Source organism: Delphinus delphis, chromosome 7, assembly GCF_949987515.2.
Source record: "Delphinus delphis chromosome 7, mDelDel1.2, whole genome shotgun sequence".
Lineage (NCBI taxonomy): Eukaryota > Metazoa > Chordata > Mammalia > Artiodactyla > Delphinidae > Delphinus > Delphinus delphis.
Genome location: NC_082689.1, coordinates 1,439,493 through 1,725,827, shown reverse-complemented (window position 1 = coordinate 1,725,827; position 286,335 = coordinate 1,439,493). Strand labels below are relative to the sequence as shown.

Below are 286,335 nucleotides of genomic sequence, written 5' to 3'. Positions count from 1 at the left end.
ACTGATGAGGTCCTTAAGTGCCTCAAGCACCTTCTTCAAGATGGAGCCCTGGACCAGGCGCGCTGCGAACACGCTGGCGGAGTTGCAAGGACACGGCTACTGGCGGAAGGAAGGAGGAAGGTGTAGCCGACTTAGGCTTCAGAAGATGAGAGCGACTGGGGGAACTAACCCGTGAATGCTTGAGACGGAGGAAGCCCACAACCAGCCCGCCGCGCCTGTCGCAGTTTAATCAAGCAGTCTCTTCTTACCCCGAGCCTGGTGACCTCCTCAGAGATGAATTCCTTTGAACCCTTTACAGAAGTCAATTCCTTATCGATTAGCACTTAACTCGTAATAGGGTTTGGGGTTGGGGGAGAGGGATTGGAAACAATAATTAATAAGAATAAGCAATAATAATAATAACTAATTTAGATTCCCAACTGCTCATTCTTTTTAATAGTAATGCTTATTCTCTTTATCAGTTCTTAAGTTTATCAGTATCTATCTCTTTACTGGACTCTCCTACACCAACCCCCCTGCCCTATAGCATGTGGGTATCATCTAGAATTTTGACTATAGTTTATTACAGGTATACTTTTTTGTTTGTTTTGTCTTAGTCGTTGCTTTAGTAAGTGATTTGGTCACTCAGAGGTCCAATATTCTACAGTTCATTTCTTTTCTTGCTGTAGGGCTCTTTTTAAATGTCTCCAAAAGAGTCTTTGTGTAATAAAATTTCTGAGGACTTCCTTAGGCGTCTGAAAATATCCTTATTTTGCCAGTGTGTAAATGATAGCTTAGCTGGCTATAAAATTATGAGTTTAAAGATTGTGGTCCTTTGATATGGAAACTATCACTCTACCATCTTTCTGCATCCAGTTTTGTCATTGATAAATATGGTGTCAATCTGATTGGTGTTCCTTTAAAAATTACTGTTTGTTTTCTCGTTAGAAGTTTTGTAATTTCATCTCCTTAATGTCCATAGATTTCGCTCTAGTGTGTTGAGATGTGGCTGGCTCTTTCCCCCGCTTATTGAGATTGTACCTATTCCTCAAATCTGGGAAATTCTTGGTCAATAATTTTTCAAATATGGTCTCCCTCATCCTAATTGTTTTCTCCCTTCTGGGACCCTAACATCTGAAAAGACAGTTCTTCCGTCTTCTGTATTGCTTGACTTTCTACTATGAAAAGTCCTTTTCGTAGCTTCATTGTTTCGAGAATTCCTAAGACTGGTCTTCTTATTTACTAATCTCAAGTTAAATTCATTTTCACATTTAACTTAGCTGCTGATATTTTTAAAATAAATAAGTAAAAAACTACCTCCTTGGTTTTTTTCTGTATAACTTCTTGTTCTTTCACCTTCCCAATATTCCCTCCCCACTGGCCTTCTTATTTCTTAGAACGGATGGAACAGCCTTTTTAAAGCTTCTTGTTCTGCTTTAATGGAATCAATGGAATCCTTGTTCCATTGATTCTGCTTCATCTAGTATGAATTTCTTTCTCATTCTGTTGTCTTTCTCTTTATAGAAGTTGTATTCCTAAGAAGTCTCATTACTTTTGCTGAGAGATTATGCTTTCCTGAGATCTTCTCTGTCTTTGCTGGGAATGGGTACCTGAGGGGAGAAGATAAAGCTCATGTAAGAACTTGGTCTGCTTCTGACGATTTTGTGGGGTGGAAGGAGGGTGCATCTCATGGCGAAGAGCGTCTAGTGTTACACATCATGTCTCCTCCTTGGCACTGGTCTTATTCAAGAACTGCCTCCCTGCTGTGATTGCCTAACACCTGAGCAGAGAGAAAGGAATGCTAGGTGGCTGGAAAGTCTGGAAGGACCTGTTTTGAACTGTTCTTCATCCCAGTGAGAGTGTAGCAGAGTCCTTGATTTACCCCACCACCCCCGCTAGCCCTGGGATGGCTTCTCTTCTCACACAGACTGAATGGGGCTCCACAAAGCTTCTGGAATCAGTGGATTGAAGTCTGACATCAGTCTTGGAAAATCTCAGCCATGAGCTCTTCAAATACAACTTCTGCTTCACCCTCCCCTCCACCTCTCTCCTTCTGAGACTCCAAATATAAGTAGGTTGATCCAGTTGACTTGGATTCAGGTCTGTTTTTTCTGGTCTTTTCTTTCTGTCCACTAATCTTGTCTTCTGCTGTACCCTGTCTGCTCTCAAATTTATTCAATGAGTTTAATTTTAGGTACTGTATTTTCACTTACAATGTCTAGTTGATCTTTTTTAATAGATTCTAATCCTTTTTTGAAATTCTCCATCTTTTTAGCCACTTAGTGCATCTCTCCCAGATTGTGGTTGACATATTGGTACTTGTTAACGTTAAATCTTTGTGTGTTAACCCCAGTGTCTGGATCATCTATTGATCTATTTTATTGACTGCTTTTTAGCAATCATTACTCGTATTTTCATACTTCATATTCATGTAAGTTTTGATTGTAGACCAGACATTGTGCATACAAAAACAATAGAGACTAAAGTTGATATGACTGTTCCTCTGAGGATTCCCCTTCCCCGCCCCCAGATAAAAATAATCACCTCAACCTAATTAGAAATTGAGCTGGTTCAAGACTGGGTTGCAGCATTAGAATTCATCCACATTTGTGTTTTCCAAGTCTGAAGGATGATGCCTGTGTTAGTCTGGGTTCTCCAGAGAAACAGAACAAATACGATAGAAAAGGAAACTTATTGTGAGGAGTTGACTCATAGGAGATGTCCCAGCTCAAGCAACAAGGCAGATAGAAAAGGGCCACATTTCTTCCTCTGCCTTTTTGTTCTATTTAAGCCTTCACAGTGTTGGAGAGGGTCTTCACATGCGGGAGGGCCATCTACTTTACTGAGTCCACCAAGTCCAATGCCAATCTCATCCAGAAACACCCTGGCAGACACACCCAGAAACAATGCTTAATCAGATATCTGGGCATCTTCAGATCCAGTCAAGTTGACCCGTAAAATTAACTATCACCAAGTCTGACAGGGGGTGTCCCTAGCCAATGAGGTGGAGATCTTACTGCCTTTCCAGCCCAGCTGCTCCGTCTCTTGCACCCTGATACTCAGCAAGGAATCTGCAGGAGAAAACAGCTACATTTCTTGGTCTCCTCTAGACTCTAATCTCTCACGCCATCCAACATGATTTTCAAAATATTCATGAACTTATCTTTTCCCCAGGACAGTCCCTCTGCCTAGGCAAACCCCAACACTAGCCTCTACCCAGACTCAGAAAATGCCCTTAGGAAAGTAAATGGTTGGTGATTGCAGCTCACCTAGGAATGGCTCTGCCTGCTCTTGACTTTTTAAAAATTGAAATATAACAATATTATGTTAATTTCATGTGTACCACACAGTGATCTGATATTTGCATACATTATAAAATGATCACCGTAGTAAGCCTAATAACCATCTGTCCCCATACAAAGTTATTACAATATTATTGATAATATTCCTTTTTCTGTATATTATGTCCCCACGATTTATGTATTTTATAACCAAAATTTTGTACCTCTAAATCCCCTTCACCTACTTCACCCAATCCCCCACCCTCTTCCCCTCTGGCAACCACCCATTTCTTCTATCAATGAATCTGTTTTTGTTTTGTTTGTTTTGTTTTTTAGATTACACACATAAATAAAATCATACTGGTCATATTTGTCTTTCTCTGTCTGACTTATTTCACTTAGCATGATACCCTCTAGATTCTTCCATGTTGTTGCAAATGGCAAGATTTCATTCTTTTTTATTGCTGAGTAATATTCTATTATATAAAAATATCACATCTTCTCTATCCATTTGTGTCTGTGGTTGGACGTTTAGGTTGCTTCCATATCTTGGCTATTGTAAATAATGCTTCAGTGAGCATTGGAGTGCATATATCTTTTCAAATTACTGTTTTTGTTTTCTTTGGGAAAATACCCAGAAGTGAAATTGCTGGATCATATGATAGTTCTGTTTTTAATTTTTTGAGGATCCTCCATACTGTTTGCCACAGTGGCTGCACCAATCTACATTCCCAGCAATAGTGCAGAAGGGTTCCCTTTTTTCCAAATCCTTGCCAACACTTATTATTTGCTGTCTTTTTGATGAGAGCCATTCTGACAGATGTGAGATAATATCTCCCTATGGTTTTGATTTGCATTTCCCTGATGACTAGTGATGCTGAGTATCTTCTCATGTGTCTGTTGTCCATCTATGTTTTCCTGGGAAAAATGTCTATTCATGTCCTCTGCCCATTTTTAATTGGTTGTTTTTGTTAATCTTGAGTTGTATGAGTTGTTGTCGTTGTTGTTGTTTTCTTGGGATATTTTGGATACTAACCCCTTACTACAAATATTGTTTGAAAATATTTTCTCCCATTCAGTAGGCTGCCTTCTCATGTTGTTGATGGTTTCCTTTGCTGTGAAACAGCTTTTTAGTTTGAGGTAATCCCATGTGTTTATTTTTGCTTTCATTTCCCAGCCTGAAGAGACAGATCCAAAAAGAATATTGCTAAGACTGATGTCAAAGAGTATACTGCCTACGTTTTCTTCTAAGAAACTAGAAGATGCTCTCCTCAATGAACTTGCCTGCTCTGGAATTTAATTTGTCTGGTCCTTTGTACTCCCGTGGCTGTCCAATGTCTTTATAACTGTAAATTTTCCTAGTTGCTATGGTGGGAGCGATGGTCTGCTGATTCTTAGTATAAACCATGTAGAAGCTGACACCTCTTACAGTTGTTAGGGGCAGAAAATTATTGCCCAGTGCCCGGGGGAAGGGGCAAGGGCACACAGTGAGAACTCCCCTTCTCATATCCCATCACCAGAATCTACCCTTTTTCTACTCTAGGGCATCATTCCTCCCTCTACTCACTGACCCAGAAGCCCACGTACCCAGAGGTTCTCGAGGTTTTATTTATTTATTTATTTTTTATGGACTCACCAACTTGCCTCTGCTTTTTGGGGCATCACTGAGATTGATTTGGGGGCAGGAGCCAGTGGTAACCCATGCTAGTGACTCATCATATCATGAACCAGAATTACAGCAGAGACCCAGCTCTGCCTCATATTATCTACATCTCCCTGAGCAAATCACTTCACCTCTCCTTTCCACAACTGCAAAACAGTGTTGACCTAGATCACACACTGTTCAAATGGGTATAAAAATATCCTGAAATCTTTAAGTGTTATGTCCATGTAAGCAATTATTATTTCTTGCTCTTTGAAACCAATACTCTTATAGAATCCATCAGTATCACTACTTTGAAAGAGTAGTACATAGAACTCCTTTACGTCCTTTACCCAAGTCCCTCAATTACACATATTTTCCCCATTTGGATATCATCCTCAATGATAGATAGATAGATAGATAGATAGATAGATAGATAGATACTTTTCTCCTAAACTATTTGGGATAAATTGCAAACACCACGTCTTTCCCCTAAATATTTTTTGTATATTTCCTGAGAATAGAGATATTCTTAACAGGAAATGAAGTAAGAATACAATACTCGTAAGTGATCTGGAGTTCATATTCCTATTTGCTAGCTATCCTATATTTCCTTTTGTGGTCATTTTCCTCAGTCCAGGGTCCAGTCCAGGATCACATGTTGGGCTGAATTTCATGCCTTTTTAGGCTCATTCTTTTCTGGAATGGTTCTTCAGCCCCTCTATCTTCCCCTGAACTTGACAGTCCTGGAGAGTATGGGGTAGATATTTGCAGGGTGGCCCCAGGGTTGAATCCAGAGGATGTATTTGGGCAGGTCCACCCCGGAGGTGAGGTTGTGGGTGGCACAGCACATCGGGAGGCACTTGGTAAGCTGGGGTCAAGTTTCCAACAGTCATCCCAGCAGTCACCGGAGACTCCAGGCTGAATCAGTGCTAATGGTGATGCTGCAGAGCCGTGGTTCTCGAAGTCTGTCACCCCTTCCATTTATTAACTCACCTTCTACTGCAGGGAAGAGCTTTTCCTTCCCCCTTGTTCATTTATCCCTTTACTTTTGAATTGGTATGATCTCATGGATTCTTACATTATTCTGTGGGTTATAATCTGCTACTGCTGCTGGCCGTCAAGGGACTGTTTGAGTACGTACCTCCTGAGTGATACCCCTGTAGGGTCCCATGGGTCTCGGAGTTTGTAGGATGAATGCGTAAGCGGGTCAAGGGGTGAGCTCTCGGTTGTTTTGAGAAAAACCTAGTGAATCAGAATTAGCCCAGGTGCCTATTCCCTAGAGTGATCTGCTTTTTTAGCGTGAATCTCCCAGAGCCCCTGCAGGGAGCCCTGCCTCCCAGCAGCCTGGAGAAAGAGCCAGTCTAGATTGGACACCTGCTTTCTCCCTTCCAAGCCTGCCCACTCTGTGCTCAGCTTGAATTATTCCCCAGACCTGCTGCTAAGGCCCCTTGCTGATCATCTCCAAAACCCCTCAGCAGGAGCGACCCTCCGTGCTGTAGGTAGCCTAGCGCTGTGTCGAGAGCCTTCCACCTGCCCACGCCCACGCTCCTGGGCACTGCAGAGCAGACACGCTCCGTGCTGTAGGTAACCTAGCGCCGTGTCGAGAGCCTTCCACCTGCCCACTCCCACGCTCCTGGGCACTGCAGAGCAGACAAGCTCCGTGCTGTAGGTAGCCTAGCGCCGTGTCGAGAGCCTTCCACCTGCCCACTCCCACGCTCCTGGGCACTGCAGAGCAGACAAGCTCCGTGCTGTAGGTAGCCTAGCGCCGTGTCGAGAGCCTTCCACCTGCCCACTCCCACGCTCCTGGGCACTGCAGAGCAGACAAGCTCCGTGCTGTAGGTAGCCTAGCGCTGTATCGAGAGCCTTCCACCTGCCCACTCCCACGCTCCTGGGCACTGCAGAGCAGACACGCTCCGTGCTGTAGGTAGCCTAGCGCTGTATCGAGAGCCTTCCACCTGCCCACTCCCACGCTCCTGGGCACTGCAGAGCAGACACGCTCCGTGCTGTAGGTAGCCTAGCGCCGTGTCGAGAGCCTTCCACCTGCCCACGCCCACGCTCCTGGGCACTGCAGAGCAGACACGCTCCGTGCTGTAGGTAGCCTAGCGCCGTGTCGAGAGCCTTCCACCTGCCCACGCCCACGCTCCTGGGCACTGCAGAGCAGACACGCTCCGTGCTGTAGGTAGCCTAGCGCCGTGTCGAGAGCCTTCCACCTGCCCACGCCCACGCTCCTGGGCACTGCAGAGCAGACACGCTCCGTGCTGTAGGTAGCCTAGCGCCGTGTCGAGAGCCTTCCACCTGCCCACGCCCACGCTCCTGGGCACTGCAGAGCAGACACGCTCCGTGCTGTAGGTAGCCTAGCGCCGTGTCGAGAGCCTTCCACCTGCCCACGCCCACGCTCCTGGGCACTGCAGAGCAGACACGCTCCGTGCTGTAGGTAGCCTAGCGCCGTGTCGAGAGCCTTCCGCCTGCCCACGCCCACGCTCCTGGGCACTGCAGAGCAGACACGCTCCGTGCTGTAGGTAGCCTAGCGCTGTATCGAGAGCCTTCCACCTGCCCACTCCCACGCTCCTGGGCACTGCAGAGCAGACACGCTCCGTGCTGTAGGTAGCCTAGCGCCGTGTCGAGAGCCTCCCACCTGCCCACTCCCACGCTCCTGGGCACTGCAGAGCAGACACGCTCCGTGCTGTAGGTAGCCTAGCGCTGTATCGAGAGCCTTCCACCTGCCCACGCCCACGCTCCTGGGCACTGCAGAGCAGACACGCTCCGTGCTGTAGGTAGCCTAGCGCCGTGTCGAGAGCCTTCCACCTGCCCACGCCCACGCTCCTGGGCACTGCAGAGCAGACACGCTCCGTGCTGTAGGTAGCCTAGCGCCGTGTCGAGAGCCTTCCACCTGCCCACGCCCACGCTCCTGGGCACTGCAGAGCAGACACGCTCCGTGCTGTAGGTAGCCTAGCGCCGTGTCGAGAGCCTTCCACCTGCCCACGCCCACGCTCCTGGGCACTGCAGAGCAGACACGCTCCGTGCTGTAGGTAGCCTAGCGCCGTGTCGAGAGCCTTCCACCTGCCCACGCCCACGCTCCTGGGCACTGCAGAGCAGACACGCTCCGTGCTGTAGGTAGCCTAGCGCCGTGTCGAGAGCCTTCCACCTGCCCACGCCCACGCTCCTGGGCACTGCAGAGCAGACACGCTGCTTGGAAAAGCATCTGGCAGCACATAACAAGAATCATAAAATTGTTTGTTCCGTTTGACCTCCCGGTGACATTTCTGGGAAGTCGTCCTGAAAGAAAATTCCAAAAATGGCAAAAGCCTATGTGTAAAGACGTCTATTGCAGAATTATCTGACTCACAAGGCACACTGGACACCTGTCGGTCGGGGAATGGTAGGTCATTTATGGTACACTGAATGGGTTGAATATTATATTTCTTCTCCTGTGATTCTCAAGATTATGAAGAAGTAAGAAGAATGTGTGATGTATTCAGTAGGAGAATGGAGACTGCACAACCTTGAGTATCTTTATGGATAATAATGATATCCATATTCTCCATAATAATACGGACGAAAAGGCTTCCTTTCCTGGAGAGCTGATATCAGAGCTCCTCCTGGGGAGGCGGGTGGCATTGAGTTCTATGGACACACAGGTGGAGGCTCCCAGGCCCTCGTTTAAGGCAGCCTTGATTGCTGGTGAAAGTTTGATGGTCACTGAAACGAGAATGGTCCCCTCTAAACTGGACCAGCGTTGGGCCGGCATGGGGAAAGTACAGGAGTATCTGCTTCCTCACACCCACACCAGGGGTCCAGGGCCAGCTGCTCTTACCTGGGCGCGTCTGAGCAGTGCAGGCAAACTGTATGCAGGACCAAGCAAAGAGCAGAGAGTGCCAAAGCTGAGGAGAGAGATCCCTACAGGCTTCAGCTGCTAGGGGCCTCCTGGCAGGGCCAGAATCGGAGCTGGGACCTGGGTGATGACTAGGACCCGGGGAGGCTAATGAACAGACTTATGGGCGAAGGGGATCTTTCTGTTCTTGTTCACAGCTTTATGGGGATCCAATTCACACACGATTCACCCATTTAAAGTACACAATTCAATGACCTTTTGTATATTTCTAGAGTGGTGTGACCATCACCTCTGTCAATTTCAGACCATTTTTATCACCCCCCAAAGAAACCGTGTCACCCCCGCAACGTTCCCATCCTTCCCACCCTCCCCAGTCCTAGGTAAACACTGATCCACCTTCTGTGTCTCTGGATTCGCCCGTTCTGGACATTTCATATAAATTGAATCACATAATGTAGCGTCTCTTGCTACTGGCTTCTTTCAGCTAACGGTGTTTCCAAGTTTCATTCACATTGTAGCACACAGCAGCCCTTTATTCCTTCCTGTGATTGAACAATATTCTGTTCTGTGCATACCATATTCTGCTTATCCATTCATCGGCTGATGGACATTTGGGTTGTTTCCACTTTTTGCCTCTACTGTAGACGCTGCTACAGACACTTGTGTACAGGTGCTTGTGTGGATCAATGTTTTCATTTCTTTTGAGCATATACCCAGGAGCAGAATTGCTGGGTCACATGGTAACTGTTTAACTCTCTGAGGAGCTGTCGAACTGGGTCCTAAACTAGCTACATCCTAGTGTCTGTGGCATCTCAGTGTCTGTGGCATCCTAGTGTCTGTGCATTTCCCTGACGGCCAATGACATTGAGGCTCTTTTCATGTGCTTATTGGCCTTGTTCATATCTTCTTTGAAGACGGATATAGTCTCTCGCATTTGACAAACCGCTCCCACACCTCCTGTCTGGTGTGTGGTGAGCATCTGGGTATTTATTTATTTATTGGTATTTATTTTTGATCTGGCATTACTTTCTTTCCTCTAGGAATTGCATCCTTCTCCCTTTGGGGAATAGCTCCCCCTTCCCTCCGCCTTTTTCCTAATGTGTGTGGTGCAGAGGGTCCCCCTCTTTTTCCTCACTCATCTCCACAGCCATGGCAATTGTCTAAGGTTGGCTGGAAGTGAACCTGGGAGACGGAGGCCTTGAAATGGACGTCAGGACTGCGAGGCATGTGGGGCAGCAGCCTTCACACGGAGAGAGGCAGGGGATGAGAGATGGCAGGAGAGTGGGGACCTGGCCCACGGGCTCGTCTGGGACCTGCCAAGATGCAGTGGAGACCGTTTCTTGGGTTTCGGCTGCCACCAAGGCCCACGCACTCTTTGAGTGCGTTTCCGCACCTGTGACCAAAGACACAAACCTCTGGGGGGAAGGCAGGCAGAGACTGATCTGCAGATGAGCCTACTGGGCAGGAGGAAGCTGAGTGCCTGTTTTGAGGTCCAGAGATCACGCTTATTTATCTCTTGTCCCTGGTCTACTTTGACATCTCACTGGCGACAAGTCACTCAGGTGGCACGGGACCGGCCGAGTTCTCAGCTCTGCCTCCACGGAGCAGGCTCTCAGGCCGCGCAGCCAGACCCTCATCCCACAGACGACGTTCCCATAGCAATCCCTGGGGAGGACAGAGCCCGTGGGGATTCACAGAGTGCAGTACTTTGACGTTCATAGAAGAGAGGCAAGTTATAAGCACAAGTGGTGTTTTACATGGGCCTGTGGGCAATTTTTCAGTGAAAATTCAAACCCAAGGCTTCAGGGGCAGAGGGAGAGAGCAGTAGTTTTCTTCAAACCTACTAGGCACCAGAGCCTCTGCTAAGCAGGTCGCCTCTCTGTAGACAAGGAAACCAAGGCCAGGTGGGATTAAACCCTCTCCGGGGAAAACCAAGGAGCCAGGGGCCACCCCGGAGCTCAGGGCTGCAGCTTTCCTGGGTCACAGAGCCCGGGCCACGGACCCGCTGCGAGGCTGGGTTCTCGACGCCCTCTCCGTCCGCGGGGCCAGCATAGGCTGAGCACACGCCGCCTTGCTGAGCAGACACATGACACCCACAGAACCTAGGAAATGGGTCCAAAGCCCCTTCACACGTGGTCTGACTTTACAGGGCTTTAATAGGCATCAAAGTAGTCCTTGGAATTTAGGGGTTTGGCAAAGGTCTAAAATTGGTTTTTAAGTGCCTGTGGCTTGGCAAACCCATACTGCGCTTTGGGAGGTTCCCTTCGCTTCCAAACCCACGCAGGGCTTAGAAGGAAAAATAGTATGGACCCTGCTGAACGAGCCTCACTTATTCCTTGAACATTTCATTCTTTGCAAACCAAAGAGGACGGTGGTTTGAGTTCTCCCTCTTGGCACCAGGATGTGCCCTTGACAATGCTGAGAAGGTTTCAGCCAGTTTTGGGTCAAGTGTTCCTCGTAGTTTGGTACCAAGATCAGAGCTGGGGCCTTCAGAATGGTCTGGAAGGTGGTGGCGGAGGGGGGTGTGGGAGACCCATGAGAACGTGGGCAGGAGAAGTGGCCCCCTGGGCTTGGAGAGCAGGTCCTGAGGCCGTGTCCACACTCCCCGGCCCTCCCCTGTCCCACTCACACAGTCTTGTCCAGCGCTGAGCCTGGAGTGTTCAGTGACAGAGCCTGAGGCCTGCCCGAGCGATAGGGCAGGAGGGACACAGGCAGGCACACTTTCTGGTCGGGGACCCCCCAGCCCCGCACGAGCCAGGAGCCGAGGAGTGAAGCCCTGAGCGACGGCTGGTCCAGAGCCTCCCTTCTGTACTGCTCTCCACTGCCTGGTGGAGCTGAGCGCTCTCCATGGCGACAGCGTGAAATCCACTGATTTGTCTTAGTCATTTTTAAACAAACAAAAACCATTTTTATTTAGAGGTAAATGTAGATTCACACGCAGTTGTAAGAAAAAATACAAAAAGAAAAAGAAACGGCAGAGAGAGACCCCCGCACCCTCCACCCACTTTCCCCAAAGGTAACATCTTGGGTGACTAGAGTATAACATCATAACCACGAAACTGACATCAACACAAAACACCCAGGGATGCAGATTTGCCAGTTTCACATGCCCACCCGCCCCATGAGGGCATTTAGTTCTGTGAATTTAATTGCACGTGTAGGTTCCGGAATCCACCAGCACAGGCTCCCTCGGGCTCCTTCTACAGCCGCACCACCTCCCTCCTGCTCCCTAAGACCCGTCACCACTATCTGCTCTCCCGTCTCTGTAATCTCATCATTGTAAGCGGGTTACACACTATGTAACCTTCTGAGACTGGCTTTTTCCGCTCAGCATAACTGCTTTGAGATCATTCAAGCTTTTGTACCAGTAGTTCTTCCTTTTTATTGTGGATCAAGAGTTTATGAAGCGCGGAGGAACCTCAGGCTACTTACCATGCACGTTGTTAATGGGCGTCTGTGTTATTTCCAATTTGGGGTTCTTATGAGCAAAGCTGATATACACATCAAGGTACAGGCTTTTGCGGGAACATGGTCTTCATTTCTCTGGGATAAATGTCCAGGAGTTCACGGTTGGGTCATGTGTAGTCGCATGTTCAGTCTGGTAGGAACTGCCATATTTTATTGCAGAACAACTGTCCCCCTTTACATTCCCAGTGGCAATGGACGAAGGGTCCACTTTCTTGGCATCCTCGCCAGCATTTGGTGTTGTCACCATTTTTACTTTAGCCATTCTGATAGGCGTGCAAAGTGGTGAGATAAGAGTTCCTGGAAACAACCCAGACATGCTCAGGGACCTTCCATGGTGCAGGCTGCCTGTGGGGACCATGAGGCACAGGGCCCTCCCCGCGCTCTGCTTCTCCACAGACCCTCAGGCCCCCTCTGCTCACCTTCAGACCGTGTCGGGTCTGTTTGCTAGCATTTGACCTGGTCACACAGCCCAACATCTCAGAACCCCCAATGGCCTCCAGCTTGCAAATCCACCCCACCTTTTGTCCCCTTAGCCTGGAACGCTGTCCCCAGAACCTCATAGCCACCCTCTCTCAATGTCAGAGGTCCACCCAGAGAGAGGCCTCTTCTGCCCACGCCAACAAAGGCAGCTCTCATTCACGATTTCCCTACTGATGCTTAGAATTAAACTACTTCATCTATTGCTTGTTATCTGATTTTCCCCCATAGAGTCAATTCCTTGCGGAGATCGATATTTCCAGCACCCACATAATGTACAATGGGCAGGGATGTCAATCAGTATTTGGTAAATATCTGAATCAATGAATGGATGGAGGTGTGAGCCTTTAGTTTGAACTCTAGTTAGAGCACCAACAAAAGGAAATGCTTGGCCACGGCTGATGCGAAAGGCCCACTGGAGCCTTGGAGGTGGCTTTATGCCAGGCTGAGGTCCAAGGCCACAGGGTATTGTCCCTGGTCCACCGAGCATCCTTCCTGCAGGCCTGAGGCCCCGCCCCTTCCAAGAAAAGTACGCGATCCCTCTTCTTTCTTACTCAGCGCTAAGTTAGCGATGTCATGTTTCAATATGGCTGGTGTATCCAACCTAAATATTTTAAATAAAAAGAAATATCAGTATTTTTTTCTCTACCAGAAATAAAACTATGACTGTTTAACACACCCCCTCCAAAACTTATCCTCTGAACAACTTTATTCCACACAATTAAACATGAATTTCTACACCCACACACTCAGGCCCTGAAATACATTGTAGACATGTTTCTAGAAAACATTCGTTTCCCTCATTGTGTTTTCAGAGACGTTTGTCTGTGAAGACTTGTGTTCACAGTTATAGGACATTTGACATGCAGGTGTGCTTTGTCCCAGAGATTAGCAACTGTTTTGGTCTTGGGCCTCTTTATACACTTAAAAATTACCTCAAAGAGCTTTTGTTCATATAGGTTATATCTGTCAATATTTACCATATTAGAAATTAAAATTAAGCATCCAAAATACTTATTTGTTCACTAAAAATAACAAAAATAAACCTGTTACATGTTAATATAAATAATTTGCTTAGGAAAGCAACTGTATTTCCATTAAAAAAATAAATACAAATAGTGGTGCTGCTTTATAATTTTACCAGATCTCCCCAAAGTCTGACCTGATAGATGGCAGCTGTGCTCTCACACCTGTTTCTATAACCATCAGGTGAATATGTTTTTTGGTTGAAGGACGTGGAGAAAATCCGGCAGACATGTTGTCCAACAAACAACAACTCTCCTGACAGTTTCTTCATATAATTGTAGATATTCTTCTTTGACACTATAGCAAACTTGACAATTTCTTGACGGTCAGTTGCAATGTGGAATCTGAAACACTATCAGTAAACTTTTTCTTCTGTTACATTAAAGTGCATTGGTTTCTCTTTTTCTTCGAATGGATCTTTTGCCTTTGCCTGATTTTGTAACATCATGTCTTGGTCACTTGGAAAATATGGTTCACTGAGTTCTGTGGAGTTTCAAATGTAGACACATTTCATTATACAATGTCCAAAAAAACACATTTGCTGATATCACCAGCCATCTTATCAGAAAATTCTTTAAGGAATGGGAAGCTATGAAGGGTTGCATGGTAGATAGATACACATTTTCCAAAATTCTAATTTTCACTTGAAAGTTTACATTTTATCATTGGTAGCAAATATTGTCAGTGGCTTCCTTTGGAATGACCAGTTCACTTCATTCATTTTCATGGTGTCTGCGAAATGATAAAGACTAACTAGTTTGTCTGCAAGTTGTTCTTTCAAGTAAAAATGATGTTCCACAGAAAAGGGCAGTTCAGCTGCTGACTCAGTCACCCAGGCTTTTCCTGAAAAGCACAAATACTGTGCTGCAGTTTGCAGAGAAGTGTTGTGTGTGCTCTCTCCACCTTGTAAGGATATTAACAAGACGGGCTCCTCAAACATCGAGATTTAGTAGAACTCATAATTTTGTCGTTCCATGCAGAACACTGTCAAGTGAAAGGCCTCACCTTTGAGTACCCAGTTCAGAGGCACAAGAGACGACCAGCGCTGATTCAAAGCACAGCACCTGCAGTGTCACCTGTCACTTCCTTTGCACCAGCAATGCAAATGTCACACTGTGAAAAAAGAGTAACATCTTATTATTAAGAAAATAGTTGAGACCTCAAAGTCTCCTGAGAAGGTCTCAGGGACCTTCAGGAACCTCAGTCCACACTTTGAGAAATATGGTTTTAGCCAAAAGATCATGAGATGAGCCTCATTTCTTTACCTTCTTCCCCTTTTTAGCACATAAAACTTTATAGTACACATTTAAGGGAAGCTTGGTAAACTTAATGCAGAATCTTTTACACCAACAGATACAATTTAAAAGTCAGTGATTTTTCACATTAACAACACTTTTATAATTAATGTAGTTATCTATACAAAGTTTCAAAAGTATTTGCAATAACTGAAATTTATACAAAATTTCAGACATAAGAAGTTAAGAATAATAAAATATGTGTCCATGAAATAAAATGTTAAACATATAGTTGAAGACACCCTGACCCTGTTTTCCTTCAGCACCCTCCAAAAGATGATTATCGTCCTGGATTGGATGTTTATCCTCACCATGAGGTTCTATACACTTTTATTATATATGTGTCTATATCTCTAAGCAAAATGTAATACTGTTAGGAAAAAACAGTGCTGAAAATTCTTCTTATGCGCTTAAAGTTTCTCTAAGTCACATATATATGTATATCCAGGAGTGGAATCGTCCCATTATTGGTAACATGCATTTTCATATTCACTAGATATTGGCAATTTATTGTCTGAAGGGATTATATCAACTTACAGTACCAACAGCAATGCCTAAAAGCTCTTTTTCCTCTACATCTTCTGCAGCATTTGGAATAATGAGACTTTCTGTGGATCTTGTGGGTATGGAATTTTATTGTAGTTTAATTTGCATTTCTCTGATTATTATCTGAAATATTGATAATATTTTCAGATTTGTTTACCTTTGGATATTCTCTCATTAATCACCTTACAACCAATTTTTGTACTGTTTATTATTTAATATTGGTTGTAGGGCTTCTTGACATATATTGGATTTTTATCCTTTGACCATATTTGTGGTACAGATATCTATTTCCATGTGGTGGTGTTTTCTTAAATTTATTATGATGTCCTTTAATGTATAGTTTGTACTTTTAATGCAATCAGATTGATCAATTTTGTCCTTTATGGTGTGCCTTTTCTAAGTCTTCCTTAATAAATCATTCCTTTCTGCAAAGTCACTAAATATCTCCCTGTATTTTCTTATAAAATTTTAAAGATTTATTTTCCACAATTAAGATTAATTCACTAGATTTTATCTTAGGGTATCCTGTGAGTTGGGAGCTTATTTTATTTTATTTTTTTCCATGTGAACACCAAATTTCCCAGCATCGTCATTAAATCCTTTCTCTATTGACCTGTGGAGCAACCTCTATCCTCTATCAGGTTTTGTATACTTGGAGACCTCTTCCTGAAAAGAATATGTTCTGTGGCTCTTCGGTGGAGTGCTTATTAAATTTTGTGGGTCAAATTGTTTGATAGGGCTGCTTGAGTTCTCTGTATCCTTACTGATCTTCTGTCTACTTGTTCCACCTGTCACAAGAGGGGATCATCAACTCTTCAACTATCATGGTGGGTTTGTTTGAACTTTCACCTCTTCCAGTTCTTCTTTCATTTATTTAGATTTGTTATAGCCTCTTGATGCATCCGCCCTTTATCATGATAAAATGTTCCTGTGTATTCCTGACAATATTCTTCACTCTGAAGTCACTTTGCCTAGCGTTAATATACCCACTCCAGCTTTCTTATGATTAGAGTTTACATGGTATCTCCTTTTAATATTGTAACTTTTGCTCTACGTTTATATTTAAAGTGCATTTCCTGTGGACAGCTTAAAGTCTGGTCTAGTTTTTTATCCAGTCTGACAGTTTCTGCCTTTTCTTTGAAGTGCTTAGGCCATTTATATTTATTGTAATTATCAAATTTAACTCTACCTCTGTTTTAACTCCCAATTTTTTTAGCTAAATTGTTAATTCGCTTTAAAAATTTTAAAGATATAAGTATTTCTTATTTATCCACAGAGATGCCATTTCTGGTTCTCGTCACTCCTCTGTGTGGATCTGAGTATTTACACTGGCATCTGGGCATCTGCCAGGCACATCTACATAGGCTGTCTCATTCTGCCTTTGTGACATTTGCAGGCACAGGGGACTGTGCCCACTTCATAGAAGTGGAAGTTAAGGTTCAGGGAAATTACAGGAGTTCCTGGTCTGAAAAGAAGATCGGGATTGGAATCCAGGTCTTTTTGCCCATTGATTACTGTTTCTGTGGGGAAAAGGAGCATCAGTAGTGAGGCTCAGACATCAGAAGTGAAGAAAGGTGGGGGGTATCTCCTGTAACAGAGAGACCACCAGCCTTCAGGTGAGCTCATCCCACAGGAAGGGGTGCTGGAGGAGGGCAGGGGCTCCTGGCCGGACTGAAGTGTCCAGAGGGCCACTGGAGGGAACAGTTCATCCAGGGAGAGACAGATGGAGAGAGTCAGGGCAGATGCCAGCAGAGGCCACCTCCCACACAGGCCAAGGAGCTGCTGAGATGGGAAGAGTGTCAGATATGTCAATGGTACACTGGGGTTGGTGTGGAGGGGTCTGCAGGGCAGAAGAGAGATGGGAAGAGGTGCAGAAAAGTGTGGGTGCAAAAGAGGTGGGCCCACTGCTCCCCTGGAAGAGCCCAACCCCCAGGCAGGCCCTTGTCCTTGCCTTGGCTCTGGCCCGAGGCTGTGCTGGGCTCAGCGGCCCCCGCAGAGCAGTCCTGAGAGCCCAGCAGGAGGCGGAGACACTGCCAGTCACCTGCTGACATCTTGGCCAGTGGGCTCCCCCCTACACCCTGCTTCTTCCTCCCTCCCCCTGCAGAGGGAGGCTCCTTGGTTCTTTAGGTCTCTGGGAACCACTGAGTGTGGACCTCCTAAAACAGGGGAGGCCAAACCCAAATGCCAGTCCCTTCAGTGGCACACTGTGTGGGCTGTCATCCTCCTTATCGCCCCATGGACAGCGATAAAACCCGCCTCACGGAGCGGCTGTAAGGACTCACAGAGGGGGCTTGGGTGCAGACGCAGTTGCCACTTTTAAGGCTCTTTCACACCTACTCCCAATAAGGTGACACAGGGGATGTGGCAATTCCTTTGTGTTTTTGAAGCAGCGCGAGGGGACATGACCTGAAGGTGTCACCCTGGAGTTTGTCACCCAGACCCATAGGTGGGTCAGGGACAGCTGCTGTTTAATCAGGCTTTTATAGAAGAAAATAGCTGATTTCTACTTTGGTGGTAGAAAGTGATTAAGAAACAGAGAAATGGGGGGAAAGGGCCATATATGTGACTCTATAACTGCACCCCCCAGGCTCATTCCCCATGGGGGTGAGTGGGGTGCAGACCAGCAGGTGGAAACCCATTAGTCTGGAGGGAGGTGTGACCATGTGGGCTCTTACAGGAAGGCCTTGGGATGGGAGGAGGGGAGCCCGGGGGCCCACTTCGTGCGGATTGGGGTTTCCTCTTTGGGGTGAGTTTCCGGGTGGAGCTGCATGGCCCTGAACGTGGGGACACGTAAAGTGCGGCCAATCAGCAAGTCCCTTTCCCTTTCTGTTAATTAGGGAAATAAATCTCTGTCCAGCAGGCCCTGAGGCCGACTAATCAGAGCAGAAGGGTGCCCGGTGGGCTGGACGGAGCCAGAGAGCCGCCCACCAAGGACAAGGCTCCTGGTCCTGAACCCAAGGCCGCCGCCCCATCCCCAGCTGCCCGGCCACGTGACTGAGAACGGCACCCGGTGGTCCCGACGGCTCCACTTCTTCTGGGTTGGTTGACCTTCCAGCCCAGTGCGCTTGTCCCGGAGCTGGCTTCTCACAGTGCCCCCCCCTTCCCCTCCTACACCCCACCGAGGATGCACCAGCCCCCGCCCAGGCTGTCCTAAGCCCGCTCTGGTCTCCGGTGGTTGGCCTCACCATCTGCACGCCTGGTTCTGTTCTCACTTCCGTTTTGCACGTCGTACAACCCTTCCATGGGAACCCTTGCCCTCCTGTGAAGCAGCGGAAGGGAGCAGCGCGTGAGATAAGCTGGCACAGGCCTCCTGGCACCAGCTCTTGGGCAGCGCCGCCTGCGAGGTTCACTCTCTTCCCCAGCACCGCCCCGCCCCGACACAGCCCCTGCGGGCCTCCTTGCTTCTCAAGTGGGATTTCACTGTGAGCCCTTTGTCTCTGCCTGTCGGGAGGGCCTGTGCCTCTTGTCTGCAGGCACCTCTGCCTGTGCCAGCCCTTTCCTGCACGGGTGATGCGAATGGCTTGTCCTGGGCCTCTGCCATCCACCCCGGCCAGCTGGCAGGAGACAGCCTTCGGTTTTGTGATGTTCCTGCTGCAGACAAGACTGGGAAGGCTGAGGCTGGATGCTGACTCCATCCTGACCCCCAGCACCGCTGGCCGCATTCAGAGCTGCTGCGGCAGAGACAGGGCAGAATCTTCTCAGCTCGGATATCTTCGGGGATCTCCACGTTCTGAAGTGAGGAGACAGCAGGACCTCTGATCCTACCCAGTAAATTAAACTCGCCTGGGGTCCATGGGATGGCCAGAAGCTGCTGACGCCGGCTGTGCATTCACGGCCGACCTCCGAGGACGGCACGTCGTTTCCTTTGCTTTCTTGCTTCCAGCTGCCCCAACCGCCCGGAATATTTCTCTCCGGGGACCAGGCCCAGAGGTGCTACATCGTGTGCCGAAGGCCACAGAACGGCGAGTGGCTGGGCTGTTTCACCGCAGGCCAGCGGCTTAAATCGCTGGCTTCTCTCGCCTGCACCCCAGCTGCCCTGTCTGAACGAACCCTTGCCCCCGTCCCAGGACTGAACACAGAGGGAGGTGTTCTTGTCTCCCCAGCCACGTGGACTGAGCTGGCCCCGAGAGCCTTCGTCCTGACAGTCACAGAATCACTGAAGAAATGTCTTCAAAAGTCAGAGGCCCAGCCCTCGGTTGCGGGGATTGGCTGGCCTCAGGGTCCCATCCCACTCGGGGGTTCTAGGATTCTCGATTCAAACACACAGGGCCCCTCCCTCAAGCAAGTGCTGGTGCAGCCCAAGTGCCCCCTCCCGGCCTCCACGGGGCCAGGACAGAGCAGGGGCTCGGTGTGCTGAGACCACACACCCTGGATGGCCCTTCAATGCCTCCTGCACACCCGGGGGACGTGTGTATCCTTGGAAACTCGTCAGCTCCGAGGAGGAAGCCTGCGCTCCTGCCAGGGGCCAACACGCATCTCCTGGTCGTCAGAGGAGCCGTGTTTCAGGGTGGTGACCGGCACACGACTTTGGTGTGTCCAGATTGGGACCCGAGGTCCAGGAGTCTGACGGGCACTGGGCTGCAGGATGTCGCCTGAGGATCTGGGGCTGTGAGCGGGGGTGGGGGGTGTGGGGGGGCAGGGGATGGGGAGGCCCAGAGTCGGAGGGTGGAGCCCGGGTTGGCGGCAGGGATGAAGTAAGGGGTGAAGGTCCAGGGGGCCGAGTGCTGAAGAACGAGGGAAGGGGAGCTTTCCGCCCTTCAGCTGGTCCCGGGTCCAGCCCTGAAAAGGTCCCTGTGGGTTCTGGAGGCAGATGCGAGGAGAACTCTCCAGGGCACGGTCCATTCCTTGCCTCTTCCAGCTGCTTCCGGATGGCCTCTGAGGCTCCTTGGCTCGTGGCCATTTCACTCCCGTCTCCCCTTACATGGTCCCCTTGCCTCCCCCTCTAGATCCCCCCCGCCTTACAAAGACCCTTGGATGACGTGGGGTCCACCCAGATAATCCGGAATACCTTCCCACCTCAAGATCCTTAGGTCAAGCACACCTGCAAAGTCCCTTTGCCACAGAAGGTGACACTCACAGGTTCTGGGGCCCAGGATGTCCATGTGTTTGGGGGTCCTTATTTAGCTGATGGCACGAAGCCACCCCTTCCCAAGGGCCAGTGCAGTGCCCTGGCTGGAGGGTGACATGGGCGAGGCTATGAGTGGACACTCAAGGGTAGGTTGATACGATGCCCTGCATATTTCTAATTCCCCAGCTGAGATGGTGACTTATGACTTACACCGTTGGACTTGGCATTACGAGTGACCATAATGCCGTGGGGTCTTCAGGGCTGACTGTCTTGAGGACTGTGCCAGCTCCACTCGCAGGTTACGGGTCGTCCGTTTAGCCTGGACCTTTTATGGTCATCTGTCTCTCCTCTGACGGTCCTCTCCTTGGAGGCAGACGCCTCCATCTGTTTTCATTCAGCGCTGTATCCCCAGGCTTGGCACACGGAGGACACCAGATAAACACTGGGAGAGCCTTCTCTCCAGCAATTTGAGCCAAAGATAATATGAAATGAGATTTATGCAAAACTGCCAAAAATTATTGTTCAACTGTTCTTGCAAATTTCTGATATCCCGAGGCTAGTACATTAAAAAAAATCATGGAAGTTCATTCTTAACCCTGTAATCCTTAAGATGTCAAGGAAAAGCACAATTTAGTTAGCTGAGGGCCTCATACACGGGCTTAGATTAGCGAAAACGTGTCAGTGCTGATAGATGTAGTGGGATGAAGAGGGATACACCCACCCAGACCTAAGACTAGGATGTGGTTCGGAATAAGGGTCTATGTAGATGGTAGAAGGTAAAGATCTCAAGATGAGATCTCCCTGGACCATCCAGGCGGGCCCTAAATCCAATCATTGGTGTTCCCATAAGAGAGAGAGTTTGACACAGAGGCACACAGCGGAGAGCGCCAGGTGAAGGCAGAGGCAGGGTTTGGCCTGGTGGCCAGGGAGCCCCCGGAGCCCCCAGACGCTGGGACAGTCACTGCAGGCTCCTGGGGCCTCCAGGGGGAGTGAGACCCTGCTTCACCTTGACTTTGGACGTTTGGCCTCTAGAGGCGTAAGAGCAGAAACTGCTGTGGTTTCAAGCCCCAAGTGTGTGGTGATCCGTGGCAGCGGCCACAGGACAGTCACACAGGAGACAAAGATGAAGACTTGTGAGGGGCGTACCTCTGCGTGAACCCACCACAGCTCCACCCACGTTTCTCGAGGCAGAAGGGCCTGGTTGGCCCACAGAAGAGGATAGGGCTGCGGTCACGGTGGACCTTGTTGGCATGCTGTGACCCATCTCATCCGTATCTGCTCTAAACATCCTCAGGTCCACCCTCACTTGACACACAGACAGTGGGTGATGAGGTTGCTTTCACAGCGCTGACCTTTGTGAACATAGGACAGGATCAAACACATGTGCACATGGCCCAGCCCCTCTGTGCTCCTGGGGGGCCCTGGGACATGTTTAGCTTACTTGCTTTTTAAATTTTGAGAATATAAGACCGTATTCAAGCAAGAGAAGAAATAACTGAAACCATGTGACTTCCCGTGTTTGATCCATTGTGGAGAAAGTTTGGGGGAGGGCGGGGACTGGCGGGGGAAGGGGGAAGTCGGGAGGGAAGGCTCAGTGACAGCTGCATCACAGTGAGCTGTAGAGAGGCCCGAGAAGGGAAAAGGGGGACAGTGCTGGGGGCAGCTGGAGAGGGTGGGCAGGAGAGCCACAAGTGAGGAAGGGGCAAGGAGAGGGGAGCTAGACTGAGAAGGAACAGGTGGTGGAAGACAAGGCAGGCAGGGGGACGGGACCAGAGGAAAAGGGGAGGAGAGGAAGCTGGCACGGCCCACCGGCCGGCCCGATGCCCCACCCCTCCAGGCGTCCTGGACCGGAGAGCAGCAGTCCCCAGCGCTGTCCCTCCCTCCTGGCCACCGAGACCTCCAGCTCCGAAGTTTCCACTCCACACCGTCACTACCCTTCATTTTTAGATCCTACTTGCTTCCAAAACGCACAAACATATTTCATCAGGGAGTAAGTAACCACTTACAGCTTTAAAAAATAAAGAGTTTCCTTTAGAATAGTTTTAGGTTTACGGAATAGATGCAAAGATGGTACAGAGAATTCCCAGATACCCTATACCTGTCTCCCCTGTTGTTAATACCTTACCTGTATATTTACCACAATTAAGGAACCAACACTGAAGCGCTGTTAGTAACTAAAGTCCACACTTTATTCAGGTTTCCTCCGTTTTTCCCCGAAGTCCTCTTCCTGTTCCAGGACCCCATGTAAGATCCCATATGTATTCATCGTGTCTCTTCATACTCTTGGCTATGAGAGTTTCTCAGACTTCCCTTACTTTTGATAACTGTGGAAGTTTTGAGGAGGACTGGTCAAGAATTTTATAGGAAGTCTTTCCATTTGAGTCTGATGTTTTTCTCTTGGTTAGATTGGGATTGTGTGTATTTGGTAGACAGACCACAGAAGTCAAGGGACGTTCTCACCCTGCCACAGTCGGGGTACATCCTGACAGTGCGACACATCTCTGTCGATGTTGACTCTCGACCACCTGTCTGGACTAGGATGTACCAGGTTCCTCCACTAGGAAGTCGTTCTTTTTTTCCATGCTGTGCTACTTGGAAGGAGGTCACCATGCTCAGCCCACATCTTGGAACCTGCCCACCAGCTGTGGTTCTTGTTATTAGAGAATGGCGTTAGGAACCAACATCTGGGCGCTGGGTGTGCTCATGGCTCCCATGGCATCATTTCTATCAGTCCTTCTCCACAGACAGAGGAAGGGAGCAGGGCAGCTCCACAGTCATGGTGCGGGCAGAGATGCTCAACACAGTATCATGCACGACACAAAACCTCAGGGCTTCCCTGGTGGCACAGTGGTTGAGAGTCCGCCTGCCGATGCAGGGGACACGGGTTCGTGCCCCGGTCCGGGAAGATCCCACATGCCGTGGAGCGGCTGGGCCCGTGAGCCATGGCCGCTGAGCCTGCACGTCCGGAGCCTGTGTTCCGCAACGGGAGAGGCCACAACAGTGAGAGGCCCGCGTACCACAAAAAAAAAAAAAAAGAAATGCCAGGTCAGAAAGCATGCACTTTGTTTCTGCCCCTGGTCTCTCTTGCCAAGCGTTTGCCTGCCATGCTGTGCTGGTTTACACGTCTACACCAGGTGGGAGAGTTCCCATTTCAGTGCAGTGTCACTAGCAGATGATCAGTCTTCCAGTTACCTCTGCCCACAGCACAGATTTTAAAACAGCGTTATCCAATTTTTTACGTGTTGCTTTGTATTTAATTTAAGTGCTGTTACATTGTTTTGTGTGTTTATTGCCACTTATCCATGTCCTTTGCCTTTTGCTATTGGGAATCTTTCCTTTTTCTTATTGCTTTGCCCAAGAGAATCAACATCTTAGAAATCTTATAGTAAATAAGAAAATATTTGGGCTGAACGTTCAAACATGTTAAAGGGAGAGCAGGGTTTTTGAAACAAGGCACAAAGCTGGCGGAAGCCAATAACCTGCTTTCACATTAACTAATTCCCCTTCTGTTTCAAAGTCTGACAGGAAGTAAATGAAATAAGGACAAATTAAATAGAAATACAATGAGCAGAGACGGCTTAATGTCTGTGTCAGACACAGTCAAGTTCAATGCTGAAGGGGCAGCGCTGGTGATGGAGACCAGGCTTCTCATGCCCTCCTGGTGAAGGACCAGGGTCCCTCCCTCTGCCGAGGACCACAGCATCATCACATGAAGGGGAAATGGCAAAGCTCACTCTCTTGTGAGTCTGGCGGGACTACTGGTCACCCACACCTGAGGCTCTCCCTCCCAGCCCCCCAAGAACGTGTGATGGTGGGGACCCCTGTGACAGGGAACGAGGATCAGCTGAGTAACTGCAGGAGGGTGTCTGCTTTCCTGGGGAAGATGCTTCTCAGCACAGAAACACGGAAGAACAATAAGAAAACGATCAATATGTCTCACCTGCATAAACATGCATTTCTGTACACAACACACACACAAAGAAGGGAGGATCTGCTGAGAAACACCTTCCAGCAGGTCCTCCAAGACACAAACAAACTCCGCTCTGGGAGGACGCTCGCTGTGTGCAGTCACTTAGCGAGTGGGCTTCGGGGTGTTGCCCCCAGGGGACTTCGGAGCAGCCCTTCGGATGGGCTCGTGCCCTCCCTCCACTGCAGGCCCCAGGTCCCCGCCCAGCCCACTCCCTCCCCTGCCCAGGTCTCTCCACCCTTGTCACCCCAGTAGGCACCCCCACTGCTTGTCACCCGGAGCGGATCCCACTCTCTTCCCCCTTTTGTTTCTCTGCAGCACTCGTGAGGATCCGACATCACCATTTTTCTCACTTATTGGTTTACTGTCTGTCTCTCCCCCTAGAAAAGGAACTGCCGGCAGGCAGCCGGCTTGGACCGTTCCGTTCACAGCTGTTTCTCTGGCCCTCGGGGTGCCTGGCACATAGGACGTGCTCGGGAAGTGTTTGTCGAGGGCACAAGTGGTCCCCGTGTGGCCCACTCGGAGAGGCGCCGGAGGTCACGGTCAGGGCCGTCTGGAATCACCGAGCTGGCAAAGCAGCTTTGCTTGTGCCATTCTGCTCCCAGGCTGCACGCCTTCCTGATGGTTCCAGGGCATCAACCCCAGTAATCCTCTGACTGAGATTTTTCACCTAGATTCTAATCTAAGGGGACAGGGCCAGGAGGCTAACGTCAAACCAGGACTCCTGGGAACAGTCCTCAAGGCCCTGCTGTGCTGGCTTTTTAAAAATCCGTGGCTTTGTTTTGTTCCTTTTTTTCCTTTTTTATTGAAGTATAGTTAATTTACAATGTTTCAGGTGTACAGCAAAGTGATTCAGTTGTATACATATAACCTTATATATATATATATATATATATATATATATATATATACACCAGATTCTTCTCCATTATAGGTTACTACAAGATATTGAATATAGTTCCCTGTGCTATACAGTAGGTCCTTGTTGGTTATCTATTTTATATAGAGTAGTGTGTATATGTTAAGCCCAAACTCCTAACTTATCCCTACCCCGCTTTCCCCTTTGGTAACCAGAGCTTGGTTTTCTATGTCTGTGAGTCTGTTTCTGTTTTGTAGGTAAGTTCATTTGTATCTTTCTTTTTAGATTCCACATCTCAGTGATGTCATAGGATATTTGTCTTTCTCTGTCTGACTTACTTCACTTAGCTGTGATAATCTCCAGGTCCATCCACGTGCTGGGTTTTTGAGAGTGTTTAGCGCTCATGCAGCAGGCGTCTGGAGTGCAGAGAACACGGCCGCTCACGTCCAGGCAGAGCAGGGCATCTACCGGCTGTGCCGTCTCTCCAGCGGTAACTGAGTCACAGGGCTGGAGCCAGGAGGGCTGAGCCTGGCGCTGTCCCCGCCCACCCCGCCAGTCCCCCCAGCCCCGAGATGGAGTCCTGTGAGTGCACGTGTATGTGTGCATGCACGGTAGTTTAGAAAGCATGTGGGAAGCGAGGGACATCTTACAGAGCAGAAACATTTCTCCTGAAAGCAAGGCCAGCACGAGCACCAAAGCCGAGAGGGAAAGCCTTTTGCTCAAAAGGGTCGCTGAATGGGGATGAGAACCCCATCCGTGGTGGCCCCAGACACAGTGACATGGGCTCTGAACCAGCGTTCCTGGACCCTCAGGAACCTGGAGCTGCCCCCTGCCCTGCTTCCCACCTGACCCTATAACGCTGGGTTTTACGAGCAGGTTTCAGTGAGAAGCGAAGGCCTGGCCTCAGCGTCTGAGGTGGACGCTCGCCGCAGGAAAGCACATTGGCGGACGAGGCCCCCGTCCTCGTGGGCTCCAGGAAGACCCGGCGAACCTTGAGGTTACACCAAAGCCCTGGTAACTGGTGCTCCTCTAGCATCACAGTTTCATAAGCAAGTTGACATTTGCCAGTTGGGTGTTCATTCCTGTTCTTTCCTGTACATGTCACAGCCAATTCCATGATCCAGCGAACAGAAGGTTCGACCTGGGCCAGCTGCGTCTTCACTGAGGTTAAACCTGCCCAGATGGAAGTGGACCCTGGCCATTTCCCCACAATGCATCCAGATCAAATTCTGAAGCCCCCTTTCTAGTCGTTAATTCTGGTTTTGGTTTGTGGGTCTTATTTGACTTTCAGATGAATTTCGTAATTGCTTTAAAGGAGAACTTGAAACCATTAAATGAAGCAGCTCTCTCTTGCCCCTGGCCATCCCCAGGCTGCACTTGAGTTATTCTCTCTGAAGCCATGAGTGTGTTTTGAATCAAAACTGCGTTCCTGGCCTGCCAAGAAGCGGGTTCAGAGACGATTCTCTTGCGTTTCTGGCGCCGAAGAAGCAGCAGTGCCGTGCCCTGGCCAGGCAGACTCGGCTGTTCACGGACATACAAAAGTACTGATCGGCACAGATGGACTTGACCTCATGGGGCCTGGGGTCCCGCCTTCTGGGACTCTTTTCCTCTACAGGAAGGAGGAGACGCCTACCCAGCCTGTGTCCTCGTGTCCAAACCCTACTCCTTCAGCCTCGGCACTGGACCTGCCTGAGGGGAGTTAAACACACACCCGAGTTCTCCCTGAGCCAAAAGGGAGCAGTGGCGGGTGGTCGGAGTCCAGAGGGGAGGGTGGGCGTAGGAGTCAGGCCGCCTGGGTCCCTGTCTGCCCCCCACTAGTCCTGGGCACCCCTGGGATGTCTAAGTCTGGGTTTCCACATCTGGAAAAGTGGGGTCTCACAGGGCAGAGGTATCAGTGTGGCAGAAGCTCGTCAATGCCAGGCCACAGTAATAATAATGGTAACACCAGTAACTGACGCGGAGACAGGATTTGATGTTGCCAAAAGGTTTTTGCATCTGCCACTCCTTTGCCCGTCACGCGCTGTTCTGCTCTGTCCAAGGAACCTGAGCTTGGCCCGGTGCTGGCCTCCAGCCACAGGTGAGAGCCACAGAGTGGGGTCGTTTAGAGGTCTTCACCAGCCAGGCTGGACTCACCTGATGGCTCCCATGCTCCCAGTTTCCCTGGAGTGAATGCCAGGTGAGCTGTCTCAGGGCTGTGGGATCAGGCCTCACAATGGGGTAGGTGCCGAGGGGGCTGCTTCCTCGGGAGCGACGGCTCTTCTCCATGGCACTGTGCTTTGTTCTCCATCTGAGTAGACGGTGTGGTGGGGAAGGGCTTCAGCGAGGTGGGATGGTTTTTGAGGTCACAGCCAGCAGGGCCAGGATGGAACGGGGCTCCTTCCCGCCCCAAAGCACGACTCCAAGACTTTAAGATGCTCTCAATTTCAAGACTTATCCCTGAGGATTTTTCAGGGAAAAAAATATACCTAAGCAGAAACATTAGTACATAAATTATGCGTACTGGTTTTAAGACACACTCAAGGGTACCAACATGAGAAGAAAATTATGTGTGTTTTCAAACTGGGGCAATGGGTACACATGTGGCATAGAGACGTCTACATGGAAGAAATATCCTCGTTCTGTCCTGACTCAGGCTAGCACGGGTGTCGGGAGAACCCTGGGCTCTCCACTTAGGCAAAGTCACATTAGTTAGAGGGGCTTCGGTGGGGAATACAAAGGGGTGGAGGAGAGGCCTTGGACTTGGAAATGGAGGGGCTGGGAGCGGGCTCCGCAGCCGGCCTTGCAGCCTCCGTCCCTCATCTGCAAACAGGACCTCAGAGCGCCCTTCTCGGGGCTCCTGAGGACACAGGTTGACAGAGACATTGGGGCACCGAGCACAGGCCCGGAATAGAACCCGGGGCACTCACCGGCCAACGATCAGAGCCACACTCATTCTCAGCACTCAGCCTGGCACTGCAGGACTGTTCCCCTTGGAGGCTTGGCCTAGGCAGGTCTGCAAAGGAGCCCCAGACCTGCGGCGCCCGGTGCAGCCTCAGCCCCGCAGCAGCTCCTTTACTGTCCCCCTTAGAAGGGCTTTAAAGTGTTTCCAGAGTTGGATTCCAGCTGTGAAACCAAGCTGACCCTACACCAGGCCTGGCCGATGCCAGTGCCTTTGGAACAGGAAATGCACCGACCTGTCCAGGGTTTCCATTCAGGCTGGACTTCGGCCCTGGTCTCCAGAACTGACCCTGGAGGAACCGCAGGGCAGAACCTCCCCAGAGAGGCCAGCTACGGCTGTGCAGGGCCGTGGATGGGCCACAGTGACCCCACACCAGTGCTGCCAGGGCCTGAGCGGGCCTGCCGCCGCCCTGGCCAGGGAGCCGCCCTGGACTGCAGGAGCGGGAAGCTCCAAGTGTCCCCAGGGTGGCGCTCGGCCGCCAGCCTGGCCCAGGCCGGGGAGGGCTTTGTTGTGACCAGAGGGCAGGGTGAGGCCAGCCCTGGAGGAGGCTTCCGTCCACTGGGGGAAGAGATGCTACCAGGAGGCTGATTTCAAGAGTCCTCTGCCCGTGTGGAGATGTCATTTCTGGGGCTTTTTCCCTTTATGTGGAGATGAGGAAAGAGCAGAAAAATGGTAGGAAAATTCCAGGAAAAACAATTCATTTTGGCTCTTGGTATGTGACTCCTTGAGGGAGGTACTACCCTCTAGCCAACTGCTCCCCATGGAGGGTTCCCACCACAACGTTGGGGCCCGGGGTGCCAGTGGGCAGTTCCGGATCTGCATGAATCCACTCACGTCGGTGCCCGCGGAAGGGCTGGCCCGCTCTTCTCTCAGGCGAGGCCCTGGGTCCCCCACTCCCAGGGCTGCAGGCTTCTGACCTCTCGGGAGTTGCCCGATGGGATGCGTCCCTCCCCCGCGGGGGCAGGGGGCTGTCCAGGGCCAGCTGACGAGGAGGCACAAAGCCCCGAGCCACCCCGACCCCGATCTGGGGCAGCGCTGCGAAGCCCCCGGGGATGCTGACGGCTCTGCAGCTGCCACCCTGCAGCCCAGGGTCCCGGCACCTTGCGGCTGCCCCCCGAGTGTGACGACATAACAAAGGAACTCCCCTCAGTGTGGGACCTAGGATGAGGAGCGCACCAGCCACCTCAGTTGTTTATTTTATTTTATTTATTTATTTATTTTTTTGCGGTACACGGGCCTCTCACTGCTGTGGCCTCTCCCGCTGCGGAGCACAGGCTCCGGACGCGCAGGCTCAGCGGCCATGGCTCACGGGCCCAGCCACTCCGCGGCATGTGGGATCTTCCCGGACCGGGGCACGAACCCGTGTCCCCTGCATCGGCAGGCGGGCTCTCAACCACTGCGCCACCAGGGAAGCCCCAGTTGTTTATTTTTAAATTAATTTCCAAAGAACAGAGTAATGTTCTGAAGAGCATCTCCAGCTGTAAGTCACTATCTCGCAAAAAAAAGCCTCATTATCTCCTTGGTCTTAGGGAGAGAGGCTTTCAACTCTGGAAATGGCCTGGGAAGCAACGTAGTTTGAATCCCTGATGGTACAGTTGTGGAAACTGAGGTCCGGAGAGAGCGAGTAGCTCCTGGCCCCTGTGTCCCAGCCAGCTCCTGCACGTGGGGGCTGAGAGCGCGCCGGTGACTTTGACAGGGGCCGAGGCACGTTGGAGCTGCCCTGCAGGGCCAGAGAGCACAGCCTGGGAGACGCTGGGCGCACAGGGTGGACCCTGCACTGAAACCATGGCAGCCCCGTGCTCAGCCAGCGCCTCCACCGGCTGCGTCCCCACCGCCACGGCTGGGCTGCCGGCTCTGTGGAGGTGCATCTCCGGCCAGCCCCAGCACGGGGAGACTGGGAAGGCGGACGTAAGTGATGTTGAGAGCACCACCTCGGCCCGGCTGCACTGCTGCCTGGAAATGTGGGCATTCAGCAGGCGAGGGTGGGGAGGCTGTCCTGGCTGACAAGCCTCTCCTGGCATCTCGGAGGCGCCAACCCCCGGCACCTTGCCAGGTGCCCTGAACCTGCCTGCCCAGGCCACTCGCGGGCGACGGCAGGCTGGGGCTGGAAAGGCAAAGCTCGGGGTTGCCCCCTTGCCAGGTGCCCTCAACCTGCCTGGCTCTCCAGTGTGGGAGCCCCCATCCTACCGTCTGCTTGTTTCCCACAGTCACTCTGGGGGAGGTGGCCCCTGCTTGGCTTCAGACAGAGGCCACGGGGAGCTCGTGCACCCGACACCCCACAGCCCGTGGTGGCGTCCGGGCCGGCCCGCAGCTGACATCTGTGCTGTGAGAGGTGAGGCCCATTGGCATCTCCCACCCCCTGCGGGAGTTGACAGGTACTGGGCGCTGGGGGCGGCCATGGTTTGAGTGTCCGGCTGGCTTGCCCCGCTCGTGGAGTGCGGGAGACGGCCGCTGCGGGGTTGGTTTCTCAACAGTTTCTAGGAATGTCTGGATCGGTGCCTTCCTGCCCCTCCTGCCAACTGCGTGGGCGCCCATGCCTTTCTCCCCACTGCCGGGGGCCATCAGGAGCCCCGAGGTCGTGGCCCGTCCACAGACCGTGGGCAGTTATGGCCATTTGACCTGCCTGCAGGTGCCTTGACAGCTCCCTCTGAGGCCAGGTGGGCCTGCAGGTGCCTCCCAGGGGAGAGGCCCTCAGTTACCCACAAGTACCTGGAATCCAAAGCAGGTTGACGGGATGACTGAGTGGTGGGCACCAGCGGGTCAGTGAGCAGAGGCGTCTGTGCTGTGACCTGCCCGGGAGGGAGTGAACTGCGGGATATTGGACTCAGGGCCGCCTCTCCAGCAGGGCCCCTCGGGACTGGGGCCTCTCCTGACACCAGTTACAGGGACATTGGCCCCAACGCTTTCCTCTTTCCATGCACAGCTTCATGGACCACCTGCCTGGGTCCTGGGTGAGGTCACCTCTCTGTGTGGGTCCTGGCTGGTGTCACCTGTCTGGGTCCCAGGTGGGGTCACCTGTCTGGGTCCCAGGTGCGGTCGCCTTCTTGGGTCCTGGATGGGGTCACCTGTCTGGATCCCAGGTGGGGTCACCTGCCTGGGCCCCTAAACTACGATGCTTCCGTTAGCTGCCCGACGGCCAGGTCCTCCCCTGGCTCGCTCTGATGAGTCCTCCCCACGTGGGGCTGGAAGGTGAGTGTGACCTGGGCACACAGATAACCCACAAGGGCCTCTCAGACCCAGGGGACAGACCGCCCTGTGCTCCGCCTACTGCAGGGATGTGCACCTCCAGTGCCCCCAGTCCCGGGTCCCTGTCCAGAGGGCAGGGCTGGCCCGGGTCTCGGGTTGGGTGAGTCTGACCCTGTAGGTGACACGGCGCATCAGAGCCGAGCCCCAAGCCAGACGGACTACTGCACCTGGAGACAGTCAGCCCCAGAATAGCGGTTCTCAGTGAGGGACAAGCAGAGCTCACTCGAGGACTCACGGGGAGGGGTCTGGTGGGAACACTTGCAGCGTCTCTTCTCAGTGGAGGAGCCCCTCTTCCAGGGACGTGGAGCCCAGCTGCGGGCCCGGCCGTGTGCACAGGGGTCCGTGCAGACCCCCACCCAGGCAGCCACTGGCTGGTGGTCCCCAGAGGAGAAGACAGCCATGTGGCCTGGTGTGGTCCCAGAGCTAAGGGAGGTCCCAGAGGGGCACCTGACCCCATCACAGGGACAGGAAGGCTCCCCAGAGCGTGTGACTTCCACCTCAGGCCCTTTGATAATTCTGGTCCCTCACCGATCCTACAGCCTGAAGATCTTGTACATCAGTCTCCTGAGTTTGGCTAATGTGAGTCAAGCTGAGAGGCAGCACTTGGCACAGGGCTCCAGTCCTAATGCACGAGGGAAGCAGCATGGACTGGGGTCCCCCACCCAGACCCAGCCCTGGGGCCATGCCGCCTTCACTTTCTCTCTGTGTTTGGGGGCCAGACCAGCTGACACAGGACAGTCAAGATTCGAGAAGCACACTGCACCTACAGGATTGAGCCCTTGGGTGGTGACCATGCTGGGGACCAGGGCAGAGGGGACCCTGGGTACAGCAGACTCTCAGGGCTGCTTCTGAGGCCGAGGGAATTCCCCAGACCTCCAGCGTCCACAGACGGGCAGCCAGTGGCTAGGGGAGGGAGAACCTCTCTCTGCTCACCCGTGAGAGGTGACGGCAGCCACATCTTAGGGGGCCTTGACCACAACCAACAAGAGAATCCACAGCCTCCCGGGACAAGCGCTGAGGTCACATGCTTGCTGGAGCTGGGCATCTGGGAACAGAAGGGTTAAAGTGTCCTTGTGTGCAAGCCCCCAGGGCTGGCCTTGTCAGGACGGTGCAGGGGCTGAGCAAGGAGGACACAACCCCCCTCCGCTTCCCCAGGAAGGTGAGTGCAAGGGGCTGGCTCCCCAGCAGGCCCTGGTACTGCTGCCAAGTACACAGGAAAGTGCAGGTGTGTGGAGAGAGCTTGTGAGCTGAGGGACTGGAGAAACAGGTGCCGATCACGGGGCAGCCTGAGCCACGGCAGTCAGGTCGAGAGCCTTTGCGGAAGCACCATCCCCACTCCCGTGCAGGGGGCCTTGTCCCAGGAGGCATCTCCGTCTCCCGGGCATCCAAAGGGGTGGCCGTGTGTGCCTAGCCTGCCTCCCTCGTGTGTCGGGGGTCCAAATGGGATAGGCGCTGGTCAGCACTTTGACAAAGAGCACAATATCACATCATAATTACTGCTAGTTTGAACCTCGGCATTGCTTTACCGGATCTCCAGTAGCTGTGTGACCTTGGACCGTTTTCCTGGCCTCCCTGCGCCACAGTTTCTTTATCTGCGAAATGGGAATAACAGTGTGTCCCAGGAGATAATATCCACAGAGCACTGGGCATGATGCCTGGGCTTCATCTGTGCTTAAAATGTTAGGTATTGTCGTTTTGATTATTATTTTCTCCCCATCCGTCTATTCCACATCTGGTCCTGCCCAGGGGTCACTGTGGGTGAAGACCCCGTGGGCCCTCCTCCACTGCTGGCCCCCTGCAGGGCCCACTTTGCTCCTGGTGGCCGTTCCCTGTCAGCAGGAAAGCGGCCCCTACCCCTAGCTCTGTATACCTGAGTCCCTCCCATCCTTCCAGTCCCATGGCCAAAGCCAGCGTCTCCGTGGGGCCCCTTTTCGTGGCTGTCCCCAACCTGACAGGTCACTTCCCACCTCTGGGTGCCCACATCGTCCGTCTGTCCACGCTGAACGCTGCCCGATTCGCATCATGGTCATTACGTCCCTGACGTGATTCCCACAAAATCACGTGTGAGTCATCGTTGGCTCGCCATGAGCCTCCCCCACAGGAGGGGCCAGAGAACCTGCTAGAGGAAGCCAGGAAGCAGGGGCGAGGGCAGCTGGAAAGGAGGAAGGGGAGGGGAGGCTGGTCCTCGAGGCTGGCAGCAGGGGCCTCACGGGTCATGGGTGTGTGGGGTCCTGATTGGGCCTAATCACACCGATTGCCAGGCACCCGCTTATTTATATCCCTGCGAGCGTCCAGCTGGGCCCGTGGTGGACCCGCAGCACAGGCGGGCGCCCGCAGGAGCCCTGCGTGCCCTCCCAGGTGGTCTGGGCATCTGTCTAAAACTCGAGGCCCTGAGAAGTGAGTTTCCCTGGTCCCGATCACGGCCTGGCTTGTCCCTGTGCCCCCGGGCGCCTGGCGCTCACGTGGGGTCCCCTCTCTCTGGGCAGTGGAGAGAGTGGTTGGCTTATATAAGAGGCATGGAGGGAGCAGTGGTCATGCGCCCGATGTTACAGCCACAGTGGCCACATCCCCAAGCCTGCGTGCAGCTGGTGAAGGGTCCCCTCCCCCCCGAGGCGGGTGCAGCTCCAGAGAGTAGCCCCGAGTCATTCCTGCCTCATTCAATAAATAAAATATACCTTCAACCATGCAGCGGCAGTGGAACGATAAGGGTGCCCGTCCAGCTGCGGTTTGTGAAGGACAGGCAGCTGGAACGGTGGGCGTCCTGGAGGCCCATGGGGCCCCATCGTCCCTCGGCATCAGCCCAGCCCTCCTCCAGCCCGGAGGGTGGCTACTCGCTTCCTACAGTGTGTGCGGACCGGCCCCCCACGTCCCCACCCATCGACGCCCTCACACCGTGGACCTCATCTCTGTCTCTGTCTCTATCTCCTCGTCTCTGTTTCTTTTTCTCTCTTTCCCCCCTCTGTCTCTGACCCTCTCGTCTTGTCCTGTGTCCCTGCCCTCCCAGATTCCCAGAGGACACCACCTCTGGCTAAAGTTTCCTTGCCCCAGGGTCATCCCTCAGGTAGGAGTCCACCTGGCGTCAGCATCTCAGGCTCCCTTCTGTCCTGCGCTGGTCTGGGGGTGCACAGGAGGGGTGCACTGGACTCCCACCCAGCCGGCACCCCAGCAAGACCTGCGCAGTGGGAGAGGCCCCTCTGAGAGTCCCTAGCCCCTCAGCCCTACAGCCGGGTGCGAGGGGCCCAGTTCTCTGAGGGGCTGCCCTGGGACAGGGGGAGGGGTGGTAAGGAACCTCTCTCCCCAGAGCCCAGGCAGCCCTCTGGTTTGCTCTCAGTCGGGTCCCTCGAAGATGCCCTGTTCAGGCTGCCCTGCCGTACCCTCACCTCCCCACGCACGTGGCGCTCGGTGGCAACGAGCCCATCTGTGTCCCCGGCGCTGGCCGGCCCCTCTGCCCCCATGAGGCCATCTGCGTCCCCTCGACCCCTCTGCCCCTTCTGTTCCTGGCTACTGCTGGGTGCCAGGCCTCCTATGTGGCCAAGGGCAGGTGTCGGTCCTGTGCCCGCAAGCTGTGGGGACTCTGGCTCCTCCACATTCTCTGGGAATTCCAGGGATGTCACCCTGGCCACGTATCTATCTGGGGGTCGGTGCCCTCTGCCTCTCCTGAAGGCTCCGGGCTGCAGCCCTGGCCTGTGGATCGCTTTGGGTCTCGTGCAAAGCCCGGCCTGCAATTGTTCTCCTGATGGGCGTCCCCCCGTGACAGAGGCCTGTCCCTTCCTTCTTCCCGACAAAGCGAGGCCCCCGTTGTTACACCAGCCACTTAACCGAATCTGCCGGAGAGTAGCAGGGATTCGAACACAGGCAAGTAGGGCGCCCTCACCCCTCACTCTCTATGGGGGGCTCTCTCGGCCCCAGGCCTGCAGGCCTCCCCTCTCCAACGACAGTGGCTGCAAAAGCCCAGCCCCTAAGCCCTCTCTTTCTGTCCTGGATGCGTCCTTTACCAAGACTGGGACATGGGAAAAATGACCTGTCCTTTCAGGAATGGACCCTCTACTCCCACGTCCTGACTTTGCTCTCAGGCCTCCTCCAGGACGAGCCGAGGGAAGCAGCGGCCACAGCAGGGCCTGCCGCGGGGTCGGGGAGCCACGGGCTCTGGCCGAGAAGGCCCCCCTGCTGGGCGCCCCCAGCTGGGGACTGTCAGGGCCTCTTTCCAGTAGGTGCTGAGCCCAGGCCACCTGGGTGCCTCTGTTGGTGTCGGGGCTTGGTCTCCATTCCCTACGGCCTCTGCAGGCACAGGCATCAGGCGTGCGCACATCACACGTGCACACACCCACTCACGTTTCCAGACATCCACACTGTCACACACAGTCACACGCTCACCTCTTCTAAGAACAGACAGCCATCTTCAGGAACAGTGCAGATTAAATCCATATTTAGGAGAAATTTCCTAAAGAAAACACAATCAACAAAGATGCAGTTCTGCCCCAGGGAGACTTTACCTCATTATGCAGAGCAATTTACTCCTCGCTGACGAGAGCTTTTCTGCCGCAGAGGATAATATTTGCTTTCCCTTCACATAAGCAAAAGGCCCATTACAGTTATTTTCCCAAGACAAAGAACCACATGTCATCGAGAGGTGAATTAAGCCACCGCCTCTAGAAAGAGAAACTGCTCGAGGCATCATCATTTCCAGCCACCAGGTCTCAAGAGGCGTTAGGGTCTGACCTCGGCCGGCAGCCCTGCCCCATGGATCTGGACGCCCCCCACCCAGCCAGCAGGACCCCCAGACTGAGTCTTGTTGATCATGCTCACAGCCCCAGTGCTGGGCCTGCCACGGGAGAAACACTTACCAACGTCTTTAGAACAAGTGGATTTGATGATGGATTTCATGACTGTCTCCAGCTGAATCCTCGGGGTCTAAGGGAGGGGGAGCCAAAGAACAAAGAGAGGAAATTATTCCCACATAAGAGCTTTAGGACAGACCATCGAGATAGTATCGATTATAAACAACGACTGTCTTATGAAACTAAATGTTCGCCTACCTTATGGCTCAGGAGTTCCACCAGAAGACCTGGACAAGAATGTTCTAGAAGCTGTACTCATAACAACGAAATACTGGACTCAGTCCAAGCGTCCCTCAACAGACAGAGGATAGAGAGAACGTTCAATGGCCCATCCTCTCAATGGAATACTACTCAGCAATGAAAAGGAGCAGGCTGCCCATATATGCAAAAAAATGAGTGAATCTCTTGACCATTAAGCAGAGTGGAAAGAGTCACACGTGAAAGAACACACACTGTTTGATCCTGCTGAAGTGAAGCTCTAGAACAGGTAACACTGATCAACAATGGAAAAATCAGAGAAGTGATTGACTCCTGGGGTACAGTGAAGCTTGATGGAGAGGAAAGGGCCAGAGAGAACTTTCCAGGGGATGGTCATGCTCTGCATCATGATAGAGGTTTGGGTTACACAAATACATGGATTTGTTGAGACTCATCAGTTGACACCCTTATGGGATGCAGCTAAGGCAGTGCTCAGAGGAAAATGTATAGCTGCAAACACTTACATTAAAAAGGAAGAAAGATCTCAAATCAGTAACCCAACTTTACCTCTTAAGGGGCAAGAAAAAGGAAGAACAAACTGAACCCAGAGCTAGGAAGGAAGGAGGCAAGAAAGGTAGGAGCAGAGAGAAGTGAAATAGGGAACAGCAGAACAATAGAGAACAAAACTAAAAGCTGATCCTTGAAAAGATCAACAAAACCGACAAGCGTTTAGCCAGACTGACTAAGGAAAAAGAGAGGTTTATTCATCTCACTGTCTGTAGAACTTGCATAAAAGTCTGTAAGCAATTGTTGAACTCCAGTTAATGATAATCATGTAAAAATATTTGAGGCAAAGGGTGCGTATGTCTATTACTTGCTTTGAAATGCGTAAAATAAAAGATAGACTGATGAATGGATAGGCAGATGTGCAGGTGCGTCAATATGTGATAATGCAAGTATGGCAAACATTGATAATCTAGGTGATAAGTTTAGGGATGCCTATCAAATGCTTCCAACTTCTCAGTGAATCTGAAAAACTCCACAGTAAAATATTTGAAGAAATGACTGTCCATGTATCACCCACCTACGGCACTCTTCCAGCTTGAGAATGTGCTTCCTGTGACGGAAAGACCTGGATTAGTCACATTTGCTCATCCAGCGCCACTCTCGAGTGTCTACAGCTGTGGACCAGACACTGTGTGAGTCAGTTATCCATATACATATATCGATTCTTTTTCAGATTATTTTCCCATTTAGGTTATTACAAGATATTGAGCAGAGTTCTCTGCGCTATACAGTGGGTCCTTGTTAGTTATCCGTTTTTAAATGTAGTAGTGTGTATCTGTTAATCCCAAACTCCCAATTTATCCCTCTCCCCCCCACCTAAGAATCAGTTTGAGGAGAGTGGAGAGCCTCTGGGGGAAGCAAGAACACAGAAGAAGGTACGTGTTTCCCAAACCCAAAGGGGGCCCAAGGGGGAGGAATAAAGAACTGCAGAGAAATCGCTCTGGGCAGACGTCGTGTGTGAGTGTGTAGTGAGCTCCCCTCAGAGTCACCCCACAGTGAGTCCTGGGAAGTGTAGACAGGGCACATGGGAGGTGGCGTCCCCAAACGCCTGGGTGTCCAGGAGCTCCTGTGCAGCGTCAGGCTGACACACCAAGATGGAAGGAGGCCCGGGTGGTGGGACTCACGGGCAGGTGTAGGAACCCCCAGCAGGAGCTGCTCAGAGGCCTGACCTCTTCCTGCCGGGACTCAGCACAATACCGTCCTCTGGCCTGAGACTGGGTAGGCTAGGGACTGGAAACATGCATTCATGGCAACCAGAATTTCAGCCTAAAAATGTGAAGCTCTCCTACCAGAAACTGAGGAGGACACCCCAACTCTCGCTTTGGGAAAGACCAGCCCTAGTCAGATCCTTCCCATTAGAGGGGCATAACCGGTCAGCAGTTAAGCACTGAAAACACTGACAAGGGCTAAAGAAAGAGTCCCAGGCTCCTAAGATTTCAGCGAAAACATACTGATAAAAAATAGAGCTTCCTTGGAAAACAAGAAAATTTTAGAAATTGTGTGCCATCTCTTCTCAAAATTCAGGAAAGCATGGACAATGTTAAAGAGAGACGTCATCCAGTGTGCTGGGAGGTAATGGATGGAAAGGAGATCATAAAGAAAGTAAGATCATAATATAGGCATAAAATGGTTATCAGGCACACAAAAAAAGCAATTAAATGAGACAGAAAACCAAACCAACTTGTGTGCATAGCAAACTAGAGAAGCACTTTCAGAATTCAGAAGAAATGGTCAAAGAGAATAAAATGGTGATGTTTTATATGTATAGAGGGCTTGGAAAGGAGATCTAGTGTTAGAAAATATAAATATATTCTAACATATTTACACTCTAATATATATATATATTTCCTCAAGAATAGAGAAAACCTAGGAACCTAAAAATAAGCAGTGGTCAAAGATTTAAGCAGGATAAAAAACCATCCAAAGGTAAAGAAAACCTGAATTTGTACAGTTTTCTGAGTATCATGCAATAAAATAAAATTATCACTTAGCTATAACTGGTGAATTCAGCAATGAAGAAATCTACAAAAGAAGGAATCCACAGAGGAAAAAAAACATTTTTTGACTTCAAATTTCTCCTCCACTACAGTGAACAGAGGAAAAGGGCAGCTTATTTATTTGTAAGAGCTCTTTATATTTGAGGGCTAACCATCTGGCATATATGTTGCTAATATTTTTCTCATTTGCTTTTTGTCTTTTAGGTGTGCTTCTGGTTGAGTTTTTTTTTTAATTGTTTCACCACTGGAATTTAAAATTTTTATGTAGTCATAATTTCTTCCTTTAGTGTTATGTTCAAAATATTTTTTTAATCATTTGTAGCATATTAAGATATTCACTTAAGTTACTTTGAGTTTATTGGTGGCTTCTTTAATTGTTCATGTTACATAAACAACTATATTATCATTTAATGTATGAATGTATTTTTATGGTAAAAAGTACAAACACTGTGAGAACTCATGTTTCCTCTGCCCTTTGTCTTTGCGTGAGTAACACCAGCAGCTTTCTGGCATGTGTTCCGTCAAAACTTTTGCCATGTGCTTATTTACATACAGATGTAGATAAAACACCAGCATCACTATATGTGTGTTTTTACATAAATGGCGTCATTCTGTATGTATTGTTCCATAATTAGTATTTTTGCTTGATGATAGGTGTTACACTGTTTCCATGTCAATACATAATATATATCGATTTTATTTGTTCTAGTTTCTGTATAGCATTTCACAATAAAACTGGAGTTTATTCAACCATCTTTATGATTAAAGGATAGTTTTTACCAACACACAAGGATAAACACTTTGCGATTACGTTGGCACCCTTGACTCCTAGAACTTGTATCATGGACATAAAAGGCCCGTGAGTCCGCAGCTCAAACACAGCCAGTTTCCCTCCCAATGCCAGTGGCTGTTTACGCACTACTCACAGTGGACAAAGCCCCTCTCACGTCAAGGTACATCAACCACTAATGTCTCCTGGGCTGTCAGATGAAACCTGCTATCTCCTTGCTGTCTTGCATCACCCTGATTACCAGTGCAATTAAGCAAACCTCCTATACATACTGATCATTTGTATGTTTTTCTGTGAATCGCCTACGTATGTCCCAAAATCCATTTAAAATTCACGTTCATCTTTCCTTATTGCTTTTTGGGAGCTTGTTACAGTGTATGGACTTTTATACGTTGTCTGTTATATAAGTTGCAAGTATTTTCTCTTAGACTGACACTTGTTTTTTAATTTCGGTGACTGGGGATTTCACTCTATTGAAGTTTTAAAATTTCATGTGATAGAAAATTTCCAACCTTCTCCTTCATGGTTTAGGGATTCCAGAAGGACGTCGCCAGTCAAGATTTTATGACGTTCTCCTCTTTGATCCCTTGATTAGCTCTTTAACCATCTAGTGTTAACTTTGAGTACAGAGAGGGCAGAGATCTATGATATTTTTCTCTGTGAATATACAGTGGCTCACCTTTCAGTGATCACGTACCCACTGTTCTGATATATTCATCTCTGCCCTTTATTATATTCCACACATACAGGGAATTTGGTCCGCTGATATATTTGTTTACTACCGTGACTATAACAGACATTTTATGTAACTAGTGATACATCAACATATATAAGCAAATATAAACATAAGCACAGAGGCACATATCATTTATGTGTGGATAGGTGTGTGAGTGTCTGTGTGTACACAAGCTAAGTGTATCTGTGTGCCTGGGAAACAGGCTGGAAGGACAGAATCGTGATTTTCTGGGAGGCGATGCTCGTACGTCATACAGATGTAACGTGAGCTTGTGCATCCACACACCATCCTTTCTATAGCCTCACACACGTCAACCCGCATGGCTGGCAAGCACCCTGAGACAGCAGCCGGGGCGGCATCAGCAGTGCTGCCCTGGAAGGCCTGGCTCTCGCCACCTGCCCTGGGGCTACAGGAAGCACAACAGGGTGGCTTACGGGGGTTGGAGTTATGCCTTAGGACTTGCAGCGGGACAAGCATGGTCGGAGACTTCGGCGTCACCGTCACAAGGCACGTCCAGAAGTCTTTCCGAGTGGACTTGGGCATCTCTGTCCACCAGCGAGGCCCATGAGGAATAGCTCTGGGATCCTGCCATCCAGAACCCAGGAGGACCAGGCACGGCCCTGAACCCTTGTGGTCACAGGCCGGCCACCCGCCCTCCCTGGCTTTCAGTCCCCAGGGGACACCTGGACGGAAGCCCAGACACCAGCTCAGAGCAGAAGAGAGCTCCGAGTGGCGTGTGCCTTCCGGAGTTCACCTGTCAGGGGGGATGTGTGAATCGTGCTGGCACCTGCCCCGGCTGCGCTTTTATGCTGTTCTCAACGCTGGCGGCCTGTGAGGTGCCGCTTCCTTCATGCTCAGTAATTCAGAGCTGACCATCAATGACCATCAGCTTATTTTGATCAGATGAGCTCCATCCATCCTCCACGTGGCCTGTAGACTAAAGCAGGTACACCAGCCAATCACAGTGCATGGCCCTTAATCGAGTCCTGACCCAACCTGTAAAAGACTATAAAATAAAAGGTAGACGATCAGGAAAACATGAACACTGAGATTAAGGACTGAGAGTCAATTTTCTAAAAACATGAGAATAGTAGGTGCGGAGGGCGGGTGCGGACACGGCTGGAAGGCAGATAAAAGCAGATTGGCTCTAAGCTGATACAATTCTCTGCACTCTTGTCTGTGTTTGAAATTTTCCATAATAAAAAACATTTTGTTTGTTTGTTTGATGTCTTCAAGGCAGAGTCACTTTCTGCTTCTGGGGACATCAGCTTATTGGGAACAGTGGCCGTCACCTTGCTTCCAGATTTAGGATGAGTTAAGCTACCGATGAAGGTGCTGTGGAATTACCTGGAAGACGTGGGCCAGGGGGGCAGTGCACCTTGGCTGCTGAATCAGCGAACCATGGGGCAACCCCCAGCGCCCCCACCCCACCCCAGACCACTCCCATTTTCTTTGAGCCCCTTGGAGCTGGGTGGTGGCTTCTAGGTGACAGTGGATTGACGATGTCTTCATCCTACCTCACCTGACAACCTGAACCTTTCAGGGAGAAATCAGAATCCTTGTAGGGGAGCGAAGACCTACGTGCCTGGTGGACAAGGCTAGGGTCTAGGTTCAATGTTGATGACCTTGCAATCTCCTGGCCCTCTTGGGAGGATAATCTCTCGGGATCCACGTTAGGGTCCACACACACTCTAGATCCTGGAATGTAAACAGGATGGGCTGACACTGAGGAAATGAGTGCTTCTGGAAATTTCAGGGGAACCGATAGCTCTCAGGCTACAGCGCACAGTAAATAAACACCGTCAGTGCCGCCAGTACCTGGGGGTGGCCAACAAAGGACGTCTCTCGTCTAGGGCAAGGTCTGGGCATTTTTGGAGGTGCCCATCTGGGGTGTGGCTTGATGTGATCAGGTAGACGTGTGTATCTGCTCCACCTGACAAGTCTACCCTGATAGAAAAATGGTCACACCAGCTAGATGTTCCTCTACAGAAGGCCCAGCTGCCCCTCGGGCTCTGAGCCCATGCTCTGAAAATTGGCTCTGCTCAGAGCACGGAAGACGTTGGCTGTTTGGTGTCAAACACAGTTGACCGTGTAGCAGAAGTTCCTCAGTTCATGCAGTGATGCTGTCCACGGGCCGCTGTGTACGGTCCAGTCACAGGCTGAGAACTTTACACGCAGCACTTCCTCGCATCCATGCAGGGACCTTGTGGGGGGCATGACTGTCCCCACGGTACAGAAAGGTAAAACGCACAACTATTGTACTAAGTTATGTACCCAAAGCATCCCCGTTAGCCAGGGGCAGACCTAGGATTCTCTGCTGAGGCTGCTCAGTTCCAAAGCACCCACTGTGATGCTGCCCTGGGACCCATCCCCTGGAAGCTGGCCTGGGTTGGTCCAATCTGGGCTGTGATGGGACTAAGCCTCTGGGCCAGCTGAGTGACGGCTGGTGAGGTAGGCTGGTCCCTTCACCCCTCCAACAAATAACTGGTTGGCGGCCCCTCAGAGACGGCTGGGGCTGCCATCAGCAGTGGAAATCCCAGGTGGGTTTGCTTCTTCACGGAGGTAAAAGGTGCCCCTGCGAGTACAGCCAGCACCCAGCACAGGGCCTGTAGGAGCTCCCCACCCAGAATCCTGGGAGCTGATGAGTCAGGGGGTACAACGGAGTAGGATCCTTAGTGAGCACCCAGATCCCCGAACCCTGCGTAGACTTACCTTCCCGGAGAAAGAAGGAAGAGGGGGAGCCTGAGATGCCCAGTCCTCCCCAACTCACGGCATCTTCAACCTCCTCCCCAGGTCGGCACTGCCTTTCCTAAGGAGGTCGGGGTCTGACCCTGGGCCCTGTGACTCCAGCACGGAGCCCAGGAGAAAATAACAAAGAAGAAGCTTTCTTATTTCATTCTCCCCAAAATGTTCCATAAAGGAAAACCAAGGTTTGTACAAGTTAAGAAGTGCTCAAAGCTAGTGAGATAGACGGGGCAAAACCCAGAACCAGCCCTTGCAGACTCTCTCTGCAGGGCCCTTCTGCATCTCACCTTGGGCGCGTCCCAAAGACCCACTCACGTGGAGCCTGTGAACCCACAAACCACCCGATGCCCTCTAGGTGAGGTTCCACGCCCCCCGTGCAGGATCATTACCACGATTGTGTCATCTGTATAGACCCCAGATCTCCAGGGACCATCATTTGCTATGAAACAATACAGATACTATTATGTGCACTTGTCATATTCCTTACCTTCGAACAACTCAAGGTATTAATGTCCCCGTAGACGTGGGCAAATTGGAGGAATGTTCTTAAGTCTCCCTCCTCGGTCATGGCTGGGTCTCTTGCAACCCTCAGAGAAGGCTTTGCTTCAGCTCACTGCACATGGTGTGTGTGCGTGCATGTGTGTAGAACCGGCCCCGTCTTTGCCTAAAGAGATCAGGGAACGACACATGTCAAACCCGAACACGTTAAGCCTAAACCCTGATTCACCGACAGGCCCATCGTTCAACCGTATTCGTGGAGGCCCTTCCACGTGCCCGTTCTAGGCCTGGGGGAGACCGTGGCGGACAAGGGCTCCTGTCAGTTCGCAGTCTTTCCCATCCCTACCTTTGTGGGCGACGGGCGGCCTGGGGTGGCAGCTGCAGCAGGGGGGCTCAGGAGCTCTAATGAGCCCAGGGCGGCAGGGGTTGGGGTGAGGGACCCCTGCAGCATGACTGTCACCTGTGCTCAGGTGTGGTTCCCTGAGCACGCGCGTCATGCCTGACAAAGCAGCTGGGAAGCTGACGCTACCATACCATCGGGTTCACTTTCTTCACGTCTTAGTTTTCGTGTCTCAGTGAATTGGGAGTGACAACCTGAACACTGCCCGTAGACGTGGGAATTTTCAAGAAAGCTACTGAAACCCTACAGCACCGTCTTAGCCTCTGCTATATAAATGCTGGAAAGGAAACAGAAATCACCGAGTGCAAAGAAACAGGATGCAGATTTGTGGAAGCTGGAAGCCGGGCTCAGTTCCATGGACCGTGCCTGCCGTGGCTCGTGGCTTGAAGACTCCATGGGCTGTGAAGGGGCGGCCGGCAGGCTTGGCTTCCTTCTAGACGTCGGTGCTGAAAGCCCCTACTTCTGTCTCAGTGTGGGGATAGCAGCCCCGTTGGACCTCATCTGTCTTTTCGAGGTCTGAGAACTCACGTAGGGGTCTGTTTAGTCCCGATTCTCCATCCCTTGATGCTTGTAACGTCATTGTGATTACGGAAATGGGGCCTGCAGGTGGCCCGGGCACACAGGCGCCCACAGATGCATCCCCGGGGCTGACAAAGGCCCATACGCAGAACCCGAGGCCCACAGCTCCACAAGCTGCAGGACCACAGCCGGGTACCCAGCTGGCGTGGGCAGACCCACCTGGGGCCCCAGCAGGGCTGTAGGGGCATGAAGATGGCCCCTTGGGGCTGGGTTTCCAGGCTGGCGGGGTGCTCGGCTGCCGTGCCTGCGACTCCCAAGCAGACTTTGTGCGTGTCCCCCTGCAGGACCCTTCCTCCAGGCCAGGTTGCCCAGTGAGCTGCCCTGGCCTCCAGAACCACCCCTCACTCCTTAGGCCTGGGGACTGTCACAGCCCCTCCCCATCTCCCTGGGACCCCAGGTCCCTGAGGGAGGAGGGTCCCAGGAGGGCCTCCACCACTCTGCCAGCAGCAAGTTCAGTCCTGGCAGGTCGGAGCCACGGGAAGCCCGTCCAGACAGTTAAGGGGCAGTAAGGTCCCTGCGGGGCAGCTGAGCACATCCCAGGAGCGGCTCTGCCTGGGAAAGCTCGGAGCTGGCGGCCGGGAGCTGGGCTGCTGAGACACTGCCCCTGAGAAGGGATTTGGGGGCAGTAAGGTTTCTCTGAGACCTGGGGGGTGTGAGCCTCCTTCTCTGCCCTAGAGGCCACCTGTCCCTTCCAGGATGCTCTGGTGCCAGGCCTTGTCAAAGACATTTCATCGTGACCCCAGGTAACCCTTGCCAAAGCCAAAGACGAGGTCCAGCTCCAGACGAGGAAGTGGAAGCTCGGCCAGGTCACGTGACAGCGCCCCAAAGACGAGGTCCAGTTCCAGACGAGGAAATGGAAGCTCGGCGAGGTCATGTGACAGCGCCCCAGGCTCCCGGCCAGCACCGTCTGTATGTGGACACACGGGCGCTGCAGCTGTGGGTTCCCGGGACAGAGGACGCTGAGCCTCAGGCCCAGGTAAGAACCTTCCGCAGCAGCAGACGTGCGACCGTAGCCATCGTGAGCCCCCGAGGCCGTGGCACGCATCACCCCAGGGGCACAGGCCGGGGTGGAGAGAGCTGCAGGGCCACAGGGTTGGGATGTGAGTGCCGAGCTGGAGGGCGCGTCCCTGGATGTCCGCCATGTCCTCGTTGAGAACTCACGGAAGTACCAGCTGCTCCAAAGGGGTCCAGGCATTATTCTCACTGATGTTCAGTTTGACCCTGTGGGGTGGGGCAGGCCTACCCTTCCTGACCAGTCACACCTCTTGTGCCACCGCGACCACGGCGGGGATGGTCCCTGCTTCATCCTCTTCTTTCTGGAAGTTTCCAATGCCTCAGCCATGGTGCCCAGTCCTCCCGGAGTGGTTCTCCATCACAAACCCCCGGGGGCTCCCCCAGAGCGCTGGCAGCTCCATCTGAAGACCCCGGGGTGGACCCTCCAAGCCCCGGCGCCCCGAACCTCACATCTGGTTTAATCTCCCACAGCTGCCCTGGGAAGCAACCCATGCGACATCTGCCGAAGCCCAGGACGGGGGGGAGGGCATGTGCTGCTAAACGCCCACCCAGTTTGGGCTTCGTGAGAAGTCCTGCCTCGTCAGAAGCACGTCTCCGGCCCCTCCTGCCCACGAACAAAGCCCAGTCATCTTTAATCTGCACACACGGCCTGATGAAAAGGAGTGAAGTGTGCGGGACACCACCCCGGAATGTCAGTAACATCGCCGATCGAGCCCTCAGTCCTTCCACGAGGCCTCTGCGCTCCCCGTGTTCTGGCCGAGGGTTCTGCGCTCTCCACGCCCTCCCCGCCGTCCACACACCGATCGGGGCTGTGTCTCGGGGTCCTAATGGGCTGCGGCAGACCTTCCACCCGCACTGCTGCTAATGGCCCTCCAGGGCTCCGCCCGAGGGGCGAGGGAGCCATCTTCCCTGTCCCCGCGGCACTGCCTTGGGCTGGGAGCAACTGGGGCATCAACCATCAGTGAGCTCATCACCCACTTGATAAAATATGCATCATTACTCTTTCCCCTTTGGAGACACCTCGAGGGACCCATGGTGGATTTCAGCTGCTCATTCCAGACCAGGTAGGAGATGGGGGTGCAGACGCCCAGCCCCAAACCTTCGCTCCACCCCAGCCTCTGGCGGAGCCTCTCTGGGCGAGGGAGCGTGGCTTCCCAGCAGCCCAGTCTAAGCCTGTCATTATCCAGTGCTGCCTCTGTCCATCCCCTGGTGATGCCACTAGGTAGGTACACCTGTGGTCTTCATCCACCAGTGCACACTCAGCTCACGGTAAATGCACAACAATATTTGTTGAATGAACTGGCTGTGAAGGTGGCGAGCAGTGGGCTGGGCGCCCGATACACCTGTTTTGTGTACTCACGACATTACTAAAATAAGTTCAATAAGCTCCGTTTTAAAGATGAAAAAGTTAAGCTCAGAGGAGTTAAGAGTCCACAGCTAGACTTGCAAATGCAGATATCGGTCTGTCTGTGATATTTTGTCACTAGACGTATCACAGGAAGGGTGGGCATGTTGCTCACGCGCTGACCTGGAGATAGAAAATGGATGGATGGAAGGATGGATGAGAGGAGGGAAGTCAGACATGCGCAAGTGTTTATGATTGTGCTGTGTCTTCTCAGGGATCTTCTGAGGGCTACTTAGGCAACTAAGTATCTGTGAACATAGCCAACTACCATGCATCAAAGTGGAGAACCTTTCCCAGCTGTGCTCAGAGAGATGTGACGATAGAAGCAGGATCAGAGAGATGCAGTGTTACTGGTCTTGAAGACACAGAAAAAGGGTCTCAAGCCAAGGAACGTGGGCAGCTTCTAGAAGCTAGACAGACAAAGTGATGGACTCATCCCTGGAATCTGCAGAAAGAACATAGCCCTGCAGACGCATTTAGCCCAGCGAGCCCTGTGTTGGGCTTCTGCCCGAGAGAACTGTGAGGTAATAAGTGTGTGCTCTTTCAAGCCACTACGTTTGTGGTCATTTGTCGCAGCAGAAACGAACGCAGGAGGCTTGCGGTTCAACAGAGAAGCAGGCAAGTGGTTAGGGGGAGTCTTTCCATAAAGCCGCAGAGAGCAGCCCCTTTCCTCCGAAAGGACATCTTTTAGATGAGTGATTACAGTCAACAAGGAGAGAATTCTTTTTCTTTTTTTTTTTATAATACCCACTGTGATTTTTAAAACATTGTTATACAAACTTTAAAGGTTACACTCCATTTATAGTTATTACAAAGTATTGGCTCTATTCCCCGTGTTGTATAATACATCCTCGAAGCCTGTCTTACACCCAATAGTTTGTACCTCCCACTTCCCCACTCCGCTGATAACCACTGATCTGTTCTCTGTATCTGCAAGTCTGCTTCTTTTTTGTTATATTCACTAGTTTGCTGTAGTTTTTAGATTCCACACATAAGTGATGTCATACAGTATTTCTCTTTCTCTGACTTATTTCACTTAGCATAATACCCTCCAAGTCCCCATGTTGCTGTAAACGGCAAGATTTTGTTCTTTTTAATGGCTGAGTAGTATTCCATTGGATGTTTACCACATCTGTATCCATTCATCCACCAATGGACACTTAGGTTGTTTCCATACCTTGTCTGTTGTAAATAGTGCTGCTATGAACATGGGGGTACATATATCTTTTCAAATTAGTGTTTTTGTGGGGTTTTTTGAATATATGCCCAGTAGTGGGATTGCTGGATCACATGGCAATTCTATTTTTAGTTTTTCAAGGAACCTCCGTACTGCTTTCCACAGCCGCTGTATCAATTTACATTCCTACCAACAGTGTGTGAGGGTTCCCTTTGAGGAGGGAAGTCTTACCTGTCTAATTCTGAAGGAATCACACGTCCATCCCTGTATCATGACCCTTCCCATTGGCATGGACTGTCACACTTTCCAAGCACTCTGATAGCATCTAGGGCGCCTGTGAGGTATGGCCGTGTGGCCCATGAGTAGGGTCGCTGACCGCTTCACCGCCCAGGGCCCCGTGCGGCCAGGACTCACTCCAGCCTGTGTCACCAGGACTGGCTATGTTGGCCACCTCCACCCTGGTCAGTTCAAGTATAAACGGTCAGTTAAACATGAACTGGTGGGTGTGGTTTTGGGGCTCAGAGAGCCCCTGGCTCACGTGCCTGACTTGAAAATGTGGGGTCCAAGGCCAGCCCCGGGAGGCGATGCCAGCCACCCCCGGGGAAGCTGCACGTGGACGTGCCTCAGCCACACAGGCTGCACAGGGGGCAGGACTTGGTCAGCGACACGCTCACAAGCACACACTCAGGACAGCCCAAGACCCAGGCGACCGGTGGTGCCACAGTGATGACCGTCTTCCCACTACGTAGCCCTGTTTTCAGTGACTTTCAGCCTTGCCCTGGGGCAGGTGAACTAATTCCAAGCGGGGCCTTTGCTTTTTCCTTTCACGGAGGCTCAGGTGTTGAAAGCTGACTGTTTCCTGGCGGCTCATGTGTGCACGTGTGTGTGCTCTCTCCACTCTCTCGCTGGGGGCTCTGTCTGTAACAGACAGCTGCCCCTGGGTCCTGACAATCCCACAGGGAAGAGGGTGGCAGGTGGAGAAGGCTGGCTGGGAGCACATCTTCCATCCTTCTCCTGGGTCCCACTGCCAATACACGTGCGTGCACACACACACACACACACACACACACACGTCCATGTACGTCCCTCAGTGTTTGTCAACCAGACGATGCTGTCCCCTGGGTGTGTTTCAGGTGACACAGATCGTGGTGCTGTCAGTCTCATCGCTGAGCTCTCCCCGTGGCGTCTGCATGTGTGATCACACGTGCATCTGGTTTACTGGTTCAGACCACTGCAGTGTCCCAAGTGCATGCCCACAGCGCTTGGGGACCCGTGGCCCTGGGGACAGGCGCCCCTCGTCCCTGCTACCCGAGCGTCGCTGGCTGCCGTCTCTCCTCCAGTGCGCCCTCGGGATTCTGTGCTCGCTCCCCTGGTCCCGCCAGGAGGGGCAGCTCGGTCACGAGGAGCTCCAGGTGGCTCTGCAGGTGGGGACCCAGATTACACCCTGTGTTAGTTTCCTGTGGCTACCGAAAAAGATACCACAAACTGGGCGGCTTAAAACCGTAGACGTTTACTCTCTCCTAGTTCTGGAGGCCAGAAGTCCAAAGCTAAGGTGTCAGGAGGGTTGGCTTCTTCTGGGACTACGGGGAAGAATCTGTTCCAGGCCCCTCTCCTAGTTCCTGGTGGTCGCTGGCAGTCCTCGGTGACCCTTGCTTGTAAAAGCAACACCCGATCTCTCCCTCCATCTGTACGTGGCCTTCTCCCTTCACGCGTGTCTGGCTCTGTGTCCAAATTTTCCCACGTCATATTGGATTAGGACCCAACCCTAATGACACCATCTTAACTTAATCACCTCTACAAAGACCTTATTTCCAAATAAAGTCACATCCACAGGTACTGGGAGTAAGGCTTCAAAATTTTGCTGGGGACACCATTCAACTATGGCTGTTTCCAATCTCCCTCTGCCTGGTTATTATATAATTTTATACAGATCACTGAATTGGGGGCCCACCTGGATCATCAAAGTTACCCCTTCATCTCAAGATCTTCACTTAATTATATCTGCAAAGATCCATTAGCCAAATGAGGGCCCACTCACAGACCCTGGGGATTCCGGCGTAGACATATCTTTCTTGGGGCCGTGGCCACCCCACTGCGCCCCTGGGCGGTGGCGTGGGGACCTACCCGTTTTTCCCACATCCTTGCCAGGAATGGCTAGCACTGGATTTTCTAGTTGAAGCCAAATGCATGGCATGCGTCTGATCATGTCCCGTTAGTGACTTTCTGTCAACAGGCTTTGCCCATTTTCCCTATTGGATTTTCATCTTTTTCAGGTTGATTTGTGGCTGTTTTATGCAAAGGAGAAAATGGGAAAAAATAATGAGATAGAGTGTCTGGGGCTGCACACAGGGATCCCCGAGCCATCCCGGGAATAACTGGAAGGGCTTCACCACGGGGTTAGCGTCTTTGTGATGACTTCTGGGAGAAGAGCCAGAAATATGCTCATTTTTACTAACGTGTAGCCGTCTGCACTCCTCAGCCCCCCGTGCAGCTCCTGCGGGGTCTGAGGGTCATTCGCCCCAACGCCCCCGAGAGTTCAGAGGCGAATGAGAAGCAGCAGCGTTGAGTCAGAGCACAGTAGCGACAGGTGAGGCCACCTGCGGCCTGGGTGCCTGGGGAGCCTGGCCTGGGGCTCTGAGCTCCGCCACGCTCTCCTGGTGCAGCCTGAGCCTGATGGATGTGTCCTGTCCACAGCAAGGCTGCCCCGTCCCTGTGATCTTGTCCCTGAGGAGCAGAGCCGGTCCGCTCCCTGCCAGCAGGGCAATCCCCAGGAGAGGCCACTCCATCTCGTGTTTGCTCTGGAGAGGCCGTTGGTCTTCCTTCTCCGGGAAGCGCGCGGCTGGCGGGGCTGGGCTGCACTCAGCACCGGTCAGCAGCACTGCCATCGCCTGGGGCACGCGGTGCTGCGTTTCTGCAGGAGCACAGGGCAGACCTGACAGGCACCGGGGAGACGAGCTCGCGCTCCTGTCCTGCAGGTGAAGCTCACGGACGCGCCCCGGAGCAGGGCACTCGGCACTGCGACCCCGTCCAGCTCCGCAGCCTGGCCTCCTGGCCCCATGCAGCGGGGTGTCTGCACTCGTGGTTTCATTTCAGAGATGCAGGCGCACAGGCCTGAGCACGGGGAAGGCCCTCGGCCCCGGGACTCTCAGGCCCCTTGAAAACGCCGTTCATCACACGAGTTTCCCTGGGTCTCTGGGGAAACCAGTTTTTTCATCCTGGCTGACATGTAGCATCCTAAGTGCCCTCCTCCTGTCCACGGGGCACTGCACAACTGGAACGGCCGCTATATTTAACCACTCCACCCCACATCCCATTGCCATGACAACCTGCCTTCTAAAATTAGAAATGCGCTCACCACGGGGTAGCTGCCAGGGGAAGAGCCACTCCGATTGCCTCAATCAACCCTCTGGTCTGGAGCTGGGGTTCCCTGGGCCCAGTTGCGGACACCCACCAGACACAGGCTTGTGACAGTCCCGCTGGTGTGCCCTTGAGCTGCCCTTGGGGTTCCCCCAGAGAGGGTGACATGCGTCCATGCTGTGCGCCCTCTGCCCCGCAGACACCTACCCCAGCTCCCCAGAAGCGTGCACAGAGGTGTCCCTCCGGTCACCTTCCTGAGCAGCCCTGCCGGCATCTCACAGGACTCCTTACCTCTCAGGACCGACCAACCCCCTGCTGCCCACGCAGCCTGGCCGCCACCCACACAGGACACTGGTCGGGACCCTTGACCTTCGTGGCTCTCCCCACCGCCACCCACTCTGTCAGCCCACGGAGACGTTTGCACCCCCCACCTCACGCGCCCCCTCCCTCCTCCCCGGGCCTTCCAGATTCCTCCTCAAATCTTCTCTCGTCCTTGGATTACCGGCCGGTCCCCTAACAAGCTGCCCCTTAGGGACCCCTCCAGTCTCCACCTACACCACCACCCCTGGGTGCTTCTAAAAGGGGTGCCCTGGAGAGACTAAGTTCTGCTCGGCTCTCCCTGTTCCCTGCGTGGGTTCTGGGCCACTGGACCCAGAACACAGCTCACCCAGCTGTATTTGTAATGATCACACAGTAACTGATTTGGGGGCTTCGGGGTATATAGTTCCATGGATTTTAGCAGATCTGTGTCAGCGCCATCACAGTCAGGATGTGGCCATCACCCACTCCATCAGCCCAGGAAACCCCTGCTGCTGCCCCTTTATAATCATACCCTCCCCCACCCCTCACCCCTGGAAACCACACCATCTCTGCATCCTTCTGAGAACAGCGTGCACATGGAATCCGGAGACCGGAGACTGGCTTCCCTCACTCAGCACGATGCCTTTGAGATCCGTCCAGGTAGTTGCCTGCATCGTTGGTAGTTAGTCCTTTTTCCTGCTGAGCAGTGTTCCATGATAGGGATACACCAGTTTGTTTAACCGTTCAACTATTGAAGGACATTTGGGGTTTTCCAATCTTTTGTGGTTATAAACAGAACTGCTATAAACATCCATGTACAGGTTTTGTGAACATAACTTTCATTTATCTAAGGCAGAAACCCTGGAGAAGGATTGCTGAGTCCCAAAGTAGGTACGTGGTTAGCTTTCTGTCCGTTGTGGCTGTCCCATTTTGCATTCCCACCAGCCACGTGTGGTCTCCCATCATTCCTCATCCTCGCCTGTACCAGGCGCCATCAAATCACACCATTCTAAGACACGTGCTTGGCCAAGGTCACGGGACGGCCACCAGGTTTTAAGAACGATGCTGTTTGCCTTGGGAATAACGGAACCTTTCATTTCACTAACGCCCCCTCCCCTAATGGGCACCAATGTTTTGCTGATGAAGAGCTGGCTGAGGTTTCTAAGGGCTGTGTTTTATAGGGGATCCGTCCAGGTGACCCAGATTCCTGGAGAAATTTGTCAGGATCGTCACCACCGACAAATAATAAAGCTTTGCCAGTGTGGATGACAGGCCTGGCCCCGGCACTGCTGCACAGATCCTCCCAGCTCCACGGGGCGGGCGCTTCCTCTGCGCGGCTCGCCCAAGGACACGCAGGTTCAGAGGCAAGCTTACAGGAAGTTGAAGAAGCCGAAGTTGCAGCCCCCTGGCTCACACAGGCCCCTGCTAACGGGGACGGAGCCTCATGAGAAATGCCTTATGTCTGCCTCCTGAAAAGCCATCCACCTGCTCCAGAGAGAGCAGAGAGTTTAGAGTGTCACTGGCTCAGAGAGCATTCACCCAGATCCACTACCCAAGAAAATGCAAAACATGCCGACCTCTTAAAGCTTTTGGATGTAAAAGAAATATGAGACGGTTTTTCTGAATTTGACAACAATACTAGAATTTCCCCTTGACGGCAAGTTGCAAAGTTAAAATTAACTTTTATAAACTTTCTACACTAAAAAGTCAACCACGCTGATGGAAACTGCGTTATCTTTTTATTGTCTTTATAGGAAATGATATTATGTAATTATAGGAAGAGGCCAACCAAAAATATACAGCCAAAAAGTAGGCAGAGAGAAAAGCATGGCAGACAGATAATTATTAATGATTAACGGTGTTATTCTTCCGGTTTTTGTGATGCTTGCCGTGTTTGTCAGCTTTTAAAGTACTGTCATTGGTTACAGTATTTTTCTCATTCCAAATAAATATTCACCTACATTTGTATTTGCAATGTTCCTCTCTCTCGTTTATTTGACTCACAAGGTTGGCAAATCTTTAGGCCCTGCGCACCAGGCGGGGGCGGCCCTGCATGGGTGGGGTGTCAGAGCAAGAGTGTAGGACTTTTCTCACCTGCTCCTGACTTTACAGCAGATGCAGGAAACAGACGAAGCTGGGGGGGGGGGTGCCCAGCACAGCCTCAGGGTCTTTCGATTGGGGCCAGAGCCCACCTGAGCACGAGCTGGGCCGGCGGGAAGGGGCTGCTGGCAGATCTGCTGGCGACATTCTCCTCCGAGTGGGGGTGAGGGGGACAGCTCTGTTCCCGGAGCCCCACAAACGCTTCACTTCATTTTGTGGCCTCTTGAACACGCTGCGCCCTGCTTGAGAGAGGCAAGCTCTCCTGCGACAGGGAACAGGGAGGGAAGCGTCGTCCTGCAGTCGAGCCATGAGCCCACCCCGCAGGGGAAGATGAGGTTTCCTCCCCGAACACAATTTCCGTCCTTCCGTCCTGATTCACAGTCATTGGTCTTGTCATCACAGTTGGAGCAAAGCCTAATAGACGTGGCTGGGACGTGAGGCCAGAGGGTGATTATTCTAAGCTAACGCTGCCTTTGTTTGGCGTTCTCTGACGTCCAGAGGACGCACGGTCTCCAGTCCCAGTGGGCGGGTGGGTGGCCTCACCTGGTTCTCCTGGAGTATTTCACAGGTAGTTCATCCCGGCAATGCAGCTGGAGAGCCTTGCCACAGTCACCTACTGCCGCATAACAAGCCACAATTCTTAGCGCTCAAAACAGCGGCAACAATTCCCTTGTTCTCGAACCTGTAATTTGAACGGGGTGCGGGGGGGGGGGATTGGGCAGCTCCCTCTGTGCCCTGGACCCCAGCTGCCGTGGCTTGTGGGCAGAGGTCTAGGGTCCTCGAAGGCTCCCTGCGGCAGGGCTCCTTTACAACACGGCGGCTGGGCTACCAGGGCGGGGGTCCTATGAGACAGGTGAGCCACCTCGTTGTGGCGTGTCCTGGCCCTGGACGTTACAGGGCATCACTTCGGCAGTGCTGTGCTCAGTGAGGTGGCCCCCGGGTCTCACGTCTCAAGAGAAGAGGAGAGACATGGGGAACGGCAGGTTCTGGGGCAGGCAGGTCGCAGGGCCAGAAGCCTGCCATGGGGGAGGCCTGCGTGTTGGGCCCAGGTACCCTGGTGCCTTACAAGGGGGTTTTCATGGCCGGGCAGCACACGAGCTAGCTTGTTTGCCAGAGTGGGTGCCCGGGGGTGCTGGTGGGAGTGCTCCAATGACTTCCCAGGAAACCCTGGCCCAGCTCTGGCCCTGAGAGGTACAGCCCTGCAGGTGCCGACTCTGCGGGTCCCGCTTCCACAGGAGCACGTGAATCCCCCCACCCTGGTGACCACTGGGAAAGGTATTCAGTTCCAAGATTTGAGTCCCACACACATGCGAGGAGTGGCTCTTGGGTGTTTTCAGGGTCACGATCTCGACATTGTTGCCTGATAACCCTGACGGTTGAAGGAATCAAGGTTGCCGCTGTGTCCTCTGAAGGACAGGCATTCCTGTTTTGTTCCCCTCGTCTCCCCTCCCCTGCCCACCCCCCAGTTCGAGCAGGTGGTCAGCGGGGCTGTGCCTGTTGCCTCCGGGGAGGGACTGGCTTGGTGGAAGCAGAGATCATTTCCCCAGTGAGACTCTGGATTTGTTTCCAAACCCTGAGCCCTGGGTTTGAGTGCACGACTGGGATCTTAGTTCCCAGAGAAAGGACGGAGCTTCTCCTGGGTGAGGTCCTGGAGCAAAGGGTCTGGGCCCGGCGAGGCGAGCCTGGCCATGCCCTGTCCCACTTCTCCTGGACACGCGGCTGGACAGCTCTCCTGCTTCCCGCGCTCGGTGGGTCCGGCAGCAGAGGTGAGCGTGTGTGACTCGTGCCTCCCTGTAACAAGAAGAGCAGAAGGGGCCCTGGCTCGGCCCCCCTCTCCCCATGAGGGGCAGCCTCCCAGGGCCCCCAACAGTCCCGCCTGCCGGGGCTCATGGCTGTGCAGTCCCCTCCCTTTGAGTCCAGACTGGACCACTGACTCATTTCTCACGTAGGGCCCACGGCAGGAGTGATGGGATAGGCGGAAAGAGGCTGCGGCTTCTGCCTGGGGGCGCTCCCTCCTCCCTCTTGGCCCACCTTCATCCCTGGCGCGCTCTCTCTCTTGCTCGAATGGAGCCAGTGGCCGTGTGAGCTGCCCTATGGAGAGGTCCAGGGAGCCAGGAACTGAGGGTCCAGCAGCCTCACTTATACACGAGGGAGGATCTGGAATCTACCAACAACCGCGTGAGCTCGGAAGTGGGATGTCCCACACTTGCACCTCCGGATGGGATCGGGGCCCTGCTGACAGCTTGACTGCAGCGGCAGGAGACCCTGCGAGGCAGAGGCTCCCAGGCGTGCAGGATGGAGGTCTGACCCACAGAGACTGTGAGCTATAACTGATGTTTCCTTAAGCCACTAAGTTTGGGGGGTACTTTGCAGCAATCGATGACTACGTGCCCACCTGCCAGGTGAACGCAGGGGCTTCTCCACCTGCGGGAGCGCAGGGCGGGTGCAGAAAGCATCGCCTGACCAGGAACAGCCAAGGTGGACGGTTAAGTGAGCGAGAAACAGCAACTACCTCGGCAGGCGGCCGAAACGCGCTCGCTGCGCTCCCGTATCGCTCCGCTGCCGTATCGCTCCGCTCCCTTCCCGGGCGTGTGGTGTCTCCCGGCAGAAGGGCCTGTGTCATTTAGGAATAAGTGAGGCTACAAGGGTTAAGAGACCCAGAAGCAAAGGCTTAGATCAGTCGGTGTCCCCCCTCAAGCAGCAAGCAATTTGGGGGCAGGTGGCCGTCGCATTGATGCCGCAGCGCCGTGATAAACCAGGCCCTTCTCCTGCTGCCCCTGCTTGTGTCCACCTCCAGCGAGCAGTGCCGGCTGCTTGGCCTTCTTCACGAGGAAAGGAAAGGCATCCCCAGAAGGGCCTGGCGAGCTTCCACTGTTTCTCACTGCTCAGTGCTGTGTCACGTAGCTCCTGGCTTTATCCCCCAGCGTAGAAAGAGGGTCTTCTCAGCTGATTTCCCCCCAAAGGCAGCGTCCCGCCTTGCTGGACGCCCCCGCTTCCTGCTGACGCTTTATTCTTCTCCAAGCAGCAAAGAGGGCTGTTGCCTGAACACCTGATTTCTAGTCAGGGTTCGGAACTTGACTTTGTTTGTGACTTTGGCTGACTTTCTTTGCTTCTCTGGGCTCTGGTTTTCCCAGGAAGAAAGCCAAGCGGCACGGTCAGCACGGTGAGGTCCCTCCAAAGTAATCTTAAATGTGACACGGACGTGACGTTCTCGTGTACGAGGAGGCCTGGTGGGGACCCGTCTCAGGACCTGCTAAATAATCTGGAAATTTCAAGAACCATGGAGAATAGGAGGCCTGGGAAGAAATGGAAAAGGAAGCAGAATAAATAAAAGTTTAAAAAACTAGAGCAAATCTATTTTATCAGAAAAAAAAGGCTCACTGGGGAAGGCTAGAGGTGAAGTTGAGGGCAGAAATCCCTCCGGCTGGGGGACTCTGGGCAGCAGTAGCCTGCCAGGTGATGGGGCGGGGGAGGATGGTGACGTGGAAAAGGTCCGTATGGCAGAGACAAGAGCCGCCAGGATCAGCTCTGCAGATTCCCTCTGCGTCAACTAGAATTTCTCTTGGGCCGAAAGACATTCGCTGAGAAGGCGAACCTGGCCGAGGATACCTCCGCTTGCACGTGTTTCTTTAAGTATAATTTCAGCTTCTGGGCCAGGTGAGTCCTCCCCTCCCGCGCCCGTGAGCAGGTGGCGCTCCTCCCACAGGCGATGGTCTCACCCCACCGTCTCCGACAACCTGCACTTCTCCCCCGGAAGCTACACGTCCTGCAGATGTACCGACTCCCTGAACAGCCCTGCTCTCTCCGTCTTCCAGGTTTGTGGGGCAGACTTCGCTTTGTAAGTGTTTCTGCACACACTTTCGGGTGACCTTGCTGGCATGTCCTGGGAGGTCCAACCCCTTTTTCTGAAGCTCCCACACGGCTGTGCACCTGGACCGTGGGAGGAGCTCGCGGTGCTCCTGTCGGACCAGGTATCAAGTCACGAGGCAATGAGGCTGCTCTGGACAAGCCCTGACGCTGTTCTCCAAGGTCACAGGCAAACACGGTGAGCCAGCAGGAGAGGTCAGCTACTGCCCACTTCTGTGGCCCCGGGGAAAGTGATGGAGTTGGTTGACACACATGTCTGTCCGGGGGGCACGGGTCCCCATCTCTATCCAGGGAGGCCTTTGCCAATAACATCTTCTTCCTCGGACCGTGGGGCCTCTGTCTTAGATGTGCCAGCCACTGGAAGAGATCCGACATCACTTAGGACTAGGGAGCATCGAAGGGTGAAAACGAAGGCCCCATGACCCTGTCCACTGCCCGGGGGGCAAGGGGGCCCTGCCGTCCGCCGCAGGTCGTGTATGCCACAGCGTGGATGGTCAGACTGACTTCAACCGGTTTCTTGCCGGGTCGGGGGTAACAGACAAAACCTCAGGCTGGGCAACGACCTTAGGATAAGATCTCCAGCTTCGTGCGAACCAAGCCGACCTCAGGGTCGGAGGAAGCAGTCGCCGCGCCTGCGATGGTGCCCCGAGCCCCACACACGGCCAACCTAGTCTTGGGAAGAGGTGCAGGTACCAACCCATTTTCTAGATGAGGAAACCGAGGCCCGGAGACGGGAAGTGGCTCGGGGGTTTACACTCAGGGTGTCAGGACAGCATGCAGACCCCGAGGTTCTGTGGCCCGAGGGACCTCTTCGCGGGGCTCTGGCTGCGATTTTAAGGGCTGGGAGGGGAGGGCTGCTTTTTCTCCCCCACCCGCCCTGGGGCAAATTCTCCCAACTTGAGCTGCCCTTCCCCACCTCCTCCCGCCATCCTCCTGCCCTCCCGCAGGGTCCACACATGCGAGACCTGGCCGTGTGGCCCCAGGGACCCCCGGGCTCCAGGCCGCATTCCGCCCTGGCTCTTGACTTGGCCGCGAAGACCCCTCCGTCCTCCAGGAGACAGCTGAGCGGCGAGGCCTGTCTCTCTCCCTCTCGCCCGCTTCTTTCCCCCTCTCTTCCTCTGGCTCTGGCTCTCTCTCTCTCTCTGGCCGCCTCTGTCTCTCTGTCTCTCTTTCTGCCCAAATCACAGATTGGTGAACTTAGTAACTGATGGCCGTTATTTTAAATCTCCCAGTTCAGGAGGGATGGGCCCATACCCGCAGGTACCTAGACCAATGTCAGCCCATTTCACAGGTTCAAATTCATCTGCATTATTGAGCGCCTGCTGGGGCCAGAGCTGTCTTCCCCTCACTCTCTCTTTGCCCAAGACCACGGGGCCGTAGGCCTGCTGGACAAAGCCTCCCTGCATGGCGGGCCCGTCCCCTGCACCCCCGTTCAGCTGCTTTTGCTGGAGGAGTCTTTCCAGGAGTTTCGCTGCGGCGTCCACAGGTGGAGCAGACGAAGGCGTGTGGAGGAGACCCAGGAGCCTTGTTTATTCCCAGCGCCCCCAGCGTTGGCTGACGGGCAGGTTTCCAGGGCAGCCCCATCTGGCCGTCACTGCCCGTGGCAGGGGTGGTGTCCATCACCGCAGCCGCGGGAGCACCGAGAGGTGGTGTGTCCTGTGTCCTCTCGTTCACCACGCCTCCCTGCTGGCGTCAAGCTGTCCTTCCCTCTCACGGGTCCAGGAGTTGGCTGGGGGCAGGGCTATACCATCTCTGGGCACCTGTGACCCAGCGAGAGGCACTGGGTACCTCTAAGCTCTCGTGTGTTCAGTAGACCCTCCAGCTGGCGGGTGAAGGGCTCAGCTTCACTCCAGGCCACGTTCGAGCAGTACCGTGAGGGTGCGTTGCAGCCAGCTTAGCAGAAACAGGAGTGCCTGATTCAGCGTGGGGAGCGCGGCTCGTCCTCAGTGTTGCCCCCTCTCGCAGGACATGGGGAGGGAGGCTGCTCCCAGGGGCAGCCGTGCCCTGAAGGGGCCCAGACCTGCCCCCCCAGCCCGTCCCCGCCTCCCTCTCCTCCTTCGCTGACTCAGCTTCCCCGGAAGGTTGTCTTCAACTTCCCATCTGTTCCCACAGCCTCATCGGCTGGGGGCAGCCAGTTCAGTCAAAAGAAAAGCAGGACAGATGCCGTAGGTGACATTTTCTTGGCAATCTCGGGAGAAAACAGGAATCTGGACCCACGAGAAGTGCTGTGTGCAAGTGAGGAGGCCACCCCCGCCCCTCAGCCGGGGGCCGAGCCGGGGGCTGATCGGGGACCCCCGGGGGGTGGGACGGTGCCACGGAGGGCCCACGCCAGGCCCGGCCCCCGTGGTCTGTCTCCGGGCGCCCACGCCGTGCATGCCCGCATCTTCACGTGGACTGGGTTTCACACTGGCTGTTGGCAAAGATGAACCGAAGGCATATCCGAGAGGAAGCCACGTCAGATACTGCCTGCTGGGGGGAGGGGGGTTTCAGAGTCAGAATCAATGAATTTCACCCAACACCTTTTGTGTCTGAATATTCCTGTTACACGTGCGTAGTGGGTGCAAAAGATTCTTTGTCGCCTCAGTCACAGGCCCGGGGACGGGCGCCTTTGTTTCTGCGTCGCGGCCTGGGTCTTGCTCCGGGGCCCCGCCAGCCCCTGGACCAGCCTCACGCTGAGCGTCCCAGAGATCAGCCTACGAGGCAGAAGCTCGGCCCCTCAGATGGAACCGCCCTCCCTCCCTCCACCCTTCCCCGATGGTGGTGCACCCACGGGGGCTGGGGCGGTCGGCTCGACAGAGGCCGTGGCTGGGGGTGGAAGGGACCCCCTTGGATGAAGCCTGGAGCTCCGCCGGCCTCTGATGGGGGTCCCACCCCTGGGTGTTTTCCCGCGTCTCTGCGGGAGCCGTGGCTGGTTCCCATGTGCTCTGCTCTCTGCCCCACTGGCGGCTGTTTCCTGTTGCTTCTTTTACCCTCTGGAGCCTCTGGGTCTGGGTCGCTCTGTGTCTGTAGGACCGGTGACAACCTCGGGTGGCCAGGTATGTGTGCCTGGGGCCCCCCCGCCTGCTCAGCAAATGCTCAGTAATTGCCCGAAATTGCAAGTCCCAACACACAGCCACATGCTAACGTGCTATGTGACCACTGGAGTTTCGTTATGACAGATGCATTCAGGGAAACCGCAGCTGGAACGGCGCGCGGCCCATCGACGCGGCCCTGGGCCTGGCAGACACTGGCTCCCAGGCTTGTGAACACTGAGAAGAGGCTGAGGTACAGACAGCACCGCGCAGTGGTGACCCGGGCACATCTGGCACGGGGCACCCTCAGACCGAGCCACATCAGCAGCAGCTCGGGAGGTGGTGGCCCCAGGAGACCCCCCCGCCCCTCCACCAGCATCCCGTGGCCGTCGCTGCCCCTGAGGACCGTGGGCTGGGAACAGCGTTCGGAGCTGCACGAGGCCCAGAAGGGCAGGCGCAGGGGTGTCTGGAAACCCCACCCTCTTTTCACAGACGGAGAAGCTGAGGCTGAGGAAAGTGCAGGCGGAAGCAGGCCCGAGGCTGACTGCCGTCCAGGACCGTTTCCACTGCGAATTCTGAATGCCCAGCAGTATTTAAAGCTTTACTGAGGTATAATTTACATGCCATAAAATTCACCCATCCTAAGTCTACAATTTCATGATTTTGAGTAAACTCACAGATTTGTGAAACCGGCGTCACGCTCCGGTTTTGGGGCATTTCTGTCACGCCCCAAATGCCCCTCCAGCCTTTCCGAGGTCAGGCCTCCACCGCGTCCACCCTCAGCCCCAGACACTGCGGGTGGCTCCCCGTCTCTCCCGGTGGCACTGAGTGGACAAGAGGCGACACATCCGAAGCCCAGCTGGTGGTCAGGCCAGTGTCTCTGGCCATGATCTGTGCAGTCCACAAAAGGGGCCCCTGCAGCTTGGTCTGCAATCTCCACCTTGAAAGGCGGGGAGGAAGGTGGTCATGCAGAGGGGCGGGAGCTCTGAACAGGGCCCTGGGGCAGCGCGCTGTGCTCTTAGGAAGGCTGTAATAATGCAGTGGGAAATTACACGTTCGTCCTCCCCAAACACAAAAGCAGACATCCATCTCCTGCAGAGCTGCTGAATTCTGCCCAGCAGCAGACAAATCACAAACACCGCCACCAGTGGGAAGAGAAGGGAAAATTATAACGTCGGGCACGGCGGCCTTTGTGCCAGGAACCACGCTGTCAGGAACCGAGGTGGGGCTCGGGGCCCATCACGCCCCTGCTAGCTGGGGGCTGGAGGCCACGCAGAGGCCTTGCCCCTGCAGGCAGCCCTGGCAAAGCCCCTCAGAGCCTGCCCACGTGGAGTTCAGGAAACAGGAGCCCGGGGCGGGGCCAGGGTGACGCACGGTCCCCGTGGCACCTCGAGGGACGTATCCCGGCTGAAGGGTGAGCACAGAAAGCTGCCTTTGCATCTCTGACTGCGGCCACTGCGGATGTGCCCACACCTGCCTGCCCCGGCCCTCGCCCAGCAGAGTTCACATGTCCCCTCTGCACAGTCGCGTGGCCCAGGCTGACAACCTCGGAAGGGGAGAGGGGCACCAGCCTTAGGCACACGGGGCCCGAAGCCTGCACACCAGACCCCCTCGTGAGTCACCAAGCACGGCTTCCCACCCCCTCGAGGTTAGGAACAGCCACGAGACTCGCTCCAGCGAACAGATGTCAGCAGGAGCGGTGGGCTCACCGCTAAGCCTCCTCCGTCCCTGCCGGCCGGGCCCCGACCAGGGAGGCCCGGAAGCAAGGAGATGGACGAGGCACAGCCCGCAGCAGCTTGGCGCCAGAGCGCCCCGTGGAACGTGGGACCTGCCACCACCAGCAGGACTCACGCGGCAGGAGCTGCATTTCACTGTGCTGAGCCACTGGGGCTTCTGGTTTTGCCTTTACGGGAGCCTGTGTTGCATCGTCTCGTTACCTCCTGATACAGCAGGGCGCCCTCTGCCCGCGACACGCACCCCAGCTCCCCGGGCCAGAAACGGAGTCTGTCAACATCCCGGTGCTACAGCCCAGAGGTGACGGGTCAGGCGCCACGTCGGGTCCTGCGCTGCCACTTCTGCAGGAACCTCACTGGAGCCCTCTGTGCCTCGGTTTCTTCTGTAAACTGGAGCTCAGAGCAGATCCTTCACTCAGAAGGGTCGTCGGGAAAATTAAAACGTGCTCACCCCGAGATGCGTGTGCAGGTGTGCCAGCCCCGGAGGGGCTGCCGGGGAGGGTCCTGACGCTGCGCTCTGTCCGAGGAGGGAAGGAGCGGGTGGAAACAACGCCGCGTGCTGCTCCGGCCGGGCTGTGAAGACCGAGCTGAGTCTGCATTTTTCCAGCTAGTTATTCTTCCCCTCAATCAGGGCCCATCTGCTCAATTTAACAGGAAACCAGAATCACCTTGTCCACTTGTCCCAAAGGGCTTCCTGCTCTGGGCTCCAGTGCAAGAGAAGTAGGCAGGCAGGTCTGCCCACCGTCACCCCGGTCCTGCCTCTGCTGCACGGGGTCCCTGTGGTCCCTGCCCAAGGGACCTCGCCCGCTGCTGCGGGGTGTCTTCCTGGGCCGCAGCTGTGGGTTCCACCGTGCGTGGACTCCACCCTCAGGCTCAAATGTTGCTCCGGAGGTGTGGCCACTGCATGGGGGCAGTTCCCAGCTCCAGTATGCCGTCCAGTAAGCTGTCCACCCTCAGCTCAGGGCTCCCCAGGCAAGACGGTCCTTATGAGGTCCTGCAGGACCCTTGGTCTCCATTTCTATCCAGGCACCGGAGCCAGAGCTATCTCAAGGATCAGAGAAGATTTTAATCTATTGACGTAGGGAAGGAGGGGCTGGAGACTTGCCCCCTTTCCTCCCAGGCTGCAGGGCAGGCAGTTTCTATCGGGCATCAGGGGTCCCTGTGTACAGAGCTGTCTTCTCATTTTAGGCGCCAGTGACTAAGAGGAACTATTCAAGCTTCCAGGGGAGTCACAGGCATCTATGTCCCAAAGGATGGTCCGCATCCTCCTCGACCTACAAGTGCCTAGAGACGTCTCTTTGCTTCATGCCTCCTCAAGGCCGCTGGTGGACAGGAAGCGTGGGTGGAGGGAGGGTGGGTGAGTCAGTCAGTCCTGGAATCCTCGAATTAAGTCTCTCTGGGGCATCCAGTGGGAGCTAGGGTAGGTGCCCTGGCTCCCAGAAGTGCCTGGGCTGGAAGCTGAGACTTGGGAGGGTTCTGGGCTCAGTCAGATGTTCCTGAAAATGGACCAAGAGGCGGCACAGGAGATGCTCAGGAAGACAAAGTTTATTATACTCAGAGGCAGGTCTGCAGGGCCACGTGGGGAGCACCGGGGGGTTCAGGAGGCAGGAGGGGCAGGGTAAGCCACCGCCTTTCTTGGAGTTTCTGCAGGAAACGCGAGGCAGGGCAGGGTCACAGCCTAGGATAGGCTTGGATGGACAACTCCTGAGGCTTCGGGACACAGGCTGGCCCCTAGCTGCCTGGCACATGGCCCTGTGGTGATGCCGGCAGAGGACCACTGCCCCCTGAGGTGCCTGGGCAGAGAGAGGACGTGTGGGTCTGGGCAGCGTGCTTGGTGGACAGGGCATCATCCCACCTGGGCCCTTTGCTGTCGGGAAGAACAGGCCAGCCCTGGGAGGGGTGCTCTCTGCCCAGCCAGAAGGGGTTTTAAGATGTCAAACATCATAAAGTACAGAAAATCAGAAACGGAAACAGTACAGGGGCTCAGCGGAAAGACTGAACCCAGGTGTGGGCTGGGAAGTGGCGGGAGGGAGCTCTGGCCGTGGGACGGGGAGGCTCCACCTCCCCCCGGATGCCGGCGCAGGCTGGGTGATGCTGGGAGGAGGCTCTGGAGCTCAGGGACCTGAGTCTTAACTTGTGAACGTAAATCGGATGGTTAAGTCACCAATCCGACCTTGCTGTCCTGTGTGTAAGGTGAGTGGGTTCAACAAGGTTTTCTCAGGCGTGCCTTTTGGCTCAGGTGGCCTGCATGACAACAAAATGCCACTGAAGGACCGCAAGTCGAAATGGATTCTCCCACAGAGCGCGGGGTCTGAGGTCAGGGTGCCGGTAGGGTTGGTCCCTCCGGGAGGCGCTCCTTGGCCAGTGGCTGCCTCCACTCCCGTCTCTGCCTCCGTTGTCTGTGTCTCCTGTGCGCTCCTCTGTCATAAGGACACCAGTCCATAGTCGGAGGGTCCACCCTAGACCCAGGATGATCTACTCTCACCATCCTTAGCTATTGACACCTGCAAAGATCCTGTTCTTAAATCAGGTCACGTTCCGCAGGTCCTGGTGGACATGATGCCTCACCTCGCTTATGGCCCCAAGGAAGCATCAGGGGTCCCCGGTGATGAAAGTGGTGGATTTGGAAGGTTAGTCCATAACCCCACGGAACTGGGGCAGGGAGGATGCTGTCACCTGGGTGTGGGGCAGTGGGGACCGCCCTAATGTGGGGGCAAAGGGAAAGGACAAGGGGGACCCTCTGAGGAAGGGACAGCAGGGCCTGGGGCCCTAAAGCACCAGCGCCAACATGGATGAGTCACGTTCGGGTCTCCACCAGTAGAACCGCCTGAAGCTAGAGTTCTGACTTGGAGACATTTTGCAGAATCAGGCAGAACCAACTAGGATGTCCTTCCCTTTTAGAAAAGGAGGAAAGAGCAGAGGAAAGAGGGGCCGAGGACGAGACCAGGTTCCAGATCCAGGACCCACCTCTGTGAGGCCCCCACTGCAGTCTCCAGCCTCTGGTCGCAGCTTCTCAGGTGTTCATGGAGGATGTGCACACGTTTGGAGACCATCCTTCCACCCCTCAAACTGCAGTGTCTGGACACTTCTGTCCTCTCAGCCCTGAAAGAGGTTCTTCAGAGGGGCCTGGCCCAGGAACAGACCCTGGGTTTCCTACACGAGCAGAAGGGGAAATCTGCCCTGAGAAGCCAAGTCAGACCTAGACCCTCCTGACCGTTTCCTCTGGACCGGTGTCACCCTATAAGCAGGAGGACACCCCGCAGAGGCTCACGGGACAGCAGGGCTGGGGGCAGCAGCCAGGCAGCCACAGGCCTCACACGAAGCTTGTGGACAGATTTGTTCACCTCTGAACTTGAAAACCACAAGCGCCATCGTGGACTGGGCACCATGTTAATAAACCCAGAACGTCAGAGTCCTGGGAGCACAGTCACACATTGCCTTCAGCTGCTCTCACGGGATGCACAGAGAGCCTGTAACCACCTCGCAAAGGGCGCTCAGCCACTGGGTCCTTCAATGTGACGTAAAAAGATGGTAGCTTTCTAGACCTCAGACATTAGCCTTGTGAATTCTCCCGAAATGCTCCGAAGGCCCATGATGCTGGGAAGGCAACTGCAGGTATTTTTTACGGCAACTCCATCCTCCTTCCTAATCTTTTTTTTTTTTTAACATCTTTATTGAGGTATAATTGCTTTACAATGGTGTGTTAGTTTCTGCTTTATAACGAAGTGAATCAGCTATACATATGCATATGTTCCCATATCCCCTCCCTCTCGCGTCTCCCTCCCACCCTCCCTATCCCACCCCTCCAGGCGGTCACAAAGCACCGAGCTGATCTCCCTGTGCTATGCGACTGCTTCCCACTAGCTATCTTCTTCCAAATCTTAAAGCCGCTGGGACCCCTGCCCTCCCGGTCGCTCACAGACCACAGCTCTTTCCTGATGGAAGAACTTTCTTTTTGTTGCACCTTGGTTGACCAGTTTGAGCGAGGGTCCATTCAAACATCATGGTAAAATCCTGAAAGGTGAGCCGCAAAATCAGCCTAGGCAGCGGAGAGAGAGGCTCTGTGGGAACAGCTGGGATTTAGTTTCACGCCTGTGAATACGGCCCTAGAACCCAAGACGCTTCCTGGGAGTCTTTACACAACACCCAGCAGCCGATGGGAAGTGGGTCTGGTCTGCACCTCGGCCACTTATGGGACCTCAGTCCAGTAATGACCTTCTCGAAATTCCATTGCACATCTTCAAAATTTGGAATTAATAAAATTGCTGTGAGAGCCAATTAAGTGAGATTTAATTGATGCCATGGCAGTCGTCCTCCTGCGGGAGGTGGGGTCAAGATGGTCCCAGGACAGAGCAGAGATAAGGGCGCTGCCCTGAGCGTCTGCAGGCCCTGGGGGTGGCCAGCTGTGGTCCTGGCGGGGCTGTGGGCGAGCCCAGCCCTCATTGGAGGGGGGGCCTCCCTTCTGAGCATCAGGGGCTCCATTTCTTCTCCTCTAGAAATACAGAATTAGTTTATCTCCTGCGTCTCCATGTTTTCCATCTTTGCCTTTTTGTACCTCCTTCTGGAACATTTTTCTCTACCAAGATTCCTGGAGGGTGTTTTGTCGCTTTGCTCTGCGACTTGACAAGCTCATTTTCCTTCCCGGGAGCTGGTCCTGCCCACCCCCACCCCCACCCTCGCAGCACCCCCTTCTCATTTCACGGATGCTCTAGCCTCTGTCATCACCGCAGAGACGGACTGCACCTTCTTCAGAACTTTCCCCTTGTTCCCTGTATGGTCTCCATTTCCCTCAGGCTGAGCCCGCTTTACTTTTCTGGGTCTTTTCATTTCTGTTGCAGGCTTTCTGAAATACATGAACGGACAACCCAGGGCACCGGATATTTGAAAGACTGAAACAAAGGAAATACCAGCTGGGGGCAGGGCTCTGACTGGTTGATGCCAGAAAGTGGACAGTGGGGACAATTTTTATGGGGACACCAATAGGCACACAAGCTATTTGGACCTCCCGTTTACTCAATAAATATTGAGTGCCAGGCTCTGTGCCCTAAACAATTTATTTCATTTCTTTACAGAAAAGCTGGCCCTCTTTTTTGCCTGTGGAGAGGAAAACCTGTCTGATAGGAGTTCTGTGTCCGGACGTATAGGCGGGGCTGGCCACGGAGGAGCCCTGTGCTCAGCCTTCTGTCTCCTCGAGCCGGGCCTGGAATGTTCTAGAAGCAGCATCCTCCACTCCGCGCCACCGTCACAGGCCACCGCCTGCCCAGCGCCCGCTTTGTTGCCGTGAGCTCATTTCCCTTCCCTGTGCTGCTGCTGTGAGGTGGGGAGGAGGCGACCCGGGTGCCTGGGGGGAGGGCTGGCTTTGCTGGGCCTGCCCGATCCCTCCTGCTGGGCTCAGCTGTGCACCAGGACAGCCTGGGAGCATTTTATTTATTTGCTTATTTATTTCGTTATTTGCCTTTTCACACTACGCTTTTAATTTTTTTAATACATAGTTTTATATGCATTTACTTTGTGTCACTGGGCTACAGTTGCCGCATAATGTTGCACCAGCTCCTGCTGCGTGGCGAAGGGAACCAGCCATATGTATACGCATACCCCCTCCCTTTTGGATTTCCCTCCCGTCCAGGTCACCACAGAGCACGAGCAGAGTTCAGGGGAGCAATTTAGGATTCTCCCTCAGGCTGGAGAAGCTTCACCCTGCCCCCCAGAGGAGGTTGGGGCAAACAGGAGGTGTGTCTCACCCACAGGAAGCCTGGTGCAGCCCCTGCAGGGCCACCTGGGCTGGACTCCTCTTGGGGGCTGAGACCCCTGCAGGGTCTGCGGCAGTGGTCAGGGAGCTCTCCAGCCGTGCCAAGATTGGGGTTCCAATCCAACTGAGGCTTCTGATGTGTAGCTCGGGAATGTGGGTCACCGTGTCCTCATTTTAAGCGGAGGATGAGAGGCGAGGTGGTGGCTTGAGGAGCCGTCCGTAGCATCCGGCTTGTGGACAAACGCTTGCTGAATGAATGAATGAGCGAAGCGCTGGCGCGTTGAGCTGAGTCAGGACGGGGCGTGACAGGGCGCTCCTGGTGTTTCTGCAGCTGCTTTAAATGGGTTACGTTCAGAACCTGGGAGGGCGTCCCAGCAGACGCCCCAGAGCTTGCTGTTACCCTGGATAATCAGTGGCCTGGTAAAGCGGAGCCTGTTTGAAGTCATGAACATGAGCTTAATGGGCTTTAAATGAGCCTTGGTGGGGGGGCGCGCAGGGAAGAAAAGGGGCGCCAGGGCCAGAGCGACGGCCGTCAGGAAGAGCTCTCACCGCCCGGAGCCTGCACGGCGGGCTGTTGTCCCCGCACTGTCTCCTCGCCGCTCCCGGGGCTCTTCACGCATCACCCCTTCTCACGCAGCCCCGGGAGGGGAGCTACAGCCACCCACTTACTGACAGGAGCTGAGGCCCAAGAGGTGAAAGCACTCTCCCCAAGGCCAGATGACGAAGGGCAGACCTGGACGTGGACACAGGCGTCTGAACCAAGGCCAAGTGCTTTACCCCCCGGACCGAGTGATCAGCTCGATTCTGCTTCATCCAGGGCCCCTCCTGCCTCTGGGGAACAGGCATGTTCAGAGCAGCCCCTTCCAGCCCCGTGGCCCCAGGGATGCCCTTGGGGGTGCTTGGTGCCGAGGCCGGCACCCGATCAAGGGCAGCAGGGTAGCTCCACCCACTCTGCCCTGAGCCCACCAGGCTGAGTCTGGCCCCAGCGTCCAGAAAAGCAGTCCCTCTGGTTCCATCCCTTCAACTGACTCCTGTACTTTACCCACAGCCCAAGTCAGCCGAGTCACCGCTAATCTGATTTCAGTGGGTTTCCAGTCCCTGCTGGGGCCTCGCTGAGCCGCACTCCCACAGGGATGGGGCCCTGCCCCCAGCCCACCCGCATGCTCTCTGTGTCAAAACCCACAACCTTGTAGTAGACGTCCCGCCTCAGCCATTCCTGAGAAGGGGGCATCCCCAGCTCTGTGGCCATGGAGCCCTCACCTGTCATAATTCATCCTCCCCCTGCAGACCTGGTCCCAGCATCCAGCACGTGCTGCTGGTGGGCCCTGGAGAGCCGGCAACTCCGGTCCTGCTGCCGCTGGCCAAGAAGCCTCCCTCCCTATGAGATGTGCCACAAGGGCCAGCTGAGCCTGGTGCCTGGACCCCGTAAGGGTCAAAGAGCAGTGACCACCACCATCTAACTCGTAAAGCCTGGCCCTGCCTGCGAGGGGCTCATGGCCCCGGGGCCCCGGCTGCAGGAACGCACAGCAGGATTGCGCGCGCCCTGCACCCGCGGCTCTCGGTGGTGCCTTCTCGGGGTGCGTGCAGAGGAGCCTGGGAGTTCCATGCTGGGCCCACCTTGCCCCTCAACTCCACTAAAGGGCAGGACACCGGATCTGGACCCCCCGGGACCCCTAGCGCTTGGTAGACACTCATCACTCTTTGCAAAACAGCTGGAAACCGCGGAGCCAAGGCAGCTTCCCGGCGTCAGTCAAGACCCTGCTCCTCTTTACTTATTTTAAGTCTCCGTTAATAGTTTCTGGGACACCAGACAACTTCAATCATGTAAAAGTGGATTTTAGGGACACCAGAAACCATCCAATATAGACCCTGCAGATGGAGGCCCAGATAGTCCAGGAGGATTTCCCAAGGCCACACAGCTCGTTAGCCACAGAGCGGGCCGAGGTCCAGGCTCCCAGCCTGGCCACCCTGTGTCAGGCTGCCCCCCACCAGCCTGAGCCCAGACAGCCCTTGGAGCGCTGTTTCTCATGTGGATGAAGCCAATTCTGCAGAGCTGACAGTTCCACGGCAGGAACCTGACAACCACAGCCTCCCCTGCCTTTGACCTGCCTCAGGTCAGGGGTGTGGGCGGATCCAGGCAGCTCTACCTGGCCTGCTGTCAGCACTTCATTCCCCAACCCTGGCTCCCGGGAACCGCCGTCCTTGAACTGCGCAGCCAGCGGTGTAAATCACTTCCAGGCAGCCGGATATTCGGTTTCCAGGTTGAATTTAGGCCTGCGCTGTGACTTACAATCAATGGAATACATTTTCCCTGTCAGGGGAGGAATGGCCTTCCCTCTGAAGTTAAAAGGAGGAAGAAAATTGCTTTTCTGATGTTCTTTGAGATAAGCTGGAAAGCGCCCGGGGGGTGAACAGGAGGCTTTGGTTGGGTTCCACCAAGGCCACCAGCCCTGGCCCCAGCCCTCCGCCCATCGTGGCCCAGCCCTGGGGCCGAGGCAGTAGGGGCCTGGGGTCACAGGGGCAGGTGATGAGGCCCAGCCTCCGCGCAGGCACCGGGCCCAGTGATTTCCCAGAGCTGGAGGGTGGAGCCTTCACAGCGGCCATGGGCACCAGCTGAGTGATCTGCACTACATGCTTGGGGGGAGGTGGCAAGGGCAGGTCCAACCAGGTCTGACAGCCTGGCCAGCCCTCCTGGGGGACCACAGGCCCTGCCTTGGATATACACAGAGTCCAGCTCAGCTGGGATTGCTGGGTGAAGACCCCTGGGAGGCTGTTGGCCGGGAAAGGGGGAAGTTTCTCCTGGGCAGCGACTTCAGCCTACCTGCAGATGCCCCTTTCTTGGGGCCCTTGCTCTGCGTTTTAACAGCCTTTTGGTCAAGTCCAAAGGAGAGGAGGAAAAGCTGGTCAGGCCTCACCCTCAACCACAACACCAGCAGCCCTGCTGCTCTGGATTTCTGACCTTCTCTCTCTGGCCCTGAGGCTGCAGGAGGCTGTGTTAACACCTGAAAAGATCCCAGGAAATGATGCATGCAGAGCCCTGCCCCTGTGAAGAGAGCATCATTTTGGATGTGAATGAGACCCTCTTGGTCTCGTCTCTCACCAAGTAGACCAGAGATGGGGGACATCTACCACCATGGTCCTCCCCAGACAAGCAGAAGCCCAGATCCCAGACTGGACATGGCGCCCGGGGGAGGGAGGCACAAGGCCGAATGTGGGCCTGGGAGGTGAGAGTCCAGGTCGAAAGCCAGCGGGCAGTCCAGCCAGGGTGCTGGTAAGAAAGGGCTGGGTGGAGGCAAGCCCCGGAGTGAGGTGACCATGTGGAAACGAGGTGGCTACCACTGTTGTGAGAATGATGTACGAGCCAACAATCGTGATGACAACTAATGTTTCCTTCATTCAACACGTATGTCTGAGTCTCTATCGTGTCCCGGAAACAACTCAGGTGCTGGAATGGTCTCACAGAAACCAGGTGAAGCAGGTAGAGTGACTGAAAGGCACAGCCACGGTTGACCCCTGAGCAATGGGGACTCTGAGGCTTGGGATGGGTCCCTGCTGCTGAGACAGGACTAGGATGCCTGCCCAGATCTCCTCCTCGGTCAAGCGGGTAGAGGCTGGGGGCCCAGCCTCCTGGGGAGCAAAGGAAAGAGAGCCAGACAGGCAGAGAGGGCTGGGCTGAGGTGGGAACTGTGGGAATCACACCTTTGCATGTGGAATTCTCACCTCAACATGTGACTCAATCTCAGAGATCACCTGCCTCTGAAACCGAGCAGGACCCTCTGGGACATTCCTGGGGGCAGAGCCCTGTGTCCCCCACCTCTTGGTTGTAGAAAAGATTTAGGCTTTCCTGAGTCCCAAAGAGCAGAGTTAACCAGAGAAGCGAGGGAATGCAGAAACAAGGAAAGCAGTCAAGCCAGACAAAATAATCATTGTTTATCCATAAACAAAGTCAAGGACTTTTAGTTCCTCCTCAAGGGCTATAGATAATATTCTAAGCTTTATCCTTTGAGCTGTTTTGCAGATATTGAAACCTCTCAGGTGGGGGAAGTTAACTGCATGCTGACCACCAGCACGTAGACCCCAGACTGGCTGGAACCAGAAGGTTGATGATTGAGATTCCCAAAACATTACCCTGTTACCTCACCACCCACCAATCAGAAAACTGTGCACAAGCTGATCATGTGCCCTGAGACCCTCGCTCTCACCCTCTCTTTAAAGACCCTTCCCTGAAAGCCATGGGGAGTTCGGGTCTTTTGAGCATGAGCTGCCCATTCCCCTTGCTGGGCCCTGCAATAAACACTGTACATTCCTTCACTACAACCTGGTGTCAGTAGATTGGCTCTGCTGTATGTCAGGCAAGCAGATACGAGTTCAGTTCAGTCACACCCTCTGCCCCAAACCTTTCTAGAGTATGGTGACTACTACCCAGCCCCAGCAAGACTCTCTCCTCCACCAAAATTTAGTCAGGCCCCTCTGAGCCATCTTGTCCTCTAGGCCCTGAACTTCTGTGTTTGTCTCTCTATTGCCTAGTTTTAGCAACAATCCTGCTAAGTTACTTTATGGAGAATCACCCACCCTCTGTATCTGACCAATTCCTCATCCCCACCACCCCCCAGGTGATGTCTGATCACCCAGGCCTGCCTTGAGCAAAAGTCCTGTTGAGTTTGATTAGCCAGAATCCCTCTCACCCCTGATGTTTCCTCTTAGTAATTTTCTGTCCACCAACCTTCCCACCCCTTCACACCTGCTCTTTGCCCAGGCTGTATTTGGAACTGCGCCCAGTTCTACACTTTCTCCACATTGCAATAGTTCCTGAATAAATTCTGGTTTTACTGCTTTAACTACTGCCCAGCTCTGGGTTTTCTCTAATAGCCTTTTAGGGACAGCAATACAGGCTCTCACACCTGAAATGGGGTGCGGTGCATGGTGTGGGCAGCAGGGAACTCAGTCTGGCCAGTGGGAACAATGGTAGGCAGCCAGCGAGAATGCTTCTGTCCTGATGTCCACTGGTGTACCAGACACTTGTGCTGTGACCTGTGGTCCTTGCAGTGGACTTTGAGATGCCTAACACCAGCAGGCTACCATGCAGGAGGGAACACGGGGATCTGAAAGTTAATGACAAGAAATATCTTGCTGTAGCTTGAATGGTGTCCCCTAAGAGATATGTTCAAATCCTAGTCCCTGGTACCTATGGATGTGAACTTATAGGGTCTTTGCAGATGTGATCAAGTCAAGATGAGGTCATACTGGAGTAGGGTGACCCTAAAACCAATGACAGTTGTCTTTATAAGAGAAAGGAGAGAGAGATTTGGTTACAGGGACAAAGGAGACACACACACAGAGAGAAGAAATCTGGGGGAAGACAGAGGAAGAGATAGGAGTGATGTGTCTACAAGCCAAGGATGGCCAAGTGTCACTGGCTGTCACCAGAAGCTGGAAAGTACCACACACACACCACTTGTGGTACTTTGTTATGGCAGCCCTAAAAAACCAACATGTATGCAGAGAAATGAGGGCTGAGCAGTCTGCTGTAGGTAGTAGCTGTTTAAAGACACGTGGGCTCAGTAGTTGTGGTACATGGGCTTAGTTGCTCTGCAGCATGTGGAATCTTCCCAGATCAGGGCTCGAACCTGTGTCCCCTGCGTTGGCAGGCAGATTCCTAACCACTGCACCATGAGGGAGGTCCCAAATGATTTTTTTTCTAAATTAATTTTGTTCATTTTAACTTCTAGGCTTCCAAGTGCACACATGGAAAGTTTCTGTGTGGGTTCTCTTAGCAGAAGAAGGACTCACAGTTTAAAAATGCCAGCTTGGACTTCCCCGGTGGCACGGTGGTTAAGAATCCGCCTGCCAGTACACGGACACAGGTTCGAGCCCTGGTGTGGGAAGATCCCACATGTTGCAGAGCAACTAAGCCCGTGTACCACAATTACTGAAGACTGCGCGCCTAGAGCCCATGCTCTGCAACGAGAGAAGCCACCACCATGAGAAGCCCCCACACTGCAACGAAGAGTAGCCCCCACTCACCACAACTAAAGCCCATGTGCAGCAACAAAGATCCAACACAGCCAAAAATAAATAAATTAATTAATTTACATTAAAAAAAAAAAAGATGCCAGCTTTAAGTTTTCTAATCAGTGTCATCAGACGCCATGAACAGAAAACCTATTCGGTTAATTCCAAGAAAGGATTACATTTTTTTTAAGTTAATTTATGGATTCAAAGTAAAGCCTTGGGAAATTCATCCTTTTGAAAGGGAAACATCAGATATTATTGTGAGTGCAATTCAGTCAAAAAGTTCAACATTTAAAATAAAGTTAGTTTTTTGCAGTGATAACAGAGTTTGGTGGTAAGGTGATATTCTTGTTAAATGGAGGAGCTTAAGGATAGAAACAGTGTATTCCTTAGGGTACAAATATAATGCATAATTTCTCAAACACGCTATGATAGTCTACCACCTGAAATAGAAGTTACAGCCCTCACATTTTACAAGATTAAGAAATATATGTTTATTTACATATAGACACACACAGAGTTAAGTTAACTGAACTATAAAATTTTTTTGAGTAAGCTGATGTTGGAAACAAATATACATATCATGGCAGTAAATATTTTCTCTCTTTGTTGCCTATTAGGAATTCAATTTTAGTAATATCTGAGTTCTGCAAGACCTAAATGTCCTAAAATGCTATTAATGACCCTTCCAATGTTTTTGGAAATCTTTACTGAAAGTATGAACTGAATGGAGTGTCAAAGAACTTTAGCTTTTGAAGATTTTGGCAAGTATAATTATTCAAAACAAAAACATATGCTGGAAGTTATTAAAAAAAGAAAAGAAAAGGAGAGTTTAGAGTCAATCACGAAACTAAATAATAAATTAAAAATAAATAAATGCTAACTTCTATTGCTCAAATGCTCCTGAGAATAATAATTATAAAAGCAAAAAAACTGGTCTATAATTAATTATTTTAAGGTACTGGAGATAAACCAAATCAGGAAGAAACAAGAAAGGATATAATCCCTGAAATACAGGAAAGTACCCAGAAAATTAAACTCTTTGGAGGATAATACTGTTCTCCTCTAAATTTCTTTTTAATCCACAGACAAGAAAATTAAACTCACTAGTGATTCAGATATCAGAGTTAGCAGACAAAGTTCTTAAAATAGCTGTGGTTAATATGTTAAATAGGGGGAAAGATATACAGAATGGGAGATGGAGTATTTCAGTGAGAATTGAAATCTATAAAGAAAGTCAAACAGACACAGTAGCACTGAAAATACAATATCTAAAATGTGAAACGCATTCAGTAGATTTAAAAATATACTGACGCTGAAGAGGACAGAGGCAGAAAGTGTAAAGATAAGTTAATAGAAAATACACAAGGTGAAACAGAGAAATAAAATAAATAATAGGACTGGAGAGACATGAAATCACAATAAATGGTCTAATAGAAATCAGATGACGATGGAATATTTTTAAATGAAAGGGATGGGGGTGGGAAGAGGAGATCCTGCCAACCTAGAAATCTATATACAGAAATCTTTCAAAAAGGATGGCATATATAATGACATTTTCAGAAAAACAGAAGCAAAGAGAATTCATTGCCAGCAGACCCACACTTCAAGAAATAGTAAAAGAAGTTCTTCAGATGGAAGGAAAACAGTGCCAGCTGGAAGTTGGAACAGCAAAAGAGCTAGAGACAGGACAAATATTGTGTGTAAACATCAGAGACTATTAATTGTCTGAAACAGCAATAACTTTTACGTCAGGCTTATATAACATGTGATAATAGCATCAAGGACATGAGGAGGTAAATGGAATTATATTCCTGTCAGAGTCTTCTTCTGTCAGTTCTGGTACCAAGAAACAGACACAAAAATGAAGTTATACTTGCAAAAGATTTATTGGGGTGCACCTGAGAAGGAGGAGGAGCGAGGGAGCAGGAGTAGGTGAGCAGACCATGATGTGGGTTCAACACTTGTGGAAGAAGAGAAGGGAGGAGGAAGGCTTGAGTAGAGAGCCTCAGACTGTAGTGTGGCTCTGAGAAAGCCTTGGCCAGTTCCAGCCAAGCCACTGGGCAGCCCCCTGCAAAGATTACCTGTCAAAGAAATCATTGGGCAAGAATAAGCTGGCTTTGCACCCCTCCATGGGCCATCATTGCCAGAGAGCTACTGGGGGGAGAGACCATGGCCTTGGCTTGATGCTATGGTGGATCAGCAGCAGTTGCCCCCAACTCCTTTCCCTGTGGCGAGGTCTCTTGAACCCACACTAGTATTGCTTTAGATGTAGTAAAACTTCTACTTTACAGTGGACTGTAATAAATCAAGGATGCATATTGCAATCTCTAGGCAACCTCTAAAAGAAAACTACAAAAATATATACCTAAATATTCAGCATAATCAAATAATAAAAAGCACCAGATTAGCAATATTTTTGAAAAGACAGTGCAAAGGGATAAAGGGGCAAAACAGATGGGAAAAACAAATGGTAAGATTAAGAGCACTTGCATCAGTAATTACATTAAATGTAAATGGACCAAAGTCAAAGAAAGACATGAACATGTTAAATTAACACGAGCACCAACCATTTACAAGAGTTAATTTTGAAATTCCATGGTGTGCTTTGGCATATCTCAATAGTGGGAAGAAAAATCTTTTGAGAGAACATTTTAAATTGGATAATTTTACTCTGTACTAAAATGGAATTCAATTGAGAGGTCTTACAATTTTTCAGGATCTAAATACAGTGAAACATTCAAATGAATCTTACATACAATTTATTTGACAAGTTTTAACTTATAAATATATTTGCCAAAGAAAAGTACTCTGAAAGGAGGAATAAAGATAGTACCTGAGAAAACATTTGGCCTGAAATATTTACACATTTATTTATGAAAAAACAGAATTTAGATTATCCTTCATTTAGCAAATTATTCTGAGCTTACTTGATAGCTCAGCATAAATAGAGAATATTTTCTCAATTAACAGTCTGTGACCAGTAGATAAAGCCAACTGAAGTGTCTGCAACTTCAAATTTATTAATGACAACAAAACTTTGAAGAAGATTTCAGTTTTATGAAGAGACAAAAAAGATAAATTTCATGGAAAGAGAAGTGGCAAAGCAATGGATTAAGTGCATGAATACATATCAAGAATAATGGGCTTAATATAATTTTAGTGTTTAGATGACCAACATAAAGAGGTTTATCTTATTTTGCTTTAATGAACTCAGACATGTGCTATTTTTCCCAAGAATTTTATTCTTTAAATTCATTTATTAGTAGAACTATTTTATGGATCCAGCAATGCAATGTAATTATTTTCTTGATCCATAAATAAATATTTCAAAAATTCCATATTTTCATCATTTTTGTTGTCCCCATCACTCTCAGCACCGTCCTTGTTTGATGGTGTCCTTGGAAGCCCAGCATTGAAAATCGGGGTGATGGTGGTGGTGGCTTTGGATGAGCCAACATATGTCACCATGATGAGGTGCCTGTCTCGGGCTCCATTCATTAGAAGGGAGCGAGTTAGAAATGAAATTGGGGGTGGCTGTGGTGAATCTGCCCCAGGCACATTGGTAGGTTAGGATTTACCCCCAGGAGGACTTTAGACTATAGAGTCCACCAAGTCCAGCCCAAGACCATTTCTCATTTGGAACAGTCAGCAGGGAAAGGCGAGGTGACAAGGTGTCACAGAGGACATTGTGTTGGTGTCCAGAAAGCAGCATGCTAATGAACGCAATCTTGTTTATAAGCCGGATCAGACACTCCTCGTTATTCAAAGCCAGAAGAAGAAGGCAAGTCAGCAGTAAGGAGATACAGTATCAAGAGTCTGTAATGACGAAGATCAAACTTCATCTTACCACTAGTGAGTTCCTCTGTTATTTGAAAAGGTTACTCACCCCACTTGGAATTTCAAGTGGTAGTTTGATTGGATTTACAGTTTTTCTATCTTTATCTTTGGCAAACTGTCTGGATGCAAATGTCAAGATTGAAATGCCCAATAACTCAGATCTCTAGATCCAGCAAACAGGAAAATATTAAGATATTTTTAATTAAATTCCTACTTTTTAATTAAAGTGATGGATAGAGCAACTTAGCAAAAGCATTCTACTCCCTCTCTCTCCTTCTAACAAACATCTTAAGCATTAGGGAAAAGGAAAAACACTTCAATATTACTTTCTTTTCTCATGAGGCGCCATTGGCTACACTAGCTTGTATTTATTCTAGATCAACAGAACGACTGTCAAAAATAAGCTAAAGAAATGAGCGGATAAGATTTAAAATTGAACACACATATACACACTACTATATTTAAAATAGATAACCAACAAGGACCTGCTGTATAGCACAGGGAACTCTGCTCAATATTCTGTAATAACCTAAATGGGAAAAGAATTTGAAAAAGAATAGATACATGTACATGTATAACTGAATCACTTTGCTGTACACCTGAAACAACACAACACTGTAAATCAATTATAATCCAATATAAAATAAAAATTAAAGGAAAATAATAAAATAAAATCAGATAAGATGGTCAAACACAAAAGAGTGAGCACATTAGCAAAAGCCATGGATTGCGTGACCAAGTGGCGTTATTTTAGTTCCCATGCTTCGGTTTTCATACTGTAAGAGCACTGTGTTTATGAATAGCACCTGAATTAAACAGGCGCGAGGGCTGGACACCCCTCCTCCTGTGGATGTTAGCCATACAGCGTGGCTCCACGTGTGGGTTCGGGGAGGGGGAGGGGTGGAAGAAAGCCAGGACCGTGCGGTCAGGGCCCCTGGGTGAATCCCAAGACTCCATCTGAGGCTCTGTGATGCAGGGTGTTGAGTGAATTCCCCCGTCTCTGTTTCTCTGCAGAGTCATGCCGATGCTACGGGATGCTTTACCTAGAGCCTGAGCTCAGTCTTAGGCACATTGTAAGGGCCCAGCTCCCAGAGCTCTCACTCACTCCCAGGTGCTCATGGAAGGCGTCCCAGGAATCCTGGGGGCTGGTAGAAGGCCCATCCTGCAGAAGCGGTTGCCCCATTCACAGGTGCTGAGTGTCCTGCTCAAGTGGCCTAGAGACAGATGACCTCGGGGGACCCAAGAGCCACTCCCAGGCCCTGCTGGCTGAGCGTCCCGGCTGAGAGCTTACAAATGGACATTTCCTTCAATCCATACGCTAGCCCGAGGGCGGGCAGCCAGAACAACACCGTCCAGGCGCTGGCACTAGAAAGTTATTGACCTTGAGCAGGTCATTTTTCTGTGCCTCAGTTTCCTTGCTGGTAAAACAAAGGGGTTGACTCAGAGCCCACACATTCTCCTTTGCGCACCCAGAACCCCAGCCAATATTAAGCTATCTATACGTATACAATGAAAATAATTGTTGTTTTTCTAAAATTGGAAGGTCACAACCTAGGCATAGTCTTTTCGAGAAGCATAACCTCAGTTATCCTGTTACCTGTTGGAATTCCAACAGCACTCCATTACACAGATGTTCTATAACACCTCTCTCTACAAAAAACCCCAGAGAAACCAGGCCTGTGAAGAGCAGAGCTATTACAGAGAACAGTGAGAGGCGTTGCTCATGACCAGCCAGTAAATTCGAAGGAGTAGGGCCCAAGCTCGATTCCGCATAGTAAGTGAGCATTGCCTAGTGAAAAGCTTTTATAAACGGCGCCATTAAACCAGCTGTGGCTGCCGATCTTGGGAGTGCTTCCACTACGGGGCGCTATTACGGGCCCTGAGCGGTGCCTCTGGAACACGACTGAGAGTTCAGAAACCCAGCGAGGACCCGTGCTCCCGTTTCCAGCCAATTTTCAGAGCGCTGCGAAAAATACAGTAATGCAGGATGTGCTTTTCCGCCAGACTGGTTGTTGCCATTTTGTCGACGGGGATTGAATAGGTTAGCAGAGGGAGCTTGTGTAGAAAGAGCTGGGGCGTGTGGCTGAGGAATGGGGTGGGTTATTAGGCCGCCAGGGAATCAGAGTCAGGCCCGGCGGTCAACCCTGTTACCTGCAGGGCTGAGGGGCCTCTGCAGGAGGAGGGGGGCCCGCGGTCCTGGGACGGAGCCTCTGACTCCACCCCTGGACTCCTCCCCACGCCCACCTGGCTCCTGGAGCAGAGCCATCCCCTGTGGAACTGAACGGAAGGAAAAGAATCACCTCTCCCCTCAGTTTCTCAGCTGGCCGGGGGACAGGGGGCGGTTCACAATAACACAGACAAGAGAGCTGGGGCCTCACGTGCTGGGTACCCTTCTTTTGCGCCCCCATGCTGCCTAACCCGAGGAGGGAACTCCCAGAGCAGGCAGCCCAGCCTCACTGTGTCCCTCCTTTCTGTAGGGAGAGCGACTTGCCTGAAAGGTGAGTCTGGGGCAGGAACCACGTGTGCTGGGCTCAGCTCAGCCCTGCACCTCCCTCTCTCTTGCAGAAGCCGGACCCTCTGCTGCTGGCCCGGCCCAGTCCACGCCGGGCCCGGGCCGGGTTCCTTCAGCGGGGATTTCTGTGTCTTGAGCCTGAGACGTGAGGCCGATCCCTCTGGGCTTACAGGGGCCTCTGCGTTAGTGAATCTGATAAAGTCAGTGGATCATCTTAGCCTAAGGAACCAGGCCAAGGAAGCAAATGCGGACATGAGGCCAGGCGCCCAGGGACAGTAACACCCAGAGCAGGGGTCCAAGAAGACTGAGCTCTCGGGCCGGGCTGCACCTGCTGTGATCAGGTAGCTCAAGGACCAGGAGGGGCCCGGTTCTCCCAGGTGCTCTAGCCCTACTGGGAATGCACCCAGGTTAAGGCAGTGAGTGGAGGATGTGCCACTGCTCCTACCTGCCCACGTGGCGCTCCGTAAGCACCCTCCCCATCCACCAGCTGCCCTCCCCTGCCTGGGCTTGCCACATCATCCAGCCACTAAAATGGCTGCATTTCCTCAGAGCAGGGCTCTGAAGGGCTTACGTCATCTTCTCCCTAGACCACGGTTTAATCACTGGAATCTCTGCAGCTACATAACCATCACCCCAAAAGAGACCCCTTCCCCTCTTTTGTTTTAAATACGCTCTTTTATCGAAATTTAACGTCCATGTTGGAAAGTGCCGACTCAGAAGTCTATGGCCGGTTGGATTTTTTACAAAATGAACACACCAGTTGAAACACCTCCAGGTAAAGAGAATAGAGCATTTCTGGCAATGCAGAGTCCCGGGGCCTCCCCAGCCACACCTCCCCTCCTCCCCCAGGAGTAAATTTTCTCCTGACTGACATCATACTTGAATTCTGCCTGATTTGTCATGGGCGTGACTGGAAAGACAGCCTTCGTCCTTTGGGGTCTGAGCCCTGTTGCTTGGCCCCTCTCTGTAAGATTCGGCCTGTCAGGGTGCACCTGCCGTCTACTCACTTTATTTCTGTTAGGAATGTAATTAAATGCCACCATGCATTTATGCTACTGGGCTTTTCTTTCATGTGCATTTTCAGGGTGCACAGGTGGAAGAGCTTCTTCTGGGTGTCTACCTGGGAGAGTCATCCTGGGACAGAGGCTCCGTGTCCCACTGCGGGAGGGACCCTCACTCTTTCTAAAGCGGTTGCACCAGTTTGGGCTGCCCATCCTCGCTGGCCTTGGTGAGCGCCCTCTGCTTCTATCTGAGCCTGGTTTTACTTTGTAGATGATGAAAATGAGGCTGAGCATGTCCCTTGCTCATGGCCACGTGCATACCCACTGCTGTGAGCAGTGTGGTCCAGCCTCTTGCCCGTCCTGCCGACTTTCCTCATGACGGGAAGGAACATCTTACACACTCTGCATCCGAGTCATGGGCTACGTGTCCTGCAAATGTTGTTTCCCACTCTCCTGTCTTTAAAACTGCGGTTTTATTGTTTTGTTTCTATCTTCTTCAATATATCTTTCTCCTTTCTCGCCTTACTTACTGTTAATTTTCTTTTTTTAATTTCCCTTTCCCTTCCATTAGATCCCTCATCGTACATCCTTTTACTCTTCTTTTAATTTTTATTTATTTATTTTTGGCTACATTAGGTCTTCGTTGCTGCACGTGGGCTTTCTCTAGTTGCAGTAAGCAGAGGCTACACTTCGTTGCGGTGCATGGACTTCACATTGCAGTGGCTTCTCTTGTCACGGAGCACAGGCTCTAGTCACGCAGGCTTCAGTAGTTGTGTCACGTGGGCTCAGTAGTTGTGGCTCATGGGCTCTAGAGCACAGGCTCGGTAGTTGTGGCGCATGGGCTTAGCTGCTCCGTGGAATGTGGGCTCTTCCCAGACCAGGGCTTGAACCTGTGTCCCCTGCATTGGCAAGCGGATTCTTTTTTTTTTTTCCCAGTTACTCTTTCTTATTTATTTATTTTTGAATTTTATTTTATTTATTTTTTATACAGCAGGTTCTTATTAGTTATCTATTTTATACATATTAATGTATATATGTCAATCCCAATCTCCCAATTCATCACACCACCCCGCCCCCACATTCCCTCCTTGGTGTCCATACATTTGTTCTCTACATCTGTGTCTCTATTTCTGTCTTGCAAACCAGTTCATCTGTACCATTTTTCTAAGATCCACATATAGCATTAATATCTGATATTTGTTTTTCTCTTTCTGACTTACTTCAGTCTGTTTGACAATCTCTAGATCCACCCATGTCTCTGCAAATGACCCAATTTCATTCCTTTTTATGGCTGAGTAATATTCCATTGTATATATGTACCACATCTTCTTTATCCATTTGTCTGTTGATGGGCATTTAGGTTGCTTCCATGACCTGGCTATTGTAAATAGAGCTGCAATGAACATTGGGGTACATGTGTCTTTTTGAATTATGGTTTTCTCTGGGTATATGCCCAGTAGTGGGATTGCTGGGTCATATGGTAATTCTATTGTTAGTTTTTTAAGGAACCTCCATAATGTTCTCCATAGTGGCTCTATCAATTTACATTCCCACCAACAGTGCAAGAGGGTTCCCTTTTCTCCACACCCTCTCCAGCATTTGTTGTTTGTAGATTTTCTGATGGTGCCATTCTAACTGGTGTGAGGTGATACCTCATTGTAGTTTTGATTTGCATTTCTCTAATAATTAGTGATGTTGAGCAGCTTTTCATGTGCTTCTTGGCCATCTGTATGTCTTCTTTGGAGAGATGTCTATTTAGGTCTTCTGCCCATTTTTTGATTGGGTTGTTTGTTTTTCTAATATTGAGCTGCATGAGCTGTTTGTATATTTTGGAGATTAATCCTTTGTCCATTGATTCATTTGCAAATATTTTCTCCCACTCTGAGGGTTGTCTTTTTGTCTTGTTTGTAGTTTCCTTTGCTGTGCAAAAGCTTTTAAGTTTCATTAGGTCCCATTTGTTTATTTTTGTTTTTATTTCCAGTACTCTAGGAGGTGGATCAAAAAAGATTTTGCTGTGATTTATGTCAAAGAGTGTTCTTCCTATGTTTTCCTCTAAGAGTTTTATAGAGTCCAGTCTTACATTTAAGTCTCTAATCCATTTTGAGTTTATTTTTGTGTATGGTGTTAGGGAGTGCTCTAATTTCATTCTTTTACATGTAGCTGTCCAGTTTTCCCAGCACCACTTATTGAAGAGCCTGTCTTTTCTCTATTGTATATCCTTGCCTCCTTTGTCATAGATTAGTTGACCATAGGTGCGTGGGTTTATCGCTGGGCTTTCTATCCTGTTCCATTGATCTATATTACTGTTTTTGTGCCAGCACCATATTGTCTTGATTACTGTAGCTTTGTAGTATAGTCTGAAGTCAGGAAGTCTGATTCCTCCAGCTCCGTTTTTTTCCCTCAAGACTACTTTGGCTATTCAGGGTCTTTTGTGTCTCCATACAAATTTTAAGATTTTTTTGTTCTAGTTCTGTAAAAAACGTCACTGGCAATTTGATAGGGATTGCATTGAATCTGAAGATTGCTTTGGGTAGTACAGTCATTTTCACAATATTGATTCTTCCAATCCATGAACATGGCATATCTCTCCATCTGTTTGTGTCATCTTTGATTTCTTTCATCAGTGCCTTATAGTTTTCTGAGTACAGGTCTTTTACCTCCTTAGGTAGGTTTATTCCTAGGTATTTTATTCTTTCTGTTGCAATGGTGAATGGGATTGTTTCCTTAATTTCTCTTTCTGATCTTTCGCTGTTAGTGTATAGGAATGAAAGAGATTTCTGTGCATTAATTTTGTATCATGCAACTTTACCAGATTCATTGATTAGCTCTAGTAGTTTTCTGGTGGCATCTTTAGGAATCTCTAGGTATAGTATCATGTCATCTGCAAACAGTGACAGTTTTACTTCTTCTTTTCTAATTTGTATTCCTTTTATTTCTTTTTCTTCTTTGACTGCTGTGGCTAGGACTTCCAAAACTATGTTGAATAGTAGTGGCAAGAGTGGACATCCTTGTCTTGTTCCTGATCTTAGAGGAAATGCTTTGAGTTTTTCACCATTGAGAATGATGTTTGCTGTGGGTTTGTCATATATGGTCTTTATTATGTTGAGGTAGGTTCCCTCTATGCTCACTTTCTGGAGAGTTTTTAACATAACTAGGTGTTGAATTTTGTCAAAAGCTTTTTCTGCATCTATTGAGATGATCATATGGTTTTTCTTCTTCAGTTTGTTAATATGGTTTATCACATTGATTGATTTGCGTATATTGAAGAATCCTTGCATCCCTGAGATAAATCCCACTTGATCATGGTATATGATCCTTTTAATGTGTTGTTGGATTCTGTTTGCTAGTATTTTTTTTGAGGTTTTTTGCATCTATATTCATCAGTGATATTGGTTTGTAATTTCCTTTATTTGTAGCATCTTTGTCTGGTTTTGGTATCAGGGTGACGGTGGCCTCACAGAATGAGTTTGGGAGTGTTCCTTCCTCTGTAATTTTTTGGAAGAGTTTGAGAAGGATAGGTGTTAGCTCGTCTCTAAATGTTTGATAGAATTCACCTGTGAAACCATCTGGTCCTGGACTTTTGTTTGTTGGAAGATTTTTAATCACAGTTTCAATTTCATTACTTGTGATTGGTCTGTTCATATTTTCTATTCCTTCCTGGTTCAGTCTTGGAAGGTTATACCTTTCTAAGAATTTGTCCATTTCTTCCAGGTTGTCCATTTTATTGGCATAGAGTTGCTTGTAGTAGTCTCTTAGGATGCTTTGTATTTCTGCAGTGTCTGTTGTAACTTCTCCTTTTTCATTTCCAATTTTCTTGATTTGAGTCCTCTCCCTCTTTTTCTTGATGAGTCTGGCTAAAGGTTTATCAATTTTCTTTACCTTCTCAAAGAACCAGCTTTTAGTTTTATTGATCTTTGCTATTGTTTTCCTTGTTTCTATTTCACTTATTTCTGTTCTGATCTTTCTGATTTCTTTCCTTCTACTAACTTTGGGTTTTGTTTATTCTTCTTTCTCTAGCTCCTTTAGGTGTAAGTTTAGATTGTTTATTTGAGATTTTTCTTGTTTCTTGAGGTAGGCTTGATTTACTATAAACTTCCCTCTTAGAACTGCTTTTGCTGCATCCCATAGGTTTTCAATCATCGTGTTTTCATTGTAATTTGTCTCTAGGTATTTTTTTTGATTTCCTCTTTGATTTCTTCAGTGATCTCTTGGTTATTTAGTAATGTATTGTTTAGCCTTCATGTGTTTGTGTTTTTTACATTTTTTTCCCTGTAATTGATTTCTAATCTCATAGTGTTGTGGTCAGAAAAGATGCTTGATATGACTTCAGTTTTCTTAAATTTACCAGGGCTTGATTTGTGACCCAAGATGTGATCTATCCTGGAGAATGTTCTGTGTGCACTTGAGAAGAAAGTAATTAATAATAATAAATAATTAATCTGCTGTTTGTGGATGGAGTGTCCTATAAATACAATTAAATCTATCTGGTCTATTGTGTCACTTAAAGCTTGTGTTTCCTTATTAATTTTCTGTCTGGATGATCTGTCCATTGGTGTAAGTGAGGTGTTAAAGTCCCCCACTATTATTGTGTTACTGTCGATTTCCTCTTTTATAGCTGTTAGCAGTTGCCTTATGTATTGAGGTGCTCCTATGTTGGGTGCATATATATTTATAATTGTCATATCTTCTTCTTGGATTGATCCCTTGATCATTATGTAGTGTCCTTCCTTGTCTCTTGTAACATTCTTTTTTTTAAAGTCTATTTTATCTGATATGAGTATTGCTACTCCAGCTTTCTTTTGATTTCCATTTGCATGGAATATCTTTTTCCAGCCCTCACTTTCAGTCTGTATGTGTCCCTAAGTCTGAAGTGGGTCTCTTGTAGACAGCATATATATGGGTCTTGTTTTTGTATCCATTCAGCGAGTCTGTATCTTTTGGTTGGAGCATTTAATCCATTCACGTTTAAGGTAATTATTGATATGTATGTTCCTATTACCATTTTCTTAATTGTTATGGGTTTGTTTTTGTAGCTCCTTTTCTTTTCTTGTGTTTCCCACTTAGAGAAGTTCCTTTAGCATTTGTTGTAGAGCTGGTTTAGTGGTGCTGAATTCTCTTAGCTTTTGCTTGTCTGTGAAGCTTTTGATTTCTCCGTTGAATCTAAATGAGATCCTTGCCAGGTAGAGTAATCTTGGTTGTAGGTTCTTTCCTTTCATCACTTTAAATATATTATGCCACTCCCTTCTGGCGTGTAGAGTTTCTGCTGAGAAATCAGCTGTTAACCTTATGGGGATTCGCTTGTATGTTATTTGTCGTTTTTCCCTTGTTGCTTTCAATAATTTTTCTTTGTCTTTAATTTTTGTCAATTTCATTACTATGTGTCTCGGCATGTTTCTCCTAGGGTTTATCCTGTATGGGACTCTGCAATTCCTGGACTTGGGTGGCTATTTCCTTTCCCATGTTAGGGAAGATTTTGAATAATCTATTCAAATATTTTCTCAGGTCCTTTCTCTCTCTCTTCTCCTTCTGGGACCCCTATAATGTGAATGTTATTGCATTTAATGTTATCCCAGAGGTCTCTTAGGCTGTCTTCCTTTCTTTTCATTCTTTTTTCTTTATTCTGTTCTATGGCAGTGAATTCCACCATTCTGTCTTCCAGGTCACTTATCCGTTCTTCTGCCTCAGTTATTCTGCTATTGATTCCTTCTAGTGTATTTTTCATTTCAGTTATTGTATTGTTCATCTCTGTTTGTTTGTTCTTTAATTCTTCTAGGTGTTTGTTAAACATTTCTTGCATCTTCAATCTTTGCCTCCATTCTTTTTCTGAGGTCCTGGATCATCTTCACTATCATTATTCTGAATTCTTTTTCTGGCAGGTTGCCTATCTCCACTTCATTTAGTTGTTTTTCTAGGGTTTTATCTGGTTCTTTCATCTGGTACAAAGTCCTCTGCCTTTTCATTTTGTCTATCTTTCTGTGAATGTGGTTTTCCTTCTACAGGCTGCAGAATTGTAGTTCTTCTTGCTTCTGCTGTCTTCCCTCCCGGGAGGTGGATTCTTAACCACTGAGCCACCAGGGAAGTCCCTACTCTTCTTTTAGAGGTTACCTAAGGCTTAGAGATTTAAAAATGTATCTAAAATTAATTAGTATTTTCAACACAATGCAAAGGACTGAGATTCTTAGGCTCCGTTAACTTGCACATTGCTGTTGCCCTGTTTTTAACTCTACATCCATTTTAACCCTTTTAACAGGACATGATCATCGTTGTTGTTCTAAACACAGTACTCACTCCGGTTGCCCCTGCATTTACCCTTTTCTGTTATTTGTTCTTTTGTTTCCATGTTTCCACTGGGATAATTTTCCTTCTACTGGGACAATTCCCTTTCACACTACCTTTAGTTCATGTGTTTTGATTGCAAGTTTTCTCAGACTTTATTTGGAAATGCCTCTCTGTTACCTTTACTTTTAGGGGGTACTTTCACTGGGCATAGAATTCTAAGTTGGCAATTATTTTCCCTTATTTTTGGAAGAAGTCATTCAATTGTCTTCTGACTTCAGTTTTTGTGCTGAGAAGGCAGCTGTCAGGTTTACTTCTTTGAAAATAATGCATCTTCCCCACCACCCAGCCCAGGTTTTTTTCCCCCTAAATATTTTTAAATTATGGTAAGACACATAACATAAAATTTACCATTTTTAAGTGTACCATGCTGTGGTTTTAAATACATTCATATTGTTCTGCAACCATCACCATCCATCTCCAGAACTCTCTTCATCCTGCAAAACCGAAACTCTGTACTTATTAAACAGTAAGTCCCTGTCCCCCAACCCTTGTTTCTTTCAATAATTTTTCTACGTTGAAAAGCCACCCAGCCACCATTCTACTTTCCATCTCTATGATTTTGTCTACTCTACTTCCTCATATAAGTGGAATCACATAGTATTTGTCCTTCTGTGACTGTCTTATTTCACTTAGCTTAAATTCCTCAAGGTTCATCCATGTTGTAGCAGGTGTCAGAATTCCCTTCCTTTCTAAGGCTGAACAATACTGCATTGTATTTATAGACCACATTTTGTTTATCAATTCAACTGTTGATGGACACCTGCATTTCACGTTTTAGCTATTGTGAATAATGCTGCTATGAACATGGGTGTTGAAATATCTCTTCAAGACTCTGCTTTTAATTATTTTGGGTATATACACAGAAGTGGGATTGCTGGATCATATGATAAATGTATTTTTAATTTTTTGAGGAACTGCTATTCTGTTTTCCACAGCAGCTGCACCATTTTACCTTCCCACCAATAGTGCACAAGAGTTCTGACTTCTCCACATCCTTGCCAACACTTGCTATTTTCTAGTTTTGTGTGATTGTGTGTGTGTGTATGTTTTTCTTTTTTTTTCTTTTGTTTTTTGTAATAGTAGCCACCCTCATGGGTATGAAGTGACCCAAGTTTCTTTTAATATTTTCTTTTCATCCCTGGTTTTCAGCAGTTGCACTATGTATGCCTAGATGTGGTTGTTTTTGTTTTTGTTTTTTAATTGTACTTGGGGTTTATAACATTTCTTCGTTCTATGGCTTGATGCTTTTAGTGTTTGGGGACTTGCTCAGCCAGTGTATCTTCAGAGTTGTTCTGTCCTATTCTCTCTTTCCTCTGGGATTTTGATTGCAGGTATATTAGACTTTTTCACCATCTCACATGCATCTTTTATGTTCTTTTTCTGCATTTGTCATCCTTTTACTTTTCAGTGGGTCTTTCTGGGTATTTTCTACTGGCCCATCTTCCAGTTCACTAATCTCTTTCACTGTGTCTGATTTGCTATTAAATCCATCTAATGCCTTCTTTCTTTTGCCATTTTATCTCCCAGTCCTAGTACTTCCATTTTATTCTTTTTCATAATTTTTAGCTCTTCATTGAAATTTTCTGTGTAATTAGCTATTTTTTCAATACATTAGTCAGTGATGTTAAAGTCTGTAATAGCTCCTGTGTCTGTATCTTCTCTAAGTCTGTTTCCATTATTTGTTTTTCTTGCCTGGATTTTGGTCATTTAGTATTGTCTCTGGCATGTCTGGTAATTTTTGGTTGAATGTTTGATAGTAAGTATAAAATATTTCAGGCATAGTTTGAGGTTCGGGATTAGATTATCTTCCTTCAAAGAGACTTTTTCGGCTTCTGGTGGCTAGTTAACAGGGAGGGACGTTTGCCTCCACCACTTGGAGTTGAGCTGAGTGGACCTTTGGGAAGACTGACTGGCCTAGTGGACTCTGGCTGGTGCTGGAATTCCTACCAGGCCCTTCATCTCTGGGAGACAATTTTCTCTGTTTGTTGTCATCAGCTCCTTGGGTTTCTGAGGCTTGAGCCTCTCAGCTGGGGTCTTCTGCTCAGTTTATCAGTCTTTGGGGCCAATGCTGGTGAATAACTCAAGGGAGGAAGAAGAGCCAATGTTGCACTCGTTTCTGCGGGTTTTCCTTCCCGCCAGGATCTTGACCCTCGATTACTCTTTGTCTTGGCAGCTCTTCAGTACCTTTAAATTGATTTTTAAAATGTATTTTATCTAGATTTCTTGAAATGGTTCTCAGTGGCAGTGGTGAATGTGGTTCACTGTTATAAGAAGCAGACATTTTCCCTTTGACCTTTTAATGTCGATTTTAATGCACAGGTGGGTGATAACAATGAACTTCATCCCTTCTTCCTTTTTTCACAAGCTAGTGGACTATTAGACCACCAATGGCAAATATTTGTTGAGCCTATCTGCAAGGTACAAGAGGTAAAGCAAATGACTCCTTTCTCACCTTTTCCCATGGAGCTTTCAGAGCATTAGGAAGAGGGGCAGATGCTTTGTAACAATTTAAAGACAGTTTTAGATCACATCATTTTGTTCTGTTTAAAAGGGAACGATAAATCTAAGTGACAATCCATTTAAAGGGCTGAGTCCAATTCCTAGCACGCTCCTGGTCATAGCTGACATCCTGGCCCTCCTTAGAGCTTTGCATTTCTGTCTCCTACCTTCAAAATTCTTCTAACAAGTTGTGATAAATTAGGAGTTTGGGATTAACAGATACACACTACTATATATAAGATAGATAAACAGCAAGGACCTACTGTATAGCACAGGAAACTATATTCAATATGTTGTAATAATCTGAAAAAGAACATATATATGTATATAGATAGATAGATAGATATAGATATAGCGAAATCACTTTGCTGAACATCAGAAACTAACACAACATTCTAAATCAACTATACTTGAGTAAAAAAATTGTAAAAAAAAAAAAAAATTTGAGAATTGCATGTGTCTCAACCGTTTCTTCAGATAGCCGAGACTTGAAATATGAGTTGTAACCAAGAACAAAGGAGAAGCAGAGTGCACACATCCTGAATTTCTCTTCTCTTCCCAACGTTGCAAAGTTAGAAGAAACCACATTTATCAAAAACCCAGGAGAGTTACACTGGACCCAGAACTTTTCTTTGCTCTCCTCTTCCATTTGAAACACAACAATGAATACGCAAAATGAAATACCTTAGAAACGTTTTTTACAGATAAATTGCCAAGGAGAAAAGATATGCATGGGAGATCTAAAGATTGAAAGGGACTTAAAAAACATCAGCGAACACACTGTGTTAACCTCATTTGGATTCTGGTTCAAACAAAATATTAAAAGATTAAATTGACATATATGAGGCAATTGAAAATTTGAACACTGACTTGGTATTTGATAATACTAAGAAGTTTTTTAACATAACCACAATACCATTATCATGCCCCCAGAATATGAGTCCTTATCTCTTAGAAATACACATGGAGATGATTGCAGAAGAGATTTTATGATGTCTTGGATTTGCTTCTAAATAATATGGAGCAAGAGGGAAGTAGGAGGGAGCTTAGATTAAAAAAAAGAGAAAAAGATTACCCATGGGTAGATACTTGAATGCTCTAAAAGGTTAAAAATAGACCCAGAATAAGTATTTCTATGACTTCTGTCTTTCTGGATCAACTACTGCTTTGCCTTATCTCTTCTTGTTTCCATCTTTAAATTTCCTGAGTAAACCATCAGCTTCTGTACTAACTCCCCACGGCAAGCAATAAGTTGGGTGATATCGTCTCAGGCAATCAAAGTCCTCATTTCATTTATCTCTTTTCCAATTAAGAGAATGAGTCTCCCTTCTCCACAGTTTCCCCCATACCTCAGAGCCAAGGGAGAGACGTTACGATTCGAGGCAGGATTTCTTTGATCCCCAGATGCTCACTAAGCACCCAACCACTAGGGTTACTAAGGCAAGCACTAAAGCTGGAAGAGCAGACCTCATTGTTGTGAGGAGACGGGGACAGAACATAAACTCTATGTCTGGGGTTGAAATTCCCGCTGAAAAGTTGGTCCTATATGGAAAGACCCTAACCCTAAACCTAATCCACCCCGTCACTTGTTGGAGACAACAGTGTGTATGTGGCAGGGGGAGGGTCCTGGGTTCAAGCCGCAGCATCCTTGGATGTTCACCCGCCACGTGACCCAGGGAAAGCAGTTAACCCGCCTGAGCATCAGATTCCCCATTTGGAAAATGAAGCCAACGTTCTTCCCCGGCTTTCTTCCCTAAAGCGAACTAAGGTCAGAGGAATTAAACCCCAGGAAAGAATTTAGAAAACTTTCGAGCGAAGCATTGGAAGAAGGGGAGGGGCCATTACAGGAATCTAGAAGCCTTGGGTCAGTACAAACGGTGCCTGAGGAACGTGGGCTTGATTCTAGCTGCTTAGGGAAAAGAAATCAATTGTAACCGAAGACAGAAGTTTTCGGTGTCGGAGCCTTTACAAGATGGCACTTGGGCAGAGCACACCCTTATCCAAGGCAGGAAAGCCGGTCTCGGGTGTCCCACCTCATCTCTGCTCCCCCTGAAACAGCAACGCCACAGCAGGCTCATTGGCTGACCCCTGCCTGCATCTTCTCTAGTCTGGTGACGCATCTCAATCCCTGTGCGTGGTCTGCCCCGTGAACCCGACCTTAGCCGACTCAGCTGAAGAGACGGGGTGAAAAGCTCCCCTCAGCTCACGCTGGCAGGCTCACCAGCTTCTTCCCAATGCAGGAGGGTCCTCCTGTTGGCCCACTGGTTTTCCACTGACTCAGAAGCCAGTGAGGCACTGGTCATGCTTTGGGCAGTACAATCCCCCGACAGTCTCCATCCCACTCTCCCGCTTTGTGAAATGATCCACTAGAACAAAGCCTGGAATAAGGCACCTGCCCCTTGCCCGGCAGCATCTCCCCAGGGAAATACTCACGGAAAAGTCCTGGGGGCTGGGCGTGTTGGTCAGTGGTCCACCAGAGGGATTTCTATCATCCGCAGCTGTGACCACAGAGATGCGATAGCAAAGCACACAGAGAGAAGGGAATTGGGGGGCGACGTCCTCCCCCATCTGTGCTTCCCTCCCTCAGAGAGGCGGCCTTTGGGTGCGGTGATGGGGTAAGACCCTCAGGTGGAGCCGCAGTCTGCAGGGAGGTGTGAGAGCCACTCTCCGGGCCACGCCAACCTTCTCGCGTCTACACGCACGCAGGGACTGTTCTCTGTCTCACCTCCTGGCTGGGAGGGACGGGAACCGTGGGTGAGTGGAGATGCCGCCCGGGAGTGGGCAGCTGGCCAGAGGAAGGGCCAGAGCCTGGACACAGTCTGGCAAAAGGTAACTATAAAGTAACTATAAACCTTCCAGTCACCTGGGAGCAGACTCCATTCTTCCTGTGAGATGGCTGAGGGCTAGGGGCGCAGGGCTGCCTGGGGGCAGGATGGCCCTTTTACCTGCTCCAGACCCCGGTCTTCCGGTGGGGCAGGTAAACACCTCCCCCAGATGAGCTGCAAGGGGAGGTTCTCAGGGCGGCCGGGGCACCGCGAGCGGGCCAGGGGAGCCACTCACCACGCCCGGGCAAGCAGTTTCCCTTCAAGGACCCGTCTGCGTGAGCAAAGGGTCTGCAGCATCCACAGTGAGGACATGACCTCAAGATGCAGGGGAAGAGCTCGCTTAGAACCACGTCTAGATAACACACGGATGTGTGTGCGTGAATATATATAGTATTGAGTCTCTGTTCACACCAGGATGCAGGCGATTTTTAGAAAGCATCTGCTCTGTGTCTCAGTTAAATTCGAGGAACTCTATGGGAAGAAATGAGGAGGGAGATGGTGAAGTGACAGACTGAAATGAAAGTGCAACTGGCTGAGCGGCAGGCGGGGCTCACCAAGCAGACAGGAAGGGAAGCAGAAGTGCACCAGCAGACGAGGAGGGGGACCCCAGGGGGTGGACGGGCAAACCACGGAACTCATGTCGGGACGCAGAGCAAAAGGGCAAAGATGAGATGAAAGGCACCACGATGGAGAAGACGGTGGCGTGAAAGATACAGGACATCCACCCTGGGGATGGTCGCTCTCAGAGAAAATGGAAGGAGAGTGGCACACGGGACGGTCAGCACAGCCGCCCTGAGCCCGAGCGTGGCCTGAACCCGGCCTCCCATAAAAGGTCACGCCAAGTCTGAGGACAAATTGTGAAGGGATACAAATGCCTCCGGGTATCCCATACTCTCATTTGGGTTTAAAAATATAAAAGTGGGCACAGAAAGGGGACAGACATGTCTCAACGACTCGGCCATGAGCCGACTGGTGAGATTAGCGTCCAGTCTTTGCCTTAGAGGCATGTTGGCATAAAGACACTGACCCTTTACCTATCACCCCAGCCCTGCCCTTCCCTGTGACCCACGTGAATTGCTCTTATGATTAGAAATAGAGAGTTTTACAGCTGGGCTCCAGCTCCTGCAAACCAACCACATGATCCTTGGATTCTCCCCACTTCCAGCACCCCAGCCCCGAGTCACCCCCATCCCAGTGCAGGCCGGCTGGCTGTGCAATTCCTAGTTATCATTCCTTCCCCAGGACAACCCTTGTCCCCACTGCCTGGTGAACTCCTTCTCATCCTCCACAGCCCCCTCCAAGGACACCTCCTCCGTGAAGCCCTCCCTGATGTCCACCAGGCCTCCCCTACGCGTGCCACACTCCCATGGTGGGTCTGAGCCCAGGAGTCATCAGCATGAGGTGGGCTCTCCCCGCTCCCCCGGGACCTGGCACTGGCTATTCCTGCTCAGCTTCTCAACGTTGTCACTGAATTGCACGGGGTGTAAAGTTGCAGGTCTGCATTTTTCCTTTGGACTGAGTCACACACACACACCAGGCATCTGTACACCCACCTTCACTCACTGCTGCCGTGGCCCAGGAAGAGCAGTACAGCCTCTAAGCATCACAGTTCTTCACAAGATCAGGAAGAACAGCGACCCCAGACTCCAGCTGGCGGGCTACTGCCTGGTTTCTGGGGTCTCCACCTTGGAGTCAGTCCTCTCCAGGAACACCTTGGCTGTGACCCCCCCTGAAGCCCACTGCCGTGCAGGCAACAGCATCTCTGAAGTGACAGAGGGAATGTTGACACGGGGGGTGCCGAGGGAAAGGGGACAGATGGCCTGTCATCCAGAGGGAAGGGAACAAGTTAAAGACAGCTGAGGACGGAACTGAGCTGTGGTCACGTGTCACCAGAGAGGGACAGATGTAAACGCCAATGAGAACGGGCTCACCCAGGAAGCGAGACGCTGTCTGGAGGCTGTCAAGCTGCACTCACACAGCTCCGGTTGGTTTGGAAGAGACCCTGGGCTTATTCACTACCTTGAGTGCCAGGAGGGGAAGGTGGCTTGTGCAGGTGACAGGTGTGTCCTAGTGGATATGCCGCTGCCTTGACACCATGGCCTGTGAAGGCCAGAAGACCTCAAGCCACAACCTGGTCACCCTCACGTGTGCCGCCCCTTCCCCAGAGCCAGCCCTGGAATGGTCCCAAGGACACACCTGGAACCTGCAGCTCTATGTGGCCCGCAGAGCTTGTGGAGTCCACCTCCGTCTGCCCCGGCACGTTCATGTCCAGCATTTCATCTGCTCGGTACAGCAGGGAGATGGTGTCACAGGGGAAACAGAGGAACCACTGTTCGAGGACACGGGGCCAGGATGACAGGTGACACTGGGCACGACTACTGACCGGTCTCCAAAGCTGGGCATCCCCCCTCCCCTCTCTGAGCCTGGGTTTCACTCCCTGTGAAACACAAGGGCTGCCTTCCAGAATCTCCAAGATACGATGCTCAGTCCTGATTTTAAAATGAAGGAGCTGAGACCCCTGTTTCACTGGGTCTTGCTGGAAGGTGGTGGCAGGACCGGGCTGAAGAGGGGACGCCTGGCTGTTTGCCCAAAGCACCCAAGCTTTGCAAGGGGCGCCAGGAGGATGAAGAGGTCTGGGAGCTGCAGGCCTGGAGGAACTGCCGGTCTGACTTTGCCTGAGGCTGAGAGGAGGAACGGGGAGGCCGCAGGCCCTCGGGGAGAAGAGTACACACCTCCCACCTAGATAACACTCTCCCTCTGCTCTGTACGCACTCCAGTGCAAGAACCCCCTTTAACGACAAATGAATGACTTCGACAGCAAGCACGTCATAGCTGGCCACCGCGACGTAAATGAAAAGGCTGTACAAAGAAGGTGTGCTACATATATACAACGGAATACTACTCAGCCATAAAAAAGCACAAAATAACGCCATTTGCAGCAACGTGGATGGACCTAGAGCTGATCGTACTAAGTAAGTCAGACAGAGAAAGACAAATACCATATGGTAGCACTTACATGTGGAATCTTAAATGCTACAAATGAACTTACTTACAAAACAGAAACAGACATAGAAAACAAACTTATGGTTACTGGGGGGAAGAGGGAGGGATAAATGAGAAGGTTAAGATTAACATATGCACACTACTGTACATAAAACAGATGATCAGCAAGGACCTACTGTGTAGCACAGGGAACTCTGCTCAATACTCTGTAATGACCTATGAGGGAAAAGAACCTGAAAAGGAGAGGTTACAGGTATATGAGTAACTGAGTCACCTTGCTGCACACCTGAAGCTAACACAACATTGTAAATCGACTACACTCAATATAAAATAAAAATCAAAACAAAAGGAAAGGCTGTGATACACGGCAACACGACCGAGTTTCCAGGGGGCCTGAGCGCGTGTCCTGGGGCTGCTGCCCTGTCCCTGGGGTCTTACAAGTCGCTGTGAGACTCTCACCGCAGCGCTGAGTTAACGTTGCGATGTGCTGCTCGATGCCCTTTGCACGTTACACAGGCTTCCCTGGAGCACAGACCCTAGAGACCCAAGCAGTCCTTTATTTAATCAGTCACTGCTTTCTGCTTAACGAGGGGGCGGCGGCCTTGCTAACAAGAAGCCGACTCTCCTGCTGTCCCCTCCCTCCCAGCACCTGCCCAGGGAAACGGGGTCTCTGAGCCCCGCTGGTTCCGCCCAGAGTGACTGCAGGCCAGGAGGAGGGACTCTGACTGCGGGGCGTGGGCTGCGGCCTGCAGAGCCGGCGGCCAGCGCGGAGCTCTGTCCTCTAGAACCGTGCGGCTCCCAGGGTAACGTCGGGGAGTCACCAGGGCAGTTCTCCACCCTGGGTTCTTTCTCGGCTCTGGGGAGATGTTGATTCCACACCACACTCCAGGGAGGTCGAGAGAGACTCAGAGCTCAGTCCCTCAAAGGGGGGGCTGAAACGAACAAAGCTGGTGTCACAGGCCGTCAGGGTGGGAGAGGCAGACCCAAGTCCCTTCTCGGAGACCGCGTTCCATGACTGAGACAGTAGACCCCTTGAGGGTACATTCGGGGCGTCAAAGCGGACTCAGACTTTGAGGCGTGCAGAGCACTCTCTAGCCTGTGGACCAGGACTGAGCCGGCGGGGCAGGGTGGGCGTGGGGATGCGCCAGGCCAGGGCCCCAGAAGGCCGGTGGGATGGAGGGTGCTGGCCTAAGAGCAGCCTGCCCCTCTGCACAGGGGCAGGCATGGCCCAGCCGTGCTCACACCCGGTCAGCCCACCCCTGACCCTTGTGTAATCAGCAGAGAAAAAAACCGGGATGAAGCCACGCAAATCCCTCCACATCAGAGGGGATGAAAGGAGGCCAGGCCTCAGCCAGGGAGGGAATCAGAAAGGCACCAGGCCCGGCCACCTCCAGGCCAGGCCATCCCAGATGCCGGCCCCCTACACCAGGCCGCGTGCAGAGACCACCCCTCCTGGAGACACTGCTGGTCTCTGAGAAATGCCGGCTCATCGCTGCCCTCCAGGCGCCTCCGAAGATCCCACGGTGATAATGGCCATGCAAGGCTTTGAAAGCCAGAGCCTGGGGAGCAGATGGGAGGCATCACCGTGATGCCGGGACTGGCGGCTCACAGAGCATCCGGGCTCCGCTCTCAGATCCTCTGCGGTTTGATCGATGTTCTGGACTTCTTCAGAAACGCCGCCAAGGGCAGGAACGCTCAGCCTTCCACACACAACTCCGCACTTATCTCTGAAAAGTTATTCTTTGTTTCTGTAGAAATGATACATCCCCAAAGTTAAAAAACAATCAGACGATCCAGAAAATAGAGAAAGGAGGTCTCCTCCAAGCCCAGCCACCTGGACACAACCATGGCCAACCTTGGCTGGCGTCCTTCTTCCCATAAAACTAAAACGAAAGTGAAGCCCTACCAATGCCAAGTCCACGGACAGTTAGGGAGGGGGACACGCACGAGGGAAGTCTGGGAAAAGACACGAGACCCCCTTCTTTCCAAACACACCCAAGGGAGACAACACTCCAGGGTGGGCGGAAGCTAATTCTCGTTCATACAAACGCAAGCTTACAGTCACACACAAACCGGGTCACAGCGAGCGTGTTGTTCTGAAACTGGCTCTTTTCTATCAACAACGTGTCGTAGAAATAGCTTAGTGTCAACAAATAGCACGTATGTCATTGTTTTTAACTGCTGTGTGATATTCCAATGTACTTTCCGCAGCCGACGTAGCCAATCTCCGCGCACGGCCATTGATAGCTTTCACTGGTTTGATTTTTCTTGTTTACTCTTGTTTTATAAGTAATATCGTAAGGGCATCTTTGTGCATTCTTCTTTTAACCTTGTGTAGTTTCCTCCTTTGCAACAAATCATGGCTCAAAAGGAGGAGGCGTTTTACAACATGACACCTGTTTCCAAAATGCCTTCTAGATCATCCTGATTTGACTCCTACTAAATATGCAAGAGTGCTGTCACCAACACGGAGATCTTCCAGTCCGATTTCTGAATTCCAATAGGAATCGTTTTTAATCTTATTACTGTAGTTACCTTCACCTCATATTGTTTCTTCTATTTTGTGTGTACCTGTGTTGTCATTGGCATGACTTGATTCCTAATTTATCCAGAAAAACCCTTACATATGAAGCTTCGTCAGTAGGTGTGTGAAAAATATTGTCCCAAAATGTTGACCTCGTGGGGTGTTTCTTGTCCAGCTGTTTTACGTTTTCCTGTGGTCGCATTTATCAGTAGTTTCCATTATAATTTCTAGAGTTGGGGACATTCAAAAAAGACCTTTTCAACATCATTTGATTCCAAAACATTCAGATTTGGGGTTTTGCTATTTAATTCTTTTATGCATTTGGATGTATTTACTTTTAAATACATAGGACTCAAACTGTCTTCTTTCTCCATGTGCTGAACCATTTGCCCCAAAAGACTTTACTGAAAAATAAAACCAATCTCTCTCACTTGGTCTGAAATCCACCTTTCTGTGTGGAGCAGGTCTTTCTGTGCACCCAGCCCTGCACCACCCACACCTGGATTCAATGACAAGAGTTTTCATTACAGTTTAATTGCTAACGGGTTTGCTCCTCTGACATGGTTCTATTCGAGAATTTTTCTTATTATTTTGAGGATTATGGTTTTTCTTCTTTTTTCCATTTTTGGCGAGGAATCTTTGAATTTTATAATGAGCATCATCTTACTCGGTGAATAGAAAAAGAAATAAATAAATACAGGAAAAAACGATGAGGACACAGTGTCCCCTATAATCTTTTTCCACTTCCTGCAACCAGCCCTGAGGCATCATCGTAAAACCTGCAGGAGTCATGGAATCAGGGGACACGGGACAGTCTCTAAGGGCCCTTTTTGTTCTGCACCCACAAACGGAAACATTTGAAACAAACATTCAACTGGTGACTTTTTGTTTGTCTTTTTGTTGTAAGGCATCTCCCTGGGGGTTAATCTAATCCCTCCCCACCTAAGTCCCACCTGATGTCCTTGAGTTTGGGGCCTTGTGTCCCGGGCCTATGTCCGTATGTCCAGGTGTCAGGTCTGTACAGAGTCTCCAAAGGCAGCCCCACTCCTCCTCCCATCCCTGGAGTCCGGGCCTCACTCAGCCAGTGGAGTGAGGGGAGGGACTGAGCAGTGACAGGTGATCACACCTGCCACGTCTCTTTGCTCTCGGGCACTTCCTGAGCTACCTTCGCGATGGAAGGTTCCCTCCAGGGCGGGGACACCTGCTCGTCAGTGTCCCCTGCCTGGCGCTTGGTCCACTTGTCTACTGGTGTGTAACCATTCGAAGGATGCTTCATCACACGGCCATCACCCTCAGCCGGGGAGTCTGGAACAGGAACAACGGGGGCTGGTGGGGTCCGTCTCATGCACCTGGAGCATACCTGGGGGCAGCAGCCTTCAGACGGGGGTTATCGGTGCCTGTGGTGCCTGGGAACCAAGTGTCATGGCCATGGGCGCCCTGACCAAAGCCCCAATTTAAAGCTTGGCACTGTGCGAGAGGAGCAACTTTGATTTCCTCTGAAAGAAAAGCAGACCTGGGCAAAGAATACTGGCAGCAGTAGCCTTGGGGTTCTGGTAAAACGTTGCGGGGAATGGGAAAGGCGTTGTGAAGAAAATTACCCAGTATTGGGTTCCTCGCCAAACTTAGTAAATGTAGACACTTGAAACACATATTGTTTCCCTTAGAAATAAAAATTAAATATGTTTCTTGTACCTGAGTGACAGGAGCAATGAATACCTGTAGCCATTTTGTTTCCATAAGCCACAGAGACATTGTCAAAAATATTGGATTGATGGATGGAGGGTGGATGGCTGGAAGGATGGATGGATGGATAGAAGGATGGGTGGATAGATGGATGGATGGATGGATGGATGGAAGCGTGGGTGGATAGATGGATGGAAGGATGGATGGATGGATGGATGGTTGGAAGGGTGGGTGGATAGATGGATGGGTGGATGGATGGAAGGATGGATGGGTGGATGGATGGTGGATGGGTGGATGGTTGGAAGGGTGGGTGGATAGATGGATGGATGGATGGGTGGATGGTGGATGGGTGGATGGATGGATGGTTGGAAGGGTGGGTGGATAGATGGATGGGTGGATGGGTGGAAGGATGGATGGGTGGATGGATGGATGGATGGATGGTTGGAAGGGTGGGTGGATAGATGGATGGATGGATGGGTGGATGGTGGATGGGTGGGTGGTTGGATGGGCGGATGGATGGAAGGACGGATGGATGGATGGATGGTGGATGGTGGATGGATGGATGGATGGATGGATGGTGGTTGGGTGGGTGGATGGATGGAAGGACGGATGGATGGATGGATGGATGGTGGATGGATGGATGGATGGATGGTGGATGGATGGATGGAAAAACGGGCATTTAGGAACATGACTTCTGAGAATGAGTTTTCTGATCTTAAAAATTTGAATGTGGTCTGTTCACTTACTTGTGGCAAAGTCAAATGTGATGTCATGATGTTCGGAAGAAAATAGTTTCAACAAATACTCGCTTCTTTCCTGTGCACTTCAGTGACTCTCTTTGTTATGTGGAATTAACAGTCTCCCTGTTTCACAGTATGTGCTCTCGAATCAACCCAGGAAATTCCTGTGTGCTGCAGACCAGCTTTGTGGGGCAGAGTCGGTCTCCATTCCTCACCTGCAGGCCTGTATATGGGACAGTGTGAGTCCCCTGGAACCCAGTGATCTTGAGATGAGTCAAATGCAAGTTTAGCCCTTTTTTCCTGCAGCTAGTTCTGCAGGCTGGACCTTTGTCCAGATGCCTTGGCCCTTGAAAGTAAGGTGATCTAACTTGGACACAGTCAGGAATGTGAGGCTTGGTGCCCTGACAGCTGCCTGTGGGAAACAGACAAAAACAAATTCCATTCGGGAAAGCTTTTCCCTGGTTGAGTATCAAGTCGCTTTGCATCAGTGTCCCCTGTGATTATGTAAAACAGGTGAATAGAGCAAACGTGCTTCAAACACAGATAGAGACCAAGTGAACTTAAGGGCCTTAGTGGGATTCTAGCTCAGGAGGTGTCAGCCAGGACTGCTGGAGAAGGCTTCAGCCCTGGGAGCCGCAAAGGCTCCCCCACCCTTGCGCGGGATCTCGAGCAGAGCCCGGCAGACTCCAGGGGCCCAGCATGCCTGGGGCCTTGTGAAGATGGCGTCCTGATTCTGGAGGCTGGCGTGGGGCCCGAGTGTCTGCATTTCTCACAAGCTCCCAGGCAAGGCTGATATGCTCACCCACGGACCACACAGGGGGAGCAAGGGTCCGTCCACACGGAGAGCAGGGCCGTGATTGGGGGTCTCTTCTCCGGAAAGGGCCTGGGGGGCGTCAGTAGCCCACCCTAGTCCTGACTGAGTCCCACCCACTCCTTCCTCCTGTCCTCACCACCTGTCCCTCTGCTCCGGACCCTCTGCTCCTTCTTCCCTTCTCTCCCATTCCACAAGGTGCCACCCCGGCTCCTGGCTCAGCTGAGATGTCCCATCGCCCAAGCACTCCCCAGGGCGGTGCCCGCACTCGAAGCCCCTGGGCCAGGGAGTCAGGGACACCGGGCTGCGGTCCAGGTCTGACCCCACGGAAGCGCAGACAATTGCTGGGCCCGAGCTTTGCGCTCTTACACCCAGAGCTGGACAGTAGTTGAAGCTGCAAGAGCAGATGTTCTTCAGGAATTATCCCAATAGGGGAAAAGAGACCTCGGCACAGACCTGGGCCCGATTCGGAATACGGCGCGGACACGTGAGGATTTATAGCTGAGAAGCGGGGTGAGGGTCAGTGGATGGAAAATCATAAAAGGAAACATCGGGGGTGAGGGCGATCTGGCTAAACCAACCCTACAGGAGTCTTGCAGGCCAGGGAGGTCAGACGTTCCCGGGGGTGAGGGGGTAGGGTGAGAGGGTCCCGATCCCATATAGAGGGTGACCAGATGTGGGAGGCAGGGGGGTTTGGTGAAACTGACCAAGCAGGGTCCTATTAAAGCTGGAGTTTATAGGGAAGTGCACAGATGGGCCCAGGAGAAGGTTCGGGAGCCTGACCAGTTTGGTTGAGCCAGGAATCTTTGTCACCACCCGAAGCAGCCTGGCTCCCGCACAGAAAGCTTTATGAAAATGCAAGAGGTTATAAATAGCTTCGAAGTCAGCAACAGTGGGCTTCGCCTCCTTCAGATGCTGAAAGGCGATTGCAGGCCCCGTGTGGCCTCTGCTTGAGGCCATGCAGCAGAAGGATTCCCGTCGGTCCCACTGCAGCCCTGCCCTGCGTCGGTCAAGACAGGCCCTTCCCAGAGGAGAAGGGATCTTCGCTTTCCTCACTGCCTCCGGTCCCTGGAAGCTGAGTCTGGCTCAGAGGGAACAAAGCCCAGCTGGGGCCCCAGGACCAGGCCGCCCTCCCCTGCTCTCCCTTCTGTCCGTGACAGTGCTTCCAGGCTCCTCTCCGCACCCCCCAAGGGAAACCAGGCCTGTGGAAAGGCCTGCTGGATGTAGGGGGACCCCTTGAACTCTCCGTGGGCCTCTGAGCAGAGATACACACTCATCCCCTTGGAAGAGACGCAGAAACTGCAAACCAGCCAAATAAATCTGGTCAGAGGCTTAACGCTAAGCAGAATTGGCACCTGCAGGTGCTCTGAAGTGCAGTCAAGGAATTCTTGACGTTAGGAAACAGTGAAGCGCCTTAGAATTTGGAAGAGCTCAGGCTTCCCTCAGACCTGCTGGCAGGGGCATCACAATCTGGTCAGAAAAGAGCTACAAATGGATTTTCTCCTCTAAAAAGAAAGGAGTTTCCATTTCACAGTTGTGGTATGTCTCCCCCACCCCTGCTGCCTGGGGTCCATGATCAACGGTCTGGACTTGGCTTCTTCCCTATACCACCCAGCTGTGTGGGGTCACAGGCACCCCCCGGGGAGTCACCCAGGCCTCCAAGCCTCCTTTGCCCACCGGGGATGGCACGGAGCTGGGCAGGGCTGGCCGTGGCTCTGCTGACTGCTGGGTGAGTGGGTGGTCTTCACTGAGCCCGGCCTTTCTATCGAACGAAGGGGCCGGACCAGATGCTTTCAGAGCCCCTCTACTGCTAACACTTTACACTTTGTGGACAGATGCAGTTCTGACGCCTTTGTCCTTCCTTTTACCGAGTACACCAGCTTGAATGTAGGTTTGATGCTGCACAGTCCATGTAATGCAACGCGCACAGCTGTGCAGGGCTGTTTGCGTCAACCCCAAACTTGCCCGCGTTAGAGGGACCTTGGGGTCCTTACATTTGCCATGTTTAGTTTCTATGCATTTTTTTTTAAATCACAGAAGTAATTTCCAAATGTTATTGCCTTGAAAAGACTTACTCCTTTCTGTGGTGTTTTAGGGGAAAAAAAGAGAGATGGAGAAATCGTTCGTCCTCTTCTGATAAAGGCACCAATCCCATCAGAGGCCCCGCCCTCGTGATTTCATCCAACCCCAATCACCTCCCAAATACCACCACTTTGGGGGTTAGGACCTTGACACGTGCATTTGGGGGAGACACAAACATTCAGTCCATAACAGTGGTGCTAATAGAAAAAGATATTCTTTGGTGATAAAGTGTTTCTGTACTGTTATCAGTTTCCTTGTCTGGAATAATTACAAACATTCATGTAAGTCACTTCTAGAAATGACACCGAAAGCAGGAACAAATTCCATTCCAGGCACACACACGCGCGCACACCCACACACGCACACACCCCACTGTAAAAATTCCAAAATTAATTATAGACAAAAACATGTTACAATGCTTCTTCTAAACTCACCATCATACGATATGACCATTTGCACACCCTGGAAGACAGGAGAGTAGGCAATAATGGAAACTTTTGCTGGTTGAGACAATCTCAACATCTCAGCACTGCTCCTACGTCTTTCAGTCAATCTCACGGACACATCCCCACCCACCTCTATTCTCCCTCTGATGTCACGCTTTGCTTGTCCAAACCTGAGATCACCATTTTCCCTGCAAACAACTTCTTTCTCGCTCCCGTTCCTACCCTCTTTTGGCCAATGGTCCCACCGTGCAAGGCTCATGTGGGGCCTCCAGGACTCCTCTCCCTTCCCTTCTCCCCCTCCCCATATCCCATCAAATGTCAATGCCTCCCATCCTCCCATCCCTAGTATCTGCCCCTCCCCATCCCCAGGCAGGGCTCTTGCAAATGCCAGGCCCAGGTCCCAGGGCTCCTTGCTTTCCCATCCGTCTCCCCTCCCTCCAGCTGCAGGGGGACTTTTCTGAAAGAGGAATGGGTGCTGGACCACGGCCCCAAACCCTGGGCGGCTCCTATGCCCTCAGGGTCCCAAATGCCCCCCCTGACGTGCAAGCTTCCTGTGACCTGGCTTTGCTTCCCCTTCCACCACCTCGTTCTTCGTGGCCCTGACTTTCCCCCATTCATCAACCACTCGGGATCTCCACAGTTTTGTTGAATGAATGAATGGATGAATGAACGGAGAGAACCCTGAGGGCCTCCGCCTCCCTCTGTGGCCAACCCTTTCCCTCCACCAGGCCGTGACTTTCCATGTCCTCCCAAGTCCCCAGCCTGGGATGCTGGCCCTCCTTCCTGCAGGACTGAGTGTAACCAAGGCCCTGGCAAGTGCCTGGCTGGATTTCAGAGCTGTGATGGGCCAGGGGCTGCTGCTGCTATGTCCCTCCCACACCCTCTCAAAGGGCAGAGTCTGCAGAGGACTGTCCTACCCGCTACCGGCTCAGCGTGAAGACCTCCAAGTCTTCTCGGCCGGGGCCCCAAATACAGTGGAGTGGAGACAAGCCACCCAGCTGTGTCTTGCCTAAATCCCTCACCCACACGAATGGTGGGAGATGATAATAAAACGATTGCTATTTTAAGCCACTCCATTCTGGGGCGATTTGTTACTGCAAGCGGTACCTGACTCAACCATTAACAGCGTGAGCCCTGCCCAAGGCAGGGCAGTGCCCTCAGTGCTCTGTGCAAAGTAACTCTTTAAATAGCCACCATCTTCCTATGCGGGAGGGGCTCTTACCAACCCATTTTACAGTCGAGGGAACTGAGGTGCAGAGGCCTCCAGTGAGTTGGCCAAGGCTCTACAGTTTTTGAGGGTAGATTAAGTGGGATAAACGATTTTCCAAATGCATCTGAAGAGCTCCAGACTCTTGAAACCGACGGGCCTTGCCCCACCCTGATGTCACGAGGTCATCCAGGTGTTCTGCAATGTCCCTTTCCCTCCTGTTAGCTGAGGCCAAGGCCATCCTTCACAGGGAGGCAGGGCGGCGGCCGTCTCCGCCAGCTGCTGGAGGAGCCGCTGCCTCTTCTGAGCGGCAGGTTCCACAACCGGCAGAGTCACCTCCCCACCTGCCGACGGCCCTGCTTTCTGAGCACCTGCTCTGTGCTTCCACCCCGGCACCGAGGGAGCCCTCGACATGCGTCCTCGCCCGAGCCCCTGGGTCTGCCCGCTGCAGCAGGTCTTCTCCATCACCCGCCAGCCCCACCCAGACTGGCCTCCTCCTGGCACCACCACCTGGGATTCTGTATCGATCACTCACTCGCTTGTTACATAGTCGCTGGGATCCGGGCTCCCTTGGAGCAGCACATGGCCTGCCCTGTCCTCCAGCTTTACCAGCTCCTAGACCAGCGCCGAGCACGGACTTTAAATTAGTTAATTATTCCCCATTCTTAGAGCCACAGACAGCACCCTCGGCGAATGGAGCCTTCAGCCTCTGGGACAATCCCTCACGAAGAGCGGGTGCTCCGGTCCGTGGAATCTCAGCATCGGGGCCCATCGGGGCGCCAAGAGGGCTCTGGGGTGCATGGTGACGTGACGTGAGAGGGCTGCTGTCCCCTGCCGGACTCCCACTGGAAAGGAGGAGCCTGGGGACGGGCCCAGCCGCGTGAGGTCCGCTCACCTCCCACCGCGTGCGGGGCGGGTCCTGGACCGCGTCCCCAGGCTCCGGGGTGAGAGTCCGGCAGGGCCGAGAGGAGAGCGGGGAGGGGGTGGCGGGGACCTGTTTCCAGGCACCCCTCCCTGGCCAGGACTTGGCAGGTGTCGTCCAAGCAGGGTCATTAACAGGAACAAAGCACGGGCGAGTCAGCAGAGGACGCGGCAGCACCGTGAGGGCAGAGCCCATGTCCAGTGTCAGGCCCCGAAGCTCCCACCCAGGGATGAAGAAGTCCCTCCTTTACAGAGGGACCCTCAGGCCCACAGAGCGCTTTTTCCCCCTTTGCTTCTTTCTTTATTTTGGCCGCGCCGGGTGTTAGCTGCAGCACACGGGATCCTTCACTGAGGTAAGTGGGCTCTTCGCTGTGGCGAGAGGGTTTGTCTCTAGTTGCGGCGCACGGGCTTAGCTGCTCTGTGACATTCGGGATCTTAGTTCCCTGACCAGGAAATCCACGTTCCCTGCTTTGGAAGGCGGATTCTAAGCCACTGGACCACCAGGGAAGCCCCAAGGGCCCAGAGCAGGTTGTAACCAGGCCGGCAGGGCCCAGCAAGCCTCCTGGCTTAGACAGTCCCCTCGCCGCCCCACACGTCCTGGGAATAAGCAGCGCCCCCCTTGGAGCTTCAGACATAGCAGACCCGGCCCGCGTGTCACCTCCCTCTCAAGGGTCAGCCCCTGGCTGGGTACCCCGTGGCCCCTGCCCCACCATCTCAGCGGCTGCCTCTGCCTCGGGGCCTCTCCAGGCAGCGGGTGGGAGTGAGGTGGGGACAGGAAGCACCGGTCCCCTTGATGAGAGGCTCACACTCTCGTCGGACATCCAGGAGAGACGCCGGGCCTCCCTGTCTGTCACCGAGACGTCCCTGCGCTGAACTGTGCTCCAGAAAGCCAAGACCACGGGCACAGTCCTGCTGGCTCTCCCCCTTTCCGTGGCGCCCCCAGAGTACCGTTATTTCATGCATGTTTCCAGAGGCGCATCTCACACTTCCCGAGTCGTGTTTGTGGATGGGGCTCTGGCTGTGTTTCAAAGCTCGAAGGACACTGAGTCCAAGTTAATCCCACAGAGAACCGTAAAAGCTTAAGTCCCTGCTGCAGAAAGAGCATTTGGCAACCCGGTGTTAAAATTCTCAAAACAAACTTATTAGTTAATGCAGCCTGTCACCATGACAACCAAACAGCGCAGAAACAAACCATTAGCACACAGATTTATTACTGTGGAAGGTTTAGCTAATACCGTTCCAGGGGTGTATTATTTTCCACTTGCAGTTGCAATAAAAGAATCTAATTTAAAATCCAGCATGAGAGCAAGGTCTGTCAAAATCTCCACTTGCAAAAGCAAAGCCCCAGCCGTGTGTCTGCACGTGCGTGTGCGGCCCCGCACCTCCCTCACCAGCAACTTTCTCAGGCGTGCAAGGGGCACAGGTGCGCCCCATGCAGTTGGCCACCCTCCTTGACCAAAGTGACACAGAAGGTGTCAGTAGTGACCACGAGACCTAGCTATGGACCGAGTCCTAGACCAGCGACACCAGCCAGGTGTCAGGGTGTCCTTTGAGAGTCATCCTCAGAAACACACTAGAAGGAGCTTCCCGAATTCACTCCAGGAGACCCTGGTGGGACATGGTCTCATTTGCAGCTCGCGAAATGGTTATCGTGAGTCTGGGAGGTGACCGGTGCATCTCCTGAACCCTCTCTCCCCTTCTTTTGGAATTCCAATTTCTTTCTGGAAGAGAAACCCCACCCAAAGCGGGTCTGACCGGGTCTCCTGGCGCCCCTCTCCCTCTCGGTGCCCTGACCTTCCCCACGACCTTCCTCCCCTCTCCACCCTCCTCTTCCCCCCCCCACCCCCCCCACCCCCACCTAGAAAGGTGCTCCTTCCCCCTGTCCTTTCCTTGGCCACATTTACTCTTCCTCCAAGACTCAGTTCCCAGCAGGCTGGGGTCCTGGCTGGGGTCTGATTACACCTTTGCCAAATCTCTGTCCCTTGTGACCATTCTCTAGTTTTCTAGGTTATCTACACCCTGAAAGTAGAAACCTGGGGCTTTAGCTCCATCTCCAGCTCAGTGGGCTTGGATCCATGATCAAACTACGAGGAGAGGACGTTCTGAGAGGCCCCCAGGTAGCCAGAAGGGGGTGATTCCATGATCGGACGAGGGGCTGGTAAAGGATGGTGACAACGTGGAAATTAGTCCACATCACTGTGAGGTCACGGCACCCCAGCGAGTATCCCAAAATGCAAGGGATGGCTTCCAGGGACAGGAAACTCGTACAGGGAAGAAAAGGACCAAGAGAGTGGAGGGGTCTGACCAGGTCACCTTGGAGACGCCTCAGGGAGGGACCAAGATGCTCCCATGGGCGTTGTTTGGAGGACATCACAATGGCCAAGGCCAGGGACCACGGTGGCCGAGAACAGTGGAGTCGGGGACAGGAGAGACGTCTGCTGACCAGGGTGTGACTGTGCTCACCACCTCCTTAACTTCAGCCGTGACCATGACGGTACAGAACAGGCATCAGAGCGTATCGTGATGAGAAGGAAGCACACCTGTCAGTACCTTTACTAGCCTGCATCTAGCAGCGGGCCCACGAAACATGAACAATTACTGCAGAATAGACCACGCAGGACTGTACGCGTGCCAGTTCCTACGGGAAGTGTTTCAGTATTTCATTCGCTCACTCGGTCCACCGGGTACCAGGGTCAGGACTGTCACTACCCCCAGTGTGAGGCAGGGAGGAACACAGCGCTCATGACAAGGCTGGGTGTTTGCCTGGGACACTGGAGCCCAAGTCCCGACCCAGAGGAGAGAGCCCAGGGCCCAAGCAGACAGCAGCAGGTCTGTGCAGCCGTCCGGCCCACATCAGAGTGTGCCGGGCAGACCTGGAGCTCCGGGGGGCCGTCAGACAGTCAGGGCCTGCAACAAACCAGGTAACATTTAAGCAGCTGGGACAGATGGACCAACCGTCTCCTGCCTTCCCTCCCCAAGCTCAGGGTCAAGAAACACTTGCCCTGCTCCATCCCACCCCACACCCTTCACCTGAGGTTTCATGTGGCAGCGCCCACCTCTAGGGGAGTGGAGGCCAGGGCCCTCGCCCTCAGACCTCCCCCAGCAGCAGCAGGAGGGGCTGGCTGGTGGGTGGAAGGCCAGCTGAGCTTGTGCACATCATCCCTCCTCCTCCTTTGAGCTGGACGCCGGGCCAGCCAGGGGCACTGCTGGGCCAGGAAGTGGTGGTGCTTGGCTTCAGGACTTGGCCAGTCTGGGTGGGGAGGGAAGGTGGACGCAGAGAGCCCTGGGGACCCACCCATCATCTGAGTGGGAAGCAGCCACAGGCAGGGACAGGCCAGACCCTGGGTGCCCACGTGCTGGGCCACCTTTCTGGGCAGGGCCTGGGGATGCGGGACAGACGGAAGGTTCTGGAACGGAGCTCCCCTCCCGGGCAAGCAGGTGTCCTACCCGAGATGAAAATCTGGGATCCGAGGCTGAAGTTGGGAAGGGGTGGAGCTGGCGGAAGTGTGGAGAGGTTTAGAGCAAAGAGGCAGGAGGTCCACATCCAGGTGGGAGGCTGCAAGAGAAGGAGCATCCTTCAGAGTGGCAGGTCCAGGAGAGAGGAGAAGACAGAGTCAGAGAGGCTCTGAGAGTCAGGGGTGGGGGCAGGAGGCAGAGCCTGGAGACAGCAGGGTCAGAGGAGCCTCGGGAGGGCCAGCCCCCTGCAAGGGACAGAACACAGCAGAAACAAGTGGTCCTCACTGGGGGTGGTCCTTAAAGAGGCAGAGGGAGGGATCCAGGACGGCGGGGGGGATGGGTCTTCACCCCAAAGAAGATGAAGTGCAGCTGCAGGAAGGTGGGCAGGGACCCCCCCTGACAGCTGTCTGCTCTGAGAAGTGTGGACTCAGGGCCTCTGAGGAGAGGGAGGGGAGGGGGTGAGGAGGTGCCTGGGCAGAGGGACAGGAGAGGCAGGGACAGAGAATCCTGTGCAGCCCTGGGGCCACAGCTGGGGTTGCAGCCTCTACCGGGCACCAAGTGGCGGCCTCCGCACCTTCTCCAGCTGTGCTCAGCATCCTGAGGGCGTGAGTAGGAAAGGCGAGCATGGGACACAGGCACCAGTGGACAGGGCAGCATCGGGAGTGGGTTTTGTGCATGAAAAATGTTGCTGCCATACCAGGAAACAAAGGATGTTGTGGCCATCAAGCCATCACATTGCAGCCACCCCGATGGTGAGCCCCGAGGGAACTCAGGATGAAGTCAAACGAGCTGCCCACTGCCAAGTACAGCTACTCATCAGCCGCTGCAGCCACTCCCGACGGCGCACCCTGAGGAGACGCAGGATGACAAGCACAGGACGCTGGCCCCGGAGAGCTGCGGTGCATATCAAAGGGGTGATTTCAGTGAGCCCAGACTCTTGCATCTTCCCATAATAGAAAAGCACTAAGTTCCTTAACTTGAGATGTCTGGTTTTCTTTCATTAACAGTAATCTTTTGATGTCCCAACAACCTGGTTTTGGTTGCAAAATCTCCTCTATATCCTCCCCCCAACCCTTGTCTCTTTGGAGCAGTCCCTCAGAGCTATCTGAGATGCTGTGTCCCAGGCGAAAGGTCTCAGTTTTGTCCGCTGAATAAAACATAATTCTCGACTTTAAGGTTGTACATTTTTTTTCAGTTGACAGTACAGAGGGGAGTGTTGGTTCAGTCCTCCATCTTTAATAAGTCCCTTCATAATGACTCTGGGGAACAAGAAGTCCGGGGACATTAGAGGACACAGGGGTGCAGTGGGTGACACTGGATGAAAACAGCAAAGGCCTGAGGGGAGGAGAGATGTCGGGAGTTGGATGAACAAGACCATGTAATTTTTCATTTTATTTCCAAGCATTTTTCCCATCACCTTTCTTGTAGGAGCAGCGTACAGCTTCTCTCGGGAAAGGGCTTCTCCCCTCTCTGCCCTGCTTGGCTCTGGAAGGACCAAGATGCTGCTCTTGATTTTGCCACGTTTATCTGGAGACATTCTGACCTCATGGCAAACACTTTGTTCTGTCAAGTAACAGATGGTTATTCATAGTTCATGAAGGAACTGAATAAGCCATAAAATTCAGTCATGGACAAGAACAATTATCCGAGGGTAATTACATGCCACTTTTTTCAGGACTAGCTAAGAAATACAAAGTCTTGGACTTTTTTTCCAATTCAAATTTAAGGTTATTGGTAGAAATAACACAAAATAAAGCCAACAAAAACTGAGGCTGCCTACGATAGACGTCATTATAGATAAAAATTGAACAAAAAAATCATTGCTAATATTGAAAAGCATGAAATTGAACCAGAAAGAAATGAGCCTTGTTAGAAATAATTAACAGAAAGTGAAACTGACAGTATGTGAAAATACACGGTGAATCTTTTAAGATTTAGACTGACGGAAGAATTCTTAACGAATTCTTAACAACATTTATCTATCTATTTACTTATTTATTATTAATTTTTTTTTATGTGGACCAGTTTTACAGTCTTTATTGAATTTTTTAAAATATTGTTTCTGTTTTACGTTGTGGTTTTTTGGCCCCGAGGCATGTGGGATCTTAATTCCCTGATCAGGGATTGAACCTGCACCCCCTCTGCAGTGGAAGGCTAAGTCTCACCACTTGGCCGCCAGGGAAGTCCCCTTAACAGAATTTAGATCTGTGCAAATTACCCAAGAAATTTGGCTTCGTGGAAGTAATAGCCACAAAAGAATACTCATTAGCAGAAGATACGATTCCTGAAATTAGACATCGTTTAAAAACAAAAACAAAAAAAAAACACACAAAAATGGATGAATCAAATCTTCACTGAAAAATAAAAATGGGAACAATCTGGTTAACTGTGTAGAAGTTGGTCCAAGAACTAAACTGGCTTAATGGAATTAGCTTCAGAAAATGCTTCCTTGACAGACTTCAACAGCTGCTGGTGTAATTCTGATTAAACGATGGTGCGTGAACTCAGTCAGAAACTTTCTCAGGATGAAAATGTCTTCTGGTCAAAATGGTGAAGCCAAACAGCCTAACTTGACAGACCCTCAGTGATGGGCCAACCTTTCCCTCGGCACCCGTGGGGTTGGTCACGCCACGCTGGCCCCCTGGGGCCAGCGGCCCATCCAGTGACCACACGTGAGCCGAGCACAGTCTGTCAGAGCCCTTCCGTGAGATTTAATACTTGGACTCTGCCAGAAGGAATGTCTGTTTCTTTCTTCTAGATCACAAGCAGTAAGAATCCAGACTTGGGCTCCGGTGGCCACCTTGGCAGCCAGGTGGAGACACCTGCTTGAAGAACAAAGTCGGTCCAAATTGAGACAGAGAAGGGAAGGCGACAGGAGAGGGGGGCATGGAAAGAACGGACGGCCTCCCCTGAGCCCAGGGCCCCAGCCGCGCCTGCAGCCATCAGGTCCTGGATTTGCCAGGTAGGTGAGCCAGCCATTTAAGTTGGGTTTCCGTGACCTGTGACCTAAAGAGCCTGAATAGCACAGGAGCTGACCTCTGGGTCAGGTCACAGAGCAGGGGTCGGAGAGTGAGGGGATGAGGGAGGCAGAGGGTAGGAGGCGGCAGTACAGACGTGGCTGCAGGTTCAAGCTTCAGCGTGACGCCAAGATATGGCTCAAGGTCATGAGCACGTCTGCTTGAAAAACGGCGAGGGTCAATAATCCTGAGAGAGTTGAGGGATCAGGGCTAGGATGGTGAACATGTGACCCACGAGGGCCTCAAATCGCCGAGAATGGTGTCTGTGTTGATGGAGAGATGATGAGCCAGGCTCCAAACTCCCCGGGAAACAGGAGAGGGGCTGGTCAGGAGGTCTGCAGGTGACAAGGAGGAAGGGTCAAGGGCGGCATCCTCAGATGTTATGAGGCTGGAAACCAAGGAAGGCCACCTCACGGGGCTCATCGTCAGAGCTCTACAAGGGTCAGTTCACCGACTCGGTCACTGCGGGCTGAACTGTGTCCCTGCCAAAGTTCATATATGGAACCCCCAGTACCTCAGAAGGTGACCTGATTTGGAAGTAGGGTCACTGTCGATGTTATTAGGCAGGCTGAGGTCAGACTGGAGCAGGGTGTGCTCTAAGGCAACAGGACTGATTTCTTACAAAAGGAGGGTGTTCGAACCCAGACAGGCGCCGGGGGGAGCACCGAGCGAAGGAAGATGGAGGCACGGGCCGAGGAGCACAGGCGTGTGAGCAGACCCCAGACGCAGGAGGGACGCCACAGACGGATTCTCCCCGGCAGCCTCGGAAGGAAAGAGTCCCACGGCCCCTCCGGTCTCCAGACGGCACGGGAATGCACTCTGTGGTGTGAGGCACCAGCTGGCGGCTCCTGCTACGCTGCCCTGGGAAACTAGCGCACTTAGGAGCCAGTAAGCCCACCCCAAGGAGTCCTCCCGTGAGAATGGGTGTGATGTCCAGACAGACACGTGGGGGGGGATCCTAGGAACCCCAACCTGGAAACACACCGATGTCATCAACAGACGCGTGGATGAGCAAGTGCCCCTCGGGCGAGCCTGTCACCCACCCGACTTGGGTTCCCAGGGGGCCAGAGGCACAGATGGCAAAGGAGTGGAGGCCGCCAATAGGGGTGGGGCAGCAATCTGGGAAGGGGAGACTAAGTCCCTCCCTGGGAAGGGGACAAGGGAATGGAGCATGGGTGGGGTGGGGAGAGAAGTTGGGGGCGTAGGGGAGCCCCGGCCGGGCTGGACAGGACCCAGGTGAGTGAGCTCTGTGTCCACTCGCCACAGCCCCTCTCTGTCTCACGGGCCACCACCGGAGGCCACTCAAGCTGTCCCGTCCTGAGACAGTCCTCAAAACCATAAACAAGACCAAAAGACAACCCTCAGACCGGAAGAAAATATTTGCAAATGAAGCAACTGACAAAGGATTAATCTCCAAAATTTACAAGCAGCTCATGCAGCTCAATAACAAAAAAACAAACAACCCAATCCAAAAATGGGCACAAGACCTAAATAGACATTTCTCCAAAGAAGATATACAGACTGCCAACAAACACATGAAAGAATGCTCAACGTCATTAATCATTAGAGAAATGCAAATCAAAACTACAATGAGGTATCATCTCACACCGGTCAGAATGGCCATCATCAAAAAATCTAGAAACAATAAATGCTGGAGAGGGTGTGGAGAAAAGGGAACCCTCCTGCACTGCTGGTGGGAATGTGAATTGGTACAGCCACTATGGAGAACAGTATGGAGGTTCCTTAAAAAACTACAAATAGAACTACCATATGACCCAGCAATCCCACTACTGGGCACATACCCTGAGAAAACCATAATTCAAAAAGAGTCATGTACCACAATGTTCATTGCAGCTCTATTTACAATAGCCCAGAGATGGAAGCAACCTAAGTGTCCATCAACAGATGAATGGATAAAGAAGATGTGGCACATATATACAATGGAATACTACTCAGCCATAAAAAGAAACGAAATTGAGCTATTTGTAATGAGGTGGATGGACCTAGAGTCTGTCATACAGAGTGAAGTAAGTCAGAAAGAGAAAGACAAATACCGTATGCTAACACATATATATGGAATCTAAAAAAAAAATGTCATGAAGAACCTAGGGGTAAGACAGGAATAAAGACACAGACCTACTAGAGAATGGACTTGAGGATATGGGGAGGGGGAAGGGTGAGCTGTGACAAAGCGAGAGAGTGGCATGGACATATATTCACTACCAAACGTAAGGTAGATAGCTAGTGGGAAGCAGCCGCATGGCACAGGGAGATCAGCTGGGTGCTTTGTGACCGCCTGGAGGGGTGGGATAGGGAGGGTGGGAGGGAGGGAGACCCAAGAGGGAAGAGATATGGGAACATATGCATATGTATAACTGATTCACTTTGATATAAAGCAGAAACTAACACACCATTGTAAAGCAATTATACCCCAATAAAGATGTTTAAAAAAAAAAAAAAAAACATGTGGCCATGCCCACCTTGCACACCCTCACCTATAGGGTAGACCCAAACCTCTGCCCACCCCCTTTGGTCTGAAAAGACCCAGCTCCTGGCTCCTCCCCGTGTGGCCCCTTCACCCCATAGGCTGGGAAGCCCAGGCTCAGGCCCCTGCCCGCCCGGAGCAGCTCTGCCCAGGGCAGGGCTTTGACCCCCAGCTCCCACAGGCTCTGCGGCTTTGGACAAACCCCTCAGGGCTCTGAAATGGTCCCTTCGTGTGTAAAACAGACAGCTGGGACTCACCGAGGTCCTTTCTATAAGGTGATCTCACCAATGTCACTGTTGCAGGTAGGGAAACTCCTTCCAGGGCCGGTGACGGCTCGTCTAACACTCGGAACTGAATCGTCCGAGGAGACACACGTGCTGGCAAAGCGAGAGACTCTATTGGGCAGGGGCGCCCGGGGGGAGAGCAGGAGGGCGAGGGGACCCAGGAGGACTGCTCTCCACGTGGCTCACAGTCTCCGGTTTTATGGTGATGGGGTTAGTTTCCGGATTGTCTCTGGCCAATCGTTCTGACTCAGGGTCCTTCCTGGTGGTGCACGCATCGCTCAGGCGAGACGGATTCCAGCGAGAAGGACTCTGGGAGGTTGGTAGGACATACGGACTGGCGTCTCCTCTCTCCTCTGACCTTTCCCAAATTCTTCCGGTCGGTGGTGGCTTGTTAGTTCCGAGTTCCTTACCAGGACTTCCTGTTTCATGCAAGTGGTTACTATGAGGCCCGGCCAGGACGGGCGGTTTCTGTCAGTGGTTCCCCTAACATCACCATGCCGCGTTGACCCAGAATTTGTCCCCCTCCCATCGCACTGCCCCGCTCTAGGTCCGCCGTCCCCGCCCCCTGCCGACCTGGCTCCTGGGAGCAGAGGAGGGGGAGGGTGCCGCTGACTGCGGGGCTACAGGTGTGGGCAAGGGCAGGGCCAGGCTGGGAAAGCTGAGCTGGGTCCCGGGCGCTCCTTTCCCCTCGCAAACACACGGTCCCAGCCAGGCGCACACCCAGGGGCTCTCGAATGGCCTCCAGTCTCCGTCTCCAGGCTGGACTCTCCGGGAGGCCTGGCCCTTTGTCCTCATCCTCTGCCCACCCAGGGGAGCCAGCCCAGGCGGGAAAAGCGAGCCCTCACAAACAGGCCGCGCGCAAAGGTGCCACGTGTGTTTTATTTTCTTTTTGAGCCTGAGCAGACTTCGCTTCTGGCAGGATTGCCCAGATAATTCATCACCCGAGACAATTCTCATTTTCACTTAATGGGAAATCAAAGGTGTCCCCAAGTCACCGGCCCTGACGTTGGGCTAACGTCGTGTGAGGTGAAGGGGGAGGGAAGGGGGCTGCGTTACTTACTTTTCTGTGATTGGTGAACGACTGGCACCTTCTCCCTCTTTTAAAACTCTTCCTTTTCATGCCAGAGAAAATCCAGTAATGAGAGCTGTGTTCTTCTAGGGAAAGGTTGTGCATCTGAGCACGGGGCTGCCTTACCGCGAGCCTGAAGGCGGACCTGAGGTGCTGTCCTCCCACCACCTCCTCCTCGGAGCCACAGCCTACACGGTTTGCGGCTAGGCCTTCGGCTGGTTTTGAGAAATAACTGTAATCTACCCCCTGGCACAACTGCAGCTTGTTCCGGTCTAGGGACACGAGCTGTTGCGGCCGTGCTGTGTGGAAGAGGCTGTCGTAGGGTCACCTCCCAGCCCTGCCAGTCCTGTTTGCAGGCCAACCTGGAGGGCGTGTCGGGGGGGGAGGGGTGCTGATTCATCAAGGTTCATTCGTGCCGTGAGGACACCATTGCCAATGGCATCTCAGGGTGTATCCCTTGGGGAGATCTGGAAGCGACCTGCAGGTCTTGGTGAATAGGTGACAACGGCTTTCCGCCACCCCCTGGCTACGGAGCCTTGTTCACTAGTAGGGACGAGGCTGCAGTAACAGACAAACCAACCTATTGGAGGGAAGTCACGGCGGGGGTGGCTCCAGCCAAGGAGGGGCTGCCATCTGGAACACGAGGCTTCCAAGAGCACCCTGGTGTCTCTATCCCAGGAGGGGTGGAAGGAAGGACATGGAGGAGGAACACAGGTGGGGTCTTCCTGGACCAGGCCTGGAGGAAAGCAAAATGGCTCCCCCACATTCCTTTGGCCAGAACTCAAGACACAGCATCCTCTATAAGCACAGGATGCTGGGAAGTGTAGTCCCAAACAAGGTGGAATGCTGGGAACTGTAGTCCCCAACCACACTGGATACTGGGAAGTATAGTCTCTAATAGCATGGGATGCTGGGCAGTGTAGTCCAGCTGTGAGCTGGGGCTGCAGGGCTGCCATTATGGCCTTCCAGAGCTCCTGGGATGGGGCAGGGGAAGAGGTCCAGAGGCTCTGCCGTGTGAGGACCTGATGAGAGAGCTGAAGACACTCATCCTGGAAAAGGAAACTCAAGTGCGTTTGCGTCTTCAAGTATTTGAAAGTCTGAAGCAGCTGGACTCTGTACTTGAGAATCCAAAGGGAAGTGGAGAAAAGGGTGAAGGGCACAGAGAGCTATTCTGAGTCTCAGGGAAAATTCTCCCTGAGTGGCACAGCTGCTTCGTGAAGGAGGGATCCTGCTGTGTGGCTGGAATCCCAGGCCACAGAGGGCCCAGGGCCACAACTGCCAAGCAAGAGTGTTCGTCATCTTACTGCTTTTCAAAAATCTTTTTCTGCACATCCCTCTTTCTTTTCTTAATCCATCTTGCTTTGTGTCCTTTTCTCTGATCTGTGAACCGTTGCTCCTTCATCTCTGAGCAAGAGGTTGAGGCCTGGCCTGCAGAGCCGGGCTTATCCAGTTGTGTCTCTGCTCAGGCAAGCCCTCAGTTTCTGTTTGTTACCTTGTTTCTTCGCCAGAACAAGAAAAAAAATTATTTGAGAAGAAGGATATTGAAGGCCACCTACCTACCTTTAGAACAGACAAGAAATATTACAAAGCTCTATTTGCAAGACACCGTGAGCTTAAAAACAAGAGTGCCCGGATGTCATGGTTGCCAGATATTTCCCCATGATGCTCACGGATGTGACGTGGGAAGGCAGGTAGCCTGAGGCCACCAGGTGCGCACGCTCGGTGGAGGGCAGGCTGAGGGCAGGTCTTGCTGTATCGTCCTCTCAAGAGAGGAGGAGCCTGGAACTGTCAGCAAAGTCTTCTGCTCCCACGAGAACTGTCAGCCCGTCTCCCGCAAGACACTGCAATTTGGTTCTAAATGGGGGCGGTGCTCAGATCACAGCTTTCAGACTGGACAAGATGCCCCTTGAACTCAGCCTGGGACCCACCACGTGGCAAAGGTGGCCTGGTGACAAAAGGAGCTGGGGGGGGGGTTGGTTGGCAAGACCCCCCCATTCCCTCAGGGGCCGAGCTCCCTGGCAGCTCTCTTCCCTCCCTGGGCCTATCCCCGTATTCATCTCAGAAACCAAGTGGCTGCAATGCCTTCCCCGCCCTGTGCGCAGGCCTAGGGGTCAGATACAACAGTGCGAGCGAGCAGAGCTCAGCCCCGGCCCAGGATGAGGGCTCAGGCGCCTCAGTTATTATCATGAGAATTAAGCATGTTGCTAATTCAGGGTCACCTTCAGCCCCCGAGCTGTGCCAGCCGTGCCTAATTTTCACCGCCAAAGAGCCCACAGGCCAATTCCAGGGTATTTTACTCTTTCAGTTAGTGTGTCTTTAATCCTAACTCCAAAATGCCCTACTCCTGTAGAAACACACAGAAGCCTCCTCCGAAGACCGCCGAGCCAACCCTGGAGCCCGCTTGCCTGCCGATGGGCCAGAGGAATAAGTGGGCCCCCCGCACACCCCCTCTGGCAGCGAGACACCGCTTCCCCGGCAGCAGAGCAAGTCCCCTGCAGGGTTAGCCCTAACCCTGCACCTTGCAGCTCTCCAGCTCGCGCTGAGCTCCGGTGAGCTCCGCACCTGTCCGGCGGCCGGCCTGGCCCGGCTGGGCTGAGGCCCCAGGCTGAGTCCCTGCGTCGGAGAGCAGCTGGGGGCCCCCTGCCGGCCTCTCCTGTGTCAACCAGCAGCTCTGCCAAGCAGCAGTGCTGGCCTGGTTAGTTTCTAGGTTGTTTATCTCCCAGCACAGAACACACATTCCTGAGTGTGTGTTTAAATCCATAGATTCCAAAGGGCGACCAGGACTGTTTATCCAACGCGGGGCCTCCTTAAACCATTGTTTTACGTAGCCCCCTTTTCCAAGCCATTTCCTATTTTCCTGCTGATACCATGAAAACTTAAAATTTTTCCGAAGGCTGTGAACGCCTGGAACGGCAGACAGCTGGCCTGGAGCTGGAGACGCCGTTAGAGGATCAATGGCCCACAGGAAACGGGCGATTAGCCCCTCGCATGAGCTGCTCCCGCTGATAAAGGACCCCCTCCCTGCTGCACGTCCTCTCCCGCCACTGGAAACCGGCCACTGACTCTTGGGGCTAGGAGGGCAGAGGGGAGGGTCACACCCCAGCCAGGCCTGGTCTCCTGGCCTGACCCCTCACCACCAGCCCCTTGGAGCAGCCCTGGGGCCCCGCGTGCGTGTGCTGGCGGGCTGAGCGCGGGGGTCTCTGCAATGTCATCCATGCAGATGCGGACATGGCAGCGCCGGCTGGTGGGAGGTGCCACAGCTCTGCAGGCTCCCGGTGATGGCGGTGAGGCTGCTCTGTGCAGGTCACGAGCTGCCCATCAGCACTGCTGATGCCCTTCGTGAAACCTTAAGGACTCTGGGCAGGACGCTCTTTCACGTGCAGATTCACCTTTACCCCGCAAAGGAGGCAGAAATTTCTCCATATTGCAACTTGAGAAAATGAATGCAGAAGTAACCGCTGAAAGTCACAGCCAGGTCATTTATTCATTCAACAAACACCTCTTGAGCACCGACGATATGCCAGGCATTGGGATGCAGGGCTGAGCGAAGTCAGAACTGGGTAAGGTTTAGTGGGGAAGGCGGAGGGTGTTGAACAGCTGTGTAAACAGCAAGAACCAGGAAGGGGTGGACTTAGTCTGGACTGGGGCCCAGGAATCTGAATTTTACAGAGAACTCCAGGGAGTTCTCACCAAAGAGATCTGGGGAGTGCATCAGAGCTGTGGTTCCCGGCGCCCCCAGAGATTGGCTGCACTCCAAGAGAACCCATTAAATGGGCGCTCCCACGGGCATGGGGGTCTCTGAAAGTGCCCAAAGGGCCTAGTGAGCACCGTGGCCGCTGGGCGGGTTTGGACGGTCCAGTGAGGCAGGGAGGCATCCCCAGGAAGTGACAGCCGGAAGTGCTCTGCCCACATGCGGGCAGCGAGGGTCCAGCCTGGGGCTGTGCTGAGCTCTGGGCCCTCCACTTGGGGATCCTCCATGTGACTGTCCGAGAAGGGCGGAAGGGCCGGATGGGCTGGGACCGTGGGCAGTGGGCAGCCCCAGGGACCGAGGGGCTCCCTCCCTGGCCGCATCCAACCCCTCCCCCTGCTGAGCCCACCCGGGGAAGTTAGCGGGCACCCCCCTGAGACAGCGCCAAGCCGCGCGCAGAGCAGAACCGCAACGTCACCCTCCTGCTGGGCCACAGTCAAGGTCACCTCTGGCTCCAGGGCCTGAGGACGTGAGTTATGCAGCTGCAACACCCGACCTCCAGCCCCAGGAGGGAATGCGCGGTTCGCATCCCAGCACGATGCTGCCTGGACACGCGGCAGGCGCGGCCCGGCTCGCCATGAGCCTGGAGGCCCCCAGACAGAGACCCCGGCCCTCCCGCCCGGCTGGCATAGACTGTGCTTTATGACAGATGGGTAACGGGCTGCTTTCAGCCCCCCGGCGTCTGGCAAATGGGCCGAAACCAGCCATGGGAGACGCTCGGGGCTTTCTTTGCCAGCACACCACACCAGAGGGCAATGGCTTGAGAATCTCAGAGGCAATATATTGCCTCTGAATTTAGGAAGATTCTTAAAAAAAAAAGCAGAAACTAATGAATAAAAGTGAAGCCAAAGCAGCAAAGCGTTTAGCTGTGGATGAGAAAATCCTCTCGCTCAAACGCCTGTGGGGTGAGATGAGCCCAAGTCCCTGGGCTGTGTCCTCGTGGACATGGGGGTGGGGCCCCCGGTGTAAAAGGCTGACGGGTCAGCTCGTTCTCCCTTCTGTGGTGTTTGGATGTTCTCTGTTTTGTTTTGATTTTTTCAAATAAACAATGTTGTAACGCGTAGGAATCCTAGTACACTTAACGTGAGGGTTTCTCTAGGCTGGAGAGCTAGGAGTTGAATTGGAAGTAAGCTGTAGCTTTTGAGACAATGCCAGCTTACTTCCAAAGCAGTTGTGCCCACATTTTATTTACGCACCCTTCTCTGTTGCACATTTTCCTATCACCAACCACGTTGCATTGTACAAGAGCTGTTTCAGTTTGCATCTCTGATTGCCGGTGATGGAAAGCCCTGTTTGTGTGTTCACCGGTCACTCGTACTTCTCCTCTGCAGACTGCTGTTCCCAGTTTTGCCGTTTTCTGTTGGGCTGTGTGTCTGTCTCTTTGGCACTGGCGCAGTCTCCCGGTACATTCCGGGCCAGTCATCTTTGCCTGGATACCAGTAGTATCTCCTCCAGTTTTGCTTAGTTTTTTAGCTTAGTTTTTGATCTCTTGTGTCAAATCTCAATGTGATCGATATTTTTCATTTTGCTGTGAGTCTCTCTTTTAAGGAGGATTTCCACACATCAACGTCAGACATGTTCTCTCCTCTATAGAAATGATTTTAGAATTCCAGATGCCTTTACATTTAAGTCGTTAATAAATATATCTGGCATCCATCTGTATGTATGGTATGAGGTAGGAATGTCACCTTTCCCAGTGTTGCGAGCGATTTCGGGTGAGCGGCTGTCACCCACTCCCTGGTTCTGTTAAGCACTGGTTCACGCACGTCAACGGCCTCCTGGTCCTTGTGTGCCTGACCCGGCACCCTTGTCAGCTTGTGCTTTCACAGCTGGTGGGACAGGAAATAAAAAATAAAAACAAAACAAAACTCCTTTGCTTTTCCACCTTGAAATTGCTTGCAATTTACACTTCCATATGAATTTTAGAATCGCTTTGTCAAGTTCCACGAAAAATCTTTTTTCCTATTACATTGTGGAATTTCAATTCGATTTGCACTGATTTTAAAAGCTCACCAGGGGCTGAATGAACTTGTTTAGAACAGGAAGTCTTCCCGCCATCCTACATGGCATCACTCTCAATTTTTTCAGGTCCTTACGTCTGTCAGCAAAGTTTTATGACTTTCCCAGAAAGCTATTCTTAGGCCTGTTTCTAAGTACATATTTCTGTAGGGGTTTTGAACACGACCTGTTTTTCTATTCTACTCTCTGATTGGTTTCTGATGGGACATAGGGAGGTTTGGATTTGCACAGAGATTGCACGTCCCCTGTGCTCCGGAGCTCTGATAATTCCTTGTTTGTCAAACCATCGGCCCAAAAGCTTTGGAAAAATAAAACCTGGAGTTGAGAATCCCACTGACAGAAGTGATGAAAGCGCTAAGCGGGTCTTTGATGCTATCTGATGCCTTCACGGTTTGGCTGAAAGCAGGGGTGACCGGCCAGCTGGGCTGCTTCCAGCTCTGAGGGTCAGTGCCCTAGAGACCAGCCCCTACCCACTATTCCCACACAGTTCCGGCCAAGCCTGGCTCCCCCTGGCAGGAACTGAGGACCTCTGCTCTCCTGGGCCATCACACAGGTGAGAGGAGCCCGGGCCGCAGGTGGTGGGAGCGGGCTGGGACCACCCCGGGCCCTCTGACCTCCAGGCACACCTTCCCTCACCCATCATGGGGGTCTCAATAGCAGAACCTGCCAACCAAGAATTCTGGCCAGAGAAGTTTTTTTCTTTTTTTGTTCTCAAAGCCAATGTGGTTTCTTCTCTGATTTCCACCTGGGCTCTTCTTGGCCTAAATATTATATCAGACCTAGATTCACATCTGCCTGCCTGTCTCGTCCAATTTTCCCCTTGCAGATGACAAGTTTCATGGCAGGTTTCCCTTCTGACTTCAGATAATTCCTCCATAATCCACGACTGCCCATCCCCTGTTCCTGACAGAACTTTGAGTGACTAAGGGGACCTTCAAGGTCACGGCCATATGGGATCAGGGCCCCCTGTAACGACCCAACTTAACTTGATCCTCAGCAAAGACCCTGTTCCCAAATAAGGTCCCCTTCACAGGCATTGGGGTTAGGAGCCCAGCATCTCTTGGGGGGCACAATTCCCCCGTTTGCAGTCTGTAGAGGGGTAATAACTAGGCCTGCAGGGCTGCGAGTTGTAAGGACCTGGGAGGCGTGCCGTCCTAGGGTCGAGAGCAGGGGTGTGGGCGAGTCTCTTGGGGGTTACTCGTCCCCTGCCCGGCCTGGGAACTCAGGGCTCTGTCTGCCGGGAGGCGAGTGACCCAGACACTGGCCTGGGATTCCCACTCTATGGCTTCAGGGACCCAGCGGCCTCTGGACTGGCCCCAGCCTGGGCGGTCAGAGTTCCTGCTTCTGTGAAGCCCGAGTGTGGACCTGAGGCCTTTTGGTTGGTTCTAGTCTCCTTGTTCATGACCTGTGGTTTAAGGGGAAAAAGGAAAATAAAGCCCACCCTCCTCAGTTCTGCACCAGATGCCAGTTACTGTAACAGGAGTTTCTTGTTTAGTCCAGTGACCACATGGGGACCGGGGGGTCTCACTGTGAGGCCCCATGGCTCCAGAGCACAGATCCCACAGCCTTCAAACCTGGGGCCACGGGGAAGCGGACAGGGCAAGGAAGGGAATACCCGGCCAAGAGCTCCACGGCCTTGATGGGCGAGTTCCTGGCCTCAGGGAGTGTGTTTGGGTGGGCAGTACAAGGATGCCAAATGACCTCCAGGGGACAGCACCTCCAGGGACATCACCTCTAGGGGATACTACCTCTAGGGGATACCATCTCCAGGGGGGACATTACCCCCAGGGAACATCACCTCCAGGGGGTCATCACCTCCAGGGGACAGCACCTCCAGGGAACATCACCTCCAGGGGACAGCACCTCCAGGGGACAGCACCTCCAGGGAACATCACCTCCAGGGGACAGCACCTCCAGGGGACATCACCTCCAGGGGACATCACCTCCAGGGGATACTACCTCTAGGGGATACCATCTCCAGGGGGGACATTACCCCAGGGAACATCACCTCCAGGGGATCATCACCCCCAGGGGACATCACCTCCAGGGGACATCACCTCTGGGGGCGGAGGCCTTACCCCCAGGGAACATCACCTCCAGGGGGTCATCACCTCCAGGGAACATCACCTCCAGGGGGTCATCACCTCCAGGGGACACCACCTCCAGGGGACATCACCTCCAGGGGATACTACCTCTAGGGGATACCATCTCCAGGGGGGACATTACCCCAGGGAACATCACCTCCAGGGGATCATCACCCCCAGGGGACATCACCTCCAGGGGACATCACCTCTGGGGGCGGAGGCCTTACCCCCAGGGAACATCACCTCCAGGGACATCACCTCTAGGGGATACTACCTCTAGGGGATACCATCTCCAGGGGGGACATTACCCCCAGGGAACATCAACTCCAGGGGGTCATCACCTCCAGGGGACATCACCTCCAGGGGACATCACCTCCAGGGGACATCACCTCTAGGGGCCTCCCTGGGGTGGTGCTACATGACATAGACCACATACTTCATTCTGTAACATTTGGACAAAATGTCCTTTGCCTTCAAACATTAGTAACTTTCTTATGCTCCCATGTTTTTCTTAAAGTGGACTTTGACTTACATAAAATTGTACTGTTGTCCTGGACTCTGAAACTTCTCTGCTGCCCTTGGGCAACAGCATGTGCTGTGAGCTGCTGAGCGGGAGGGAGGTGGACGGCCCCTCCCGCTGTGACACTTCAGCGGCCTCTCCATCGCCTTCTCCAGCAGCGCCCCGCATTCCACCGCCACACACGCAGCCTCTCCCTGTCGCTCTTCTTTCTCTCTGCATCCCTGTTTCCCATCGTTCTCTGCCTCGCAAGTCCCTCTCTCCCGATCTCAGCGGACAAGCCCACAGAGCCAGCCTGGGTCTCAGCACAGCAGCAGGAGCCGTGAGGGCACCTTGTCTGCTTCTCTTGCCAATTCCCGATGGCAGAGGCATCTGGACACTGTGGATGCCCTCGTCCCGCTTGGTGGGGAGACAAACAGGGGGGGATGTAGTGAACCCTGTCCTTCTACCTCCTCAACAAAATCATCAAACCTAGGCTCACGTGCACCTGTGTGGGGTCATGCACCTCGGACCGACCAAGAAAGGAAAGTCAGGACCATCTGTGGGAGGAGGGGATTTTCCACACATTCCCCTGGAACCCACCTCCATGACTGGAGCGAGCACGCTCCTGTGAACGCGTTGTGTGTTCCAGCATCACCGTGTGGAAAGGGTTAGGGGGGCAGGCAGCTAGGTTTTGACTTTTTGAGATGAGGTCAACACAGAGATCACTCCAAAAGGAGAATGAATGAGAGGTCCTCATGCACATGGCTTTCTGCCTCCTAGCAGGTGCCCCAACCCCACGTGTTCCTCCCTACTAAGAGATTCCCCACTGGGTCGGGAGGCAGGGGGAGATCTCATATTCTCAGGGGGCATACACTCTTCCCCTGCTTCTTAGCTGATTTTGAAAACCCTGATCCTATTATCCAGATGTTCATTCTCCCAGCCTCCCTTGCAGCAAGGGATGGGCATATGACACAGCTACACTGAGTAAGATGTATGCAGAAACCTGCTCGGATATTTCTGGGAAAGGTTTTCCCCTTCATAAGAACTATAGATGCAAGAGGAGAGTTCTCTGGTGCTACTCTTCTCACTTTGTTCTGCCTTGGAATGTAGATATGATTCCTGGGCCAGTGGCAGCCACCTTGCAACCACGTAGTAGAGGCATAAGGTTGAGAAGATTTCATAGCAGGAAGATAAAAAGAATCTGGATCCCTGATGGCATTACTGAACTTCCAGACTAATCCTGAGACTACTTATTAGAATTCTTGTTGACATCACGACAAATATCCTGATGGCTCAAATCATGCTGTTGGATTTTCTGTTACTTGCAGTTATAGATATCCTAACTGATGTGTCATTTATAAGATAAATTTCTACACATCAAGTGCTATTGCTGATACAGGGAGGTATCAGTGGAGACCTACTGGGGACTGGAGAACTCCTATCCCCACCCTGCAGTCATCAGGATCCCTTCTCCCAGGGGTCAATGGAGGTCAAGTAGGGAACCCGGATTTCTTCCCACCTGGGAGTAATAGGGCAGTGCCCCCACTTCCCCTGCAAGAGCAGTGTCCCAGGAAATCAGCTAAAACAGATGATTTAAATAAGATCCAGGGTTTCAAAACATAACACACAAAGTATCCAGATCAGTTGAGAATCATTTGTCAAACCAGGAGCCAGGAAATCTCAAGTGGAATAAAACAAGGAAATCAAAAGACGCTGACAATGGGATAACAGAGATACCAGAGTTACCTGACAAAGATTTCAAAGCAGCCATTATGAAAATACTTCAATAAGCCATTAAAAATACGCTTGAAGTAAATGAAAAACTAGAAAGTTTCAGAAAACAAAATAGAAAGTCCCAACAATAAAATAGAAGATATGTAGAACCAAAGGAGAATTTTAGAACTTAAAATACATGTAATAACTAAATTAAAAAAAATTTTTTTTTGAAAAATCAGTGGATGGGCCCAACCAGAAGAATGGAGGAGACAGAGGAAAAATAAGTGAACTAGAAGATAGGGTACAAGGATTACCCAATCTGAATAATAGAAAATTTAATTAAAATAACAGAACCTCAGGGACCAGTGGGACTCTGACAAAAGACCTAGGACTTGTGCCATCAGAGCCTCAGAAAGAGAGGAGAAAGAGGGAGGGGCCAAAAAAGTACTTGAAGAAATAATGGCAAAACTTCCCAAATTTAGCAAAAGACATAACCCTATAGATTCAAGAGGCTGAACAAACCCCAAACAGAACAAACCACAAATAGTCTAAAGACAACATCATAGTCAAACTTGACAAAGAAAAAAGTTTGAAAGCTGCCAGGCAGAAATGAAGCATTACCTGTGAGGGTGGGAGAGGGTAGGGGTGGGGGAAACAATTTAAATTACACTGAATTTCTCATCAGAAACCATGGAGGTCAGACAAAAATAAATGTGGCAAAACATTTTTCCCATGCTGAAGGAAAAAAACTGTCAACCCAGAGTCCTATATCGGAAATCAAGGCATTCTGAAATGAAGAAAAACTCAGAGAATTTATCACCAGCAGATCTACCATAAAAGAATGGTTAAATGAAAAGAAAAGATAAAAGAAGGAAATTTGGGGTATCTGGAAGGCAGGAAGAACAGGTAAGAAAAAAATGGGTAAATACAACAGATTTTCCTTTCATTCATGAGTTTTTTAAAGTATGGCTGGTGATTCAAGCAAACGTTGTAACCGTCTGATATGGTTCTAAGTGTATACAGAGGAAATATTTAAGACAACTACGCTATAAATGGGGGGATAAAGGCATGTAAGGAGAAGTGACTCAAATTAACAAACTAAAGATACTGGTAGACTGTGACAAGTTATGTATGTATAATATAACACTTTAAACAACCACTAAAAAAGCTACACAAAGATATACACTTAAACCCTATAGATAAATCAAGATGGTATGCTAAAAAATGTCAAGTAACCCACAAAAATACAGGAAAAAGAAACAAAGAAACAAAAACCAGATCCGGAAGAAAATAAAAATTAAAGCGGGAACCATAGCCTTTATATATCAATGACTGCATTAAGTGCAAATAGTCTCAATACTCCAATTAAAAGACAGAGATTGGAAGAGTGGATAAAAAACCATGACTCAGCTATAAGCACACCACAAGACATTCACTTCAAGATAATGATATAGAAAGACTGAGATTAAAATCATGGAAAGAATGTATCATCCAAAAATTAACTGAAGGTAAGTGGGAGTGGCCACATAAATAGTAAAGTGGACTTCAAAGCAAAGAAAAATACCAGAGACAGACAGAACATCATTTTGTAATAAAAGGTCAATTCATCAAGAAGACATAGCAATCCTAACTAAATGTGTATGCACCCAAAACAGAGCTATAAAATATAAGAAACAAAAACTGAAAGACATGAAAAAAGTAAACAAACCTTCAATTAGAGTTGGAGACTTCAACACCTCCCTCAACTATGTATAGACCAACTAGACAAAACTCAGCAAGGATATGGACAAACTCACAACACGACCAACCAACTCACAGAGCACTCTACTCAAGCACAGCAGAGTATGTATTCTTTTCAGTCCCGAGGGTATAGCAAAATAAACCACGTCCTGTGCCATAAGTAAACCTCAACAGCTGTAAAAGAATTGATCATACGAGTGTGTTCTCTGACTAAAATGGAATCAAACCAACAATCAAAAATAGAAAGAGAACAGAAAATCCTCCAAACAATTGGAAACTAAACAGCACACTCTAAAATAATTCATGGGTCTGAAACTGAATCTCAAGGAAAATTTGAAAAAAATACATTGAACTGGATGAAAAGGAAAATACAGCAGATCAAAACTTGCCGGACAGACAAAGCAATGCCAAGAGGGAGATTCATAGCACTAAATGCATATGTTACAAAAGAGGAAAAGTCTCAACTAAATAACCCAGCACCCTGCCTCAAAACCTAGAAAAACTGAGAACAAAATAAACCCAAAGCAAGTGGATGGAAGAAAAGAATGAAAATCAGAAATCAATAAAATGGAAAACCAAAAAACAAGAGAGAAAAATAAACAAATAAAAGAACATTTTAGTTTGAAATATAAAAAGTATGGCAAGTCTCTAGGAAGACTGACTGTGATACACAGAATAATGATTCCCCCTAAAGATGTCTACATCCTAATCCTCAGAACTTGTCAGCGTGCTAGTGTACACAACAAAGATGAATTATTTGCAGATGGAATTAAGTTTGCTAACAGGGCATCTTAAAAAGGATAGGAAAAAGATACCAAGTAAATGATATTTCAAAGAAATTTAGACTGACTATATTAATATAACACAAAGAGGATTTTTAGAGCACAAAGTATCAGAGCAAAAGAAATATTTCATAACCTAATTTTGTAAGAGTTAAATCATCAAAAGGAGAGAAATCTTAAATACGATATGCCTAAGAACAGAGCTTCAAAATGTATAAAACAAAAAACTGCTCAAACTAAAAGGCAAAATAGACAAATCCACCTTTTGAATCAGACTTCAACATTCCTCTCCCAGTAATAGAACAAGCACATCAAAAATTGGTAAGGATAAAAAGACCTGAATAAATATGTAAACCAATATTATCTATTTGACATTTATACAGCACTCCACCCAATGAAAGCAGAATACACATTGTTTTTAATTGCATATGAGATGTTTACATAAATAGACCATTAAAAATTTCAAGAAATTTTAAAGTATTCAAATCATTGCAAGTATGATTTCTGATCACAACAGACTTATACCAAAAATCTATAATTAAAAAACCTGGAAAATCCCCAAATACTTGGATATTAAATGTAAACTTTTAAATAACCACTGGGCCAAAGAAAAAAATTGCAAGAAAAGTTAGAAATAACTTGAACTGAATAAAAATATACAAATATCAACATTTATGGAGTACAGCGAAGACTGTACTTAGAGGTAAATTTATAGTATTAAATGCATATATAAGTAAAGAAGAAACGTCCCCAATTAATAACCAAAACTTCCATTCTCAAGGTCTTCAAAAAAAGCAAAATTAATCATCAAGGAAGCATAAAGAAGGAAATAACAAAGATAAAATCCAAAGTCAATACAATCAATGAAAATATAACAAAAGTGGAGAAAATAAATTAAAAAGCTGATTCTATGAAAATATGAATAAACATGGTAAACATCTATTCAGATGATCTGAAAAAAAGAGAGAAGTCAAGTTATATATGGAGGGACAACATTACAGATCCTACAGACATTAAGAATAAATACTATGGGGCTTCCCTGGTGGCGCAGTGGTTGGGAGTCCACCTGCCGATGCAGGGGACGCGGGTTCATGCCCCGGTCTGGGAGGATCCCACGTGCCGCAGAGCGGCTGGGCCCGTGAGCCATGGCCGCTGAGCCTGTGTGTCCGGAGCCTGTGCTCCACAACGAGAGAGGTCACAACAGTGAGAGGCCTGCGTACAGCAAAAAAAAAAAAAAAAAAAAAAAAAAATTAAATACTATGAATAACTTTATGTCAATACATTTGTTAACTTAGAGGAAATGGGGAAATTCCTTGAAAGACACAAACTACCAAAGCTTACTCAAGAAGAAATGTATAACACAGATGGTCCTGTATCTCAGTTTGGGGAGAACTGACTTCCTTTCTTCCATGTCTTAACCCCACCTGCTCTGGGATGCCACCTTTGACGCTCTCCTCTCTGGAGCAGCTGCCAGCCCTGTTGCTCACTGCCACTCCCCTCTTCTCAGCCACCTGTCCAGAAGGTTCAGCCTCTTTAGCACCCCTACCCCATTTCTCACCCCCAACCTCCTCCTGCCTGGTTATTGAAGAAACAAGATGGGGGGCCCTTCTTGTGTTGAGAATGTGCTCCTAACACCTTCAGGGAAACAGAGGAACGTTTGAAAGATCAAGTCTGTACAAGCCCCACAGGTTCTAGAAACACACAGCTCTCAATGCTGATGCTGGTGACCCCTCTGAAATGGTATAAACAAGCCTCCAGGTCTTCATTCTTCATGTGGGTGTAATTAACCAGACGCCTCAGCCCTCCCCTTGTACTCTCAGGAGCTCCGGTCCCTTCTCTGGTGGTCCAGCCCATCAATGACCCAAAAGTCCTCCAGGGGGAGGGAGAGGAAATGATAGAACAGCGGATGCGTCCATCACTGAATGGGCATTTTACCCTGCAGGACACTCTGGGGTGTCTCATCCCTTCCCCGCTCCTGGTTACACTTCAAGTGTAACCTGGTAACTCTTCAAGTTCTTGTCAAACGTCTTCTCTCTGCTGCTCTTCTTGACCTGCCCACGTAGTCATCTTTCGACGCTCCCATGGCACCTTGTAGCCTGGGGTTACCTGCCTTGGAATGGTTGTGAGAACCTAACAACATAAAGGACAGACGCCACAGGGCACGGCACGTGGCACACAGTGTGCCCTCAACAAGCTCCAGTTCACTTCTTCACCAAATGTGTCTACAGCCAAGGGCTACATAGACCTCAGGGGTGACAGTGGGCTGGGGGGAGAAATATTCTATTGGGATTTACCAGGCGTTAATTCAGAGTGGTTTAACCTGTCTCCCCTGAGAGTGTGTGTGCTTCACAAACGTTACCTTAATAATCTTCATACACCAGGCAGAGAGAAGAGGCTCAGTAATAATTTCTTGATGTGAAATAAATAAGAGGAGAAGGAGGGGAAAATAGAGGGAGAAGGAATGCATTTTGGGTAATGGATCTCATTTGGAAAAAAATTATCAAAGATGAGAAAGGAGGGGAAAAATAGCCTTTTAGCTTTTAAGTAAGAGTAAAAAAGTGTTCACTCAACAGCAAATGAAAGCAAATTTGGAAAGGGGCTTGACATGCTCCTAGGCCTGACCCCACCCCTTGGTGGCCTCTGTCCCTGGGCTGGGTGGTGTTGTCACACACACTGAGCTAATGTGACCCCTGCCCCAGAGGTGGCCCTGAGGGGAACTGCACACGACCTCCTGCCAAGAGGAGACTCAGCAGGACTGAAGGTCTTCTTGCTCCCAAAGGTGGTGCAAAGTGGGGAGTGGGGAAGGGGTGTGAGCCGCAGACCTGGCTCTGCCCCATCTCTCCACCCCTGTGGTCGGCCCAGGTTTGTGCTGCAAGGTGAGAAGGGCAGGTTGACCCTTAACCTCAGCCCCCGGGCCCCTGGCCCCTCCCCAGCTGTGCTCCACGTCTTCTGGGAAGCCCCCGCTTCCTCTTCAAGGTGCTGCCAGGTGATGCCCCCAACCCGGGGACATGCTCCACCTCTCCAATCCCCCCTCCTCCCCGCTGCTTTCCTGTGTTCTCCTCCTGGGATGGGGGGACGGGGGGAGGCTGGGTCAGCGGAAGTCATCTCCAGTTATTCCTTTGACGTTGAGTGGGCACACTGTTCACCCCACCCCGGACGCCCCCAGCGCCCTACAGCACTGGGGACAGGACGGGTAGTGGCCCATTCACACCACTGCCCCATCCCTGCCCCAGCAGAGGCAGGGTCAGTCTTCCAGGCGCACGTCTGCCGTCTGGACGGCGTCCACGATGGTATGAGTGGAGATGACAGGGTGAGCGGAGGGGCTGGAAGGGTGCGTGTGCCCGGGCGTGGAGGGGAAGCAGAGAGGCGGGCGGGGGGTATGTGGGCCTCATGTGTCCGGCTGCAGAAACCGGACCTGAGCCTCTCATCGTGTTTCTCCAAGTGAGGGGTTCTGGCTAAGTTAGTTTGCCGACTGCTTCCTCCCTGACCCGCGGCAGGTTCCCAGCTCTCCTGTAGCCCCTGAGAGGGTCGTGGGGCCCCAAGGGCAGGGGGACCGGGTCTCCCAGAGTCAGAAGGAAGACATAGAAGAAACGGTCAATTCACCCACAATTCTGACCACAAACACATTTATGATGGCAGCTGCCCCACAAGAGCACACCGCTGAAGATCGTGGAAGCGTTCACCTCACATGAGCGAGCTTTGTGATAAAAAGACATTTTTAGGGTTTCCCTGGTGGCGCGGTGGTTGAGAATCTGCCTCCCAATGCAGGGGACACGGGTTCGAGCCCTGGTCTGGGAGGATCCCACATGCCACGGAGCAACTAGGCCCGTGAGCCACAACTACCGAGCCTGCGCGTCTGGAGCCTGTGCTCCGCAACAAGAGAGGCCGCGATAGTGAGAGGCCCGCGCACCGCGATGAAGAGTGGCCCCCGCTCGCCACAACTAGAGAAAGCCCTCGCACAGAAACGAAGACCCAACACAGCCCAAAATAAATAATAAATAACTTTAAAAAAAAAGACATTTTTAGGGCCTTACACAGGGTTTACTGCATTTGCCCCCCACTCACCATCACCCACCTCGCCGGGAGTTCACCTGGGGGCAGGTGGGCGCTGGTCTGGTTGCAGGCAGAATGCTCTAATGTTCTGTCTGGGCTCTTGTGGTCAGCAGGTCCCGGAAAGCTGAGACCTCCACAGTGGCCTGAGCGCTGGCAGTGTCCCTGCTGCTCTGTGTCACGCTGGTCCTGGAGACGGGGTCCCAGGCGGTGGCAGTGCCTTGGGGATGGGAGGTGGGATGAAGAGGATGCCTGCCTCGTGCTGGAGATGGTGGTACTGAAGGTTCTTATTGGCTCAGTCACTACTGGGATCTGACTTGGTTCCGGCAGAGACAGACTGGCCGCAGAGTGGCAGCCTGCCTGCGAGGGTTGGAAAGGACACATTTTCAAAAGCTCAGCCTGGTCAGCAACAAACCCACAGGAAGGAGTCACCCTCCGTGGAAGCCGGATCAGAGTCCGGCTTCAGAAAGAGGAAAACCAACCAACAAGGAGTGAGAAAGAGAAACTTTTTCCTGGGTGTAAAGTAGACAGTTTCCGAAAAGGAACAGAAGACAAATTTCAGCATTTGGAACAACTCACACCGACGGCAGACGTTCCCGGAAAGATGCGTCTGACGAGGCAATCAGACTATCCCCCCAAAGTCAGGTGGCTGCCACCCGCATCCATGACGTTCCATCAGGAGATGGTGACGGCTTCAGGCTACTCCGAGAGGTTCAGGAGAAAATCGGCACCTTCAGGGAAGCCTGGAGCTGCTCTCACAGACACTGGAGGATTCAGGGGAGCAGGGAGTAAACGTGTGCTGCAGCAGAAAGAACATTAGGAACCTGGAGCAGGTGCACAGGAGGCCCAGGTGGACATGCCAAACAAGGAGAGGTGAGGAGACCTGCTGGGAAGCGCACTCGGACTGGATGGAAAAAATCCATCAGAAACAGACCACCTGGGAGGTGCAGCAGGGGCTCCGAGGGCCCCGATGGATGAGGCTGTTAAACTCCTGCTTGAAAGACGCCACGTGTGCAGGAGAGCAACCGGCGCAGGGGAAACCATCGATGCCCTTAAAGACCACCTGCCATCTCTGCCCTGGGAAAGCTTCGCCACAGTCAGAAGCGGGAGGCCAGGGTCTTCAGACCCACCCACCCACCGGAACAGCGTGCCGCCGGCCTGGCCTCCATCCTCACCTTGCCCCCTTGTCCCAGAGCAGAGGTTCCAGGGGTCCCTGGGGCAGCTCCTGGGAAGAGGACTCTGCCCCGCCCCCCAGATTCCAGAACAGGAGGAAGAGAAGCCTGGGAATCTCCCCCACCAGGGCTCCCCTGCCAGGCACCCCCTCCAGGAGGGCGTCTGCACCCAACACTGTCCACACAGCCTGGAAGCAGAAGTGAGTCCCCTCCGAGTTGCCCCACCTGCTTCCGAGGATCCAGAACCACAGGGAGACACTTTTCTCTCTATTAAAATAATCTTGATTGTTCTTCTTGAGTTTTATTACTGTGAAATGATTCATCAGTGGCTCAGATGGAATCCTCTTATTTTATAAATTCTAGATAATATTCTGTAACTGCAGTGTTTGAACAACTCCTGTTAGTTGCTTACATTTTATCCTATTTACAAGTAGTGTAATTATAGTACCTTGTTATTGCTAATAAAGTTATTAAAATAACCTAGAAACATAGCCAGAATCTTGTCTTCTAAAATAAATACCATTTTTTCTCCTCCGGCTTTGCTGCTGTCATGTGAGTGATCGCACAACGTCTCAGACGGAGACTCGGAATTACGGCTTTGGGGACAGTGCTCTGTAAATGTATTTGATATAAATGTGAATCATTGTGAAACTGTCACTTCTCGTTTGATTTCCACAGATGCAAGTAGAATATTTTTGTCACGTGGTTTAAAGAATGCCTCCTATTCATCCAGGACCTGCAGTATTTGGCCTCACATAAAGCAATCCTGGGTTTCCTCTCGTTTGCTTTCACTGCTGCAGCTAAGTGATCACACAATCTCTCACACTGAGGCTGGACAGGATTGTAACTCCTAGGACGGCAAGTTGTTAACAGAGCTCGTGTGGGCCTAGCCAGAGACGACCCTAACCTTACAGGGAAAAGGCCCCAGGTGCCCCGAACAGAGTTCACAGGTCAGACCAGCCACTCTGCAGCCAGGCCTGCCCCAGGCAAGGTAGAGGTGACAGAGATTTTCCAGTGACCCCCGACTACCCTCCCCAGCTCGCAAGTTTGGTCTTGGGTTTGGAAAGGACCTCAGATGTCAAGCCCCTCACCCCCTCCCTGGCCACCTTCGACCTCAGCCTCTGCCTGGCCACTCCCGTGAGAGTTGGAACTGACGGCTGTGGGCAGGGCCCAGAGACACAGGCCCACTGAGGCCCCCCCGCATGGCTTGACCTCGGGCACCGTGGACCCTGCTCGCTCAGCCCCACTTCACCACTGCCGTCGGGTCAGGGAGGGCCACTGTGGGGCTTGACCGTCGTGGGCGTCCAGCTGTCCTGCATCCGGCACCCACTGAGGGTATCTGGGCTCACCAGGGTTTGATGTGCTGATTGCTTCACGACGTTCAGAGCACAGGACCTTCCTAGAAGGGCAATGCTATCGCTCACTCAGAAGCAGGGTCCCCAGCATGTAGGGATCAGTGTCAGCGGGGGGAGGCGGGGGCAGGTTTGAAGGCTCTGGTCGCCCTTGAAGGGGCAGATGTGAACACTGGTGGGTGCAGGTTGGGAGGTTCTCAGTGACGCGACAGCAAGAGCAGCTCTGGGGATGCGAGGAAGAGGGTGGAGGGGCATTTTGGTCTCAGTGTAAATAGAAAGGCAGAGGAGGATGTCACTGTCACACACAATTCCAACTGGAACCACAGGAGATTCTTCCTGGAAGTTGGAAAACACGTTACAGCTCAGCTCTAAGAATAACTGTGAGAGGACAGCTAAGGCAGTATTGGAAATAAAGTCCAGCGGGTGCCCCTCTGCTGTAACAACAACCGGAACTCAGGGCGTGTTCCCTTCACATCAGCCCCACTGAGCCTCTCCTGAGAGACTCACTCAGCCATCTGGTATACCACCTGGGGTCTCGCCTGCAGTGTGGGCCCACTCCTGCCTCATTCCTGGCCCCTGCTGATGTGCAGGGCTTTGTGGGCACCCCGGGATCGTCGACTTGACCTTACAACCCTTTTAGGATTGAAAGTTCAGTTCCCAGGCACAGTGATCAGGTTTCAAAACACTACATCTGGCTGGACTCTACCTTTCTCAGAATATATAATCAGTGTTTCTGCTTCTGGCTGAGATGGAATAATAGGACCTAGAGTTACCCTTCTGTCTGAACCAAATAAAGACTGGACACAGGACAGGAAAGGACTCTTTTTGAGACTCTGGACATGCGGAAATGACATTATACTTGAGCAACGGAAGCAAAGACCAGCTGAGTCCCAGCATTGCCCCGATCACCGCCCGGAGAGAGTGTGCATGGTGGAGAGGACCCAGGTGTGGCCCATGGGACTCCCCAGCTTGAAGTCTGGGGATGTTCAGGGGCTGGAGTTCAGGAGAGAAGGGCGCAGCACAGAGATAAAGCACCAGGTTCTACAGAGGGCATCCTCCCTGGAGTGTTCCGTAGAGTACTGACCAGGGCATGCATCTGAGAAAACCGATGTTTATGTGAATGCAAAAACACCTAGCACCCAACGAGTTAAGTCCACAGTGTCTGGATCCAACTGAAAATCACCAAGCCTGCCAAGAAGGAGGGAAATGTGACCCATTATAAAAAGGAAAGTCAAGGGAAACTGATGGTGCTGTGACTGGATGGCGGCACTCGTAGACAGGACATCGAGGAAGTTGTTACAACTTTACCCCATGTGTTCAAGGAACCAGAAGCAGACACACTGGTTAAACAGAGCAGTGAACGTGTTAGAAGTACCCAAACCTGAGTCATAGAGACAAAAACCACAGCGTCGGAGGGACGGATGGATGGTTTGATATTTTGCAGATGAAAAGATGACTGAACTTGAAGACAGTGATGGAGACCATCCAAAATGAAACACAGAAATTTTAAAAGACCAGAAACAAGCAAAGAAAGAAGGACGTACGGCACGAATCCATTGATACAAAGTCCTCGGACAGTGGCTAGTGACAGCTGTCACCATACAGCTGGGGGTGGTGTGGACCATCAGGGAGGGAGGAAGGGACCTCAAAGGAGCATGAGGAAAACTTGGGGGTGATGGGTACTTCAGTATCCAGATTGCGATGGAGGTTTCATGGTTGCAAATTCATGTCAAACTTATCAAACTGTGTAGTACAAAATACACAGTTTATTGTAGGTCAATTATAGGTCAATAAAGTTGTTGAATATATATATATATATATATACGTATATATGCATGTATATACACACATATAGACATGTATATATACACATATATGTATACATACATACATATATATGTCTATATATGCATATGTTTGAGAGAGAGAGAATAGGAAATATGTGAAGGCCACTCGGCAGAATGGTCACTGTAGTCATGTCTAGATGGATCCGTTATCAGTGGTTTTTATTGTCTTCATTTGGCATCTGGATTTGCTGATTTTAGTACCAGGGATTTGCACTGCTTTTTGCCACAGTTATCTGCTACCACATAACAAATGGGCACAAGTGAGCAGCTTAGTCAACACTCGTTTTATCAGCCCACAGTTCCATGGGGCAGAACTCAGCATGGTGAGACTGGGTTCTCTGCTCGGGTCTCATAAACACCGAGCAACATGTGGCAGGGCAGCGTCCCCTTCTGGAGATTCTGCCAAAGAACACTCGCCCAGCACGTGGCACGTTGGTTGAATCTGTGTGACTGCGGTCCCATGCCCTTGCCTCAGTGTGACTGATGTCCCATGTCCTTAAGCTTCAGCGGGGGCTGCTCTTGGCCTTTGGAGGCTCCTGCAGCTTCTGCCTTGTGGACCCTCAGGCACTCCATGCATCTTCTGTGTCTCTGGCCTCTATACTCAGAACTGAAGGACTCCACTGACTAGGCCAGCCCACCCCAATAATCTCCCCTTTGATTAACCCGAAGTCCACCGACTGGCGATCTGAATTACATTTGTAAAGTCCTCTTTGTCACGCTACGTGTTCACGAATTCTGCTGCCCCTGTCCCTGCCTGGGGGTCTCTATGGCTTGAGTCATCCACCTGGTCAGACACCAACTCCCATCTAGCCTCAAGCCCCCAGGACAGCCACAGGGTCTTGGAGAAACAATAGAGTTTTCAGGCCTTGTCCTGGACCCTCAAAACCCCAATCCTACCAAACCTGGCCCCCTTCAGTGCCTTGGCGGGGTGGGGACCTTCACCATGGCCCCTTCAGTTAGGAAAGTGCTGGCTCCGCTGGGCACACACTGAAGGGCGGTTCCCACCCGACCAGCAAGGGGACTTCCTCAGAGTGTCCTCCTCCAAGCCCGCCTAGGATGCACACCAGCTGAGCCCTGAAGGCCCCTAAGGAGAGGGACCCAGATCACATGACCCACAACGAGTGGCTTGGGAAGGGAGGTGACTGGTCATGGCCACACTGTCCTCCCTGCTGCCCACGGCCGGGCCAGCGCCCACGCCCCTCCAGCTCTTCAGTACAGACTCTGGGTGTGCAGCTAATTCAGGTGCAATGCTTCATAAAATCGGAGCCTCTTGTTTGCAGTGCACTTGGCGGCATTCAAAGGGTTCCATGCACCCTGAGATCAGAGCAAGAAGGCCCAAAAGGGTGGGTCTGGTGCTTTCCCAGGGACCCCCCGCTTCCAACCAGAAGCTGAACCCACTACAAATATCACCTTATAGGGCTGCGTGCCAGCAGAGCCCCCTAACACACCTTGGGGTCACAGGCCCTGCTCTCCAGGGTCCCAGAGAGCAGTGCCAACCCCTCTCCCAGCCAAGCTGCCCCACCCTCTTGCCTCTTCTGGGTCGCCCTCATCCCGGGGACCCCGAGTCCTGGCCCCTACCCGGCACAGAGCATCCTTGTGGAGTAGATGACAGAATGAATGAATGCATTTTCAAAATGCAAAAATTATTGAAATATCAATGAAAGAGAAGCAGGTAAATGGGGAAAAGCGGAGAGGTGTTCCATTTCACCAGGAAACTCCTGGTGTTGGCACCCACAACAGAGGCGTCTCCCTGGTCTGGGCAAGCGGAGCCCCAGAGAGCCCCGCCCACTCCCACCAGGGCTCCTGCCCTGGGGCCTGGGGTCCCTTGGGGCTGGATTCTGTGGGTGATGCCCTCAGCCTCTGTCTTCACAGGCCGTGTGTTTTTAACACACGTTTCCTCCTGCAATCTCTTGAATTGTCCCCCTAGACCCAGCGGCGCAAAACCCCGCAGGGGTGAGATTGTATCTCTGTTTGTTTTGGTCGATTGAACATTTTCTTTCCTTGTTCAACATTTTTCAGATTTCTGGGGGTTGTTTTCCACCTCTTGATGTTATCTGGGCCCCAGCCAATGGAAACACATGCCGTCTGCCTGTGGCTGAGGGCGGAGAGCAGGAGCGTAGGGCTGAGATCCTGGTGAAATTTAGCTGCTCCTGGGCAGTTGATCTCCGCTAATCATGACCAAGCGGAATCTGATTTCCCTAAAGGCAGCCCCCTGTGGGAATAAGTGCTTCCCTCCCAGAGCGAATTTCCTGGATCCTAGGCCAACACGGCTCCCTAAAGAGTCCAGCTGCCGCAGCAAAGGGCAGAAACAAGGGGGACACAGGCACTGGGCATTTCTCACTGAAGCCTCGGACCAAGAGGCGGGAAGCACACAGGGCTGGGTTCCTGCGACCCGAGATGGGGCAGCCCGATGTCCCACCCAAAGCCTGCCCTGGAGGGCCCTAAATCCAGCCGGGAGGGGACGGTCCATCTGTCACCCATCACAGAATGGATGGTTGATCTGGGTGGTGGGCACACAGACGAGGGTCTGTGTGTGAAAATCTTCATAATTGGAAAAGAAAGGAAACCTCCAAGTCTTTGGATCCACAGACGGCCCATGTAACGGGTCACCTTAATCAAGTGGGTTCTAAGGTCTCCATTGACCAGAAGACAACGGACCCGCAGTTCCCAGGTCTCCAGCTCCTGCTGGGTGGTGAGCTCTGGACCAACTGGGGTGTCGAGGTGAGACGGGCATCCCCCGCCTGCATGTCCCCCACTCAGGGCACCTGGACAGCCCGTCTCCCTGGGAGCTTGGGCGGCCCCCTCCTCCCGCTGGGCACACGGCCCCAGCTCTGTGGCCAGAGCTCAGGTGCTCCCACCTACCGGAGGCATCGGCCACTCTGGGCACCAGGCAGAGGCTCCGCAGGAGGTCAGCCTCAGTGGATGCTGCAGGTTGGAGGCCTCGGGGAGGACATCAGGACCGAGAGGGGTGTGCTGTCCTGAAAACGATTTTCCAAGAAGATTTCTAACACACTTGTCCACCAGCTGCCCAGCCAGGCTGTGAAAACCCACCACCGTGCAAAGAGAAGCACTTACCAGCCACGGAACCGACAGCACCCTCCACCCCGCTGAGCTCAGCGCCCGGGAGCGCGGCCCACGTGCAGAGGTAATTGAGAGGAAGGAACCTCGCTTCACCAGCAAATAGGAAGAAAATTGATTCAGAGTCGCTGCATCCGGACTCAGGTGGCCGGGGGTATGGTGCCCAGAGCCCAGGTGCAGTGGCCACAGCCAGCGCCCTGCTGTCCGAGACTGAAGCCCAGCCCCCTGCAGACAGCACTGCTGTGTCAACAGCTCTGGAAGAAGAGGCACCTGTGACTCGGGAGTCACCACTCTCGCAGCCTCCTGCGGCCGTGACGGTCACCCTTTCCAGGAAGGGGAGGAGACGCCACAGATGAGGGGTCACGCTGAGCCTCTGTGCAGAGACGGGGCCTGGGAGGGGCGACCCCACCAGCCACGGGCTCTGTGTGCCTGTGAATAAACCTCAGCCTAATGCAACTTGCTGCCGGGGCGCGAGTCTGGCTCAGCCGGCGGCGCCCAGGTCGGCGAGGAGCGGGCGGCCCAGGCGTCAGATGAGCCCGGCCCTGACCTGGGTCCACTTCCCTCCCACCGGCTGCACAACCTCAAGCGAAGCATCTCTTCACCGTGAGTTACATACAGCTCGCACTTGTCAAAGCGAGGCAGCAACACCTCGTCCACAGAGCAGCGTGCAAACCAAGTGAGAAACGTCTGCCAGGGAGCCCAGGGTTACAAACACTGCCCTCCATGGTTAGCGAAACTCACACGGGAAAAGAGAAGCTTTCCGACGGTGCGCCCTGGGAGCACCAGGAAAGACCACCCGAGTGGCGGAGCTGGGGTTCAAGGTACGCGACTCTCTCTCTCAGCCCCAGTGATCTCACCTGTGAATGGGGATGACAACACACCTGCCTCAGTATATGAGGTACATGCCGTCCTCAAGAGACACACTTTAGATCAAAGATGCCCACAGATTGAAAGTAAAATGATGGAAAGATTCAGCACGCAAACAGCAGTCACAAGAGGGCTGGAGTGGCCACGTTACTAACAAACAAAATAGAACGGAAACAAAAATACGAAAAGGGATAAACAGTGACACTTTTTTTTTTCTTTTTTCTTTTTTTTTTTGTGGTACGCGGGCCTCTCACTGTTGTGGCCTCCCATTGCGGAGCACAGGCCACGGACGCGCAGGCTCAGCGGCCATGGCTCACGGGCCCAGCCGCTCCCCGGCATGTGGGATCTTCCCGGACTGGAGCACGAACCCGCGTCCCCTGCATTGGCAGGCGGACTCTCAACCACTGCGCCACCAGGGAAGCCCAACAGTGACACTTTATAGCAAGAAAAGGGTCAATCCATCAGGAAGAGATAACAATTATATGTGCACCTAACAACAGACCACTACGATTCATGAAGCAAAAGCTGACAGAAGTGAAGAAGGAAATGGGCACTTCAACAGTAACAGCTGGAGATTTCGATCACCCCGCTGTCAACAGTGGAGACAACCAAGAAGGAAATAGAAGATTTAAATAACACAGTGACAGACCGTGTAGACCACCACACCCAACAGCTGCAAGGCATACCTGCCTCTTGGAGGCACAGGGAGCACTCTCCAAGAGAGAGCATGTGCTCGGCCATAAATAAACCTCAGTGAACGTAACAGGACGGAAATAACACTGTATCCTGTGACCACGGTGGAACGGAAGTCAACAGCAGAAAGAAAATTGGGAAACTTGCAAATATGTGGGAATTAAATAGGTCAAAGAAGAAATCAAAAGGACATTTCAAAATGTTTTGAGATAAATGACGATGAAGACACGACACAGCAAAACTTACCGGGTGCAGCTGAAGCAGGGCTTAGAAGGAAATGCACTGCTGTAAGTGATTATATCAAAAAAGAAGAAATAGCCCCAATCTTTCTAACCTTCCATATTAAGACACTGGAAGATGAAAGCATATTAAATGTAAAGGACGCAGAGGGAAGGAAACAGTACTAATTAGTCTGGAAATTAATGAAATAGAGACTAGAAGAGCAACAGAGAAAAATCAATGCAACCCAAACTGGATTCCTTAAAAAGGTTAACAAGCCGTTAGCCAGAGTGATCAAGAAAAAGGAGAGGAGACTCAAACTACTAGAGTCAGAACTGGAAAAGAGGGCTCATTACAACCAATCTTACAAAAATAAAAAGGATTATACAGGGGGACTTCCCTGGCGGTCCGGTGGTCAGGACTCCGTGCTTCCAATCAGGGGGTGCGTGTTCCATCCCAGGTCAGGAAACTAAGATCCCACATGCTGTGCGGTTCGGCCAAAAAAAGAAACAGGATTATAAAGGAATGCCAGTGCCGGTGAGGATGAGGAGAAATTGTGGCCTTTGTGCTGGGGGGAGATGTAAACGGTGTCGTCACTTTAGAAAAACGTCGGGCATTTCCACAAACAGTTAAATATAGAATTACCATATGATACAGCAATTCCAGCCTTAGGCAAATAATCGAGGGAAATGAAAACATACATCCACGCAAAAACTTGTACATGAACGTTCCTATTGGCATTATTCATAGTATTTATTTATTTATTTTTTATTTTTTTTGTGGTACGCGGGCCTCTCACTGCTGTGGCCTCTCCCGCTGCGGAGCACAGGCTCCGGACGCGCAGGCTCAGCGGCCATGGCTCGCGGGCCCAGCCACTCCGCGGCACGTGGGATCTTCCCAGACCAGGGCACGAACCCGTGTCCCCTGCATCGGCAAGCAGACTCTCAACCACTGCACCACCAAGGAAGCCCTATTCATAGTATTTAGAGGGTGGAAAAGAACGCAAAACTGTATCAACAGATGATGGAGAAACAAAATGTGGTCCATCCATACACTGGAATATTATTTGGCCACAAAAAGGAAAGTAGTTCTGATACATTCTACAACATTGTGCTGAGTGAAAGAAGCCACTCCCAAAAGAAATGTCCAGAACAAGCAGATGTGTACAGACAGGAAGTAGATGACCGGGTGCTTGGTGTGGGGGAGGGGAGGGTAATGAGCATGGTGGCTGCAGGGTTGGGGTTTCTTCGGGGAGTGAGGAAGTGTTCTCAAGTTTACTGTGCTTTGGCTGTGGTTACCTGTGACTATACTAGAAACCACTGAAGTGTACACTTGACAAATAAAACACAAAAAGCCCCAGTCGGATGAACAGAGTAAGGCACAAACAGGAAATAATTCACACCTGAAAAAATGAGAAAAGCTTATCAATACACCTGCAGTGCAACAGGGAATCATGGAAAGTAACTGTAGAAAACATGAGATTAGCCCAGGAGCAAACAATAAAGGCCTTCAGGTGCTAAACGGTAGCTGGAACGTGGCTCTGAGATTGGGGTCATCCAGAGCAAAGAGCAGAACACACTCTGGTCCCATCCTGTCTCAAGGTCTGGCTGGTCCTGGCTTCGAGGGACCCCCTTGTAAAGGTGAGCCTGGAGCCCCATCCCACTACTGTCCATGGGACCCCACTCACGTCTGGCCCAGCCTCACACCAGCCTTGCCTTCCTGGCCCAGAGCCTCTCATAAGAAAACCCCGAACACAGAGTCGCAATTCCATCCCTCAAAGTCTGTGTCTCTGCCCAGTGGAGGCCTGGCAGTCAGAGCCCCTGGCTCTGGCCCCACAAGCCCCTGGCTCTGTCTCCTCTTCCTCAAGCAGGAGTGGGAGGCGGCAGTATTTGGGTGCCCACCCTTCTGAGTGGGGTCTGCAGCAGCACCTCGGGGACCTGCTTATGTGAACCCTGCAGCAACGCCTGTGGGCTGAGGCCTGGCTGGACCTTATCTCAGCTCACGTCATCATACTGCTTTGAAACAAGTCATGGGATATACAGGCTTGGGCTGAGGCCAGGCCTCCCACGGGAGTCCCCACGGTGGACACAAGAGGACAAGTCTTCATCTTCCCTGGGTCAAAATCATTCAACTATGAGTGGGGTGGGGCCCTAACAGGAGTTAGTGTCCTCCCCTTGGGGAATCTGACGATGATGCCCCCAAGGTCAGGGAAGGGGTCTGGGGGAGGCAGCCACTCCCCTATCCCAGCCAACGCGGGCTCTGCTGCAGCAGGTGGCAAGGCCGAGAAGGTTGGAATCACAGCTGCTCTGGGTCTGGCTGGGCTTTCGGATGCGCTCGCCAGCCCCGAACGGAGCCCCGAGGCAGCCGGCGGGTGGGTGGCAGAGGAGGCCTGGTGTCGCTGTCTCCGACGATCAAGGCTGAAGCCATGTCAGGACACGAGGCAAAATAAGCAACCTCCAGTCGGGGTCACTGGACAGCCAGCACGCCAAGAGCTGATTCATGAGTAAAACACCTGTTGTTACCATAGAAACACGAGCCAGAACCAAAGACGCTGCCCCACGTGCATGAGAAGGGTGGACCAAGCTGGCGGCGCCGCGGAAGATGCAAGTTTGACGTTGAAGGTGAGAACGGGTAATTTCAGTGAATCTGTAGTTAAAAGGAGGTGCTGGACTCAGGTGAGAATCACAGAAGGGCTGGAGAAGAAGGTAAGATGTCACCTGAACAGAGAGAGAGAAGACGGTGGGCAGACAGGGTCACACCTTTCGCTGAGGAACAGGTGGGTGTTATGTTTCCTTCGAATACTCTCCAGGGTTTAGCACCAGTGCACACCTTGCATTTCAATAAAGAAGGTGAGGGGCACTCACAACAGCTTCTGCAGCTGTGTGGACAGCATCCGGCCTCCTTTGGGGGCACACTGCGACACCGCTGTCTCTGCTGACTCAGGGTCCCTGGGCTGGAACTTCTGATCCACAGCACATAGGAGGAGAGCTTTTGTTACGTTTCCCTTTAACGTCTGAAGAAAGCAGCAGTGCCTGTATGTCTGACTGCTGCTCATAAAGTAAGTATAATCAGGGATTCCTGATGCCACACAGCAGGTGGCTGAAGAAAGATGCTCCCCGGGCAGCCTTCACGCGGAGAAACCGCTCTGACGGGGCTCTTCGTGGAGGATCCAGGAACCCCCTTGGAATTATCACAAATAACAGTGTTGAAAATACAGGATGAGAACATTTCTCAGCACCGTCTTCACGTGAAACAGAACTTCAGTGATTATTCACGTTCCCAGTCATCTTCTGTGTATCTGAAAAACTAACAGTTTGGCCAGGACAAAACCAAATGCATCAGACTTTGTATCACATTGTTCACTGTCCAAGTTGACTGTCACACGTCACGACACGGACGTTTCAGATCCAAGCTGACTAGCGGAAGTAGTGGTTACTGTACACTCACAGCACTTCCCACGGGCTCCAGCACTAAGGGTCACGGCCTTCCAGACAAGGTGTACCAAGGCAGACGCCAGCAGGGCCAGGGGCCCCGGATGCATGTGGGCCGTCACGTGGGTGGAGGGTGTCAGTGAGAGAGCGCCTGAGGCCCTGGGAATTCTGCTAAAGCTCTCCTGGTTCAGGCTCACACCAGCACGGTCGGGCTGTCCTCCCACTGTGTGACGACCAGTGTCTCTCTCCGTAAGCTCCCGGCACGGGCTGAGGGTCTGCTTCCAGCCTCTTCCAGCACCGATTGCATCACCAAGGCCTGTCTCTTCGGCCTCCGTAATGGATCTGGCTGGCGTCCTCCTCTCGCTACCAATGGGCGCCTTCAGGGCCTGCTTCCTCCGCTTCTCTACCCACGTGGCTCCGTCTGCAGCACCACCCCGCCCCGCATCTTGACCCCCGCCCCTGTGACAGCGCCCCCTCCTGGCTCTCCTCCGCTCTCTGCGACTCTCCCTTCTCCCCTCTCCATGGACCCCCTCTTCTGACACCCTCGCCTCTTCTCTGCCCCTGACTCCCTGTTGATAATGTCATATCTTTCTCATAGGGTAGGCTGAAACTTAGGGGCCACCGACCCCCCCACGAGGCGCCCTCTTCCACGTTGGATGTGGCTACAGGAAGGTTCCTGAAGTACCTCGAAGTCAGCAGGTCCCAAATGGACATGCAGTCGCCGCCCAGCAAAGCTGACCCCCTTCTCCACACTCTCCATCTACCCCGTCACCCAAGCCAGAGACCTGGAGCCCGGCTCCCTTACCCCCCTTCCCCCGCACCCGTTCTAGCCCGAGGCCGGTGGCTGTGCCGAGAAGAGAAGAGCCTTCACTTCGTCCCCAGCATCACCAGTCTGGTTCCCATCTTCATCCTCCCTCTCCAGGATGTCTGGGAGGCCCCTTGCTTCCATTGGTTGAGTTACTGATGGGCACTTAGGAGTCTTCTCCATGAACAGTCTATGCTGAGCACAGGGAACCCAGCGGAGAACTGAGCAGGGCTGACCCGTCTGTGCCCTGGGTCTGCTGGAATCCAGAGATGAATTTTCTATGCCAGGGGAGCACTGTGACCTCCTCCAGCCCGTGGACACCCCCATCCAGGCTGTCTAACCTCACATATGTCCTTATCAAGATTGATGGCAAAAACAAGAATAATTCTCTCCCATAAACATTCAGAAAAAAAAAAATTTAGCTTCCACTGAATACCCACCTGAACTACCGGTCAGTGTTGGCCTCGTTAAAGGTGGAACCACCAGCCACCACGAGCGTCAAGATGTGATACGGTGAGAAGTCCACGTCACCACCTAGGAGACGTTCTTCCTGAAGACCTGAACCTGAAGATAACTCAGGCTCCGGTCCTAAGTGAACCGGACCTGGTTTCTCCAAGGAGCCAGTGGCACAGAGAATGAAAGGGAGGGGAGAAAAGAGAGTGAAGGAGACTTCACAACCTACGGCGGGGTGTTCTGGGGTGCATCCTGGTTCAGATCAGTGGTGAAAGCACAAGTGGTGATTAGGGACCTTTGAATATGAACTTGTGTTTGGTATAAGATGGTATAAAGGAAGCCTTGTTAACTTAGTCAAATGTGACAATATGTGTGCGGCTACAGAGGAAACAACCTTTATCGGTGACAGATGCGGGCGGAAGTTTCTACAGGTAAGAGGACAGGATGTTTGATATTTAATGTATTTTATAAAAAGAAAAAAAGGGAGACGGGAATAGATACAACAAGATTGGAAACTTTGAAAATGTTTGCATCTAGGTGATAGGTACAGCATTTTATTCTCTCTACTTTTGTAAGTGGTTTTAAATTTTCTGGAATGGAGAGAAGGAAAACAAAACATGTATCATTTTTATTCTGTATTTTTAAAGAGCAAACATTTTCTCTTAGTGTATAAGGAATTCTATTTTCAACACTGAATTATCTTTTTTGCAACAAATTACTAAGCAGTTAATGAAAACACATAAATTCTGTGATCAACAAGTGAGGATTTGGGCATGAAAATCACTTTGTCTCAACTTGGTAGCTGCCTTTTCATTACTTAGAGCAATACGGAAATCTTCCCAGTGCCTAGACACATTTGAACATTCTTTCTTGAAAATGTAAGTATACACATCTAAGTGGCTAATTTTTCAAGTTTCTATTTAATAACAAATTCAAGAGAAATCCTGTCTTATTGAAACATCTATCACTAAAATTATGTGTGACGAATCACCTCCCAGGACTGTTCAAGGAAAAGGAAAAACAACATTTTTAATATCACATTTTTTCCCACAGTGAAGAGAACTGAATATGCGTATGTTACAGATGAGCGAGTTAGAGAGAGCTTTCGAACAGAAGTAGATTGGATTTGACTAAATATGGCCTTCAATTAATAACGCCAGAGGGGTAACGTTGACTGGTTTTCAGCTGTTGCGAAGCGCCTGTTGTATTTTGGAAAGTAGCGCTATGTGATGCAGATGTTGGGAAAAAACTCCTTAGAATGGACAGAAGCTTCAACAGTGAGGCCAAGGCTGTCTTGCTTTTCCTGATAACCTCGGAAATACTTCTTATTTTATTTTGAAGCAGCTCAGCCAGAAGTTCCCTCAGAAGAGGCAGCTGCCCACAGCTGGTTCTCAATTATGAGACGTGCCGCTTAAAACAAAGACAACAGAACCCAAAGGAAGCGTGAACACCAGAGGCTCTTCCCTGTGAGGAGCGCCTCTGGGTGACGTGGGCCGTGGTCTGCTGCTTCTGCGAGGGCACCCGGGCCAGTGCCCAGCCAGCCGGGTCCTTCCTCTGGCCGCTGGGTGGGCCCTGGAGCAGAGCAGGGCTGAGGGAGGGTTTTGTGCTCCTTTGCTGGGCGGTGAAAGGTCAGTAGGTGTATGACTGGGCGGAGGGCTCGTCTGTGAAGACGACTCCCCTTCCTTCCCTTCTCGCGAAGGCAAAGGAGGGGGCCGGTGATGCCCTAGATCCTCCACCTGGTGCTTCTGCGGCTCTCGAGGTGGGGAAGGCACTGGGCCGGGAGGGCGACGCAGCTTTGCCAGAGCAGTGTGGCTGCTTCCAGGCTGTCAGCGGGGGCAGCTCCACCCCACCGGTGGGACACACCTCGGACAAACACCGGGCTATGGGGCACACGGTGGGAGCGGGCACGGACCCTCCAAGGGAGACCTCGCACACCTCCCTGGAATCATGGAACGGTCTTCAGAGGACTCCAGACGGGGACCACAGGGCCTGAAGTGGGCTGGCCTGGGACGGTGCCAGGACCAGGTAGGCAGTGGGCGGTGTCCGCGCCCATGCTTTGGCGTCCCGAGCCGGGGCCTGGCTCCTGACGTGGGCACCTGACACATGAGTAATGGAGCTCAGTGCGGGCCTCCAGGCAGCCGGGCCTCAGGGGCAGCCTCGCCTCGAGGGTGGGCAGGGGAGAGCAGCTCCAGGCCGCCAGCCCTGCCCGCCTGCCCCCCCTCCTCCCCCGATCCCACTGGCCCTGCGGGGCTGCCCGGCTCAGTCTGGAAGCCGTTGATGCTGATGGAAAGCCTTCGCTCGCAGGCGGAGAAACCAAGCCCCAGAGAGGAGTGACGACTCCCTACGGCAAACAAGCGTCCCCGATCGGCGCACAGACCAAGTAGGAAGCCGCTGACCCCAGAGGGTCGGCGCAGCAAGCGGCCTTGGCGGGTGGCCGGAGTGGGCAGAAGCGGGGGGACTGGCCTGGACACGGAGTCTTTCCATTGGGTGTCTCTCACCAGCACAGCCCTGGGCCCCGCAGGAAAGAAGGCGGACTGGCCCGGGCAGAGCCGGGAGGGCGAGGCAGGTGTGGGCCAGAGGGGGAGGTGGAGCTCTGGGCGTAGTGCGGGGCCACGGAGAGGTCAGTAATCACAGCTCTGGCTTTGGAAGCTCCTGTGAAGAGTCTAAAAGGGATCCCGTGTCTAGGCTCAAAAGACGCTGTTTAAGCCCTAATTCTGTTCCTGTCATTCTAACAAGGCTCAGGGCCCGTGGCCAGTGGGAAGGCCCCGGAGCGGGGCCCAGGCCCCCCGGTCTTGTGAGGCGAGAGGCGCCAGGTGCACCCCTCCTCCGATCACAATCCAGGATCGGGGCAGGGTCCGTGGAGAGCAAGTCGCCAGGAGAGAGCGTGGCATTGACTCTGCGCCCAGCGCGTGCGGGCGTTTTGTCTGCCTTCTCTCCAGTGGGGCAGGGTGTCGTGACCCACCTTGCAAGAACCAGGATCAGACAGGAACCTGGCCATGGGGCGTGGTCGGCAAACCATTCTGGGGAAAGTGAGTCTCCCCACCTGCCAGCTAGAGAGGCTGGGCCTCGGGGCCAAACGCTTCAGCACGGCGCCGTCCCGCCCCATCTGGGGGCACCCCTTGGGCGTGGCACAGAGGAGAGGCCTGTTCGGGGCTGTGGCACCACCGGGCACACCTCCCTGGGGGGTGTCGTACCCCGCCTCTGGAGGAGGGGTCACTGGGCAGGGCAGCGGGGAGGGAGCCCTGCACCCGGAGGGGCTGAGCAGCCCGACCCCGAGGCGCAGACACAGCAGAGGAGCTTGTGCTTGGACGGGAGGGGTCAGGCCGCAGAGCCCGGCCCCGCCTCTGAGCGGGTGCGCCCTCGCGCCAGGGGTGTCCGCTGACACTTTGTGGGGCTGTAGGAGGAGGCCCTGGACCAGCCACAGGGGGCAGGTGGTCCCCACCCCGGAGTCAGACCTGGAAGGGCCCTGGGTGGGATTCCTGGGGAAGGCGTTGGGCTCCTGGGTTCCCGACGCAGGTCTGACTTGATTTTAACTCAGAGAGACAGCTGGAGCCCATCGGATGTTGGGTTGTGTTGAGCCATTTCATTCAGTCTAAATCATAGCCTTCCAGGCCGGCCCCGGGCCTGCTTCACAGACAGGGAACGAGGCCCGGAGTTTAGGGGGCCGTGAGCGGCCGCAGGGGAGTTCCAGGGTGTTTTCTGGTCTGACCCAGGTCAGCCTCAGATCTCATTTAGCGACGACAAATTCTCTAGAGAACCAGCCTTCTCCAGTGTGCTCTGAACTCCAATCGAGTTTTCCAGGAACACGGTCGTCATAATTAGGGGCGCCGTGCATTCGTTCCTCATCGAACACAGAGCCGGGAGGTACTTCGTGAACCTTGTCTGGACGTGACCAGGAGGGCGGTGGCCGCGCGGCCCAGCGCGCCCTGCGGTGGGACGGGGCAGCTCTAGATCCCTCTGGATCGAGGCCCCCCGGTCAAAGGCCTGCTTTTCTGTGAGGCACTGGTAAGACACCAGCATGTCTGCCCAAGAGGGCCAGACACAGCCCTGCTCAAAAGGAAGAGAGTTGATCTGCAAGCACGGCACAGGAAAAGCATATACACTGTGCCTATTGTATGTACGGTCAGAACATCTTTGCCGTTTGAAAGCCGTGTCCCGGATCTGCCATTTGTCCCCATTTCCTGCAATTTCCATGCCTGTTGTCCAGCTGCTCTGAGAGCCTGTCTCCCCCCCGCTCGCAGGTGGCCGCACAGGCCCCGCTGAAACAGGATCACCAAGGCGGGAGGAGGCGGGGAGACCAAAGCTCTTCTAGAGTCGGGGGCACTGGGAGGCCTTCTCGGCCTTGACTCCCAGGGAAAACCGGGGTCGCCTTGCCGGCCTCAGAGGGGAGGCACGTGTCACTGGGCTGCAGAGAGCTGGCAACAGGCGGGCAGCACGGGGCGCCCTCGATGACGGGGCGTCTGCTTGTCCCGGGACAGCAAGGCTGTGCCTCCCACTGGGTCACTCCAGGAACAAGACCGAATGCATCCAGCAGGGACCAGGCGTCCAGGCGCCTCGCGGGCACTCAGACGGCCCACAGCGCGGCAAACGGGAAGACAGGCCCGCCGGGGGCAGGGTCTGTTTCCCAGGCGCCCTCACTTTCTGCCCACTGCCCTCTCCTCAGCACCACTCGGTGACCCGGCACCAGGCCCCCCTCTGCTCTGCAGACAGAGGCAGGCCGGAGCCTGGGAGAGGGGTGTCCGCATCACTGGTCCTTTCCAGAAATGCTTCTCCAGATGACGAGTGGCAAGTTGGGTTCAGGGCATGGACCCCATCGCCTGGACAGGGCCTGAGACCCTAAGTGGCCCCTGTCTTGTGAGGGTCACTGGGGAGGCCTGTCCCCCGGGAAGGGCAGTGCGTCCAGCCAGGGCCAGTCCCTCCCTGGAGCAGGGTGAGCGAGAGCCCCGAGTGTCAGGAAAGCAATTGACCTGCTGCCATCACAGCCCGGGGCCCCGTGTTGGGGGCCGGCAGCCCTTCTCTCCAGAAGCTCCTCCCGCCGGGCCAGCGCATGTTCTACCTGCCGCCACCCAGGTCTCCAGGGCAACAGAGGAACAGAGGCCCAGGACCTGGGAGCCTCGCCATCACCTTCCCAAACTGGAAAGACGGCTGGAATCTCAGATCATCGACATGGAGCTAGATCCCTCCAGCACCCACTTTCACTCTGCCCCGCCAAGTGTCCGAATTCATACCTTCAGTTTCTGGAAAATGTCATCCCGTTCCTACAGCCGATATCTTCAACCTCCCAGGCTTCAGCTTCCGCTGAGGATTCCAGACTTTCATCAGAAACCCTCAGATGATTTCGGGGCGGAAGCGGAGGGCTGGGGAGACTGGCTGTCACTTGCTGTCATCAGCCACGCTCCACGGGGGCACAGGCTCTGTCCACACCGTCCCCACCCTGCGCAGGCCCCTCCCGCTGCACAGGGCTTCCACCCTCACCTCAAGGAGGGCTCATACACCCCAGGGGATCCTATTACAGTCCTGCGATAGGAAAGGAAAGCGAGGTCTCTCCTCTGGGCCTGGAGGCAGAGGGCAACCTCGAACTGGACGCCTGACACGCATCCGGCACCCACTGGGTGGCGGCACCGGTCCAGACGCGGCGCTTACCACTGGAGGACACTGGACCTCCGCGAAGCCCCCGAAAGGCTGTGCCAGTTGCTGACCTGCGTGAGGGATGCAGCCCAGACCTGCCCTGGCCCTTGGAGGGGCTGAGGACAAAGGTCAGCCAGCAAGGGCAGAGCAGGCGGGGGCCTGCACTCCAGGGCCTCTGAGGCTGGTCATCCTGTGCAGTGTCCCCGGGGCCACGCGGTGAGACCAGGCCAGACACCGTGGCCCCCCCGGGCGCCCTCCCCATCTCTAACCTCCAGGCGGTGGGCCAGTCAGTGCCCCAACAGCAGGCGCCCAGCACGGAGGCCAAGGCAAGCGGAGTCCTCGAAGCCGTTCTCGCCAGTAAACGCCACCTCCCACTTCCTACCGCGTCGTCCCCTGGGGCAGCAGCAGCCCCGGGACGAAGGCCCCCCGCATCAGTCCCGGGAACTGCGCTTTACCGTTTCCAGTCCCTCCCGCACCCCCTGACTCCTAGGCCAGCCTTGGGCTGGGCTGGGCGTGGGGGATCACATGCTCATGAACAGAGCCCCCAATTCAGGGTCAGAACCAAGTGCAACGTTGCAGATCGGTTAGCAGGATGACCGAGTCTCATGGGGTCTCTGGGAGCTGTGTTGTCACTGTCGCCACCGAGGGCAATGACCCCGCCAGCAAAGGGAAGTGACTGCCCAGGGAGACGGGGTCTCCCTCGGGCCCGGGCCTCCCAGCTCTACCTTCTCCTGCAGATCTGGTCACCTTTGCAGCGGGGCTGTCCCCTATAGCTGCTTAAAGCCCACCCTCCCCCATGCCCTCCCCCCCATGCCACCCTTCATGGCCCTGTCAGTCATTCGTCAAGCTCACTTCCGTCTCCTTCTAGAAGGGAAGCCCCCCAAGGGCAGGACCATCTTTAGTTTTGATTTTTTCCCACTAAACCTCCAGCACCCAGAACGTTCCTGACACGTAATAGGCATATGATGTGAAAAAGTAGTGAGTGTAGCCCTAATTGAATATAGTCTTATTAAAGGTTCTACACACAAAAATTCACCACGTGGTCACAGTGATTGCCTCTGGGTACTGGGGACGTCGGGGTTTGAAGGTTCTTCGTGTAACTCAACCAACCCGTGGACCTGTGAGGTCCCATTTCAAGACAGAATCATATTCCAAGACACCTGACAGGGACTTCCCTGGTGGTCCAGTGGTTAAGACTCAGTGCTTCCAATGCAGGGGGTGGGGTTTCGATCCCTGGTCAGGGAATTCATATCCCACATGTGGCACGGCCAAAAAAAACCAAACAAAACAACCACCAAAAAAACACAGACACCTGACGTACAAACAAACAAGAATAATTCCCAAGTTTTACTTGCTTCGCAAAAGGATTTCTTTTACCCTGCAGCCTCCTCCCAAACGTCCCTCAGCCCACGATGCATTGATTTGATAGACTCTGCGGATTTTCATGCCCTCTGGGAGGAGGATGTCACGGGAGAGCCCTCAGGTGGGGGGGGCCGTGCCCTGGGACTCAGCCATGCTGTGGTTCCCAAGGAGACCTGGTTCCCTCCCATCGGGGGGGGGGGGTGTGAGCTAGGGCTTAAAATTAAGGTGCAAATCAGACATGAGAAAGATGACATTTTGCCGTTTGCAGCAACACGGGTGGACTCGGAGGCGTTACGCCAAGTGAGGTAAGTCAGGCAGAGAAAGACAAACATTGTGTGACGTCACTTATATGTGGAATCTAAAAACTACAACAAACTAGTGAATGTAACAAAAAAGAAGCAGATTCACAGATACAAAGAACAGACTTGTGGTTACCATTGGGGAGATGGGGGAGGGAGAGGCACCAACTATTAAGTATAAAATAAGCCACAAGAATATATTGTGCAATACAGGGAAGATAGCCAATATTTTATCATAACTATAAGTGGAGTCTAATCTTGAAAAAGTGTGAACCACTATATTGTACACCTGTAACTTATATAAATTGTATAGAACTATACTTTAATTAAAAAATAAATAAAAATATTACATGCAACAGACTACAGAAAAACATTAAGGTGCAACATTAGGTGCCTGACTGTGTGGTGAACCTGGCAGGGCCTCCTCCAGGGGGCTGAGCTCAGGCTCTGTCTCCCACGCTGCTCCAGGGTGCTGCAGACTGACTGTGTGGCCACCCGCAGTTCATATGTTGAAGGCCCAACCCCCACGTGAAGGTATTAGGAGGTGGGGCCTTTGGGAGGTGATGAGGGCTGGACAAGGTCATGAGGGTGGGGTCCCATGGTGGGATCAGTGCCCTTATGAGAAGAGACAGCAGAACCTCATGTGAGGACACAGTGAGAAGGCAGCCAGCCATCTGCAGGCCAGGATGAGAGCTTCCACCAGAACCCGACCTGCTGGCACCTGTTCTCAGTCTAGGACATTTTGTTACAGCAGCCGGAGCCAAGTAAGGGCCCAGAGAGTTCTCCTCATTCAGGGACCAGGAGCAAAGCCTGCTTACCCCTGAGTACTGTCTTCAGCTCACTGCCAGCCTCCAGAATTATGTAAACAAGGTCATCGTGTCCTTTGGAAAGCAGGGAGCCCCACCCTCATGTCACAGCACAGCCCCCCGTGTTCATTCCATTGCCCAACACAGCCCATGTGGCCCTGCCTGCCGTGCAGCCCCTCCCTGGGCTGTGAGTGTACGTGACTGATGACTGCTGTCTGTCTGGTCTGCCCAGCATCCCAGGTTCAGCCTTCCCATAACCCCACAGCGGGGACCCCCTCCTTCACCAGCGAGCTGAGTAGAAGGTGACTGAACAGCGGCTGCCTGCCAGACGCTGGGCGAAGCCACCTGCGTCCCACGGAAGGACACTCCCGTCAGAGGACAGGCCTGTGGCCTCTGTGGGACGTGGCAGGAGATGGCTCAGGCCCCCACCTGCTGCGCCTGCAGACAGCCTGGGGCCCGGAAAGGGGCAGCAACGTGAGAGAGGAGGTTAAGCCTTCTGCAGACCGACACCTCCAATTTGAGGAAGTGTTCCCTCCTGGGCTATCCACTGAGAACAGGAGTCTCCAAATAGAAGCCCCATTAACCAAAAGGAGTCGGGGTCTCTTTAACCTCCCTGGAGTCCTGTAACCCCAGTGGGGCTCAGCCATGGCCCGAGCTACAGAATGTGAGCCCCATGGAAGCAGGAGGCTCTGGGCCCCAAAAGCAGTTGGGGTCAGTGGAGGTGATTGGCTGCAGATCACTTTTAATCCTCAAGCAACTCTGGGTCGGGGGCGGGGGGGAGCAGGGTGGTCCTTGCGAGAGTGCAGCAGAGAGCCAGGCGCGCTGACCCCACGTAAGCTCCTGCAGGTCCCAGCCCGTGGGCACTGCTGCAGGGGCCCCATAACAGAGCCCTGAAGCGCCACCTGATCAGACCCCACTTGGGAGTGTGGCCCCCAGACCCCACGGTCTCCCACTCCTGCCTGGGGAGGCTGCTCAGCTGACCTGCTCACCCCACTGACCAACGGGAACAAAACACTTGGGCTGAACTGGTCTCCTTTCTCTGGGCCCCTGAGCTTTGGCACCCCACCCTGCACGCAGCCCCCTGCTTAGGGCCCCCCAAGACGCAGCTGGCCTGGGGGAAACTCCCTGGATGGAGGGTGGGGTCATGCCTCCCTTGGTCTCACGTCCCCGTTCTTCCAGCCTGTTTGCACCGTCTCTCTAAAAGAAAACCTCTCTGTGCCTGACTCAGACGTGCCAGCAGACTCACGGTCAGTGTTCTCCCTGACAGTGGCCCCCGATCCCCACGCTGTATTGTAATAGCCCCCCCGTGATCCCAAATCCCAGTTTGTTTCTCCTTGGACACCACCAGCACCCAGTGCAGAAAGGCTCACTTTGAGCGCTTGAGGGATGGAATTTCCACCCGGGGACAGGTGGGTGGAAGACAAAAATCAAAGTGCGTGGCCACCCGGCTGAAGTCCCTCTAGCGCCCTCCCGTTGTTCTGAGTCGATGAGGATAGATTGTCGTGTCGGACCGATGAAGCAGATGACCGGCATCTCTGGGCCGCGGCTGGCAGGTAGGCAGATGACAGTGGTGACAGCGCCTGGGGCATGAGCCTTGGGGACACGGGTGAGGCTGGGGAGGAGGCTGACTCAGGACAGCCTCCTGTCCTGAGGTGACTCAGGACAGTGGGGCTCCGACGTGAAGAGGGAGGGGAGGCCAGGGAGGCTGAACCCGTGAATCCCACACGGGTTCAGTCCGTACATCCCTCCTGTGCTCACATAAGGGGAAAACGAGAGTGCAAGCGTCTCTTTCAGGGGCACAGAGTAAATGATGACACAATATTCTCTTGTCTCTCAAAATTGTTTAATTGGCAGTGACTTCCGTCTTGGAGAACCAGCGCCTCCTGCCGGGGCTTGGGGGAGGTGATGAGACAGGGGTGCATGGCCTTCCCGGCCTCCCCGTGGGCCCCATGCCTCCACCTCCTCCCGTGGTCCCTCAAAACCAGCCGCTGGGGGCTCCCGGGAGCGTCCACTCCCCCGCTGTCCTTGGGGCAACTCTCGGTCCTCCGCCCCCTCGCTGGTCCGCAGGGCCGCAGGGACCCCGGCCGCCATCCCCGCAGCGTCCTCACACCGCCTACGGGCTCCCGCCGCTCCAGGGACGGACAGCGCAGAGGATCACCTCCCTCCAGGTCGCCGCATCCACGCGGGGACATTTCTCCGCCTGCCTCTTCCAAGTCTCTCCTGGGCCCTGTTCCCAACACAGAGATGGCTGTTTTCCCCAAATTCCATCCTCACCCCCACCCAGGCTCAGAAGCCACCCTCGCAAGGTCAGCCACACCCATGGGGGAGACCCCCAGCCCCTCCGCCCTCCCGGGGCGCCCGGGGCCCCTCAGACTCCGCGCGTACACGTGCCCACACGTCCTCCGACCGCCTGCGCTGTCTATCCCCTCGCCCTCCTGCGCTGGTCCTCACTGGGCCGCCATCCTCTCTCACTGGCCATCTGTCATGGCTGAGAACTGGTCCTTTGTGTCCCGCCGGTGCTGGAGGGAAGAACGCCCAGAGACGCGCGTCTGTCTCGGCGTGGCGCTGCACGCGCCTTCCTGCTGGAGGAGAGGAGCCCTGAGCGCCCCGGCCCCTTGCGCGACCCTCCGCATCCCTGCCCACTGCCTTGTCCGCAGCTCCCACCTCCCTCAGCCAGGGGAGGGGCCTGGGGTGGGAAGGGCTGGGGAGGGGCAGGAGGCAGGAGGCAGCTCTTCGCTGGAGCCTCTGCTGCCCTGCTCTCTCCTGCAGGAAGTTTCCTTGCTTCCCACTCACGACGGGCCGTGAGCCCCAACTCTGGTGCCACGGGGCTCGTACCTCACCCCCTGGACACTCGGCTCCGGTGCCGTCTTATCAGGCTGCTGTCCCCACGGTTCAAACGCTGATCCAGATGCTGCTGTGAAGGTACCTGGCAGGCTGGTTAGCACCAGCCATCAGCATCTTTGAGTGATGAGCAACCTCAACAAAGCAGGTGGGCCTCACCCAATCAGTTGAAGGCTTTAAGAGAAAACCCGGCGGTTTCCTGTGGAAACAGGGAATTCTGCCTCACGGCTGTGGCTCAAGCCCCACCCCAATTTCCAGACGGCCGCCTGCTCCGTGGGCTTCAGTCCTGCCGGCCGCCAAGCCTTAAAGCTTAAAGATATTCTCTCTTCTCTTGGTTGGGTCTCCCTGGGAACTCACGGTTGATTCACTCCCCAGGTAGAACCTGGGCTGCTGCTTGGAGCCAGGTGTGGGGACGCAGCAGAAAACAGTGTAAACCCCCTGCCCCGGAGGAAACAGGAGTAGAGGGTAAACAGAGCCCGTGGGTTAGAAGGTGAGTGGTCAGGAGAAAAGGGGGAGAGAGGGCAGTGGGGTAGGGGGCGCAGCAGAGCGGGGACAGCTGCCCTGTAACTGCAGCCCCCCTGCAGCGTGCCTGTACACAGGGAGGTGACAGGTGTACAGGGCCAGGGGCCAGGGAAGAAGTGGGCCCAACGGCGGGACGCCACGTTTGCAGCAAAAACAGAGATTACCTGCCCAAGATGGGCCATTAAGCCTTCCGTTTTCAAAGGGATTTGTCAGTCTGGGTGGGTCGCCACGAGCGGGTTTAAATAAGTGCCCACTTGTGGGACCCCTTCCGTGAACCTGGCTATTCGCTACTCCCTCAAACGCAGTAATTCCATGTCCCTGACGGCTGGCTACATGTACATCCTTCCCTCTTGGAGGAAGCACCCGACAGCTGACTCACAGGTCCTGATACCGAGCTCCAGAAAGCACTTACTACGAGCTTTTTCCCAGCTTCCCGCTGTGCGCTGGACCATTCTGGCTCCTTGCTGAGTGAAGAGTGAATCAAGAGCATCGCCTCTGAACCACAGCGCTGGGGCCAGAGGCGAGTCCTGATCGGGCCGCCTCCCAGACCTGCCTGGACCCTGTACTCCCGTCTGTGGGCCGGACTCAGAGGGGCTGGCTGCCGGGGTTCGGGTCTTCCCCACACATTGGAGGAAGCCACCCTCTGCCGTCCACAAGGGAGGGTCATGCGGCCGGGTTCCTGGTGACCCCTGCGCCCCACACCCTAGCTGGGCACACCCCCTCCTCCCCTCCAGGAGTTAATGGGTGACCACGCTTCACAGCCACGTGACCTCGGCCGAGGCTCTCTCTCTGAACCCCTCCTTCCTCATCTATAATAGGGTGGGGTCCTGCCTAACAGGGCAGTCGGAGGGTCCAAAGACGCAGAATTTGGGAGCAGATGTGGCTTGGAGACCTTCAGGAGGCCGTCCAGTCACAGAACTTTCTGGGCAGGTGTGCACACGCTGAGGTCTTGAGACCACGCCGTGCCCACACACCCAAGTTGGGGGCCGGGAGACCCGGGACCCCACTCTCTGCGAGGGGCAGCCTGCCTGCCGCGGGCTCCCCTCTGGGCCGCGGGCTCCCCGCCCTGCACAGGTGTGCTCTGGCCCCTCTGTTCCTGCGTGCCCTCCACCTGGACGCAGGCTCATGCCCTGAGTGCGTGGACGGCATCAGGCCCCCTCCTCCCTCCCCTCCCGTCCCCTCCTGGGTGGGCCCTGCGGCCCCTCTTGCCTCCAGTCCTCTCTGCTCCATCCTGCGCTGCATCTTAAGTGCTCCTTGGTGTTTCCAAGGATCTTCCTAGACTATTCTGGAATCCCGCTCCCAGAAAATGACTCCTAAGATGAGCAAAGTATTGGGCTTCCTTTCTGTGTTGCTCTGACCTCACTGCTGATCCATGGTGTCGACATGCAGACACACCCGTGGGTCCCCACACGAAGCAGACACCCTCCCGCCTCCGGGAGTGCACGCCCGCCAAGGTCCGCGGCCCGTCCCGAGGGACGGGGTGGGAGGGGCAGGGGTCCCAGCAGGCGCCCTCTGCCCGAGACACCCTCAGCTGCCCCACGGCCCACCCGTCCCCCGACAGTGACGGCCTGAGCGCGACCCGTGTGTGCACCCCCAGGGCCTCCGGCCCTGCCGCTCACCTGGAATGTCCTCCACCTGGTGCCCAGGGTCTCTGCTCCGGGGATGTCCCAGCCCCCGCTCTGTCCTGCAGCCCCGCGGGCACGGCGGGCTCTTCTCCCGGGGCTCCCACTGAGCACGGCCACACCGGCCATCTAGCTCGTCTCCGGCTTGAGTTTCCCGGGGCGCCTGCGATGAAGCACCAGGCTGGCTTCAAGCCATAGCGTGGAGAACAGAGTCCCCGTTCCAGGCGCTGGCAGGGCTGTGCAAGAGAATGTCCTGCTCCTCTCCCAGCCCCTGGGGGCTGCTGCCACCCTGGCACCAGCCCACCTCTGCTGCAGCATCACCTGGCTTCTCCCTGCTTCTCTCTGTGCCTTCTCCGTCCCCTTACATGACAGCAGTCGTTGGACTCAGGGCCCGCCCTAAAGGCAGAAGGCTCTCTTCTCAATCTCCTCAAATAATCACATCTGCAAAGACCCTTTTTCCAAGTAAGGCCACACTCACAAGCCCCAGGTGGACACAGCGTTGGGGGGCCACCCCACACCCACTACAACCATTTTCCAGCAGGCGGGGTCTCTGCACAGACCACTCCCTCCCAGATCTCCAAGCGCCCAGACCAGCGTCCGGAACACAGTAGGCACCCAGTGAGTGTGTGTTCACTCACTGAGTGTAAAGTAAGTAAAATGAGAAGGATGGCCCAGGAACTGCACGCAGCCCCTGAAGCCCTGCGTCCTGCGGGAGGACCGCCCCCCTCCCCCGCCTCCTGGAGACAGGCGGGCCGGCATCTCCTCAACAGGATTTCCGCCAGATCCTATAGTGTGGGGCTCAGCTCCGAATTTTTCTTTTGATTAAATACCTCTCTTCATATTTGGAAAGCACAGTAAATAAACCCTCAAATACCCTTTTACCGTAAACACCAAGGATTCGGTTCATATGCTTGATCCCAGTCCCTATTTTTGTACCCTTTTATGTGGTTGAAATAAGTGTATATGCGTTCTTTCACTTTCTCTTTTTCTTCTAACAGTTTAAAAACTGTTTTCCAAGAACCACGGATGTCCAGGCAGCCACCACGTTGACAGAAGCGAGATGTTTCTCGCTTTGCCGTCGGCACGGTTTCCGGGGCGCCGGTCAGAGGACGGTGGGCGGGTTTCTTTGTGCGTTTGGCTGTTTTTGACAACAAAGCTGTGAATTCTTTTGTAACGTAGGTCTTTCTTTGGGACATGTTTCCAAATGTGAGACTCTCTGGTCAGCGTATGTCATAGATTGCATAATCCATTTATCTGAAAGTCATTTCTCAGGCTCACACCGTGAACGTCAGCACCCTCCACTCTAGAAGCTTCCCGAGGTGGGGCAGACAGCCTGTGGACAAAGGGCTGCAGCCCCGAGCGACCCGAGGTTCCGACAAGGGCCCGTCCGGGTGGAGGCAGCGCCGCGGCCCCTGCGGAGGTGGAGCCGGGCAGGACCAGGAGCCCGGGGTGGGGTGGGGATGGGGGGGCCGCAGAGCTGGGGGTCCATCACGTCTTCACTCCTTCAAGGCTGACAGCAAGTCTGGGAGCCACACTCCCCCACAGTCCTGCCCCTTCTTCCCCATCTGGACTGGGCGCTTCTGACACTGGCCAGAGATCCTCCAAGCTCTTCCACGTCTACCCGGGAGTTCCCACTTCCTATGGTTTCCTGAGGGAGCCCAGGGCCCTGCGGAGGTGTCGTCAGGGGGAAAGAGGCCTCAGCCAGGCCCGGGGGAGCACAGGCAGGGCGGCCACCTCGGTGCTGAGCCGTCATCTCTGACGTGCAGCCAAAGGGCCCCTCCCTGGCCCGCGCCAGTCCTCACGGTGCTGGTGCGCGGGGGGTCCTGCAAACTCCTGCGTGAAAACGTCTCGGGTCTGAGGATGCTATGTCGGGGGAACATCCCGAACATCAACAAGATAGGGACGTTCGTTCCCCAAAACCGCGGGCAAGAGAGAGGCATCGGGAGGACACCTTTCCTGGGACAAGCGGCTCTCACACTGAGATGGTCCCATGTTCATTTTTTAAGTGAATTAACAGTGCAGAAGGCTGGGAGTCCCCCATGGCACTACTCCTCTCCTGCCCGGGCCGGGAGGGTGGGCACAGGGCTTCCCACCTCTGAACCTGTAGGCCTGAGCACCCCCTGTGGGTGTCACACGCCTCCTTCCCGGGAGACTCCTTCCCCGCTAAGCCTCCCTGGGCGCGCACTCAAGGGGCCTGCCTGCCCTTCCAGCAGCGCCGCAGGCGTGAATCAGAGCGAACCAAAGCCACCCAAACACATTTAGTGAAAGGACTGGAAGTAACCCAAGGGAAGAGTCCTTCCTAATGTGGACACTGCCCCGTGTCATTGGGTAGGAACATTGATACAGGCGGTCCCCAACTTAGGACGGTTCAACTTCTGAGTTTTTGACTTTATGATGGTGTGAAAGTGATTCGGGTTCAGTAGAAACCGTACTTTGAATTTTGGCTTTTGCATTTCTCCTGGGCAGTGGTACGTGGTCCGATCCCCTCTCGTGTTGCCGGGCAGTGCACCTCCCCGTCGGCCCCGTGATCACCAGGTGAACAACCGATACACTGACAGCTGTTCTGTTTTTCATTCTCAGGACAGTGTTCAATAAATCACATGAGACGGTCAGCACTTTACTGTGAAATAGGCTTGGGGTTCAATGGTTTTGCCCGACTGTAGGCTGACGTAAGTGTTCTGAGCACCTTTAAGGTAGGAGGCTAAGCTGTCGGTAGGTCAGGGGTATTAAGTGCATTTTCAACTGACGATATTTCCAACATAGGATGCGCTTATCAGGACATAACCTCGTTGAAAGTCACAGATCTGTGATTCACGGCAGAATAAGAGAAAGGAACTGCTCTCAGCTCTATCCCAAGATCCCCTGGTCCCGCTGGTCAACGGGACCCCAATGGGCTGGCTCGGGGCATGTTAACTGCTCAGCTTTTCATTGCGTATTTGCTGATAAACACTTTTGTAGCCCCCACTGAGCTCACTGGCCTGTAACATCTTCCCACAAAGTCAGGGATGACATCGGCAGGCATGTCCTGACCCGGAGGAGACCCCTGCCACCTTCAGAAACGTCCTGGAAGCCGCCCGTGATTAAGGAAGCTGTCACTACCTGCTCACCCAGGGCTCAGCAGAGCTGGCCAGGCAGCGGGCTGTGTGGTTATCAAAATGCTGACGGTGGACCCAGCTGTTATTCTTCTGCTCAAGAGCACTCGTGAGGATGCGGGAGGGTGAGGGAGACGGGGAAGGAAGGACAGACACAGGCAGTTAGGACGGTTTTGCTGAGAGTAAAGCACAGTTCCCTACACACACCGACTTAAACAGGAGAGCTCCAGAACCCAGGATCTCCCGCGTCCCTGCTGGTTTCCTCAAGGCTACAAGGCGGCTGGACGTGGAGGCGGGGAGAAGTCCAGGGGCAGGGGGTGGGCATCTCGTCCGGTGCCTCCTTCTTAAAAGTGATGAACTCTTTTCCAGAAGCCTCAGCAGCCCTCCCCTCCTGTCTTGTGGGCCAGAACCGGGTCACGTGCCCCCTCTCGGTGAATCAGGAGTGGAGGGAACAGCGTGCCTCATTCCTGGCTCAAACTCCAGGGTGAAGGCGTGGACCCAGGAAGGACACGGAGGCTCAGCCAGCAGAGTCTACCTCGAGACGATCTCCGCTCAGCTGAGATTTACAAAAGCGTCAGTAATACGCAAACTCGAACCCATTAACTTTATTTTTTTGCCGCTCAGTTTTTTCACAGCTTTACAGAGGCATAACTTACATACCATAAAATTCACCCATTTTAAGTGCACGACTTAACACTTTCTCATCAATCGACAGAGTTGTGCAACAGTCACTGCAAATCCAATGTTAGCACATCCCCACGACCCCAAGGGACCCCCCCGGCTCACTGGCCATCATTCCTCACTCCCGTCCGCCCAGCCCCTGCTTCTCTGGCCTTGAAATTCTGAACATTTCAAATAAGGGAATCGTGAAATACGTGATCATTTTCTGAGTGGCTTCATCCACTCAGTATCATGCTTTCAAGGTTCACCTACATTGTAGCATGTTATCAGGGCTTCACTCCTTTTTATGGCCAAACAGTATTCCACTGTGTGGACAGACCACGTTCTGATGGACACTGGGGCGTCTCCAGGTTTGGGCTATTGTGAAGAGAGCTGCTGTGAACAACCTAAACAAGGGTGCGTGTGGACACGTGTTTTCATTTCTCTCGAGTATCAACCTGGGGTGGAACCGCCAGGCCACGGGTGACTCTGTTTACAAAACAGCTGCATGTTTACACTCCCAGCAGCTGTGCACGAGGGCTCCAGCTTCTCCACATCCTTGCCAGCGCTTGTTCTTGTCTGATTTTTTCCTACAGCCACTGACTTTCATTGCAGCAAACTGTCTGTGACGCACCTCGCAGCTGCTCGCGGCACCCTGATCCTGCACGCTGTCCCTGTGGGACCCACTAGGTCACGGTTAAGTCCCTGGAGAGCAGCCTCTACTTCACCTCATTTTCACACCAGATCCCCAGTACCAGTTTGCGTTGTTGGGACGGAGCTGCTGCAAACACGACCAGCCAGGCTGGCAGCCCAAGACCTTCAGCCGTCAACCGTGAGGGCAGAAAAATCAGACCCAGCGCTGGCCCGTCCCCGCTGAAGAGTTTACGGGGTCACAGCGGTCGTGCATGTCCTATGGCTCATCTAACGGGTCAACTGCTCCCCATTTGGCCAGAGGCTGTATAACTAATGCAGGAAGGGACCCCTGTGTTTGTGTGCAGAGGATGTGTCCCCTCCCTGTGCCCTCTGCTCCGAGCAGGTGCTGAGTTGGGTCCCGCCGAGCTGCAGGGCCGAGCTGCCAGGAGAGGACACGGGGGCATGGGCCAGGCCGGGCTCCTGCTTGGCAGGCCTGCAAGGTCGAACCACTAAACCGGAGTGGTTGTGGGGAGACTGGGCTGCCCCGGGCCTGCGGGCAGGGATGCGGGAGTGTTGACTGGCAAGCGCGCCCAGTAACACACACGGAGTAATGAGGGCAGTGGGGTCTCTCGTCCACCACCTGGTTCCTGTCCAACCATAAAGTTGGGAGAAACACTGCTTGGTGGAGGGACATCACACAGGTGGTGCCACCTGGGGGAGGATGTGGGGGGCCTGTGCCCATCAGGGTCCCGGCAGACAGCACCCATCCTCCCTGGGGGCGCTCAGTGGGAAGAGAGGTGGCTGTCTTAGGCCCCACAGGGTCTCAGCTGGGCGGGCCGTACCCACCCCGGCGTCTTCCCGCCACTTTCCAGGAGGTGACTCATCCAGCTCACCCCACAGGGCGGCTGCTGAAACAACCGTGGGTTCTGGGGGAGCAGGCAGCAGGGCTCTGCGGAGGAAAGGAGCAGGAACGCCCGCCCGCAAAGCTCACGCAACCAGGAGGTGACGCTGCTACGCGCAGCACAGTTCCCCGGGGTTCGCTTATCCCAAGGTTTCCACCGCTGCTTAAAGCATTTCTGCTCTTGCCACACTTTTCTGTGTGTTATTTTTAAGAAAAATCTCATTGTTTTGGTAAAAATTATGCAAGTTCATTATAAAGGATAGCCGTGCAGAAACACTCAAGAAATGGTAGGAGATGGGGCTTCCCTGGTGGCACAGTGGTTGGGAGTCCGTCTGCCGATCCAGGGGACGCGGGTTCGTGCCCCGGTCCGGGAAGATCCCACGTGCCGCGGAGCGGCTGGGCCCGTGAGCCATGGCCGCCGAGCCTGCGCATCTGGAGCCTGTGCTCCGCAGCGGGAGAGGCCACAACAGTGAGAGGCCCGAGTACCGCAAAAAAAACAAAAAAAAAGAAATGGTAGGAGATGTTTGTAATGTGCACAGTTTCTAGAATAGAAAAGGATTTTCTCCATGTCAGCGACAAAGGGACCACAGCTCTCCCAGCCAGAAAGGAGCCAAGAACGCAGCAGGCGACTCGGAAGAAATCGAGCTTGGGCACGAAGCAAGACCCTAACGGATGACCCTGCCCACACCCCTCCCACGGGCAATCGTGCGTCAAAACCAGGGCTCTTCAGGGAGAAACAGTCAGGGAGGGGGCGAGCCCGGCGTGGAGGGTGTGGGCAGGGGCTGGGAGCAGCCTGCATTGTCACGTGCAGACAGCCGCCGGGAGCCTGAGAGCAGATCTGGGCGGCCCGCCCGGCAGAGGCCTGGCTCCCGGACGTGCTGAAGTGGGTTCTGCTTCACCTGATGGAGGCCCTACCACCAGAACAAGGTCAGAAGGCCTTTCCTGCGTTGGAAAGATTCATCTCTGCCCGACAGAAGAGCCAGTGAATGAGAGGCCGCTATGTCCCAATAAAACTTATTTACAGCAACAGACGGCGAGTCGGCCCACGGGCCACAGTCAGCCGACCCCTGATCTAGAACATCGCGCACCCCCAGGGCCAGGGAAGTGAGCATGGAGCGCACAGCCCTCATCGGGGGGTCTCCTCTGCTTCGGAGATGTCGTGTCACCTCTACTCCCGGCCCAGAGACCTGAAGGAGTCGTCCGGTGCCACCTGGCTGTCAGGCACCCGGAGGGAGGAGAGAACAGACGCTGGTGAGAACGTGCAATACGGCCCATCAGCGAGATCCTCCTTTGACACGTTTCCCAAAGAAACACTCGCATGGCTCCCTGAGGAGTCAGGGGTCCCCTCGGCGGACAAGATAACTTCTAGAAAGAAAGTCATGGCTCTCAATGGAGAGATGTAAAAAGGAACACATTAGAGATTTTATTCTATTCACTGTAGGAATAGGACTGACGTTGTAACTGGCTCAGAGAGAATCCGAAGACCAGACACGGATGGACCCGGATTTAAAGGGACAAGGACATCGTGAGAGGAGGTGTTGGTTAGCGTCCATGGGTGGTGCAGGGCTTGCCCATCTATAAGGAGTATTTTGTGCTCTTCAGTCACCTACGCCCCACAGAGCTGGAAAACAGCCCAAAGCCCACGACACACTAGACTCAGGTAACCTTGACCGCGTTCTCTAGACTACGTACAGTTTAATGTTGAAGTGGGAACGTTCACACCCGCAGGGTTGTCCTCACAGCGCTGCCGGAGTGTCCGTCCCTGTAGAAGGTACGCCACCACCGAATCCCACGGGGCGGTTAGGGGTGACCAGCCAGGTGCACATGGCATCAGGACGGATCTTTAAGACACAGCAGTGGGCAAAACACACAAGCAGCGCAAGGAGCTGTAGATCCCACAGACGCGCGCGTGCATCAAGATGCCCGCACACAAAGCAACGCATCAGGCAGGAACACACACGCACGGCACGGACGGACTAAGCACAGGAGCCCCGCGGCCTCTGTCAGGGGAGAGACAGGGGACGAAACACATCAGCAAACGAACGAGGAGGGGCTGCCGTGGCCCAAGTATGACGACGCACCAGGAACCGAGAGCCTGGTCATCTCAGTCCTTGGTGTCAGACGTCCCTCCACGCCATCTACACAAAAAATCACATAAGGAAGGAGGAAAACAGGCCAAGGTCTTCTCTTCAGCAAAACCACCATTCACATAAGCGAACGTGACACTTTCAAGTGCGTACATACAGAAGGATAGCTACACTTTTATAAAATGAAATCTTACTATAGATGCTGCCTCAAAGTATATTTAATTTCATTTAATGTTGGTTTAACATAATAGAAGTAAAACTAGTGCATTTTCTAAACTTGAAATATTTCTGCACCACAACAGTCTGTACCTTTGATTTTTAAAATCCCTTGAAATGAAAAAACAAATCAAAACAAAACACCAAAACTGGTTTTGAAAGATCACATCATGTGCACACACACGTACACGTGTGCACACCCACCCACACGTGTACACCCCATATGTGTACATACACCCCACTACGTGTGTACACAGGCGTACACACACAAAACACATATGTGCATTCCACACATACACACACACATACCCCCCAACAGGCACACCTTTTAAGTTCCTTTTGCTGGAAGCTCCACTTCAAGAGCACCAATTATCCTTATGTTGGATTGTCTTGTCTATTCTTAATGTGAATTAGGTTTACACAGTTCTTAATAAAAACCTATTTAACTTACTTCATTTACTGGGTCATCTAAACCAGGCTGGGTGTCCCCCTGCACCCGGAGCTTCTGAGTCAATACGGTCTGCCTGAGAACCTGCATTTATAACAGAGTTGCTAGCACCGCTGGTCCAGGGACCACACTCCGAGAACACTGCTTTTCGTCCCCTGCTTGACTTCAGCCTTGTCTGTTTTGCTCCTTGCTCTCTGTAATTCATTTATTGGTTCTTTATTGATACTGTTTGGTTTTCAAGTTGTTTTCTGAGGTCTGGAACCTTATTTTCATTTCTTAGCCTTTGGTATATTTTTGATGCTTATCTTATGAGTCCGTGTTCTTATCAAACTATTCTCTCAGCCAGAGCATGGGAGGAGGTTTCGTTCTGTTCCCTAGCTGTGTTTTTCCTAAGTTGGGTGTGTAGTCATCTTTGCAGGCTATGACCCTGTCCTGTGCACTGAGTCACTTATTTTCCCGTGGTTGTTTGCACACAGCCTGGCCACCCCACCCCTTTCCATCTTGTTCAAGCCTGAGCGACTGTGTCCAAGTGTCCCACTGCATCTTTAACCCTTGTCCCTCCAAGCCTGGCAATGATGTTTTTTTCCCATCGGAGGCACAGACGTTTGTGTTCTGGATGACTTGGGATGCTTGAGGGGCTGGTGGCAGAAGGAAGGTCTCCACGACCTGGGAGGGGTGTTGTTAGAAGCCCGACCTTGCTTCCTCCTGAAATCCCGTGATATGTCCTGGACTCACAGTGGGAGAGTGGCACGTCCAGTCCCAGATCCCAGGCCACTCCCATGGCCAGTGTGCCTGGAGCCTCCCCTTCCCCCAGGGAGGGTCAGCCCACAGCCTGCCCCATTTCTGCTATGCCACAACCTCCCAGGGTCCGTATGTGCAGACGATCCAGGGTTCCCAGCCCCCAGTCACCCGCCGGCGCGTTTCCAAGGCAGGAGGGCGGGCCCGGGCGCCAACTGGTCTGCGCCACCACTCTGCCGTGGAGCCCTCCCCTCTTTCCTCAGCAACCTGTGTCTGAAGTTTATGACCTAGCTTGTTTTTTGCTGGGATTCTTTTTCTAATTTGTCATCGTTTCCTTTTTATTCGTTCAGGGACTGGGGGCAGGAGCCTCTGCCTCATCTGCTATCTTTGACCTTTTTTTTGAATGTTCACAAGCAGGGACAACTCTTAGCCCCGCAAGAGCATATCTGATTTGGGGATGCTGGGGATGTCCCTGAGAAGGGAAAACGTAGTGCTTTAGGGCCACGACTGGAGCGCAATCCAGGTCAAAAGAGCAAAAAGTAATATCAAGGCCAAGAAGGGAGACGTCCCCCAGGCAGGTTCCGGATCTGACTGACGTCCTCCCAGGCGGGACTCGGGCTCCTTAGAAAGCGAGGCACTTCCCAGACGCCCTGCGGCCGGCGAAGCCCGAGGCGGGTGGGCTGTGCGACCTGGATGCCGCGCCGGGGCTCAGACGTTGCGGCGCCCACTGCTCCTGCACGGCCCGCCCCGCCCTCCTCTTGAGCTCCTGCCCCCTCGGTACCTACCACCCACCCCCTGCAGCCGCGCTGACTTTCCAGACGCAGGACCGGTCGCTCCCCGCTCCTGGGAACTGGCTCCAGGGCTCCCCTGCTCTCCCACACTCCCCACCTCGGCCCACCTCCGGGACCCTGGCCCATCTGTACACGGCCCCCCACCCCTTGCTGCTCCGGCCTCTCAAGAGTGATCCTCAGGGCTCTGTGTGCAACCTTCCACTCGGGCCCCTTCCCCCCGTGCCCCGTCACATCCTCGTCCCCCGCAGGCGGCCGGGGGCCTTCCCACCTCCCTCAGTGCTGACCCCTCTCTGCAGAGTGCCTGGCACCCACTGGAGCTTTATAAAGGTGGGAGCGCGAGTGTGGGCAGGTGAGCGTGGGAGCCTGGAGCTCCCGCCTCCTCACGTCAGGGCCCGGTTCCCTATGCCCCTTCCCAGGGATGGACCTCGGCACGCAAGTGCTCGGGGCAAAGAGCTGAGGTCAGCCCTAGCCGGCCACCGTCGCCGGGGGACCTCAGACTCCAGGTGCCCTGCTCCCTCGTCCCGGGGCATCGCGGGGCCTCCCCCGGCATCCTGAGGGTCTGCGGCCACCCAGACTGGTCCTCCCGAGAACACAGAGCACGGATCCAGACCCAGGCTGCTGATACAGGCTGGACAACCCCTGCCGGGCACTGCGGTCCTCCTGCTAGGAGCCCCAGGCCAGATCTGAAAGGACCCGTGGATGCTGAGGCCTTTCCCATCACTCGACGTAGCGGGAGAGCATCCCACGGGGTGGCGGGGTGGGCCTCTGCCCCCCGCTGGGGACCCCTGAGTGCCGTCCCAGACGGTGGAGACCCCCAAGGCCCAGGCTGTCAGACTTGCTCTCGGCGAGCCCACGGGGATGGGTTTTCTCTCCTGTGTTAACTCAGCCCTGGCCTAGCCAGGCCAGGGAGGTGGGGCTCCCACCACGCTGGTTTGGGAGTGTTTTTCTGCACGGGAACTGGCAGCCTGGATCAAAAAAATGATCTGCAATTCAATAGAAGCTGGAGTCTTCCTGGGAAGCAAGATCGAACTCTGGGAGCACGGCTCCAAGGCCCCCTGGCAGCGCTCGCGATGGTGTCCCTGGTCTGGGGCCGCACTGAGCTTGGAGGGAAATGGTCTGCCGCCTGCTACTGACTCAAGGAGCCGATGGTGAAGCAAGGCCGGGTCTCCGGTGCACCCACCCAGAGCCTTGTCAGAGCACAGGCGTGGCCGTGAGACCCTGGGAACCCACAGGCAGCTGAAGCCCGCGAAGCCCTCGAGGCGCCTTCCCCTTGGAGATCAGGAGGGTGGCCAGGCCCTTCCCTGCCCTCGAAGACACCGACTTGGGAATCTGACTGGTGTAGGAATCAGAAGCACAGACCCACTCTCCCACGCCCATCTGAGGCTGCAGGCACTGGGCTCGGGCCGCCACGGAACCAGAGACACCCCAAAGCGGGTCCACGTCCCTCACTGGGTTCGGGGGTAGCACCCATGACACCCCGCTTCTTCATCCTGGTGTCCGGGGGCCCCTCGCGCTCTGCCGTGTTCTTAGAACAGGCAGACATTTGAAGGCTACCGTCCCACAGTTTACAGGGAAACCGTTCTCACGACTCCCACACCTGCTTCAGGAAGGTGTCCTGTCGGCGTCCAGCTGACCACGTGCCGGCCACGGCTTCCGTACCTCTCCACTCCAGCCCGGCTCCCTCGGCAGGCAGTTGATCTTGGAGGGCCCTGCCGCAGAGGATCCGCTAATTAAGTGAAAACTCCTGAATCAACACAGACGGTGCCCACGGAGGCCTCTCCTCGCCAGGCTGGAGGTTGCCGGGCTCCGTGGCCCCTTCTCAGGTCCACGCGTGTCCTCGCTCACGGGCAAGCTCGGCCGAGACCACGGAGAGGCGCAGGCATCAGAGCTGTGCCCACCACTGCCCGAGGTCCGGCCACAAGGCATCAGGGAACGTTCATTTTGGAAGAGGGAAAACCAGCAAAGCAAAGTGGCAGAGGTACCAACGCCAGCGGCCCCGTGAGATGCCCGCAGCACTGGGCCAGGGCCCACTGCTCAGCACGCTCCCCCCGGTGCCCTGAACCCCCAGTACGGGGCACACTGGCCACTGGGCTCAGGTGAGAAACCCCAGGGTGGGATCACAACTTCTATCCCGTCTGGGCAGGGGGCACCGAGCGCCGTCACACTGTCTGGGAAGGTCTTTAAGGACGTGGAGAAAGAGAACACAGCTGACTCCGAAGTCCTCTTCCTTGTTGCCGCCTGGAATCCCTAAATTGTGTAAAACGGTCACACAGTACTGGTGCATCAGGAAGTGGGGAGGAAGGATTGTAAGGAAACGGGGTACTGATGCCACCGGCTGGGCTGGGGCACTTCCCCAGAGCCCTGACCTCCAGGGCCCCGCCTGGTCATCACCCAGACAGCAGGGAGGGCGGGGGTGGGAGCGTTCCTCTCCGGTCCTGACATCCCCTCCCGTCCCCACGGCCGGGGCTCGAGCAGCGGCTGTAGGACGTGCCCAGCTCAGGGGGGCCACGGCACCCACACTGCGCTCGGGAAGGGGCTTTGGTGCCCAGCGCTCCTGTCCCCGCCCAGCCTCGGGGTCCGGCCCACGGCCCACACGAGATATGTGCACGGTGACCCTGCCGGGCCCGGCCCACGCCGTCACGCACGTGGCCCCGACGCTGCATCTCAGAGGAGCTGGGCCATGGGTGGAGCAGCTCGCGGAGAGGTACGCAGCAGAGGCCCCGGGAGACAGAGGCTGCAGGCAGGCCCGGGGAGGGGTTGGGTGGCCGGCAGGGCTCCGGGGACCACAAAGCAGGGCGGCAGCAGAGGGCGCACCCCAACCCGGGTGGGGAGGAGGCAGCGGGTGTCATGGACAGTGAAGGTCCGGGAGGCCGGCGGCTCTGGCGGGGACCCTCCCCAGGGAGCAGCCACCACGCTGGGCAAGCCCATGGAGACCGCTCAGAGCCGCGCCCCAAGGTGTGGGCAGCCGGCCTGGGTGCGGGCAGGGTGCCCCGGGGAGGGCAGGGCCCACCTTGGGAGCTGCTGGATCCCAGCGAGTGTGGGCCTGGCTCACGACGGCCGGGGCTGTCGACAGCTGCTGGGACAGCGGGGTACAACCCCGAGGTGGGTCTCAGTGCCGAGCACCTTCTCCAGGGATGGACCTTCCCGGCCGGGCCCCTCGGGAGACGGTCAGGACCGCCAGGAGCACTGCCAGGCCATCCCCGTGGCCTTTAAAGGGCCTTTCAGTCGTTGTGTTATGGGGTTCGTGGTGGAGAGACTGGCGGCCCCCGAGATGTCCATGTCCTGGTCCCAGAACCTGTGGCTCTGACCCTGTGTGGCAGACGGGGCTCTGCAGATGTGATCGGGGACCTTGAGACAGGACCCCCGGCTTATCTCGGTAGGCCATGTCCTCACAGGGCCCTCAGGGAGGGAGGCAGGAGGGCCAGAGCCAGAGGAGACGTGTGGACAGAAGCAGAGGCCAGCGGTGCGAGGAAGGGGCCGTGAGCCAGGGCCTGCGGGCAGCGCCCAGAAGCTGCAAAAGCCAGGGAACTGGCCTCTGTCCGCTGAGCCTCCGGGAGGAAGCAGCCCTGCCGGCAGCTGGACCCAAGGCCCACTGCGAGAGGACACAGGTGTCCTCTGACCCCCTAAGTCCGTGGCGGCTGTGACGGCCCCACCCCAGGCCCCGCCGAGTGCGCCCTGCAGAATCGCGCGGGGCTCCGGGCACCCACCGTGGGCCCCTCCCGCCTGGACACCCGCTCCACGCACCGGACACCGCCCTTCACAGGACGGCTCCCCACCGCTGCCTCACCCGGGCTCCAGGCCTGGCCCTGCAGGGAAAAGCCAGTCCCCCGGCGTCCCCATGTGCGCTTGCCACAGCTTCCCTTGGGGTACGTCCCGGCCCCGGGGTGGGGGGGGGGTGGTCCACCGCCAACCGGCTTCCAGAGCAGCGGCGTCGGGGCACAGGAGCGGCTCCTAAGGAGGGCGAGGTGACTGCACACTCGGCCGACCCTGCACCTTCGAGGGAAGCAGCAGCAACAGACATGGACCCACGAGAGAGCAAACGTGATGAGACTTGTTGGCGGAGAGAAAAGGGCTGTTTTATGTTACAACAAAGAAGAAGGTCTGGGGTCTTTCCAGCCACCTCTGACCAGGTAAAGACTATCATTCGATTTTTTTTTGTACTCACAGATGTAAAACCTGCTGACAGCTGGAAAAAGCCAGAGCAAGACCAGAGATGCCTGACTGCACGGCACGGCTGGCAGGCAGTGACTGACGCCATGACGCTGGCTTCGAGTTCGTTCTGGAAACAAGGGTCCTAAGACCCAGGCGTCACCGCCGTCACCGCCGCCACCCCTCCCTGCCACGGGCAGCCACGCTTCCTCGGACAAGCGGCTCATGTGCCGGCTTTTTGCACTGGGGATTTCTTGCCAGCTGGAATTCTTTCTGCATCTAAGCTACATTCTCTTGGCAAGACTGTCCCCCTTCGCAGAAGGGATTCATTTTCGTTTCAGCTTTGACGGGTGCGTTGCAAGTCTTGCTTTTTATTTCAACAGAAACGGGTTTATTGCATTTATCTCCTAAGAAAGCAAGCCTCACATGAAGTACACAAATACTATAGACGTATATATGTGGAAAACTGCCCTGAGAGCAGGTCATCTCGGCAACCTCAGCACTTGGGGGCTGGGGGTGGGGGAAGACCCTTCTGCAGAATGTGAAGGGGCCAGAGGAGGGTGGAGGGGCCCTCGGGGTGCCTGGCTGTGTGATGACCGGGCGCCAGCGGGGGCGTCCAGGCCTCAGGATGGCAGAGAGCTCATGGCAACGGGACCAGGATGCGGCTGTCCAGCGGCCAAGCCAGCGCTCGGTGCCCAGGCCTCCTCATCCGGGTCCGGCCCACAGGGCCCCTCAGCTCCAGGCTCACAGTGCCCGGTACCCGGACGGAAGAGCCTACGAGGTGAGGGTGAGAGTTGTGAGTCCACTGAAGACCCCCCTCCAGGGCCGCCCACAGGCAGCCTAGGCTGAGGAGGCGGGGAAGCTGAGGGCGGCACTGGGGGAGGGGGCAGCCACCGACCCACGAGCTCTGCGTGGACTCCGCCGCCGGCCCCCTCCGCAGACATGCTCTCCTCCGGCGGCAGCACTGCCTCCCCGCTGAGGGACCAAGGGCAGGAAGGGCGGCAGCAGCAAGGCTCGGGGCTGCATGCACCCACGCCGCAGGGGGATGGGCTGGGTGCCCCGGGACTGGGACAGGAGAGGAGGCAGCAACAGGACAAGGGGCCGGGGCCAGGTCAGGGGCCTGGAGTCATCCCTGGAGACACATGCCGCGCTGACGCAGACACGCTCATCCCTGGCCCCCGACAGAAAACTGAGCTCTGGACACCCCCCTGCTGACGCGCCGCCCACGTGAGCCCAGGTGAGCCCCCAGGGCCACACAGGTGAGACGCACAAACTCAAGCAAAAACACTGGCGTCTTCACCACGTGTCAGGTGACTCCTCTAGAGGGAGAACAGGTGGGAGCAGCAGCGCAAGCAGGAGGGGGCTTAGCACTGGCTCCCGTCCGGCCAGGGCCCTGGCCTCACTTAGCACACGTCTGAGAGATTAAAGTCGACGTCCTCCTTCAGGCTCCCAGACTCCCACGAAAGGGCTCCAGCTGTACACTCCACTGCGACACTCGGGGAAGACGTGGCCTCCCCGGCCCGAGTGTCCCTGCGTCTCGGGAGGGAATGCTCAGCCCGGGCGAGGCTGCCCCCGGTGACCCCCAGCCATCTCTTCACGGCGCTTCCCAAGCAGACGAAGGCTCAGCAACGAGGAACGGGCACGTGCTCACCCTCGTGTACTTCTGGCGTGGGGACTGACTTTACAAGAAGGCCCAGTGGAAAACTCGGAATTTAACAGGACCCTGGCCTCTGCTCCCAGCTGTCCCCACGTGCTTCCCCGCCCCACCTGGTCCCCACCCACCAGGCTCTCCGTCCACCTCCGGACGCAGCTCTTGCCGGGGGTCACATCCCCGGCCGTCTTCCCGGCCCAGATCCTCCCAGGACCTCGGCCCGGCCACCTCCCAAAGCCACACTGTCCCCCGACCTCAGCTCCCGAGTCGGTGCTGGGGTGCCCCGGGGGCCGGCCTGGACCTCCTCGGCCGACACGCTCACCCTGCCGGTCACCGAGCCTCACGGCGTCCAGCGCTTCTCCGCACGAGGGACCCGACATCTGGAGCTGCGGTTGGTGTCTGTTTCTTCTTTGCCCTCCGTCCAGGGCCGCACATGGTGCCTGGGACCCAGGAGGCTCCACACACCCACGTATTAAAGAACCCACCGCCACGCAAACCATGCCGAGGAAAAGGCCTTTTTAAAAATGAAAAGCTGGGATTTTATTAGTCACTAGCATAGCCTCATGATTAACAAAAAGTTAATTCCATGAAACTACATGGTACCAACCTGAGTACTTTCCAAATTACCAGCAGCAGCCGGGTCTAAGCACGGAGCTTCAGAACCTCAACTAGGAAGCACCACTTGTGAAACACACGTCATTCCTCTTATTACAATTTTTCGTCAAGAATTTCAAGACTAGTAAGTCAACGGTATAGATGTGGAATTTATTTACGTGTTTGAAGGTAAAGTCTGACCACGCTTCACTGCTTCCTGAGGGGAGAATCCTGAGGGCAGCTTGAGCCAAACTGCGAGCCCGGTGACCACGCTGCGCGGGGAAGCGTCACCTCCTCCTGCAGCCCCGAGGGTCCCAACACCCCAGGTTCATCCTGGCCAAGCCCCCAGCACCTCCCCCCCCCGAGGAAACCTCTGGTTCAAGTCCTGGATGTGGACTTAAAAGCACACTTTCCTCAGCAAAATTCAGAAAAGTGTCAGGCGGTCCCTGCAGCGGGGTGGCACCGGAGCCGCTGCCCTTGCGTTCTCCCGATGTCCCCGAAGGAAGCCTCAGGTTCCCGCCTTTCATCTGCAGCCGCGTGAAAGCCCCGAATCCCTCGGGCGCACGCTTCCATTCACCCAGCCCTGACCAGCCAGGGGCTGCCGCCCACACAGGCGTCTCCTCTGCAGCCCAGCGTGACAGCAACTGCAGCCTTCTCTCCACCCGCGCTCTGCCGATGCCCGAGTCTCACCGGTCTGCACCCAGTGCGAGCACGGACCGTGCTTTCCTACAAAAAGGCAGCTGAAGGCTTGCTTCGTTCTGACACGTCCAAACACCTCTAAGGACGACCAGCCCAGAAGCGGGCAACTGGTAAGGACACAGGACACAGCAAGGTCCCAAGCCAAGCTGGTGGCTGAAGGGGGGGGGAGGGGCTTTGACAAACAAAAGGGGCTTCTTTGGCAGGCAAGGCAGGCGCGCCTTTCATTCCTGTTGTATCACAGACCCCAGCCCTCGAGATCAGATGAGAACAACGTAACCAGAGAGTCCTCGGCACACCTGCCGTCTCAGGAGCCTCGTCACCTGCCCTCGCTGGGCCACACGCCTTGTCGGCACGAGGCTGCGGGCCCCAGCGGGTGACTGCTGAACGGCTGCGGCCAGCGGGGGATGGTGAGGCCGGGGCGACCCACCGGCTAGGGTGGACAGAAGAAACCGTCTGTCGTTTCCCTCTGGGCAGCCGCCGTTCTCACCTTTCTGCTTACAAAACCTGATAGAACAAAAAATGTACTTTAGGAAAAGAATGAGCACTTTTTCCTCAATACAGAGTCTCTCGCCTGGAAACACACACCTGCAAGACATGTAACCGCGTCGTTCCGTCCCGATCCTCGAGCAGGAAACACTCAGAATGCAGTCTGACTGCCACCCTGGGTCTGCTCAGGGCTGCGAGCATTCTTGTGAGGCGACGACGCGGCAGCTCTGGGCAAAGACGCAGCGTCGGCCGGGCCCCTCGGGGCTTCAATGTGCAGAGACTTGGGCACCATCCACTTGCTCTTCTGCCCAACCTCACGGGAAAGGAACCACCGAACGTGACACCATTCACCCTCTCAGCCCCACCAATCACAGAGCCACACCCCGTCGGGGGTGTAGGCTGCCCCCAAAGCTGGAACCGGCCTTGCCCGCCCAAGAGGCCTGTCTGCCACCCAAGTCCTCTGGCCACACGCACGCCGACCCCGGCGGGAGGGACACTGCAGGGTGGCGGCGAGAGAAGGGACGCGCTGGCCCGTTACAGCCCAGACGCCAGAGCAGCCAGGACAGTTGAACGTGGTCCCCTCTTCCGTCCTCCCCTCTCTAAGGGGCCTGTGCGGCGCCCGGGCCACGAGACTGCAGGACTGGCCCCACGCCTGGCGCACTTTCAGTCAACCGTGAAAGCGCTTTGGGTTTTAGTGAAATGCAAAATGTCGCCCACTTAAATCTAGACTCCAACTCGGAAACTGCTGGGAATCTTTACGTTCAGTTCTTAAAATCCAAAGAGAGAGAGAGGGAGAGACGGGCGAGGGGAGGGAGGGAGGGAAAGGAAGGATGGTGCGGGGGCCAGCGGGAGCTCCAACACAGCCACGCCGGAGGGCACCTTCCACGGTGAGGATGCCGTCTCGCCTGCGCCGTCCGGGACGGAAGCCACGGGCCACGTGGCTTCCGAGCACCTGAGCTGTGGCCAGAGCAACTGAGGACGTGGATTTTAATTCATTTACATTTAAATAGACACGTGCGGGCTCGGAGGGACCATGCTGAACACAGTGGGGCTCCACAGTAGAAAACCCAACTTAACAGGACTCACAGCTTAACTCCGCAACTAAAACGCGGACCTCAGCAATTGGCCTTCAGGAAATCTTACTTTTGTTTCTAAGTTTCAACAGAGGTGGATAAGCAAGTGCGATTTTCTCTCACGTGACTCAGTTTTGATCAACAACTTGACTTTTAGGTGATAAAGAGAGTATGTTTCGCTTTTGTGTTTTACCCACTGACACTCTGTGCTTGGAAGTCCCCTCAGGAAGGAGTCGCACCACCAGCGACGGGGGCCGTCACAGGAGACTCCTCCCAAAGCCCTTTCACAGCCAATACTCTGCCCTGTGAATCTAGGGTAACTGCTTCCTCTTTTTGGTATTTCCTCTTTGCTTTTTTTCCTTTTTCTCTAATGTGGTAGTTACATTCTAAAACAAAAAGAAGAAATGCTTCAGAAAAACTCTTCAATCCTAATATATGTCTTGATCAAACCAAACCACATCAAAGCCAACTGTGGCTAATGGTAAGTGTGTGTGCGTACACACGTGTGTGGCGCGTACGCGTGTGGGCAGATGTATAATGGAGGGATGTGCCACAGGAATGGTTTTATTTCTTGAAGTCTGAATACACAGTGTACAAAACCTGCCTGACACAGAGCATGACTGTGACGAAATGAGATTCTCCAAGTGACACCTGCTCTTTCCAGCAGACTGTTTCTCCCCAGTGATCATCGTCCCAGAATAAAGCTGGAGGGCCCCCCTTTAAATGGGGGCGCCTCCTTCCACTCCCGTAAGTACACTGCAGGGCAGACTGCCGTTTGCTGGGCCGTTTCTTCCACTGTGCAACTTCAGGATCATTCACTCCCACCCCCGATGTTAAGCTACGTGGAGTCCAGGGGAGTCAGGCGGCCTGGGTGCACCTCCATCCTCGCGAGGCAGCTTCCATGGAGGCGGCCGTCACTTCAGCCAGATCCATCTGTCCCCCACGTCCTCGTTGTACCCAGGGCTGTACCTGCGGCCCGGCAGCTGCGGGAGGGAAAGCCGTGGTCACCAGCAGTTTACAACGTCCGTCCGTCCCCGCAGCTCACCTGACGGCTTCCTCCACTCCACCCTTGCCCTCCCCGCGCCGGCAGGGCCTGCTTCTGGCGGTCCCACTCTAAGGGTGAGGGGTCCCGCGGAAGGAAGCACAACACGACCCTGCCCTCGGGAGCCTCCATGCTGCTGGGGGGGCTACAAACGCCAGTGGCCAACCCGCGTGTCCGTGCTGCTGCTGGGAGGGTGGCCGTGGAGCCTCGGGCAGAAGTGGCCCTGACCTAGGGGAGCCGCAGCTTTCGGGGGGGAGAGGGCGGGAGGGGAGATGTCTCAGCCCCTCTCTCTGCCCCACCTGCCCGTCTCCTGCCAGCACCTCCTGCCATGGGCCCCACCACAAATCGGGGGCAGGGGCCCCAGGGGTGCAGGGCACACACAGGGTGGACCTGGAGGGGCACAGAGGCTCCCTCACATGGCCAGGAGGGCTCCCAGGGGAAGGGAGCCTGCGGCGAGGGCGAGGGGTCCACAGGCTGGGATGGCGCGTCACGGGGTTGGCCTCCACCGTGGAGCGTGGAAGCCTGGCTCTGAAGGCCAGGCTGGAAGGAGTCTTGCGTGGGCCGGGCAGGGAACAGGCAAAGCACAATGAGATTCATCCAGTTAACAGTGGGGACAAAATACGGAGTTTTCTTTTTCCTGCCTTCCAGTTAATGTGGTCCAGCAGTAGATATGTACACACTACATACTGCACACAAAAATCTTCCACACTTTGCCCTTGAGAACAAGTACTGAAGCAGCTTAAAAAAGAAATCCGCCTTTCCTTGATTCTCATCAGCAGAGGGCATTCATTACCTGCCACACCGAGGTGGAGGCAGAGGCTACAGTGCAAGGAGGGGGGTCACAGTCACACCCGAGGCCAGACACAGCCCTGCCTGGACACGCCCCGCGGCCACACTACCCATCCCGCACTGAGCCTGCGTCCCCTCTGGCAGGTGCACAGGCCTGCAGTGGGCGTGCGCGGCTGCAGGACGTGGAGAGAAGCAGGGACCTGTAAGTGGGGAGGACCGAAGTGCAGGCTGACCGCAGCTTCCGGCCCTGGGAGCCTCTGTGCACAAGGTCTCGTCCAGGTGCTAGGAGCACCCTGGGTATACGACAGAGGAAAAAGGAAACACCCGGCTCCCCCCCAGGAGTCATCCTCTTGGGCGGAGACTGGGAAGGGAGCCAGTGGCACACGACGGCCCAGGGTGCCCGCCAAGGGGGAGCCGGCGGGGGGCGCACACGGAGCAGCAGAGCCCGGGGACGGGGCGAGCGGGGACGCCTGGCATGGCCACGGGAGGAGCAGGGGACAGGAGTGGCGGGAGAACCCGAGTGAGGGCGGCGCCCCTGCTCTCCAACTCCGACAGGCACTGCGGCAGAAGGTGGTCGCTGGGCCGGAAGAGCTGCAAGTGCGGCCCTGCGCGAGGGTGTCAGCGACCTCCACGGGCCTAAGGGCTCAGGAGAGCCTGGGCAGCACAGCGGAGCACGAGAGGGTGGCGCCCCAGGGAGGCGGGCACCCCGGTTGGCTCCCAAGCGGAATGGGAGCAGCGCGTGGGCCGCCGCGGGGAGACCACCAACGGGCAGGTGGGGAGCTGGGTCGGTGGCTGAGAAGGCGGGGCTCTGCTGGAGACCCAGCTGCACAGCTGCCGCCCCGGCATCTCGAGGGAGGGGTCGCCATCCCAGCGAGGACGGCGCGGGGGAGAACCCGAGGAGAGGAGGGGCCCCGGAGCCTGCGAGCAGGGGGCGCTGTGTGCGGAGATGGGGTGTGAGCAGAGCCTGTGTGTCAAGGGGGTACTGAGATCGCAAAATCCCCCCTAGACTCCCACGCCCTCACCCCCAGACCCTGTGCCTGTGCAGACATGATTAAGTCGGGACCTCGAGGCGGGGAGACCGCCCTGGACTGACAGGTGGGCCCAGGGTCATCATGAGGGTCCTGGGAGAGGGTCAGGTCAGGAGATGCGGTGGCAGAAGCAGAGGTCGGCCTGACCGAGGACGGGAGCCAAGGTGCGAGGGGCCCTAGAAGCTGGAAAGGAAAGAAGCAGAAGCTCCCCAGAGCCCCAGTGGGAGCACAGCCCCTCGCCTGGGTTTGTGCTCTGACCCCCAGAACCGGAAAATGACACGGGCACCTTCTCACCCGCTCCGCCGGTGGCCGTTCGTTACAGCTGCTACAGAAAACCCATGCAGCTTGTTCTGCGTTTTATGACAGAGACACTGGGCGTGTCTGTACAACGAGAGAGAGGCCGCGCTGAGGCCGTGGAGAGCGGCCACCCCCTGGGAACAAGAACCAGGACGGGGGCAGAGGGGCCACAAAGCAGGAGCCGCGGGGGGGGGGGGGGTGCATCTCCCCACGTGGTCTCTCCCTGTCTGTCCACAAAGACGTTCCCAGCCAACTGCTATGAATACACAACTGCTGCAGCAATAAAAGAACAATCTTAATTTTTATCATTCCGTAATTTTTATCACACCAGAAAGTGGTTTCTTTTCATCGGAAAGGTTTTCAAGCTTCGCCGACACCAGCACACCGGCACCGGGCCAGCCCCCAGCACCTGCTGAGGAAGGGCCGGGAGGCCACAGTTTGGCTCTGCTGTCTTCTTTGCAAATCAAATTTTAAACCACAGAGCAGAGAATAAAAACTCGCATGTGGAACCGCTGAGTGCAGCCAGCGTCTATTAACTGCATCACAAAATCTGCTCTCTGGACCTCCTGGGGCAGCACCTAACTGGCCTTTCATACCCAGACAAGGGTCCCCAGACCCTCAGGGTTCCCTTTCAGTGCAGTTAAGCCAACAGAGAACCCCAGGAGGGCTCCCATTTGGGATGTTTCACAACGAGAAAGCAAAACAAAGCTGCTTCCTTTTCATCACCTCATATCTGCATCCGCTTCTTTAAGGCAGCCTTCAAACCGCCCAGCCCCAGTCCACCACATTCACCACTTGAGAAAACACGCTCTGTGGCCCTGTGAGGACGGAGTGGCCCAGGACCTCCTGGCGGGAGCATCTCTCAGAAGCTGACGCGGGCACCTCGTCCGACCGTCAGCACGAGAGCGTGACTCCTGGCCGCGGGCCCGCAGTCAGTTTTGTCCTGGGTCAGGCCGGGGAGCCGCAGGCATGGTAGGTCTGAGCTCAGGGTGGTGCGGCTGAAACAAAGTGATGCTGCTAAGTTTGACTGTGAGGACACTTTAAACCCTGGGTGAGTTGTGATTTTAGGAAAAGGCGCCCATCTCTACACGCTACAGGCCGGGACGGCATGGGTGCCGCGAGTGGCTCACAGGTCTGGGCTCACAGGTCTGGGCTCGCAGAGGCTGCTCCTCCCAGGCACTGCTGTCACACGCGGCTTAGAGATGCCGGCAGCTGCTTGGACAAAAGCCAGCTGAGAAGAGAAACATACATGCACTCATCCTCCTGGAGGAAACTGTGCATTCCTTCTACATTTGATACACTGTGTCCTGGCTGCTTTGAGACACGAATATAAGTCCCATCTTCTCTAACCTTATAAAATACGCAGAACATATAAACCAGCTGGGAAGTGGGATGGTAGCAGGTGGAAAGTGCTGGAGGAGTGGAGGGGATGCAGAAGTCCTCCCTGACCGACCCGGACAGCGGAGAAGAGGACACGGTCAGGAGGACGGGGGGGCAAGGGTGACAGGATGGGGTGGAGCGCGTCCTGCTGGAGCCGCCGGGCGTGGGAAGCTGCTCCCTGATGGCCACGACCTCAGTCACCTTGGCCTCTAGCGGCGCCACTAGGGACAGCCCAAGCGAGAGGCCAACCCATGCCAGGTGATGCCTGTAGTTCCCGCCACGAGGGAGTAATAGGGCCTGGACTCAACCCCTGGCCACGCGCATCTGGAAACTGGGCCACCTGAGTGTGCTGGTGGCACTGCGTAGACGTGGGCTGAGTGCTGGGGGAGGGACCTGGGCAGAAAAGAGCCACGTCCATCCAGCGCGTTTGGTCTCTAGCTGAGCAGCAGGCAGGGTGCGTGGGGCGGTGCCCCCGCGGCGGGTGGAGAGCACCCCAGGCAAAGGACGTCCCAGGGTGTCTCCGGGTGAGCAGTCCAAGAGCTGCCCTGGGGCTGAGCCAGCCAGAGCAGAGGGACCGCTCACTGCACACCGGGGGCCGGGCTAACCCTTCCCTGGAAGACAGGCTGCTCTAGACCCACCAAAACGGTTAAACATCAAGCCCCCAAAGCTTAATTTGACTTGCAAGTATCTTAACTGCCTGCCATTCAACAGAATGAAACAAAACCTGGTGCTCACGAACATAAAAGCTCATGACTTACGGCAACCGATGTTCTAGACACGTGAGAGAGAAAAATGTAACCTGTAACCAGGGGAAAAAATCAAGCAGACTAAGGACGTGACAAAGATGATGGATTAGGAAACAAGGACATTAAAACAGCTATAAAAATACTCAATGTAATCAAGAAATTAAATGGAAAAGGAAAATAATGAAAGAACTGGAAAATATAAAAAGAACTTCTAGAATTTAAAAAAACCCAGGATTCCCGAAATACAGATTCCACTGGGTAGGTGTGGCAGCCATGCAGATGTGCTGCTCAGATGCCCTGCTGCGAGGAGGCCCGAGTGGCCGAGGGCCCAGGTGCTGACCCTCTGGGCCCGCCACCCTGCTCACGCAGAGGCCACGCCTCCCACGTAAGGGTGCAGCCCACGACCAAGAGCAGCAGAAGTTCCATGGCAGCCCATCTGTGGGCCGTGGGCCTCTTTCAGCAGGAGCCTTTGGCTCTAGGACACCCCGTCGGCCTGGCCAAACCCTTCCTGGACTGTTCCTCCCCAATCTCCTCCTCCCCCCTTCCCTGTCACAGGGCCAGACTCCTTCCACTTCAGGTCTGGTCCCTTTATCCTTCACAGGGGCTTCCCTCCAAAACCTCATCAGTGTTTACTCCCATCCTGGCTTCTGTTTCTCGAAGGACCCAAACTAACGCAATGAATTAACAGCGTTATTACATGTAACCGCAGAAGAAAACAGCAGTGAACTTGAAGACTGAGCAACAGAAACTATCCCAAACAAGACACAGAGAGAAAAGGTCAAGGACAAATGGACAGACCCTTAGTGGCCTGTGGGACAGGATCAAGTCATCCAGCATATGTGCACTCAGAGTCCTCGATGGGGGAGGAAAACGATCTGAAGAAATAACGACCAAACATTTTCCAAATGATAGGAAAACTAGAAACCCTCACCAGCAAGAAACTCAGTAAACGCCACGCCGGACAAACAGAGAGGAAACCACAGGAGCGCATAATAATTAAAGAGAGAGTAAGGGAAGGTCTTAAAAGCAGCCAGAGAAGAAAGCTCCATTAGGTACAAGGGCCAAAGATAAGAATAATTTCATATTTCTCATCAGAAACTGTGCAAGCCAGGAATCTATGGAGTATCTTCAGTGTTGGCAGAAAACAACCGTCAACCCAGAATTCTACGATGAATGAAAAATCTACCAAAATGAAATGGAAATACATATCTTTCTAAACAACGGCTAATAGAAGTCATCACTAGCAGGCCTGTAGTAGGAGCTCAGCTATTGAAGGGGGCTCTGCTCAGCCAGGTGAAACCTGGACCTGCATGAAGGAACCGAGCACAGCAGGAACCACAGCTGCAGGAGGAAGGGCAGGAAGGAGGAAAGACAGAATAAAAAGCTCGAATGAACTGTTTAAAGCCAAAGTAGTAACAGTATATCCTGAGGTTCCTAACATGTGTGGAAGTGAAATACACACGCGTAACAGCACAGAGGACAGAAGGGGGGAGAGAAGCCGGCTGCGAGGGGCTCACGTCATGTGTGACGTGGCCCGATGCTGGCTTTCTGGGGGACCGTGACAAGGTAAAGGTGTGCACTGCACACCTCACAGCAGTCACTAACGATGAGATAAAGAGGTGCAGCGGATAGGTCAACGGAGGGAATGAAACAGAACCACGTTAAACAATCAACTAGCACACAGAAGCCAGGGAAAGAGGGAGTAAGACGCTGCTGCAGGGCTGAAACGTGAGCAGGTCAGGAGCAGCGGGTGCCTCAGCAGAAGCGCCTCGCCCTGACCCAGGAAGCCCCTCCCCGGAGGCGGCTGACAGCACAAAGGTCACGGGCGCGCCCCCTTCAATGGATGACCTCGGTGCCGGTACTTCGGTTTCTGCTCAGAGAACGTCTAACTCTCCAGCCCCAGCTGCTACTGCACGCAGTTATCTACCAGTTAGAGAATCACTCTCAGGAAAGAAGTCCCGTAAGAAAACTGCCGCTTTATGAAAACTAACGATTCGGGAGGAAAGAACACTCAGTGAGTCTGATGACCCGATGCCCTTGGAAACACCATTCGGGAGAAAGCCGACCACACCCCCGCTGCTCAGCCCCCATCAGACGAATCGAGGGTCCTCACGGGCCCACAGCGAGCCTCCTGGACGTGCGCGGACCCGCCCTCCCCAGCACTGGCTGCCCTCCCTGGAGCGCCCTCCTGAGCATCTATCTCTTCCTCCTGAATGCCTGCCCTAAACGATGCCCGCTCCTCCACGGCACCTTTCCTCAAGCTGAGGGAGCCAGCACCACTCCTGGGAACTCCCGAGTCCACCGTCCCATCCTATGGGTACCCAACTTGGTGATGCCTGCCGCAATGAAGATGGACTTGGATCCTAGAGGGCGGCCTGCCTGCCAGTCCCAGCACCGCCTTGGGATCGGACACGGGAGGTCAGCAGGCAGGCACTGTCTCGGAGGTAAAAGATGTTAAGTGACGCACTCGAGGTCACCGGGCGAGAAGAGGCAGGCTGACACCCGAGCCCAGATGCTCTGACTCTCGAGTCCAGGAACGTCTTGCCCACCACCCCCTGCAGGTATCCGCTGTATTAAACGGCGTCTCCGTGCGCTGTTAGCACGTGAAGTCCCTGCACCACGTGGAGCTTTCCCCTCCTGTCACCCGGTACACACTGAGCTCTGCCGCTGTGAGACTGCAGGACGCATGTCAGGGTCCAGTCCACAACTATCCTGCCCTGGGAAGGCCCCGCTTTTCCTGCCCTTTTACGTGTGCCTCAAAGAACTACCCGGGGAGCGGGGGCACTTTTATTTCTTAGCACCACCTCAGGGGTAGTCAGTGATGCTCGGGGTTTCCTGGTTGGAAGAGTTTTCCTGGAGGACTAAATATATGTCGTAATTCTAGCATCAAATCCTGTGCTGTATTACCGTAAAAAGGAGGATTTTTTGAAAAAGGATGGACCACGCCTTGCCTCTTCTGGATCCGCTCTACTCCACTGGAGCAGTAAATGGTACTGTTAGGTACTATTGACTCTGCTCTGTCTAGATGCACTAAGGAGCTGGAAACTACTAACTAACTGCGGGGTGGCTCGGGGACTCCAATCGCCCACCCCTGTTACTCATTATTGCATACGAATGCTGATGAGCCCGGCTAAGAATTTCTCATTAATTTTAAAGAAGAGCACCAGAGAAATTAGTTATTAAAGTCACTTCTCTGATATACAATTTCCCCAATTTTCCATTACCGTTCAACATAAATCAAGTATAAAAAAAATGAAATCAACTTCCAAAAAATCTTATTTTATCCAAGTCCATTTTCAAAAACAATCTTTTTATTTTAAAAATGAGTGCCTCCTATTTTTAGCACACGAACACCACAGCCTATTACACATACATCCACACTGAGGTCCTATCTTCACACCACACGTGTCACAACATCATATACTTTAAATGTCTGAATCCCATTTAACTCATATTAACTGTGAAGAAGAAAAGCTCCTAACTCAAGCGCCCGTTCAAATACCTGAAAGCGGGATGTGTCCTAAAAATTCTAAAACCCAGGTAATGACTGGACACACGCAAAGTCCAGGCACCCCTGGTGGGTCAGGGTGCGTGTGAAACACTACCCTATCATTTCGCACCAGCAGGTCCCTGTGAAAACCTGCAACTGCACACCAATCAGTGCACCTGGTAGAAAGTCGACCTTTTATCACTAACTTTCTTCTCCAAGGGACATACGTTATTTCCTGCACGCAGAAATATAAATAACGGGACATGGAGACGAACACTGGACTTCGATCATGAGCTTTCCATGGGGCGTGCACTGAGGGCAGAGGGGCGCGTGCCTCCTCCAGCCACAACTAATGAAGGACAGACTGAAGACATTTAGCACCTACTTCCATGTTAAACGACTTCTAAACTGAGAATCGGTATTTTAACGTAAAAAATAAATACCAAATTAAGCTCTAACTAAGGTTTGGACATCGAGAGGAAACATGAAACGACCGAGTCTGTACCTTTCTTCTTCGGCAGGTTTAGACACATTGATCCTAAGGCCTTTCTGTTTACTGCGAGTTTGTCTTTATTAAGGTGAACTTCGTAGAGGCAAGAACATACAGTGTTAACATATTAAAGTTATTAAACATCTCTATTTTTAAAAATGGTAACGAGGAACTTGATACGGAAAATGAAAATAGTAACCTGAGATAGTAAAGAAATAAAAATAGCAGGAGAGAAAACCGAAGATCCTGTTGTCCTAGCAACTGTCTTGGACAAGATCGGATTCATGGAAGGAACACAGTATCTTAACAGCATCTGGCCTCCTTAAATTGGAAAGAGATGGAATCGGTAAAGTGGAGACCGACTCACAGCTTGTCTACCCCAAGGGAGGGCTGCACAGTAACAAAAAGTGACCTGGCACAGTGCCTGAAAAATGACTTAAAAGAATTAGCAGGCGCTCATGCACACACTAGGTATTTATGAATCTGTCTGTAGGGTCACTTCCAAACAGAAAATGGGAGGGGCTGTGTGCATGAAAAATGCGTTGACACATGCTTCTCAGGCTCCGGGGACTCACGCCCCTCTGAGGGCCCCGGGCAGGCCCTGGACACCAGAGGGGAGGCTGAAGGCCAGCAGGACCCCAGCCGGTCCAGCCACAGGACTGAGCCACACGCCCAGGCCACCAGATCCACCAAACCAAACCAAACCGACGTTACAAGTCCTTCTGTTCTATGAAAACCCGAGCTCCCTTCTCTCCTAAAAAGGTCGCTCCGTACTAGTGGAGGCCCCAGGGCCACAACACAGCTGAAGGGGCAGTGCTGACACGTGAACTGTGCCACGAGCCGCCGGCCCAGGCTGCACGGGAGGCCCCGCGGCCCCAGCCGGGACCTGGGCGTGAAGGGCTGCCTGCCATGGACGGCAGACGCCGTGGCCTCACCTGCCCTCGCGGAGCCGCGGGGCCTCACCTACCAGCGGCGACGAGAACTGTCATGCCTTCCTGTGGGCACAGCGCGGGGCCCGCCCACACGGGGGCTCAAAGCTGGCCAGCGAGGCCACTTCCTCGTCAGCCTCCTCCCCCACCCCGCTCCCGTCCCGTGCCCTCAGGCCCGCTCCCACCGTGACCCTCTGGCCTCACCCTCAGGCCAGCCTCCCCGACTCCCGCCTGCTCCCGCCGCCCCGGGTGCCCCAGGTGCGCGGCCGCGGGGAGATGCCTTCCTGACCCGACCTCCACCCCGCTTCTGCCGCACACCTCCTCCTACCAGTGTCGCCCTGGGCTGGCCCCCGAGCCTCACACCCTTCCCTCGTCTCTCAGGTTCTCCTCACAGGGCTTCTTGCAGTCAGTGATTCTAAACAAAGCCCGCGGCTCATCCCAGGGGCCCACAAAAGCCCTTTCCCCGCAGCGAGACTCAGGATCCCCGAGCAGCCGGGAGCCCCCGGGACCTGCCTCGGTTCCCAGTCCTCACCACTCCCCCTTCCCGTCATGAACACACGCCCCGGAGCCAACACACCAGCCCCCCTGCCCGCGGCAGCCCCGTCCCGGCGGCCTCCAGCCCTCCAGCCTTCTCCTCTCGGAGAAGACCCAGGCCCCCAGGCTCCTGACGACTCGGCTCACCCCCTCGTCCTGTAATCCCAACACCCGGGCCACCACCGTGAAGCCCTCTCCCCCGTCAGCCCCCAGCGGGAACCTCGTCGCATCCTGTGTCCACGTGTCTGTCGCCCCCACCGGTCGGTGACTCTCCAGAGCTCTGTGTCCTTAGAGCCGCGTCTGGCACTGAGAGCGCAACGAATGGGCGCCGGATGAATACACAGGACAGGGGAGCTCCCAGGGCCTCTTCCTGGCTCTGCGGTGTGACAAGCGTGGCCACCACGGAAACGTATCACTGCACGCTGCGGAGCCAGAAAGCAGGCGCCCAACTCCAGGGCTGCAAGAGCTGAGAGGCCCCATGAAGAAGTTCCCGGAAAAACAGGCCCCTTCCCAGGATATGGGCCACCTGTCGGGGCCCAAGTCATGCAGAACGCATGCCCAAATGTCAGCGTGCACCTCAAACTACACAAGGGCAAGCAAAAGAAAGAATTACAAACGCCCAGGAAGCAAAATGAGTTGCCTGGGCCCTGTGACCTGGACACTTCCCAGCTCAGGCCCCGGCCCCCCTGAGTCTGTCCAGCCTCTAAAGGAAAGCTATCCATAAACCAGAGTGCCTGACGGTCTACAACGAAAGGCCACTGTTGCCACAAGCAACTCCCCCTCTTAGGAATCCCCTGCACCCCCACATCGTCCCCACTGCCACCAGCATCCAGTTCAGAGCACACCCAGGTGTGGTCTACACTGCTCCCCACTCTCTTCCTAGGACCATACACGTGAGTCTGAAAGTCGTAAGACCAATACCCACGTCCATCGCAGGGACCTCAGGTGCCCACTCTGCTGTCTCGCAGTCACAGCCCTTCCCCTGTGGACCCTCTTTCGTTTGAATCCTTCAATGATAGTTTAGTTTTGAAAACCTAGGGAGTAAGAACAAATCTGGCTGCACAGGGAACAGCAAGGTTGCCCCGGGAGACAGCAGCTGCGGGGAAGGAAGGTGAGCTTGTCCTGGTCACAGCCATGCCCCCGTCGTCTCTCACCCACACCCTGAAGCTCTGCTTCCCCGCCTCCACCCGTGCCCCAGTCGACATCCAACACGGCACGCAGAGCCATCCTCCTAACACGTGGTTCAGATTCTATCGCTCAGAGCATGCCAACGGGCCACAGCTTTGCTACGACTTCAACCAAAGTCCTCACACCACAGCCCACAGGCCCTTGCTGCGCGCGCCCTGCTACCTTCTCACCTCACCTGCACTGGGCCCGCCCCTCCATTTCACCACGTGGACTCTTCCTTTCCTAGAACGTGCCAAGCCTGCCTCTACCTCCCAACCCTGCCCCCTCCCCGCAAGTGCAGCCGGGACACCCACGTCTTCTGGTACCCAAGGCCTCTCTCCACAAAACAGCTCCCACCCGGGACGGCTTTACTTCCGCCCCACAGCACTCAGAGGCCCCCCTACGTATTTGGTGATCGCTTGCCCATTCCTCCCCCAACTCTGTCTTATTCCCCAATATCCCCAGTGCTCAGAACAGTGCCTGCAACAGAAAGTGTTTGCTGAGGGGTAAGTGACTCGATGTAGAACACGGCCTGAGATGACCCCACTGGGGCGTGTCTGCAACGTCAGGCTCAGCACCACGTGCGCGGGCTGAGCCACCATCCCTCGTGCCACTCAGTGCTCTGGAGATGCCCGAATAGCTCTCCCGGACAGAATCCTCCCATCACCGCACAAGCCTTTTATCCTCTGCGTTTCCCTCCTACGCCTTCAACGCTGGGGACTGAAAGATTTCTCCATCCCGGGGGTTCACTGAGCAAATACATACTGAGCAAAGGAAGATGCAGAGCTCCCCACTTGGACCCTCTGTGGAAGGGACACGGGAAGAACCAGCACCAAATCAGCTTTCAGATCATACAGAGAAACAGACGCCTTCCATTTCCAGCAAAACAACAGCCCAATATCCTGAAAAACCTCGTGATATAAAACCTCTACAAATGCTTTTAAATGCACTGATGGGCTCTGCGAGAAATCATAAGGGGCTGAAATGAAGAGCGAGTTGGAAACCAGAGGGAGAGTTGCAGCCTCCGCCACCCCGGGGCATCTGCAGAGCCGCTGGGAGGCAAGGCAAAGCGGCGCCCCGTGCAGGTGGACACCTGTGATGCACCTCTGCACATATGTGCAGCTCCGAGGCCGCACCCTCAGGGGAAGGCGGGAGGGAAGAAAGCGCCCTGACGGCAAGGGGGTCTCAGCGGGCGTCTTAAGAATTCACAGCCTCAGCCTGTCCTCACACAAGTGTGGGGTTCCAATCCTCACCATGCGGGCCCTGGAATCCCACAAGCAGCAAAGGAAGCTTAATTCCCGGTTCCTCCTGAATCTCAGGGCCTGGAGGCGGCAACAGACCTTCCAGGAGCAGGGCTGTCAGCGTTAGCAAACAACACAGGATGCCCCGTGAACGAAATATTTGGGGCGTGCTTACACCGAGAGAGTCTGGGTTCACCTGAAATCAAACGTCCCTGGGGCCCAGGGATAAATACCCACGAAGCATGAACTCAGTGTCCAAAGTCTCCAAAATGCAGAAGGAAATAAGCCACCATGGGTGAGAATCAGAGGACACAATAAACGACAGAGTCAGACAGGCCTCCAAACCTGAGATCACACACAGAAGACAGTGACTACATTTAAGATGTTCGAAGCAAGAGAAGAAACTGAAAACAGAAGCAAGGAATAAGGTCCTACCAACAAATCAGAAAGTACCCACGTAACAAAAGAGAAATTTAAATCTAGACCTATCTTGGTTAAACTCTAAAACACCAGACAGGAAGAGTAGAAAGTTCCTGAAAGAGAAAAGGAGACCATAATATTTCATTTAAAAAAAAAAAAAGGAAGCAGACACTTCTGGGGAAGAAACTGTCATAAAGGGACTTCCCTGGTGGTGCAGTGGTTAAGAAGCCACCTGCCAATGCATGGGACACAGGTTTGAGCCCTGGTCCAGGAGGATCCCACATGCCGCGGAACAACTAAGCCCGTGCACCGCAACTACTGAGCCTGCGCTCTAGGGCCCACAAGCCACAACTACAGAGCCCGAGTGCTGCAACTACTGAAGCCCGCACACCTAGAGCCTGTGCTCCACAACAAGAAGCCCACGCACCGCAACGAAGAGTAGCCCCTGCTCGCCACAACCAGAGAAAGCCCGTGCGTAGCAACAAAGACCCAATACAGCCATAAATTAATGAATTAATTAATTTTTTAAAGAAAGAAGAAACTGTCATAAATTCCTACTGCTGGGGTGTTTATGGCCATGAACATATGGAAAATACCACTTGCACCTGCATAAACAATTAGTATCACAAATTTTCTTACCTCCCGTTTGTTCCCCTAGAAACAAAATTGTTCTTCTGATGCAAGCTTCTTGTTGCCCCTCCCTTTCCCTTCTGAAGTTAATCATGTAAGCGTCTAATTTTAGCCATTTACCACCTACTTATTTTATAATTCCCCATATGCATATGAATAAATTTTGGTTTACTTTTTCTGTGTTTAAAGAAAAAAAAAACACAAAAGGACGTTGCATGACTTTTTCCAAGAATTAGAAGTGTTGGCCAATAATTTCCAGCCACAAAGTATCAACAAGTTCCATATCCACTATAAAATATGCATACGATACAATGGATGTATTATGAGAACACCTCCCTCCTCAGGCTTCCCAAGTGTCTCCATAAGCACAGTGCCAGTGCCCTTCAAGCTTCTCGTGAAACCATGAAGTGTGTCTCTAAGTTTATCACCCTTGTTATATTAATCAGGATGATACAGTGGACCCCTGAACAACGTGGGCTGAACTCTGTGGGGCCACTCATCTGTGGATACTTTTCGATAGTCAACACTACCGTGCCACCCGGGCCCTGGGTGGCTGAATCCACGGACAGGGGGAACCACAGACCGTGGATACCGAGGCCCGCCTGTAAGTTATATGCCCCCATGTTGTTCAAGGGTCAACTGTATAAACTTCTCACGTTGTCAGTGGAGTTTGGCTAAAACATACTTAACATTAATTTTTTTTTTTTCCTAGAATATGAGGAACCAGGGAAACTGATTTCTACAGACCACTGCCATAAAAAAGCACACCATCAACCCCCCCTTATTCCAGGAAATAAATGGCCACAAAACACCCTCCACTCTAATACTGAACCAGTCCTTCTCTAAAAGAAACAATTCCTTAAAATGTTCCCAAACTGCTGGCTCCCTCCCTGCAGGGAACCAACCGGTGTCTCGGTGTCTCAGAGACACACCAGCCTCCCGGCCGCTCGCCTGGGCGTTTCTAGAAATACGCTCTGCAGCCTGGCCAGGGAACCTTCTCTGAGGAGCAACAAACCTTTCCAGCTACAAACAACTGCAGGAGACGCTCACAGAAGGGCTTCACTCATTCGTCTTTATCCCTCATAACACGCTTTCTAGAGGGAAATTTGGTAATAACTGTTGCTCATGTCTTCAACACTCAAAAGAAATTCTGTGAATGAAGAAATATAGTCACTCTATTTACATTCTAATTTCAATTTATCATTTTTTAAAATATCAAGCAACTAAATTTCCTTTCAGAAAACAGCATTCCTCTAAACAGTCACACAATTTTTACCCCACAGACAAATATAAAGGCTACGGCAGGCATGGTGACTTCTGGGAAGGGGGAAAGAGCAAACACACAGCGGAGAGGCCTGACAGACATACCTCAGCCAGGTGTCAACGTCAACACCAGCAGTGATGTGTCACGTTGATGGTACTTAACCCTGTGGTCTTTCTCCCCCAAACACACACATCCAGGCTAATTGTAAGGAAAACACCAGACAAACTGCAGTTGATGGACATTCTATAAGACACCTGACCAGTACTCCTCAAAACTGTCAGAATCACTAAAAACAAGCAAAGTCTGAGAAGTCGTCACAGCCAGGAGGGGCCGATGGAGACGTGACAATTGAAAGTCACGTGCTATTCTGCATGGGATCCTGGGACAGAAAAAGGACATTAGGGAAAAAACGATGGAAATCTGAATAAGGTATGGACTTTAGTTAGTAATATGTATCAATATTGTTCAGTATTGGTAACAAATATACCACAAATATAAGACGTTAATATGGGAAGCTGGGGTATATGAGAACTCTCCAGTACCTTCATTTTTCTGTAACGCTAAAACCGTTCTAAAAAATGAAGTTATTTTTAAAAACAGTTAAGCATTTTAAAAGTTAGATTTCCCCAATCATTTAAATATTGATTAAAAATTTCAACATTTCTAAACTTTAAAATTGTAAATCCAATATAGTATTAATAGATTCCCTTAGTGCTCACAGATTAAAAATAAGACAGAACTTACCAACGATGAAAACCTGCCAAACAGCCTCCCCGTGTCACTGGGTAAAGTGACGAGTACGTCCAGCTTCTGGTGGACTAGTGCAGAGCAAGCCCCTCCCAGGCCACCAAGACAAACGGACAACATGTAAAACACCTGTGCCGAGACATCAAAGGCAGGGCGGTGCCAAGGCCCCAGGAAAGGAAAGCAAAAAGGACGGCTGCAAGGTGACTGCTGCCCCCCAGGGCCCCGCCCACTCTCTGGCAGGAGCCTGGGGGCTGAGCCAGCCCTCAGCAGGGAGGGGGCCATGGGGACAAAACTGCAGGTCAGGACCCACCAAAGAGGGGGGCTCTAGTAAAAGTGCTCCACCAGGAAGGTCAAACAGGAAATACGCCAGACCGCACACACCTAAGTGCAGGGTCCCCGGCTTGGTTTCTGACAGACTCGGGAGCCTGCCCTACTAAAACGCTGCCAGAAGACAGCAAGGACAGCGACAGCAGCCTCACGCTAGCTGTACAGTTCTTCCAAAATAATGACTGGCCTTTTAAAAAATACCAGCATACCAAAAAGGATTAAATGTCCCCAAACGGAAAGGACAGAGGGAGAATCAGTTTAAACAGATGGAACAGAGGTCCAGATATTACAGTTACCAGATAACTTTGTCATTAATATGTCAAAGAATTTAGATAACAAAATAATTTCAACAGACAACTCAAAATTATTAAAAAAATGGAAATTCTAAAATCAAAAAGGACTACAATTAAAGTTAAAACTTCCAATATAGAAAATACATGTCTAGGAGCAGATTGGGAAGCGCTGAAAGAGTAGTAACTTAGAAGACAGACTGAAGAACATATCCGGGCTGAAGGTCACAGAGAAAACAGAATGAGAGACACAGAAAAGAGGGACACAGCACAAGGTGAAAAGGTCCAACATGTGGTCAAGTGGAGCCCAAGGAGAGCAGAGAAGACGGGGTGTAGCAACACTGACGAGGTACCAGCAAGACTCTTCTAAAACTGACAACGAATGTCAGCCAAGGAATGTTCTGAGCTACAAGCAAAGCACACACAGAAGCACAGACGCACACACCCCAAGACAGTGTGACTGCTCAGAACCAAGTCAGAAACACCACCTAAAACAAAACAAAACCAAACCTTGCCAGAAACACAGGAAAACGGTCTTCAAAAGAGGTTTGCACCTACATGGGTGGGCAGCAGGACACAGCAGAGGCTGGAGAAACACCAGTGGAAACTGTGGAAGGGAGCAGTGGTAGCAGTGGTGGGAACCTGGTGATACACTGGGGGGAATGATCCAGGAAGGAGACGCACTGACCTGAGGGAAGCCAGGTTTCTCACTATCTGAGAAGGACGTGGGCTGGGGGACAATGAGAACGAGCCTTGTTGTGTCACTCTGGAATTGAAGGTACTGATGTGAATTCACAGCTGTCAGTATACTGAGAGACAGAAATGAATATAGATGTATACGGATAAAACAGAAGTCTGTGAGTCCACAGTGATATAAATAAATAAATGAAGAAACAGAGCATTTCTTTATAGTAGAATAGTAACTAATAATGTAGAAGGAATGACAGAATTAGGAAAATTACCTAATAATTAATTTAGCCACGAAAATCAACAGATGCTAACTTCTGGGTCAAGGTTTGATGAGAAAATGGACATTTACCTAGTTTCAAAGTACTTCCCCTGAAAATACTTATTAATTACAAGGAGTAAAAGAATAACTTTACAGCGAGGACACTATCTCAGTCAAGTGATCAAAGTTAATAGAAACAGTGATGGGACAAAGAGGAATCACGTGCTACCTGATAAGATAATGAGTTCTGTGACCTTCCTACAAAAAACACAAGAAACCTAAATCCAATCATGGGAAAACATCAAACAAAACCAAATTGAGGGACATTAAAAAGTAACCATCCTGTAATCTTCAGAAGTGTCAAGGTCTTGAATATCAAGGAAAGCCTGAAGAACTGATCAGATTCAAAGATTCTAAAGAGAAAAGATAATTAAATGCAATCCATTATCCTGGATTAGACCTTTTTGCTCTGAAGAACATTCCTGGGACAACTGATTAGCCTTGAACAAGGTCTGTAGATTAGAGGTAGCAATGTATGAATGTTAATTTCATTTATCTACACCTAACCCAGAGCAAACATAATATTTGGTGAATTATTGAAAACTTCCTCCACGAGATCAGAAACAAGAGAAGGACGACCACTGTTACAATTTCCCAAACCTTAGTGCATATCAGAATCGGCTGGAGGACTCCTTAAAATAGATTCCTGGGCCCCATCCCCAGAGAATCTCATCCAGTAGGCCTGGGCTGGGGCCTGAGAACTTGCATTCCTCATGAGTGCCCAGGTGATGCCGATATGGGGACCACACTCTGAGAATCTGTGCATTAAGATGTTTGAAGATAGTGGGGTATAATGATGACCACTTACAAAGGTTCAGAAGTTATTTTTCTATTCTTGCTATTTTTGTAAGTTTGAAAAATTCCAAAATAAAAACTAGAACAAATTAAAGACCATTTTAAACAATAAGGGTGAGAATTTGTTGTCAGCAAAGCTTCCTCAGTCAGAAGAACTATGATCCTACCTGGAGGTATGGAGACCAGGGAGGGTAAGAGCAGCAGCAGGGCAGCCATGGGTCAATCTGCACGAACTGACCACATGAACAATAACCACAGTGTCCCGAGGGCTTAAAATACATGAAGAATTACGATATATGACAAAAACGACACAAAACACAAGAGTTGGGTAAATGGAGTTAGAAGTGTTATGAGGTCCTTACAGTGTTCTGGAACTAGAGAGCTACTAACTTATAACAGAAGTTAATAAATCAAGGATGAATACTGTAATTACCAGGTTAGCCACTAAAAACTATTGAAAGAATGATAACTAGTAAGCAAATAGAGGGGGAAATGGAATAAAAATGTTAAAAAAAAACACCTCTTAATCCAAAAGAAGGCAAGGAAAAAAGACAACAAATACAAAGAACAGGTAAGAAAAATATAAAACATGTAGTAGGATAAGCTATTTAAACACAAATGTATCAGTAATTACACTAAATGTGAATGGACAAATATTCCCAGTATTTAGACTGGACAAAAACTAAAGACATAACTGTTTTCAGGTTAAAAGGTGTCCACTGGAAATACAAAGATACAGAATGAATGAAATTAAAAGATGTAGAAAAAGCAATAGCATGCAAATGCTAACCAAAGGGAAGTTGTAGACACTATGTAAGTTTCAAATAAAGTAACCTTTAAGGTAAGAACCATGACTAAAGTTAACAGGGAAAATTTCATAACACATAAAAGGGTGACTCTATTAGGAATGTAGAGCAAGTCTAAATTTGTGTATGTCTAATAATACGACCTCAAGATACACACAAAGCAGAACTTGACAGAAATACAGGAGGCAGAAACCCACACAGAGTGACAGATTTCCAGACGCCTCTCACAGCAAACTGACAGAAGAAGGAAACAAAAATCAGTGAGCATAGAGACAATCTGAAGAATGTGATCAAGAGACTTCCTTTCAATGACGCTGCAAGAACCTTGCACACAATGGGGCAGAGTAGGCCTTCTTCTCAAGGACCGTGAAACATCACCAAAATGACCAATGCTCGGCCGAAGAGTCAGTCTCAGCCATGTTCCAAGAACAGAAATCATAAGACTGTTTCTGCCTAGAGTGAAATTAAGCAAGAAATCAGTAACAAAAAGACAATTAGAAAGATTCCAACTGCTTTTAAATGATCCAATATAATTTGAATTCGCACACTGGTCAAAAAAGAAACCAGATTAAAATCAGAAAATATTTTGAATTGAAGGATAATGAAAACATAACATCAACAATTATGAGATCAGGACTTCCTTGGTGGCGCAGTGGTTAAGAATCCGCCTGCCAACGCAGGGGACATGGGTTCGAGCAAGCCCTTGTCCGGGAAGATCCCACATGCTGTGGAGCAACTAAGCCCGTGCGCCGTAACTACTGAGCCTGCACTCTCAGTAGCCTGCAAGCCACAACTACTGAGGCCACATGCCACAACTACTGAAGCCTGCACGCCTAGAGCCTGTGCTCCACAACAAGAGAAGCCACCACCATCAGAAGCCCACTCACTGCAACGAAGAGTAGCCCCGCTCGACGCAACTAGAGAAAGCCCGCGTGCAGCAATGAAGACCCAATGCAGCCAAAAAGAAGTAAAATTTTTTTTAAATTTTTTAAAAAAGAAAGAATTATGAGATCAAGTTAATTAAGACAAATTTGGAGGGCAATGTGACCAGCTTTACACGCATATATTCAAAAGCAAGACAGGCTGAAAATCAATGATCCACCCACTCATACTAAGAAGACAGAAAAACAGCAAATGAAAAGGAAAAAATAAGGAGCAATAATCAGTGAATTCGAATGTACAACAAACAATACCAAGCAAGAAGCTAGTCCCTAAATGACAAATTTCTCTCAAGAGTATAGAAGGAAGGGACACACCAGGACCAACAACAGGGATGGAGAAGGGGACAGCGGTCACCATCAGATGTGATCTAATTAAAAACATTAAAAAAGGACACTTTAAACAACTTAGTGAAAGAAATTAGAAAATTAGAAATGAGGGCAACTTCCTCAACAAACACAACTTTCAAACCTAAGAAGTAACAGAATATTGAACATTCCGTATCGATTAAACAAATTTATAATTTAAAATATTTCAACATAGCTCCATCAGTCAATCCTGAACACTGAAAGAAGCAGTAATAACAATCTTAGGCAAACTCTTCCAGAGACTAAAATGTGAGGGTCCCATCTCAGCTTAGTGTCTGATAGCAGCATGACCCTGATAGTAAATCTGACAAGGATATTACAAGAAAGAAGCATCACCATCCAACATAAACACGAAACTCCTGAACTAGACACGCGAATTAGGCTCAGCTGCACACGGAGAGTTTACAAAGCACACACGTGGGACTGATCCAGGAAACCAGGGTTGGCCTCACATGAGAAAATCAATCACTATCATTTTTAGGACCATATTAACATAAAGAAGAGGAAAATCACCCGTGACAGACAAATGTGATAAAACTCAACACCCGTACTCGACAGAAGGTCCTCGGAAGCTACTGATAAAATGGAACCTCCCCAACCTGATGGAGTGTCTACACCTAACCCAGGGCAAACATAGTACCTGGTGAATTACTGAAAACCTCCTCCACGAGACCAGAAACAAGAGAAGGACGACCACTGTTACAAGTTCTATCCAGCCATGAACCAGAGACACACCCAATGTATTAAGGCAAGGAAGAGACACGGGTATAAAGATTAGAAAGAAACAAAACTGTCATTATTTGCTGGCATGCATTTTCCTTTTTATATGGGACTTTCAAATGCCCATTTTCCACACAGATTTAATTTTTGAAACTTGTAGTGTTTCCCGTAATTGTCGTGACGATGGCCTGGGCTGTTGGTTTGTTGGAATTTATTTGCTCTGAGAAGTGTCTCCTCCCAGCAGTGAGCAGGGCCACCTCGGGCCCTCACCCACTCCACGAGGGACAACGTCGGTGCAACTGGGTCTCCTCCACGACACGTCAGGCCACTCCGTCCCCAGGAGCCCTGCTGGACCTCCTGAGCCCCTCATCTGCCCACCCATGCTCGACCACAGTGCACGCCCCCCTACCTGGCTATGAGGGTCCTGCCTGTTCTGGGTACCATTCAACTTCTCTGGGCTCATTTGGCTCAATCCTCCTTGCTTACAGAGATAGAGATAAACACAACCTGTTTATAAAGAGACATACATTAACAGAAAAGACGAAATTCCTATGAACAGTCTCCCACTTGTAAAGATAACTGATGAAGTAATAAACACACAAAAGCACAAGCTCCCTGAAGACAGTGACTTGGGCCCCTGCCGTCTCCCGCCCCTCTGAACCCCGTGCTCCCCTTCTCTCCTCACTGCAAAGCCGTCTCAACCAGGACCACAGCTTCACAGGACAGTCAGACGCTGACAACTTCCAGACTCCAAACCCATTACGGGCAGACCTTGGAAGCAGGTTCAGGTCCAAACAACACAATAAAGCAAGTCACGTGAATTTCTGGCTTCCCAGCGCGTATAAAAGTTATGTTTATGCTATACTGTAGTCTATTAGGTGTGCAGTGGCATTATGTCTGAAAAAAACCACTGTGCATGCCTTAAGGCAAACCTTCAATCGGTGAGAAACGCAGTATCCACACAGTGCGATGAAAAGAGGGCGACCACCCACTCAGCACCTCCTCTGGGGAATAACGAGCATCTCGAACTTGCCATGGCCAATGAAAAATTCTTGATCTTTCCTGGAAACCTGTACCTCTGCGCCTTCCCAAAGTCTGCCGGTTCCAACTCCAGAGTTCTAGTTCCTGAGGCCAGAAACCTAGAAATCAGCTTCCTTTTCTCACTTCCCAATACAAAAGTTCAACAGCCTCTGTCGGGTCTATCCACGACCTGAGCACTGTCCAAAACGCCTACAAGGACCACCCTGGTCCCAGCTGACATACCTCCAGTCCGTATGCCGTTACCAGCCGCCTAGCTAATCTCCCTGCTTCTGCCTGCACCCCTACTCAATCCATCCTTTAATCAGAAACCAGAACGTTCCCACTACCAAGTGCATCTCACAAATCATTCTTATTCCCCGTATCCTGCACAGGACAAGCCAGAGCCCTCACACCAGCCCGGGGGGCCTCCGCCACCTCTTACTGCTTGTCCCAGCCCGCCCTCCACGCTCCAGCCACAGTGGCTTCCTGCCTGTGTCTCTGATGTCCCAGACACGTGGGGCTGCGCCACTGCCTCGGTTCTCCTCCCCGTGTGGCCACCTCCCCCAGCACACCCACCCCCTCCCCTCGCCCCTGCAGCCTCTGCTCACCCATCAGCTTCTGGGTGAGGCCTTCCTGGACCACGACCGGACTTCAAATCCAACTCCCCCAGCCCACAACAGCTGGCCCTGCCCTCCTCTGGGAATTTAATTTTCTCCACAGCACTTGCCACCGTCACTTAGCGAATTCTTTGCTTCACCTTCTGTTTATTTTCTGTTTCCTCCCACTCGGACGTAAGTGCCTGGGAGGTCGGGGATTCTTCTCCGGGTCACGCGCTGCTTTGTTCCAGGGCCTAGGACAGGTCTGGCACCTAGTACACACTCATAATACCTAGTACCACTCATAACACCTAGTACACACACATAAATATTTAGTGGAATAAATAACTGAACTAATGAACAAATGGAGTAAATGCAGGAAAGAACAAGATGAAAGCGCCTGATGCCCAAAGAACCTGAAATGAGCAGAGGCGGCTGCTCAGGTCATCCGAGGGCACCTTGCCCATCAGGTCACAGCTGCATACCAAGTGCACTGCCGCTTACATTAAAAAATGCAATGCCTTTTTTTCTTACATAAATTCATTTTAAAAGGAAACTTTGTATCAGTAATACAAGTGAAAAGCCATTACCACGCAACCACAGTAGGAAGCATAAGAAAAACCGCCGAAGCAAAGCCACGTCCCTAAACCCCACTCCACGTGGGCGACTGCACAATCTCTGAACCCACTGCCCGCTGCTTCCTTGTTTAAAAGTGAGGTCACAGAACGCTACAGAGGCGTTAAAGACACATTATCAGTAAATCACTACTCTGGTGTAATCAGAAAAATTTACAAGTTAAAAGGGCAATTTATTTATCTGTTTCAAAATTCTCTGTGCACCACCTCCAAACCCCCAGGGCCCCGTATATGGACTCACGGACACCACCAGTGAGACCACGGGCGCTCGCAGGGCTGCGATGAGGGAGGGGACTCTGCAGGGGCCAGGGCACCCACCCTGCAGGACCGAACTCATCAGAGGTCACGGAAGGGCTACAGGCATGGGACAGACTCTGCCGCTTTGGCATTTCAGCTCAGGCACTTCTGCACTGCAGAGGAGGGCTGCAGGGAGAGACCCGACGCGGAGGAGGCCAGACAGGAAGCTGCAGGACAAATTTAAGTAGGACGGTGGAGGCCGGCACAAGGTAGCGGCCCTGATGACAGGACAGCCGCCTGTAAGACAGCCTCATCAAGGCCGGGTGGGTCATTACATGTAGGGTGGGGACAGCGACGGGGTGGGTCTCTCGGCCTCGGCAGGAGCGGCATCGAGGCACCAGCGGCCGAGAGGAGCCAGCTCGGCCTCTGGCCTGCCAGCTCCCCTCAAAAAGAGAAAGAGACACCACGCATGCACTCACATCCCCGCAAACATGAGGAAGAAAGAAATGTGCCAAAATACTAACTGTAGGTCCCTCCGAGTGACACCTTTACAGTTTTGCGTACTTCCCCGAATGTCTACATTTAATAACACCACTTCCAAGGCCACCAAAAGAACTTACGTAAAAGAAAAGGCCAAGTATCTCAGGTAAGAAAGAGAGCAACGGGGTACCCCTGGACATTCGATCGGCGCAGCTGCAAGCGATGCGCCGAGCATCAAATCAGAGACTCACAGTCACGCACAATATCTAACCCAGATTCCAACTCACCCAAGTAGCGACTGACCTAAGTACAATCATTTCACACCTTTGCCGATAACCAAACACAACCACCACTGACGCGGAAACGGGGCACGTTCTCACTACCCCACTGACGCCACGATTCTCAGAGGAGGTGCTCACTCACCGGCCAGGTCCCAAGGCAGAACTTACAATATTCTCTAAGTTCACCATTCACCATGCTGAAAACAGGTAATTCACTAAAAAGCTACGGAAATTGGAAAGACGACCAACAAGCAGTCGGCCCCGCCCAGCTCCCGCCTCACTCCTGCCCCTCCCCCTCCCGAGGGCTCCCGTCCAACCGAGCGCCTTCTGCAGAAACACACACCTTCCCTCCTTATGGAGGATGTACCGTGAAGAGGAAGGCGACGCCAGAGTGAAATCTGACATGAAAGGACGTAGAGGAAAGCTGAGGAAGAGAGAAGGTTCTGATGTCAAGACAACACGCTGACCCGGAAGGCTGCCCGCGGCACACACGGCCCAGAGGGGCAGCGCCCTGCACGCAGCCCTGCCGCGTCAATACACTGATGAAGGGGGAAAGGAGAATTACTGCGGTGAAAACGGAGCTCTCTCACTAAAACAAACAAACAGAAAGCATTCTTCAGAGAAGTGACTTTGTGCCAGTCGTCTGAGACCCGGCACTCGAGGGCCTCACCTCCTTGAACTCGTGGAAGACCCGGTCGCTCTGGTGAGAGCCGATGGTGACCTCTGGGAGGTAGACAGGAATGGTTGTGTAATTCAGCACCTCCAACTTGTTCTGAACCCTAGAAGGTAAGGCAGATATAGTCACACTAAACATCAAAGTAAATATAACAAAATAAGCTATCAGGCTGGTTCTTTAAAACATCCATGTTGAGAAATTCATCCACGCGCTCCCAAGCAGGCATCTCAGAAGCCAAACTCCCCCCCAGAGACCGTCCGGGCTGCGGCGGCTGCTCTTCTGAAACCACCTCCGCAGCCGGAGACGGGGTCTTTCAAGAGTCTCATGGCCACAGGTGACTCCCTTTGGGGACAGACACAGTTTTGAAAAATAAAAAAGGAGCCGCAGTGTGTTTTAAACATAGGACTACCAGGAATACAGAGCTAAACACAAACACCACATGTCACAGTGCCGCGCGTGGTCTGCTCTCATGAACAATGTGCACATTTAATGACTCTTGGGGGAAAGAGAGACGAGCAACTCTCCTGCATCTCCCCCCGCGCCCCCCCCACCGCCCCGCGCGATGCCCACGCCGCCTGGGGGACCGATTCCAGGGCGGAGGCTGACGAGGCCTTAGTGGAACTGCAGGGCGGGGCTGGGGAGAACTGCCCCGCAGGACGGCCTGCTGCATCCCTGCTTATAAACGTCTCCTCCCCTGCTTTTCTCGGCACCGAGAAACACACATGAGAGGACACACTCCTTGCCTGACCATGTTATTTTGAATGCTAAAATATTTATACTTTGTTATAACTTGCTTATTTTAAATTAAATTTAGTCTGAATATAACCACTATACTTGAAGATAAAAAGCATTTTGAGTGCTTTTAGGAAAAAATGTTAAAGTTTCCTTTCTTAAGGGCTCAAAACAAAGAAAATGATTCTTTTAAATGGCCCCTTTCCCATTAATGACTTAGTTTCTGTCTGTAATGGCCCAAACGGAAGCTCTTTTAAATGGATCTGGCTCTCAGACGCTTTGTGAGGACAAGCCCAGCCTGTCCCCTGCACCCTGGGCAGACTCAGCCGCAGTCAGAACCGCCTGGTCCCAGCCCAAGCCCAGGTGACGCTCGGCCCCTCTCCCATAGAGGACCACAGAGCACTGAGAACCTGTGACAGGCTGAGTGTGACTGAACAGGAGGCACAGGCACATCCCAGGGTCACCATAAACACTGTGTCTGTGTCACTCATATGACAACTAGTAATCCAATAACCTAACATCACTCCAAGCAAACACTGCCGCGACATCTTGCACATGGCTATAACGTACACGCTCAAACATGAGAAGTGTTTCTCAGTTTTAACCGTAAGTTGGTTATAGAACACCTTTCATCAGCATGTATCAATAAAGTACATATTTATTTTTAACACAAATAGAATTATACTATACTTATTACGGCAAGGATAACTTTTAAAGTGATCTCACCATAAACAATTTCAACTGAAAATGAAGTTTATATTTTTAAATGTTAATAAATATCAAAGTGGGGTATGATTTGATTTTCTCTGTGGTTTGAAAAACCTAACACAACCCTGAAGAACTGGAAAGTACAGACTGGCCTAGGGGCTTGTGTGGAATACACAGAGCAACGGCGCCATCTATGCATAAGTTGGCAGAGTTACAGTTTACACACAACCCCCCCCCCCTTTCAAAATGGGTGTATCTTTGAATAAATATCTTCAAACTGCCTTTGGAGATTAAAAAAATAATCTACAGTGACTGTTCTCCCACTTACTCAAACTTGGATAAACTGCTCCTTCACTTTCTGACTACCAGCTTAAACGATGACCAAGAAGAGCCCGTGTGTCCTGTCTCCAGTAAACCCGAAATCTCAGCCTCCAAAAACTACAGACACATTCTAGATTGAAGATAAGCGAGGAACGAAGACAACAGGAAGCCTTTTATGACTCAGGAGCAGAAAGCAGTGAAAGGAAAACTTCTGTTCACAGAGCACTTCGTTTAATTAAGGAGATTCAAAACCTGAGCACACGCTCTTCACATCACAGGCCAAAGTGCCCCCCCACCCCCCGTAAGAAGACAGAGCATCCTACAGTGTGGTTCACAAAACGAGGTGCTCTGCCACATAATTCCAAAACAGAAGAGTGAGGCCAAGAAGAGAGAGAAAACAAAAATAGTGAACTATGACTTACGACTCAAAGTGTTTCCCAATTAACAGAACGCTTATACTTTCTCCTAAAACATGTCCAAAGCATATTCTTTAGTTTCTCCTGAACCGCAAAGTTCTGCTTGAAACCCTATACTTCTGATACCAAACTTATACCCTGCAGTTTTTGTCGCACTGGAATTTCCTGTTAGAAAGCCATCCGCCAGGAGTCTTAGAAACACAAGTCAGCAAGGGCGAGAGGGGAGCCCAGGCTCTGGAGGGCGGGAGGAAGGTGGGCACAGTGGAGGCCTCACTGGTAACAAGTCTCCAGCACGAGGATGAAACCACCAGGGCGGCGCCGGTCAGTTATGGATTACGGATACGAACACAAAATGCTATCAAGGTTGGGAAATAAGCACTCACACGCACATAATTATACCCCACACACGTTCGGAGATGGTACAAAAATGTCCTAAACCAATAATTTGGTCAGGTTCTAGACAAAATGAGTACAACTGGTAAATGGCAGGTTTACCATAATTATCTTAGAAAATGGCCATAATTTTCACTTGAGTCTCCCAAATTACGAAATGGTACTTAAATGAAAGTAAACACAATTACCATTGTAAACCGTTATGCAATATCCTTGGGAGGCAGAGGAGCAAAAAACTGCGAGAAGGAAGAACAATACCATTTATTTCAAAAATAATTGAACCAATTGAATGCTGTAATTTGTAAACTGTGAGGGAATGACAGGCTCCCTCTCCATGCTCTGATATCAACATAACCGAATAACTAATAAGACTATGATCTTAAGACACGAACTTTGGACACGGTGTAGCATCTAACTGATACACATTCCAGAGTACCTTTAGGAATTACACTGTGCTTACCACCCGTGGAAGGAGTGGAAAAGGCATCCCACATCCCACTGGGCTGCTGAGCCCGGTCTCAGCAAGATGTCAGGGTGCCAGGACAGTCACCTTTTTGTATGTTTTTCACGTACTCTGCCCTGCAGTAGCTAATGCTAACAAGAATCACATATAAATCCACATAAAACGACAGCCGGAAAAGTTAAGAGAAGGGTTCAAGTAGAAAAGAAGGTGCACAGAGCGAGGCTTAGGAGAATGCTCAGATCTTTGGGTAATTACTGGGCAGAGGGGGAGGTAATGGATTCAGGAGACTGTATCCTGATGGAAGAGGTAGAACCAGATGATTAGGACTCTGAATTAATTCTAGGAAATGAAACTTGGATTTATGCCTAAACCAAGATATGCCACTGAAGGATTCTGAGTAAAGAAAGAACAGGGTCACTGTGATATTTTATGAAAATTAACCTGGCGGGCGTACGCACAGGGGATGGGTGGGATGAAGAAATAACTAACCAAGGAACAGAGATCAAACCCCAAAGAAGAGTCACCGGAGACCAGCACCACCCTGAGGGCGGGACCCAGGGGAAGGTGAGGGGTCAGTAGGGAAAAGGAGGGTTCAAGCAGATGACCCCAGGGGAGGAAGCAACGACCCCACCCGGCCTCCAGGCTGATAGGAGGGAGGGCACAACGGAGACCGCAGGAGGGCGCGGCGAGCTGAGGGCTCCAGGACCTCAGCGGGGCAGTGCTCTTGGAGGCCCAGTCCCCCACCTGCAAGAGGACGGGAACCTCCACCAGGCGGAGTGCTGTGGACTCAGGAAACGTTTCCCAGACACCTCCCAGACACGGTGTCGACGCTGACTGTGTGCCTGGGATCGAGCTGACACCTCGAGCTCTCAGCAGAGGGAGAACCCCACGCAGCAGCTCAGGCAGACCTCATCTCACGTGCTCTGCTCTACCGCACTGTGCAGATGCTGCGTCTCTTACAAGCTGGAGGTTCGTGGCAACCCTGCGCCGTCAGATGGTGGTTACGATTTTTCAGCAATGAAGTATTTTTTAATTAAGGTATGTACGTTTTTCTAGACATAATGCTACTGCACACCTAACAGACTACAGTTTGGTGTAAACATAACTTTTATATGCGCTGGGAAACCAAACAGTTCATGTGACTTGCTTTACTGTGAGACTTGCTTTACTGTGGTGGTCTGGAACCAACCTGCATTATCTCTCAAGTCTGCCTGTAAAGATTACCTTTTTTAAACAAGGTTCAGAACGAAATAGTACATAATATCATTTAGGTAAATTTACAAACACATATACATATGTAAGTATCTGACAGAAAACAAAGTCAACCACTAAGCTTTAAAAAACAAAGAGGGACTCCAGGTTCAGCTCCAACAAGGAAATAGCCTGGAAACCACCTCTCTAGTCCTTTACAACAAAGGAAGCTGAGAAAAATGAGAATCAATTGCTTGTCCTGGAATAACAGTAGCAACAACATACGGGTGATTAGGGCACACAGAGTGCAACGAACGACAGCAGCGCCATAAGGGGTGGAGGGGGGAATCTGCCCCAGCCGTGAAGTGGTATCGCCACCTGAAAGCAGGCAGACATGAACTGGAAACCACAACAACGGTAACAAATTTTTACAGAGTACAACAGATGTGCTAAGAGAAAAGATAGAATGGAATCATACAGAATGCCCAATTAAAACCAGAAAAGGTAGAAAAAAGGGGCAGGGGAAGGAAACAAGGAACAAATGCAACAAATAGAAAATGATGACAAACATGGTAGAAATTAATCCAAGTATATCAACAGCCACTTTAAATGTGAACTATCCAACTATACTAATTAAAGCTGGAGACTGACAGAGTCGATTCAAAACGTAAGGCCAACTATATGCCGTCTATAAGAAACCCACCTGAAATCAATCCAAAGACTCGGACTAAAAGTAAGGGGATGGAAAAAGATACACCATTGCTAGATTAAGTGAAAGCTGGAACAGATGCATTAATTTCAGACAAAGCAGACTTCAGAACAAGAAAGGATCAGGAATCCTTTACACAGGGGCACTGTGTAAGAGTAAAGAGCTCAGTCGTCCAAGAAGAGACTTAACATCCTAAACACGCACGCAACTTACAGAGCACCAAGATAAACGAGGCAAAAACGAATAAAACTCAAAGGAGAAACAGACAAATCTGCCACTGCAGTTAAAGATTTCAACACTCTCCTTCAGGATCGGGCAGATCCAGCAAACAGAAAAGCAGTAAGGACGTGGATGACCTGAACATCACCACCAACCAGCTCAGTCTCACTGACATTTGTAGAACACGCCATCTGACGACAGCAGAATACACACTCTTCTCACGCTCAGTCCGAACATTATTCAAGACAGAAAACACTGCTGACCACGAGAAACGTCTTAACAAGGGTAAAAGGGCAGAAATCATACAAAGTACGTTCTAGGACGACAGCGGAATTAGACTAGAGGGAAATTTATAGCATCGAGTGCATACATTAGAAAAGAAGAAAGATCCAATCATCTAAGCTTCTACCTTAGGAAACTAGAGAAAGAAGAGCAATTGAAGCCCAAAGGAAACAGGTTAAAAAAATAGCAATAAAAATTGGAGTAGATGTCAATGAAACTGAAAATAAGAAAACAACAGAGAAAATCAATAAAACAAAGAGCTGGTGCTTTAAAAAGATCAATAAACATGAAGAAAAAATTCACAAAGGACAAATAAATAGCCAATAAAAATACACCTGTTTGAAGTTCAGTGTTTATGAAATGCAAAAATAAAGCAAATGCTTTTCTTTGATATCAAAATCACAAGTTTTTGTTTGCTTCTTATTTTAACTATTCTGGCTTAATAAAGGCTTTCAGAAGACCGGTCCAAGTGTGCAAGCTGGTACACATCTTCTGGAGAACAATTTCAAAATGTGTTCATATAATCTGACCCAGTAACTCCACTTTTATACCTTAAGAAAGTAACCTGAAATGGAACAAAAATAAATACACTACGCTCATTATCGTTACTACGATTATGAAGAAATGGAAATAACCCAAAAGACTGATATTAAAGAAGCGGCAAATGGATTATGCCTGTATCTCAGAGGTCAACAACGTTTTCTGTAAAGGGCCAGATGGTAAATATTTCAGCCTGAGAGAGCTACGTACGGCTTCATATATGCACTTTTTCCTTCAGTCTTTTAAAAATGTAAGCACCATTCTTAGCAGCTGAGGCCTGGGTGGGCCCACAGACCATGGTTTGCCAACCCCTGACTGGCATCAGTCAATGGATTTATGCAGTGTGAGCAGCCATTAAAAAATCGAGTTTTAAACGTCTAACAAGATAGGGACATGCTCATATTAGAAGTTACAATACAAAGACATAATGCAAGGTAATTTTTATTTAGAAATATATGAACACACCAACACTTTACAAAAGACTGGAAGAGCCTGCATTAAACTCTGACGCTGGCTCCTGTGGTGGCAGAACTGTAGGTGGTCTGGCTCCGTCTTGGACTTCTGTTTCCTGACCTTCTTCTACGTGTGGGTGTGACTCTGACCTCTGACCCTCCCGATCCCAGTCTTTTTTCAGTGCCCCTCCCCAGGTTAAATTCTTCATCATCACACTCTCTCAGCTCTCCTGCTCGCTCACATCCACCGGCAAAGCCCGACCCTGTTCGCATGCAGAGCTCTGCCTCACTCCCCCGGTACCTCCATGACCATGCACCCCCGTCCGCGGCAGCCGCCCACAGCTCCTTCCCCGTCCGGTCCCCCCCACGGGCCTGGGCGGCGTTCTGGACCTTCTCCTCCCTCCTCAAACTACAACACGGCCCCTCCCGCCCTCAAGGCCTCTCAGGGCTGATGACCCCTCTCTCATTTCACTATGAAGACAGAAGCCAGCTGAAGAGAAGCTCCAGGCGCGCCTGGCACAGACCCACTTCCCTAAGCCCCGCCCTGTCCCCGCCTGCCCAGCGCCAGCGTGGGAAGCAGGAACTGCCCATCAGTGCACCAGCCCACGCCCTCCTCCAGGGCCTCTCCTGTCCTCTCGGCATCCTTACCCCCAGCCCAGCCACAGGACCTCTCTCATTGGTACAAAACATGCGATTTCTTCCACCTTAAAACACACAACAGGGCTTCCCTGGTGGCACAGTGGCTGAGAGTCCGCCTGCAGGGGACACGGGTTCGTGCCCCGGTCCGGGAAGATCGCACATGCTGCAGGGCAGCTGGGCCTGTGAGCCATGGCCACTAAGCCTGCGTGTCTGGGGCCTGTGCTCCACGACGGGAGTGGCCACAGCAGTGAGATGCCCGCGTACCGCCAAAAAAAAAACAACAAAAAACATACAACAAAAACAGTGAAAAATGAATAAAATTTTAAGTCTTAGTTTTAACAACTAAATCAACAGGTTCAAAAGGAAAACTTATTCACTTTCAAGCACAGGATGTGGAAAACTAACGGCAGGTCCATTTTCCATACACGCTCATATTAGGGTGCGTCCAAGTGGAAAGAAACAAGTGCGTTCGCTATTGAGAGAGACTGACCTAGCAAAGGGCTCTGCACGGCGGAAGGCCAGCAGACCAGCTCCGCGGCGCTCACCCGATGGGCTGACGGCAGAGCGGTCACCCAGGCAGAAGGCCACGCGAGGGTCACACAGACGTGTGTTCCCCAACACTGACTGAGCCCCGCCACCGCCTGAGCCCGGGTGCCAGCAGCGCAGGCCGATGCGAGCCTCCGCCAGGCCCCCGCCCCGGGGCACTACGGGGGTCGGCTCCCCGGATCCCTCCAGCACAGGGGCAGTCACCTACGCTCACAGGAAAGTGACGTTTCCTGGGTCGGAGCTGTCTTCTCTGCCTGGAACACTTCTGCAGAAGCACAGCTCGTACGCCTACAGAACTTGCCCATTGCTGCGAGCACAGCAGGCCTGCACCGCCGTCTCCCTGGGCTGGAGTACCAAGCCCCACGCACCAGGGACAGCGTGACCACGGTGAGCACCTGCCTCCTCGCTGGGAGGCTGGGACCCAAGGAGGTACTAAAGCAGAGGGCGCTGTGTGACCAGCACCCAGCACAAGTTCTGCGCACTGAGTGTCTAATGGGCTTTCTGGGCAAAATACTGCCCACGTGTCACTGCATCTCTCATGAACAAAGTAGCCCACTCAGCATGTCCCCTTCTGCCGTGGCCTCCCCCACCTCCACGTTCACCATGGCCTCCCCGCCCCTCCTCTCCCGGCTCCAGCCCCAGCGGCTCCTGTCTCAGGACCTCGCCGCCCGCCGGCATCCCTGCCCCACGCTAACCCCAGACACTGCGGGGCCCAGTCCTCGCACACTCGGCTCTCCTCAGAAGAGAGGCCTTCAAGCCTTCCCCAGAGCGCCCTCTGTCACTCACCCCAGCCACTGGCTGCCCCATTACTCAGGGTTACCTTTCTCCCCGGCCTTTAGCACCCGTATGGCTCTACTGTTTCAGTGACAGCAGGACTTTTATTTGACACTATATTCCCTAAATCTGGAACACTGCCTGGCACAGGGCGCAAGCAAAATACTTGGTGAGTTAATAATGGCTGCCTATCAATTCACCGCCAGGTCAGAGAGAGCAAGAGCCTGTGTGGAAGGCAACAGGAAGTACGCCTCATTATCTGGCAACCTGCAACACAGTTACTCCAAAATTCTGTAAGTTCCCACAGCGGGCAACGCGCCACACTGGAAGCCAGCCCGGCCCCACCCGGCACCGCCCAGCTCCGGCAGACTCACCGCATCCTCAGACTGTGGAAAGTGCGGTCGTCCTGGTCCAGCCACGGGCCTTTCTCGTACTTCAGATACTCAATATCCTCGATCACCTGGACGGAGAAATTTAATGAGACAACATTCAGTGCACGACAAGCCACAAATACCTGGCGGGAGAATCGCACCGTGAAAGTCGAAATGAAAGGAAGGCGGGCAGACAGCCTTCTGTGAAGCGGGGGCCAAGCGACGATGCCCAGTGTGGGCACCTGGCCCAGCTGACACCGGGGTGCTATGGAAACTCCCTGGCAGGCTGGGAGAAAAGGAGCAGGTGCAGGAAGCATCAAGACGAGGGAGGAAAATCAGCATTCCTCAGACTCCTCATTTCCTCCCATGTACCCTTCTTCCAGAAGGCAAGATTCAGCCACTCAAAACAACACGACAAGAAAATAAATACATGTCCTAGAGAGCGCCAATAATCCAAGTTCCTCAGCCCCAAAGCCGGCGGTCCGTACAGCCTGACCTCCCAGAGGGGCGGCCTTTCCAGACGCATTCTCCCCCAAAACACACCGAACCTGGGGACCTCTCTTTAGCTTTCAAGAATTGGAGCACAGGGCTTCCCTGGTGGCGCAGTGGTTGAGAGTCCGCCTGCCGATGCAGGGGACACAGGTTCATGTGCCGGTTTGGGAAGATCCCACATGCTGCGGAGCTGCTAGGCCCGTGAGCCATGGCCGCTGAGCCTGCGCGTCCGGAGCCTTGCTCCGCAACGGGAGAGGCCACAACAGTGAGAGGCCCGCGTACCGCAAAAAAAAAAAAAAAAGAATTGGAGCACATTCAGTTATGAACACAAATGATAACCCAGTCTCAGAGAAAATGTCTTACTCTTCTGCTCAGGCACATGCCACGGAAACAGTCTGTCAAAGGAACAAAAATTACCCAAAGACAAACAAAAATCAACATCACAGAAAAAGAAGGCTGGAAGGAAATGAAATGCAACTTAACGGGTCCAAGTAGCAAGAGCCAAGCCGAAAAGAACTGCCAGGGCCGGGCCCAGAGCCGGCCTTGACTGCAGGTCCCCCGTCCTGGAGGAGTGAGGCCTATTCCCTCCAGCTCTCTCCTCCCCTCTCCCCAAGCCAGGAGGCAGCTGAGGGCTGTGTTATCATTAAAGCAGCCAGCTGCTTTGCAAAGCTTCCTGTCTGCTGTCACCACCTACACCCCAGCCCCAGATCATAAAGCCTGTATTTTCTTCTAGATTTTTTACACCTTTTGTTGTGTGCTTTTAGTAATTTATGCTTAATATATAACACAAAATACGGGCCTTTTTTCTTTAACGGAACAGATGGTCATTTGCCTCAATACCATTTAAGAAATAATCTATTTTCCTCTATTTTGTTTTTTATCAACCTTTAAGGTACTGACTTTTCCAAGCTAAAGTTACAAACACACATGAGCACGCATATGCACCTGTTTCTGCACTCTGTTCTGTTCCATTAAGGTATTTATTAATCCTTGCATTAATACCACAGTGCCTTAATTAACGTAAGTTTGTAATATGTTTTCATACTTGGGCAGGAAAATGTTATTCTTTCTCAAAATTTTTGGTTATTACTAAGTTCCGAAAATTGCAGAGGGTGACTTGATTTCACAAATGCACCTGCGAACCTGGGGAAAGCTGGTATCTTTACACAGTTGGCTGCTGAACAACATGCTCCACGCGGTCAAAACCCCGAGTACAACTTGGAGGCGGCCCTCCCCGTGCATGGACAGTGCCCTGCACATCCGCGGTGCCGTGTAGCGCCAGGATGTTTATTACTGGAAACTGAAGACCGTGCAGTGCTATAGGATTTACTACTGAAAAAAATCCACGTATGAGCAGACACGCACGGTTCAAACCCGTGTAGTTCAAGGGTCAACAGTCTTAGTAAGTCTTTCCCGTTAACTAACCCAACTTTCAGTTTTACCATCTGTTTAACAAAAATGTTGGTGCAGATAACCTAAGGTTCTTTGCAGCTTCACCATTCCATAATTTTAAGATTCTAGAAGCTGAATAGTTTAAAAGAAAATCAAAATCTCATGACCAGGGGAATGTGATGGGTTGGCTCGGTACTTGTTTTAGATTATAAAACACAGACGCCTCTAAGATCAGTAGGAGCTGAATTCATTACCTGATTTGTAAAAACCTTATACATGAATTAAATTTAAGAATAATTATAAGTTTTTCAGCCATATTCTTACCTTTTCTGCATCTTCAGCTTCCCTTGCACTGTACTGTAAAACCTCACAGTTTTCACTGTTAGAGAAAACAAGACGACATTCATGTAAATTTCCCACGTGGACGTTACTGTACAAATGAATACCTGACATCAAGGCTCCCACTCTAAGTATCAACACTCCACATTCTCTGAACTGGCTCACGGGGCACGACCAGCTAAGGAGGGCAAGTCAGAAGCAGGGATGCTCGAGGCTGGACGGTGACAGCTGCAGGTCTGTTTCCTGACTTCCCCTCTGAATGGACCGTTCCCGCTGCATGGGCGTGAGGCCAGCGTCTACAGGGAGCAGGGACACGAGTCATCTCTGCTGCCACGCAAACCATCTCCAGCTGCAGCACTCGCTACAGGAAGGTACAGGGGAGCCCGGGGCCTGAGTGGGACGGACGCACAGAGAGCAGCTAAGTGGTGTTTGGAGGGTGGGTGTCGCGGAGCCAGAGGGGGGATGGGAGGGGCACGTTACTTGAGCTGCTGGAATTTCGGAGACAAATGAAACCCTTAAAATAACCTGTTTCAACCAAACTGTGCAACAGGACAGCAGCAACTCGGTTCCCTTAGTCCAGGTCCTCAGTCTGTACACTGAAAAGTCACGCTGGGTCCCAAAAAGGGGGACAGTGGAGGGAGCTTCCTGCACGTCTACCCATTTCCTCACCACATCTACTGCTGTGCGGAGACCTGGCTGCCCAGCCAGGCGAAGACTGAAACCCGCCTCCTAGTCAGTGTGCCCTTGCCTCCGCCACCACCTCCAGACCAACCCGAGGGACGCTTCAGAGAGGCCCACTGGAGAGCCTGTCTCTGCAGGAGTGTTTGACTCCGCCCCCCCGCCCCGCTTCCAGGAGGGTACAGCAGAAGGGCAAGGCTGGACCACCCTCCCATGAACACCGCTCTGCATCTTCTCATTCAGGCGTCTTTACACCAGAGCGCCCCCTACTGACGGGAGCCACATCTACACCAGGGTCACTACTCCAAGAACACACGGCCCCCCACGCATATGCCCACATACAGCTCCTCCAATACCAACTACTGGAAGCAGGGCTCCACCCAACCTTCCTGCAAAGCGGTTCCAGGCGGGAAGCCCGGCCCCTGTGCAGTGTCGGGCAGCAGCACACAGGACGGCCTGTGACACCATCATAAACAGAGTGGAGTTTCCTCCTTTCAGGTGAATACATGCATCATCTTAAAATAAACAGACTCTGTAGTCACAGTGCCGCGCTACATGTCGCGTGAAGAGCAAACAAACATCAACAAAAAACCCTCTTTTTTATTTCATCGGGTTTGCTCACTGCTTATCAAAGTAGAAGCCAGCGTTCGGGCCTGAGGGGCCCGACTGGTGGTGAGTCTGCAAGGAGAGAGACGGAAACAGAAGGACAGCAGCGCAGCCTCCCGGAGGGGAAGCCCGACTCGGTGCCCCAACAGGTTCAGCTCCACAGGCAGAGCCAGACCTTGGCTGCACCTTCCCCTTTCAGGTGGCTGAGGCTGGGGACGAAGAGAGAAAGAAACCAACCCGGGAATCTGGGAAGTCCGCGCGGCAGAAACAGAGGTCCATTTCACAACGCACAGTAGGTCTAACACTCCTGAGCGACTCTGAACTAACTGAGCCCGTGGCACTTAAAAACATCCAGACCCAGCCCAACCTGCGAGGACGCCGGAGAAGCCTCTCCCTCCAAGTGCGACCTGACTCTAGGAGAGCGAGCGGCCCTGGCACGAGGGACCAGCAGAGGCCGCAAAGGCCCCGCTGTACACGGCCGGCGCACCGCACGTCCTCAGGGGCACCTCCCGACGAGGGCCCCGCACACCACAACACAGGAAGCTCACCCCGCCCGCAAGGTTCCTCAGAATGAGGTGCAGAGAAAGCTGCTGTTTCAAGTCCGGGAATCATCTGGAAGGCACAACACCTGCGCCGTTACGGTGACACCACCAAGCTCCCAGACTGACCCCGCGGGGTGACCCAGCGTGCGGCACCACCGTCCAGCAGAGACCAAGAGCCAGTAAAAACCCATCCTTAGGAACTACCAGTCCATCACCAGCGAGCCACGGCTTCCAAATCGTGCGGCGACCCACAAGGCCCGCGCCCGACCACCGAGGCAGGGATGTGACAACAGAACTGAACGTCTGACCGTCTGCCCTGGCCGGTGAGGATGTGAAGAACCATCCACTCCACGCTGGGATTCACCAGTCACCAGAGGGCAACGTGCTGGGCTGGGTTCACCAGCGGAGGAGGAGGCTGTCTGGTCTCCAGCACAACGGAAAGCGGCCCCTCGGGAGCGCTGAACCTTGGAGAGGCCACGAGCTGACTCCCAACGCGGCTCAAGGGCGGAGCGCCAAGTGGAGCAACGGATACTTAGAATCACTGCTAAACACTTCATGATCAGGAAACCCTGAGGGTAAGTTCTGGAAAATAACTGCCAGGTACAGGAAAAATCCCACCCCATCTGCAAGTTCAATCTAGCCTTTACTTTCCTGATGTTACAGCTGAACGGCCTATTGGAGAACCTGCCGGGCAGCCTTGTCGGTGGTGATTTTGTAGCCAGAAGATCTCCAAGAGGAACCTTTGGAACTGAAATCCTAGGGTCAACCATCTCTGTTTATTCTCATAGCTCTATACATTCCCCTGGACAAGATTTACAAAACTGACTTTTTTCCTGCACTTCTGGCCTTGAAAATAGAGCAGTACGACCTACAGTCCGCCCTGTTGCTTCTACCGCCTATGAGAGAAAAGCTTATCACAAGCAAGCAGAGATACTATAAGCCTCAATGCTCACAGCTAAAAAAATTACATTCCAATTTAAAATCGAACTTTTCTTCCAAAACTGCTAGACATTACTTTGTTTTTATTCACAATTTTACAGTTACTTTGACATTTTAAACAAGAGGATAATACTTTAAGGTATCAAGAGACGCTTACGTTTTCTAAAAGTCTGAGAAATACTACTAGAGACCTTCAGTAACAGCATTATTCAAACATCCTAATTTTACTTGGACTTGAGTGACAGTAGGAGATGACCCCTTACACATGACACACACGCAGACCACAGAATGACCATCTAGAGAGAATGGATGAAACCACGAATCCCTCAGTGCTTTCAATAAAGAAAGAGGCAGGGAGAGAAGAAACCAAATGGAGAAAGGTCTGGTGGTGTTTTCATTTAACCCAGACCCCACTTAAGAACATCTTTCAAAGGTATGGACAGACGTTGCTGACCTTTCACAAATTCTGTGTGGACTCACTGAGCACCTTCGGGCAAGGCTTCCAGGTAATAAACATGACCATTCAGTTGCCACCTAGAGTGAACACATTAGTTCTCTAACCCTAAAACCTGTCACAGAATACAGCTTCAGCTCACTTCTAGCATCAAAATATTCTAAAAACACAACAAAAAAATGTCTTGGCAAAATAAGCAAATCAAAAAACAAAAGTCAACCCCAAACCTACTAACTCAAACTGAAATATCCGCTGTCACTGTTGCTTATGAACGTCACATTAAAACTCCCCAGACGACATCCACTGAAATCAACAAGAGCGCGCCCCTGGGCTGGTGGGGCCTAAGGAACTGCACGTATGGAGTTCTGGCGGATAAATCCTTGCGACTTCCCTGGTGGCCCAGTGGTTAAGACCTCCTCTACCAATGCAGGGGGTGCAGGTCTGACTCCTGGTCAGGGAGCTAAGGTCCCACATGCCTTGAGGCCATAAAACAGAAGCAATACTGTAACAAATTTAATAAAGACTTTAAAAACGGTGCACATCAAAAACATCTAGAAAAATAAAATTAAATAAAATTAAATAAATACATCAATCCACTGTGCCCTGGGCTCACCTCATCTCGGGAAGGAAGGTCCTCTTATAGGCATTCTCGATGCCCTGAAGGTAGGCGGAGGTGATCTTCATCTCATGTGGCTAAAAAGAAGCAGAGAAGTGTGATACGTCTGGACTTTCCTTTTTCCCGTGCTTATGGAAAATGTGAGACAATCAACGAACAGCTTTCCTAGAACGAGTCACGCTGGGTGCTCTAGGAACTGTGGGGTGATGGGAGGGGCTTCGGTACCAGTTAGAACAGTTCTCATTGCACCGCAGAGAGCACGGAAGCCTGCCCAGGTGAACGTATGGCATGACCTTTCTTCCACAGACTCTAAGAGGTGGACTTAGAACAGGATCAGGAAGAACCCCCTTTATAGTTACAGCCCCGCCTCCCGTTCTGGGCCGTGCCCGAGTGCAGGCGATGCAAGACAACACGCCACACGAGGGGACTGGGAGGGGCACTGGCCCACTTCCCCCCCGAGCCGCAGAACCCGCCCCCGTGGCCCACCCCGCTTCTCTACCACTCACCCCCACCTCTCCCGCTTTTTCCATCTCCACTTCCCTTTCATACAACGTTTGCCAATTTCAGAAACATAAAGCTCCAATTATGAGTGGCAAGTTTCCATACTGAAAACCTCTCACGGTTTAGCAACGCTAAAGGCTAAGTTATCTGTCACCCTGTTTGATTTTCTTCATGGCATTTGCCTTTATCTCCCGTACTTCTTCCTTATTTCCTTGTTTACTATTAGTCTCCCCGCTAGAATATAAGAACACACATCTATTAATGACATAATGTTTCTTTGATAAAATGTCTCCTTTACTTATACACAGTGGTAATTTTAGCCGGTGACAGTATTCATGGAATACTGGAAAAATACAAATGTTCATAGCTCTAAGTTGTTCCTCAAGATGGTTTCTAAAATATTGCTATCCAGATATCAAAAGTTATCTAGAGAATTCTAAATATATATCTTCATATTTCTCAATAAACGTCACTCTAATAAGCAAAAGTGTTCAAAATTATTCCACTGAATGATAATTAAATACTTTTGACTTGCAGTTCCCTCCTTCCGCCACCTGATGGAATATTCTCCAAAGTCTACCTTACACATCACACTTAGGAGGAAACTCTCACACAGGTGCAGACTGGTAACCAACAGGGAGCCACGGGTGTCACGTGTGTTCACCACCAAATGAGCGAGGAGGGGGACCCACAGCCTCTTTCAGTTGCAGCAAAGACACCCAGAGCGTCTCTGCCACCCTGGCGAGGACCTGCCATCAGAGGCACTCACGGAGCACCCACGAGACTCCCAGCGCTAAGGACGGGCCCTGGGATGACAGATATACAGGCAAGCCTACCTTTTCATCACAATGTCAAAAAGAGCATTTCCTCCCAGGAAAAAATACTCCAGGTAGGAGGGATCTTTCCAAATAAGAACTAGTCAAAAGGGCAAAGACGGGCCTTGTTGACCTGCATCCTGCATCACACCTGCAGAGCCAACTTCAAATCGCAGGGTTTCTAGGCACCTGCCTGTCTCGACGCTCCTAAGAGTTAATGAACGCGTGTGGAGATCACTGCTCTACTGTTTTAGGGTCACTGAGTAGGAAAAATAGGAAGACAGGCCCAACATATGGGAGTGGTAAACTGAAAGGGTATTAGAAATTATTTTCAACTTGTAGGAAACAACAGGGCATGAAAAGCCCATTAGAAAAACAGAAAGGGAAGTCCTGTCAGGAGATGCACCCATCCTCAGAGTGGCTCAGGCGACCCAGGGTCAGGGGACAGTGGCAGGATGGTACCAGGGACGGAGAGCACTGGAGGAGAGCAGTGAGCGGCCGGGGCCTCCTTCAGTCGCCCATCGCGCAAGTGCCCGCTCCCCCGGGGGGACCCATGTGCGTGCCCCCGTCCCTGTGGGGGCCATCAGGAATTCACAGTATCCCACTATAAGTATCGGTGTGAAGCGCTGATCTATGTCAAACGTAACGAGGACACATAAAGAGACAGTGGTCTTGGACTTAAAGGCTGAGTTACGTTTCCCTTCTTCTGGATCCGGCTCTGAATCTCGGGAACGGGCACGTCGACGTAGATGACCACGTGAGGGGGCAGGTACTCGCAAATGGTGACCTTCTTCACCTCGTTGTAGTGGTCCACACCTGGCACAAGAGAGGCACCATCTGTCAGCCGATGGTCCACGGACAGCCCTCAGATGCACACTTCTCTTCAAATAAAAGGCCAAAGGTACACGCGGGTTCCCAGAGCCACGTGTCGACCTGCGAACCATGTAACAGTCACGGCCATTACCGCCAGCTGCACACATGTGAGGCTGGCACACGGCGACCGCAGCACTCACAGCCACCCTGCAGGGCAGGGCTTCTCATCTCTACAGACCAAAAGAGTCAGGCCAGAGAAATCAGGCAACTTATACCAACCCCGGGATTTGAGGCCCGGCCTAAGAGCTTTCTAAAGGCCAGACCTGAAGTGCGCCCGGCCACCCGGAGGGTGCAGCACCTTCCCAGCCTGCTGCCCCTCCGGGTCCTCCTCGCTGCTGGCCCCGTCGGCCCAGCTGGGTCCACTCTTCCTCTCCCACAGAGCTGAGCAGCCGGGCTGGCCAAGAGCGCGCCCGTGTCCAGGTCCGCCCAGCCCAGCAGGCTGCTCCGCTGCCCGCCACGGGCCTCCCTCCCGCGGGGCCCCCTCCAACCCCGACTTGCGCCCAAGGCTCTCCTTTTCCTTGACCTGCCTTCCCCGAACCATCCTTCAGATAAACAAATTCAAATCTAACCACATGCCTCCCGCACCTAAAACCCCTCAGGGGCTCCTCAGTACTTTCAGGAGGAACCTAAGCGTCCCGGCCAAGGTGCCCGTCCTGCTAGCGCGGCCCTGCCCGCCCCTCCGCCAGCACCCGGCCCCCTCCAAGCCGCACCAGCGCCTGCTGCCCTCAAAGCTCCTGTAGCGGCACCACCAACGGCTCAGCCAGCCTCACTCCTCAGGGACGCTGCCCACAACACCCCGTCTCCCGACGGGTCAGACACTCTCGACACGCTTCCTCTGCACCCGGGGACCACGCTGCGCAGCCAGCAAGTGCGCTCACTGCAACTACGCACCTAGGCTGCCTTCCCACCCCTCCCCCCAGGATGGCGCGGGCCTTGTCTCACCTAAGGCAGAGCCCGGCACACAGCGCACACCCCAGAAAGGCTGGCCGGCCGGCCTCGAGGCTGTCGGAGTGTCTGTGTGACTCAGTGCCTGGCTCAGCAGCACGGGCTCTGGCTGCCCTCCGCACAGGCACCAGGACTGCGCAGACAGCAGGACGGGCCCGCAGACCAAGGGCGGCCCCCTCACCGCTCAGCCTTGGCTGGCTTCGGTCTCCCCATTCAGGAACCCACCGCTCGTACTCTGCGCTCTAGATCTAGCCACCTGCTGGATCCAGGCGACCAAGCTCACGGTGAAAATGCCCACAGGCTGAACGACAACACGGCCTTTCCACAGCCCTGTCCAGCACACGCCTAGCTCCAGACACCCCGGCCCCAACCGGACGGGCCCCCTCACCCCTCGCGGCCAGGCTACTTCAGCCGGGCCCCCTCACCCCTCACGGCCAGGCTACTTCAGCCGGGCCCCCTCACTCCTCACGGCCAGGCTACTTCAGCCGGGAGCCTTTATTCTTGTCACTGGCCACTTGCCAGACTTTCAACAATCCCCCACCCCAGTGCTAGTGTCCCTAAAAGCACTAGACCCGCACGTGCAGGAGAGAAGGAAAGGACAAGAATGCTGCAGTCACGGGGGCCAGCAAAGAGGAGGGAGGGAGGCACGGGAACAGGACCGCTCAGTGAAGCTAGCCACGGGCCACAGAGCCACGTGGCTGTGCCACAAGGTGGCTGGAGAGCCGGGAAGTTTCCTGGGAGGCTGTGTGGAGACTCGGCGTAAGCTGTGCGTTCAGGATCCAGTACACCACTGTGCTTTCACAGGGAGAGACGAATTTAGGAGGGAGAGAGGGTGGAAGGAATTGGTTTTTCCTGTGGAATGGCATTATTCATCTATTTAATGGACGTTCACAAAACGCATACTAACTGCAGGGTGAGTGTAGCAGGGCCTTTACCAAGTCACCCCATGCGCCCAGGAAGGCCAGCCTGCCGGCCGGACTCACACTGCTTCCGGATGAAGCCCTGTCGGTACATCGCCTCCACAAAGACAAAGTCACTGTAGACGGAGCGCTCCAGCACCACACCCTGCCCTGTGTAAAAACATGGAGACAAACATCAAAACTCAAGTAGTAATGAAAGCAACGAAAACTAGCCCTTTCATTTTAGAAAGGGAAAAAATTACTTACAATTCCATTTCCAAACCAAGTATTTTCAAAAGAACACACTTGCACTTCTACGTGGGAAATCATTTTCAAAACTACAATACTTTTTTGGTTTTGGCGATACAACGTTCTGTTTCATTCTTTCAGCCCTGATGAAAGCATCCGGCTACTAGAGAAAGGGATTTCGTTTTGGAACCATAGGTCCTGCCCCGTGCCCCCACCCCCCGTCCCTGTCCACTGCAACCCTGCCCCCATCCCAGATGCTCAGTAAGACCCCCCGGGCGTCCGCCCCACGCCCACCACCATGGATCTCAGAGAATCCATGATCTTATTGGAAAGCCAGAGCTTGCCTCATCAAATACCCTTTCAAAAAAGCTCTAATGAGCAGCAATCTAAAACGACTACATTTCAGAAAAGGGTTCAAGTGCAGGACACGCCCGACAGCTACCCAACCACAGATACTGCACCTGTGCTCAGCAGGTGCTCCAAGGCGTCCGCATACTGCAGGAGGCGACTGGCGTACAACCAGGACTGCAGGCGGTAGCTGTTGCCGTCATTACTTTTCGGGTCATCGTAAAACTTCTCCAAACTGCAGTTGCTGCTGAGCTGTATGTCCAGGGGTTTCCCATCCCCAGTGGTGCTGGCTGCATAATGGATCCCTGCCTCGGGAAAGTGCTTCAGGCCTGAGGAGAGAAACAACCGGACAAAACATGCTATGGGCACGGCGCATCCCACCAGCAAGCGGCGGAGATGCATCTGAACACCATTGCTGAGGCCGGTCGGCGAAGACCTGGGGAAAGTTACCCTGACACCTGTGTTCTTGGTGCGTGAAAGGGAGCACACGAGACACGGAAGACGACATGTCTGAAGCACATGTGCAAGGGCAGCATGAAGGTCCAGGGCTGCATGGCAGCATTTCCCACTGCACCGTCGTATGAACTCCTCCTGAGGAGAGCCTGAGCGTGGGTGCCCGCTGCATGCAACTGGGCTTCGGCTTGTCAAACACTAGAGAAAGGCACGGGGACGACACCGGCTCCAGAGTCGGGAAACGGGCTGGACGCCTGGCCCTACACAAAGCAGCCTGTGACCCAGCTTCTTACTGGGGTTGCCCGTCCGTAAGTGAGAGGAGATTGTCAGCCCTGTTCCACGGGCTGTTACGCAGTTCAAATGAGACTGCTCCTGTGAAAGTGCTCTGCTTACATGGTCAAGATAAAATCCCAATTCAAACTGACAACCAGCATGGACTTCTAAAATTTTCCAAATCTGAAAGACTAAAAACAGCTTTTTCAGTAAATATTTCAAAAGCGTAAAATACCTACCTCAGGCGCAGTTCTACCTGCTCAATATTAAAGCAAAATCCAACTCAGATAAGTAACTGTATATCTGAGAAAGTCGTGTCACTCTGCAGGACACAAGTTCATACCTAGCTTCTCTGCTATTTCCTTTGCAAGCCTGCCTTTCCCCGAACATATGTTGCCGTCCACAGTTATCACTTTGCTCTTTCCCGTCAGCTTTTTGGTCGTTCTTTCACCAAGCAGGTACGCCAGCGGGCCGTACTGCAGCTTGCACTGGACACTTGTGTGAATTCCTCCCTGAAAAACACACAGCAGACAACAGCACGTGAGCATTCTGGTCACCGCGGGCACCAGCAGCTATTAGGTAAATATAAATGCCAAGAAGACCCCTGGTGACAAAACACCGACCTCTGTATAACCTATCTGTTGAATTACTGCCTCTCAGCCCCACCCCCAACGTAAGTTCATAAAGACAGCGATTGCCTGCTTTGATCACTGCTAAATCCTCAGGGCCTGGAACAGGACACGCTTACCACGTTCAATAAAAATTGGATGGATGGATGGACGGACGGATGACAGAAAGGCAGGAAGGAGGGGGAGGGGGGGACAGGGCGGAAGGGGATAAGGAACATTTCTCTAGTGCAGGCTCCCGTCCTGAGCTCTGGAACGGGTTATCTCATGCCTTTAAACAGCTCCTGATGTCCTAGATGTCCTGAAAGTACCTGAAAGCTAACAGACCTAAAACTGAAATTCAGCATCCGCACCCCAAGCCCCAATCTGCTCCCCTCACAAGCTCCCTATCCACCATCCACCAAGCAGAACAGAGCAAAGCCACGAGTCACCTTTGATACCCTCCTCCTTCCTCCAACTCCATAATCACTCACAAAACCCTACTGATCCTAATCTGAAGTCTCTCGGGCCAGCGGCCCCTCCCCGCCCCCAGTGCACCGATTCTGCGACATCCTCACGTCTCTCGTCTGCAACGCAAATGCCTGCTCTGTCTCCTGTCTCCAGTGTCCCAATCTACTCTCCACACTGAAACTCAAACAACCCCTATCCCTGAGAAACAAAAAAACCCACGGATCAGCAAGGGGAGGAGCTGGAATGACCCATGCAGTACCGCATTGGAGCTACAGACACAGCATGAACTCGCTTAGTGGACACAGAGAAGTACTTATAGACGTGGGCATGTACACAGGCTGGTACAGTACACTCCCTTGCTCTGTCTGCTGAGAGGACCTAGAAGCAACAAAGCTCCAAGATCAGTCACACGGAGTACCTAGGTCTGGGTTTCTAACGCCATTCTCCAGTAAAAGGAACAAGCGCTCCTCAGAGAAATGGCTCATTCTACGACTACCAGCTGGCCAGGCCAGGTAGTAAGGAAGTGCTCAACGCACACCGTGAGGGGCAGGTTACAGGGACACAGGAGCCCCCTGAAAGAGCTCCCAATGGCCACAGCTGGAACGGTCTGAGCAACAAAGGAGAGCTGTACTGAACTTTACCCCCAAATTTAAAATAAATATACACAAGTCCATGCTGGTATAAAAAAATAAATGCGGAGAAGAGACAAACCTCCCATAAAGAAGAATTCCAAACAATTTATGTGGCTGCTCTGCCTTCGAGGAAGGGAGCCTAACCCCCCACTCCCTGTGTGCACGCAGTGACTCCCCTCCAAAGAGGACACGATGGAAAGGGGGAAGCAAGGGTAGCTTCACAGCAGAGACACTACCGCCACCTCAGCCAGGTGACGAAGGTCCTCAGTGGTAAGTCATGCTCACAGTGTACCTTTCATATTATGTGATGAGAACAGCACTTTGCCTCTGTGCTTTTCCTCCTAAGAACACACAGCCCCAGTCAAGTCACGAGAAATATCAGACGGGTCCCACTGAGGGACAAACTACCCACACAGTACTGCTCAGAACTGCCAAGGTCAACAGAAACAAGGAGAATCTGAGAAGCCACCGCAACCAAGAGAAGCAAACAGGAGGAACGATTCATATCAAAACACTCACGGAGTAACACCTGCAACAACAACAACAACTGGAACCAACCGAAGGTCCCTCGACAGGAGACAAGGGGAGTAAACGGCAGGATGTTCTCTACATATTCCAAAACTCTCAAATCCCAACAACTGCGAATACCCAATTTACTCAGTTGCAACTGTGTGTCATTCACTCATTCATTTATTCATTCGGCAACTGTTCATTAGATTCCCATACTATGCAGTCTTTTTTCTAGACGATGGGGATAGAGCAGTGAGCCAAAAAATTCCACAGGATAACAAAAGAAGTAATTATACGGCATATTAAGTAAGTGCTGTGAAGGGGAGGACGGTTTACGGGATGGGATGTACGTTAAAACGGGTGGTCACGGAACCCTCGCAGAAAGAGTGACATTTGAACCGAGACTGGACGGCAGTGAGGGAACTGGCCACGTGGCTACCTGGAAGAGGGTCTCCCTCTCGGGCAGGGGGAACAGTAAGCGCCAACGCCCTGAGGCAAGGTCAGCAAGGCCAGTGTAGCTGGTGCCAAGTGGACTGGGTGCGGGAAGAGTAGCAGATGAGATAAGTGACGGGGTGTTAATCATATTGGTACCTTGCACCCAAGAAATTAATCACTCTCTCCTCCAGGTTACCTCTGAGCCATGTGCAAACTGTCTCCCATCTGTGTCCCCAACTTGAATCTACCTCGGATGTGGCACACAGCAGGTGCACAGTGATATGTGAATAAAGCAATCAACTCTTCCCCGACTTCAAATCTTTAGAAAGTGCTTTTTTACGGTTATGACAGTTTTTCTATTATTTCCCATTCTCAGTCCCATTCTTCTGCTCTCTGGAATCACAGGGAATAAGTGATCTTTCACGACACATTTCCAATTCCCTCAATTATTCCAAGTATCAAGCTGTATACCCTTTTCATCTTATTCATTTTTCTCTGGACCTACTGAAGGCCATCTACATCCCCTGTAGGGAGCAGCGTCCAGAGGTGAACACAGTTTTACAGGTGGGTCCATCTAGTGTGTGCCCGGCAGCCCCCTCTACTCTGGGGCCCTCACTGTCACTAATGCAGGGAAGTACGCTGGGTGTTACAGACAATCACCTTTCCCTCTTTCATTCTTTCTCTCTTTCTTCTATTTTGCAGCCCGAGTTATCTCCTGAAAACATTTATATGACTTTTTAATAAGGTTATTGTACTGTTCTGTTCAAAATCCTTTGCTCATCAAAATCCTGAGCACAGAGGTCAAGTCCCTTTACAGTTCGACACCAACGTTGCTCCAGCCACTAGTATCCAAAGGAGCTATGTACAGTCTCTGTCATAAAATACTTTTCCTAAGGTTTCCAGCCACAGTTCATTTGCTTGTCTTGTTGAATCCGCGTACGACGTCATTCCACTGTCTCAACGTCACATCGCCCCTTACCTGGCCCTTGACAGCGCTGCCACATGAATTAATGAATGCATGAGCGCCCCCAGGCTCTCGGGGCTCGCCCACACCAGCTCATTCGTCTATCGCACAATCGCACTGGGTAATAATATCTGCAACCTGGCCTCCCCGAGGAGGGCGGCCAGGCCGCCTATTCCCCTCCGGGCCCCACGTTCTGCTCGGAGCTGAGAGAAAACGACCTGGAGAAGCTCGCGGCGGCCCTTCCGAGGCCTACCCTCGCGACTCAGGACCAAACTCTCCAGGGGACAGTAGGATCCCCCCCCCCGAGAATGACGCTGGGAGGCCCGGGGAGGTGAGGAAGGGGCGGCGCCAGGAGGACAAGCCAGGTCCCACCCGCGGCCTCCGCCCGCCGCCGCCTCACCACGCGCTGGACGACCGCCGCGAGGCCCCGAGAGGTCGCGGACACGGGGACCAGTCTCAGCAGCCTCAAGGCCATGGCTCCGCTGTCAGCACCGGCTCAAGGACCCGAGGGGACGCAGTCGCGACAGGGCCCCTCCCGCGACCGGCGCGCCACAGTGACGTCACTGCCGGGATGCCCGCGCCGCGCCTGTCGGGAACTTCCGGACGGCGGACGCAGGCGCGCAGAGCGCAGCCGGGGCTGATTAACGTCGGGTCTCCCTTGGCGTCCGCGTCCTCTGGACCTTGTAGTGCCCGCCCGCCGCCAGGGCTCAAAGGGGAGGGGCTCCCGCCGCCCGGGCTCCAAGGGGAGGCCTGCCCACTGCCCGGTTTTGAGGACGCGCAGTGCGGGGAGCCGAGGCCGCCCCAGACCTCGTAGTTACTGCTGCAGCACATCCCGCGTCCAGGACGCTCCCCACCCTCCCAAACTCCCTAGACCGGCAGGTGCGGACTTCAAAACCACCTCCTTGAAAGTGTCTCCATAGCTCACAAACCACCCGAGGCTAGGAAGGCGGCCTGGGGCTAGGGGCGGGGGGTGAAAGGAGGGCCGGCGTGAGAGCGACCCAGCACGAGCGCGGGCGTCCGAGAGGCTCTGAAGGAGGACCGTAGACTGACCTTCCCGACCCACGGCGCTTGTCCAGCAGGGCCGGCCTGGCTGAGGTCCGCGCATCCTCCGCCTCCCCAGGGCCCATCTCCCCGCCTGGCTCATGACTCCAGGTCTAAGAGGTCTCATACCCCTTGGCGGGCCTGGTGTTGTCAACACCTTGAGTAACATGCAAACAAAAGCTGTCCTCATTCCCCTGTTAAAACCTCAATGATCCAATGACCGGGGGCCTCAGTTCCTTTCAGGTTAGAAGGTGACTTTAATGTGAGCTTTCTTACCTACCAGGCTGCCGTTTGAAAAGGCTTTAAGATCCTCACTCTCCTCCGCGGGCTTATTGTTTTTAACACCCTAACTTTTCTTTTGTTTAAATTTCATTTGGTTTTCAACTTTTCAGAATGATCATGGAGTTGTAAAAACGAAGGTCCTTTCAATGGCTGTTTCTCTAACAAGAGAATCCCTGCTTGTCCAGAATACAGATTCCTAGTCCCCAGTGCCAGAGGGTCTGATTTAGAAGATCTGGGATGGGCCCTAAAATGTGTTTAACAAGCTTCCAGCTAATTCTGATGTCAATGAGCCACATCGAGAGAATAGTGTTCTGCACCCTGCATTGTCCGGCAGCATGGGCCACTTCCAGATCCTACACCACTGTGCCCCCAGCCCCAAGCAAAGCTCCTAACACATCACAGGTGCGCCTCAAATACAGCTGGGTGAGCAGGCGTGACCAGGTAGCCCTAAGCCATCCAGCCCTGTGGCATCACCGCTTATCACCCAAGGCTTGGCTCTACATTCTGATGTGTCTGAGAAGCTCCGTGTCCTTGCCAGCGCGTCTGAGAAGTCCGGGGGGGTTAGGGTGGGGACACCTCCCTGTCAGACTCTCTGGCCTTGTGTCACTGTCCACACCATTTGCATCTTCCCTCCAGCACTCCGGTTGTCTTTCCTGCTTCACCCCAAGCAAACACACATCCTTCATCTCACTTCCCAAGACAAAGTTCTGTGTTTAACAACTTTTACTGATGCCCTAGCGAAAAAGGGAGAGCGATCCCAGTAGGAAACAAAATAACCTTAAATTAAATACCGGACATCACTGTCCTGGGACTAGGGAAAGAATTCTTCGGCTTGACACCAAGTGCATAATACAAAAAAGGAAAAATTGGTAAATTGGACCTCATCAAAATTTTTTAAAAGTTTTGCTCTGTGAGAAACCCTTAGAGGATGAAAAAGCAACTGTGGGGATGGGGGTGGAGGTGGACACCTGCAAACCACAGGTGTGACCAGGCACTTGCATCTAGAACACATAAAGAAATCTCAGAACTGAACAGTAAGAAGTAATCCAATTAAAAAGTGGGCAAAAGACATGAACAGACATTTCATTGAAGAGGTTATACACATAGCCAATAAGCACATGAAAAGATGTTCAACGTGATCAGCCATTAGAAAAATGTAAATTAAATCCACAATGAGATACCACTTCACACTTATCAGAAAGGCCAAATGAAAAACATAGTGATAACACCAAATGGTGGAGAAGATGAAGAGAAGCTAGTTCACGCATACACTGCTAGTAAGAATGTGAGAAGGTACAGCCGCTCTGCTAAAGAGCAGTTTAGCAGTTTCCAAATTGGAAAAGGTGTAAAACTAAAAATGAACTGTAATACAGCCTAGCAATTACAGTCTTAAACATTAACCCCAGAGAAATGAAAATTTAGGTTCACAGAGAAACTCGAATGAATGTTCGTAGCAGCTTCATTCCTAGCAGCTAAAAACTGAGAACCACCCACCTGTTCTTCAAAGGTGAACAGCTAAACAAAGCGTGGCACGTCCATACCATGGAACACTGCTCGGCTAGAAAAACCGATGGACTGTTGATACAGGCAACAGCCTGGACCCCTGGAGAGAATTATGTTGAGTGAAGAGAGTCCATCTCAGAAGATTACATACAATGTAATTCTGCTTAAGTAACATCCCTGAAATAACAAAATTATATAGAGATGGAGAACAGATTAGTGGTCACCAGAGGCTAGGGAATGGGGGGTTGTGATGGAAACGTTCCATATCTTGATGGTGGTGGTCCACGAAGCTACACAGCTGACAAAATAGCATAGAGCTACAAGCGTATCTGCGTGCATGTGCACGCACATAGGTGAATGCATGTATAACTGGTAGAATCTAAGTTCCACGGATTGCATCAAAGTCAGTGTCCCAGTGTGGAGGCTACCATCATGTAGGACAGTGTCATCGGGGAAGACAGGGTGAAGGGTGCACAGAACCTCCCTCCATCTTTCTTTGAAACTTCCTGTAAATCTGTAATTGTTTCAAGAAGAAAGTTTAAAACATTGTGTTCTACGTACCAGCAACAAGAGAGATAAAAATTTTTAATTTTAACTTTAAAAATTTAAAAGAAAGGATGCCATTTGTGTTAGAATTTTGTTTAAAAAACCCAAAGAACTCAAATCCCCAGAAACATGTGAAAGAGCCCTACACTGAAAACCACAAAAGTATATCAAGAAATTGAAGGACTTGCAAATGAAGAGAGGATTTGCCGTATTCTTGGATTAGAAGTCTCAAAATTGTAGAGGACAGTTACCTCCAAATTGATCTATAGATTTAATAGAATCCCAATAAAAAGCCCCCCAAGTTTTCTTTTGTTGAACTTGACAAGCTGATTCTAAACTGTATCTCCCCCAACCCCCATTGGGAAGGACTAAGAATAACCAAGGCGACCTTGAAGAAAAAGAACGAGGACAGAGGATTTACTGCCAGGTATCAAGATATATGAGGAAGCTGTAGTAATTACAACAGCATGGTATTAGTGCAGGAATAGACAAACAGACCAATGGGACAGAATGAGGAGTACAAAAAGAGATAAGGGTAGATAGATAGATAGATAGGTATTTGGTTTATGAAAAGAGTGAGGTTGTGGAGGGGAAAGCATGGTCTTTTCAATAAATAGTGGGTTCTTGTCAATTTCATATCCCTATAGAAAAGAATTAATGTTGACCCATATCTCATACCATAAATAAAAATCAGTTTTGGATGGACTGAATCTAAACATGAAAGGTAAGACAACAAAGCTTCTGGAATTAAACAGGAGAATATCGTCATGATCTTGGAGGCAAACAGATGGAAAATAAAGGGCTAACTATAAACGGGGAAAATGAACAAATTGGACATCAAAATAAAAACCTTCTCTTCATCAAAAGACACCTTTAAGAGAATGAAAGGCAAGCCCAGACACTAGGGCAGTTTTGCAGTAAATATAACCAACAGAGGGCATGGACCCAGAATATGTAAGAACTCCTGCATGTTAAAAAGAAAAAGTGACTCAATATAAAAATAGGCAAAAGACCTGATTGCAAGAGCCCTCCAGAAAGGGCACATCCGGAAGGACATTAAACCACTAAACTTACAGAAGTGCCCAGCAGCCTTGGTCATTGGAAATGCGAGTTAAGGTTGCAGAGAGAACTTCTTCTGCAACCCCAGAAGAAAGGCAAATAGAGAATGCTTAGCGTGCCAAGTGTCGGTAAGGATATGCGGCTACTGGAATTCTCACGCACCCACTTGGGGAAACAGTCTTGCTGTTTCTATGAAGCCTGATCATACGTGAATCTTTTGTTGCAGGAACTGTAGGCGTAGCCTTTATGTACGTAGGTCTGGCCTAGCACACAGCTCACAAAACTGTATGTACATTCATGAAAAGACACAAATCAGTTATTTATAGCGGCGCTATCCGTAATAGGCAGTACCTATAATTCTATCCCCAACAGTAAAATGCATAAACGTGTTGTGATGTATTTGTACTGTGGGACATTACACATTAGGTGCATGTATTATTGCTACATGCAGAAACATTGAGGATTCACTCAAACATCATAATGAACGCAAGAAGTCAAATGTAAAATCATCCTTCATGGTTTTATTCATAAAAACGTCAAAAAGTAGTATCTGGTGTTAGAAGTCTGGATGGTGGAAATCTTGGGGACGGGCCGTGAGGGTAGCTTCTGACTCTTGATCTGGGTGCTGGTGACATAAGTGTGGTTCTTTTGCGAAACCAAATCCGGATGAAGACTTATTATTTATTCACAGTCCTGTGGGTTTGCTAAATTTCATTTTAAAATTTACTTTAAAAAACCTAAGGTGGGGGCTTCCCTGGTGGCGCAGTGGTTGAGAGTCCGCCTGCCGATGCAGGGGACACGGGTTCGTGCCGCGGTCCGGGAAGATCCCACATGCCGCGGAGCGGCTGGGCCCGTGAGCCATGGCCGCTGAGCCTGCGCGTCTGGAGCCTGTGCTCTGCAAGTGGCCACGTACCACAAAAAAAAAAAAAAAACCTAAGGTGGGAATTCCCTAGTGGTCCAGTGGTTAGGACTCTGCACTTTCACTGCTGAGGGTGCGGGTTCGATTCCTGGTGGGGGAACTAACATCCTGCAAGCTGCGTGGCACAGCCAGAAATAAACTAATTAATTACATAAATTGTCACTATTAAAGAAAGTAAAGTGTCCTATACGATGTTGTTTTTATTATCACCACAGATTAGACTACAGGACATTTAACTGTGCTACTGTGAAAGTTGACCTAAGTCCAGAGCCTTTTTCAGAGCATCCTTGAATTCTTTGTTCCTCAGAACAGTAGATCAAGGGGTTGATGACTGGGGTGAGGACAGTGTAAACAGCAGAGATGAGCTTGTTGGAGCTCCGGGAATCCATGGCCTGGGGCCAGAAGTACATGAATATCAAGGCCATGTAGAAGGTGGTGACCGTGTGGGAGGCGCGGGTGGAGAAGGCTCGCCGACGGCCGTGGCCGAGGGGACGCGCGGGACGGCCAGGGTGATGTGTCCATAGGAAAGCATGGTGGCCACGAGCGGGAACACCAGGATGCTGAAGGTCAGGACGAAGCCGACCAGCTCGGTGGTCGAGAAGTCGTGCAGGCCAGCTTGGGGATGGGGGAGATGTCACAGAAGATGTGCTTCAGGACATTGGAGCCACAGAACGTGGTGCTGGAGCTGGAGTAGACCTTGATCACAGAGATGGTGAAGCCACTCACGAAGGCGAAGGCCACCAGCTGGACGCACAGCCCCATGGTCATGATGGCTTGGTAGCCGTCGCAGGCCATGGAGGCCAGGAGCACACGCCCGGTGCACACCAGGAAGCTGAAGACGCAGAGCTGAGTCATGCAGCCAACGAAGGAGATGCGTCCCCGCCGCATGAGGAAGCCGTCCGGCATCTTAGGGATGGTGTCAGACACGTACCAGATCTCCAGGGACGACAGGATGCCCGGAAAGTAGTGCATGGGCCTGTGGAGGGAGGAGCTGCCCCAGATGGTGAGGATGACGGCCAGGTTCTCCACCAGCACGAAGAGGGAGGCAGCCGGGGCCGTGAGGAAGCCCACCAGCACGAAGGCGCCGACCTCGGTCACGTTCTCCCCTCATCCTTCCGTGTGGGGAGCCCAGGGCTGCAAACCAGCTTCGTGCCAGATGAGGGCCGAGGACAGCTGGGGAAGAAAGCACAGCTCGGCCTGGGGGTGAATTTTGGCCCAAGGAGGGGACAGCTGGCTCCTGGAGCAGCAGGGGAGCAGAAAGTGTCTCCAAGTTAAGCTTTTACCACTGAACATGGCAGCTCTAGGTCTCCTGGTGACCCCTGGGGCTCCAGAACACGCTGCCCTTTTTCTCCCCCAGGCAATCTTGAAAGCATCTAATTGCTCCTATAACCCAGACTTTCCCAAGGAATCTAACAACAATAGGGATGCACAGCCCTTCGCCACAGGGTCATCTACACTAGTAGGCGCTTGGCCTTTCACCTGGTTTCAGAGATGACTGTACAAGAGGAAGGGACACCAGGAGGGCTCATGGGATGCTGGGGTGTGTGGCAGCCAGCTTAACCAGACCCCAGACCCATGCGGTCCCTCCACAGGGCTGGGGGTCTGCAGGAGCAGAAGCAGCCTCCCAGGCCAAGAGGGGAGAGTGGTCACGTGTCTGTCTTTGCACCATGTCAAGGCCCCCTTAAAATATGGTAAAGGAAGAAAAAGATAAAACCCCATAACATCAAAAAGATCTGGAGGGAGTACAGCAAGGGGAGGTGTCAACACGATTCTGGAGGAGAGAAAACAGAAGGCAGAGGGTGGCTGGGCGGCAGAGGGGAGGAGTCCAGAACATTCTCGAGGGACCTGTCGCTGAGGGAGAGGCCACCTGTCCAGCACGTGACGGGGTGATGGGGGAGTGAAGGGGGCATGAAAACAGGGCTCCTACATGCAGTGTTTCCAGAGCAGTCCGGTGGCCGCGCCGGCACGCTCTCTCCATCCTGCAGGTGGGTCCCCCAGAGCCAGCCTCAATGCCATAAAGGCGCACCCAGCCCTTATCAAGTGTCAGGTGTGTCCACATAAACCCCCCCTGTAACCCTCACCACGGCCCTGGGAGAACAAGGCTCACATTCTTCAGATGAAAATCTGAGGCTCACAGTGGAAAGTGCAACGACTTACCCAAGGTCGTGGCAGCACCAGTGCACACCGGGTCCTCAAACACCAAGGCTGGGGCTCTTCCCGAGGGATGGCAACAAGAGAAAAAAGTGAACCCATTTGGGTGTGGGCTAGAAATTTGGAATTGTTAAGATGGACAGTTAGAGTTTCTGGTTGCCCCCTGACACTATTCTAACAGGCTATAAAATGAAAGTTCACAAAATAAACAGTATTGGCCAGAAGAAAAGGCAAAGATTTACGCAGTGGTTCTTTTTTTTTTTTTTTTTTTTTTGTGGTACGCAGGCCTCTCACTGCTGTGGCCTCTCCCGTTGCGGAGCGCAGGCTCTGGACGCGCAGGCTCAGCGGCCATGGCTCACGGGCCCAGCCGCTCCGCGGCACGTGAGATCCTCCCGGACCGGGGCACGAACCCGTGTCCCCTGCATCGGCCGGCGGACTCTCAGCCGCTGCGCCACCAGGGAAGCCCAGTGGTTCTTTTTATAGCTTCATTTTACAGATGAGGAAAATGACACACCAAGAGCCTAGGCGATTCCTAAAGGCAGTCGGTCATGCAATGGTCAGTGTTAGAGCCTCAAAGTCACCACTTTCCGAGAACACTGACAAGTGAAGACAGAAACCTCAACATCACGACAATATAAACACAAGAATTGTTCGGGTTGCTTCAGAGAAAGCCAGTGGCCTCAGATGCTTCAGCAGCATGAATCTTCCCTTTATACCAGGAGCAGAGCTCCCTCATGTTTTGTAAACTGTCACAGGGCATGGGAATTTCTTCCCAATTCATTTCACAAAGTGGCAAATTCCTTTGCACAAAAGGAGAACTCTATGCCAATTTTCTTTTTTTTTTTTTACTATAGTTACAAAAATCAGATAAAAAGCCAGCAAGTAGCACCCAGCAGCACATGAGGAGGGCACACGCTGCAGACAAGCCAGCGTGCCGCCGCTCGGAGTGCAGGGAGGCTGCCAGGCTGGCAAAGTGACCAAAATGATCACACGGGAGCCCAGCTGCTGTGGAAAGGCTTAGATTAAAAACCATTCCAAACTTGTTATACATTTGTCATCCCCAAATAAGGGGTTTATTTTCATATATAAATAATCTCTGACTCAACATAGAAAACAAACTTATGGTTACAAATGCGGAAAGGGGGGGATAAATTAGGAGTTTGGGATTAACGGATACACACTACTATATATAAAATAGGCAAACAACAAGGACCTACTGTACAGCACAGGGAACTCTACTCAATATCTTGTAATAACCTCTAATGGAAAAGAATGAAAAAGAATAGATATATATACACATTATATATATTTATCTGAATCACTTTGCTGTACACCTGAAACTAACACAACATTGTAAATCAACTAGACTCCAATAAAAATTTAGAACCAAAAAAATCTCAGTACCATTTGTTGTAGATTCTTTTAGCAATGGCTTCTGATAAATCATGACATCAGGTAAAAAAAATAATAATAATCTCTTAACCAACAGCCTGTAACATCCCTGTGGTTGACACCAGCATCACTCCCGTCCCACTGAGATCAGGATGAAGATGAATCTTCTTAACCACCACTACACAACAACACTGCCCTCTGCTACCTACTACAAAAAGGAGAAAGTAGACAAAATTATCATTATTTCCAGATAACATGGCTTTTATTTATTTTATTTTTTTAACATCTTTATTGGAGTATAACTGCTTTACAATGGTGTGTTAGTTTCTCCCGTATAACGAAGGGAATCAGCTATACATATACATATATCCCCATATCCCCTCCCTCTTGCGTCTCCCTCCCAGCCTCCCTATCCAATAACATGGCTTTTAACTTAGAAAATCCAGAACCTTATTATAATTAAGGGATTTCAAAACCGATATTATAACTGTCTTCCTATATCCAGCAATTAATAACAAAGACGTTCCTTGATGAGAAAAATATATTGTAAAGCTATCAATATTTCCAAATGGATTTTAAAATTTAATTCGATTATAGTTGAAATCTCACCAAATTTTATTTTTCTTAAAACAGAATGAAGGGCTTCCCTGGTGGCACAGTGGATAAGAATCCGCCTGCCAATGCAGAGGACACGGGTTCGAGCCCTGGTCCGGGAAGATCCCACATGCCGCAGAGCAACTAAGCCTGTGCACCACAACTACTGAGCCTGCGCTCTAGACCCAGCAAGCTACAACTACTGAGCCCGCGTGCCACAACTACTGAGCCCGTGCGCCTGGAGCCCGCGCTCTGCAACAAGAGAAGCCACCGCAATGAGAAGCCCGCGCACCACAACAGAGTAGCTCCCGCTCACCGCAACTAGAGAAAGCCGTGCACAGCAAGAAGACCCAACACAGCCAAAAATAAAAACAAATAAATTAATTTAAAAGAACAGAATGAAATAATTCTTAAAATCATCTGCAAGTATGAACAGACGGGAATAGCAAATAAAATTCATGAAAAAGAAAGGAGAGGATTAATGAAGTGGACTGGCTATTTTGGAGATAAGAAAATACAATAAAATGGAACTAATAGTTTAATAAAATAAATGTTAAAAATAACGAGTACTGCCATTTAGTCAATGGGCCAGTGTGGAAACAGTGCAGAAGTCCTAAATCAGAGCTCATGGGATATAATTAGTGAGGAAAGCGTGGATTGCTTAATAAGTGATGCCAAGGTCGTAGGTTAAACATTTGTTAAAAAACGAAATGACTCTTTTCTCTGTATGTTACATCAGAAAGCAAACTTCCGCTGGATAAAGCATCAGTACTTGCAGCCCAGCAGTCCCAGCCTCCTTGTCCATGGACATCAGTGGAGCAGAGAGCATGGCCGGCAAGTGTGGAGGCATAATCGACTCGCCAGGGGCCTGCCTGCTCCTTGGTTTCCTTTGGGCTTTGGTTGTTAGAGAATAAGTGAAAGATTTAGATGAGCAACATTTTAAGAATACCTGGGGGGCAGGTTTCATGGCGGGGCAGAGGGAGAATTTAAATGAAGCCTGAGCAACGCTGCAGGTCCCTCCCAGACACCATTGAGTTATTACGACCCTTTTTATCCTACACGTTTTATAACAGAAAACTCTTTACACCCCTCACTTTTTTTTTTTTTTTTTTAACAGTACGCAGGCCTCTCACCGCTGTGGCCTCTCCCGTTGCAGAGCACAGGCTCCGGACGCGCAGGCCCAGTGGCCGTGGCTCACAGGCCCAGCCGCTGCGCGGCATGTGGGATCTTCCCGGACCAGGGCACGAACCCGCGTCCCCTGCATCGGCAGGCGGACTCTCAACCACTACGCCACCAGGGAAGCCCTACACCCTCACTTTGATCATCGTTTTGGAAAATCAGCACATTCCACACAGAAGCACAGATTTCTTGCTTCTCCTGAACAGTTGGAAGGGCTGGGGCAGCTTCCATGTCCCCGTGCACCCGGAAGGGCTGGACCCTTGGGCAGGGCGAGAATGGCCCTCTCAGCGGGCAGCACCTGCAGCTCCTTTGTGGTCTGGCTCCAGCTGTGGGGTGCGGGGCTCCTGCCTCAGAGCCGAGCCACCCCTGCAGCTCTGCTCACGCCCCGCAACCAGTCTCCTTGGGCACATGCTTCCCGCCCTCTCTCCTCCGGGCTCTCCTGTTTGCCCCTGTCTCCGCTGAGTCCCCAGACGTCCCCCCGACTTGGCATCTCTGTCACGCCTGGACCCCTCTCATCCATCAATGCTCACGGGCAGCCATGGTCTGGGTTCCTGCCCCCTCGGCCCGCAGCCACCTGGCTTCTGTCCCCACGCGCCGCGGACCGGTGGCCCCCCAGATGCCAGTAACCAGCCCTTCCCTAATTTCTGGGGGATGTTTCGTTCCGTCTCCACTCGCCTCGCCTCCGCATTTGGTGCTGTAGCCCCAGCCTTCTGCTCTCACTGTCCACACTCAGCAAAGCCACCCACCTCCAGTCTCCACCAGATGACGCCCGCACCGCCCTGTCTGTCTGCAGATCCCACCCGTGCGTCCAGCCGATGACAGGAGGCCTCCACGGGCCCTGGAGTCCACGCCCTCCTCGTGTTCATCTCGGACCAGGGCACCACCATCTACCCCGCTGCCCGGGCGGACACCAAGCTTCGGCTCTCCTTACCCCCGTGGCTAAGACAAGGCCGGTCCCACCCCTCCCACAGCCTCACGTCTCTCCAGCAGGCTCCCTTGCCGCCACCCTCGTGGGCTTCCTCCAGCCACCGCGAATTCGGGCTCCATCACCGCACCGGAATGATCGTAACCAAAACTCTGACTGGTCCTTCTCCACAGTCCCTGACTCCATCTGGTCCACCCTGCGCGGGGCAGAGAACTGCACGCAGATCCCTCTCCCAGCCGCATCCGTCCAAACGCCGCTCTCCTGAGCAAAGCCCTCTGCTGCCCCCTCGCTCCTGTCTGTCCCCGTCCTGCCCGAGGAATCACGTTCAGTCCCTGAGAGCCCCTTGCTGACCTCAGGTAGCCCTGCCGCCCCGTCACCAGCGGAACTTGGGCGTCCGTCAGGTCTCAGCTGTGATCTCCTCCCGAGGGCTCCCTGGGCTCCCAGCGCTGCTATGAGATGCCCCCAAAGGGAGAGCTCAGGATTTGGGTGCAGAAGGGAGGTGCACACTTGTGAGAGAAAGGAGGAGGAAGACCTTGTTTTGGGACGTGTTGGATCTGAGGGACCACCATGTAGAGACCCAGTGAGTAGGGTCGCAATGTTCAGACCTCACGGAGGAAGCAGGGGAGGGGCCCCTACTTATCCATCCATCTGATACTGAGCGCCCACTATTGGGAAGTGATGGTTTCAAGGTACTTGGGGTCGATGGGGAGAGAAAACAGTCGGAAACTTCTGCCTCCATGAAATGTAAGTTCTAGGGAGGGCAGGGAAGCAGACAGGACAGTAAACACCACTCATAACACGCAGATAAGCTGCTTAGGATGTACGGAGGTGGAGAGTGAGACCGGAAGGCGGGTCCGGGTTAGGGCCGTGGGGAGCAAGTGTCAGTGAGAAGGCGACACCGACCCAGGGGCAAAGTCCCCACGGGGTGAGGACTGGCCAGGGGGCTACGGGGGGCGGGGGGGACACCAGGGCACCTCTGGGTGCGTGGAGGGCGGCAAGGACACAGCCTGGCTGGAGCAGAGTGACACAGAGCAGTGGTTGGGGGCTCTGTCACCAAGGAAGGGGGGACGTCAGCAGAACCTCGTGGGCCATGGGGAAGCCACTGGCTTTCACGCTGAGATGTGCAGCAGCCCTTAGTCTGCTGGGCCGGAGCAGAGTGTTTCAAGGAAGTGACTCTTAGGTTCCTCTGCATTTCTTGTTGCTCTCAAAGTTCCCAGTTATGAGGGAAACGTGTGGTCATTTCCAGCCTCATCAGAGAGGGGATCAGTGGAAGTTTACATGAGGGCCAGACACAGTGGGATTGAGGGAGACAGTGGAAGGGGGCCGGAGCCGGGTGAGCAGAGGGGAGGATGCGGGGGCCAGAGGGGAGGAGGCAGGGCAGGAGGGGAGGATGCGGGTGAGCAGAGGGGAGGATGCAGGGCAGGAGGGGAGGATGTGGGGGCCGGAGGGGAGGATGCGGGGCCGGAGGGGAGGATGCGGGGCCGGAGGGGAGGAGGCGGGTGAGCAGAGGGGAGGATGCGGGGCAGGAGGGGAGGATATGGGGGCCAGAGGGTAGAATGCGGGGCAGGAGGGGAGGATGCGGGGCCGGAGGGGAGGATGCGGGGCCGGAGGGGAGGAGGCGGGTGAGCAGAGGGGAGGATGCGGGGCAGGAGGGGAGGATATGGGGGCCAGAGGGTAGAATGCGGGGCAGGAGGGGAGGATGCGGGGCCGGAGGGGAGGAGGCGGGTGAGCAGAGGGGAGGATGCAGGGCAGGAGGGGAGGATGCGGGGCCGGAGGGGAGGAGGCGGGTGAGCAGAGGGGAGGATGCAGGGCAGGAGGGGAGGATGTGGGGGCCGGAGGGGAGGATGCAGGGCAGGAGGGGAGGATATGGGGGCCAGAGGGTAGAATGCGGGGCAGGAGGGGAGAATGCGGGGCAGGAGGGGAGGATGCGGGGCCGGAGGGGAGGAGGCGGGTGAGCAGAGGGGAGGATGCGGGGCAGGAGGGGAGGATATGGGGGCCAGAGGGTAGAATGCGGGGCAGGAGGGGAGGATGCGGGGCCGGAGGGGAGGAGGCGGGGGCCGGAGGGGAGGATGCGGGGCCGGAGGGGCGGCGGTGGGGGTAGCTCTCCCCCAAATCGGGGGTCCCTTGCACTGAGACTCAGGGCACCCCGACAGGGGACGTGAGCAAAGTGGAGACAGCACCAGCCTGCGCCCCCCTCTCCCACCAACACCCGCTCTGGCTTTGCAGCAAACGGCGAATAGACACAAAGAGTGTTCCTGTCTGGAAACGTCCCTCCATGTCCCGTTTCAGCAGACTCCTTGTGAGGACAGGAGGGAACGGGAGGGGGCCCGGGCAGGCAGGCATGTGTTGGGGAAAGAGATGGAGAGCATCCTGTAAGTAGCTTGGGGTGGCGGGCAGGGACAAGCAGACCTTCGGCAGGGGTTCCCGCATGTTCCTAGAGTGGGGGGAGTCTCCTGGGGGGAGGACGAAGTGGGCGGTGGCAAGAGTGCCCCTCGGTGGAGAACTTCAGAGCTCAGGGGGGAGGATGCTGGAGATGCGGGGTGCAGTGGGGTGAAGCACGCGGGGAGGAAGCCCCCACCTTGTGAGATCAGGGACCTCTCAACCCCGGCCCCGCCCCAAACACTTCCCTCCGAGGGACGAGGTCCAGAGGCAGCCAGACCGGCCACTTCACCGAGGGGCAGGACCCCACGGAAACCTACCTGGAGAGTCGCGGGTGTCCCTGGCCTCCCCGAGCCCACCGCAGGCCGGGCGTCGCTCCTCTCTGCCCACTGGGCCCGGAGCGGGCGGCCCCCAGCGTGGCCTGGCCTGTCCTGAAGCAGCCGGCCTGGCTCTGACATCTGCCTGTTCAAAGGCAGCGCCGGAAGAACGGCTGTTGGCCATTTCCCCATCGCGCACAGATGCGGGGCTCCAGGGTCCACTCACCCCTCCACGGAGATGTGACTGCCCACATCACCAACTAGCGCGGAATCTCCCCTCCCGTCCCGGGCCTCCGGTCCTGCTCGTGACGTCTGCTGGGGGCACAGCCCCGCTGGGCTTCGCTGCTGACACTCCCTGTGCCCTGCCCAGGTGTCCTGGCCCCTGACCGCGCTTCCTCGCCAATCCACTCAGTCTCCAGCCACACAGCACCGTCCTCACCAAGACCTACGCTACCCCTCCCTTTGGAGCCGGGGAGGGGTATGAGTCCGGCTTGGGGGCAGGGGTGCTGCAGGTGCCAATGACCGCGGCGTGGTCCGGGGCGACGGACTCGGCGGGGACCCTGCCCTACCCCAGGGTTCATGGATGTTATTACTCACAAAGGGGCAGGGAAATTTGAGTTTCTGGCATAAGAACCTTTCCCCCATCTATGTAATCAACACACACACACCATTGTGTTAGTCTCAGCCTAAACAGGCCCGTCCTGCAAACGTTTCCAGAAGATGGTTTTGTGTTGGCTGGAGAACAGGAGTGACCTAGAGACCTGTGCTTGCCCAGTGAGTCTGGGGCTGCCCTTGATGGAGAATCACCGAGCTTGGACATGGGGAGGAGCATGCAGAGGGAGGTTGTCATGCTTGTAAAGAAATACCCCAACTTGCCAGTGACTTTCCTGCTCTCGGGAAAGCCAATGGAATGAAAAAAGGACGGCCGATTACAAAATGGGCGGACAGACGCTTCATCAAAGAGGATAAAAGGACGGCCAAAAGCACAGGAGAAAGTGTGCACCTCCATTAGCCACAACCTCACCGCTGGCCAGGATGCAGGGAGACTGGAACTGCCGGACACTGCTGGTGCGGCTGCAACTCTGGTCGTACCGCCACCCTGGGAAACAGCTCAGCAGTTTCTTATAAAGCTGAGTATATTTGCACAAAAACCTATGCACGAATGTTTACAGCAGCTCTTTTCATAACCGTTAAAAGCTGGAAATAACTCGGATGTCCTTTAATAAGCAAATTGTACTACGTCCACGCAATAGAAGCTAACCAACTAACGAAGAGTGTGGATCGAGCTCACATTTTTATGTTCTTGTCCACTTGGATGATGTCTTCTTACATCAGCGTGCATTTCCCTATAGCTGCAGGTAAAGTTGGGCCCCTGCTCATACACTTAGCTCCAGCTGGCTCTCTTTCTTCAGAAACAACTACTTAAGTCTTTTTTTTAAATTTATTTATCTATTATTTTATTTTATTTTTGGCTGCATCAAGTCTTCATTGCTGCACACGGGCTTTCTGTAGTTGCGGTGAGCAGGGGCCACTCTTCCGTGTGGTGCGTGGGCTTCTCATTGCAGTGGCTTCTCTTGTTGCAGAGCATGGGCTCTAGGTACGCAGGCTTCAGTAGTTGTGGCACATGGGCTCAGTAGTTGTGGCTTGCAGGCTCTAGAGTGCAGGCTCAGTAGCTGTGGCACACAGGCTTAGTTGCTCCGCGGCATGTGGGATCCTCCCAGACCAGGGCTCGAACCCGTGTCCCCTGCATTGGCAGGCAGACTCTCAACCACTGCGCCACCAGGGAAGCCCCTACTTAAGTCTTTTACTTGTTTTTTTTTTAAATTTTTATTGGAATATAGTTGCTTTACAATGTTGTGATAGTTTCAGGTACACAGCAAAGTGAATCAGTTATACATATACATGTAGCCACTCTTTTCTAGATTCTTCTCCCATATAGGTCATTACAGAGTATTGAGTAGAGTTCCCTGTGCTACACAGTAGGTCCTTATTAGTTACCTATTTTATATATAGTAGTGTGTATGTGTCACTGCCAGTCTCCCAGTTCATCCCTCCCCTCCTTCCCCCCATCCTCTTACCCCCTGGTGAAAGACTTAAGTCTTTTACTTGTTTTTAATTGAACTCACTGTATTTCTTTCATTGATTTGAATTCTGTGTTCATAACTTCAGGTGTTTTTGGTAATTTATTTGTATTACAAGTATATTCTCCACTCTGTATATTGGTATATTCTCCATTCTTCATCCTCTCACTAATTTCTTCTGATGAACAGAAGTCCTGGGCACCAGTCTGTCTGGGGGCCCATCCCTTCCCTACTGAGTCCATGGGACTTGGGGCAAGACCACCTGTTCCTAACTCCTGGGAGAGTATTAACTAGTCTAAGCCTGTTTACTAAGCGTGGTTGTTACACCCATTTGCCCTCAACAGATGCACAAGAACCCAGAATTCAGAAAACCAGCTCACAGTGTTGCCTTGGAGAGAGTTCAGCTTCAGGTAGACGTGTGACCTAAGTTGGTCCACGGTGCTGATAGAGGGAAGTTACTCCTTATTAATGGAGAGATGCCTTCTCCCTTATCAGTCTCGCTCGTTCACGTTTTCTTTTAGGTTGGCACTGTCCAAGAAATGTTTGTTCTCTCAAAGTCACAGGGGGTCTCCCGTGTCCAATTTGGGAGGCTATTTGGACTTCCCTCCTTGCAGATGACATTTATGCATTCCTTTGCCCTCAGGTATTATCTTTCTTTCTCTCCATTTGTCATCGATTTTAGTCCAAACTTTTCCACCTTTGCAAGGGACATTAGTTTCAGCCCCTGTGCTACTCCAGAATCCTGGCAGCAATGCCAGTCCAGCAAGGGCCTCCCCCTCAGCCAGCTCCCTCAACATGGGGGGACACCCAAGGGCAGAGTCCATGGGCCTCCTCAACCAGCGACCACACCACTGCATTCCCCGCCTGCTCCAATGCTTCCAGAGACAATGGGGCACAATTCACCCCATCTCCCTCGGAAATTCTGGCCTAAAGGTTTAAAGCACCCTTATAGGTTCTTGCTGAGGGGCCTTCCCTGCTTCCAGTACCTGCAGTGGCAGCCCTGGTCCCAGGACCACTGCACAGGAAAAGGAAAGTTGAGAACTGCATCTCCCCTCCCCCTCCCCCAGCAAAGGAGGGGGCTACTGAGTGGGGACCCTCTCCTGGCCTCCCTCATGCTGAGAGGGAGCCAGTGCTACGTACCCTTTAAACAAGTGTTTCGACGACCCGTTCCAACTCCCCATCAAACCACTACTCTGAGGATGAAATGCTACATGATGTATCCACCGGATACGGTGTCTCTTTGCCCACTGTTGGACACCGTGGGCTGTAAGGCGTGTTCCCTGGTTTGAAGAAATGTAGCTCCGCGGTCCAAATCGGTACAGTATCTTATTTCCAGTCTTTTTACAGTGTTTCAGCATTTTCACCTACCGTCAGGTGTGCAAAGCCTTGTCCGGAGTGTCTCTTCCCATCAGGACCCATTTACAGCCTCCTGGAGTGCCGGGACAGGATGCTTCCCTCCCTGAACCAAGACTCTTACGGTTGGTCAATCAAGCGATGGTCATAGGAAGTTGTCCGCGCGGCAGCGGTACCTGGCCACTCTGCATATGGCCCTAAAGCCAGCCATAGGCGAAGAGGCTCCCAGCGCGTGAATACAAGGAACCGGTCCTCCCACCCCCAGGCAGCGTGTTCCTGAGTGTCCATTTCCGGGTCATCATGGAACTCCCTCCGTATCGCAGTGTTTCTCTGACATCGCCCAAGACATTATGGGTATCTCCGGCTTCAGGACCATTTTACGTCCTCAGTCTCAGGGACACTCGCACTCAATGCCCAACAGCAACTGGTGACTGGCTCTCAGACGGTGTGTACCATCACCGCTGGGTCTGGAGCCGTCCTGGTCCAAAATCCCAGTGTTTGCCACTGGGCGGCACTCACGGGCTTTAGCCATGAGCTCCGGTCTGCAAAGTGTGGGTCTGCAAAGTGTGACTCACGGATTCTTCCAGAGCCATAACTGAGTGGGGTCATCAGGGCCAAGGGCACGGTAGAGCGGCTGCTTTTTGCGACTCAGATATAACCTGCTGTTGTTGAGTCCCCCATTCGAACATGGCCTTCTTTAGGGTGTGGACTGGAGCTAGCCGTATGCGCAAACGTGGCATTTGCGTCCTCCAGACAACCCAACCATGCATGGTGTTTCTCCTAAGTTCCAGGGATAGGCAAGGACTGCAGCTTATTTTCAGTTGCCTGTGGGATGTCAAGAGCGGCTTCTCCCAAGAATTTCAGTCTGGCCTGGCCCTTCCGTCTTTGCTGGAAACATGAGCCAGCTTCTGTTAATCACGGATATCAGCGTCGTACATGTCAGCCTCAGCTTGCCCTTCAGTGTCTGATGTTATTTTGGCGATACTGGTTCTTTCCAAACGACCCTGGCCATCCTACCCAGACACTTTGGTGGGACTCTCTCACTCAGGCTAGTGCCCTCTGGGGGGCTGTTCTCGTCCCTCATCTCTCTGTAATCATTTGCCCTCCCTCGGTGACCTCCAAGATCACTATCTCCGTATGAGGTCGTCCAATCTCCTCCATCCCCATCCGTAATGCACAAATACTAAGTGTGCAGCTCAGTGATTCTCATGAAAATCCCCGTGAAACTACCATCCATGTCAAGACTGAAAACACTTTCAGAACCGAAGAAGGCCCGCTTTTTGTGTTCCTTTCCAATGAATAACTTGCTCCGAGGGTGACGACTCTTCTGATCTCTAATAGCATAAACTGCTTTTGTCTGCTTTTGAACATTATAAAAATGGAATCACATAATGTACGCTCTTTTGTCTGGCTTATTGGTCTCACCGCAGTGCCCGTGGAAGTCATCCACGCTGCTGCGCGTAGCAGGGCTCCATTCTTTCCCACTGCTGCCTAGTACCCTATCACATAGATACACAGAACTTATTTATCCTCTCTACTGTTCATAGCCATTCGAGTTGTTTCACCTTGGGAGCTGTCATAACTCAAGCTGCTATGAGCAATCTTTTGTATATCTTTTGATGGTTGTAAGTACTGATTTACATTGCAAATATACCAAGTAAACTAAAATTGCTGGGTCACATGTTTAACTTTAGTAGATAATGCCAGTTAAGACGACTTCATGACTGTTTATACAGAAAATTTCAAAGAATCTATAAAATATCTCTTAGAACAATAAACAAGCTTGGGCTTCCCTGGTGGCGCAGTGGTTGAGAGTCTGCCTGCCGATGCAGGGGACACGGGTTCGTGCCCCGGTCCGGGAAGATCCCACGTGCCGCGGAGCGGCTGGGCCCGTGAGCCATGGCCGCTGAGCCTGCGCGTCCGGAGCCTGTGCTCCGCAACGGGAGAGGCCACGACAGTGAGAGGCCCGCGTACCGCAAAATAAATAAATAAATAAATAAGCTTAGCAAAATTTCAGGATACAAAGTAGGCATACAAAGTATTTATATACTAGCAATAAACAATTGGAATTGAAATTTTAAAAGTACCATTTACAATAGCACCAGAGAAATGAAATGCTTCAGTGTGAATCTAACAAAATAAGCACAAGATATATTCGCACAAAATTATAAACACTAATTTTAAAATTAAAGAAAGCCTAAATAAATGGAGAGATAATTTTTGGTCACGAATTGGAATATTCTATACTGTTAAGATATCAATTCACCCAAATATGATATATAGATTCAGTCAATGCAAACCCAATCAAAATCCTCACAGATTTTCTTTTTTTGGGTACATATTTATGAGCTAATTCTAGAATTTACATGGAAATGCAAAGAAACTAGAATAGCTCTGCTATCTATTGCCGATTAATAAATTACCCCAAAATTAGAGGCTCAAAAAACCAAAAACAAACAAAACAAAACAACAAAACATTTATCATCTTACAGTTTCTGTGGGTCAGGAACGTGGAAGCAGCTTAGCAGGGTTGTTCTGGCTCAAGGTCTCTCTCGAGGCAGAAATCAAATGTCATTCTGGGCTGTGGTCATCTAAAGGCTCAACTGGGGGAGTATCCACTCCCAAGATCACCCGTGTCCACGGACAAGACTCAAAAGTTCTACTTCCAAGCTCATTAAAAGAAAAGCATCTTTTCGACAGTACTAATGACATTGCAGTTGACTTCCTCCAGAATAAGCAATAAGAGACAGAAACAGAGAGAGAGAGAGAGAGAGAGAGAGAGAGAGAGAGAGATGGGGAGAAAAAAACCCCAAGGTGGAAGCCAGAGTTGTTTCATAATCTAATCTCAGAAATACATCCCGTATTTCTGTGTATTCTATTCATCTGACTCATTTCTATCCCACATGAATAATACACTCCTCATTCCATCCCAGGGTTCCCCAAATCTCATCCCATTACTGCATCAGCTCAAAGTCTAGAATCTTATCATTTATATTAGGCCCAAGTGTGGGTGAGGCTCCTCAGCTGTAGTTGCTTAACTATGGCTCACTGAGTACAGTTTTTCTCCATCTGTAGACTTGTAGAACTAAAGAGAGAAGTTATTTGCATCCCCGCACACCAAGACACAATGGTGGGTCAAGAATAAGATAATGTCTACAGACATTCCTGCACACAAAGGAAGGAAACGGGAAGCACGAAGGTGTCACTGAACCACAGCAGGTTTCAAATCTAGCTGGGAAATTCTGCAAGTTCCTTAATTATGTCTGGACTGCCTGGGAATCATTCTCTCCGGCCCTTCGCTCTGCCCTCTGGGTTCTCAGTTCTGCTATTTGACCCATCTTTCCTTTTACATGAAAGGTGTAAAATGTTTTTAGCTAAATAGCTCTCTCACCCTGACTTCTGCCAATACCCACAGTTCTGGGGACCGGAAGGCCTCTCCGCGTTCTGATTTATCACCGTCCTCCTCACGGCTAGCTGGTGCTGCTTCCGCATACTTAACTCTTTTAAGAACCTGGAAGGTGTCCTGCAAATCTTGGGGCTCCTTGAGGCAACTCCTTCTATCCTTCGGCATCCTGCTGGCAGACAATGTCCTTGTGCCACGCGGAGGCACCATCGTGTGAGTGGAGGGGGGTCGGGGCACAGCCTTGTTCTGAAAGAGTTTTTATGACTGAGGCACCACTTTAGATCCTTCTAAGATCTTAACGAAGGATTTCATGGTCACACCCTTGGCTTCATTTCTTTCCCCGTTTTCCTAGCAGTGCCCTGGATTTGAGCTTTTCTTAGAGCTCATCTATTTTTTTTTTTTTTTTTTTTTTTTTGCGGTACGCGGGCCTCTCACTGCTGTGGCCTCTCCCGTTGCGGAGCACAGGCTCTGGACACGCAGGCTCAGCGGCCATGGCTCACGGGCCCAGCCGCTCCACGGCATGTGGGATCATCCCGGACCAGGGCCCGAACCCGTGTCCCCTGCATCGGCAGGCGGACTCTCAACCACTGCGCCACCAGGGAAGCCCAGAGCTCATCTCTTAATTAAAGCACCATTTGTCATCTGGAGAAAATGAGAATTTTCAAAACCACAGATTCCTGGCTCCTTTTTGTTTAATAGCATTTAATTTAGTTTATCTATATCCTCTTGCATTTTACCACAAGGATCAAAAAGAAAACAGGTGGCACCTCCAACACTTTGCTTGGAAATCTCCTTAGCAAGACATCTCAATTCAGTAACCATAATTCCTACTTTCCCCATTAACGCAGGCAATAGCATTAACAAACTTTCTGCCACCACAAAACTGGTGTCCCCTTCTATACAGTTTCCAAGAAAACGCCCCTCACGTTCCTGCAAGCCCTCATCAAAGACCATGGGGCTTCTATAAATAGCTTCCTCAAGGCACCCTAGACTTTCACAAATACCTCATCAAAGCTCAATGCCTGGTCCTGAAGCCACTCCTACATTTAGCATTTTGTTACGGAAGCACCCACTTCCAGGCGCCAAAATCTGTTCTAGATATCTATTGATGCACAACAAACTACCCCAAAATTTAGTAGCTTAAAACAAGCACATATATCATCTCACAGAGTTACCGAGGGTCTCCCATCTGGGAGCAGCTCAGCCGCAACACTTCGAATTCAGTCTAAGTTTTGGCTGCAGCTGCAATCGGCTGAAAGACCCACTTCCCAGCTCACTCATGTGACTGTGAACAGGTGTCAGGTCCTCACTGGATAACTCACTTCCTTGCCAAGTGGATCGCTCTATATGGTGCCTGAGTGTCCTGACAATAGGAAAGCTGTCTTACCTCAGAGAAAATGATGAGGGAGACAGAGGAGAGAGAGATAAAGAAAGAGATCAAATGAGAAACCACAGTCTTTACATAACTAACCTGTTCTTGGAAGAATCACATCATCACTTCTGCCATGTTCTACTCATTAGAAGGAAGTAACAAAGTTCTCGAGGGAAGGGAACTAAACAAAAGCATGAGACCAGGAGGCAGAGGTCTTCGGGGGCCATCCTGGAAGTTGCCTACCAGGAGGCAGAGATCTTCGGGGGCCATCCTGGAAGTTGCCTACCAGGAGGCAGAGATCTTCGGGGGCCATCCTGGAAGTTGCCTACCAGGAGGCAGAGATCTTCGGGGGCCATCCTGGAAGTTGCCTACCAGGAGGCAGAGATCTTCGGGGGCCATCCTGGAAGTTGCCTACCAGGAGGCAGAGATCTTCGGGGGCCATCCTGGAAGTTGCCTACCAGGAGGCAGAGATCTTCGGGGGCCATCCTGGAAGTTGCCTACCAGGAGGCAGAGATCTTCGGGGGCCATCCTGGAAGTTGCCTACCAGGAGGCAGAGATCTTCGGGGGCCATCCTGGAAGTTGCCTACCAGGAGGCAGAGATCTTCGGGGGCCATCCTGGAAGTTGCCTACCAGGAGGCAGAGATCTTCGGGGGCCATCCTGGAAGTTGCCTACCAGGAGGCAGAGATCTTCGGGGGCCATCCTGGAAGTTGCCTACCAGGAGGCAGAGATCTTCGGGGGCCATCCTGGAAGTTGCCTACCAGGAGGCAGAGATCTTCGGGGGCCATCCTGGAAGTTGCCTACCAGGAGGCAGAGATCTTCGGGGGCCATCCTGGAAGTTGCCTACCAGGAGGCAGAGATCTTCTGGGGCCATCTTGGAAGTTGCCTACCAGGAGGCAGAGATCTTCTGGGGCCATCTTGGAAGTTGCCTACCGACCACACAAATCATAGACTGGAAGAAAAAATATATATACACATGTATGTTTTGCATTACATAATGATGCATTACATAATGATAAAGGGGTCAATTCTCTAAGAAGATATAACAAACTTTAACGTGTGTGCACCAAACAACAGAGCATCAAAATGCATGAGGTAAATGTTGCAGAGCTGCCAGGAGAAACAGGTGAATTCACTATCACAGCTGGAGATGCCAGCACTCCTCTGTCGGAAATGGGTGAACCTAGCTGGCAGAAAACTAGTAAGGACATAGCTGAAAACAACGCTATCATCACTATAACGGACATCTATAGATTACTTCGTCAACAACAGAAGACGCATTATTCTCAAACTCGCTTGGAACATTCACCAAGATAGATCACCTGCTGGTCTGTAAAACACCTTAACAAATTTAAAATAAAAGAAATCTTACAGTTTCTACCCTCAGCCCACCATGGAATAAACTAGAAATCAGTAACAGAAAGATAGCTGGAAAATTTCAAAATATGTGGATATTAAACAACCTACTCCTAAATAACATATGGGTCAAAGAAGAACTCTCAAGAGCAGTTTAAATATATTTTGAACTAAATGAAAATGAAACACAACTCATCAGAGTTTGTGGAGTACCGTGAAAGCACACATTAGAATACAAGAAAGATCTACAACCAATCATCTAAGGCTACACCTTAGGGAAACAAAGAAGAGAAAATTAAATCCAAAGTAAGCAGGAGGAAAGAAATAATAGAAGAGCAGAAATTAATGAAATTAAAAGCAGAAAAACAAGAGAGGAAAATAATGAAACCAAAAGTTGGCACTTTGAAAATATCAATAACATTGATAAGCCTCTATCCAAGCTAACTAAGAAAAAGACAAAGAGGACAAAAATTACTAATATCAGAAATGACAAGAACAGAACTACAGATACCACGGACATTAAAAGGATAACAAAAGACTACTAAAACAACCCTATGCCAAACAATTTGACAACCTAGATGAAATGAAATGGACTGATTCCTTGACTCAATCTTCCAAAACTCACACAAGAAGAAACTGACAACCTTGTTATGGCTGTCTCTTTTAAAGAAATTAAAATAATAATTGATATCCTTCCAAAACAGAAAGCACCAAACCCAGATGGGTTCACTGGTGAATTCTACCTCACATTCAAGACAGAAACTGTGCCAGGGCGCACCACAAGGAACAGGAGTCTCCATTCGCCACAACTAGAGAAAGCCCGCATGCAGCAACGAAGACCCAACGCAGCCAAAAATAAATTAATTAATTTAAAAAAGAAAACAAATTGTGCCAATTCTCTGTAATTTCTTTCAGAGGATAGAAGCAGAGGGAACAATTCCCAACTCATTCTATGAGGCCAGCGCTTTTCTAATACCAAAACCAGGATGTAAACATTACATATGAATGGGGGGTGGTGGCAAACTTCAGTACATAACACAAAGAGCTTTTTTTTTCATATAAATTTGTTTATTTATTTGCGGTGTGCGTGGGCTTCTCATGGCGGCGGCTTCTCTTGCTGTGGAGCACGGGTTCTAGGCGCGTGGGCTTCAGTAGTTGTGGCTCGCGGGATCTAGAGCGCAGGCTCAGTAGTTGCGGTGCACGGGCTTAGTTGCTCCACAGCATGTGGGATCTTCCCGGACCAGGGCTCGAACCCGTGTCCCCTGCATTGGCAGGTGGATTCTTAACCACTGCGCCACCAGGGAAGTCCCACAAAGAGTTTTAAAGAAGAAAAAATATTAATGATAATACCTACCTTGCAGAGGGGTTGTAAGGATTAAGTGGTAAAATGAGGTAAAGCTCTGAGCAGGGAGCCTCACCCACACTAAAGAAGAGCGAGCCGCAACCCTCGCTCACAGTATGCTCTCCAAAGCCACGTTGCTTTGACTACACTCTTTGGGACTGTTAGCCAGTAATACGCGTAGGTCACGGCTCACACTGAAGTGAAGTTACTGGGGAGGGGTGGGGGGACTTTATCGATTAAGGCGTTAGTTTTTACTCTGGATTTTGGCCCTTCAAGTCACTGTGAAAGGACGTTGCTCTGTCATTTCCCCGATTGTCGAGCATCTTCTCAGATGCTCAGTGGCCATTTGCACGTTTCCACGTATCCATTTTTCATTGCTGTCTTTTGCCCCCATTTGCATTAGGCTGCCCGAGTTTTACTGTTGGTTTGTAGGAGCTCTTTATATATTGTGAATGGGTCCTTTGTGAGCTACGTATACTGCAACACTGCCACAGTTGCAGTTCGACCATTCCTCAATGGCATCTTTGCTGAGCAGAAATTCTTCATCTTTTCTTGAGCTGGGTGTTTCTATTGCCTCCACTTGTGCAGATGGGAAATGCAGAGGTAAGGAAGTTAACGAATTTAGAGGTAGAACCGCGACCCGGGCCTGAGTGTCCGAAGCAGGGCGCTCCACTGCGCTGCTCCAGGGTGAAGCCCGCTCTGTCCCCTCGGAGGGCCAGTCCAGGCAGGTCTTGTCACCTCCAAGAGCCTCAGCTTATCCACGTGCAAACAGAGCACACGACCCTCCCCTCTGGAACATTCTGAGGACTGGATGGACTATAAACGCTGCGCCCGAAGTTGGCTCTCAATGAAAGGCACCTTTGGGGCGTTCTTAGGACCGTCAGCAAGATGCTAAGTAAAGGAAAACTACAGCGAACTGTCCAGATGCTCTTCTCACAGCAGGTTTGGTGGTTTTCCTGTCTCAGCAGCAAAAGTTCCAGCAGGTTCCTTCAACATTTATTTAACTGCGCTGGGCACAGTTGGGGACAGAACTGAGCCTTACAAGTGACAGGATAAATTAAGTCTCAGCAAAATAAATGTTAAAGTTGAAAGTCAAAGGAAAAAAATAAAACACAAACGAAAGCAGCAGCAGCGGCCATGGACTGCCGGCTGGAGCGATCATCTGGGTCCCCATACGGGCCCCTTCCGACAGGAAGCCTCCATCTGCCGACCCCAAGTGCCCTTCAGCGGTACAGAGCTGTCTCTGTGCTGCCAGGACATGGGCCAGTCCTCAGGGGAGCAGAAAACGCTGCGGAGCGGGGCAGGCTCCCGCTGAAGACGGCCCAGCGCGCCTTCCTCCAGGCAAGGCCCACCCGGCCTGCAGGGCTCAGCCAGGCCCTGACAGTCTCTCCAAACTCAGGAATTCAGCCATGAAATCCGTCCCTCCTTTAGCGCTAACGTCCCTGACCTCGAAGGCCAGGCCTGCCTTCTCTGCTTCGGCTGCAAACCGAGGACCAGAGGAAACGGAGCGGGACCCCAGCTTGGGGCGGACGCAGGAGACAGGAAGAGCCGTGTGAGCGCTGTCCTCCGCCCCAGCACCCCTCACTGCTCGGGGGGCCCCCTCGCCACCCTGCTGTCGGCCCACCTGCCCGCCTCTGGGCCCTGCACACACCTGGGCCGCTCTCTCCCTCCCTCTCCTGAGGTTCCCTCTCCCCTTTACCTCAAGGAGCGGGGATGGCCCCTGGCTGCCTGCTCTCACACCTGCCCGCACACCTGCCCTCACACCTGCCCGCACACCTGCCCACACACCTGCCCTCACACCTGCCCACACACCTGCTCTCACACCTGCCCGCACACCTGCCCTCACACCTGCCCGCACACCTGCTCTCACACCTGCCCACACACCTGCTCTCACACCTGCCCTCACACCTGCCCACACACCTGCCCACACACCTGCCCTCACACCTGCCCACACACCTGCCCACACACCTGCCCTCACACCTGCCCACACACCTGCCCGCACACCTGCTCTCACACCTGCCCGCACACCTGCCCTCACACCTGCCCGCACACCTGCCCACACACCTGCTCTCACACCTGCCCACACACCTGCCCTCACACCTGCCCTCACACCTGCTCTCACACCTGCCCTCACACCTGCCCTCACACCTGCCCGCACACCTGCCCTCACACCTGCCCGCACACCTGCCCGCACACCTGCCCTCACACCTGCCCGCACACCTGCCCGCACACCTGCCCTCACACCTGCCCGCACACCTGCCCGCACACCTGCCCTCACACCTTTACAGTGTTTTCACAGGCTCTTTGCTTGTTGTCCTCTCCCACAGGGCTGTGAGCTCCATCTTCTGTGAAACTTTCACATACACACGCCTGATCATATATACACACACAAGTATCATCATAACCCGTGGGCTGCGGTGGGTGCAAGGAGGAGGTGTATGTGCGCACACACACTCACCCCCAAGACGCACCTCTTTACACACCCGAGAGGCAAGTTCTATACATCAGATGAACAGGTATAAACGTGCCCGGTGACAGCCCACCTCCTGCATCTCAGCTTCCCCATCCACAGGGCCCTGTGGAACCCCCTCCAGGTCAAAGGCCACTCGGTCTAGGGGGTGCAGGGCTCCCCGTGGTGTGATGCACCAATGCTTCTTCAAGCGACGATCGTTCACTCTTTCCATGGTCTGTTGCCAGGAGGGAAAATGCTGGGACCAACCTCCTGTCCTGGTTCCGCCGGGTCTCCAGTCTTCATCATGGCCACGTCCCATGGTCCCCCCACCCCGCATCAGCGTGGGCAGCCTTCCATCACTCAAAGCCCTTGCCCTCCAGTGAGTAAAGTGGCGCCTTGCCGCCTTAATGGACGTTTACCAACTTCTTGTGATTCTGAGCACCTTAAAGTACTTACTGGCCCTTTGAACATGTTCTTCTGCAAACTGACTTTTCAGTAACCTGTGCCCATCATTTTCCAACGCGTCACCTCCTTCGTGCTACTTTGTAAAAGTTCTCTACGTCTGCAAATGTGATCACTTCAGCCCTTTGTGTGGGAGCCAGGTTTCCTGTATTCCTTCCAAATGTGCTGGTTGTCTCCTGGCTTTGTTCGTGGTCTCTGCGGAGAGAGAACGCAGCCCTTGACGAAGGGCCACAGTCCGGCGCCTCTCTGCCTCCCAAACACTGAGTCACCTGGGGCAAATCACTCGCGCGACGAGAAGACAGTGTTTGTTCAAGGATAGGGACTTAGGGAAGGAAAAAACCCAAGCACAGAGCACAAGGCGTTCCTGTGACTCACGAACATGAAAACAACACTGCAGCTCATGTTCAAGGCACCTGCTCCACCACACACAGGGCGCTGTCCAGGTGCAACTCGAATTCACTCTGTGACCCCTCTCGTACCCGCACGGGGAAGGTGTTCATGGTACCCTCACTTCACAGGCTCAGAGGCTGCGGGTGTCCCAAGACCACCCAGGGGGAGTCGAGCTCCAGGGACGCTGTTCACCACAGCTTCGTCTTGAGAGCTCTTCCTCTACCCCCTCCCTCTCCGAATCCCCGTCTCAATCAGAGCTGAGGCCAGGACATTTCTGGGGGCAAAGGAGGGGGCGGTCTTGTTTGGCAGGGCCTGTTTGACCCCGGTGAGGTCTGGCCTGTCCCACCTCCGGGGCCTCTGAATTGAGGGTCTCACAGGGCAGCCTCTCTCTGGCCGGGTGTGACCTGAGAACACGTGGCAGCACTTGAGTCCCAGGCTTTCCCTGTGAGTCACGCGTGGGCAGTTCCTGGGGCCTGGAGTTCGGTGCCCCGGCCCTGAAGCCACAAGGCACCGGCGTGGAGCTCCGGGCAGGCGCTCTGCACCCCTCTGGGTCAGGTTTCTCCCCTCCCAGCAGCACCAGGACTCGCTTATTACACCGCTGTCTGTTTACATGGATCAGACATGCACCGAGCACCTGCCACGTGGGGGACACTCTGCTCAGGTGCAGGGACAAAGGGACCAGCTGTCTTCTAGCGCAGTCACCCTGCAGGTCAGCTGACTGTCCTGGACATCACTCCACTGTCCCCTCCCCTGGACAACCTCTCTGACTGCAGAGCCCTTGCTGTTTCCACGGAATCACACTCCCTCGTGATGACAGCCATTAAAGCCACTTATGAGCAGTTTATTTTGTGACTTATCAGATAATAATTATTCACACACAACACAGGCACCTAAAAGACCCCTCAGCGCGGCCGTGACCATTCAGTACTGACCCCGGCTTGACGCTGGGGGTGGACGAGTGACATGGAGGCCTCAGGACGCTCGTGGAGAAGCCGCTCGTCCCGTGAGCCTTGTCGGGGAGGAGCGCGGGCGGAGCTGTGCGGGGCACTGGGGGCCTCGCCCTCTGCCCCCTGCTGAGGCCCGAACTCTTGAGACCCAGGCTCCGAGAGCCAGTGGAAAGCGCCCGAAGGCCCACCTCTGGCCTCCTGAGGGACAAAGGAGCTTTTTATTTTAGCATCCTTTTCTCAGCACTTTCTCATCTTGGCTCCAAGCAGAATTCACAGCAGTGAATTTTCTAAAGTCAATAACGTGGCTTCTTAAAAATGTGACTTGTTTGGAAGTGCCCCTAACCCGGCTGCTCAGAGTTCGTCCAAGAATCAGAGGCCCGTCGCCTCTCCCCGGCGGCTTCCCGAGCACCTTTCTACCCAACAAGCGGCCAGCGCAAAGGCTGACCGTGGGATGAACGCTTTCCCTCTACCCGGGAAGAAGGAGAACTCTAAGGGCAGGGGAAGCAGATGGTTTCTTCAAAGGCCATGACTGAAGTCCTCCAACAGCTCAAAGCATCAAAACAGTTCTATTCTCCGGTTACCTCCCCAAACCCAGATTCTCAAAAACCAAAGCGTGTAAAAGCCACGCGCTTGATCACGTGGCTTAGGAAGGGCTCCCTTCATGGAATCCTACCTTCCAAGAGCCCGCAGCTTCCCAAGGATCCACAACACCCCACCTTAGCAGATGATACTCTCCAGGTCCCCACCCCAGCTACCGAGCGGCGGCCCCCATGTGCACCCTCCCCCGGAGGAAAGGGCCTTCCCAATCCTGCGAGCTGTGAGTGGGTGCTGCCCTCCTGGCTCACAGCGAGAAGCGTGGACACTGCCGACGGGCCAGGGAGTGGGACGGACAGAGGGTGCGCCAATCAGAGGCCTTCCCGAGCGCTTGCTGCGGACCCTCAACCCCCAACGGGGTGGCGCTGGCAGCGGAACAGCAGGGCACCGTGGAAACCACACCTCCCGTGTGGATGAAGACCTCCTGGGCCGAGAAGCCAACAGGCGGGTGTGCCCGCAGGTGGCCTGAGCCCCGGGGCCCTCTGCTCGCCCGTCTTCCACAGCTTTCCGACAAATTCTTCTTCTTTCGCTTCCAAGGACTCCAATGCAGGATGCTTCCCTCCTGTCTCTTCTCCAGCCCCCAGGAGTCTCCCTCGCCTTCCGCCCATTCTTCTCCCGGTGGCCGCAGGCACTCCGGCCGGAGTCGTGCTTTGCCGTCCTCTGTTCTGCAGCCGGCTGGCAGCCGAGCTTGCAGGGGAAGGTAGTACAGCTTCCCTCTGCCGTGGGCTTTCCAGCCCGGCACGCAGGCCGATCCCTGTGACCCCGGCAGTTAGAAACAGAAAGTGAAAAACACGTGCTTTGTCACTGTGAGCGAAAACACACTACGGACAACGGCTAGAGTTTCCTCGTCAAAGGCATGAGCATCTCCTGAGGGAGCCCCCGCTCCCCCAGGTGCCGGCCAAGCCACAGCGAGAGGAGGAAGAAAGGAAGGGACTCTGAACCGCGGCCTCACGGTACTGAGGAAGCTGCGAGGGTTCTGTGAAAGCAAAGGAGGCCTAGAGCCTAGCGCGTAAGCAGAGGCCTGAGAGTGCAAAAGACCCGCGCGCGCACGCACACACACACACACACACACACACAACTGACGTTCACTGAGCACCAGACTGGTCTGAAACTCTGAGGCCAACACGGAGCCCGCTGGGGTCCTACAGCCGCGGCCTGGCAGGGACAGGCCAGCTCCTCACCCGGGCCCGCGGCAGCCCTTCCTTTGCCTGGGCTGCTTCCTCCCTGCTGAAGACCACAGACCCTGAACCAGAAGGCACCGCGGGGACCGAGGGCTGTGTCTACCAACGAGGAACAGAGGCCTGAGGCAGGGGAGCTGATGGGGCACGACCACTGCTCCTCGGTGACATGCTCGACGCAGGGACAACTCGGGGCGCCACCGGCCTGAGCTGTCACCACGCCCTTAACACGGTGAAGTGCAAGCCCCGAAGGGCCGTGTTTACATAAACCTCAACTGAGCCGGCTGCAGGGCAACCACCTGCTGGCTAAGGACTCACCCAAATGCCCAGGTGCTCCCCACAGAGCCTTCCGGGCCTGCTCTGAGGAGCCCGCTGAGGAAACGTAGCTGCCTGTGACTTGACCTCAAGGACAAGCAGATGTCTCTCCCTGAGGTCAGGCCGTGCAGCTCGCCTGGAGGCCCTGTCACTCTGGCTGCAGATCTGAGCTGTGAGTCTGACACAGATGTAGCCCCGAATCCCGACACAGGGCGGGGCTTCAAATGAAGGGTGTTCCCAGTTTCTCCCAAGCTGGTCTTCCCAGGGTCGCTGCCCTCGTGTCAGCCCCTTGAGCCGCGCTAGATGACTGGCCCTCCCTCCCGGGGGCCGAGCTCCATCAGGACAGGCCTGCTAAGTGGCAGAAGCCCACTCGGCACTCATGAGAAAACAGGCAGAGGGAACGTCTCATTCTGTTTAAAATCTCACCTGGTCTTCGGTGAAATGTCTTTCATAACCAGGCCATCGAGGTGCTCCGTTCGGCAGTTCTCACGGGGAAGGTCAGCACATCCCAACTCATCTACGTGGCTCTGCTCGACTCTGAGCTGTGGGGACCGATGAAGCCATGTGCCCTGGGCCTTTCCTTAGCGAAGGAACATTCTTCACTCCGAGACTGATGTTAAATAGTAATCTTAGTGTTTACAACCATTATCAATTGCTGAGCTGGACCAGCAAGAAACTTCCCCCGTAGGTGCTGCGCTCTCCTTTGAGATGGACCAACGCACGCATTTCTCAGGTAGGAGGCGTCTCTTCCAGAGTCATTATCGAGTTGCCCTGCTTCTTCCAGCCTCAGATGTGGGGACAGCAGCTGCTCTGACGTTAGGAGGGGAAACACGCAGCTACATGTGCCTCCAGGGGAGGGGTGGGACCCGAGTAAGGTCTCACAGGCACTTCCAGGAGCCGGCCTGCACCGCTTACGGGTCTAACACAAACACCACGTTAGCAACCGTGAGCTGTCAGAATTACTCAAGGCCACAGAGCAAAAAGTGCACCATGTGGGGCTTCCCTGGTGGCGCAGTGGTTGACAGGCCGCCTGCCGATGCAGGGGACATGGGTTCGTGCCCCGGTCCGGGAAGATCCCATGTGTCGCGGAGCGGCTGGGCCCGTGCGCCGCGGCCGTTGGGCCTGCGCGTCCGGATCCTGTGCTCCGCGATGGGAGAGGCCACGGCAGTGAGAGGCCCGCGTACCGCAAAAACAAAAAGTGCACCATGTATTTCTATGCTGAGACCTGTTTCTCTTAGCATGGAACACAGGCATGCATGTACACGTATGCACACAGAGACGTCTAGGGATTGTAATATTCACTCAAAAACGCAAGCATTAAAATCACCCTGCAAGGAATAACATCACTTTTTTAATTGAAGTTAAGGACAAAAGGCGGTCACATTCAGAGATTAACAGGCTTCATCCAGATGGTTAAAACTATCTCTTCCTTCTTCGTTAACCATCTCCGAATTTCAAGTGATTTCCACAAGTTCTCCAGAACCATCTAAAACTGTCCTTTGAGGCGATCCACCACACCACGGCATGGCAAAGCCTGAGCAAACGCACCGCCGGACACACCTCACTGGATATCATCGTCATCAAAGAGATCTTCAAAATCTACAAAATGAACAAAATCACACATTGATGGGGCACACGAGGTCTACAGCTGAGGAAATAACTATAAAATGAGGTATATGGTCATTCAAAACTAGAGAGAAAACAGTGAACAATCTGATAAAGGACTTTTCCCAGGACAGGTTCTCAATTTTATCAATTTTATCCAACCGGGGCTCATACAGTCCAAAGGGACAGCAGTCCAGAGTGCACCTTTACTCTTGTTTCTATTTAGATGACAATCTTAAGAAAATGCACGAGGGCGTGTTCTGGACCACGTGGGCGACCCCTCACAGCCGTGACTGCATGCCCGTGAGTACGGCCAGGGCTCTGCTCTCCCCAACGCTGCGTGGAGGGCAGGGGAGGCGGGCTGAAGCTGCCTGCGGCTCCCAGCCGTGAGCAGGAAACTGCAGAGCTGGAGGGAGAAAGGCGGTGGAGGGACAGAGCCCTGTGAGAACGACTCCCTTTAAGAGAGTCTGACCTATAGTTAAGCTTGAGAAACACAGCCTGATCGCCATTCCCACTAGAAGAAACGCCAGAAATTCACAGCGCACTGCATGCTGCGAGGGGGTCAAAGCCAAACTCATGGTTATTTGTCCTTCTGTTTACTTCTTCGTATATTTCCTACATCCCCACCACGGGTATGTGTTACTTTCACAAGAAGAGAAAAAGCCACTCACGTGTACCGTGCACTGAGAATGTGCAGAGTAAGCGAAGAGCCATTAGGAGGACGGGTTGGTCCCCACACCCCTGCTCCCCGGGGAAAGGCACCCAGGCACCTCCTGCCCCGCCCCGCCCCACCCCCCGGACGGCCCCACCGGTGCCCGCCTCTGCCACCGCCTGGCCTGGCCTGGCCTGTGGTCCCGCAGCTCCGCCACTCTCCCCCTGCGCCCACCTGTCTGGGCTCTCGCCCCGAGCCGTCCCGGCCCACCCTGTCTAGCGCTCCCATTCTGTAAAAGTGAGTGAGCAGAGCGAACCTCGCTTGGGGTTTGAACTCCACTGCCTAGGGGACGACAGGCCATCAAAACCTATCTGTTCAATCATGAGTGAAAAGGACTACGGACAAGTCCTTCCAAAGGCCACTCGGCTTCCTCGCGGGAACGGCTTCCGGCACACCTGGGCCGTCACAACCTGCCGGGCGGCGTCTGCTCGCCTGCGCCCCTTCTCCTCCCTGCCGGACTCGGACTCGGAGGGAGAAGCGCCCTCGTCCGCTCCCGTGCTCACCTGGCCTGAAGGCCTGGGCCCTTCTCACAGGTGCTCTGTCAGAATTAAAGGGCTGTAGGTGGAAATCAGCCAACTGTCTCTAAGCCCCGGGCTGGCAGAGGAGGAGGGGGGCTTGCAAGGAGACCCTCAAAGTGTGAGTGGATCGTGCCGTACTGGGGACCACACACCCCTACCCGGGTGAGGTCCTAGCGGCGGCTCTGCACCCCGTGCTCCCCACACCTGCTCCCCCGGAGAACTTAACAAACGTCACCCCCCTCAGTCCTGCGGGGGCGCTGCCTGGGGAGAGCAGCTGGGCTCCCCGGGAAGGCTGCCCTCATGCAGCAGGCTGGCTTCTCTCGTTAGGCAACAACGCCTGAAAAGCAGCCAGAAAAAGCAACACGGGCTCGGGCGCCAGAGAGGTTCGGGGCCCCTGAAAACCAACATGGCAAGGCAACATCCTGGCCGCCACTAACTAGTGACGGAAGTTCTCTGCAGTGGCGGGCACCCTGGGTGACAGACGGACGGTGAGAGATAAAATACCACTTTTCTCTCCTAAGAAAGCGAGCTTGTGTTTCTTATGATTTAACCTTTGGTAGGGATGAATATACTCTATAGGAACAAGGCCTTAAGAAACCGGAAGGGGACACGAGAAGGACCCCCTCAAACGTATATGAAGACTTCCTATAAAGTTAGTTTCTCACTGTTTATTTGGTAAAACTCCACCCATGTTCCTGAAGCTAGCATTAAGCCCTTACATGCGAGTAGCTCCCGGTGTCAGAGAAAAGGGGCGGAGAAGAGCAGGAGTGTGGCTGCCACTCTGCACAGGCAGAGCCCAGGGGACAGGAACCCAGTGGCGAACAGGGAGAGGAAAGCAAACCAGCCATCGCGAGAGAGGGGAGACGAGAAAGCCAGACGGACCAGACCCTGCTACAGTTTCAGTGTCCAAGTGCACGTTCATGGCTCAAACTCAACAACTGGAACATAAGACTGGAAGCTTTTTTCCCTCCTGAAAAACAGGGCTGCGCGGCGTTCCAAGAATGGCACAGGATCTGGCCTTTACTGGTCTACGATCCAAGCCACTCAGGTCACGAAGTTGCTCCACTGCATAACTTGCAGAAGAAACACATTAAAACCGGCCAGCCAATCCCAGCGTCCTTACCATTAAAAAAGTCTGCGTGAACTGCCTTTTCATTGGCCGCCAAGTCCATCAGGAGCCCGGTGCTGCCTCCTGCCTGGGGAGGGAAAGGAAAGCTCATGGCAGCGGGGTTTTCCGAGAGAACGAGTGGTGTAAGTGCCACGCAGGCCCCACACCACTCCTGGGCAGAAAGTGTCCAGGCCGGAGACAACATTTAGTCCAGGGGAAGGGAGGGAGCGCGCGCAGGGCTGGGGAGGCGGCATTCCAAGGAATTACGGCGAGGGTCCCCTCGGGTCGGACGTCCTCGACTCCTCTCGCCTTTTCCGTAGAGTCCTGCCGCTGCCCCGAACAGCAGCACTGCTGCGCACACCTGGACAAGAGGCCCCGAGTGCGCGCAAGACTGAGCCTGACCACTGCTCTGCTCTGGACTGCTTCTGAGAGTTAAACCATTTCCCCTGAGAAACCGACCTGCTGACCTGGGGTTCTGGGGAGGGGGGCGGGGCCATCACGGGCCTTCCCACTGCCACCACTCAACGGTGGCAGTGAAACAACGCCACAACCAAAGCTGGGCAACGTGGCGAGGGTTCTGAGCCTCTTTTAGAGTCACATGGTGACAGCCAGAGCAGAGGCCTCTGGTGGCAGCACCCTGGACGGCCGGCCCACAGGCCCGCTGCCACCCTGACTCCCGACCGCCCCCAGGCTGTCTGCCCTGCCTCTTGCTGGCTCAAAGGGCAGAGCACCTCCCGCCCTCCCTTAGCAGCGGGGACTCTCAGAGCCTTCCTTCCCTCCTCAGGCGCTCTCCTGCCCCGTCCCCACAGGAAGCTGTGCGGATTCTACCTGTGACACAGCTGCGGAGTTTGCGCCTACCTCCCTCTGGAGGCACTGCCTTCATTCAGACCCTCCTCGCGCCCCCTGTCCCCCTGTTTGTACTGCCCCACTCTCTCACCCCAAACCCTCCAGAGCGACGGCGCCACGAACCAGTCAGAGCCGTCACTCCGCACCTTAAAGCCCTCCAGCGACTCCACGCTTGCCTAAAGTAGCGCCTGGAGCACAGGGCTGAGAAGCAGGGGGTGAGTGCAGGTGCCTCGGGACTGCGGTGCAGAGGGCCCACCTGTCCCAGGACGGCTACAGGCCATGCACCATCTGCCCCCAACCCCGCCTGCCCGGCTCCATCCCATTCCCGCTCTCTCAGGCACGACCTGCCCTCCCCTAGACCCTGCAGGCCTCGCTCCCGATCCGCCAGGCCTCGCCCCTACCTGCGCCCCAGCGCGCCGCCAGCATCTGGCTGCAGCCAGCTGCTCTCCTAAGCCTTTGCTGGGCCACCCCAAAGCCCGGGGGCTTCTAGCAACCCGCACCACCTTTTGATGCACTAAGAATTGGCACCCAGCGTCTCTCTGTGCTCCCGGGACGCCCAGGAGCACACAGAATGGGTCTGTCCCCCCTGAAGTCTGACAAGGAGAAATCGAGGTCCGGACCCCGCGAAGCCGGCCTGACACTCCGAGCACACACCACTAACACCAGACAGGAACGCCCTGTGCCCAGAGGATGGGGTGACACAACCACCCTGCGCAACTGCCCCGCGCGGAGCACAGACCTGCCAGGCGTCCCTCTCCCCTGCTCCGCGGGCTGGCGGCCGCTTCTTTCCCAAGGGCCGTTGGTCAGCCGAGCTCTCGTCTCCCCTCCTCCCAGACGGGGACTCGCCCCCGCCGCGCCACAGCACGCCATCACGGCCGGGGCCTACCTCCTCCCCAGCACCTGGCACGAGCTCAACCCCGTCCCCAGGGTCCCCACCAATCGCTCCTGCGGGGCTCCAGGCCGCGGGCACCGACGCTCACCGCAACCCCGGCCCATAGCCATCCCGGCCGCCACCTCACTGGGTTCCCGGAGGCCCCATTCTCTCGCCCGAGGTAGGAACCGCCGGGACGGCGAGCGCGCCCGCGCAGACCGCCGCCTTCTCTCGCCCCAGACCCGGCCCGCGCCCGACAGCTGGCCTTGGCTCCGCTCCCGCCCGGCCCGGCGCCGCCCGCCTTACCTCGTCCAGATCCACGTAGGGCCCCGCACCCTCGGGAAACATCTCGTCCACCGCCGGCTTCATCTCCACCTGCAGCTCCGGCGTCCCCGAACCACTTCCGGCCCGCTGACTCCCTCTTCCGGTGCAAGCCCCGCCTTGGCAAGTCTAGACTCGAGAGGACGGCCGACTCTATGGTTTCCTCCCCCCACCATCTGGCAGGTCTAGCCGCCGGAGGACCTTCCACGCTATGGTCCCCTCCTCCATTAGTCGGGGCGGGCAGGACCGGCCTGGTTGGGGCTGGGGTGGGCGGGGTCTCCGCGTGGCTGCCGGCACACAAGGGAAGCCGTGACTTCACCGCGGCCACAGACAGTTTGGACCTAAGGGCCTGACACTGACAGGTGCCCAGGAAATACCCATTAAAGAGTATGCGTAGGTAACAGAGTAAAAAGGCAACCCACAGAATGGGAGAAGATATTTGCAAACCATGTATCTGATAAGGGATTAATATACAGAATGTACAGAGGACTCCTAAAATTCAACAACAGAAAACAAGGAGTCCGATTAAAATATCAGCAAAGGACTGGAATAGACATTTATCCAAAGAAGATTTATAACTGGCCAATAAACCTATGAAAAGATGTTCAATATCACTGATCATCAGAGAAAGACAAACCAAACCACAATGAGATACCACCCCACATCCATCGGCATGGCTACTGTCAAAACCCCAGAAAATACCAAATGTTAGCAAGGATGTGGGGAAATTGGAACCCTTGTGCGCTGTTGGTTGGAATGTAAAATGGTGCGGCTATTGTAGAAAACAGTACGGAGGTTCCTCGAAAGTGAAACATAGATTTACCGTATGGTCCAGGATTCCACCCTAGGCATAAACCCAAAAGAATTGACAGCAGAGTCTCGAAGAGGTATTTGTACACCCACGTTCACAGCAACATTTTTCACAATGGCTAAAATGTGAAAGAACTCGGGTAGGTATCCCTCAACATTTCAATGGTTGAGCAAAATGTGGTCCATCCATACAGTAGAATATTATTCAGCCTTTAAAAGGAAGGACATTCTGACAGCTGCTCCAATGGGGATGAACCTTGAGGACATTATGCTTAGTGAAATCTCCAAAAGACAAATACCGTATGATTCCGCTTGTATGAGGCACGCGGAGTAACCAAGTTCATAGAGACAGAAAGTAGAATGGGGCTGGGGGAGGGGGAGGGGGAGTTAGTGCTTAACGAGGAGAGGAAATAGCCTGGAGATGGATGATGATGGTTGCATAACAATGTGAATGCACTTCATGCCTCTCAAAAATAGTTAAGATAGGGCTTCCCTGGTGGCGCAGCGGTTGAGAGCCCGCCTGCCGATGCAGGGGACGCGGGTTCGTGCCCCGGTCCGGGAAGATCCCACATGCCGCGGAGCGGCCGGGCCCGTGAGCCATGGCAGCCGAGCCTGCGCGTCCGGAGCCTGTGCTCCACAACGGGAGAGGCCGCAACAGTGAGAGGCCCGCGTACCGCAAAAAAAAAAAAAAAAAAAAAAAAGTTAAGGTAGTAAATGTTCCATTGTATGCATTTTATCATAAGTTTTTAAAAAGAATGTGAATGAGAGAGAAGTGAGGGCAGGAGGGAGAGGGGAAGGGATGGTGGGGAAGGAGAGCATGAGATATCTGAGCTAGACTTTTAGAAGTAGGTAGGCTTGGGGGCTAAGCTGCCAGAGAAGTGGGGGTGGGGGGGAGGGGGAAGGGAGGGTGGTTCCAGGGAGACGGGAATTGAGCCTAGAGTGAGTAGGGATTGTGGCCCCGGGTCGGGCGTGGGTGGACAGCGCAGGGCCAAGGGAGAAGGGAAGGTGACTGGCCGGCTGGGTGAGCCTCCAATGTCACCATGACACGAGTCACCCCAAGTGCCCGAGGGAAAGTCAGACCAGTGAAGCCTGAGTCCGTGGTACCAGCCAACTCCCCTTCTGAGTCGTTTCAAAGCACAGGGACCCGCATTCCTGTGGAGGGGTGAGGTCTCCAGGAGAGCGGGGCACAGAGTCCGCCCCAGGGGACACACGTTTATGTTTGTGGAGGAGCAGAAGCAGGGCAGTGATTTCACAGGGGTGGAAGGACAGGGTAGGCTTGGGGGACCCCCAGAGCACCAGGGGATTGGGCTTGTCGCTGGGTGATCACATCCAGACCATATCCTTTGAGAGTGAAAGGGACCCTATTGGTGACTGCTCCAGGACAGCAGGTGTGAACAAAGAATGTCGCAGGCCATATCAGTAAACAAAGGATGTTGAGGCCCTCAGGCCCTTAGCCTCTCAGCCTCTGCAGCGGCTCCCACTGTGCACCCTGAGGGGATTCAGGATGTAGGGAAGTAGGATCCTGGCCCGCAGGAGAGTTCAGGTGCATATCAAAGGAGTAATTTCAGTGAGCCCAGACGCTTGCATCTTCCCGTACAAAGAAAAGCACTAAATTCATTAACTTGAGATGTCTGGTTTTCTTTAATTAGCAGGAATCTTTTGATGTCCCAACTACCTAGTCTTTTTTGGCAAAAACTATAGATCCTGGCTCCTCCCTTCCCTCTTCAGGACCCTGAGATCTGAGAGGCTGTCTCCTGAGCTTAAGTCCTCAGTATGTCTGCCAAATAAAACATAATTCTCAACTTCTAGGTTGTGCGTTTTTTTCAGTCGACAGGGGCATTGACTGCTGGGCACAGAGGGCGTGTGGCCCCCCAGGCCATCAGCGGCGAGGCAGGGATGAGAAGACAGTGGCTGCCAGTGGTGCTTGTTGGTAGCAAGCATTGAGGGGTGAAGCCAGCTGAGGACATGGGGCAGGAATTGGAGGGGTCCCCCGCCACCAGGTCTGACTGTGAAGGGAAACCAAGAGGGGTGCACAGAAGGGAAATGGAGCTGTGTGTGCTCAGATGAACAGAGAGGGTCCTGAATGGGGAGCCGGGTGCCCCCGGGGCCACAGGGCAGGCGGGTAGGGCGTCTGCTGAGGGTTGCTTGAGGGTGGGGTTTTCTTCTTCTGAGAACAGGAGGGCAGCTGGGACTTTGAAGACATGCAATAATGCAGCTATGTGTCTTGGGTGGTCATGGGTGTGTCCAAGAGGGGACACAGCTCTGGCCAGGGCACTCCAGGGGCTTCCCCGGGAGGCACACGGGAGGCAGTCCTTCGAGCACTTTGGAGGGGCATCTGGAGCCGTCATTCTCCAATGCTTGACGTAACCGGGTGCATGAAAATCCGAGTGGCATGAAAATGACCACACACACGCAAACACACACGCACGCACATGAATTAACACACAGGTCAGCACCATGTCCAGGGGGTGAGGGTGCCTTTCGTCTGGTACGTTTGGTCAAGGCCCAGCTGCCACAAGTGGACTCTCATGGGAGTCGGGACTTTGTGTGTGTGTGTGTGTGTGTGTGTGTGTGTGTGTGTGTGCAGTTAATTTACAGAAACCAAACTCAGACCAGCTCAAGGGGGAAAAGAAACAAAGAATGTACTGGTTTTTCCCAAAGCGACAGGCTAGGCCAACAGATTCTTCCTCTTTCACATTGAAGCCTGGACACAGGGAGGGAAGCTACACGTTGGCCACAGGAGGTGGAGACAGAAGTGAGGGCAGGAAGCCTTGCTGGACGGCTGGGGCCAGTGGGTAGCCACTGCCTGGGCACCGCGGCCACCTCCCCTCCCCCTCCCAGGTCCCTCCCAGCACAGCTGGGTGTCCATGCCAGGGTCCCGGGAGAGAACTCTCAGAATAACCCCTACTTCTCACTCACCTTAAAGGACAGCCTGCAGACCCTGGAGGCTGCACACAGGATGGCGTTCATTCCATCACATATTTCCAACGAGCAAAACACGCAGCACCCGAGTTTCACAAAACCTTACAAAATTCTTATTGTGTGTAATGGTTGCTATGGTTAGATGCTAGTACAAATACCAGTGTCTAAAGTTAAATAGGGAGTATTTTCTATTATTTTATTTTAAAGACAAGCAGCTTGCAGCCCATTAAACCGATTTCTTCGCCCCCTGATGGGGCGGGGCCCGAAGCTCGGCGTCCTGGCTCTGCCCAGGGCAGGCAGCCCCACTCCCCCCAAGTCCCCGAGTCTGCACTGCTGGTGGTCATGTTTTGGGGGCCCTTCTGCCTGCAGACCCAGCGCCCAGGCACTCGGCGATGCCCACAGACCGGCTGCCCTGGTGTGAGCTGAGCGCGAGGGGTGGAGCCCCGGCAGGGCGTCCAGCCCAGGGAGGCCGCTGTGGGTCTGCCTGTTGTCCAGCTCAGTGGCCAAGGGTGGGGGGGTTCCTGGGGCGCAGCTGCCTGGATGGGACCTGGGTCCTGTCAACAAGCCAGGCAGTTACCTGGTGTCTGCTTGCCTCAGTTTCCCCCCCTACACTCCGAGGATCCTCCTAGGGTCAGTGAGGACAGGGGGCATCGCAGTTGGTACTCTGTGGACAGACACCATGCACAGGCCTTTCTAAGAAGTGTTCCCTGATGGGCAAGAGGGGCCGGGCTGATTTGTCAAATGAGAGAGTAAGTGGAGCAGAGTGGAGATGCTTCTCCTAAGAAAACCAAGAAGACCACCACGTGCGTCGTGCATTCAAGCCAGGAGTTTATTCAGTACGAGGCCGGCCCGACTCCCACGGGCTGGGGGCCCCCCTGCCCCGGATGCTCACTCCTCCCTGTAGGGGACGTGGAAGCCCAGGGTGGTCCCCAGCGGGAAGTGGGCAAAGAAGGTGCGGGCCATGTCCTCCAGCTGGGGGTAGGCCCCCATGGCCTGGAAGTGTTGCACATAGTTCCAGAAGTCGGACGTGGAGAAGGGCCAGTAGGGCATGGCCGGCAGCTCCGCGTAGGGGTCTGGAGGGAGGACAACAGTTGCTCAGGGGCTGACCCACCCACACCTGCGCGGAGGCACTGAGCCTGGCCATCTGAGGAGCAGCTGCGGGTAACACCAGCCCTGCCCCTCAGGACTCCTGGCCTGGGGGACAGAGGAGGGGAGAAGGGCGAAGTCTGGCCCATCCTGCAGACACTGAGCGGGATGCAGGGCATGCGGGTGGGATTCGGACGACACCACAGCCCCCAGCCTTGGAGTCCAGATGCTCTGCACCAAGGTGGGACTAGGGGCCTGAGATGAGAATGCTGGGGTCCTCGGGGGCTCAGAGGGTCTCTCCTGCCCGGTGTGTCCCCAGTGGCTGGAGGAGAGGGCCCAGGGAAGAGGCTGCAGTCCCTCTGCCAGTGCAGCTCAGCCTACACCTGAGCCGGGGCTCCCACTTCCCCTGCTCTGGACCGGAGGCCAGCTCCCACCCAGCCACTCTTCTTCCCCCACCGCCCCCCAGACACGTGAGACCAGAACCAGGAAAGCAATACGGTACCTCCTTCCTCCTGCACCGGCTTGGCCCCTGCGAGGGAAGGGAGAGAAGTCACCCCAGAGGCCCCCCAGGAAGGACCTCACCACCCACCGGTACTCCAGTGCCTAGACAGGACAGCACAGGAGGACAGGCAGCCCCTCACCTGCCAGAGGTCCCAGCAGGAGGCAGAGGGCCAGCCCGGGCACCAGGCAGGTCTTCATGTTCCCCAGGCCTGTCCCCCACCGACCAATGGTGCTCAGGTCCACCTGCAGCAAGAGGAACCCGGACAGGTGAGACCACCCACCCCTCGGACCGCCACTGCTCCTGCCACCCACAGGTGGGCCACTCCTGGGAAAACAGCTCTGGTGAAAAGAGAAGTTGCCAGTGTTTTCCTGACAATTTCGATTTCAGTGGCTTCAAGCCTTTCCTCTGAGGCTAACCCCCAGGCAGAATCAGTTGGCCTTATTTAATTTAACTATTTAAGGAATCCCCCCCCCAACCCCGCATATGCCCTCCCCAGAGGTTACCTCGCAGCTGCTGTCCCCCAGCCGTGTAGCCTGGCGGGCGTCTGCTGCCAGCGCACAGGCTCCCCTTTATAAAAGGCCGGGGACAGGGGCAGACGTCACCTCCGTGAACCTTCAAACTGAATATTCCATCCCCGCCCAGAGGACTGAGGGCTTCTGTGACCCTGCTGGCGGCCACCTCCCAGGAGTCCACTTTTGGGAATCTGATCCAAAGATCAAATTGGGAGAAAAACATTTTTGCACAGGCCTAAGGTTTTAGGACTGAATTCAACATTGGTACTCAAAATAAACCCAATTTCCTTTCTACCAGGAGAGAAAGACATTCGAAGTCTGACATTGGGGCTGCGATGCCCCCCTTGTGGGAGCAGGGTAATCACAGAGCTGCCCCGGGGACAGGCAGGCAGGACGGGACCCTCGGGGAGCCAACAGCAGCCCTGGGTAGCAGTCCCCGCCGACAGGTCACCGTTGAGCACAGTGACAGGCAGGAAGCGGGGTGTCCAGCCTGATGTCCCACCTCCAGACTGGCGCCTCTGGCTTATAAGCAGTGATTAAGTCTGTCGCCACGCAAGACAGCTACTTAGCAGGTGACCATTACAGGTTACTCAGGTATGAGGGGACTATAGCCCCCAGATGCGCAGGAAGGATGTCTTCTGGCAAAGAAGCCCCAGCAGAATTTAGGGGTTCGAGTCCCCGGCTCCACCAGAATCTGCTCACACGTCCCCACCCAAGTGAGGAGGGGCTATGCTTCCCCCCAGAATGCCCAGACTTTCAGAGATGGGACCCGAGAGTCCTCTGTTCAACCTGCCTGTGATGCGGCCGCACACCAGGCTGAACTTTGGGTTTTATTTTCAGAAGTCGGACCCTGTGCCTCCAAGAGAGAAATTCTTTTAGGGAAGCTGAGCTGGGGTCCTCAGGTGGGCACTTGGTAACTGTGTCGGGGACCCCAGAACCTCCCCCAGGTTCGCTAGGAGGCCCCCAGGATTCAGCAGAGGCCGTGCTCACAGCTGGATTCCGGACAGAGAAAGGATACAAAGCAGCATCAGTAAAAGGAAGAGGCTGGTGGGGACAAGTCGGGGACCAGGCGTGAGCACACGACACACTTAGCTCTCTGCCACCAGCCCTGATGACCTGTGACGTGCTGTCTCCCCGGGGAGCCCGTCAGAGACACAGCACCTGGGGCTTTCCTGGGAGTGGTTGCGGGCACCTGTGCCTGGTGAAGGTTCCAGACTCCCAGGAGGAAGCGGCACTCCGCAGGAGCCTCACTGGGCACAAACGTCTAGGGGCCATGAGGCCGTCTGCTCCACGAGGGGGCTGGGGACCCTCCCGGCGCGCCCAGCCCAGGGCCAGCCTCGTGGGCAGGCCTGTCTGAGGGGCTTTTCTGCACAGCACAGACGCTTTCTGGTTCTCTGTCTGCCCCTGGCTGGGAATCTTAAGCTCTGAGCTCCTCATTTCCTTTTCCCAAATTCTCCAGCACACTTAGAAGCTACCAGCCAACCCAACAGTCTTTACTCCTTATTCCCACTAAGGGGCTGTGACAGCAGCTGCCTGGTCACCCACAGCTGTGCCTCCTGTAGGCACTTGGCTTCGGGACTCGATCTTGCACTTGGTGCCGTGGACGATGGTGGACGACGGAGGCCCTTGACCACTGCGAATGGCGCCACCGATGTCAGAGGCCAGAGAAGCAGCTCCCGAGCCCCTCCTGAGCCCTGTAACCCCCTGGGCCCCTCTCCCGGCTCCAGTACTCCACCCAACAGGGCCACTCGGAGCGTAAGGGGACACGGGGTTTAGGTAGGAACAGGCCTTATGCAGTATGGGGAGCTGAGGATGTGAAGTCTGGAAGGGCGGGTGGGAGCCAGCCTCCGCGGGGTCTGGCGTCTGTGCGTTTCGGGCCCGGCGTTGCGGTGAGCCTGGGACCGCCGGTGCTCTGCGGGGGAAGTGTGCAGCTGGTCGGGGCGCGGCGGGGAGCGGGGACCAGCCGGTCTTGCTACCGTCATCACCACGTTGTCCATCACTAACGGTTCCATGTCTGAAGACGATGTGCGAACATACCTGTGATGTTGGGGAAAACGAAATAAAATTACAAGTACTTATTTTATAACTGATTACTTCACTATAAAACACTATACATAGAAAAAGTCCACAAGTAATGAGCAGTGATGGTGTTGGGAGCTATGGGCAGTGATGGTGTTGGGAGCTATGGGCAGTGATGGTGTTGGGAGCTATGGGTATATATGTTTTTCCTTCTTTCTGGGTATTCGTTTTCCTTAATTCATTACTTTTATTTTTTTTACTTAATTTTTATTTTATATTGGGGTAGAGTTGATTTACAATGTTGTGTTAGTTTCAGGTGTACAGCACAGTGATTCAGTTATACACACACATATTTCCATTCTTTTTCAGATTCTTTTCCCATATAGGTTATTACAGAGTATTGAGTAGAGTTCGTCCCTGTGCGGTACAGTAGATCCTTGTTGATTATCTATTTTATATATAGGAGTGTGTATATGTCAGTCCCAAACTCCTAATTTATCCCTCTCCCACCTTTCGCCTTTGGTAACCATAAGTTTGTTTACCTTTATAATGGGAAAAAAAATCTTAAGAAAACCCACCACCCCAAGCTCCCTGTTACTTAGCTTTCTGATCTGCTGGCCTGGGTCAACCTCCTGGGTCTTCCATATCCACCCCCAGGTGTGTCCACCCCCAACCTTTTCTTGCCTCCTGAGTTCTTCAAGCTCCTCTCCCTTGCTGACCTGCACACAGAACGTCTTGGGCACCACCTGGAGGGCTCTACCTGGAGGGGCTCCACCTGAAGGATCCCACCTGGAGAACCCCAACTGGGGCCCACTCCTCTGCCCCCTGGAAGATGGCCCCTTCACCCCCTCACCAGGTAGCCTTCCCCCAGTGACCCTTGCTGGGGCTCTGCACACCCAGCCGTGTACTGTTCTTTTTCAGTGGGACCCCAAAGCAGTGGTTCTCACACTATGTACAGATCGCCCAGGGATCCTGTTAAAATGCAGTTCTGATTCAGCAGGTTGGAGGTAGAGCCTGGGACCCTGCGTCCCTCAAGACTCCCAGGAGATGTCTGTGCTGCTGGTCCCAGAGCACATGTAGGGCAGGGAGGCACGCACAAGCAGGTTCGCCACCTGGGCAGTGTCAGAATCACCTAGGGGACATGGCAGAATGCAGATCCCTGGGCCCCTACCTCTCAGAGTTCTGATTCAAGAGCTCAGGGGTGGGCCCAGGACTCTGCCTTTCTATCACATTACCAGGGGTGCGCTCAGCAGATCCAGGGCCAGGCTTTGAGAGCCGCTGTCCAGAGAAGTTCTTAACCCTGGCTGCACATGGGGACCACCTGCAGAGCTTTTAAATAGTCAGGATTTCCAGCCCCCAGGCTCCTGAGGCAGGATGCTAATATAATGGTTCAGGGGTGGGACCCAGGCTGGTGGTGGTGAAATCTCTGAAGCCGGGTTGACTGCCCCTGCCCTGCCCTGCCCAGCACCCTCCCTGTGGACGCCTCGGAGCCTCCGAAGGTCCCACCTGCCTGCGGTGAGAAGCAGCTCTGGTTGCAATATACGGGTCTCGAGGGACGAAGTGGACAGAAGCTGCCCGTCTCCCTCTTTGCTACCCAGGCAGAGAGAGGGGCCGGGCTGCGGAGCTCTGCCAGCTGTGCGGGCAGGCGGGGCCGGGGCGGCCGACCTGGGGACCCTTCACCTCTGCGGCTCCACCTGCCCCAGGGGCGGCCTGGTTCCGGTCCTCCCTGGTTCCGGTCCTCCCGGGCCAGTCCCGCAGTTGCTCCCATTAGGAGGTCTCGGGGCGCCCCCTGCTGCCAGCTCGGGAGCACCAGGTGTGGCCTCCTGCTACGGTGCCTGAGCCCCGCACACTCCAGAGCCTGCGCCCCCCAGGACAAGCACCCGGCCCACCTCGGGTCTCCTGAGGGCAGGAGGGCGCTTGCGTCACAGTTCTTTCAGCCGTTCCAACGCAAGCCAGAGCCCTGTTCATTATGAAGTCCTAAAGCCACAGGTCCTCCGGGACACAGGCCCCCTGCCCGGTGCTTCTGGAGGCCCCTCCTCCCTGAGCCCCTCCCAGGACCACCCTCAGCGCGCCTCCACCCGCCGTGTTGATCTGCTGCTGGAAGGGTCCACGCTGCTCACCCAGTCCGCTCCCGGGACCCCAGTGGCCAGCTCGCTTTGCTTTCGGGCCCTGGAATGTGCCCGCCGCTTCAACGCTGGGGAACTTGCTCCCCAGCCCAGGAGCCCTGCCTCCTCTGGAGCTCCCCCATCTCCCAGCCCACGTCACTCTGTCCCACGTCCCTGGTCCCAGCAGGCGACACTGCCCTCCTTCTTGGCTCTGTGCTCTGCCCACTTCCTTTCTGAGCCCTAGGCTCCTGAGAGAATCCGAGTGTCCCGGGCCTGGAACAGCTCCTGGCCAGGGTGCATGGGGCTGGCTGAGAGCACGGACTGAACACCTGGGTCAGGTCTGTGCTTGGCCGGGGTCACCTGGTCAGTGTGAGAGCCGGGTCCTGCCAGCCACTCACTCGGCTGTCCCTGCGCCCGGCTGTGCTGCCCTCACTCCCCCCCATGACCCAGGTCCGCTTGAGAAGCGCCCGCCCCTCTGCTCCTGCACGGGGAGGGGAGCCTCTCACAGCCACATTCTTTTTTTTTTTTTTACATCTTTATTGGAGTATAATTGCTTTACAATGGTGTGTTAGTTTCTGCTTTATAACAAAGTGAATCAGCTATACATATTCATATGTTCCCATATCTCTTCCCTCTTGTGTCTCCCTCCCTCCCACCCTCCCTATCCCACCCCTCTAGGTGGTCACAAAGCACCGAGCTGATCTCCCTGTGCTACGCGGCTGCTTCCCTCTAGCTATCTATTTTACGTTTGGTAGTGTATATATGTCCATGCCACTCTCTCTCTTTGTCACAGCTTACCCTTCCCCCTCGCCATATCCTCAGGTCCATGCTCTAGTAGGTCTGTGTCTTTATTCCTGTCTTACCCCTAGGTTCTTCATGACATTTTTTTTTCTTAAATTCCATATATATGTGTTAGCATACGGTATTTGTCTTTCTCTTTCTGACTTACTTCACTCTGTATGACAGACTCTGGGTCCATCCACCTCATTACAAATAGCTCACTTTCGTTTCTTTTTATGGCTGAGTAATATTCCATTGTATATATGTGCCACATCTTCTTTATCCATTCATCTGTTGACGGACACTTAGGTTGTTTTCATCTCCGGGCTATTGTAAGTAGAGCTGCAATGAACATTTTGGAACATGACTCTTTTTGAATTATGGTTTTCTCAGGGTATATGCCCAGTAGTGGGATTGCTGGGTCATATGGTAGTTCTATTTGTAGTTTTTAAGGAACCTCCACACTGTTCTCCATAGTGGCTGTACCAATTCATATTCCCACCAGCAGTGCAAGAGTGTTCCCTTTTCTCCACACCTTCTCCAGCATTTATTGTTTCTAGATTTTTTGATGATGGGCATTCTGACTGGTGTGAGGTGATACCTCATTGTAGTTTTGATTTGCATTTCTCTAATGATTAGTTATGTGGGGCATCCTTTCATGTGTTTGTTGGCAATCTGTGTATCTTCTTTGGAGGAATGTCTATTTAGGTCTTCTGCCCACTTTTGGATTGGGTTGTTTGTTTGTTTGTTATTGAGCTGCATGAGCTGCTTGTAAATTTTGGAGATTAATCCTTTGTCAGCTGCTTCATTTGCAAATATCTTCTCCCATTCTGAGGGTTGTCTTTTCGTCTTGTTTATGGTTTCCTTTGCTGTGCAAAAGCTTTGAAGTTTCATTAGGTCCCATTTGTTTATTTTTGTTTTTATTTCCATTTCTCTAGGAGGTGGGTCAGAAAGGATCTTGCTGTGATTTATGTCATAGAGTGCTCTGCCTATGTTTTCCTCTAAGAGTTTCATAGTTTCTGGCCTTACATTTAGGTCTTTAATCCATTTTGAGCTTATTTTTGTGTATGGTGTTAGGGAGTGATCTAATCTCATACTTTTACATGTACCTGTCCAGTTTTCCCAGCACCACTTATCGAAGAGACAGCCACATTCTTTGTTTCCAAACCCACAGGCTCTGATTGTATTTGTCATTTTAAGAAAAGAATTTAATTAAATATCGTGAAAGCTAACGAACGTGAACAGAGTTTCGTGCGTGAAAACTCACTTGCCTTGGAAAGGCCGACTCGAGGTGAACGTTGCCGGAAACTACTGTCGAGTGTGGGTTGGAGAACTCTGCAAAGTTGGAACCGGGACAGACCCACACCTGACATCATGGGCGGCGCATCCGAGAGTGGGCTCCAGGGGGCGCCACGCTCACTGGAATCCGAGGAGAGCTGGTCAAAGCCCGCGAAGGCAGAGGGGAGATTCGGGAGTTACACGCCTAAGGCCCGTGTGATTCTTCACAAAAATCATTCCGTCCTTTCAATGATCTGTGAGAATTTGTGACCAGGTCCCAGTTCACTCCATGAGAAGCCTTCTCCTGAGCCGAGGGGACCCTGGCCTGGGGTGGAGTGAGGCCAGGCAGCGCGGACCCATCGGGTGCCGGGGTGGACAGGTGGAATGCAGGACACCCCGCTACTCCAAAGTGTTCACTGATTATTTGAGGTTCTAATCTAACTGGAGCCATGTGGCCCTGCCTGGCCCGTGGGGACAAGCCCAGGCTCTGGCCCGGAGCCAAGGCTTTAGGCTCCAGCAGGCAGTGAGAGGAGACTCCAGCCCTGGGGGCGGGGCAGGCATGGGAGGGTCTTTTCCAAGATGCTTCTTCCTGGAGCATCGCAAAGGTCTTGTCATCACACGGGAGGGGCAGCCGGGCTGCAGCCCTGAGCTCCCCCGGTCAGCGAAGCTCCTGGTCTGAGACACCCCGAGTCCACAGCTGTCTAGGGCCCAGCGGAGCTCGTAAGAGAGAGAGCCTGATGGAGCCGGAGAGGTGGGGCAGACCTTCCTAGAGGGCCCTCTTCCTCTCAGGCTTGGAGCTTAGGGACCTTGGGGCCAGGGATGAGGACATGGGGGCAGTGCCCCAAAGCCCCAAGACTCAGAGAATGGGAAGCATTGGCATGAGATGTGAGCTGTGACAGACGCCAGGAGCCTGTGACGCGTCTGTGACACAGCGCTGGACCAGCTGTGCCCCCAGGCCCCCAAGGCTCCTGTGCAGCGGTCATCTTCCTGGAAATACTCCCCAAGAAGGCAGCCCAGGGCCTCGGCAGCATGGTGGTGCAGGAATCGTGTCCAGGCCGTAGGTGTGGCCCTGGCTGTGCGGGAGGAAAGGGCCCTGGAGGGAGAGGTCTGTGGTCGCCACCTGGGAGAGTGATGGGAGACGCAGGACAAGGGGCTGCCCACTCACCCCCCACCTCCCAGGGTACTGAGAGCTCCCGAGGGCCACATCCCAGCACCGCAGGCCTCCATCAGCGTCGCCCGGTGTGGGCGTAGCCAGCATGCTCTGTCTGGGGCGTGGTCAGGGAGCAGGGCTGGGAGTCCGCATGGAGCCGTGAACAGAAGGGGCGAAGCTGGGCCCGGGGCACGCCGTCGCCCACCCGGGGCTCCCAAGTCCTCAGACCAGAGGAAGCGCTGATTTGAGGTCTTCTGTCTCGTTGGTTGGGGGTTGCCCTTGGGAGTTAACTCCCCAAACTCCAGGTGAGGGGTGCCCGCTGGGGTCCTGCAGGGGTCTGGGGCTGGGGTCTCAGAGAAGCATGGAGGGGATGGAGGGGGGCCGCAGGCGAGAGGCTACTCCAGGCGAGGGGTGCCCGCTGGGGTCCTGCGGGGGTCTGGTGCTGGGGTCTCAGAGAAGCACGGAGGGAATGGAGGGGGGCCGCAGGCGAGGGGCTGCAGAGCAGGTAAGGCCTGGGCGGAGCTGGGCACTACTACTGAGGCGGAGTGGAGGGATGGGCGTGAGGTGGGCTGGAGGCTTCCCCAGACCTGTGTATCCCTCAGTCCTCCCAAGGACGCAGTGCAGCGCTCTGAGGCCAGACCAGAGCCAAACCCGGGTCCATACTCCCCTCGTGGCAAAGTCAGACTCAGCGATCTGTGTGCCGGAGGGCATGGTGAGCCTCCAGGGTACCCAGGTCACCTCGCTGTGTGATAAAACACCACGACACTTACTCAGGTGACCCCATCCCTGGGTTTCCACCCGTGGGCCTGGCATCGTACGGCATTCTCTGTGCCAGGCCCCTCTCTGGACCAACCACCAAAATCCCTGCCTCCCAGTGCGGTCAGAGCTGTTGCTTTTGTCCCCACTCACTGGGGAAGAAACCAACCGAGGCTCTCAGAGTTGGGGACCTGCCGGAGCCGCCAGTAAACAGTGGAGGCCCAGGGGCAGCCCCGCTCAGAGGGTCAGACCACACTCGTTCCTGCGCCACCCCCCGCCCCGCCCTGGGTGCACACCGTGCCCCTGCGGAGTCTCATTCAGACGGCCTAGCCGCGAGCCCCGGCATTTCGAACACGCTCCCGGCGTCACGATGCCCCCGGTCTTCTGAGGGCCCCTGGGCTCCCGGGAGCTGGTGCGTCCAGCTGGCTGCCCAGACAGAACCACCCGTCCCGTCCCAGGAGGCACACGCCCCAGGTGCTGCTGCAGCCTCCCTGCAGTGGCTCGGGGCCCACCCTGGCCACAAGAAGCCCAGAGGGTTCTGTAACCCATGGCTCTGGAAGGACAGCCGAGGGTTCCTGAGATCGGCGGAGCCGGGTGGCCGCTCACTGGACAGTTACTCACGTTCAACTGTGTCCAGCACTGTGGTGTCTGGACCACAGGGCTAGGACGCCCGCCTCAGGCCTGTGTCACTGAGGGGCGGGGAGGGCAGCCAGGTCCCTGGCTGGAGAGGAAGCCCCTCCTCTGGCCTGGCTCAGGGGCCCCTGCCCACCCCCTGCCCCTCTTCTCCCAGGCTCTCGGCCCCTCTCAGTTAGCAGGCAGACGCTCGCTGGCAGCCCTCAGGGTGGATCCAACCCAGATGTCTATCCCTCAGAGGTGCGAGTTTTCTTTCACTGGATTTGGACATCTTGGTGGGAGGGGGCTGGGGACTGCATGGCAGGCATGCTCCAGCCCTCTGCAGGCCGCGTGGGCCCACTCATCTCGTGCCCTCCCGGGTCTGCGGTTTGCATGTCCTGTCCGCTCTCTGCAGGCAGTGGGTGGGGCCTAGGGGGACCCTGCCTCCCCAAGGCTGGAGGAGAGAAGGACTTTCCCGGGAGCCGGGTGAGGGCCGGGCAGGAGAAGGTGGCTGGGCAGGGCGGGTGGAGAGGAGGGTGGTCTGAGGCAGGCTGGGGGTGCACGTGCAAGATGACCCCTGGGTCCCTTGATGCACCCGGGGCGACCCCGGGCTTTGGGCTGTGTGAGGAGGCAGGGTCTGGGGACAGGGAACAGGGTCTGCCGTGCCGCTTGGTGTCACTTGGGGCTGGGGTCGCTTCCACAGCATGTCCTGGACCCAGGGGCGGCTGATCCATCTTTTAGGTGCATGTCCCGGCCCCCATCCAAAGGCTGGGGGCGTCTTGGAAGGACTTGCGCTCTAGAGAGACGGAGAGTGCGCCTCAGGCAGAGACGAGCTCAGGGCGGACGGTGAAGGGCCTCCGTCCTGCCAGCCAGATGTGTGGGAGTGAGGGGCTCCGCCTCCCGGGCTGGCCCCAGACTGAGGCAGGATGGTCCAGTGGTCAGAGCCCAGGCTCAGGAGGGGTCCTACTGCCTGAGTCTGGCCTGACCTCTGACAGGCTCTGAGACTGGGCAGGACACACCCCGCCTCAGGGCCTCAGATTCTCACCCAAGAAATGGGCAAAATCATGGGATAACATCCAGGAAGCTCCGGGCATTTGGTGATAGCTATTACAGTATCAAGACTAACAAGATTAAAGGTATGAGCCTACATTTAAGGGAGCAGGAAAGAAAAAACGGCTTAAAACATTAATATTATCAGTGCCGGATGAGACGTTGTGTCCGCGAAACAAAATGGGATGTCACAATGAAAGTAGCGTTCTGAAAACAAGAAACAGAATTGACAATTCAAAATACAATAATTTAACATCTTAAAAATCAACAGAAAGACAGGAGGGTAGAGTAATGAAAATCTCTCCTAAAATACAACAAAAAGACAAAAAAAGAAAATCGCCGAGGAAAGATGGGAACAGTGGAGGATGAATTCAGGAGATCCGACATAAACGTCAGCAGCGGTCGTTCAAGGGAGTGTCCTCGTGGGGAAGGACTGAGCCTCCAGAAAGACAGGGCTGCACCCCGTCCAGTGAGAAAAAAGACCCGCAGAGGCACAACTCTGGAAATTTCAGGACACTGGACACGAGAGGAAAGTCTACAAGTCTCCAAGCTGCAAGGACAGGTCACATAAAAAGAGTGGGAATTCCAGTGGCGTCAGATCTCTCTGGCCACCCTGGAAGCCGGGCGACACAGGAAGATGACGCCGGCCTTTGGATGGGGGCCAGGACACTGTGCCTGAAACGCGCATCAGCCACCCCTGGGAGAGAATACAGGCATCTGGGGACCTACACAGACTCAGCGTTGTATCTCCCAGGCTCCCCGGCCCGTGTTTTTGTGACACAGTGTTCTGAGAAGCAGCGGAACACAGACAGTCGGTCTCACGCCTCCAAAGAGAGGTGAAGGGAAGCCCCTAAGCGACAGGTATCCTGCAGGCCCAGGGAACCAGGACTCCAGGGACGGGGCTAGATTTTCAGCAGAAAAGGAAATGGCAACAGTAGGTTATCTGAGCATTTGAGCTCTTGGGCAGACATGGACGGCATTTGGAAATTCTGATAGAGCATTTATTGAATAATTATAAACGGGTACATGGAAGCTACACTTTGCCCCCACCCTTTTTGTTTTTAAATAAAAGCAAGGCAATAGCTAACTCTGGGGGGAAAACAGAGAGAGTGAAACACCATCAGAATGCACAGTTTAGCTCAGTAGCACATTTTCTTTACCTGGTCGTAATCCCTTGAGACTGGAATATTGATTCTAACTAAACTTTGAGACGTGTTGGGAGGCCAGAGAAGGGAGAATCAGAGTTGAGAGAGGAAGCTGTCAAGAGATAAGTTCTAAGATGACAAAGAAACAGGTGTGTGTTAGTTACCTGCTCCAGTGTAACCAAGCACCTCCAACAACAGACCCCAACCCACGAGCGGGTTAGAAATCCAGGCACAGGACAGCGGGGTCTCCCAACTCGGGGTCGCCCACAAGGTGTCGCCTGGGGCTGTACCTCCTGAAGGCCGGGCTGGGGAAGGAGCCACGTCACTCGCAGGGCTGCTGCCTGGACTCAAAGCCCTGGCGGCTGCAGGCTTCCTGCCCCACGGGCCTCTCTATGGGGTAGTTGAACTCGGGGCCGCTGGGTTCCCTCAGAGGGAAGGTTCTGACCCCCGGGAGAGAGAGGAAGAGAGGGTGAGCACGACGGGCATCCTTCTGTACCCTAATCCCAGAGGCGGTTTGCTCACCACGGGTGCCAGGCTCTCTGTATTAGGATCCGTCACCAGCCCCCACCCACACTCACGGGAGGGCATAGGCACCCACAGGCAGGGATCACTGGGGACCATCTCGGAGGCTGCCCACCGCAGGGTGTGGATCAGTCCAGGTCTCCAGGGAGACAGAACCGACAGGATGTCTATACAGACAGAGGGAGAGAGGCGTACTTTAAGGAGGGGGTTCATGCGGTTGCAGGGCTGACAAGTTCAAAGGCTGCAGAGCAGGCTGGCAGGAGGGACGCCCAGGGGAGCGTCAAGGCTGCAGGCCTGAGTCCACAGATGGCCTGGAGGCGGGATGCCATCTTCTTTGGAGACCTCAGTCTTTTCTCTTTTAAAGCATTCTGCTTAGCCCACCTGCGCTGTGGAGGACTGTCTGCTTTCATTTAAAAAACACTTTCACAGTGACGTCTAGGCTGGCATTTGAGCAAATACCTGGGCACCGTGGCCAGCCCAGGTGACACACAGAGGCAACCGTCATGGGGGGAACACTGTTCTCTGGACAGAAGTAGATGGAGACCAGAAGAACAGCTGGTAGAGGTGAACGGTTGCTTCCAGGAGGGACAGGCTGGGCGTTTCTCCCCATGCACGGGGAGTGCGTCCTGGAGCTGGGTGAGGGCCGTGTGGCACCTAAGGGCCCTCGGCCATCCCCATGCCCTCTGCCATCCTTACCCAGGGGAGGGCTGGGGACAGGGTGATGAGGGCCTGGAGAAGATGCACTTTAGACGGACGCTTGCCTGGAGGAGGAAGATACGGGGTGGGAGGGTGCTATGCCCCCCTGGACCGTGGCAGTGACAGGGAGGGCTGTTGTGCAAGTGTGGCCAACTCGCTCCATCAGGCTGCGCCTGGCGCACTGAGTGTCCACCCCACGGGTGGGCTGAGTGTCCGCAGGCAGTGCGGGGCTGGAGGGAGGCACCGTGGCTTCTGAGACGTCTTCGGGGCGTGCTCCAGCAGGAATGGGGAGGTCCCGCCGAGGCTGGCCGCCGTGCGGGAGGGGTCGTGGAGGGGCTTCCCGTTCTGGGGGCAGCTGCGGGACACCTCTGGAGGCCAAGGGCCAACCTGTGCTCGCAGAGACGGGGCGATGGGACAGTCAGCACCAGCTGGGCCCTGCTGGCAGCCGGGGCTGCCAGCATCACTTCCTCCCATGCTGGGAGAGGGGGCCCTGCCAGCAACAGACCCCAGGGGAGGGTGGAATCTCCTCCCCCAAACCAGGCGGACCTGGTCTTCGTGAGGCTTCCATGCCAGCCAGGGCTTCCAGGCCCCGCCATGTTGAGGCTCCTAATTGCAGGAGGGAGACCCAGGCTGGGCCAGTTTCTCCGCAGCCTAAAATAGATCCATTGTTTACCCCTATTCATCGCCACATAAAAGCCGGATTTATGGGAACCGGGGCTCGGCGTGTTTCTCAGCCCGACCGAGGCGTCCGGGCAGCGGGGCCCTGTCCTGCCGCCGTCGGGGGCTCCCGGCTCTCCTGCCTTTGAGGGTCTCTGCTGGGAGCTGGGCACCAGCCATCCTGGCGGCCGCCCGCCGGCCTCCTCTGTCTGATCCTGTGGCTCTTCCTTCCCTGGTGTTGGTGGAAACAGGTTGATGACAGAGCAGCTTGCCTGGCTCAGTTCTCGCCGGCTGTCCTAGATTCCCCGATTCATCTGAGAAGCAGGTATTGTGAGCCCGCGACGCAGGCAGCCAGGAGGCCCGAGCTGGGCCAGAGTGGCGGCTGGGAATTAAAGGGCTGCAAATGGCTTTTGAAGCAGCGCTAAATCCGGCTCCTTGGACGGCCGGGAGGCAGCCCGTGGGCCTTGAAAGCCGAGCCTCGCCGCCTGCTTTGCTCCCAGGGAGACGTCAGCCGCTGGCCCCTTAAGCTGGCCAAACAATGGGAACGCACCGCACACAGAGAAATATCTTTAAAGTGAAAAAGAGAGACAAGGTGGTTACCACCCCCTCTCCACTCTGCTTCTCTGAGCAGCCCCTCAGTGCTAACGGCCCGGGGTGGACAGACCCTCTCCCCGTCCCCTCCCCACCCAGCCAAGCACCGTGTGCGCCCAGGGCGCCCAGAGTTTGTCCTGCTCTGTAAACACGCTCCCCACTGCTGCATTTTTCTCTCTGGACCTCTGCCAGGTCTCTGTATATCAGGCTCACCCGCTCTCTGCAACAGCCGTTAATACTCTAGCACGGAGTGCCTCCGCCTCACGCCACGGAGGCTGGGGTGGAATAATCCTCCATGGAGAGGCTGTCCTGCGCATGGTGGACGTGTAGCAGGATCCCCGGCCTCCACGCCCTGATGCCAGTAGTAGCCCCTGTCAAGGCAACCCAGAATGTCTGAACACTGTCACGTGTCCCCAGGGGCACACTCACAGGAGACCCTGGCTCTACTGTCAGCCCAAAGCCGCGTCTATTCGACAGTTCTCCTGTGGGTCCCAGGACCTGGCCGCTCTAGCAACCATGCAGATGCCTGGAGCTGTATCTTATATTCACAGTTTTACTTTATATGATTGATTCCCCAAATGGGATTACCCCCAACGGCAAACCTGCTTGAATTCAGGGAGCATCAGGACTTGTGTGAACCTGTTCCAAAGATCTGGGAAGCCTCAGCACTGAGTTCAGACAGTCACACAGTTTTGTACATCTTGCAAAGAGCAAGAAACCAAACGTTAAGCCCGTTACCTTTGCTCTGCTGCCCGTGTCCCGGGTGCTGGGCTGGCCGTGGGCACTCGGGCACCGTGGAGGACATCTTCAGCAGCCTGGGTCTCGTGGGACCCATTCAGGACATCTGCAGTCTCTCTGGGCAGAGGTGTGTCACCATTAGCCGTCCTGGGCTGGGGTGAGCTTGAAGGACTGGTCCCGCCCACACCGTGCCTGGAATCGTGGCAGGGAGGAGCAGGGCCAGAGGTAACATCCTACAGCGCACGGAACAGAAGCACGAGGGGTGGGGGAGGAGAGGCAAGGTGAGGTGTGCAGAAGCTGCTCAGGAAAATGGTCTAAGGTGGAGGATGCAGTTCTCAGGGATGCTCGGGCAGGACACCAGTCCTTTCCTGCCTCAGGCCAGGAGTGTCAGCTTGCCTGGGCCGAGGGATACCCAGAGACGGGGACACGTCTGTGA

General features: G+C 52.9%; 3 protein-coding genes and 1 long non-coding RNA gene across 5 annotated transcripts; all 4 read right to left on the bottom strand.

The window, feature by feature from the left end:
* Positions 1–157,926: 157,926 nt before the first annotated feature.
* Positions 157,927–161,097, bottom strand: LOC132427918 (uncharacterized). Of its 2 annotated transcripts, XR_009520030.1 has the most exons (4): positions 161,077–161,097; positions 158,930–159,134; positions 158,480–158,673; positions 157,927–158,321 (listed from the first exon to the last, which is right to left on the bottom strand). It is a non-coding gene; the product is annotated as an uncharacterized lncRNA (long non-coding RNA). The 2 variants fall into 2 exon arrangements; XR_009520029.1 differs by lacking the exon at positions 161,077–161,097 and having other exon boundaries at positions 158,930–159,375.
* Positions 161,098–179,826: 18,729 nt separating this feature from the next.
* NDUFA10 (NADH:ubiquinone oxidoreductase subunit A10) lies at positions 179,827–229,015 on the bottom strand. The gene is made up of 10 exons (XM_060015820.1): positions 228,858–229,015; positions 225,184–225,352; positions 224,228–224,443; positions 223,602–223,688; positions 221,495–221,616; positions 219,482–219,561; positions 215,635–215,689; positions 213,430–213,515; positions 204,665–204,773; positions 179,827–180,280 (listed from the first exon to the last, which is right to left on the bottom strand). Exons 1-10 carry the CDS (start codon positions 228,930–228,932, stop codon positions 180,212–180,214), a joined length of 1,068 nt encoding a protein of 355 aa, XP_059871803.1. The 5' UTR covers positions 228,933–229,015; the 3' UTR covers positions 179,827–180,211.
* Positions 229,016–233,466: 4,451 nt separating this feature from the next.
* LOC132428753 (olfactory receptor 6B2-like) lies at positions 233,467–257,063 on the bottom strand. Its single transcript, XM_060017064.1, is given in 7 exon segments — positions 233,467–234,114; positions 234,116–234,288; positions 234,291–234,413; positions 234,416–234,913; positions 235,735–235,786; positions 256,193–256,336; positions 256,977–257,063. Coding segments are annotated over 7 exon segments (1,143 nt in total). The 3' UTR covers positions 233,467–234,048.
* Positions 257,064–270,588: 13,525 nt separating this feature from the next.
* Positions 270,589–271,485, bottom strand: OTOS (otospiralin). The gene is made up of 3 exons (XM_060015446.1): positions 271,428–271,485; positions 271,289–271,315; positions 270,589–270,773 (listed from the first exon to the last, which is right to left on the bottom strand). The coding sequence occupies exons 1-3, from the start codon at positions 271,483–271,485 to the stop codon at positions 270,589–270,591; spliced, it is 270 nt and encodes an 89-aa protein (XP_059871429.1).
* Positions 271,486–286,335: the final 14,850 nt, after the last annotated feature.

What these genes read in the sequence shown, in the direction of transcription:
- NDUFA10 (XM_060015820.1), bottom strand. Translation starts at nt 228,932, where the DNA reads ATGGCCTTGAGGCTGCTGAGACTGGTCCCCGTGTCCGCGACCTCTCGG. An exon ending in CGGCGGTCGTCCAGCGCGTG is followed by an intron (nt 225,353 to 228,857) that starts GTGAGGCGGCGG and finishes TGTGTTTTTCAG; the next exon opens with GGAGGAATTCACACAAGTGT. An exon ending in AAGCTGAAGATGCAGAAAAG is followed by an intron (nt 213,516 to 215,634) that starts GTAAGAATATGG and finishes TTCTCCGTCCAG; the next exon opens with GTGATCGAGGATATTGAGTA.
- OTOS (XM_060015446.1), bottom strand. Translation starts at nt 271,485, where the DNA reads ATGAAGACCTGCCTGGTGCCCGGGCTGGCCCTCTGCCTCCTGCTGGGA. An exon ending in CCTGCTGGGACCTCTGGCAG is followed by an intron (nt 271,316 to 271,427) that starts GTGAGGGGCTGC and finishes CTTCCCTCGCAG; the next exon opens with GGGCCAAGCCGGTGCAGGAG. An exon ending in GCCGGTGCAGGAGGAAGGAG is followed by an intron (nt 270,774 to 271,288) that starts GTACCGTATTGC and finishes TCCTCCCTCCAG; the next exon opens with ACCCCTACGCGGAGCTGCCG.